General features: G+C 33.1%; 2 protein-coding genes and 1 pseudogene across 20 annotated transcripts; 2 read left to right on the top strand and 1 right to left on the bottom strand.

Annotated features, from left to right (window-relative positions):
- The first annotated feature begins 5,412 nt into the window (after window positions 1-5,412).
- On the top strand, window positions 5,413-42,136 carry LOC145255783 (signal peptidase complex subunit 3-like). Its single transcript, XM_080114458.1, has 5 exons — window positions 5,413-5,612; window positions 22,809-22,881; window positions 25,056-25,133; window positions 26,608-26,723; window positions 41,917-42,136. The coding sequence occupies exons 1-5, from the start codon at window positions 5,470-5,472 to the stop codon at window positions 42,044-42,046; spliced, it is 540 nt and encodes a 179-aa protein (XP_079970584.1). The 5' UTR covers window positions 5,413-5,469; the 3' UTR covers window positions 42,047-42,136.
- A 34,499-nt stretch (window positions 42,137-76,635) lies between these two features.
- On the bottom strand, window positions 76,636-227,094 carry LOC145255706 (uncharacterized). Of its 19 annotated transcripts, XM_080114296.1 has the most exons (28): window positions 226,904-227,094; window positions 214,637-214,680; window positions 204,497-204,585; window positions 201,188-201,225; window positions 198,358-198,446; window positions 195,518-195,571; window positions 192,248-192,621; window positions 189,281-189,333; window positions 176,255-176,319; window positions 170,055-171,250; window positions 150,269-150,529; window positions 146,212-146,280; window positions 142,588-142,644; window positions 141,947-142,009; window positions 135,514-135,576; window positions 129,556-129,612; window positions 128,021-128,083; window positions 126,881-126,937; window positions 120,914-120,976; window positions 119,015-119,071; window positions 107,655-107,783; window positions 106,082-106,219; window positions 102,723-102,797; window positions 91,711-91,788; window positions 85,214-85,270; window positions 83,400-83,566; window positions 80,988-81,078; window positions 76,636-76,847 (listed from the first exon to the last, which is right to left on the bottom strand). In XM_080114296.1, exons 2-28 carry the CDS (start codon window positions 214,657-214,659, stop codon window positions 76,780-76,782), a joined length of 3,594 nt encoding a protein of 1,197 aa, XP_079970422.1. In that variant the 5' UTR covers window positions 214,660-214,680; window positions 226,904-227,094; the 3' UTR covers window positions 76,636-76,779. The 19 variants fall into 19 exon arrangements, with proteins under 19 accessions (XP_079970422.1, XP_079970471.1, XP_079970426.1 ...); XM_080114345.1 differs by lacking the exon at window positions 150,269-150,529; XM_080114300.1 differs by lacking the exon at window positions 141,947-142,009.
- LOC145264829 (U2 spliceosomal RNA) lies at window positions 181,691-181,907 on the top strand (annotated as a pseudogene).
- Window positions 227,095-257,375: the final 30,281 nt, after the last annotated feature.

Below are 257,375 nucleotides of genomic sequence, written 5' to 3' on the forward strand. Positions count from 1 at the left end.
ATTACCACTTATCAAGGCCCGGAAGCCACTCAGGGATAAGGGTTATTGCAAGTACATTACGTTAGTGTGGAGATTTGATGAAGTGTTTACTTAAGGGGGCGGTTCATTAGGAATTTGTTAACGTTGGACTTGAAGACATCCAAGTTGTAATCCGGTGGGAAGCAGGCAGACGGAACAGAGTTCCACAGGCATGCAGTTCTAAGAAAGAAGCTTTGTTCATTTTGATTTAGGCACAGATATAGAGTGGGGGAAATTTTTCACAGTGGATTCAGCTAGACGGGTGTTTATCGTGAAAGATTGGTGAGGGGGCACCAGAGATTGGAGTTCAGACGAGCACCTGCCATGGAAATAATGATAAAACAAGGATAGGCTTGCAACGTCTCTTCTGTGGGAGAGAGGTTGCAGGGTAGAGAAAAGGGCATCTTCCACTAAGCCACGAAGTCTATTTTGTACTCTGTTAAGGCAGGATAGGCTGTTTTTAGCAGCTCCTGTCCAGATATGGCAACAGTATTCCATCCTTGGACGTACTTGGCTTTTATATAGATAGAGAATTGCATCAGTAGTGAGATATCTTCTGGAGCGGTAGAAGGATCCCACCATCTTTCCAGCGACCTTGGCAACAGACTTGATGTATGTGTTCCATTTCAGATCAGGAGTAAAGGTCAAACCCAGAAGCTTGTCAAAACATGGGGCCTCACCTAGACGAGAGCCATCCATCACAATTGATGACAGATGGGGATCAGAGCGTTGATGATGTAAGGATAGGAGTTTGGTTTTGGATGCATTAAAGGTAACCAGCCACATCTTCCCCCACTGAACCACGCGCTTGAGATCAGAGGAGAGAGAATCAGAGAGAACTTTGTCATTTACAGCCTTTGATGTGTTGCCGTAGATGGTCGTGTCATCAGCATAGATGTCAACGAATGATTTAAGTATGTGTTTAGGGAGGTCATTGATGTAGATCAGGAAGAGAATTGGGCCCAGGATTGACCCCTGAGGGACTCCAGCATTTATATTGCAGGCCTCCGATTTTTGTCCATCTACCACTACTCTTATGAGCCTATCGGAGAGAAATGATTTAATGATTGAGAAAACATTTCCAGTTATACCGTAGCTGGAAATCTTGTGAAGTAGACCCTTATGCCATACTTTGTCGAAGGCCTTTGATATGTCAAGAGCAATTGATTATGGTGATGATAAGAAGAAGAAAGCAATGCTTTATCAAACGTAAATGCAGACTTTTTTTTTTTTTTTTTACATAAACGTCACCACTTATCGAGGCCGATAGGCCACTCAAGGATAAGGGTTAAAGAGTGTAGAGTAGTCAAAAGGACAATATAGTAATCGATAGTAATGGAAGTTCAGTAAATTTGTTAACTTAAGTGGAACGGCTCATTAGAAATTTGTTCACGTTGGACTTGAAGACAACCATATTATAGAAAGCTGGAAAGCAGGAAAACGGAAGACAATTCCACAGGCGTGCAGTTCTAAGAAAGAAGCTTTGATCATGGAATCTAAGTTTAGGTTTAGGTACAGATAAAGAGTGGGGAAAATTATTGATAATGTTTTCAGCTAGTCTAGTGTTTCATTCTTTTAAAACTTGCATAGTACTTTAATTTAAATAATGCTATTTGTAAGGTAACCTGATTGGGCTTACATTTTGACATGTGCTATTCGACAAAATATAGATTTCTTTAGTAGTGGTTCCATTTATATGTCAAGCCTGGAACTTATTGCATGTGAAATGCACAAGAAATACTCAATCCCCAAATTGCGTGCATACTATAAAAACCTAAACAGCCTCTTTCTTTCTCTTTTACCTGTTTCTTTCAAACAATATACAGTGAAAACAAATATGAATATTCAATTTTTCCTTACAGAGGAAACACCTTTCTTTCACTAGAACATTCTCAAATTCTTGAAACTCTCATTCTTTACATTTTATTTTGCATTGTCTTGAACAAAATTGTTAATAAAAATTATTTATTTTTTGTATGCATAGACGTTGCCATTCTTCCTTTATTTTGATAAGGTCCTATCTTCCACAATGTTATTGGGCAATGGAGATAATGTTGCTGGTTCAAATACAGGTATTAATGATTTCAACTTTTAGCTTTGAAATATGACCAGGCATTAAAAGCCCTTTACAAATAGAAGTTTGAACATGAGTCAGACAGTTTTCAATATATACATGAACTGTGCTTGGGTGTTTGTTGAGTGACATGTATAAGCTTCATTGGACACTGTATCTAGAAGTCCATACAAATCTTATTCATCTGTCGAGGCCTTTATCACTAGACAATTATCTTCTAAGGGCATTCTTATGAGCATTTGTTAGGGATGAAAAATAATGGAGCAAAGAGAGTTTAGTTAGACGATTTGAATATTTCTGAAAGCCTTTCGGGTCCCAAAACGGTGTTAGGTGGATGATAAGATAAACATACATGTTCTTTAAGAAAGATGTAGAAAGATGTGATAAAGGATTGGTCAATATTCACCGATGCCTGGTATCACAGCCGTGGCGTGAGCATAGATAAATATCTCTCAACCCTTAACAAAAAAAGGTGTCAGTAATTAACAATATGAAGACTGGTTTCAACATTTAATATAGAAATTTATTAAAGGAAGCATCATTTTTTTTTTATGTATGTGTGCTCTGTCGCCGCATGAGAGAAGAAATGGTAAAGTTTGTTTTGTTTTTGATTCCGGTCTTAAATGAGAATCTCCTTAAAAAAAATAAGGCAAGAGGGAATTAAATTTTCACGAGAATTTAGGTGCATAACGCGTTCAAAGTTAGTGTTAGTGTTTTTATGCCCCACAAGACGGAGTCAGCAGCATTGTTTACTGGTAAAACTGCATCTTGAACTTGATGGACTGAACTGGACTGGTTTAATTTATGTGCGCAAAAGTCTTTTATATCCCTTGGGTGGATCTAGCGAGGCTGTCAGCAAAGATTTGAGAAATGTGTTTTGTTGCGGACCAGGATATAATAATACCCTAACTCGCTACAAGAAAATAATGAAACGAATGGAATTGAAGGAAACAAAAACTCAATTGATGGATAAGATAAACATCGTTTATTTACTGTTGAAAGAATGAATGTTTTAGATATAACATGTGTTCATGTCTGCGCGGGTGTAACCATCGTTTGTAGAGGACTGGTATTGTAGAAGGAAAAAGGAAATGTGTTTTCATCTCACATTCGGGTCACTATCGTTTGTTCGCGCGTGGGAAAAGAAGTGAGTAATATAGTAGAAATGAGAATGATAGTCCAGCGTGTAGACAAAGACAAAGGATAGAGGGTTAACATCAGTTAAACTGTGCGCCATGTTAGCTGTTAGCTACGCAGTAGTGTTCTCTGGCACACGTAGTAGATAGAGAGAGAAAGAGTGTATGTACTGTCTGTTGGCCTTTTGTCCCACATAGTAGTAAATAGGTTGGGGTACGCGCGTGTGCACGCCTGCCAAAACAGCGGTGGTTGGTGCGCCGACCAACCACCTCGGAAGGCAGGTTTGAAAACAAAGAAGCTGCTTGTTGCTCTTTCTTTTATAGGTGTTTCCGGTGGTCTTTTGCGCGTGTGTGGATTTCCATTGAAAGGAAGTGACGTCATCCATCTGTATGCGTACGTGTGCGTGTGTGTGAGTACATTGTGTATGTTAGCGTGTGTGTATATACACGTGAATGTCAGTGTATGTACGCGAACGTGAATATATGTGTTATATAGGTCTGATTATTATTTATTGTTATGTTTTAAAAGTGATGCTTAGAGAGTCTTGTTGATGAGTTTAAGAGAGAGGGATGTTGTTGAGAGATTGTTGTTGTAAGAGAAAGATTGTTCGTTTTATGACGATTCATATATATTAAAAGTTCATTACTTAGAAGTGTTGATATGAGAAGTAGCGTTCACATTGTCGATATGAGATGTCGAGACGTGTATGTAAAGACATTTTGAAACGCAATTATACAAGACATATAATAACAATATTTACTTTACCTTTTGATCGAATCACAACACAAAGACGACGTTTATAAAAACACATGATGGGTTTATTTCTTCTCACGACTGGCCGTGGTTTTCATCATCAAGAATTCAAAGCTTCACATATTAAGTTTCAACAGTGACCGTCTCGCTTCTAGACGTTCGAATCCCAAACTGCAGACTATCGTCTGTCCCCTCAGACTCTCTCTCTGACTCTCCCCCTGCTTCTGTCTGCTTAACTCCCAAGTTTTCTAACTATCTCTAGAACTTTCTATTTTCCATGACGCCATACACACGTGTTCTGGACATACGTGTCCAAAACTTTTCCTTTTTTTACAAAAGGAATTTTAACCTATACTCAGTAACCTATATTTCCAATATGTTAAAAACATGTTTATTAAATTATCTTGTAGCTGCATTCTTTCAATTGAATTTTCATAACAAAATTGACAGTGCACATTCTTTTCTTGAAACTATTTTATCTCTATTCTAAACAAATCGTTTGTTTTACATTCCATTTTCTAATTCTCACACGTAATCTATTTCTAAACCTAAATTACGAGGTTCGAATTTCGCCTATGCTATTTCATTTTCATTTTAACTAAATCTCTCTATTTCTATACTTACATGAAAAGGGGGCAGCCCTTATCATGTAACATATGTACGTGTGTGGACGTGGGCGCGTATGTTTGTGTGCGCGTATGTATATGACAAGTAATATAGCTTGAGATGTGAATGTGTGTTTTTGTGTGAGACTAGAAAAGGCTCGCGCAGTTTTTCCTTGAGCGCTGATTGGACAGAAAGTGGATACCCTTTGTCACATGGTATGCTTTGTTTTACATCCGCACAAAAAGACAAAGTTTTACTTTTTATCTACAGAATTTCCATGGGTGTATACGGCAAATGTGCACGTAACTGAAATATCATATTTACTGCGCTGTGCCTCCCAATAACTTAAACATGCATAAATATCATTTTTTCCCTTAATAAAATTTCCCTAACAAATATAATTTTATGTGAAAACTTAATGAAAAAAAAAGGCAATAACATTTTTGACGCCCAAGCTGATTCAAGATTATTTATTTGTAACGTTGTCACTAATAATTGCTTTCAAATAGCAAATGTCATTTGTAAAATAGTGAAGAAAAGCCAAAATTCTACACAATATTTGAAAAACAAACTTCTTAAAAAAGTAATTATAGCTTCTTTGTTTTTAATAATTGCTATCAAATAAATATTTTGGTAAAATATTCATAAAAAAAGCCAATTTTATAAAAAGGTCAAATATAATTTTTAAATGCCAAACTGTTACAAAAAAGGTAAAATCGCGAAATTTGGCATTAAAAATACGGTCTAGCAATAATGATAGCGTTCATTTACAAGCACTTCCGGTAGGTAAAGAGACGCATGCGTCGTAAAAAAAAAATAAAAAAAAAATGACTATGCACTTCCGTTGTACTTGTCAATAGAGAAGAAGCAGGCGACCAAAAATGAACACGTTTTTATCCAGGGCGAATACTATATTCGCTTTCACACTTAGTGTGATGGCGGGTCTTACGTTTGCATGTTTTTTATCAACATGGTGTAATGATTTACAGGCTAACACTACTATAAGAACCGGTCGCGTATTAGTGTAAGTAACGCTTTAAAAATTTGATTTGAATGGCAACAGAAACTATGTTGGACAAGTCGAAAGTATTGCTTAACATTATGCTCGTTTAAGATCGCTATTCAATTGCATTTACCGTAACTTTTATTAAATATTTGCATGTAATTTAATCAATAGTCGTTGATATTTGCATAGCATTCGACTAACATTTTATAACTGCGTTTTCTTAATTTTTTTTTAATTATTTGTTGAAGAAAGATCGGTGGTGGTGGGGGTGACATCCATCACTTTTTTGTCCTGAAAACACTTTGTATCCAAGCAAATCTATTTTCTTTGTTTTTGTTACTAAGTTAAAGTAAAGGGAAAACAACAAGCTAATTTCTGGAACTTATAAAAATCAACCCTAATGACTGTTCAGTATCCATATTGGCTTAATATTCAGTTTAAAAAAAAAAAAAAAAAAAAACAAAAAAAAACGAAAAAGCAACCAAAGTGAAACAAGAGTTCCTGAAACGGAAACCGAATATATATATTCGGTTTCATCTAATAGGTGCCACAGTGCCACACTACCAATATATTACTGATAATTATATTTTTTGGTATTTTTACGAAACTTGAACTGAACTCTTTTTTTTTTTTTACCCTCAGTTTGTTTAATTTACCGAAGGTTGGTTTCGGTTCAAATTCTATAAAAGCACCGTATATTTTTGTTTTATTTTATCCACGTGACTAATAAAACAAATACAATAATGAAATGTGACAATTAAACAAAGAAAAATATCAGTTCAAAATAAATAAAGTACACTGTATATAGTATCACTGTTTTCGTTTTCCATTTCAAGAACAAGGATTTAGTTTTCTAGGTATTTAGTTCCCACTGTAAGGGTCGGAAAGCGGGATTAAGAATTTAGCGCCCCAAAGGAAGGGCATTCTGGCCTGGAAAAAGTGCCTGGGCAACCCCGTTGGCATTCCCCGATGAGGACGCCTCAGGCAATTAGCAATAAACTAACCCTTTCTCAAAGAGAGAAGGCAAAGCCTGGGAGGATTGACCTAGAATTGCACAGAACTTTACTCCCGCTGCAAAATTAACAGGGACCGGCGGCGGATCACACTACAGGAGTAGTCTAATCTCTCTTGATTGTGGTGGTGGTGGTGGGGGGCTGAGGATAAAAATCCAAGTCTATTTTTGGCCGTTGTTATTCATATTCTCGGATTTCAGAGAGACAATATTGGAAAGCATTAGAGCTGATTTATATATACTTTCCGGTAATCGTGAAGAAAGAGAGAGCCTGTTTCCTCCGTTCGACTATAGGTGGCGTTACTGTCTGTCCACCCAGTTACGGAAGTACAAAATGTATATAATGCCACCCTTGAAATAAAAATAAATGTTTTTGTTATATTTTAATTTTAAACATGTTTCTTTTTTTTTTTGTGCAAACATATTTAAGTTTTATTTTTTTTGCAAACATATTTAAGTTTTATTTTTCCAAACATTTACGTTTTGATGCTTGTTTATTTTTAAACATTTACGTTTTTTTTTTTTTTGCAAGCATAAACTAAATGTTTTTACTATATTTTTCTTTTAAACATATTTATGGGTACAACCGTTTTTCCGCGAGTATTTTTTACGCTCTTATGATAATAATAAAAAAATCAACGTTTTTTCTTTTATGTTTTTTATGGACCCCCCCCTTTTTTCTTAATTTTTCTGCACTTATTTTACCTTTTCCGCAAGTATTTATATATATATATATATATATATATATATATATATATATATATATATATATATATATATATATATTTGAAAAAGGATATTGTAAAATCTGAATCTTACTTGAAACTACTATTAAAAAATAGCGCGGTACCAATAAGTGCATAAGCAAACTTTTCAAAAAGAAAAATATTTCAAAAATATTTAGTTTATGCTTGCAAAAAAAAAAAAAAAAAAAAAAAAAAACCCAAAAAAACCGTAAATGTTTTAAAATAAACAAGCAACAACACGTAAATGTTTGGAAAAATAAAACTTAAATATGCTTGCAAAAACAAACAAAAAAAAAAACGTAAATATGTTTGAAAAAGCAAAAAACAAAACTTAAATATGTTTGCACCCCCCCCCCCCAAAAAAAAAAACCATGTTTAAAATTAAAATATAACAAAAACATTTATTTTTATTTCAAGGGTGGCATTATATACATTTTGTGCTTCCGTAACTGGGTGGACAGACAGTAACGCCACCTATAGTCAAACGGAGGAAACAGGCTCTCTCTTTCTTCACGATTACCTACTTTCCTAATAAATCTATTTTGGGAATTGAATTATTTCATCTAGTGGCCGTTATTCCGAATTCATAACTGTAAGCCGCCATCAATAGATTCTTTCGAACTTCTTTTTATTCGAATTATTTGGTTTTATTTTTTTACTTTTGCTAAAGGAAACGTCCTAGAATTTCTTTTTGAAAAGTATTTGGGAAAAGTATACGAAAGCCCCTCCCCTCTCGCTCTTTATAAAGTAGATTTTTGAAAATTAAAAAATCTTTTAGTCAAGCAGCAAGCTATAAAACCATGATTTTTTTTTAAACTCCTCTGCCTAAGTAACTTAAAATACATAGGCATTACCAAAACATCTGCAAGGAAAGTGTGTTCTCCCTACTATGCTAGAAAACTTGATACTAGTGCACTCACTTATTGATCATGATCCGTACTGAAATAACGTTATTATTTAGAAAGCCATTCTTAACATGGGGAGGGTGTTTTGTACCTATTCTGTACCTTACAATTTATTAAAAACATATAAAACTTTAATTAAACTTGAAAATACTATTTTAAAAAAATTCGCGGATCAATAAGTGCACTAGCACCGAAAACTTTTCATACCTGTCCGTATTCTATATCTCGACAAAGTCGCAATTAATTCACTCATGCATTGTTACATCTGAACAGATACAAGCCTTTTCCTTTTTAAGGTCTAAAAAAAATTATCTTTCTAATTTCCACACTACACTACCAAGCTTCTAGCCCCTGTCCCATCACCGCAATTTGGTTTACAAGTACTTCAATAGAATGTGCTCCGACGAACTTGCTGCATTGGCGCCTTCTCTACGTAAATAACTCCAACAATCGGCAAAATCCCACCTCTTCACTGTCGAGGTTCCTAGATGCTAGAAGGCTTTCTACTCTAATGGTCTTTGGATTTCCCTACCGCTCCCCGTTTCCCTAACTGTACCAAGATGCTTAAATTTAAATGTAATATAAACGAATATCTCTGTAGAACTCCTTACTTAGAATGTATCTAGGTATGTCTCCTAATTCGTGGTAGCCTCTAACGTTTCGGTGACAATGTGCTTGTTTGGGTAAATAAAAGTAAAATTGACAAAAAAAAAAAAAAAAAAAAAAGAAATGCACCGGAAGTAGGTCAGAGGTTACATCGATCAACATGGAAATAGTCATACATCATTTAATATTAAAATATAAAAAAAATTAAAAAAAAAAAAAAAAAAAAACAATACATTAGAAAGTAAAACATTTAAATGTTAATTTTAACAGTAAATTGTGTATGCATTTACAAAAGTGAGTTTCTCTTGGTGCAAAATATAAATGAAATCTTAATTGATATTCCTAAGCTAAACCATGACGTGTTGATATGAAATTAATCTTAAGCTAACAGCTGTTCTGTTCACTGTCCAGTTAACTTCTTACGCTTAACAAATCACATGGTATGAAGTTAAAAATTAACTTATCCTTTTTTCTTTTTTAAATCCTAACTTCATGTGTGTAAGTTTTGAAGTAAAAAAAAAAAAAAAAAAAAAAAAAAAAAAAAATTTAAGATCCGGTTCGATCCGTTAAAAAAATTAACAACAAAAAATACGATGTTTATGCATCCATGTTGTTACGGCGCTTTTTATTCTCTCTTTTAACAGCATTTTCAAATTCAATTCAATTTTTATGCTATTTTTGTTTATTAAATTATTAGGTGAAAGTACTGATTAGTCACAAAACACCCTTCCCTCCTATGTTAAGAATGGGTTTCTAAATAACGTTATTATTTCAGCGTGGTAACATAAATGCACAAGTATTAAAAATACCGTTATTCCTATTACAGTCACGTAAATTAAATAAAAAGATGATTTGGGAGTAAATGACCCCATAGCATCTTTTTATTTTTTAAACCATCTTTTAGTAAATAAAAACAAACATTAAAAATGCTAAATTATAAAAAGTTTGATTAAATTTAAGTGTTATGGCTTCCAAATCTGAAATTATGATCGGTCTTAACTCCTTCAACAATTGATTTTTCAGAGCCGCATTCTAATTTTCCATTTATAAAAATGAGAAGTTAAAAAAAAAATTAATTTTAAAAGCTTAAACAACCTTTAATATGAAAAGTATATTTTTTATTTAAATTCTTCCTCCTGTACATTATTTTTTAAAGTTTGATGTTTATTTATTGAAAACAAATTATTTGCCCCCCCCTCCCCACCAAAAAAAAAAATCAATCCAAAATAGTGTGGGATGCAGGTAAAAAAATTCAGACAGTGGGGAAATTCAAATTTACCCACAAGTTTCATTATACATGTGAAATGCACAAATGAAAACTGTATCGAAAAAAAAAAAAAAAAAAAAAAAATTATCAGTAGCTTTAGAAGTAAAAAAAAAACAAAAAACAAGCTAACTAAGGAAGAATGATAACTCAAGTGAAATACTCTTGTTCTTTAAGTAGAAAATTCAATTTTGGAATACTTTCAAAATCCATTTCATTCTTGATTGATATATGATTGAAATAGGAATCAACAACATATGCTTCGCTTTTTCCACAAATCAGAAATTGAACTCATAGAGATAGTATTTCAATGAATGCTGAAAAAGATTTTTCTTTTTTTAATTTAGAAAAAAAAAAATTTCCCAAATTCTTAAACAATTTTAATAAGAATTTAATTATGCTAAATGAAAACAAACCAGAGTTTTTTGTTTTACTTTTTGAAGTAAAATAGTGACCACACATATGGAAGATAATGTGACACAACTAACGAGTTTTACGATTAATCTTGAATTTATTTGATGAGGATGAAAACATGCATTTTGTTAATTGCAAGACTCAGTTTGGGAATACCAAGATTCTGGTTTAGGACCCTAAACTTTTTTTTTTTTTTTTTTTTAACATAATTCAGGTGGCAGTCAAGACTCTAAATTCAGTTTTGTTTTATATACAGATCATAAGGCAGTCAAAATGGTAACCATGTATGAACTATTTTTTGAAAGATGAAAATTTGCAATTTTAAAAAAAAATAGCTTTTTTTATTCAAACTTGAAATAATATGCATATCTACATAAGTTGTGGTGCTCGACTTTACAGATAATAATGAACTCTTCCACTTGCTATAAAAACTGGAAGAATGTCTCTTGGTGTTAGCACAAGAGTTATGTACGAGAATTGCACACATGGCAGTCAGACTAATGTATACCCACATTCTTTATTTGTTGTATTTGCTTTTCTGTTCAATATATTTTATTTCCACTAAATACCGAGTTGTGTTTTTCTGCCAGCCCCTTACAGGACCACAACAATAACAAAGAATCTTCAAATCGTTTAGTAAGGAATTGAACCAAGAAGCACCTCTTTATTTCTCTACTAAAAAAGTTTTTTGTTTTGTTTTTTAAATAAGATGCATCCCGTTTTTTTTTTTTTTTTTTTTGCATGCAGTTCCAAAAAGTTTAAATAGTTTCTTTAAGGATCACTAATAAGTATTAAAGAGTGAAAATCCCAACAAACTGATTTTTTTGGTGGGAGCATGGTCTAATAGAAACAAAATGCATTTCATTTTTTTTCTCAGTCATATTCATTTTATGTGTATTTAATTAAAGCTATTCTCTGAAATAATAGCTACTTATATTGATAATTTCAGAACAATCTTTGCTGTCCTCACATGCAAATTTATTTATAAATAATAAACTTCTTTAAAGCTTCAGTATTTATTTACCTTTTAAGAGGTTAGACACAAGGTCACGTGATAGTTTGATGGAAGTGTTTCTGTGGAACAAACTGAATTTGAACTTGGCACATTCAAGTTTTCAGTCCATGTCATTAACCACTTAGCCACCATTACCCCCTTAAGGCTTCAGTAGCTAAACTGAATCTAAATGTGATTGTTTTAGGTTAAAAGCTAATCTTTATTAACCCTAACTCTTTTCTAATGTGATTCATTTATGCAGACTCTGCCCAATATTGAACTATTTAAATCCCCTTATTTTGTCTTTGGGTGACTTTCTCTCTCATATTGTTTTTTGTACACTTTGTTAGGCAAATAAAACCTTGGTTCTTATTTAGAATTCAGTTTAATTGGAAACAAAAATACAAATCTTTAGGATGTACATCTCTGTCATGGAACATAGATGTTGTAATCTAAAAATCAAATAAATTGATCAAGTAGTTTTTTTTTTAACTAAGAAAATAAAATTTTATGACAAGCGAGCCACTTTAGAATGTGTTAAAATACAAGGGTGGCAACTCAAATTTGACTACCGAAATATTTTGGATTCAAAATAAAACTTTTTTGCTAAAATCGTAATTTTTTTTTTTTTTTTTGTTCTTACTTAAAAATATTTGACCAAGGTATATGATTTTTAGAATATATCTTCTTTCTATGACAAGTATGTACATCATAAAGACTTTTCTGCATCTTTGTTTGTTTTATTTTATTTTTTTTAATTAAGTCAAATTTTAATTAAAGACCAAAACCTTTTAACAGGGTAACTACTTTTTTGTATTTTTACTACAAGTTCTTTGTCTAACGTGCAAATAAAAATATTCTCAATATTGAAAGACTGCTAAAACCTTCTTTTTGTCTAAACTGATCACTACCAACAAAAGATGCGAATACAGAAGAAAGATCTTTGAAAATTCTTTTGTCTCTCACTTAAACGTATGCATAAATGACTCTGCAAAATTTAGGTTATCTACATATATAAAACAAAACGTCTGCACGCGTTTTTGTATGTGCAGCAAAGGCTTTTTTCGCCGGGCTTCTCGGGGGGAGGGGGTTACTATTCTTTAGAACTTTTTATATATTCCCGAGATTATTATATACGGAGGTCTTCTCTACATTTATTTTGAGCAAGTTTAAAAAAAAAAACCTGGTTTCGAGTGTTTGTTTGTCTTTCTCAAATTTAAATATATGAAACTGAATGGAAATAAAAGCGATTCGCTGGCCTTCGTGGCCAGCACGTCTTGAAGGCAATCAGCTTTGATCACTGTGGGGAATACTCTTCATGTTGGACAATTGCTATTCATTAAGACACTGCTAGAGCTTCCCCTCTTGTGGAGGAGCTGGTTTCCTCCACCATTGTGGGGAAACAAATACGGCAGAAAGCTGAAAACTTAAGTGGCTTACAGCCAAACATAAGTGCGTGATTTCATTTCTTCACGTGTGTGAACTCATTCACTTAACTTTCACTTTGTACATGTCAACTTTTTGATCACTAAATTTGAGCGTTTTTCACTTCCTATGGCCTCATAGCGGTAAGATGTCACATTTTCTTTCACTCTCTTTTCCGCCTTTGCATCATGGGTTTGAGCCCGCCTGACTACGAATACTTTTTTTTTCTTTTACACCTCCAAACACCCAGGCAACACCGGGCACCCCCACTAGTTAATTATATAGACCTTTTTCTACATAAGTATTTAGCAAATATTGCTACTTACAGAAATGCTGTAGCTGAATTTGTAAAAATTTGTTCGGCCCACCATGTCCTTATAACTAAAAACGAAGACTGATGAGTAACAAATAAGGCTGGAGAGCTACATGTTTTGGTTTCGATTCTAGCTGATGGCACCCAAGTAATTTTTTTTTTTTTAACTTTTGAAATCATAACTATATATTGAGCACAATATAATAATCAATAGAGTATTAGCTCTATAATAATAAATATGAAATCTGCATAAATTATCATATTTAAGTGTATTTTATGACCGGGTGGTCTGCTAGTAGTGAATAATTTGTCAATTTTCTTACTATTGACAATGGGTACAAAAGTTCTTGTTAAAGGTTAGTAACTAGTGCTTTGTTCTACTCTAATAAAGCTTTCCAAGACCTTAAAGAAGAAATAAAAAAAAAGTGCTATCATCTTCTATTGATGAAGATATTTCATTAATCATTGAACCTGATGCTTCCAATGCTACTGTAGTTGCTGCACTGAACCAGCTATTGGCTTTCTTTACAGAGATTCTCTCTCATACTAAACATTCACCGTGCTGTTTTAGAATCTGTGCGTAAATGGTTTCACCTTAACTCTGAGGAGCTTTACTATTCTTAATGATCCTATTACATATTCAATTCAAGGGTTGGGTAAAATAAAAAATAAGATCCAGTTGTCGCAAATGGAACTGTTACGATTAAAGCATCATATACAGACCTGGCAAAAATAATTTTTGCTGACATTCTCTCTTGCACTCCATACAAAGGTGCTATTGGCAATAAGAATTGCTGAAGCTAAATATTCACCTTTGTCACCTTGGTGTTACCATGGTTCAGCCATTTTGTCAAATTAAGAGATATTTGTTTTACTTTATTGAATAAATACAAAAAGTATATCGTGTGAGCGTGTGCTCGCCTGAAACCTAGATTTTAGTCTGCCGATTCTATCACACTTATTAAAATTATTCAATGAAATGATTCAGCAGCATAATAAACTTTATAAAGGAGACATTTCTCTCTATGAACCATTATCTGCTGACTATTGAAAACATATTTTCATTTTTGCCTGTCTGAACTTGACTTCTGCCTCGGTTATAAAATATCTCATTTTCAAACCTTCATCTCATTTCAATGCTTAGAAATGAAAAAAATACCTGGCTATTTTAGGCATTACTAGTCAGACAATTCCTTATAATTCTTGAGGAAATGGATAGTGTGAGCAATTTTATGAGTAGATAAAATAGAAAACTACTATCCTAGTATTTGCAAAAATCTTAAAACATAGTACTCGCATTCCGTTAGGTCACTGCCGTCAATACCATAAAATTTTTTTGTGTGTTCATGTGATAAACTTGATTTATAGACGTTTGATTAATAGTTTCCATTGAAGGGAAATTAAAAGTTCTAGAAATTTTGATAGCGGACTTTCTACTGTTTTCATCAAACTTTGTTTTTCATAACTTTGTTCTCAACTGGATTTGGTTGCACTAATCCAATATTATATTCATGTTGGATATAATTAAAGAATTTCATATATATATATATATATATATATATATATATAGTAATTATTCATTTATACCTACAGACACTAGTGTTTCATGCTTATGCAATCATCAGTGTAGGATGGCAATTCCTGCCGGTCAGAAGATTTGAACCCAGCAATGAAGCCACCTCTAAACCTTATTTGCTAAGCCTCTACTTTTTTTTTTTTTTTTTTTTTATTACATTTTCACCCCAAACAAGGCAAGTTGCCACTTTGGTGTAGGGGGCTACTATCAGGGGAAACAACTACTGGGGTACTATGTAGGGATTTGGGCAGCAAGGTGTCAGTTCACGTTACACTTGAACTTCTGCACGTCAGTACTGTTGGGGAAGCAGTGACCTGGAATGGAATTCCAGAGTCTTGTGGTTCTGGGGAAGAAACTATTGGAGTAAAAAGATCTTTTACATCTAGGGATCTCTACAGTGTGGGGGTGGGATCTAGTAGCCTGTCGGGTTTGTCGAGGGTGCTCGCGTCGTGGGGGCACAAGTGATTGCAGTTCGTCAGAGCATTCACCACTAAAATACTTGTAGAAAAGGCAGAGGGATGCAACATTTCGTCGATGGGACAGAGGCTGAAGCTTAGATGCCAGTTCAGGGCCTATCAGGTTTGCGACTCTCTTTTGAACCTTGTCAAGGACCGAGAGACTAGTAGCAGATGCACCAGCCCAGATGTGGCAGCAATACTCCATACATGGGCGAATGGTGGCCTTATAGAGGTACAGGATACTTTCGGGTGTTAGTAGTTTTCTAGCACGGTAGAGAGAGCCTACCTTTCTTGCAGCGGCCCTGGCAATGCCTTCAATGTAATTGTTCCAACTCATGTTTCCTGTGAACGTTAGGCCAAGGAGTTTGAAAGATGGACTCTCAGATAAAGAGTCGTTGGCCATTGCTATGGGTGGTAGAGAGGGTTTCTTGTAATTATTGAATGAAACTAGTTTAGTCTTGGCAGCATTGAACGCGACCAACCACTTTTGTCCCCATTCCACTACAGATTGGAGGTCTTCCTCTAGTGTTTCTGCCATTTCTTTAGAAATGTGTTCATTCGTCTTCCTGTCGTGTCTGCCATAGAGTGTAGTGTCATCAGCATATATACCCATCTCAGAGGCAATGTTGACGGGGAGGTCATTTATGAATATCAGGAACAATAGAGGTCCAAGGATAGAACCCTGGGGCACTCCCGCATTTATATCATATTGTTTAGATGTGCGACCGTCGAGGACTACCTGGATTTTTCTCTTATCTAAGAAGGATTTAATTATGTTAAGTATTCTACCAGTGATACCGTATGATCTGATTTTACTGAGGAGACCCTCATGCCATACCCTGTCAAAAGCCTTAGATATATCTAGAGCTACCGCTCTGCCTTCCCCCGCTTTGTCTAGTGAATGGTATATACGTTCAGAGATCACAGTGAGGATGTCTGCTGTGGAACGGGCTTGTCTAAATCCATATTGTTTGTCAGTCAGTAGTTTAGCATCTGTAAGATGATGGACTAGAGCATGGTTAATTATGGTCTCAAATATTTTGGCAAAAAGTGGGAGGAGGCTAATGGGGCGATAATTTGATGGGTCTGTCCTTTCGCCAGAATTCTTGAATACTGGTACAACAGAAGCAGTTTTCCAACAGCCCGGAAAGCAAGCTTCATTAAGACATTTGTTGTAGAGTTTGGAGAGAACTGGAGCTACTTCGGCTGAGCACTTTTTTAATAGCACAGCTGGGATAAGATCGGGTCCACATGCTTTTGAGGTGTCAAGGTTTTTTATGATAGCATGCACCTGAGCAGGGGTGGTTTTCAGATCGTCTAGTGTGGCGTCTGTCCGCATAGGAAAGTCAGGTAGGGGGTGGTTGGAAGGGTCCAGTGTGGAGTTTGAGGCAAACCGACTGGCAAGCATGTTAGCCTTGTCGGTTGCTGAGGAGACAACCTCATGATTGTTGGTTAGTGGGGGAATTGTTGATTGCCCATTATTTACTACACTGTTGTAGATTTTCCAGAAGTCTCGAGTTCCTAGTTTTTGTGCTTCGATGCGCTTTTTAGTGGTTTCCGTAAATTCTCTCTTAGCTGTCGCTATTTCTTTCTTAACGTTATTTCTAGCTTCTATATACTTCAGTCTGTTTGAACTGGACTTATGTCGGTTAAACCTACGGTATGCATGCTGCTTTTGAGTAATGGCAGTTGCACAAGTCGACGTAAACCATTGGGGAGAGTGGGGCTTACTATAAAATTTCCGCATGGGAACATGCGCTTCGATTGCAGTTTTGAACCAGTCAGTGGTCTCGTTTGCACATTGTTCAGCAAGGAGAGAGAAAATATTTTTCCATGGAGCATCTCTAATTAGTTCCCTGATGGCTTCCCAGTCAGCCTTATTATAATATCTCGTTGTTTTGAGCACTGGCTCTTCAGTTTTGGGTCTAGAGTTTAGGGCGATTTCAACCATTATCACTGCATAATCAGCGTTCCCGAGTGGGCTGTGGGCCTTCGTTATGCAGTCATCGGGAACTGTGGTCAAAAACAGATCTAGAAGTGATGCGTGTTGTTCTTCCTGGTCAGGGAAACGGGTTGGAAACGTAACAATTTGTGATAGGGAGTGAGATATAGCGAAGCTATGGGTTGTGCTGCCCGCTGCATCTGTGTGAGTAGAGAATCCAAGCCAGTTTTTGTGGTGGACATTAAAGTCACCAAACACATGTATTTGTGCGCTAGTGTCGAGGGACAGTGCCGTGTCTATGCTGTCAGATACTTTGTTTATTATGGAGCAGTCCTGAGTCGAGGGAGAGCGGTAGAGAAAATAATAGTAGCTAATACTGTGTTGCACGTTTAGTCTAAAGCACATAAAGGCTTGATCATCTGTTTCTAGGTTTGTTTCTCTAGTCAAGGGAAGGGTATTACGAATGTAAACTCCAAGTCCGTGCATATGTCTGTCAGAGTCCTTATGGCAGAGTGGGAGATATCCAGGCATGTTAAAGTGGTTAGAGGGAATGGAGGAGTGTAGGTTAGTCTCACTTAGTGCTAAGATATCCGGGGTATTTGTTAAGAGAAATGCTTCAACATCAGCTAAGTTAGTTCTAAGCCCACGGATATTTGTGAATGAGAGCCTCAAGGGAGGAGGCAAGTTGAATTTGTTTGTCCCTAATCCTGGTTTAAGCTTATTTTTAGATTGTACTGTCGTCATATTTTTTTTTTAAGAGTTTCGGTAAGGGGGAGCTAAACAAGAGGAGCTTCAGACATGCATCACAAGTAGACCATCAGCTGACCTTTCTCCAATTAGGATTGTGGCCTCAGGAAAGCCCACCAGGGATGAGTGCAGGGTCCCTTTCCATGCGCGTCATGGCACTGCAAACAACCCGATATTATTCAACTGTTGATGGAGCAGCCGCTCTAAGCGCTACCAAAGAGTTAGGGCTCCTGTACTACCAGTCGGGAACAGCAGCCAGGAACTGTCAATCCGGTACCCTCAACCCTTTAGAAGAAGGTCAACCCAATCTAATCGCTCAGGCATATCTTATACTCAAGCACTCCCAAATGTTCAGTTTTAGGGGTGGGGCATGCTGGGAATGGGGAAGAACGGCGTTCATTGCCCTAGCCAGGAAGCAAGATCTACCGCTGGGTGTTTCTGTCGAATCACTGAGATAGTGTCTCTGCGCTTGACTAATAGGCAAAGAAGGAGTATGGAAGCCGGGCGATAGACAGAGCCTATCTACTCCTTAAGCAATTTAGGTTTGCAAACCGGTGAATTTGTTTGAGTCACCAGCTCTAGGAAGGTTGTCATCCAAGACTGAAGAGGCCTCTCTCCCCTTTGGTTTAGTTTCAGAGTTTTCCTTCTCCTAGACGGATGATCTGGGAAGACCTACTGGGTCCGTCAGCCCTGAGAGGGTTTTCTCCGCGCCTAGGTTCTAATCCAGGTATTTCTGCGACCCGCGTTGTTAGTGTTACTGGGTTAGTCTGTGGGGGATTATATCTCTACTGATTAGTTACACTCCTCAAAGTGATTTAGGGACATGCTATTTACTTGTTAATGGATAAAGGGGGTGGGTGAAGTTCATGCAGTGTAAGCGTCTATGTTTGTAAGAGGGCTTGTTAGGGAGGAGATAATGTGATTTTAGTCTTACCCTTTTTTTTTTTATTTTATTAATGTTAGCTTAGGTCTAGTATAGTGTTACAGTATGAGTAGGTATTAAGAATTGAGCTACGAGTTGTGCCCGAGCTATTTTAGATGATAGGAGGGTTAAGATGTAAGTGCAATATAGCATGGATAAGACAGCAAGTTTTGAGTCATGCGTAATTAGGTGAATAGATATATGGGCAGGTTTTCAGTAGGTGCGAATAGAGTTGAAGTTGTAGGTTTTTTTATAGTAAGAGTCATGGGGCGTTTTGCATAACAAGGAGTGTCGTTTCAATAACGTAATTAATCGTTGCAAAACTCGAGGAGACAGTTGTGTAGTGCATATCGCTTTGTTTCTGAGTACTTTGGCTGTTAAGTACCTGCCTTTGTGTGCATAGGCTGTTAAGTCCCTTAATGGATAGGAATGAGCTGTAATGCATGCCTTAGAGGTAGAAATGTATAGATGTTTAGTGATGGCTATTAAAACAGTTTGCATGTGAGGGATTAGGGGCTGGAAGTTAGCGATTCCACTACAAATGCGGAGCAATGTGGGAGTTTAGTGGCGGATAGGTTGGAAGGAGTAGATTGTTAGCGTTCAAGAGAAGAGGGGTTATTTATTTACAGATGGATTTCCATTAGGATTTTTGAGTTACAGGTAAGGTCAAACAATAGCCACAAGAATGAAGAGAATTAAGAACTAATAAACACTCAATTATGGTGCAGACATTAGACAATCCAGAGTGTTCAAACAACAGAAGTTGTGAATGTTGCATAAATGTTAGTTGACTGCCTTTTAGTTTATACTTCCCAGACAGTGCTTATCCTTAAGTATTCTTAAAGGGGCTTGATAATTATAATTAATTATTCTTTGATTCCTACACACACTAGTCTAGTGTTTCATCTTTACACAATCATCAATGTAGAATGCCAATTCCTACCGTTTGAGAGAAATTAATTTTTTGATAGATTTTCTCCAAAATATGCCCATTTTGACACACCCCTTTAAGTTTTTGAAAAGGTATGGGAAAATGAAATGAGTCCAATATGATACAGAAAATAAGATAAGGGTGCAGGCATCAAGGTAAAAGTTGCCATTTCATTGCCATTTCGAAATCATTAAAAAAATTTATGAACATCTAAGAAAAAATACTTATTTTCCATAGATTTGCGAATGGTTCTAATTTCAGCTGATTATTTTTACATTGAATCAGAAATTTTATCTGGTTTTCAAAAGTATCAACTTATGTTTTCTTTGATAGTCATTTTTGACTAAATTACTAAATATGTATTAAACAAATATTCTAATATCAGTCCCCCAGTAGACATTCCTTACCTATTTGACTAGCCAATATTGGTCCCCATTGCACTACTATATCTAATGACCTGTTTATGGATGTAGTGTATTTGATTGAGATGAAGGTTTAGTATGCACACATGCATTTTATTATGAGAAACCCCTGTCCATGTTTGTGACCTAGCTCATGTTAAGGAAAATTATCTCTCCAAATCGTTTTCATGGCAAGTGCTAATTTGAACTCCAATCTATGCTCCTCTCCCTTGCTAAATTTTCACAAAAAAAATGCTCATTTAGCTGAAAGCATTATTAATAATTTTCCCCACTCTCTATCTGTGTCTAAACCTGAATGTAACTGCCCCTCTGTAGAACACTGTTCCACTGGTGTGTTTCCAGCTGATTACAATATGGTTGTCCAATGTAAACAAGGTTTTGCTGAGCTGTCTTCTTAAATAATCAAATTATATCAAATCTTCACTACTAAGTTACTACGCTATTGTTCCGATAACTACCGTACACTTATTAACCCTTATTCTTGAGTGGCCTCCGGGTGTTGATAAGCAGTGACTTCTTTGTAAAAAAATATTTAGAGAAGTTAAAAGCCTTTATTTCTTATCTCTAAGTATCTTGGTGTCAGAATCATCAACTGAATCTGCAATCGAAGCTAGTTATTTTTTTCTGCCCCTTTCAGAGTCAAGTGAAACACTACCTGGATTAAAATCTTCAGTTCCTGCTTCTATGCAGTTAGTTTATTAGAGAGCATTGACAGTTATTTTGTTAACTAGACTACAAAACTTGAAAAAATAATGGAGGGGAGAATGAACTATTTAAATCACCCTATTTTGTATCAGGTAGACTCTTCTACTCAGATATATTTCCTTTTTCTGTATTTAGTTGAATAAAGTTTTGAATAAGATAAACAATATCTTATATTTTTACTAATTCAATACAGTAAACAGTTTTAAGTATTCAATCAGTTGTGTAAATATGTTCATTTTCCTAAGTGTAAGTGACGTTTTGTATATTAATCTGTGTATTGTCCTTGTGACTATGCTATCAAGTGGAATAAGCATAGGAAAAAAGAGTGGATTATCTATACCTGTATAAATTGTTTTTTTATTGATATTCATATTAAAAACCCTTTTTTTTCTATTAATTTAAAAAGAAAATACAACTTTGTTATATATAGGTCATGGAATTGCATTCACTTACAAAAGCTCTAGCTAATTTGCATATTTTTAAACATTCATTTTAATTAATTCCATATTAGTTTTTTCAGTTAACTATTACGTGTAATTATATTCATGCAAATATTCTACATGATTTATACTTGCCTAATATTTGCATAAAAAGTTTATAGTAACCACAAACCTCTTTCCATATATGTTTATGTATGCATATATATTTTTGTTTAAACAATTTTGCCTGTCACTTTTTGGTCTACAGACATGAAACTTCTTATATAGGGTATTCGAATCCATGTGAAACTTTATATTTGGGTTTTAGCATGGGAAAATCAGTGCAAAAGTGAAAATTATTAAAAAAAAAGAAAAAAATTGCCAGGTGATGGTTGACTGACGGCATTACAAATATGCATGCGTAACGTAGTAGCTATTGGTTTATGTTTTAATTTTTAGCTCTGCAGCAAACATGTCTTCATAGGTCAGGTGTTAAGCTAAACATTTTGATTCTCAGTAGTGGTGCTGGTCATTTTTTTTTTTTTTTTTTTTTTTTAACTTTTTAAATTATATATTGGGTGGGTCCAATATAATGTAATAATAAATTTGAAACCTGCATTAATTAAAATATCATATTTAAGCAAATTGTACGACTAGGCAATGCTGGACACTCTGCTAGTAATTCAATAGTTTTGTTTTTTGAGATTACTCAAAGCAAACATATCCTGTAATTATATAAAAAAAAACAAACAATCGAAATTAAACATTGCATCATCTATCATGGTTTAAAACTTTATCATATTTTCTGTCTCATAGATTTGTGTTGAAAATATTCTTTGCAAGGTTGTAGAATTCATGAAGAATGAAAACAATTTTAACTTAAACTATACTGTATTTACTTAACTATTGGATATTTATTTCCTTAATTGAGAGTTGCTATTGGGTTATCTCCAAAGAGATCTAAGAACATTCATCTACCAGGATCATAAATTCTATTTCTTTGCTAAGATTTCTACTACAACTGAAATCCAACTTCAAATCTTTCCTATGTCACATGATTAAACTAACCAATAAACAATCTACCTCATATGAACAAGCTGACTACCAGGAATTATACTCTATCAAATAATCTGTTACACTAGACAAATTATAACTACACTTTAAAAATATTGCTGCCAAGTATTATTTAGTACAGTCAAATTGTTATGTAGTTTATAGTTTTTAAAACTCAGAATTGCTTGTCATGATAGAATTTTGTAAGCAATAACAAGAATATATGTATAAAATCAAGAAAAAAAATCAACACTTTACTAGTTTTCACTCTTGATGTAATTTGTGTTGCTGTTTTTTTTTTTTTTTTCTGGAGAAATTTCAAACCTTTCAAACTTAAAATTTTTATTTATTTTTTTTCAGAAAAAACTTGCGAGACTATCAAGCTGATCGTGAAAGAAGTGACCTTGGATATTTTCTTTTTGATTTAAATTCTGATATCCTTTTTGGTTGTAGAAATATAGACAAATCTTTTTTGTAATTTAAAGATGGGGACAAATATTGTTTTGCATTTTAGAACCTCTGGAGCTTTTATCATTTTCTTATCTAGGCAACCATAAGAGGCACTAAAGTTCCTTACATCCACCTTATGACTCGTCTTGCAAACTGATATGTCACATGATCTTGTTTGACCAATCACAGCTTTCAATCTCTCTGCCCCAACTTAACTTTGCTAGCTAACAATATCACTGTAAACTTGCATGTTCAAACATTTTTAGTGATCTGTGAAATTCTGTGGTGCATCAAGATTTTTGATTTTGGAATTTCAAAATTTTTTTTTCTCAAACTAATTCTTTAGTGGGATGGGGTACTCATAATTATGATACTTTTACAGAATTTAAACCAAACCAACTATTGCTCAGATTATATATTTATTTTGAATTAGTTTTGTTTTTGATGTTATGTAAGTACAGATTCAGTAGCCAATTTAATAGATAAATAGAATCTGGTAAGTATGAAAGGGTAGATTGTGGTAGTAGAATCGAGCAGGTATAATGTATGTATATGTACCAGAGCCATATCATCTAGTATCTTCGATATATATGCGAGTGTATACATATAACCTTCTTTCTTGTATGTATAATGTTGAGCGTTTTTTTTTTTTTTTTTTGTGTGGGTGTATAAACATTAACACTGTTCACAACCAGGACAAATAAATGTATGCAAGACAGTTTTTTTACAAAAGGACAAAAAGGAAACATACCTTATCTCTTTGTTTCTCACTTCGGTGATTGTCACGTTACAAGGAATACATCTTCCTCTGAAGGAAACACCAGAGAATGGTTATAATTTATATAACATTTATTTTCTGTTTGTGCCTTCCCTCAGAAATGCACACTTTTCTCTTTTGCTCTTACATCTTCTGCAGTTGGTCCTGTCTATGCTTCCTGCAGATCTAGAGACTAAAATCTCTTCCGAGCCAACTGACTAACAAACTCTAACTGCCAACCTCCTCTGTCTGACTCTCTCTGACTGCTGATGTGATATGATAAACTTTTCTTTGTTTGTTGTCACAATACCAAGTCCTATTGCTTTTTTAACTAACATGTCAACTGCTTAGTTTATTTTTCTGATCTAAATTTTAAGTTATATTTTATTTTGTAACATTCTTCTATATTGAAATATTTCATATTCGATGACACTTGTAACATAACACAGTCGGTTTTTTGTTTGTTTCCTCGATTCATCTAGTCATCCGGCATTATCCAGGAGTCACAGTATGCAACAGAATCGGATCGATATGAAAATGGAAAAAGCAGTGGAATCAGATTTATATTAAGATAAAGATTAGACTCTTGTTATAAAGATAAGAGCAAAAACGGCTTTTTTCTTGTTCATTTGCTAAAACTTTTTGATCTTGATTAGTTTCTTTAACTGTTAATCGAACTCATAAGTTCTAAGTAGAATTTGATTTAGAATCTATCTATTAACTAATATTTTTATCGGCTAGGTGATTTATAAGCCTAGTGTCTTTGATATGATGCTTTACCGATATTTAGATTTAGTGTTCTTTGCTTATATTGTAATTCATTCAAATTTCTAGATTATCTGCCATTTCCTTTTTTTGAGTGTTTTTGTATTTTGTTCATCTCTATTCTTGTCTGACTTACCTATTTTAACCTCAATCTACATCGGTTGGTTATTCCCCTCCCCCCTACATGAGTGGTCTTTCTTCTAACCTTAGCTTCAGGGGATGACATAAATAAAATGCAAAATGACAGAAGTCTATTCCAGTGGATTAAGTAAACAGTCCGGTTCAAAATGTTCGGATTACTGACTATGACTGAGGGAAAAAATTCATCTGACTATGATTCCTGAAAGTATTTGAACACAACCAAATTGAGAATTGTCAAAATTGGACATTTTCTCATTTTAATTAGTGGTGCTTGTCCTTATTTGTTTAACTTTTAATGTATATAATTTTAACTATAATTAAAAGTTTAATTTGTTAAATGAATTTTTGTCTATTCTTTAAAAAAAAGTTCTTAATTTATATTGTAAGTTTTACAGCAAATAAATAATAAACAAAATGTTTTATTTTTGTTTTAAGAATTGTTCATATTTTTTTCATTGTTCCAAACCTTTTTTTTTTTTCCTTAATAATAATCAGATATCACAAAGTTGTTCAATTGGAATGTGAAACTCCTATTTTTGTATTTGACAGCCGAATATGAAACTGCAGAACATGTGAGTAATTAAAACGATCTTGGTAAATCTTTCATATTTTAATAATTCTCTCTTTATTATTGACTAGCGGGGGGTACCCGGCGATGCCCGGGTGTTTTGAGGTGTGTGGTTTTGGGTAAATCAAAACTCCGAGGAGGGGGGGGGGGGTTAAAATAAAAAAAAAGTTTTGGTAGGTGAGTATGAGGATTGAACCCGAACCCTTGAGGCAAAGTTGGAAATTAAAGTGTGAAAAAAAGACGTACGATGTTAACCACTGGGCCACAGAGACATACAAAGGAGACACGTTTGAATTTATTTATTTAACTATTGACAGGTGGCAGCAATAAAAGTTAACTCTGCTGCTTCTATTTGAACTAATTATTGAGGTCAACATAGAAGCCACGCAGTTAACTTGGGTTTTTTTACCCAACTTTAACTTTTTTTCCCCAACAGATATTGGGGAGGGAGAAAGCAGCTCCCCATTGTCCAGATTGATTAGCAATTGTCTGATATGAGAGGAGTTTGTCCCCACATTGATCAAAGCTGATTGCTTCCGGACGTTTCCCGACGCGATGCCGAGAACGCACAGATTGAATTTAGTTTCTTTTTATTTATACTGGAAAGCAGGACAAACAGGCAATAGAGCGAAATAGCGCGAATCTCATAAAAGTAGACATAAATAAATGTAGAGGCGACTCGCATTCCCAAATAGTAGATATTATCTAGTGGGTATATAAATAGTTCTAAGCGATCGTAACGATCCCGCGAGCGTGTGCGAAAGAAGCCTTTGCAAGACATACACAAAATGGTCACACACATTTTGCCTTTTATATATATATAGATTTAAAAGTAACTTAATATTTAAACAGATGAAGAGTGGGGGTGGGGGGACATGGATAGATTAATAGTGGCTTGAATGACAAATGTTTATATCATTTTCTGTAGATAATGTCTTCAATGCCTGAAGGTGTTTAGTCATATTAAGATTCTCTAAATATTCATTTAGAAATGATTTCTTATAAAGGGGTGGGCATATGCATAACATGGATGTTTCAAAAGTAATGCCTCTTATTTTTTCATTTTTTTTTAAGCTGCCCAAATGGATTAGAGAGTATTGCAAACTGCATTGTTATGATGACCTGAAACTTATCTCTGTTGCAGACGTTGACGGTGTGAGTTTAAGAAAGCAAGCCCTGTGATAGACTCGTGTCAAAAGCAGACACGGCATTGAGTTTCTGGCAAAAGTGCATTGAGAATGGTGGTGATTGTAGAAAAATAAATTCTAGAGCACAGAAGGCCGCTCATACTACTCCCGTCTTCCTAGCTCTTTAACTTTTTAGTTAAAATAATAGAAGGCTTTACTTTTGGAATGCCCTTGCCATTTAGCATGTCTCTCATGAAAAAAAAAATAAATTAGTAAAGATAAATCATTTAAAGCAAATGTGTGCAATTGAAATTGTTATTAATATTGGATATTGTTTTCTTTTCATAATAGAAAATAAATCAAGTTGTAATCTGGGACAAAATAATCAAACGTGGTGAAAATGCAATTTTGGATTATCGGAGTATAAACACGAAATATCACTTTTGGGATCTTGGCAATGGATTACGGTGAGTATGACATTCTCTTCAAAATGTACAAATTGTTGTTGCTGTGTGACAATGGTATTGCAGCATTATTTTTCTTTCTCTCCTGTCATGATATTCTATATTACTACAGCTAGGATAACAGCATATTCTTTTCATTATTTTGACTCTCCAGTGTGTATCCATTGATATCTCTGGTGCTACCAGATCAGGCTGCCCTGTGGCTTCCTGAGACGAAATGCACGTACATTGACGTTTTTTTGTTTTCTGATCTTTTTTGTAAAACTTAATTATGTTCTGCAAAACCAAAAACAAAAACAGCCTATTTCCCCCCCCCCTTTTTATTTTATTTTTTCTACCTTACTCCCGGTCCTGGATATGACCTTAAACTACATCCGATGGTGAGGTCCGGCTTACGGGCTTGGGGAGTGTGGAGCCACCTCTTAATTGCCATTGCTCCCAGGTCCACCCTGACCCGGAGTGGTAGTACCTGTTAGGGTCCCAACTATGGGTTAAATAGAAACAGAATTTAAAAAGGAAAAGAAACAACAAAAAAAGAAAGAAAAAGAAAACAAATATATTCTATTAAATTATCTATTTATTTATTTATTTTTTTGCCCTGTCGGTAGGGCATGAGAACAAACCGACTGTCCCCCTGCAGAGGGTAAAAATCCCTCAATGGGGCAACCAGTTAGCCGTGGGTTGCTACCTGTAAAGTCTTAGGACGTGATCCTGGTGATTGAGCGAACCTAAACCAGGATACATAGAAGTTTAGGCACCGCAACACATTACTTTGGCCCTTACTTCGATTAGACGGGCGGTCGGAGAGGCCCGATCCGACCAATCGGCCAGTCACGCCAAGCCCCACCATATATTGCCCATTCCAAAAACCCACTACTAATACAACACATCCCCCCTCTCCCACAAATAACCCTACTCCCTAATATATGATGGAAAGCGGTGGCTGAGGGTCAATCGATTAGGTGTGAATATCGATGACGAGGCTGTAAACCCCTCAGGATTGCTACAGATCCCATAGCAATATCAAGAGAGAACAGATAATCATTGATACCACCAAAGTCGGTTATATCATCATTGTATCCCTGTAGAGGCTGGGCGAATGGGTTTCCCCCCAGGCTCTTCCCAAATAGGACTCCGAGGTGGGTGGGGAACAAAGATGACGAAAAAAGAAAACAAAATATATGGCTTATTCCTCCCAAAAACCACCCAACCACCCAAAGAGAACCCACTCTGATGTCTCTGACATCAGTAGCTCTGACGAAGAGACGATAAAACCAAGGAACTCAACATTCGTAGTAATAGAATCAATGGAGGAAACTCCTTTGAGCAAACTATCACCTTTTAAAATTGAAAAAAATCTTAAAACTCTAAAACCAAAGTCTATTAAAAAACAATTTAACGGCAGCCTACTAATAGAAACCCATAACGAAGAACAAACTAAAGAAATATTGAAACTAAAATTATTTGAAAACATCTAAGTCAAATGCTACAGACATCCAACCCTAAATACCTGCAAAGGAGTAGTGAAAAGCCACGAACTTGCACTTTGTCCCTTGGAGGAAATCCGGACAAACTTACAGAAACAGAATGTGTTAGATGTTCGCAGAGTTCAAATTAAAAAAAACGGTGAGAAAATCGATACCAATACATATATACTAACTTTCGATTCCCTCACCATACCCAAAGAAGTGAAAGTCGGATATATGAAAATAAATGTAAAAATTTATATTCCAAACCCCCTCCAATGCTTCAAGTGCCAGAAGTTTGGACACCATCAAGATCGGTGCACACGATTACCAGTGTGTGGAAGATGTGGAGAAAGTGGCCCACACATTGACTGCAGAAAAGATTTCAAGTGTGCCAACTGCCTGGGAAACCATGGCGCTGGCTCTAGATATTGCGAAATATGGAAAAGAGAAAAAGAAGTGACCAAACTAAAACATATAAAGAATATATCCTACCCAGAGGCCAGGAAAATCATCGAAACTAAAACATATGCAGATGCAACAAAAAAAACTAATCCAATCAACAATCAAAATGGTCATATACATGTAATGGATACAACTGACAAGAAAATTGATGTCCTAAGCAAACTAATAAAGGAAATGAAAGAACTATTAGAAGAAATGAGGAAAATGAATAGTGCAATGTCTGCAACCAATCCAAGGATAATATTAAGTAAAGACACTACTGAACCACAAAAAGAAACAAAACCACAAACCATTTCTACAAAAACAACCGAACAACCATCAAACACATCACAAGCCAGAAAAGAATCAAAAATCCCCCCAGACAAAAAAAAACAAACAAAAACAGGAAAAGAAAGATCCCGATCTATATCTCGAACAGGGACTCCGACAGAAAATAGATTTGAGGGATTGGAGACGATGGAAGTTGAACACAGTTCCAAATGATGAACAAAATATTACAATGGAATATCAGAGGGATAAAAGCAAACCAAAATGAACTCACATTATTAATAACAAATATGAGCCCAGCACTTGTCTGTCTACAGGAGACCTTTCTGAAAGAAAATAATACCATCAACATAAAACACTACACATCTTACAACTACATAAATAAAGATACGGACAGAGCTTCTGGAGGCACATCAATACTTGTGAAGAATGAAGTCCCTCAAAGACAAATAAATATAAACACAAACTTGCAAGCAATTGCAGTTCCAGTGACTCTACATAGAACTATAACACTTTGCTCAATATACATCCCTCCAAAAGATACAATCAACGAAACTGAGATAACTCAATTAATAAAACAACTCCCTAAACCCTTTTTTCTACTAGGAGATCTCAACAGTCACAATGTAATATGGGGAAGTAAAGAAACAAATAAAAAATTCAAGAAAAAATACACGATTAAACCCGGTTCTCCAACTTCCAACGTAGACCCCTACTACCATGTCTCCTTCTCCAACATCAGGGGTCTTCGTTCTAACCTTCCAGAGGTTGAAACCCAATTACAGGAGACTAAACCAGACCTTTTATTTTTGAGTGAAACTGGCATTGGACAGGCTATTTCCCTAGATGAGTTTGCAATTTCAGGATACTCTAACTTAACTTCTAAATCTGACCCCCAAGATCGCCATGGGCATGGAATATGTGCCTATATTAAAGATAGCTTTCCATGTGGGAGGGACATCTCCAGGGAAGATCCTAACTTACCCTATATGTGCTTCCGGGTTGCTTTAGCTCACACTACTGCATTTATATTTACTCTCTATCGCCCCCACAACAGCGGAGTTACTATCTTTCAAAGCATATCTGAGAAAATTGACCAAGTCCTTTCTACTTATCCTTCAGCTAACATTCACGTATGTGGAGACTTCAATGTTCACAACGTCGAATGGTTGACCCACTCAAACAAGACCGATGATGAGGGGAGGTTCTGTCATGATTTCTCCATTGCCTATGACCTCACTCAGATTGTTCAGGAACCTACCCGTGTGCCCGATAATGACGGCCAGTATGCGAGCCTACTAGACCTTTTTCTCACAACTTGCCCTGAACTATGTTCAGTTTCTGTTCTGTCGCCTCTTGGATCTTCCGACCACTCTGTTGTATCAATTAAGATAAAAATGAAATGTAATAAGTCCCCAGACGTACCTCTTCATCGTACAGTATATCGATACACTAAGGCTGACTGGGATAGCTTCCGTACATTTATATCTGATCTACCTCTGCATTCCATGTTTAAAAAGGATGTGTCCTCTATAGTATTAGACCTAACTGAATGGTTAATTGTAGGTATTGACCATTTCATACCCTCTAAAAAGTTTCAGCAAAAACCTAACAGCCAGCCATGGTTCTCTCCAGAATGTGCTGCTGCCATTGTGCACAGAAATCACTTTTTCCACTGCTTCAAACGTAATAGATGTATGGAAACTAAAGCCGTTTTCAGGACTGCCAGCAACCATTGTAAGAAAGTAATAAGGAACGCAAGAGTGTTGTATGCTCAATCTGTTAAGTCCAAAGTAGCTGAGCAGCGGCTTGGTTCCCACCAGTTTTGGCAAATAGCAAACAGAATCCTGAACAGAAGCGTGTGCTCCATCCCAACTATTATCAATGGACCTGAGGTAATCTCGTCAGCATCAGACAAAGCCAAACTCTTTGTCAAGAACTTTGCAGCTAATTCTACCCTTTGCGACCAAGACCGCCAACCCCCAATATTTCCTCCTGTATCAGAAAACACGCTATGTGATATACGTATATCTGTACGTGATGTTGCGAAGCTAATCAAAAACCTTGATTCGAGTAAAGCAACTGGCCCTGATGGTATTCCAATGATAGTACTCAAAAAACTTCAACCTGAATTAGCGCCCATACTTACAAAACTGTTTAAACGTTGTCTTAAGGAGAATAGTTTCCCATCTCCCTGGAAAATCTCATCAGTATGCCCTGTATTTAAGAATTCAGGTGATCGCTCATCCCCCTCTCAGTACAGGCCAATAAGTCTCCTGTGCGTCATGAGTAAGTTGCTAGAATCTGTGTTAAATACAGAAGTAATCAAACATCTCAACAAAAATAACCTTCTTAGTGACACTCAATATGGTTTCCGTTCTGCTAGATCTACAGCAGATGTCCTTACAGTTATATCGCATAGGATTAGCAAATCTCTCGACGGTGGCAATCTTTCTAGGGCAATTGCTCTTGACATATCTAAAGCCTTTGATAGGGTATGGCATAAAGGTTTACTTCATAAGATCGCTAGCTATAGTATAGCTGGAAAAGTCTTCTCAATTATTAAATCATTTCTTTCTGATAGGTTCATAAGAGTAGTAGTTGAGGGGCAAAAATCAGAAGCTCACAGTATTAATGCCGGTGTCCCTCAGGGATCCATCCTGGGCCCAACTCTTTTCTTGATCTACATTAATGATCTTCCAAATCATATCCTTACATCATTTGTAGACATTTATGCTGACGACACTACCATTTATGGTACCACATCTAAGACAGTAAACGACCAAGTTCTCTCCAATTCTCTCTCCTCTGATCTTGAGCACGTAGTACAATGGGGAAAGAAGTGGCTGGTTACTTTTAATGCATCTAAAACCAAGCTTCTCTCTTTACATCATCAACATTCTAATCCACATTTGTCATCAATTGAAATGAATGGCTCTCGTCTTCAGGAGGCCTCAAGTTTTGACAAGCTTCTGGGCTTGACCATTACTCCTGATCTTAAATGGAACACGTATATCAAATCTGTTGCCAAGGCCGCTGGAAAAATGGTGGGATCTTTCTATCGATCCAGTAGATATCTCACTGCTGATGCTATTCTCTACCTATATAAGAGCCAGGTACATCCAAGGATGGAATACTGTTGCCACATCTGGGCAGGAGCTGCTAGAAAGGACTTGTCCTGCCTTGATAGAGTTCAAAATAGACTTCGTAGCCTCGTAGGAGATGTCCTTTTCTCCTCCTTGCAACCTCTATCTCACAGAAGAGATGTTGCGAGTTTGTCTCTGATGTATCGTTATTTTCATGGAAAGTGTTCAACTGAGCTTCAATCTATGGTCCCCCCTCGCCAAACTTTCACAAGAAACACTCGTCTAGCTGTAAACACTATCAATAATTTCCCCTAATTATCTGTGCCTAAACCTAAACGTAGATTCCATGAACAAAGCTTCTTTCTTAGAACTGCACGCCTGTGGAATTGTCTTCCGTTTTCCTGCTTTCCGGCTGACTACAATATGGTTGTGTTCAAGTCTAAAGTAAATAAGTTCTTGATGAGCCGTTCCATATAAGTTATTAAATTTACCAAATTTTCATTACTAATGATTACTATATTGACCAATTTCTACTGTACACTCTTTAACCCTTATCCTTGAGTGGCCTCTGGGCCTTGATAATGTGGTGATGCCTTTGTAAAAAAAAAAAAAAAAAAAAAAAAAGGAAAAGAAATAGAAAACATAATAAATAAAAATAATCTATGCCTCCTTAATAATCAAAACTACACCTATATGTACCCAGCAACAGGTACTTTCACCACCATTGACCTTACCTTATGTGATCCTTCCATATATATGGACTATGACTGGAAAGTACACAATGACACCTGTGGGAGTGATCATTTCCCAATCATCCTGGAAAGTCTAAGTACTAGCACTGAACAAAAAACACCCAAATGGAACCTACATAAAGCGGATTGGGAAGACTTCCAGGAACAGTGCAAAAACCAATTAATTATCGAAAAGAATGATGAAGATGACCATTTGAACTACTTCATTAAAACACTCACAAACATAGCAAATAATACCATACCGAAAACAACCAAAACCAACAATCACAACAAACCTTGGTTCACAAAAGAATGCAGAAAAGCCATCAGAGCTCGACGAGCTGCCTTGAGAAAATTCGAAAAGTATCCAACAAGCGAAAATCTGGATTTCTTCAAAAACAACAGAGCAAAAGCCAGACGAATCATAAAGAAATCCAAAAGAACAACCTGGAGAAATTATATATCCAAAATTAATGTGAATACCAAGGCGAAAACAGTTTGGAACATGATGAGGAAAATAGAAGGAAAGTGTAGTAGTACACCAATATCCCACATCTCTAAAGGCAACAAAATATACATCGATCAAAAAGACATTTCCAATAACCTGGCAGATAATTTATCAAAAATTTCATCATGTGACAGACAAACAGAGAAATTCAAAAAGATTAGAGAAAAGGAAGAGAAAAAGAAAATTCTATTTAAATCACAAAATACTGAAAAATACAACCAACCTCTTACCTTGCCTGAATTAAAAGAATCGCTAACCAAATCCCATGACACAGCTACAGGGCCCGATGAAATTCCATATGAAATCCTCAAAAAACTTCCAGAAGCCTCAATGAAATACCTACTTGAAATTTTCAATATTATATGGTCCAGTGGAAACGTACCCGAGACCTGGAAAGAGGCCACAATAATACCAATCCCCAAATCTGAAAACTCAAACATCCAATCCCAATCAAGTAACGTCTCAGATCCATTGAATTTCAGGCCAATAGCTCTAATAAGCTGCATTTGTAAGACCATGGAAAGGATTATAAACAAAAGACTAATCTGGTTCCTGGAAACAGAGAATCTTATTACAGAATTTCAAACAGGATTCAGGAAAAACCGAAGTTCAATAGACCACATAGTCAGACTTGAAACCTTCATCAGAGAAGCCTTTATAAGGAAGGAACATTTAACAGCAGTGTTTTTTGACATGGAAAAAGCCTACGATACTGTGTGGAAGTACGGTGTTACAAGGGATCTGAAGGCGCTTGGACTAAAAGGCAGAATGCCAATTTTTATTGAAAATTTTTTAAAAAATAGACGGTTCAGAATAAAGGTTGGCACAGCTCTCTCGGACTTGAAAGAACAAGAGAATGGAGTACCTCAAGGGAGTATACTGTCAGTGACCCTGTTCAGTATCCGAATTAACAACATTGTAAAAAACCTTAACCCTGGGGTAGATTGCTCCCTATATGTGGATGACTTCCTAATATGCTGTAGATCTAGATATATATCTATAATAGAAAGGAAGCTTCAATTGTGCTTAAACAAAGTAATGAGATGGACGGAAGAGAATGGATTTAGATTCTCCAAAAGAAAAACGAAATGCATGCATTTCTGCAAACTAAAGAACATGCATAATGATCCTGTCCTAACCATGGAAGGAATGCCCATACCAGTTACTGACCAGAACAAATTCTTAGGGATTTTATTTGACAAAAAGTTAACATTCATCCCACACATAAACTATCTGAAAAAAAAATGTAACAAAGCTGTAAATCTTTTGAGAGTGGTAGCACATACCGATTGGGGTGCAGACAGGGAAACACTCCTTAAACTTTACAGAGCACTAGTCCGCTCAAAGCTAGACTATGGTTGTTTCATATATGGATCAACCCGAACATCATATATAAAAAGCCTAGACCCTATTCACCATACTGGCCTAAGATTGGCCCTAGGAGCATACAGAACTTCCCCCGTGAACAGTCTATACACGGAAGCACACGAACCCCCACTAGATCTAAGGCGAGAAAAGTTAGCCCTTCAATATTTACTGAAACTGAAGTCTTGCCCAAACAACCCTGCATACCAATGTACCTTCTATCCTAAATATGAAGAACTCTTTAACATGAGAAGAAAAACTATCAAAACATTCGGGCTCCGAATGAAGGAAAGCATTGAAGAATCGAAAATTCCAATCTCCAGCATTCACAACTTCATACTGCCTAAAACACCCCCATGGACCATGAAACAGGTTGAAATAAAACTCAACCTAAACAAAAAGTCCAAATCTACCACAAACCCTATTGAATATCACGACGAACTTCAACATTTAAAATTACAATATTCAGACTACACCTTTATCTACACAGACGGGTCTAAAAGCAACAATCACACTGGATGTGCAGCAACGTACCATAAAACCACAATGAAGAGAAATCTTCAAAATGAAGCATCTATATTCACTGCAGAGACTATAGCTATCGATCTAGCACTCAACATAATTTCAGAGGAAACCACCAAAAACTTCATCATTCTCACAGATTCTCTATCAGTCCTATTATCTATACAAAATCAAAAACAAGAAAATCCACTAACAACAAAATTAATAGAAAAAATCAATATCCTTTCAACTACTAAAAACATTATTCTTGTCTGGATCCCCAGCCATGTGGGGATCAAAGGCAATGACAGGGCAGATATAGCTGCAAAAAGATCTTCTCACCTTCCAACTGACAATTTTAAGATTCCACATATTGATCTTAGACCCCAGATAAAAGCATACATACAGGAAAAATGGCAACTGCGGTGGAGTCAGCAAGAGGGCAACAAATTATACTCAATCAAACCTGAACTTAAGGAACGATGTCCGGACATCAAGAGATCACGCCGAGAAGATGTGATACTGACTCGGCTGCGCATAGGGCACACCAACTTTACTCATTCTTATATACTAAATGGAGAATCGGCGCCAGAGTGCATCCCATGCCAGGAGACACTCACAGTAAAACATATCCTAGTTGGGTGTGATGACCTTGCCCCAACTAGAAAATTATATTATACAGAAAGCAATATGGAAGACCTTTTTGAAAAGGTCAACTCAGCAAATATTCTAGCATACCTAAGGAAAGTAAATTTATATAAGAAAATTTAAGGAAATTTAAAGTCATCCAAATATACACATCCATGTATAAATACAACATTTAATTTCTTAGTTCAATTTTATAAAAAAAGGGAGAAAAGGCTGAAAAAGTCATTCCCCCCCTCCCAATAAAAAAAGTTAAAAAAAAAAAAAAAAAGGACTCCGGCATTAAATGACCACATAGGTTGATATGCCGTAAAACCAATCAATCAATCAATCAATCAACCATTGATATCTTATATGCTTTTATATAAAGTGATGTGGTTGTCGGTTGATCAACTGTCTAATTGTGTCAGATATATACTGGAGTCAAAACAATGCAAAGAATATTGTTATCATAGCCCTATATATTACTTAATGAGAGGGCTATGTTGTATTTATCATGTTTGTGAGTCAAAGGGGGTGAAAATGTTTTCTTTTTCTCAGGAAGCTCGTATATTTTTGAGGAGTGCAATTTTTATTCATTACTTGGTTTTGAGTTTCCTATTGGATTGTTTTAAAAATGTTTCTATGTAACAAAAGAAAGTATTGTTTTAAACAAAGAAAGTTTTAGTCATTATTTTAATGTGCAAATACACAATTGCTTTCTTTTTTTTTTTTATTTATTTAGAACTTGACTTGCTTAAAAAAAAAACAAAAGTACAAATTTTTATGATGCACATATCTCTACTGGAACAAAGATGTCATATCCCCAAAATCACGTAAATTGGTCAAGAATCTTTTTTTTTTTTTTTTTTTTTTTTTTTTTTTTTGTAACTAAAGAATTCAAATTTTGTGTCAAGTGAGATGGGAGCCACCATGCTTTTTAGATTGTGTTAAAATTCAAGGGTAACAACTCAATTCAACTACTGATATTTTGTTTGTGTTCAAAATAATTAAAACTTTTTAATCACTAAAAATTGTAAAAACAAATACTTGATCAACTTGGGTGATTTTTGAAATATAACATCTTTGTTCCGCGACGAGTATGTACATCATAAAGTCAAATTCTAAATAGGAACCAAATATATAAATAGGAGCAGAACATATTTATATATAGGCTTAATATAATTAAAAAATAGAAATTTATATATTTAAGGACCATCAGTAAAGATGTAAAAATGCACGTTTGCGTTTACTGCACAAGCAGTGAATGTTCCACTTGTTATGCCAGTTCAAAATTGTTTGATTAAATCAGTGTTGAACAAATGAATTCTTCTTCCAAGCAAAAACCACAACTCTAGTTGAAAAAACAATTAGCAGAGGTTTATTTTGCTTTCTTGCTCATTTTCTTAGGTTGCACAGCAGACTTGTAAAGTGACAAAACCAGAATATAAGTCCTATCAACACAATCTTTTAACTAAAACATGGCCTATGCAATGAACATGCAGATGTGCATGTTAATAAAGATTTTGCGCTTTATCTTTGAAGATTAGTTTAGCTAAATTTTATTTACATAACAAAATGGATCTACATTTCCTTAACTAGGAATTGTTTTTGCTGTACCATCCTAAAATGGGATAAGTTACCTTATTTATCATGACCATATATTGCGTGTTGAATGAAAATAACATTCTACCATCAATTGATCCTAACTTCAAATGGTCCCATGGCTAAGTCAACTAATCATCTATGTAATTTTGTTTGGGGCTGTGGTTGACGCCAATCACTCAATCCATATAACACTTGAACTATTTTTAGGTTCACGAGTATAAAAATCTAATAAAACAAAATACAAAAAATACAAACTTTGACACATCTTGCAAATATCAGTCGCACTCTGTGTGTGTGATATCATCGACCCTCTGAACGCTAATGTTCGCATCTTAGTCGTCTGCCAAGGCTGTGTTCGTCAGTTGTCATCAACTCATTGTGATCTTCTTCGAGCCACAACATGTGTTCAACTATGTCAAACTTAAAACTGTCCTCAACCATCGCAAACCGAAGACTGTCCACAACTGTTGGAAAATGCAGCAAAACTCATTGTCACATCTAAAACTGCTTGTAAACTAACTCTAAATATACCTACCTTTATGGCCAATCTTTTGTCCATCACACTTTGATTATTGATTCCATTTTAGTTTTCTTTTGTGTACCTTGGTGAACAACTTTCTCTCCAATGTTCTGCTGATAAACTTTTTTTTAATTTTCTTTTATAATTTTTCCTAACACTTGGGGTTGGGTGAACACCAATAGTATCAGTTTGCACTGCATATTTCCATCCAGATTTGTTTTGATTACAACAGTTATACACTAAGTGATGAGCTGCACTGTCATCAGAATTCCAAGATATCTTACACTTACACATGGCTGCTGGTATTTCCAAATGTTCACTCATTAAATGCTGATCAGGCTCAATGTCACTTTGTTGTTTTTATGGGAACTGGCATTTCAACACGTTTATGCTGCATGTACTTTAATTGCATTCGTTTTGAATTCCTTTCAGTCTCTTCTGTTTCTATTTAATGCTTAAAAAAAAAGAATGAATTTTGGAAGTCTCTTAGATGCTTTATCAACTTTAGCATAAATATGTCAATTGTTTTGGAACCTGTAAGTGACCAACTGACAAAATGATTTACAATTATAATATAGATTTCTAATCTCTATCTTCATGAAGTTACAAATGTTTATATATTTGTATGTATGTGGTTCAGTCCTAAACTAATTAACCAATCATTATGAATTGTGGACACATATTTAGTTTAATAGTTTTATGTAAAGTTAATAAAGATCTTGATAAAAAGTCAGATAGCCCCATTTTTTGTACATTTTTAACTATAGGTATTGTATATCAATTAATAAATATTCCCCAAATTTCAATTTCTTGTTTTAAAGAGTTTTTAGAGAGCATAACATAAGCACAACCTCTCACTTGAAAACTTAGATATTTCAAATTTGCATTGATTTTGATCCAGTCAAATTAAGGAACATTCTCTGAATTTCAATTTGTTAAAAAATTTAAGATATTTTTTTTGATCAAAGTCATGTAATAAGATTTCTAGTGTCATATCTAGATTTTAATATCCATAAGTGGGTATAAATATGTGTAGTATCTATACTGAGATAACAGCTTAAATTTCCAGCCCGTATAAATTCAATTTATAACTTAGACAAAGTAGCATCTTTTAGTTAACTCCCCAAATATCCTAGCTTTAAGTGAAACTAATAAGACTGGATACCTCCCACTCTGCTGTAAAGACTCAAACATATGCAGACACAGACTAGGAGTCTATATTCGTAACATCCTCCTCTTGACTAGGAAACAAAATCTAGAATCAGATGAACAGACCTGTACTTTAGACTAAACTTGCAACATAATGTTTGTTTTCTACCATTCTCCGTTAACACAGAACTTTTCTCTGTTCAACTGAGTTTCTGACAGTATAAATAAAGCACTCTTCAGATAGTAGCATCTGTAGTTGTCAATTTAAATGTCTACTACAGTAATTAGCTTGGTTTCTCAAGCTACACAGACACAGCTCCACGTTAAAAAACGACCCTGGTGTCTAACTCTGTCCCGTGGGGAGGCATAGTAAATAGGTACACAGACACAGCTGGAAGCGGCATATAGTTTCTCTATATTTCATTCTCTTTCAAAGACTCACTTTCTCTACCCGTCTTCCTGATAGTAAGGATCTACAAGTCTTGTTTCTCAATCTATTTTTGATGACACTACCTGAAGCAGGTGTGACGAATGCCCATTGCACACTTGGGAATGCATCACCCTTAACTTCCAACCACAAGCTGAAAAGCCATTGCTGAAAATGACTAGATATTTTAAAAAGACTGATTGGAAATTTATCAGAGACATCCTATGGAGTAATCTCTTTCCTTTCCCTGCTGAATTGTGTGAATGAGGCAACTTAAATGGCTCAAAGCAGGCATTGAAGCAAATGTTCCCTCACAGAAAGTCTGTAACAAGTCCCACTTTCCACAATGTTTCACTGCAATGTGTGTAGCTGCTAGTGTGAAAAAGCAGAAAACGTTCCACTAATATGGCCGGCATAAGTCAAATACAAATAGCAAAAATTCCTAGAAGCTTTAAATCATTGTAAGAATGAAATCGTTGCAACCAAGAGATGTATTGAAATGACCAGAAAATGCATTGTGTTGGAAAAAATTAAGAACTTACGATTTCTGGAACATTTATAATTGTGTAATAAATGATGGGTAATGAATAATTCTTTCGTTATCCAACAACCATGATGTCATCTGCATGGTAACTGAGGAGACTGAACTGCTTGCTTGGTGATTTGCTTCTAACTCCACCTTAGACACAACAAACTACCTCCTCTCTAAATTTCCTTTGTGGACAGAAGCCATATTTGATAATCACTCCCTCCCATGTTCATGATATTAAAAAAAACCTTGATACCTCCAAAATGTGCAATACTAATTAAGAAATGCTCTGCTGAGTTAGCCCCTATGCTCTCTAAGCTTTATGACAAATGCCGTACTGAATCTTCCTTTCCTGACAGTTGGAAAATTTCCTCTATGGTAACAGTATTTAATAATTCTGATAAAAAGAACTGAACTGTTCAGTTATCACCCAATTTGTCTCCTCCCTCTCTTCTCTAATATCTTGTTAATCAACTAAGCACTAGTCCACCACCTCGTAAACCCTAAACTTCTTTTTTATCAACAATATGAATTTAGGCCAGCCCGTTCTATGGCAGATATCCTAATGACCATCTCTAAATGCATATACCATGCACTGGACAAGACGAGGGAAAGCTTGGTTGGTATATTCAAAGCAATTGACAAGGTCTAGCATGAAGGTCTTATGAAAATTGAGTCATACGGTATTACTGAACGAATACTTACTATAAGTTTCTTCTTAAACAAGAGAAAAATTTGTACATCCAAACATGACATTAATGTAGGTGTGCTTGGATCATTATTATTCCAGAGATTCATAAATGACCACCTTGATGAAATTGTGTACAAAATGGGTATATTTGCTGATGACACCATGCTGTATATCATGAAACTTTTAGAAAAGGACTTTCAGCCTGTAATGAAATGGGGGACATAAATGAATAGTAACATTTAATGCTGCCAAGATTAAGTTTCTTTCCTTCAACAATTGCAAAGAATCTTTCCAGTCACCAATTGCGATGGATGACACTGAAAGTTCAGCATTCAAACTTCTCAGCCTAACATTCACAAGTAATATGAATTGGAATATATAGAGAAGACATTGTCAAGACTGCTGCAAATAAGATGGGCTTTCTTTATTGCTGTAGAAAAATACTCACACCTGACAGTAGTCTAAATTCTACAAAACCTCCAGTCACCTGTGTATGGAATATTGTTGCTACCTATGGTTCGGATCATCAACCACTAGTCCCTCTCTATTAGACAGAACCTAAAAAAAGAGTCTCTAAATTTAACCAAACTCCAACACCTATTTTACAAGTACTTTTATGAAATATCCTCTGATAAACTTAGCACTGGTACCTTCTTGATGTAAATAGCCCTAACTAACTCAACAAGCAACAAATTCCTATGGCATCACTGTAGAGGTCCCTAAATACCAGGTAGCCTTCTAATTTGAAATTTCTTCTCTCAAACTACCAAGTTTTGGAATTCCCTCCCATTATCCTGATTCCCCAACTCTACTAACATGCAGAAATTTTAAGTGTAATGTGAATAGACATCTTGCTTAATTTCCTTAGTGTCTCTGTAGGCATGGGCTCTAATTCACAGAAGCCCATAATGCCCCTGTGGCTATTTTTGCCTTGTTTGGATTGAATGAGCAGTAAAAAAAATGTATTAAAAAATATATTCTCAAATTTAATCAAATACAAAGAGAATAATTAAACAAATAAAACACCTGCTTTGTTTTGAATGAGTAATTAAAAATAAAAAGGGGAAGAGTTTACTGACAAAAAAGGGTAAGTGTTTAAAGTTTTTGTAATTGGCAATGTATATGAGGCTGTGCCTGTCTGAAAAACAGGTTTAATTGAATGCATTTTAAGAATGTTTTGTCTTGTCACCATATTAATTTCTAAACTCTTAATGGCTTACCATTAATGCTATAAAACTTTTTCTCTTTATCTTCTTCAGCGGCAACAAAAATGTGTCTTTGGCTTTGTCTTGGAATATCATTCCCAATGCTGGTACCTTGCCGAAAGTTCTTGGACATGGAAGATATGAATTTGCTTTCCCAGATAATTATGCTTCGAGTCGTCTATAATAAGCATCTGCCACTTTTTTTTTTTTTTTTTTTCACTGCCACTTCATTTTGTCATTTAAGTTAATAAAATATCTTTGACTTTAAATATAATCTTTGTGTCACTGTCCAATGGGAGAGAAAGAGCCTGTCCTTTCTTCTTGCAGACCAAATATTTCCACAATACAATGTTTCCATCTTGAACACAAAAACAATTATTTTCATGGAAGGAGGGTCATAAAAACAGTAGTGAGAGGTTCAGAAGTATAACTATAAAATACTATTTAGCAATTAATGGACATGAGTAACTCGACCCTCAAAAAGAAATATACAAGTTTTGTATATTATTTCCTGTCTCTCCATTTCTAGCTTTAAAAAATAAGTTAAAAAAAAAAAAAACTTAACTGATAAAAATGGTTTCTGCCCTTTCTTGTAGCTGGTGTTATTTGATAGTTGAGAGTGAATATCTTTTTAAATTGTATTTGCTCATTTATTTACTCTGAATCTATTGGATACAATTCTCTTGGACAAACTTGATATGAACATGCAATTTCTCCCAAATTATGGGTAAGAAAATAATACTTCTTAAATGAATTGTTTACAATAGGTAAAAAGTTGATTTCCTATCAAATATACAAACCAAACTGACTAGGTGATACAGGAATGGCCAAATCATTACTGACATGGCCTATGGAATTGGCAACAAAATTAAAATATTTGGTTTTTATATTTTCACAAACGAATATTGTTTAGAAATATATGGACCTCCATTTTCTCCCAGCATTTAGTAAAATGGCAGTTCAACTTCAATAAATTCTCTGTAGATGTTGGTATTAAATAATCGGTGATCTTTTAAACCAACACATTTCAGGTGAAAATATTATTACATACTTACCTGTCATAGCAAAATTAACATAAATTCCAAAAATTATGAAAAATAATCCAGCAGAAAATATGCTAGATGTATTTTTTTTTTATATATATATACAAAAAATTATCAACAATTATTTTGTTTGAAAATAGATCTCTAATTTAAGTCAGGGGAGATAAGTCAGTTTGTCATACAGAATTGGTCACACAACTCTTCCACATTAAAACAGTTGATAAAACTTGATAATTCAATAAATTGCATTTTTATTTGTAATTATTTTTTTTGTAATTTATGATAATTTATACTAATCTCATGACACATAAGTAATGTTTTCACCTGAAATGCGTTGGTTTGAAAGATCATTAATGTAAACAAACACCAAATAATCTGTAAAAAGTTTGATATATCATAAAACAAACTAACTTAAACCAAATTGATTGTTTTTTTTTTCTTATGAAGACCTGACCTCCCTTTATAATTTTTCTTTTTTAATAACTGACTTGAATTAAATTATTAACAAAATGTTCAATATGTTACAATAACTTTCTTTAGTATTTTATTTGGAAATCAAACTATACTAAGTCTTTCTTGACTACATATAATTTTAGACAAATTTAAAATGTACATAACATGCAACAATAAAAGCAAGTGTATTTTAACTGTGACAATCTCTTGGCTTGTCATTTCATCACAAGGAAATTCATATATTCTTTTGTTTGATTTTCTTTAACTTGCACAACTAAAAGAAATTTCAATGTAAATTTAATGATCTCCCGTTTGGTTTTAGGGTCTTTACTGATAGTTTTGTTTAAAATTGTTCTATATGTTTAAAGGAGTTAATCAACCACACATTAAAATACTATTATCATTTGATATATATTGTATATCATGCACTTTATTTTTTAATTGTATCTGTTGATGTATATAATAATATTAATAATAATATCACTTTTATTTTATCTATTTTATTTATTAATCCAAGAATATATTACAACCCTTTCATATATATTTTATACTAGCAAAGATACCCATGCTTTGCATGGGACTTTGCTTTATGCTCAGGTACCCACTTTGATCTTGACCTTAAAAAATGCTGTCCACCATCTCTAGGTCGGAGACCATCAGGTCAAGTTTGGTAATGATTGCTCCAGTAGTGGGGGCTGTAGGAGAGTGTATATACATACATTATGACTTTGAAAAATGGTGTGCACCATCCGTAGGTGAGGGCCATCATGCTAAGTTGGTCTGATCAGTCTAGTGGTGTGTGCTGCAGGAGAGTATATATACATATGCTATGGTCTTGACTATAACCTTAAAAATGATGTGCTCCATCCCTAGTTAAGGGACCATCATCAGCATGCCAGGTTTGGTCATGATCATCTCACACAAACGCTACTACTTTATATATCTGGATCAGATGTAGATTATACATGGATATATATATTATATATAAAATCTCGCTAAACAAATATAATTTGATTGTAGTGTTAGTATATCTGATTTCTTCGATATTTTTTTCAAGTATAGCTACACAAAAGATTGCATTTGTGTAGCTATACTTGAAAAAAATATCGAAGAAATCAGATATACCAACACTACGATCAAATTATATTTGTTTAGTGAGATTTTATATATAATATATATATATCCATGTATAATCTACATCTGATCCAGATATATAAAGTAGTAGCGTTTGTGTGTGTGTGTGTCCTTGATTTCTTCAATTGCATTTGTATAGACATTCAAAATTCCATGATTATAAAGTTCTTTGTATTGACCACTTATAAATAAAAACTGGAACATACACATCTTTTAAGATATTTTATATATATACACACACATATTTAGTCATCCACAGACAGTTTCATTGTATCATAGCTCTTCAATGTGGCTAGATTAGCACCCATCTCAAGTCTGGGATCGGACCTACAACCACTAGTTGATAGTCGACAGTTCTAACCTCCAGCCCATGAGATTGGCACTTGTAAAAGATCTTAAATGTCTATAAACATTTGACAGTTGCTTACAGTGTTCGATTTGTTTGTTTACACAGAGCTTTGCATATATACAATGAAGTTATTAAAAAAATATCTTTAACAAAGCAAATTTATCAAGATAAAGTTCAACATTTAAAAAAAAAAATATATATATATATATATATATATACTCACACACACACACGTTTTTAAATCCCCAAAACAGCTACATGGTAAGCAGCTGAGAATCCCCGTTTTCTATTTACAAAATTTAACTTAAGGTTTTATTTTTTCATTAAATTCTGTTTTATAATTGAAGTCTTTTGAAAAATCGGCTTATGCAAGTGCTAAGTCTATTTCCATTTAACAATTTTAGTTAAGTTTTCTTTTTTTTTATCCTTATATAATTGAATTCTCTTTTTGCAATTAAAAACTTTTTAGAAGTCTGATTATGTACGTGCGAAGTCTGCGATAGGTTAAATTTATTTTTTTCTGAGAATTTAAACTGCTTACTTTATTTTTTTTACACTTTTTTACTTAAAGCTTCTTCAGACTATATATATATATATATATATATATATATATATAATTAATTAGTAGGAAAAATACCTAACAAGTTCATACTACTACTAAACATTACTATTGAAGTAAATACTGAGAATCTATAGATGTATCACCTTATGTGTTTGTATACATGAAACAATTTTTTTAAATTGATAATTTAGTTTATACTAAATATGTAATCTCGGATTAATGAAAAATGTATTTATCATCTTAGAATTAAAATTATGAAGATGTCTGATTTTTTTTTTACAATCGGATAACATAATGTTTAAATTTATTGAATGAACCAGCAGAAAATATGAAATCGAGTATTGAAAATTCAGTACACATTCAGAGGTTTTAATGTAAAAAAAAAAAATGTATGTTTTTGGTATTTCATATATTCTTTCATATTGGACAAAGTTAAATTTCAACAATTTATTAACAAAATTATTCAGCTGCGTTTTGGTTGATAAAACAAACAATAAATACAGAAAATAAACATTCATTGTATGAACCCATCCTGAGATGGATATTCCAGCATATTAATATAAACAAATTTACAAGGTAGCGACACTGAACAAATGGTCGGTTAAAACCACAAGTTCTCATCAGCATTTAAAAAAAAAAATTCCTTTCCACAAAAGAAACCAGTCCTCAGACTTGTGGTTTTAACCGACCATCTGTCCGAAACATTAGCATGTTCAGTGTCATGACCTTGTAAATTTGTTTATATTAATAAAAATATATCTTGCTGTTTTATTTATATATATATATATATATATATATATATATATATATATATATATACACTTCTAAAAATGTACTTGTTTTTATAAATTGAGCTAATTGGGAAATTTATTAATGAAGATTATTTGATAAAAATATGATTTCTTTGGATTCGGATAAATTGATAATGGTGTGATTAATGATGTAACAAATTTTTCGTCAATATTTTCCGACCAAATTTATTTTATTCAAATTTTAAATCAATTAGAAAACTCTTTTTGATGTAACTGCAAAAATTTATCAAATTGCAAAACTAATAACAACTCGATATTCCATTATATGATAACTAGTTATATATAAATTATTTTCAAATCCTATTCCAATGAAAAGTTCACTAATTAGTATACATGTTTACAGCTGTTTCTAGACAATGTTTAGTTATACAACTAACACAACATTATTAGTAACAATGCTGTCATCAGAACAGGATTCAGGAAAAAGTTCATTCATATCCAGGAAACAAATGGATTTTTTTCTCCAAATTTCTGATAAAGGATGCTGTTTCCAATAATTTTTTTTCATTTGTATAACTAAAAATAGACGGTACTTGTACAGTTTAATCAAGACATTAAAAAATGAAAATATCAAAAAAAAGGTTATATTGTATGTATCCGTTTTGGACTGAAGATCTCTGAAAAAAGATTTAATTTAATTTGATCGAGTAGTTTGTTTTTCACAGCAGAAAAACACGTTTTTATGAGAGCACGTTGAAGTCAGCCATTATGGAATTTGTTAAACACGCCATGGGGAGATAACTCTCGTTAACACGCAGAGACTCCCTCCCCATCTTTATTACTAGCTTTTCTTCCTAAAAATCGGACCTTTTGCTCGGTATCATAACAATTTTTTTTGTTCGCTGTAAAACAAAAACTACTTGATGAAATTAAGTGAATTTTTTTTTTTTTTTTTTTTTTGAGAAATTTGTTCCATAACGGATACGTACAGTGTAACCTTTTTTTTTTTTTTTTTTTTTAATGTCTTGATTAAACATCTGGAAACAACTGTAATATGTGAATTCTTTATTTTGAATGTGATTTGAAAATAATTTAAATCTAACCAACAATAATAATGCATAAATGTCTAATAGATCTGTTAATCATTATTTACAAAATTCTAACGATCATATTTGCAGGGTAAAGTAAATAAAAACATTTTCGAAAGTCATGTTGTCAGCTATTTTATTTTTTCACTTGGATTAGTTGGAAGCTTGAGAAATTAAATTTTACATGACTTTGTGAATATTTTCTTATTTACCATAGCCTAACTTAATTATCTTTGAATTTGACAAATAATGAACACCAGTTTTAATGGAACTGTTATGTATGTACTTTGTCTACTGTTATTTTAAAAATTCTAAGAAATTTTTTTTAAATAGGATTTGGTCAAAATTAGAAATGCATTAACATTTACAAGTTTGTTGTGGATCAAGTCATAGTGTTGAGACGATTAAACAGAATCAGAACTTTTTAAGATATTTGTTTCATTTTTGTCTTTTTCAAAACTTGTCTGTCATTGCTTATGCTAATAAATATTTATAGATTTTTAAACTACCAGTAAAATTTTAATTTATAGATCACTTTCTATCCTCCACAAGTATTTTTTTCATTTTCGAAAAGATATGCACATATTACATGGGTAATACTACCCCCCCCCCCACCTAAAAAAAAAAAAAAAAATTTAAAAAGAATCTAAATTGGAAATTTAAAACAGAATCTATAATTGTATTGGAATCAGGGAGAAAAATATCGAAATCATCCCATTACTAATATATAACTTGAAAACTAATGTTTTGGGTTAATGTCTCTTCTGTTTAAGGCTGATTATATTCTGAACATTTCTCACAGGGAGAAGGTAAGCTTTTTAAATGTCTAGTATTATAATATTAATTAGACTACCATTTTTTCCTCTTAATTTTTTTGCTTATATCTTTTGCCATAATGTGTTAATTTTTTATTTTATTTTCTTAACCCATCAAAAACAAACAAATTTAATACATTTAATAAAACAAAAGAAAATTTAACTGAATTTAAAAGTGTTTTAATAAAAATTTTGGGAAAATTTGGTTATGTCTGTATTTTTCTTTTTGTTATGTTAAATATCTTTTTCATGATATAATGAATTAGATTTTTAATTTCATCTTTAATTAGTAGGAGTACCCTTCCCGAAGGCAGGTTCGTAAACAAATCAACTGGCATTTCTGATAAGTGGAATAAGGTTGGATAAAACTAGAATACTTCAAAGCAATCTAGAATGTTCTGTTATTGCGGAAACTGTGCTAGAAAACTCCAGTATCCTATATCTACAAAGCTACCATGCGCTAGAGTATTGTTGTTACATGTGACCTGACTTGTCTCTCCCTCTTATGCAGGGGCAAAAAAAAGACTACAATTTAATAGGTCCCTCAATATCCACTAAGCTCCAGCCTTTTTCCCATCACAACGATGTTAGAGCCTTATGCTTGTTTTACAAGTACTTCAATGAAATATACTCTGAACTTGTGCTGGTGCCCTCTCGAAGTAAATACACACTAAAAATACAACAATTAGCCAAATCCTATTCCTTCACTATCGAGATGCCATATAATAACTGCTGGTCTTTGAAATTTCTTCCCTGCTCACTGTTTCCTTGACTGTACCAAAATGCAACAATTTAAATGTAATGCGAATAAACATCTCCCTGCATAACTCCTCATTTAGGGTTCCCCATAAAAATTCTTAGTCTGTTTCTGTGATTGATATACCTTGTTTTAGGTTGAGAAGAAAACTGAAAAGAACTTGGGCCTTATAATTTTTGGTTTTGTCAATTTCAGCTGGCGCTCTCCTCTCTCATTAAAAGTCTGAATTAATCAAATTAGCTCTGTAAAAAAAAGTTACTACAAATCAAGATGGACTAAAATAAAATGAACAACAAATCGAGGATTTTAATTTAATAATCGTTGTTTACAAGAATTTGCATTTCAAAGCAGACTGATGAGGAAAATATGCAAATATCTGCATGAAGTCATCAAGTACAAATTAACATAAAAAGGAACAATACTGTTGTACACATATAGAAAATAGACATTTGATTTAGCAGTTATTACCGTAAAGTGCAGAAAATGTGAAACAAAAATCAAAATTATCAGCAGATTCACATTTCTTTTCATCCAAATAAATTTTTTAAAATACATTTTCTACCAAAACAAAATAAGCACATCTTGTATTTAAATGTGTTTGAACATACAAATTATTAAAATAACATTTAAAAGCAGCAACTTTTTAAAAAAATTCCAAATAAATTCCTTTTGCATAACATTCTTCATCATCATCATCATCATCATCATCAGAAAGAAGAAAACGTCAATAAATTTTATGTGTTTATAAAAAGGTTTGGGGATAAGTTAAGGACATAAAAAATGACTTAATTTCATAAGATTTATTATTTAATCTGAATCTGACGTTTTTCTTTTTCTTTCAATTTTTTTTTTATGTAATATTTGTAAAATAAGTTCCTATTATTAAAAAACAAAACTATTTTATAACGTTTTCAATATTTTGAAATATAACATCAAATAATTATCCACAAATGTGGGCCATTAAAATAAAAACCAAACATTTAAAAAAAAACCGGGATATTGCATCGTCATAGTTTGTCAGGTAAGAAATTATTATTTATATTCAGACAAGCGTCCCCCATCACATTTTAATTCTATTATCATATTTTGGCAACTGTAGCATCAGGCCTTCTTTAAATGACTAAAACTTTGTCACTCTTTCACTGAACCTCTATTCAATACATAGTGAAAGATTATTTTTGTTTATTTAATCTATTATTAGACTAAATGTGAGTTCACCAACATTTGGTTTCCTAAAGCTTTTTTCCTATATCATTCAAACACGGTAGTGTTTGAATATATGGTTAAGCGGTAGTTTTAGTCATTTAGAACTGCTTTAAAGCTTCACTGCTTACTCATTTTTCAACCAAATTTCAGACAATTATTACAGTTTATAGATCACCTCAATTATATTATGAAAATTTTTTTTTTAATTTTCGTTCAGTAAAACAAAAGTTATAAATTTTCTGGTGTTCAAAATTGTAAAAATATGTAATAGGTGAGACACGTTTTTTATGACTGATTTCCATAGCACCCACGTCGCTTCAGTGACTACTGTTGCTACCAATTTACCGCTCTCACGAAAAGAGAAGCAACAAGTGAAACAAAGAATGAAAGGGAGATAATTGAGGGGATTTTATTGAAAGCAGACGAGTGCTGGCTGTAGCTTGTTATAACATGTGTATATGTTTATGGGGGCAAAAAATTAAGACTGAAATTAAACAAAGAACAAGTGAATTTACTGGAAGCCTGGGAAAATCATGGATTACAATAAAAAAATGCGAGCATGAAAAGTAATATGGTTAAACTTAAACATGGAGAAATAAAGGACTAGTTGTTAACATTGGAAAAGAAAAGGACAAGATATTCTAGTAAAAAATACAATAAATTTATAACTTAAAATATTGCAATATTTTTTTTTTTTTTAAATTCAATTTATAGCATTATATAATCAATTCTTAATGCTGCAATATTTTAAGTTATAAATTTATTATATTTTTTACTAGAATATCTTGTCCTTTTGTTTTCCAGTTTTAACAACTAGTCCTTTACTTTTCCATATTTAAGCTTAACCATATTATTTTCATGCTCACATTTTTTTTATTGTAATACAAAATATACCTTATGATGTTTGTTTATTTTTTTAGATGAGGATTGATAATTATTTTTTGGATTGTTTGGACTATTGTTCTCAGCTTGGTTGTCTTTTCCACAACGTTTCGGCCAATGTGACCTCCGACCGTCTTAAGGTGAATTCACAGTGGATGTTATTGGTGAATGGTGAAAAATGTTTGGTCTTTTGCTTCCCCAACGAACATAGTCGTTAGAAATTCAAAGCGCAAATAGCGCTTAGTCTATTATTATTTTTATTTATTTATTTTTTTTAATAAATCCAGAAGAAATCCGAGTCCATTCCATTTTTTTTTTTTTTTTTATTATATAGATATGATGTTTGTATGCTTTTTTAAAAATAACGTTATAGACTCGGATTTTTTGAAAAAAAAAAAAAAAAAAAAAAAAAAGACTTGGCGCTATTTGCGTTTTGAATTTTTAACAGCTATGTTTATTGAGGAAGCTAAGAAAAAAACATTTTCACCATTCACCAATAGCATCCAGTGTGAATACAACTGAATTCAGTCGGACGTTACAACTAAGATAAGAACAATAGTCCAAACTATCCAAATAATACAAAAAATATACCTTAGTTTTGGAATTAAGTTATGTTTTGAAAAAATCTGTTCTAATTAGCTCTAATTTGTACTTAACTGAACAGTAAATCACCCACCTTTTTAGCATTTAGAGAAAGAGTCACTATCTCTTCTCAGTGTGACCATCTAATTTGCATATGTATTTATATAATGTATCATGAAATTAAAGTAGAATTAATAGTGGTTGTAAGCCAATGGGTCACTGATGCATCTAGTATATCACTATTTAGGTAAAGTTAGGCGATATTCAACTTTTTACAGATCATCCAGTGGAGATATTTACACACTCCGTTGTCGCATTGTATAGTAGCTGTTCCCCAGCAGACTCTTACATCTACTACATATATGCGATGGAATATGTTATTTGATTTGCTCAGTCACTTTGCACAATGTGCATGCTATAATTGCAGACTTACATTGGCACGTAACAAATCAACTTTTTCTTGTATGTTTCCCCCCCCCCCCACCTTTTTAATGGTTTAGGCTTTAGTAAGTAAAAAATACCAACAACAGATGAACCATACTGTGAATCGACTTTTAGGTTGATAGAAAGACAACGCACTAGATGAAATATCATGACAATGCTACATCCATCATGCCAACGTACTCATTGACATCATGTGCAATTTGACAGTAGTTATAGATGTGCACAAGTTTTTGACGAGGTTACAAGCATTGACTCTAATTTTTTTTTTCTAATGAGAAAAGTTGTACCATATTTGGCCTCTATACTGGGATCAGGGCATAGTATATCTGTTCTATCAGGAGAAATCCTTCTTAACTGGGGCAATTTAAATTTTTGTCTCATCCCATCCAGAGTGCCTGTCTTGGGGAGCTGGATATCTCTCATGTAAGAAAACGACCTTGTGTCTAACTTTCCTTGTCCTTGTGGGGGAGGCAAATAAATAGGAACTTTAGCTGTTGTAATAAACTAAATGGAATCGTTTAAAATTCAACCAAAAATATATTTTGCTAGCAAATGTACCTGGCATTGCCCGGTCGTAAAGTGTGCATAAATATATTTTAATTAATGCAGAATTTTTATTTATTATAAACAGAAATAATGTACATATTAAACGTAAAGTTAAATTCCTTAAAAAAAAACAAAAAACAATGAAATAAAAAAAAAATCCGGAAAGAAACTAAAACCTGTGCATGTGAGTATTATGTTTTTTTCTAAACAGTTCACTTCTTGTAAGTAAAATAAGATACTTGAGTTGAGATTGAAACCAAAACCTAAAGACAGTGAGTCAAGTACAGTAACTATTATGCCAGCTTGACACCATCTGTTTTCAAACCTACTTATTCTTAACATAAGTAATCTGTCATGTGAACGATTCACGCATGTGCATTCGTGAAACAGTTGACAATCAGATAAAAATCCAATGACCCCCCCCCCCGTACCAATTTTGACCCCTTAGCTTCCCATTTTTTCTGATGAAAATCGCTTAAAAAGTTTTTCACATCTCTGCATACCTTATATACCAAATTTCAAGTTTTTAGATAAAATTTTGTTGAGAATATAGGTTGAGAATTGTCCTTACACACACATTTTCACTTTTATAGATATATAGATTACAACTGACAAAGTCTATCATTTGACTTTTATGAATGCTTTATAATGTTTGATTTTTTTTTTTTTTTTACTAACATTTTTAGGTTCTAATTTATTTGTTTGTTTGTGTTATTTGTTGATGTTTATTAAATTATGTTTTGATCTTTTTCACATTTTTTTTCTTATTTGCTTAACAAATAAAAGCCGAAGATAAGGCCACTTGTCTGGCGAAAACGGTTTATTTATTTGTGCCATTTGTCGATGTTTATTGAGTTACATTTTGATTTTTTGGGGGGACATTTTTTCCTTATTTGCTCAGAAAATAATAAAAACCAAAGATGAGGTCACTCGTCTGGTTAAAAATAATACAAATCTACAATTTAGGAAGATCAAGTATGAAAACTCATGCAAGTCTTTTTGCTAATCATGAATATAACACAGAGTCACATATACATATAATATAATTAATCTTTTAAAATAATTTAAAATCAAATTTCTGCAATATCACCATCTGTAAATAATACACAAATACTTTAAAAAAAAAACAAAAAAAAACAGCTGTTAAATGGACAATAAATTTTCTTGGTACAATGCGAAAATTTAGTTTAGAATTTATAGCACCTACAAAATTCAACAAATTGGGTCCAAATCATATGAAAAACGATTTTTTTTTTTTTTGTATTTACAAATCGTTGAAGTTATTGATTGTTTTATATGGGATCATCCCTTGTTCAAAGATAGTAAGAAATCAAAATTATTTTTGTAGAATTCGGTTTAAAATAAAAATTGGTGGCACAAATTGAGCGAGCAATTATCATTATTTACGTTTTGTGTGTAATGTTGATATTTCTATTTCTACGTAATAGACATATATGGCTATAATCATGTTAACACACCGGTTCTTGCAAAACCATCAGTTAAGCAGCATTAAGCATGGCCAACACTTAATAAGTGACCACCAGGTTCTAGTAACAGATGATGCAACTCATTATACAGAGGTCGTTCCTTTTTTTTTTTTCTTTTTTAAACTCAAAAAGTTGAACTACTTAGACAGGAGTAATACCGTAAAACGAGTGATCTTTTGCATTCCAGAATTTAGTCTTTTTTACATCGTCACTACCATTCTCAATACACTTTGCCAGGAATTCAATGACACATCTCTGCTTCTGACACACGTCCATGACAGGTGTTGTTTAATTAGTCTCGCATTGTTAATGTCTGCAACAGAGATAAAACTTTCAGATCATGATTGCATAAGTTCAGCAATTTGTAAACCCATCTGATTCATTTGGGCGGAATAAAAAAAAGTAGGTGGCATTACTTTTGGAATGCGCCTCATAATTGTCACAATCAAACCAACCTGGATGAAAAAAATCCAGTGCATACCATAGTTTACTTGGATTATTGCAAAAAGAAAAAAAGCTATTTGAAAAGAGAAGTACTAATAAATACTCAGAAAGTAATATTGTGCTACTTGGATTACCAGATTGGCTCTTTTAAAGCTAAATTTACTGAATTTGGCCTTTTTTTTGCGGGAGGGGGGGGGGGGGCAGTTTGGCCTTAAAAAAAAATTATATTTGGCCTTTTCCAAAGTGTAACTAAGGAAGAGGCAAGCAAAATATTATAGTGATAGAAATTTAAGAAGAAAAAAAAATTCTTTTTCTTAATTCGTGTTTTACAAGTTTATACTTTTATTTAAAAAAATGAAAAAAAAAAAAAATTCTTTTTACATAAAATATGAGAGTTGTTCCGAAAGTATTGCATCTTATTTTTTAACTAAAAAAAAAAAAAAAATGTTGAAGCCCTAAAAAAACAGGAGTGGTACCATTAAAACAAGCAACCTTTTGTGCTCCAAAATTTAATCATATAGTCACTACCATTCTTAATGTACTTTGGTGAGCGATGGGGTGGTAGCTGTGCATAGGCACCCAGAACACGCCTTGTCATTCACATCTCTGTTGCCATCCTGAAATCGACAAACACATCTCCTGTGCTAACATTAACTGCATTGACTTCGTAAACTTTCAACAGCCCCCAGTGAATATTGATCAGTTTTATTTTTTCTGCATGGAGGAATTCAATGATGCATCTCTGCTTCTGATGCAGAGATTGCTTGCTTAGTCTCACACTGTCAATATCTGCAACAGATAGATGAAACTTTCACGTCATGAATGCATAAGTTCAGTCATCATAATGCAATGTGAAATCTTCTCTGATCCATTTGAGAAGAATAAAAAATAGGAGGCATTACTTTTGGAACGCCCTTCATATAATTTCTAATGTATAATTAAATTGATTTGCTTCCTTTTTGTTATTTGCCATCAATTTCTGTAATGTTAGTAGACGTATTTTTGATTAACATAACATCTTTAAAAATATTGCTTAGCTCTATTTGAAAATGACTTATTGCATATTTAATGTTTAAAGAAGGAAAAAAAAAGTTAATATTGTAAAAATTGAAACAAAACAGATTACTCTATTATTAATAAAGATTTGATTCTTGTCCAGAATTCCCTCTATATCAAAATAAAGACAAATCTGTATGATATACGTGCATGTGATGAAACAAAACTCATATTCCAAATGTCATATAAATTGATAAAGTAATTTAATTTTTAAGTTAGAAAATCCATTTTTTTATGAGTAACACAGAATAGTGGACTTCTTATTTGCCATTTTAAATACAAACAAAAACGAAGGGAGATAACTCGATAATTCAACCATGTGAAATTGACGCTGATGTCTCAAATTTAGGGGAGATAACCAGCAAATAAGCATGTTTTCCAAGGTATAATTTGGGATGCTTATTAATTAATGTACACAAAACAAGAGTAAACTTGCTACAATGAAACTATTAATTAATCGACAACAAAAATTAAATAAATTTGTTAATTAAAAAAAAAAAAAAAAATCATATCACACATTCTCTTTTTTCCGTTAAAGAAAGTCCACGAGGTGAATTTTTAGATGTCTTAAGACATGAGACCAAAAACCTTTATTTAAAAATAAGAAAAATCTATAATACTAATGGGGAAAATATGTTTACTTCGCCATTTAAAGGAGATTTTGAAACATTTATTTTAAATTGTCAATTTGCAATTTCTGGTTATGATTAAAGTAAAGTCACGCATTCTAGTTCAGATGTCTATCTGGACAAGCGAATTTTTGGCCACGTTACTATTATATAAAAAAAAGGGGAAATTTATCAGAATTATTCAGACAAGCAAAAAAAGGAATAAGAGAAATTGTGATGTTTATTTACATAACAAATTGTACCCTTACAGAGAAAGGACCGTAATGTAATAATGTTATTTCGAAATCCATTTTTTACATAGAGGGGGTGGTGTATTTTTTAATTTTTTTTTTTTTTTTTTAACTATTCTATAGTTTCAACTAGCAATTTAATAAACAAAAGATATAAAAATTGAATTTAATGATAATAATAAAACTGGCACGGTCCGTCGGTCCTCTCTAAGTACCTGTCTGTACTGTCAAAAATCTTATAAATAAATTATGTATAAACTCTTAAAATATACAAATATCGCTAACTTGTTTCCTTTTCGTAAACTGTTTCAGCAATTTCCCGGACTCGGCTATAATATTCACGTACCCCCCCCCCCTAACATTCTTTCATTGTTCCACTGACTATTTCAGCGGCCAAATTATACCTCGGAAAATATGCTTACTTTTGCTATGTCTATGCTGGTTATCTCCCCTAGATTTGAGTTTCTGTTGACATAAAGTGCCGTGAAATTTGTTGCAATGCTTTTACAAATTCCCATTAATCGCTTAAAATGATTTTCTTTATAAAAATAAAACTATTTGATAAACTTTTGTAAATTTTGGAATATATTTTCATTTTGTCATGGGTGCGTACATTCATATACATTTTCCTTCATTTTTTTTTTTTTTTTTTTTTTTTTTTTTAGTATAGAGGGAATTATGGACAAAAACCCAAAGTTTTGTTTAAAAAAAAAAAAATGATTGGATTATCTCCCTTGTAGCATAATACAAATATACTTATTTCCCTTTGCATCTCGTTCAATTTGATCTTGAACCTGTTAAATTCAACATGTATTTATTTTGTGTTTACAATTCAACTTACAACTTACTGCTACCACCCCCATCTTAAGCTATGCAATGTTGTTTTGAAATGGTGCTAAGCTTCCAGTTTTTTTTTTTGTTTAGAATTTAATTCGAACCATATTTTTCAGATAAAGTTGCCACAACTCGTATTTTTTTTTTTAGCAGTAGCAAAGGAAACAAATTCGGTTAGTGTGGATGGTTACCTTTACATGTAGACAAGATAAACAATTACATATTAGTGTTCAAGACAAAAAGTTGAATTTTAATCTCATGGTAGACAAAAATATGCTCAGAGTATGATGGTAGAATGGGTAAATTGTGGAACTCTTCAAGCAAAACAAGGATTGCATGAATTTTTTGTTTTGCTGAAAAGAAAAATCATGCCTAATAAAATTAGGAGAAAAATTCATTTGAAATTAAATAAATTTGAAACAGATATTGTTAGTCAGGTAAAACAAAAATCTTTTTTTTTTTCTTTTTTTTCAGCGATATGTTCTTTGGCTTTATTTAAAGAAAGCCTAGCCTTGTCCAGTTGTAAAATATGCTTAAGTATAATATTTTAATTTATGCAGATTTCATACATATTATTATAGCGTAAATTCTCTATTGATTATTATATATTATATTGTACCCAATATATAATAGTGATTTCAAAAGTAAAAAAAAAAAAAATGACTTGAGTGCTATCAACTAGGATCGAAACTGAAACCAAAAACTTTTGAAGAATTCTTGGTAAAATTATTTATTACAAGATTCAAGCAAGGACGCCTAGATGGTCCACAGAGCTTTATAATTATTAAGATAACACTGCGATCTGTGTATGGAAAAATTGAGCCCCCCCCCCATATTATCAAATAGAATTTTTTTTAAAGCATTATCAAAGAAAAAGTCTTCTCTTCCCATTCCGAATATATACTATTGCATCTGAATAAGGTCAGTTATTGCGCTAAGAATGAGTGTTTTTTTTTTTCCCTTAAAATCCAATTTTTTGAATACTGTCTAAAAATTATAAACAACATTGAAATTGTTGTAGTTTTATCATGACAGGCAGCAAAATTGTGTACTAGATAAATAGATACCAACGTTTTGTAGGTTTTTATATAAATTTATAAAACAACTTTGTGTTTTTCTCACGTCAATGTAATTTCGATAATTACATACGGAATTAGTTTTTATTTATTATTATTCCAATATTTAATGGAAGTCATTGTCTAACACATGCCAGCATGTAAAACTGACGTTAAGCCGAATAATTGGAGGAAAAAAAAAATGTAATAGCATAGAATAAAAAGGAAATTTTTAATAAATCCTATTTTAAAAAACTACTTTAATTTTGTAAAAATACATCATCAGAATGCATTTTGGTTTCTGCCTACTTTGTAAAAATACACCAGAATGAGACAATTTGAGTTGAGTACAAAATTGTCTAACAATACGGTTATCTCCAAAATCAGTACTCGGAAGAATCAAGCTACTGGAAGTGAATACGGTTGATATAAAAATGGAATGGAAGCATGACACAAAAAACAAAACCATATATTTATTTAAAAAAAATTACTTTAGTTTTAACACTTCTTGTGTGATCATGAAAAAACACTTGTATTATCAAATAATAAAACAAATATTTTATGAAAAAAAAAAAAAAAAAAAATAGATTTAATTTTAATACTTTTGTTTTATGGCAAAACAACAAAAAAACAATTATTTAATTATCTAAATTATATACATATTATAAAGTTTTATTTAGAAAAGTCATTTTTTACTTCATGATAGCACAAGAAGTGTGGAAAATAATTTAATATAAAATAATTTAATAATAATTTTGATAATATTATTAAAGTGATAACACAATAACTTAAAAAATATTTAATATATTATTTCAAGAAGAGTTTATGTAAGTGTTTAAACTAAAGTAATTTTTTAAAATAAATACATGGTTTCTTTTTTTTTTTTTTGTGTCAAGCTTCCATTTCGTATTTATATCAACCGTATCCGTTTCCAGTAGCTTGATTCTTTCGAGCATTGATTTTGGAGATAATCAACCATACAATAACATGTGGTTCAATTGTGGGTTCAGGACACAGTTTCTCATTCACTCCCAAGAAACGCTAGGTAAGCTTCCTAGTAAAATATAAATTTTACAAAAAAACGTTTTTCCAAATATTTATATTATACCATTGGATATTTCCCATCTTTTTCTACATAAATATATTCATTTGTTTTAATCTCACCAAACAAGCTCAATGAGATTCTGGTCACCTTGAATCAAATCTTGGATTCAATCTATGCTAACAGATTGTTCTTGTTCTAATTTTGTTGTTTATTTAATGTTTTCTTCAGGTTTTCATTTAAGACGGCTGAGTATCATAGGCAACAAAACCGATGATGGCGAATAGGAATAATTAAGAGAAGGAAGATGAAATAAGGACATAAACAAATCTTCATACTTTTTATCATCAATTATTGGTAGGGAAATATAAACCTTGGACGGACGACAAATGAACCCTGCATGAGACGGTATCGTTCTTACTTTACAATTTTTAACATTCACAATGAATTCATATAAAAACAACATAATTTTCTAAATAAATATATGATTTTGTGACAAAATCTTGACACCACTTTAAAACAAATAAAAATAAAAACTTTAACAGAAATAAAATATTTGACAAAGAACATAAATGAAACTTTTTTGTTACCCCAAAAATGTATAGGAGCAAATTTACAAATACCAAAGTGAATCCAATGTTTTTCACATCAAACATTTTTTTTTCTCCATTCCAAATAAAAGCCAAGAGGGGAAAAAAAAAAAAAAAAAAAAAGGCAATGTCAAATCCTAAGCATTGGATATAAAAAGCTAATTGCAGTTAGCAATGAGCTCTCTTTCTCTCTCATATATATATATATATAAAAAATGGTGTAAAACGGTAATTGCAACTTTTCTTCCAATTTTTGAATACATTTTATTTTCTTTTAATGGATTGATAGTTACTATTTCTTCTGAGGAGTTTAGGGCAGAATAGATTCATTGATTGATATAATTAAATGAATGATTTTTACATTATGAAACAGTTGCTGTCAAGAATTGTGAATGTCAACATAATTAAAAGAATAAATTGTAAGATGATCAACATCATGAAATTTGGAATAGACTTTTGGCATATGCTCTGTAATTACACTGAGCTTCATAAATTAAGGATTTGCATAAAAGGTGAAATATAATTGAAAAAACATATTTCCACATAAATATATATCTATATATATAAAGTAGTAGCGTTTGTGTGTGTGTTTGTCTGTGTGTACAACTGCCAATGATCAAAGAAATATAAAGGCCATATGTGTGTACACCTCTCCTGGTCAAGAAACATTAAGCCCATGATAAGATACTTCTGTCAAAGGAGACATTATATTTTATATGTAATTTCTATATATAGCATTCTTCAAACCACATCTACATTGATTGAGTAACGGTCATTAGCATATCACATTAAATTAAATCTATTTAAATAAGTAGCTCGATTATATTACTTATTCTGCATAATAGCTTTGTTTCAATTGTATTAATTAAAAAAAAATTATTTAGTTTATTTTCATTTCAATTTATATTTGATTTAACTTATTTTATCTGAAATCTGAAACCGTATAATTTTCAAACCAGTAAACCAAAGGGGAAATAATTGATAGTTTAATTAAAAAATTGTTTTATTAAATATTTTCTGTAATAGATTTTTCATTTTGAAATATTCTTCTGAGCTAAATTATTATTTTTATTTTTAATTTGGAGGAAATTTTTTTCGCTTATTCTTAATGTTTAAGTAACCTTTTTTATTTTTTAGAGAAAATAATTAAAACTAATGTCCTCATTTACTTGCATCCCCACAAGGGCAGAGTTAGTCAGACACAGGGCCAATTTTCCATGTGAGCAAAATACATCATCCCATACATTATCTGCTCCTTTTTTTTTGTTTATAAAGTTTAATAGGTTTTGTCCAAGATTTATTATAATAATTATACCATAGCAAGTGTGTTTAATTGCCTGTGAAACAGATTTTCTTTATAATTTATTTAATATCTTAAATTAAAAATGGTTAATTTTTACGACGTGACCCAGTATCATTTAACCCCTAAAAATAAATTAAGACCTACTTTTTGAGGACCTAATACACTTAAACAGTCTTTATAAATACTATAAAAGAAGAAATTTTGAAAAAAAATAAGAAAATTAAGATTTTAGCGTGGGGGATCACTTTTCTATATAAATTTAATGTAAAATGAGCACCCAATTTTTGGCCACAAAGCATTCAACGAGACATGTCATCTCTAGCATTTTTTCAAGTTTGGCGATCGGGGGGTGGGGACAAAACATGACAAATTGTTTTTGTTGGTGGGGGGGGGGCGGGAATTACATTTGAAATCTAAAATAACGATAAATTTAATTAATTTTTATGAGACCATTCTGTACTTTCACCTAACAATTTTATAAACAGAAACGAACCCCAAAATATGACAAATTCAATTTGAGGATTACATTAGAAATATAAAATGACGAAAAATTTCATTTGATTGATTTTGGAATTAATTTTTGGTAGTTTTTTTTTTTTTTTTTTTTTTTGCGATTGCACGGGCATTCACTGCTATTTTTATTTAAACAGATGTTGAAATGATTTATTTTTTAATTATTTTTTTTTTTGGGGGGGGGGAGAGGTCTTTCTAGTGCTCAATATCCGGAGAATAGTTTCTTCTCTTTGTAGCCCTTCTGCCGAAATATCTGGTGGAGAGGGTATCACATACTTCTTTTTTTGGGCGATTACATTTACATGTTTTCATCCGTTCATTTATTTTTGTTGTGGGAGTATCCATGCTGCCCATGATGAAAATGATTAGTATACAAGTGTGTTTCAAATGGAACTTCATGACAACCCAGGCAATGCTGGGTACCCATGCTAGTGTGTGTGTGTGTATATATATATATATATATATATATACACACACACAGAATGTGCATATGTCTAGAAACCATCAGCAGTGCACAATGACTAGCTGTTGACTGCAAATTTACATCAACTATCACTAGTATTAAGCAGTTTCTTTTCCTATAAATATAGCAACTAATACGAACATATTTATGAACACATATGAGAATAAAATGCATGATATATCATAAAATTAAATGTCATCAAGACAAACTATATGAAAAAGACAAAAGGAAAACAAATTAAACACAGTAAGAAATCATAAAAAAAAACCTAGATCAAAAGCGAAATTTTTCTGACGACGTTTGTTGATTCAAATGAAACTGTTAAATCCCTCGCTTTTGACGATTTCTTACTGTCGGTTACATGTGTGTGTGTGTGTATATATATATAACTTGATAAACGTTTTGAAAGAAACAGACAACTAAAAAAAATTGCTTTTTTTTTTTTTTTTTTTATAAAATTTTTCCAGGCATCTAAATAAATTTTTTCAAAAAAAATATGAGACCTTGAAATGCATCTTGCATTTTATTATTTTTAAAGCTTTCGACTTACATAAGTCATCATTAGAGTATAAAGAACATCTTACGAATAAACATGTATGATTTAAACATCTAAAATATTTTTTTTTTCAAAATTAGCAAAATCGTTAATATTCTAACATAATAATAATAATTTATATATTAATAATGTTATAATTTGTCAATTGTTAATAAAAATGCTTAATTTGTCTGAGCCAAATTTTGAAAAGTGAAAAAAAAAATCATTTGCTTGAATTATATTTTTGAAGATCATCTATGCTAATATTGTTGCTTGAGCAAGATTAATGGTCGACCCCCCCCCCCCGAAAAAAAACTCTATCACTTAAAAATTCATGAAAATGCAGGAAACCAGCAAATTTGAATCAAATCTTCAGTATCAAGAATCATGGAGTATGATCAATTCAATTTGAGAAACTTAGTGAAAATATATTTTGTGTAAACAAAAAAATATCTTTACGAAAGTTATATTTCGAGTTACTAAAATCAAACTTAAAAAATATTTCATTGTTATGCAAATAAAGTATTGTAGACGTTAATGGTAAAAGAATCTTTTTTAAAAATGGTGATATGTAACAAAAGAAGCCTCTTAAATCCATGTCAGTAAAATCAATATAACTTTAAGAAAATTAATTTCTTAAATTAACCATATTTAATAAAGCCCTTTTTATTTGATATTTTCACAGGGCAGGGCGGGGCGGGAGGGTGGTGATAAAACAATCTCATATTTTTTTTACAATAACATTTTACTTGAAATGATTTTATAATAATTCTCTTTTTCAGTCAAAGAATTTTTTTTTATAAAGAATTAAAACAGTGGGCCATTTCAAGAAAAAAAAACTATTAAAATAGGACAAATTTTACAAACGATTTGCTTCAAATTCTATGGAAAGACACTGCTATAAAAAACAGAAAGGATTTGCACCACCACCAGTGTCATCATTATTTTCAGAGATTCAACAACTTTTTTTATAGTTAGAATGCACTTTTAGTTTTAATTTTAAAGAATTCATTTAAATTAACATTACAGGATATTTAGAAATGACATTATTGAAATAATTTTTAAAGTTTTTAATCATCAAGAAAAAATGGATAAAATTGCATTTTTGTTTAAGAAATCTTAATAAGAATTATTTAAAAAAAAAAAAAATGTCAATGAGTTTAATGAAATATTAAATGACATTAATAGGTAAAACAATTAAAACTATGGAAATACTGTTTTAGTAAACTATATATTTAGTCTAATGAAATTATAAATAAATTAAGGTAAACTTATAAAATTATCTGTTCAATATAAAGTTAAAAATAATAAAATATGAAATTATGGTTTAGGTTTTCCATACTTGCCAATTTAATGTAGACATTTTTTATAATCTTCAAAAATAATGAAAGTTAGTAATAATAAATTTTCAATTTCTATAAAATGAAATATTATTGTGATTGTCTTCCATTCTTTTCTACATGTTGGTAACCATTTTAATTTAATTTTGACTTTTTGGATAATCATGCAATTTTTAGTAAAAAGTACATTTCTTTAATTCAGTATTTTAAGACATTAATTTTCTGATTATATTTGAAACAGTTTTTAGAAAACTGATATTTATGTTTCAAGAGATTTTAAAAATGATTTTTTTCAAACTTTACAGGAGCAATTTTTTTTTTTCTTTTTTTTTTTTTCTTCTAGCAAAATTTACTCTAGGCTTTTATCTATCAAATAATGATCCCGAAGCATGTAATTTATTTCAAAATAAAGTTAGGAATTTGAATTTTTGGAGCAAGAAAATAAATTCCACTTTTCCGTTTAAAAGAAAAAAAAAAAATTAGGGGATGGCTGGGTGCAGGAGCACCTCCTACATTAGGGAAGCAATTGCAGTGGAATTTTCACAAACACAGCTGATAATTATAAAAACAATTAAACAGTATACAATAATAAACATATTAGCTTACAGCTACATCACACTGAAACACCGGTTCTTGTCAGATCATGGAAGTTAAGCATAATCAGGGTTCAGATAGAATGATCACTTGTTAGAGGTATTGGATGCCATAAATTCAATTGGTAGAAGTGACAGCAAGATCACTATCTCTACTAAGTTTGAAAAAAATGTATCTTTTCTCAGACTATCTATAGGCGAAATAGCAGAGAAGACAAGACACTCAATCCTTGATAGGGCTACTTGTTTAGTGTTATCTAAAATAGCACCAGTCCTTCTTTGCTTATCCCTGCTTTCGGTCATCTCCAAAAGTATGTTTGGTGATTCTACGACCTTTGCTCCACTATGAGCTCCTCATCAAGCAGTTACTATTTCAAATGGGATCAACTGGAGATAGGAGGAGGCCAACATGCAAAGGAAAAGTAAAATTTAGATCAGGACGACCTGTAACATAATTCAGTATAAACTGTCACTAGGTGGTTGGAAACTAAACAGCTCTCTCTGATTGTATGTGTACACCCTGCTGGATTAAAAATAACACCTGTTAATGTGTGGAGGAGGAGCTTAGCCCCACACCCAATGGATATATTCATATTGTAAGTCATGTAGTCTTACAGGAGACTTCTGCAAACCATTGGGTGTAATTTGCAAAGAAAAGCATTAATAGTCCCACCTCCTGCTAAAAAAAACCCCTCAAAACAAAAAACACAAACCAATGTTCTTCAATGCCTGAAATGTTGAAACAACAGACCTTGTTCTTGACTAATCAACAATGTTAAGTTGATAATTTGTACAGCAATGAAGATCAAATTCTACAAAAAAAATATTTGGTTCTTCTTTGTTACTGTAGCAAAATAAAAAAATATTGAATTTCAAGTGAAACCAATGTCATGTTGCAGTAACGAACATATCCAAAAATTACAAAAAACGATAAGGTAGAAAATCAATTATTAATAAAAATAATTTTCAAAGACAATTAGTGAAAATTAAGTTTTGCTAAACTGGCCGAAGATTTTCAGTTTTCAGAAAATATTCCCCCCCCCCCTTCATTACAACTCTCCGTTTTTTTTTTTTCTAATTGTCTTCAAAAACTATTTTCATTAATTTTCTACCTTATCGTTTTTCATAATTTTTGGATATGTTCATTACTGTGACATGACAATTTAGTAGATACCATTTGTTTAACTTGAAATTCAATATTTTAATTTTCAAATTTCACTCCAAGAACGAAGAAAAACCAAGTATTCAATACAAATACACAAAAAAACAGTTACAACAAAATTATCAATAAATAAAAATATTTAATCAATTAAAAACGTATTTACAGTGATGCCTCAAGTCAAACAAATCTGAATCCAAATGGTTTGGAGAAAATTTTGTCTCACAATCCAAACATTTCTTAGAACTCATCACACAGTACCATATTGCATGTTTTAATAACAGAAAAAAAAATTTCTCATTAAAAAAACTGGAAACAGTAAAACCTCTCCTTCCTCCTCCTCACTTATTATTTTATTGCATTTATTTACTTTCTCCGTTGTTTATATTTAATATCTTTTATGCATTGGTTCAAGCCATTTATTTGTATAATTTTAACTTAAATTTAGTGAGTTCAATATTGGGTAATAGTGCTGGGAAGGAATAATTCATAAAACAATTATACTTGGCCTTCTAGCCGGGGTCAAGATATATTATTTGTTCTATCAGGAGAAATCTTTCTTGACTGAGGCAATTATTTTTGTCCCATTTAGAGTGCAGCAGTTTTGGGAAGTTGTATATCCCATACATAAATAAAACAACCTTGTATCTAACTTTGCACTTATGGAGAAGCAAGTAAATAGGGTCTTTATTACAATGGTTATACTAAAATGGAATCATTTAATATTCATCACCAACAAAAAAATTATTACAACTGACAAAGACTATTGTTTGCCTTTGGTGGATACTTCATAACATTACTTTCTTTTTTTTTTTTTTTAACATTTTCAGGTTTTCGGTTTATTTGTGTCATTTGTCGATGTTTATTGAGTTACATTTGTTTTTTCTCATTTGCTTAACAAATAACAAAAACCAAAGATGAGGTCACTCGTCTGGCTAAAAATAATACAAATCTACAATTTATGAAAATAAAATATAAAAATCATGCAAGTCTTTTTTACTAATCATGAAGATAACGCTGAGTCACATATAAATAATATAATTCATCTTTTTAAAATAATAATTTAAAAACAAATTTATGCAATAACACCATGTTTAAATAATACATAAATACTTAAACACAAACAAACAAAAAAAAAAAAACAGCTTTAAAAATTTTTTTTCTCTGTACAATGCAAAAATTTAATCTATAATTTTATAGCATCTACAAAATTTAACAAATGGAGTCCAAAATCATATGAAAAATGAGCTTTCAGTATTTACAAATCATTGAAGTCATTGATGATTTTATATGAAAGGGAAAAAAAGTGTTTTTTGTTTTTTTCATGTTTGAAACTTCAATATTATATTTAAACATTTAATGATGTTAAAATAGTGTAAGGAGAATTAGTGATATGCATAAGAATGAAAGTTCAATTTAACTTTCTTTTGACTAGGAGCAAAGTGTAGTATCTGTTCTGATACTACATTTCATCTTTTCTATCCTCAATCAGTGAAAGAAAAATTCTCTTAGGTTGAGGTAATCTTTATTTTTGTCCTCATCCAGAATGCTTCCTTTTGAAGTGCCAGACATTGTATCTAACTCTGCCCTTGTGGCAAGTAAATAGGGACAGTTGAATCACTTTGATCATGAACCCCTAAAGATGTTACACTTGTGCAATTATTGAATAATAATAAAGTAGTACTAAATAAATAGTCAAAACTTGAATTATTGACTTTGAAATTCCATGCATAATCTTGCATTATATAAGAACAATCCAGGTAATAATGATTATGCATTTTCAATCATTTTGCTAGAAAAGAGAACTATTTCAGATGTGCATGATTGCTATTTTCTTTTGTTTTTAATATTTCTCTGATCAAAGATAATCTTTAATGTGCAATGTATTTATTTTTATGTCATTTATATTGTTGGTTAACAACAATATAAATGACATAAAAATATATTGTTCATTAAAGGTAATCTTTGTATTAGTGATGGGACAATTCCACAATTTTTTCTGATTCCGATACAATTACCGATTCTGTTCTAAATTTCTGATTTCGCTACTAAATTCTTTTAAAATTTCTTAACATTTAATTAAAGATTCGATGCGTTTTAAAAATGTTCAAATTTAATTTTTGGAATTTATACTAATTTCGATATAACATGTAAGTATGTAATAATGTTTTCACCTGAAATGCATTGGTTTAAAAGATCAATATGTACAAGCACGGGACTTTTTAATCTCTGAAGAATCAATAGACAGAAGACTGAGTCAGAATGCTTAGAATCCTAAGAGTCAGTCTGATTGTATTTATACCTTCCAACTATGTAACCCTTTCGGTTACATTTAAATTGAAAGTTAATGTTAATATAAAAATACATAATGACATAAGAGCAGTCACATCGGTTTCTAATTAATTCATTTGATTATATGGAGAAACATAATACAAATATTGTTATGGCTCCATAGCTATGAAAGCTGCTTCACATTTTGGATATTACAATTAATCTTGATTCAGTTTTTTAAAAAAAAAAAAATCTTTTTTTATTTTAATATTAAGAAAATTGATTAATTTACATTCTATAATCACGTTTGACAGACTGATTCCTGTCAGATCATCAAAGTTAAGCAATAATGAGCCTGGCCAGTACCAGATGAGCGGCCATTTGGGACTTCCAGGTGCTATATGTGCTCTCCGCTTATCTCAGCAGTTTCCAGTCATCCTGGACTTTTCCTTGCCACTGAACTCGAGCAGTGCTGATTCAGGAAAGGTGCGGTATGGGATTGCACAACTATTGCCTCACAATTACACACGCAGGGGGTATTCTTTGTCTTTGGAGACTGAAGAGAGGCATCGATTAGTTATGAAAATATCCAAAGAATTTCATACTATTGTGTGAAAAAAAGAAAAAGAAAGTCACTTATAGATAGTTGCAACTCACTGTATTATTTATTCTCTCTGGTTTGATTAAACTTGAAGTAGGATAGATATATATTGTTAAATATATAATTTATTTAAGAAAAAGGAATTGAAACTATGTATTTAACTATATATATATATATCATACTTCTAAAAAATAAAAAAAAATAAAAACATAATTAGTTAAAGTAATAACCTTATTTTTGTTAATTATTTCCTACAATAACATCTTATAAGAGAAGTAGTCATAGAAAATCATCATAAAATGTATTTTCAAAGACTTTCAGGTATTCATATTTTTTTTTTTTTTTTTAAAGTATTAACAAATAATTAAAATGGCTAACTTGTTTATGAGGAAATGAAAATGCATTCTGGTTGATTTAATTTCATATTTGTGAATAGGATACTTTCAGAATTGATGCTATATGCTATTTCATTACTTGTCCCCAGCTGAGAGCAACATTTTTTTGTTTGTCTTCTTTGTAAATGGTTCAGTTAATAATAATTTAATTAACCATATATCATTATTAAAGATACATCAAATTTTCTTCAAAAGCAAAACAATAACAAGAGGAGGAAGATAACAATGCCTTAATAATGGATTAAAAAAAATCACATTTTTGTTTCAGTAATTCACTTGAGAGAAAGACAAGGAGGTTAGAAAGAAAAAGATTAAAAAAAAATAATCAAAAAGTAAAAATCTTCTAATAAAAAATAATTTATTCAAATCCATTTGAAATTTGTTGAGATAAAAACGATTAGGATAAATGAGTGAATGAGACAGAGTAAGGTTATAAAAATATGACCCCCCCACCTCATCCTGAAGATATAAAAGAAAGTTATTAAATAAGTTATTTGACTGATATAAATAAATGTTCAAACCATCTTAATGTTCTTGCTTGTCTACTCGATATTTGGGTGGATTTTTATAAATTCAATTCACACTTTAAATTTGAATTAACTTTTAAACTGCCTGTTTTCAATTTCTATGTAATCTTATTCATATGGAGAAATTTTCTATGAGATCCAATCATCCAATGAATTTTTATCTGCAACTTGATATTAATTTATGATGTAGCATGATTGCACAAGTGTCTACTCGCTAGATAATTGTTTATTTAAAAAAAGAATTAAAAATTAATCAAATAGTGTGTAGACAAAAAATGGTACAAGCCTAGAGTTCAACCTAAAAAATATAGAAAAGTCTTTTTAACGGATGTACCCGTCACAAAATGAAAATGTCATATTCCAAAAATCATATAGAAAATCATTTTTTTTTTTTTTTTTTTAGGCATCACAAGGCTAATTTTGATCTCTAATTTCTAGAGAGTGTTGGTTTTTAGCTGTGAAAAACAAACAAAAAGAAACTTCATCAATTTATGTGAATTTTGGAATATGAATTTTTCATTCTATGAGAGCGTATATACATCGTAAAAATTTTTCTTTAAATTTTTTCTTTTTCTTTTTTATTAGGTCGAACTCTGTACTTGCACCCAAAAACATTAAGATGGATTTATTATTTTAATGTTTATCTTTTATCATCATAAATCTCTCCAACATTGTAAGCATATGCTTGTGTTATGTGATGTTGTATGCATATATATACTCTGTTGATGAGATCTTGTATAAGTAGACATGAAAGCATATAGAAAGTGTGTCTTGTCTGAGGATGTAATTCTGTACAAAAAGTATGTGTGTATGACTGCAGAAAATGGTTGTATTGTGATGGAAGGAGGAGGCATGATTGTTAGCAGCAATATTCTAAGTTGCAACTGTGTTTCCCAAATTTGAGTTCTAAAACTCAAGACAAAGATGGATTACGATAAATATCAACTGTAAGTAAGAAAACACCAACAGATGAAAAAGGTAAGATAAAATAAATACACTAATATAGTTTTTTTTATAAAATTTGAAACCTTTCAATTTGAAATGTTCTAAAATTTAAATAGTAAGGGAGAAACTTTTTTTTTTTTTTTTTTTTTTTTTTAAGTAAAAATGAGAGATTAGGAGATGAGTGTTCAATGATTTTGTTGGTACTTCTATAGAAGGGGGGGACTCATATCAGTCCAAATGTTTCTATTATGATTTACAAAACAAAGCATAAATGGCGAAATTAGTTTACAATTTGAAAGCCATGAAAAATATTTAAGAAGGTAGACAACACCATGTTAAGGTTGGAATTAAAAAATTTTTTATCTAAAAAATGATCCTAAGAAGGGTAAAAAAAAAAAAAAAAAAAGAAAGTTATTTCATTTTACGTTTGTAATGATTCTGTTTCATAAATTGGAAATAGTCAGGTCAATATGGGTCCCCTTCTATAGAAATATGGTTCATTTTTAATAAATAAAGCAGTAATAATAATTTTACTCACTCCAATCTTGCAAACCATTTCTATGTTTCACTTGAAAAAATATATGGTATTAACATTAAAATGGCTTTGCAAGATCATTGTGGTTTAAAATTATTATATATCTCTTTGATCACTTTGCTATTTTTTTTTTTATCAAAATTCTAACAAACTGTAAAGTAAATAAACATTTCCTTTTATACTGCTTTTAGTTATTCACTTTATTACAGTCTGACTTATGTACGCTTGTTAGAGCAAATCAACACAAAATATTGCTTATTTAATATAATAAAACTACATGGAGAAATTCTGCTAAATATACAATTTATATATATGCTTACTTCTTATTAATAGACATTAAATCTGATATATGTCTGTAAAAATGCAGTATTGATAAAAAAAACTCATTTTAGAGCCAATATCATAAAAATTAAAAACAAATCATGTCATCTAGCTTTGACTGCAGTCTTGCAGTAGGACTGCTTAGTCTAGTCGTAAAGAATGTCACCCGAGTTGTTGTAGCCCAAGTACACAGATTCGCTTTATTTGGCAGCTGCATTTATTTGAAAGGATTTATTTTATCTATTCCTGATGACTGTATGATCTAATTCAATCTTAACTTAGATTGTGCTGTCTCTGAAAGAACAGAGATTTAACAAAAAAAAATTTGGTTTTTGTCCAGAATTCCCCCTACATTATAAAAACGAAAATAAAGAAAAATCTGTATGATGCATGTACCCATGACAAAACGAAAATATCATATTCCAAAAAATCAGATGAATCAAGAAAGTAGTTTTATCTTTACAGAAAAAAAAAACATTTAAAATAAAACTACTTGATAAATTTGTTTTTTAGAATTTTTGTTTCATAACAGGTACGCACATCATACAGATTTTTTCCGTTATTTTTGTATTTAATATAGGGAGAATTCTGGACAAGAACCAAAATTTGCAGTGAAAATAGAATGCTCCGTACTTCTATGTTGTGGACAAAACATGACTAACATGAAATTGGCAAGTTTTTTCCATCTGAAGAAATGGTTTGAAAAGCTGAATCAACCTCTATGATATACTAGCAAGGTTAATGGTGTTGTCCTGGTTGAGAGAAAAGTGTGTAAATAGCATCACGTGCAATAGTAGTAGGGCTTACTTTAATTTCAAAAACTTCGCTGAAAACTAAATCCAACCAAACTCATTATACTCTTTTATATCTACTGTTTATCTTCCAAACTTTTTACAAAATTGTTGAGTAGTTTTTGAATCCCCAGGTACATCTATTTTCAAGGTAACATTCTGTTCACTTTCATAAAACTAATGTAAACTAGATATAGTCGACACTGTTCAAAAATTCATAGTCGATTAGTTTTTAAATATATATATATGATGAAACGTGTGGAAATAATATTCAAGGTGATGGAGAGATGTAAAAGGAACAAACCAAATTATATGTACATCAATGTTTCGTCTTTATTTCAAGACTTCATTGAGGTGAATATGAAAAAAATAAAATGTCAGTAGAATATTTGAAGACATACTTGTGTTTGTGATGTGAAAATGATTTTTTTTTTTTTTAAAACTATTTCAGAACGCAATTCTAAGTGTACATGGTGTTGTGAAATCGAGTGAGTGAGATTTTTTGACATCATGTAGTCGTTAGAGATTTTGTTCCTAAATAGAACAAAGACATCCATTTCACATCACAAACAAAACACGTATATCTTCAAATATTGTGTTGGTATTTTATTTTCTTCAAATTATTCATTCTAAGGAAGTCTTCAAATAAAGACAAAATGTTGATGAACATGTAATTTGGTTAGTTCTTTTTCTATATATATATATATATAAGTGATGAGATGATTCTAAAATATTTTCTGATTCTGTTCTAAAATTTGTAAATATATAATTAGAGATTTATGCTTTTTAAAAAATTTTCAAATTACTGTAAAAAAACATCCATGTAATGTTTGCACTTTAATGGAGGTACATTACACAGGTAGCTCTTTCTAAATTTTTTTTTCAAATATTTTTTGTGTAATTAATTGAAAATTGTGAGATTTATTTTGATTTTAAAACAAATGTAATGTGTATTAGTTTGTCGTTAATGTATAAAATACTAATTGAATTTTTTTGTAAACAATTAGTATGAAAATAAGACAGTGTAAGAACAGAATACTTAAACTTCACCCACATGTAAAGAATAAGTTTCTAAATAATAATAGCAAATTTGTAGACTTACCTAAAAAGTTAGAATTGCCTAGAAATAGGGAATTGTTTTAAGTTAAATTTATATGTGCAATTAATGCATAACTGTAAATTCTAATATAATTGTTTGTTTTTTTTTTTTTTTATCAGTGTATTCACACACAATCACTAAAAAAAAGTAGAATCTTTTTTCTTTTTCTTTTCTTTTTTTTTTTGCAGGGTGGGAGGAACTATTAAATTTAGATATAATTTCTTTTTTAATTTGACAAACTTCTAAATGTTTTCCCTTTATGCATTGTATCCAAGGTTTTCATAAACTTATTGTAAGATTTTCATCTATTTTACTTATACCAAAACCGAAAAAAAATACATAATATTAATTATTATAGAGGATATATATCAGACAATGGCCAAGGTCAAATCAGCGGCAGAAGAGGAAGAAAAAATATTGTCTGAAGATTTAAAATCTTTTAATATTAAACTGTGAACTATCTGAGCGGTGTCATATAAATGCTTAGCAAATAGGTGTGAAAAGAATATTGAACATTTCAAAAGGTTTGGTAAGATAAGCAAGTAAACTCTAGAATATTTACTTTGCTTACCATAATCTTATATTCTATAAGAGTGAGAACGTGTGTGTGTGACTGTGAGGACACTTCTTAACCTATAAACTCAATGAATTTTTAATCTACAGACTTGAAATTTGATTTAAACACATGGAAAACTTTTTAATCTGGATTCATCCACACAAACAGGCTGTTAAAGGGTCAAAATTGAAAAATTGGTACGTGAGAGTTGTTGAACTTTTTTCTATTTGCTAACTATTCCACGACTGCGCATGAGAAAACTGTTCATATTATATTAAAAATAACTAGATTGAAAACATATTTCAAAGATGATGTCAGGCCAGCCAAATGGATATCGTGCTTAACACATAATCTTTAGGTTTCGGTTTTGATCTGAGCTTGAGTATTTTTTTTTTTTACTTACAAGAAGTGAACGGTTTAGAAAAAAACATAATACCCGCATGACCATGTGTCAATTTATTTTAATTCATTTTTTAAAGCAATTTAATGTCATGTTTAATACTGGGCAATGCTGGGTAACCTGCTAGTTTACTAATAAAAAATAAATTAGACTAATACTACATCTGCAAATGGGATTTCTCATCTGCCGTTCTTTAGTCATTAAGTCTTATATTGTAAATAAACAATTTTCTAATAAATAAATAAATGTTTGTTTCATTTTTATATTAAAAAAAAAAAAAAAAAATTAAAAGAATCGTTTTTGGAAACAAAACTAAAGTTCAATTTTTAAAAATCAAAAAGTTCTGATTTTTTCACTTCCTATTAATCATCCCAACACTATATATATATATATATATATATATATATATAAATAAAATAAAAGTTTCAAACTTTAATAGAGAGAAAAAAAATCACAGAAGACAACAATCTTCAAATAGAAGGTATAAAGGGAACATAAGCTCATAACACCCCTTTAAAATGCTCAGCTGGTTTTAAAACTGTAAGAATCTTTCTTAATCTCTGATAATATGATATTTGAGTTTTCTTGTGTTGTCAAACATACAAACCCATGCTAAAACATTTCCAATAACATGCTAGTACTCAATATTTATCTTCTGTAGAATGTACACACTATATATATATATATATATATATATACACACACACACACAATATACATATATATATATATATATATGTATCCAAGCAAAACAAATAACATTTTTGTAATCAGCACATTGCTGGGGATGGTTTAGTATGGGTGTTAAAACTAAAAATCTGATTTGCATGACGTTTGACCAATTGAGGAAGATTATCCAAATTTCAAGACCACCTGGATATTTTAAGAGTGTCTTAGGAGAAAACAAAACATCATTTTTAAAATTGATGTCTGATAGAATTTTTTTTTTGTTTTTCTTTATAATGTTGAAGTTGTTTGTATACTCATTCGTGTGAAGGTAGACTCTGAAACTAATTTACTAATCATTATGAATTTTTGAACACAGCTTCTTAGCTTAATAGAGAGTAATATGGGCTTTATTTAGTTTCATGCAAAAGATTAAAAAAAATAGTCGCTTGAAAATAATAAATGAACCCATGGATTTAAAAATTACTTGTTAGATTTCTGTGAAATTCGGGATATAGAGAATTTAATGAGTTAGCTTTACTTTTGAAAGAAGCAAATGTCCTGTCTCCACCTAAATCTCCCTAGAAATTGGGGTCATATGTTTATGAAATTAAAAATATAAAAGTTGCTCATTAGTCTCTATTATACTGTTGCCTGTGACATTATGTACCCCCACCTCCAACTTGGTTAAACCTGCTAGTATCATATATACTTTACTATTTCATGGTAGTCATTTCATGCATTCTTGCAATCTTCGAATGAAAATATTACAATACTAACAACTTCTGCAGGATTAGTAGCATCAAACTCAGTTGAAAATTGTGAGAAAGCATGAATCGGACATTGTGAGATAGCGAAGTGTATATATATATACATATATATATAACTACTTCATTTATTCACATAAATTTAATATATGAAAGTATAGATTTATGCGTATAAGCCTGACGAATCCTATAGTTGGATGAAATGCAGAATATTCAGTGTAGCTTAATCGCCATATATATTTTATAAATTACTATATATATATATATATATGCATGTGTAAATATTTTCACTCTTTTACTAGCAGCAATGGATATTTCGAAAATGTTTATTTAGTGTGTGTGCGAATAAAATGATTTCATTTAAAAGTACAAGAATCTAAAAAGTTACAAGAGACAAGTGTGCGATGCGATTAATTATCGGAGAAGATTTTCAGGCGAAGGTCTTACATTGTCAATACACAAACTGCTTAGCAATTGTGTGAATGTGTAATAAAAATCCATGCGGTATATTTCTTTTTATCTGATGTGCTCTTTTGGTTTTGGAATACAAACATATGAAGGAGGACGAGGGAAAGATAAAGGGCAGGATTAAAACAAATGGCGTAGAAGTTTCATTTGTCTGCTTTATGAGATATCCCTTTTTGGAGTATTTGATAAAATAATACTTAAGCTACTATTCAGCTATAGAGGAAGGAGGGTTATTCATACCATTATCATTCGTATTACAAGTAAATGCAATAGATCTGACTGGAGTTGAGTTTGCATTAGCCGATTCCATAGTCTAGTGAAAATGCCCGCAGACTATGTATCCACTCCCCTCCCCCGGGTGTAGGAGTTAATTAACAGGCGCAAGAAGTGAAATAGTCGGACAAGAACAAAAAGGCAATGAGGTAGGAGGAGGAAGAGGAGATTAAAGCAGTCAGGAGAGAAATATGGGACAAAAGAAGGAAACTCAAACACTAATGTACGAAATAATGTCATTTACAAATGAAAAATGTGATGATTACAATTTCTGTGGGTGGGTGGAGTTGGTGGCGTTGTATAAAACCATAGGAATTTCTCTGGCCAAACATCTAATTGGTTGGGTAGAAACAAAAAAATGTGTGGCAGAGAGGAGAAAAGAGCAGTGACCTTTGGTGAGTTACAATCTTTTTTTTTTATTTGATGATCGTGAAGATAAGGCTGGCCATTTTATTAGCGGTATTTTTGATACTGTATTCTCCGTCTAAAAAAAATAAAAATAAAGGAAAAAATATAATTAAATATCTAAAAGGATGAATATTTGTTATTTTTTTTTTTTTTTTTAGATTGGTACATATATATTACTTGTCAATTAATTGAAAGATGCAAAAAAATAAATCATTAAATAAAAAAAGCAAAACACAATAATAGTGTCTATAGGTGCATAAAATGAAAATTGCATCAAAGGACGTAAACATTTGTTTTTATAATATTTATGATTTGAAAATATCAAAAAACAAATTAAAACGTATATATAATGCTGCTGTTTAACCCTATCAAGGCCCAAAACATCTTACACTTTGGCTGCCACAGCAAATCGTAGCTCTCCATAAAAAACAAACAAATGAAAAAAAAACGGCATTGCAAAATTGTCCCAGCATGCACTATTACTTTTCCGTTGGTATTTTTTTTTTATCTGAAAAATGGTGGCATTCTCAACCGTTCTGGTCTTGATAGGGTTTCTGTTATTTTAGGTGCTTGTCCCAAATTCCTGCTTTAAAAAAAAAAAAATAAATAAATAAAAAATAAAGAATTATCTGTATTATGTATATATCTGACAGAAAAAAATTTTATTAAAAAGCTCACATAAATTTATCGAGTTGTTTTATTTTTAAATAAGAAAATACAAATTTTGTGGTAAAACGAACAGAGACAATATTGCGACGCCATCTTGAAAAAAAAAAGAAAAGAACTCCAATTTGATCTTGCGAGATTTTAGAAAGTCATTTTTAACATGGGGACATTGGAACATTTGCTTAAAAATTATTTTCTTTATAAAAATAAGATTACTTAATAAATTTACAATATTTTCTTTTTGTCATGGGTATGTATATCACACAGATGTTTTTTTTTTTTTAAATAGGGGCATTTCTGGACAAGCACTTTATTTTGAAATAAAAAAAAAATCAGAAAAAAAAAAGGATTTGCATGTAAATACATTTTGAGGACCAACTGTGGACCTAGAGAGAGAAGGATACAGACAACACAGAAATGCTTCTGAAATATCTTCAATATTGATTGAGACTTCCTCATCTTGGTTGTTATAGTCACAACGTTTCGGCTGTTTTGCCCTCCGGCCTTCATCAGGTGTTTTGTATCGAACTGGGGAACCGTTGTTAGGAGTCTCAAACCCAACCCTTTATTATTATTACGGATTACTGTGTTTGGACTCCAGCTAGGCTCTGGGACATAGTTGCTGATTCTCTGTTTTGAATGTTACTTTTCACTGCCTTCGTTCAGGATTGAACTCAGTACCTTTGGGTAACTGTAAACTTTGATACAACGTCTAGAACCACTCGGCCATATGTCACTATTCTTAGTTGGTTTTTGTTAATGTTAAACCTATGTTGTTATTCAAGGTTTTCTCTCTCTTTATCAGAGGTGTCCAAATTGCATTCAGCTTGGTTTGTTCAGTAGGTTGTCACGGTACCCCCGTAATAATAATAAAGGGTTGGGTTCAAGACTCCTAACAAACGGTTCTCCAGTTCGATACAAAACACCTGATGAAGGCCGGAGGACAAAACGGCCGAAACGTTGTGACTATAACAACCAAGATGAGGAAGTCAGTCCGATAATCTGAATCAATGAAAACACCTCATCTCAAAAATACAGACAATTAGTATCCTCAACATATAATGTAAAAACCATATAAAAAAAAAAGAGACTCAGACAAGCAGTCAGGTCATATCAGATCTACTGACCACTGTGAAAAAGAGGAAAATAAAGTGAAGATAATCCTGCAAACAACTGTACAAAGAGGAAAAAAAGAGTCAGACAACGAAAGAAGTGGGAGGACAATGTCTGAGACTGAAGAGTTGGCGATGAGTAACATACTCAGGAAGACAGAAAATCAAGACGATTAAAGAAAACTGGTTACAAGGTCATCTTCAGCACCTCAAGGGTAATGCAGACTAATAGACAGATGCTTTTACAAGTTATTACTATAAAATCAAAGTTGCTTCTGATACCATCCAGCTGCATATTTTTACGTTTCCTCATGACTTTCTTTATTGTAAGAAAACTTTTAATTGAAAACTCAGTTCCATAAGAAATCACATCTATAATTTTCAGGATAAAACAGGGTCTTTACCAAAGACTAAACAAAACTTCCATGAACAAAATATATTTCCCATCTGTGGAACAAAATACGAGTCTGTGTTCCAACTGACTACAGTTTGGTCATCTTCAAGTCTAACATGAACAAATACTTGTTGAACCATTCTTTTAGTAATCTATCCTATCCTTGTATTCAATCCTCTAGTAGAAGCAATCATCGTCCAAATGGCAATCTCTTAAATCCTTATCTTTGAATGACCCATGTACCTTAATAAGTGGTGAATAGTAAAAACAAAAAAACAAAACTTTACATAACCTTTGACATTCCCTGAATATGCCAAGGTTGTTTGAAATCATCTCAGTATATTCTGAACATAAATAGCAGACAGACACTTCACTTACTTATATAGATTGACTGACTTGAATTGAGGTGACATTCATCCAAAATAGGTTGAGCCGACTCCTATCATAGAACACACAGTGTCCCGGATAAACGCAAACTATGCCTGACGGTTTGTAGCGGCCAAAATAATGATGGGCAGCCAGTCCCAGGACCAGCAGTAAACACTACAGACCTGTGTATCGAAGCTAGGTTCGATGTTGGCTTCTTTGACAACCTTGTAGTGGTTCTGGAGCTATTGTTTCAAGAATGAATTCTGCTGGGTTTAAGCGATGCTGAACCACCGAAGTCTCCTCTTTAAGAGAGTGATATTGAAGGGGATGATCCTGCATCACATCCAGAGTTAAGTATTGGAAACAAAATGGTGCTAGCAGACCCACAGAATTCGGGAGAGATCAAATACTACCAGCTTTTTGAGATCCACAGCTCTCATTGATCAGGTTTCACAGCCTTCACTATGATTGTGACACATACAGATTAAGGTTTTATAGTTGGCATATTTGGATATCTATGACAAAGTTTTATGCTCAGTCAATAACCTAACTATGAAACTGCCATTCAATTCTCATCTGTATGCTAATTTGATTTCTATATACTCTATCTTTGATACTGAGCAATAAATGATAGAGCAATATTTGGATGTGGCCATTTTAAAAACGGAATTTTCAACATGAAGTTAAATTAAGAAAAGTGGAAAATTCCACTAGAAATGTACAAATAAAAACTTAGCTTACAGGTTAGAAAGTCTTTAATGACATGTAGCAAATGACATAGTGAAACGATGCTCTTTGGATAACAGATGTATTGTTTAAAGATTTATCCTGGGAGAAGTGGGTGCTATATGATTGTATTTGTAAAAAAAATGTGCACAAAGACCAAAAATAAAGATGGCAGGCAGTTGAAGAATAGAAAGTTCAAATTAGGTAGTTTTATTCATAGGAAGTATCATTCGGAGAAGAGAATGTAATCTCAAGGGGATGCAAGAGAAGTTGTCCACTTTACTCCTCTGATCTCACATTAGTGAACTTCTGGTTTTGGGGACAGTTGAAGACCAATATGTTTCATTACGAACCACCTTGACAATCTTCAAAGTTGCATGGATGAAGAATGTCAAAAGGAAGCACTTTAAAAATGCGTTGTTAAATTCTGTAAACTTTGACCTTTTTGTGTTAAACACCTAATTATTAAATAGATGCATTTTTTCAAATCTCTTGAATAATACTTTTTGATTATACTTACATTTTTTCATTGTGCCTTGGCACCAGAATCAACAATTTAGACCATTCTTGTCATGCCTATTGCTTGTGGTATGATACCTGTTCTGTGCAGTTCTAGGAGATCCACTCTCACAGGCTTTGCCTTCTCTGTTTGAGGGTTACTTTATTACTAATTATCTAAGGTATCCTTACCAGGGAATGCTGACAGGGTTGCCTAGGTATTTTTGCAGTCTGGAGTGCCCCTCCTCCCTAAGGATGCTGCTGGCTTTTCAATACCACTTTTCTGACCCTTGTGTCTAATCTACCCACTATAGGAGCAAGATAAATATGTTCAAATATAATAGAGCAAAATGGAGGGTAAACATATTTTATTTGTTTTTGGACATACTATATCTATCTATCTACCATATGTGTAAGAAGCAAAAGAAAAACAAATACAACAAACACTTACTTTTAGCGACAACAAATGTGTCATGACAAACCAATAATCGTTCTTCATCATCAACCTGCACTTTGACATTTCCGGTCAAGACTGTGAAAAACTGTACAGGAATAAAAACAGGTAAATTTGAAACTTTTATGTTATCAATTCTAAATAAACAAAATGTTTAATACCTGAAATCAGTATTTAAAAAATGGGAGGAAGGTGTACAAATTTTAAAAAATAATAATTTAAGAGAAAAAAAATGTGTGAATACTGCTGAAATATTTTTTCAAAAATTATTTTTAAAAAGTTGAAATTTCATTTTCTATACAACTAGCAGAGTTACCCAGCATTGCTCAGGGCAAAAGTGTAATACATTTTTTTTATTAAAACTTCTGTCTCTATCATTTTCTTTCTACATCTCCACTAGTTTCCCCTCCATCTTTATTCTCTGTCCAACCCATTCTTCTCTCAGGACAGATGGACAGGGACACACACACACACACACACACACACACACACACACACACACACACACACACACACACACACACACACAAAATTTGTTTCCCTAGATTCATTCAGGAATGAGTTGAAATAAGAGAATTACCTAATTGATTCAAAATATCAGTTACTTCCCTTTAATTAGTACATGGTCTGTCTAAAAAAAAATTACCTCCCTTCCCTTCACTGACAAAATTTGTGCAAGTTTAGAGTCAAATATTCAATATACTTTCTAAATTTCAATATTATTTATCTGGGGCAATGCCAATCAAGAAAATGACAAATTTAGGGTTTTTATTTTGTCGATTTTGACTTTTAGCAGGACATACACACATACAACTACCCTTTATATTGTATATTAGCTTTATCTGCCTGATGTTGCTCAGGAATCATTTTACTTGTTTTTCGTTTTTAAAACAAATATTGGTTCCTTTTTTTTACTTTTATATTTATAAATAACTTGTGAGACCCTAACCTGATGGATAGTAATAAGGTTATCATTGTTCCGTTACACCAACATTGTGTGCATCATTTCTGTGTATGACCATATAGATTCACACATGATCCATTTGTGATAAAGCGTGTAAGTAACCAGTTTACTTGTTATATTGAATAGATGAAGAACAGAATGTTTATGTCTACTTCTGCCCGAATACTCCTTCTTGATGCATACAGCCTTCTTCTTACTCTCAGTAAAATTAGAAACCAAAGCTATTCATGATTAGCTAAACATCAATGTTGCAGAGTCAGAAAGTATAATGTTCAAGTCAAACTCCTAGAATTAAAAAAATTCTGACAAACTCCTAGAATTACAAAATATTTAACTCTCAGTCCTTATTTTAAAGTCTTCCAACATTCAGTAATAATTTGAGTCAGGCTCCTAAAATTCGTACTAGAATTGTCTGCAAGGATACGTGGCATAGTAGATAAAGTACTTGGTAAAATTCAGTTGTAAAGATACACTCTTCTGAAGGTTTAAGGTTCAACCCTCAGTGTGGGTGACACTCAAAATACAATTGCGAATTGCTTAGGACTTCTACCCAGTCATGGTTGATGGAATGAGAGCATGCTATGCCCGTGGATTAAATAAAGGGCTCTGTTTGAAATTCTATGCAAATTCCAAAGTTCAGCAAGATACACCTGAACAAATTCAGAGGTTACATTGACTGACATGTTGTGAAAATAACACTCAAGAGGAACACACTAGTCCAAAGAATCCAAATAATATGAATTAGAGTCATTAAAAAATCCGACTCTGACGCCTAACATTTTTATGAGTCCGAATCTGAATCCACAATCCAACCAAATAGTACGCTTAATATGAGAGAGAGTGTAAAATAGGAAATGAAAAGACAAAATGGAGCATTTGTATATAAAATAGTGAATAAGCATGGCAGAGACAAAGTTTTTTATGCAGTAAAGCATAGAAGGCAATCTAGAGAGGATTTTAGGCAAAAAAGAAGAAAATTTGAGTGGAAGTTGTATCTGGGGAAAGGGAGAGATCTCCAGCACCCCACCCCCCACCCTCAAGCATTTCTCATTGGCTCTTCTTCCATTCTCTTACCAGACCGCCATCCCTCATTCACGCATACGGTTTACTCCTACTACCTACTTTTATTCTTTACTCTCCTCTCACTCTCTCTTTGCCTTACATTCTCGTTTTTTTCTTCATTGAAGCTTATTAACAACAAATGATTATAGTCGTATGAATAGATTGAAATATCTTGGTTTTGCTTTATCAACATGCCTGCATCCTTATTTTTACTAGTCTGTTTCCATACTTAGCCACACGATATACAAATCACTGATGCAGCATCACTTCATGTCTACAAACAGCCAATTACCCAAGAGTGGATAATCTAGTTGCCCACTTTCAAACTTGACAGTACCACATAGACATCAGTCAACAAATATGAATAGATTTCTCAAGCTTACCATCTCTTTAAGAGAGCAGTTTCTGTTCCTATATCCGCCTCTTTGTATTTTCATCATACCAATCATAGCCATGTCACTTTGAGAACAAACACAATAGGATATTTTATGATCAACTTTTATGCTTGTATATGAATTAAATGTGTAGCTGTCCTTTTTCGAAAAAGAGCCTGAAAAAGAGGAAACAAAAGCAGATATGAATCATGAGAAATAAACCATTGCTTAGAGCAAGAAAACAATATATATTGCATGTTTCAATCCAAGTCATTTTGTCACTTACTTGTTACTAGATGGTTTTGTTTTAAAGCATATCAACTCTTGTTGGGTTATTTAATGCCGAATCCAGTAATTTTGAAAAAAAAATGTTGTGTTCAAGTTCTTTATATACTCAAATATTTATTCATGATGTTGAGTTTGAATGTTTGAAGACCAGGAAGATGATTGGGCTTAGAATAGATCCTTGAAGCATGCTGGCATTGATTTCATGTGTTTTAGACACCTGCCCATTAACAACTACTTTCATAGAATAAGGAGAGAGAGAAAGGATTTAATGGCTGCAAAGACATTATCAGTTATTCAGTAGCTAGTAAGCTTGTGTAGAAAAGCTTTGTCAAACCTTATCAAAGGTCTTTGATATGTCAAATGCTAATGCTTTAGTAATAAAGGCCCTGTTAATAGATTTCTGATTCTGTATGATATTACAGTCAGTACATCAGCTGATGAACTTGCAGGATGGAATCTGTATTGCTTGTAACAAAGTAAACTGATTTTTGCTGAGATGATTGGCAAATTTTTGGTTTTTCAGATACAAACAATTTACCCATGATACATAGGATACTGATTGATTTGTACAGAGATGCAAAAGACTGGTCACCAGCATCTATTTTTTTTTAACCTTTTTTTAAACTTGCTGATTAAAAATGTCATTGATTTTACAAATAAATCAACCGTAGAAACTAAAAAATATATAGGATGTTTTTTTTATAGGCAGCAAACTTTAAATCAACAACTCTAGTTTTTTTAATTGCAGATTTTACAACTAGCAGTGATTATGAGTTCAATTTTGTTTGACAATTTATCATGAAGAGACTGAGCAGTGTTTATAAATTGCAAATAATATGATCAATTTACTGAGAAAAACATTTAAAGAACAAATAATTTCACAAAATGTACTTGTCAACTGATCATCTTGTTCGTACAATTTAACCCCATTAGATTATTTTCTTTGGGGATATGGAAAATCCCATATCTATGCTGAAAAACCAGACACAATAGACCACTTGGAAGACAACATTCGATGGGTTATTGCCAAAATACAATCTAATGTAATATATAGAGTTTGTGAAAATTGGACCTCTGAATTATGCCATGTACACGCGATATGCCCGAAAATGTATTTAAATTATAAATGACAAAAATTAATCTTTGGAATAAACGACATATTCATATAATAAAAATATTTTTGTGATTTATTTCTATTTAAAGTTCACAGAAAAAAAGACAAATACACTATATAAAAACATAAAAATGTAATAAATTACAATAGTTATCAATACATCAAAAATTCAAAAAAGGAATTATAATAAAGAAAAATCCTTACACACACACATACATATATTTTTTTTTTAAATAAGCTTTTATAACCCAGTGGTAAAATGTTAGATAACAGACAATATAGTAATGGATTCAATCCTTGCCAAAGCCTAGCCACACTGATGATTGCTAGTTAGCAAGAAACACACACTCATGGAAAACTTATGTACATAAATAAAAAATATACAGAGAGACAGACAGACAGAGATTCAAATATTTCTTACTTCGTTTGTTGGGAGATTTTTTTTGTAACACTGGAGATTGAGATTGAGATGTTTTCCCTGCAAAGTTCAAACAAGAGTGAGACACATTTTTGGGAACAAAACAACAGAAATTCATATTCACTAAAATAGCAAAAAGAACAATAAAAGTCTTGATTATTTTCTTTAAAACCAGGCAATAACCTATGAAAAGGATTGAACTCTCAACCTCAACTACTTTTCAATCATTAAGTCATGTATTCAAGTCAGACAATTTAAACTAAAGTTATGTTTTAATTGTGGATTATGATGGTATGCCAACAATTCGATAGATATGAAATGCTCCAAAGCAGAATGAGAAAATGGACACACAAACTGATATTTTTCTTATGTAATAATGTAATATATATTTCGACCTTTAAAACTATATTAAACAAATAAAAACTTTAATCAAGTCTTTGGAAAATGCATTTGCTTGTAAGCTAATTAATCTCTTGCAATCACCATTTTAGTTTGCTTCAAAAGATTCGCACTAGTCCTAATATTATTTCATGAATCATAAGTTGTTTATCATGAAACACTGTTTCAGGTATTTAAAAACAAAACAGTATATCAAATCATGGCTTCCCTGCAGTGTCAATCAAATACTGCCTCCCTTAAAATCAAAAACGTTGCAGATATCGGATATAGTTTCTTGCTCCAAAATTATTTAGCTAACCTATTCATGTTATTAAAAAAAGTCTCTCTTACTTGTGTCATTTGTCTTTGCTCCCCAAAAATATATAGACAATTATGAAATTGAGTGGCCTCAAAAAGTTTAAAATCACTGTAGGTTTTCGAATGACTATTTTTAAAGTATTATTGTATATTGAATTTAAAATTCATCTCCACTACAATTTTGGCAAAGAAGAAATCAGTTTAATGAATATCTGAACACGTGGAAACCCCGGACCGGTACCTTTAAAATTATTTCAGTGCTAAATTGTTATTATTATACTGTTTATTTGAATTAATTTTGTCTAATACATTTTATTTCAATCTGAAGTTAAATGCAAAATGTCTAGAATATCCCCACCCCCAGAAAAATTTTTTCTTTTTAGGATTAATGCTTTACTCTCTCTATAAATATAAATGAAAAAATCCCTCCCACTATAACCCATTCTCCACCACTTCCGTCATAGCAGCGAAACTCGAATGACAAGTGTCAGTAAGTAAAAAACTTTCCAACGTGATAGAGATGCCTTTGTGGCAAAGAAGAAATCAGTTTAATGAATATCTGAACACGTGGAAACTCCAGACCGGTATCTTTAAAATTATTTCAGTGCTAAATTGTCATAATTTCTTTGTTTGAAGTATCTCTTGGGAAGAAGAAAGAATGAACACTCTTAAACGAAATTACAGTAACCTATATCTATTCCATCTTTTTCATTTGTAATTATGGGAAGGGAATTTATCTTCGAATATCTTTAATTTGAAATTAAAGCGATGGACTTATACCAAGACCGTCTTAAAAGACAAGATGGCCGGTGGGCAAAAATAATTTAATCTGCTAACGTCATCACGGATAGTCCATACCGGTGACACCGGTAGTCACCGGTAGGCATTCGTAACGTCTTAAAGTCAGTGTAATATTTCTTTTTTTATTAAAATGCCTTCACGGTGCATCGTTCCAACTTGCTGAGGAAATTATCGTAAAGGACCAAAAAGTGACAGTATTTTCATTTCCGAAAGATAAAGAATTATAATGCAGTAAAAAAAAAAAAAAAGAAGATTTTACACCATCTCCATTCAGCAAAGTAAGTTTTAACGTGCTCCCCCCCTGTATTTAACACGATGTAACTATAATTTAATTCAATATCATCCTAAATGTTCTACCATTCAAAAGAAGAAGCTTCAAATAAATTGCTAATATTAAAAAAAAAAATTTTACAGCATACAAAACTAATGAAAATGCGAGACAACATCGACTCTTTAAAACACGATTTTTTTTAAGCTGTTGACACACGTTTTAAAAATCTAACACTAATTTATTTTTCTGAAATTTTTCAATATTTAAAAATAAATTATGCCTGCTGATAAAATTTTTAAACTTTTTTTTAAAGCTAGAAAGATAAAATTTAAAAATACTTATATATATATATATGAAACTAAACTAAAAAAAACAAAAAAAAAACGCGCGTTCACTCGTGGTCTTAAACAGTCTTGGCCTTCGGGACCAGATCAAAGTGTAGTATCTGTTCTCCAGATGCTGCATTCTATTTCTTGTTCTCTTTCGGTGAAGGAGAAATCCTTCACGACTGAGACAATTTTTATTTTTGTACCTTTTCTCCACGTTAAAAAACGACCCTGGTGTCTAACTCTGTCCCGTGGGGAGGCATAGTAAATAAGTACAATTCATTTCATTAACGTAATTGGGTTTGTATTGTACACAGATTCGAAAAAGTTGTCAAAAACAAATATATAACAAATAAATGTTATCAAAGGCAAGATAAGTTACTTTTCTACCAAATATTTTTCGTGTTTTTATTCAATGTAACATGTTTATTCAGCTCGAAAAACAGTGTTTACCGATGTATTTGAAAATTCAAGATGGCGTCTGATTCTCTCTTTAACACGGTAAGTTTGGGATAAGGGGTTATAAATAAAAAACTATACAACATACTATTAAAAACCCGCCGAATATATGTCAACCTATGTCACGGTAACATATATTGAGCGAGTTTTTAACAGTATTTTATCCGGTTTTGTATTTATAACACCTTATCCCAAACTTACCGTGTTAAAGAGAGAATCAGACGCCATCTGGAATTTTCGAATACATCGGTAAACACTGTTTTTCGAGCTGAATAAACATGTTACATTGAATAAAAACACGAAAAATATATCCAGTTTGGCAGAAAAGTAACTTATCTTGCCTTTGATAACATTTATTTGTTATATATTTGTTTTTTGACAACTTTTTCGAATCTATGTGTACAGTAATACAAACCCACGTATTTTAACAAACTGAAAATATGGATATAAAAAAATGATTTTGCATGTTATTTTTGTTATGTGGTGAAATAATCTTAAATAAGAAACATGATTTTTTCTTTAGGTTAATTTTTTTACTGTGCAATATTTCATGAATTTATTAAAAATATTGTTTTTGATTTTGAAAAAATATTGTGGTTCATTTTGATTAAAAAATATTCATTTTGATTTTAAAAAAAAATATTCATTTTGATTTAAAAAAAAAGTTTAATTTTAATATTTGTTTATTGTCTTAACTCATATCAAATGTCTTGCTTGTGTTCTGCTTCAAATATTCATAATCTTACATGCATAATTTTCATTTAATTATATTAAATAAACTTCAAGTTTATTTCAAATCAAATCGTGTTCCTTCACTTTTTTAAAATGTAATTTATAAGTAATTAAAGAACGCATTCTAATCTTTAAAATCTATAATACAACGAAATATTCAATTGCTTATAATATACTTAAACAAATAACTTGTGTTTTTTTTTTTATTATTTTTTTATTATTAATATTAGATGAGTTTCAGTATAAATCGTGTTCTTTCTTTATTTCTTTATTTTAATCCAATTTTGAAGTTTTGTAACGCTGCCTGTAAAAATTACTGTTCATTATTGACAGTCTACGAGTTCCACATATCTTGCTTGTTGGGACCTCGGCGATGACGTCATTTTTTCAGCTGGCCGGCCATCTTTATAACGAAGGCCACGCTTATACTAAGTAAATATTAATAAGTCCTGACACCCCCCCTGTTTTTTATTTTATTTTTTTTAAATGGAGAGTAGACAACGCATTGTGGATGTGTTATCGGCAGTTCTCGTTACTCTCGCTTCCTCTTATTTGTCCTTCAGTCCTCATTTCCAATGAGTGATGTTTCTGACAAAGGGTGAAGAAAAAGCTGCTCTCCAGAACGATAGCACTTCATGAACAGTAGTCTGAGATGTCGGAAATTTTCTGTTCCTATGTCTATCCTTGTGGTCATGTCACTAGTAAGGGTGCTGGAGGTAAATGTTTCATCTGGGCTGATGTTATCCGCCTGATAGTCAGGGACCCAAACCTTGGATTAACCACTAAGGAGGCCGTCCTATCAGACGGTGCAAAATACTGGGGCTGCTGTATTGCCATTTGGTGAATGGACTCTGGACCATGCAGTAGTTTTGAGCGGGGCCTCTTGATGCCATACTAGTGGGTAATTGTTACGGCTTTACCTTATCATGGCTACAAAAAAAAAATCTTCCTCTCCTTTTCTCTCTTACCTTCCCTCTCTGTCCTGCTCTAACCAAGTCTGTCAACCTGTTCCACAAATCCCAATCCTCAACATGAAATACCTCCAGAAAAATAACACGTGTAAAACTAGAACCCCATCCTCCAACGTAGACCCCTACTACCATGTCTCCTTCTCCAACATAAGGGGTCTCCGTTCCAACCTTCCAGAGGTTGAAACCCAATTACAGAAGAGGAAACCAGACATATTCTTCCTAAGTGAAACTGGCATTAGGCAGACCGCTTCCCTTGACGAATTCATAATTAAAGGATACTCTAACATCTAAGTCTGACCCCCAAGATCACCATGGACATGGAATATGTGCCTACATTAAAGATGGCTTTCCGTGTGGTAGGGATATCTCCAGAGAAGACCCTAATTTACCTTATATGTGCTTCCGGGTTGCACTTGCTTACACCACTGCATTTATATTCGCTCTCTATCGCCCCCACAACAGTGGATTTACTATCCTTAAGAGCATATCTGAAAAAAATTGACCACATCCTGTCTGCTCACCGTTCAGCTAACATCCACATTTGTGGTGACTTCAATGTCCACAATGCGGAATGGCTGACCCACTCTAGCAAGACAGATGATGAGGGGAGGTTCTGTCATGATTTTGCCATTGCCTATGACCGCACTCAGATTGTCCATGAACCCACCCGAGTGCCTGATACTTTCGGTCAGTATGCAAGCCTTCTAGACCTTTCTCTCACAACTTCCTCTGAGCTATGTTCAAGTTCCGTTCTGTCTCCTCTGGGTTCTTCCGATCACGTAGCTGTATCAGTTAAGATAAAAACGAAATGCAATAAGTCTGGAGATGTACCTCTCCACTATACTGTATATCGATACTCTACTGCTGGCTGGGATAGCTTCCATACATTTATATCCGATCTATTACTGCATTCCATCTTTAAAAAAGATGTGTCCTCCATAGTACCAGACCTGACCGAATGACTAATTGTAGGCATAGACCGATTCATACCATCGAAAAAATTCCAACAAAAACCTAACAGCCAGCCATGGTTCTCCCCAGAATGTGCCTATCCTGCCTTGACAGAGTACAAAATAGGCTTCGTGACCTAGTGGGTGATGCCCTTTTCTCTTCCCTGCAACCTCTCTTCCACAGGAGAGACGTTGCGAGCCTGTCTTTGTTTTATCGTTACTACCATGGCAGGCGCTCATCTGAACTTCAATCTCTGGTCCCCCCTCGCCAATCTTTCATGATAAACACCCGTCTAGCTGAAACCACTGTCAAAAATTTTCCCCCCACTCCCTATCTGTGCCAAAATCAAAATGTAGATTCCATGAACAAAGCTTCTTTCTTAGAAGTGCACGCCTGTGGAACTCTGTTTCGGTTGCCTGTTTCCCACCTGACTACAACCTGGATATCTTCAAGTTCAATGTGAACAAATTCCTGATGAACCGCCTCCTTGAGTAAGACACTTTATCAAATCTCCAACACTAACGTACTGTACACACAATAACCCTTATCCCTGAATATCTTCCGGGCGTTGATAAGTGGTGACTACCTTGTAAACAAGATAACATCTGAAACACTTTATAACCTCAATTTATTTGTGCTAATATTATTGCATTCATCTAAGTCTCAACGTGTGTCTCCTTTCATAGACATTTTAGCAATGGTTCTTGAATTCAATCTAATTTCTTAGAAAATTTCAGAAGGAAAGTTAAACTAATAAAGTTTTTTCTCAAAATAACAAATGACTACCATTGTTATCATTTTTTTTTTTAATATTAAGTTAAGAATTAAAAAAAAAAATTTTTTGTGTGTTAAAATGAAAAATAAGCACCAATTTGCAAAATAATAGAAAAAATTAAATGTTTGTATAATTTGTTATTAAAATGAGCTAACTTGCTGGTACTTGCATATTGGTTTTGAAAAGGACATTTTATCAATTAACTATTAATTGTAATTTTAATAAAACCACAATTAATAGTTAATTAATAAAATGTCCTTAATTTAAATGTTAAATTTTTAACATAAACAAACAACAACAACAAAAAAAGTTAAATTTTGAAAGAAAAACCCCCCTGCCATATTTAAAAAAATTTTTTTTTTTTTAAATAAGCAAATTTATGCTAATTAAGGAAGAATTTGCATGCATGGGATAACAGGTGAACCCCCCCCCCCCCCAAAAAAAAGTAATATTCATTTGAAACATATTTGTTTCTGATTGTTGATAAAAATGTAAAAAGCAATTTTTGACTGACTTACCTACTGCGTTGGAAGATGTATTTTGTTCATTTTCTGTTTCTTCATGTAACTTTTTCGAAGATTGCTTTTTCTTTTTTGCTGCACACAAGAAATGTTGAGATTAAGATTAGAAATCAACTTGATACATAAAAAGTATTTTAAGAAACGCTGAACTCAAACAAGATTAGTAGAAAAGTTGGAAAAAAATAAACGTTTTTGGACATGTGGTTAGCATACACTTTTCACAAAACAAAAAAGTATAAAACTATGAACTAAAGTTTATACTATTTTAACTTTCATACAACATTATACATAACAGGGGTCAAAAAAAAAAAAAAAAAAAAAAAGTCTAAAATCTAATAAGTTTCACACAATCAGCCAAGCTCAAACCCCTGTCCCATCACGGCAATGTTGCATCCCTGTACCTGTTTTACAAGTACTTTAATGGCATGTGCTCTGGTGAACTCATAGCACTTGTACCCTCTAAATGTAAATATCTCCAGCTAAGACAACAAGCAGCAAAATTCCACCCCTTCCCTGTAGAGGTCTTGGACTGCTAAATTTTGGAATTCTCCCCCGTTTTCCTGTTTCCCTGATGTTACTAACCTGCAGGAGTTTAAATGTAATGTGAACAAACACTATCCGATGTTAGACATGATCCCAAATAGTAACGTCTTGTGTTCCAAGTGGCAACATGCCTTGTTTGGGATAAATATACATACATGTATACATAAAAGATAGTTAATACTAATTTCGATAACATAAAGAAGATCCTATCATAATAGCACTGGTAAATGGCTCCATATGTTGCGTTTCATCGGATGATTTCCAAACAGTTTTTCCGTACCTAATTTTATAAAACAACTCACATATTCAAACATAAATAAAAATGTTCACATAAGTAAGCATGGAAACACAAGAATCGAAACAACATAAGCGAGCAGGGAAATTATCAAGCGTATATAGATAGGGAAGCTTCACTTCAATAAATCAAGAATGGTAGACTTCCATTTAATGATGAAAGAATTATTATAGCCAAACAAGACAAAGGCTTACTCACAAATGGATTTAAAGAAATGGCTGGCCTACAAACAAATGGCCAGCACAAATTTTGTTACTGAGCAAATGAGAGCCTGAGCCATTTTTTTTTTAACGTGGAGGTCACCACTTATCAAGGCCCAGAAGCCACTTGGGGATAAGGGTTATTGCGTGTACAGTAATCAATGGGATAGTATCGTAGTAATCGTTAGTATTGAGATTTGATAGAATGTCTTACTTAAGGGGGCGGTTCGTCAGGAGTTTGTTTATGTTGGACTTGAAGACATCCAAGTTGTAGTCAGGTGGGAAACAGGCAAACGGAACAGAGTTCCACAGTCGTGCACTTCTAAGAAAGAAGCTTTGTTCATAGAATCTACGTTTTGATTTAGGCACAGATAAAGAGTGGGGAAAATTACTGACAGAGGTTTCAGCTAGACGGGTGTTTTTCGTGAAAGATTGGCGAGGGGGGGCCAGAGATTGGAGCTCAGACGAGCACTTGCCATGGAAAAACGATAAAACAACGATAGGCTCGCAACGTCTCTTCTGTGGGAGAGAGGTTGTAGGGAAGAGAAAAGGGCATCACCCACTACGCCAACGAAGTCTATTTTGTACTCTGTCAAGGCAGAATAGGCTGTTTTTAGCAGCTCCAGCCCAGATGTGGCAACAGTACTCCTCTAATGCCTGGACACCAAATTCTATTAGCAGATAGCCTTTACACTGTCCAACACAACAAAGTATGTAAATACTTCTATTGAAAGATCTGCAGAGAGATACGTGACAGATTGTCGAACATGTGAGAGCATGAACCATCACTGATAACATCGAATGGAAAAGTTAATGTTCTATGACAAAGGCGGACAGATAAGTAAAAGATAATGCCATCAAGCCAGACATTGTTATCTGGAACAAACCTGATAGGAGTACATTCATTATTGATGTTACCGTTCCAAATGATTGTGGCTTTAAAAGAGCCGAACAGGAAAACATAACAAAATATAAGGACTTCAACAATGATTCAACAAGCTGTGCATGCGTGATCCCCCTCTTGTGCTGCATGTGAGATGACACCACAAAAAATAGTGAAGGAATGATGAATGTGAGAAGTGTAAAGGGCCAACCTTGCCTTCACGTTTTTGCCAAGTTTCAGAAAAATCTAATGGATGGAGCAAAAGTTATGGGGTAAAAGGTGTCATTTTTGTGCAATTTTTGGGAATTTGTGACCCCTTTTGAGCACCTGGAAATGCTGAACCCAGTGAAAATGGACAAACGGTGCAGTTTCACACCTTAAGACATGTATATTTGAATTCAGCACCATGGAAAACTACTATATAGATATATATATCAAGTTCTTGAGTAATATGAAAAAAGAGCTCCAAAAATGCATGTTTTCTTAGCCCTAAAAGTCCATGAGGGATGTGAACCAGGATTTTGCTAGGGTCACCCATACTGAATTTATATTAAGAACAATGGCCTCCACATTTTGGCCAAGTTTCAGGAAAATCTAATGGATGGATCAAATGCTATGGGTCAAAAAGTGTCATTTTTGGCCATTTTTGACCTCTTTTGAGCCCCTGGGGATGCTGAATCCCAGTGTAAATGGATAACGGTGCAGTTTCAGGCCTTAACACATGTATATTTGAGTTGACCACCGTGAAAAACCACTATATAGTCAGACACATCAAGTTTTTGTTGAGAAATAAAAAAGAACCACAAAAAGAGGGTTCCCCGGGGACGCAAACCAGAATTTTGCCAGGGTCATCCATACTGGATTTATATTAAGAACAATGGGCTCCACATTTTGGCCAATTTTAAAAAAATCTAATGGATGGATCAAAAGTTATGGGGTAAAATGTGTCATTTTTTGCCATTTTGGGTCATTTTTTACCTCTTTTGAGCCACTGGGACCACAACGGGAATTTTTGCAAAAAAAAAAAAAAAAAATTTTTTATTGTGCACATCTATTTAATGAAATTTGTGTAAAAATTTCAGGAAAAACTAATGGACGGTTATCTGGCAATAGTCCGGACTAACGGACGCCACTGAAAAATCAGGGGGCCAAAAATGGGATAGTCTCTGAAAGAAATAAATATGATACTGGTTGTGGTAGGAGCAACCGGTCTAACAATAAAAAAAAGATCATAAGAAATACTGAGACACAATTCCTGGAAGATCAAGCTGTAACAAATACAGATGACAGCCATAAAAGAAACAATGTCTACCTTTAAAAGATCCCTTAGATATGAATTTAAATCATAAGGAAACCGAGCTCCAGTCTCGTCAAACTAACTAAATTTATATATATATATATATATATATATATAAAGTAACTTATATTGAAACCAACAAGAAATAAGAGAAAAGAACAATAAAAAAAAAGTGAGAGTATGAGAGAATCAAAAGTTGAAATGATCACAGCTAAATAGGGAGAGGGAGATGAAACTCCTAAGACAGAAACGGAAAAACAAGTACAAAACATTAAAAAAGAAGATAAAGAAAAAAAAAACAATCACAATCCCATAATTTTAGTCAGCTTTGGAAACGAACATATAAATAACATATATAATAGCTTGGTGCAAAAATAATGTCGTTTTTTTAAATAAAATTGAACGAAAAAAAAAAAACGACATTATTTTTGCACCAACCTAATAATACCATTTGAAAAAATGCAGAAAGAATCAATATTTTTTTGATAATCCTACTAGAAAGATAAAAAATATTAACACCGCATTTATATTTCATTTATCAATCCATTCTACTGGTCGCTTTATATTCAACTAGCAGGGTTACCAGGGGCCATAAAAACAAAATAAAAATGGTTGGAAAGTAGCGCAACATCTTTATATTTAGACTTCTATCTCTCTACTTCTTTCAATATGTCTTTTTATCTTCCTCTCTTTTCCCGTTTTACCACATCCCTCTCCTCCAAATCCTCTCTTACCTCCACCTAGCCCATTCCTCTTTATTGAAAATAAGTCATTCTTCATCTCTTCTTTATATAAAAGATGACATTGGAGATGGCTGACCAACTGATTAAACCTGTAGCAGTCGATCTCTAAAGAATGCATAATTTTCATTAAAAAAATTTTTTTTTTTATAGATATTACTCATCCAGGATAACACCAATCAAAAATATTCAAACTTTGTTGATGTTTGTTTTGTAGTTTTTGACTTATACACATATACACACAGGAAAATAATGATTTACAAACAACATGGTCCATTAAAGAAATCAACATTATACCAGTTATGATAGGAGAAACTGGCCTAATAAAAAAAAAATCCCAAGAAATATTTGAAAACAAGCAGGCACAAAATACAGATAGCAGCCATAAAGGAAACAGCGTCTATTCTTAAAAGAGCCCTTGGATATAAATACAAATCATAATGAAATCAAGCGTTAAAACTAACCAAAGTAAAATAATAACAATAAAAAAAAACTGCCCTTTTTTTGTATAATAGATTGGTCTATTGTTTTGTATTATTGCTCCTATTTTTACTGATACTTAGTTGTACTGTTTGGTACAGTATATCTTACATGACTAATATTGGGAGATAGCGGGTAACAAAGTCCGAAGTAAAGGGACATATCTTATTCAGTGTTATTAAATTTCTCTCACAACTAATAGATAATGCCTCACAGTTCTGAGCAAATAACAAAAGCAGCATCAACAGACAGCAACAGAAGCAGAAAACACAATTCTAAAAAGAAAAACAACAGTGTAGAAGATATCCTTTAAATGTTGCTCTTTTAAAGGAAGAGATAACTAAACTCTCTAAAATCCAACCTCTCCTAACAGTGATGGTGGTGGAGGGTTTAACGGATAGTGTCAAAACTATGCTGTCAGGAACTTAAGTTCTTGGAATAGCCACTAGTCTGATATCCAGCAATAGTATGGCTGTAACCTGGTTAATTAAGGCCCTGGAAAAAAAAAAAAAATCCAGGTGATGTCTAATTCAGCAATCGGTGGCTTCAAAGCATACTGCCCCCACATTTGTTGATACTGTGCGGCAAGGAGAGTAGAAAGTGGACCATAGGTTTACTTTTGGCAGCCGTGCACTCTTGCTTCCCTTATTTTGTCCATCAGTTCTCATATTTCATGAGTAATATTTCTGACAAAAGAGGAAAAATTGCTTTTTTTTTTGAAGGTTAGAATCTATCCATCTAGCACTTATTGTTGGCTAGTTTTTGACCTTGAAATACTTTTTTCTTTTATTTTAGCTTCTTACATCAAGTGGTTTCATGCCTTGTTTGGAGAAATTTCCATTAAAAAAACAAGGTTATATTGCTGCTGGTGACTGCTAATAAATTTACTATCTCCAAGATACTCCATACATTCTTCCACGTTCCTCTTGCATGATTAAAAATAAATGTTGATAGAGTTTTTTTTTTTTACATGGTAGTCACCACTTATCAAGGCCAGGAGACCACTCAAGGATAAGGGTTATTGCATGTACAGTAATCAATGGGATAATATCGTAGTAATCATTAATAATGGAGATTTGATAAAGTGTCTTACTTAAGGGGGCAGTTTATTAGGAACTTGTTTATGTTGGACTTGAAGACATCCAAGTTGTAGTCAGGTGGGAAATAGGCAAATGGCAGAGAGTTCCACAGGCGTGCACTTCTAAGACAGAAGCTTTGTTCATGGAATCTATGTTTTAATTTAGGCACAGATAAAGAGTGAGGAAAATTATTGACAGTGGTTTCAGCTAGACGGGTATTTTTTGTGAAAGATTGGCGAGTTGGGAACCAGAGATTGGAGCTCAGATGAGCACGTGCCATGGAAGTAACGATAAAACAAAGACAGGCTCGCAATGTTTCTTCTGTAGGAGAGAGGTTGCAGGGAAGAGAAAAGGGCATCCCCCACTCAGCTACGAAGTCTATTTTGTACTCTATCAAGGAAGGATAGGCTGGTTTTAGCAGCTCCTGCTCAGATGTGGCAGCAGTACTCCATCCTTGGACGTACTTGGCTTTTATATAGATAGAGAATTGCATCAGCAGTGAGATATCTTCTTGAGCGGTAGAAGGATCCCACCATCTTTCCAGCGACCTTGGCAATGGATTTGATGTACGTGTTCCATTTCAGATCAGGAGTAAAGGTCAAGCCCAGAAGCTTGTTAAAACATGGAACCTCCCCAAGACGAGAGCCATCCATTTCAATTGATGCTAGATGGGGATCAGAGTTAATAGAATTTACATTTTTGCTCTATAGATTTAAAGAACCTGTGAAAATGGTAGAATCAGAAATTGCTATAACAAGATATGACTACTAATATATAGAAGTTTACGAGAAACTTGAATTTAAATATAGCAATGGCCAACGACTCTTTATCTGAGAGTCCATCTTTCAAACTCCTTGGCCTAACGTTCACAGGAAACATGAGTTGGAACAATTACATTGAAGGCATTGTCAGGGCCGCTGCAAGAAAGGTAGGCTCTCTCTACCGTGCTAGAAAACTACTAACACCCGAAAGTATCCTGTACCTCTATAAGGCCACCATTCGCCCATGTATGGAGTATTGCTGCCACATCTGGGCTGGTGCATCTGCTACTAGTCTCTCGCTCCTTGACAAGGTTCAAAAGAGAGTCGCAAACCTGATAGGCCCTGAACTGGCATCTAAGCTTCAGCCTCTGTCCCATCGACGAAATGTTGCATCCCTCTGCCTTTTCTACAAGTATTTTAGTGGTGAATGCTCTGACGAACTGGAATCACTTGTGCCCCCACGACGCGAGCACCCCCGACAAACCCGACAGGCTACTAGATCCCACCCCCACACTGTAGAGATCCCTAGATGTAAAAGATCTTTTTACTCCAATAGTTTCTTCCCCAGAACCGCAAGACTCTGGAATTCCATTCCAGGTCCCTGCTTCCCCAACAGTACTGACGTGCAGAAGTTCAAGTGTAACGTGAACCGACACCTTGCTGCCCAAATCCCTACATTGTACCCCAGTAGTTGTTTCCCCTGATAGTAGCCCCCTACACCAAAGTGGCAATTTGCCTTGTTTGGGGTGAAAATGTAATAAAAAAAAAAAAAAATAAATAAATAAATTGTTTGAAAGTACAAAATTTGAAAATAACACCGAAATCCATCAACATTTTTTCTTTTTCAATTTTCTTCCAAGAAATTCCTTTTGTTGGAACTCATCAGCAGAAAAAAAAAATGTCAAATTAATATTTATTTTTAATTTTCTTCCAAAAATATTTAATAATTGATAAACTGTATGAAATTAATATTAAAATAATGTTTCTTTTAAATGTTATTAATTAACTTAGTTATCTGAAAAAAAAAAAAATCAAATTAATAAAAGACAAAGTTATAATGTTATAACCATTACTTTTTATAATGTTCTCCTGCTGTTTCCTTTAGCTTTGAAATTTAGGTATGTTCTTCCTAATTTCCACTTATAACCCCTCTCTCCTGAGTAATTACTATTAACAAGCATTCATTTTATGAAAATCAGACTTGCACAGCTTTTGATGGCCCAATTAACCTATCATTGGTTCTTATCTAGAATTTCCCCATATTAAAAAACAAAAATAAAGAAAACTCTGTATGATACTCATACCTGTGATGATACAAAAATATAATATTCCAAAAGTCATGTAAATTGATCCAATAATTTTATTAAAAAAAAAAAAAAAGGCAAATTTTAATAGTAATCACGGGTCAACTATCCTGCCTGCTATATTAAATACAATCTCTAGCAACAAAGGGAAATAATTCAACAATAGTTAAAACATGCAAAATTTATGTTGTAATGCCTACAAATTCCTATTAATTGCTTAAAAATTATTTTATCTATAAAAATAAAATTACTTGATCCATTTATGTGATATTTGGAATATGATATTTTTTTTATTTCATCACGGATAAATACATCATACAAATTTTTCTTTCTTTTTATTTTTCTTAATTTGAGGTAATTCGGGACAAGGACCTACCATTTTTATCCATTTACTTTAAACATTAGACAGTATCATAATACTAAATCGGTGGTCATAGTAGGGATATAGACATCTGCATGAACGAATGCAAAAGTTCTTTTGTTTTCTTGGTACTTGTGCATTTAATGAACCAGGCGTAACTCAGCATTTGCTCGGTTTTGTCCGACGCATGACGTCAACAGCCAGATATAACCGAGTGTTGCCGATTAAGCAGAGAATTTCGCTATCAATTGGAAGAGTGTCACAACTCAAGAAACGCTTATTTGAAGAGAGTTAAAAAAAATTTTGTTTTAAAAAGATAACTGACGAAATAATAATGAATATTACAAACCTTGCTGACCAGCTCCAGACCCCAGAGGCTGCACTAAACTTTTGCCAGCAACGGAAATTGTTGGCAGAAGAGAAAAGGTGTTTACATTTTGGCCAGGATTGTGTACTTGCAAAGAGAACAAGCCTTTCCGACGGTTACGGTTGGAGGTGTAGAAGTGTAACATGTCGTCGATGGACCTCCATTAGGATTGGGACCTTCTCAAAATCCTGACTAACCATCGCATGTATAATAAAAATAATATACTTATGGGCGTTCGAGATGGTATCTACAAAAAATCTCCATCGCGAATTTGGGTTACGTTCTCACCACACAATTGTGGATTGGAAAATTTTCCTGCGTGATATATGCAGGGAATATTTTCTTAGGAATCCCCAGCAGATTGGAGGCCCAGGCCCTATAGTAGAAATCGACAAGTCCGTTTTTAACCGCAGAAAACACAACGTTGGTCTGGGACTTCGGTGGATACGATCCCCGCTGTAAAGGAGGGTTTCTTGGTCACTGTACCAAATAGGAACGCCGAACCCCTCTTTCCACTAATGAATAAAAAAAAAAATCCTTGTTTCTGGCAAAAAAAAAAATGTACAAATAATCCTTGTTCCTGCACCCCCCCCCATGCTTTTTATTGCCCTTTTTTAGGCTTTTTCCATTTGACATAAAAAAAAAATATTAACTTTTCCGTGTTTAAGACATAGACAATGTTTTTTAACGTTAAAAATGGAAAAACCAAAAAATAGTTCAGACAAAAAAAAAGTTTCCTATTATTTAACAAAAAAAACTTGTTTTATATGTATTTATTTTGAAAACAGAAAACAATTTCAAACATTAAAACATAAATGAACGGTAGGTTTTTGCTTTTTACTTATTTAATTTTTTTATGTTTCTACATTTTACAATTTCATTGTACAGTTATTTTGTTGTAGCGTTGTTTTTATTTTATCGCCAATGCTCGGTTATATCTGGCTGTTGACGTCATGCACCGGACAAAGCCGAGCAAATGCTGAGTTACGTCTGGTTCATTAAATGCACAAGTACCGTTTTCTTATATTTATTACTCCTATATTATCATCAAAACTGATTACTGCCTTTTTTCTAAATAAGCAATACTACATAAAATTTTGAAATATTCTATATATAGTACCAATGAATGATCCAAAGACGATTATTTGTATAACTAATCAGCATAACTATCTGCTCAATTCCATATAGACTCCCAACTATTCAATTAACAACCTAATTAAGAATATAACTTAACCTCCATTTCACTAGTCTTTTTTAATCAATTGACTTACTTATTTATTTTCTATTCATATAAATTATTTTCCTTTACATTGCATGTCTTTATTTATTTCATTATTTATTGTTTTATTTAGTTACTTGTTTATTCATTTATTTATTACTCATCCATTGATTTATTTAATTATTTTAGATATTTTATGTATTTACTTATTTATTCATCTATTTACTTATTTAGCTCCTACCTATATATTTTATATACCTTTTATACATTGTTTTTTATATGTATCTTAATCTATTACTATAGCCATACCTTCCTTTCGTTAATTTTATATGCTGGCCTTTAATTAGAAGTAGGACGTTTCTTAATACTTACTGTATTTCTTCTGATAAGCCGCATCTTTAACATGATCTTAATTTCATCCCAATGCCGTTACCACCCTCCACACCATCTGCTGACTGATTTTCAATTTACTTCTGACCTGCATTCAATTGTCACCTTCTCTATTTCTATCCGTCTCTGAGACCGGAAATATAGTTTATATTCCAAATTTTTATTTTCATATAAAACGCCTGATCATACCCAACCCCGCCCAGCCTCTTTCTTTCTCTCTTAATAACTTACTCCTCTCCCAATTTTTCCCCTCCTCTTTCTCCACCTGTCTCAGGTTTTGTGATTTAACCCTCTCCCTCTTTCTACTTTTGTTGCCTGTCTTGATTTTTTTTTTGTTGTTGTCTGTCTTGATTTTTTTTTTGTGAATTTACAGTTAGCTTATACTGATTATAATTTGACTTTGTACTTTTTATATCTACTTCCTGATAGTATTTCTCCAGTCTGCCAAGTCTAAAGAAACTATCAGATCGTTAATTCAATTCTGGTAGTGTAAACATGTAACTAAGCAGACCAAAAAAACATTGATAAAAACATTTTGCTCTACAGTAGTATTGAGCACTTTTTTCAGGTTTTTTACCGTTTACTCCATAATATATATATATATATATATATATATATATATATATATATATATATATATATATATACACACACACACACCTTTGTACACATCCCTAAGTATGGGACAATAATGCACATATAAAGGGAGAAAACTCTTAGGCTCTACTGGAGCTAACTCATACCAATAAAATTATCGCTAAAAAATAACAAAAGATATACACATGCATTAGATAAATAAATAGTGAATGATGGAAAGAGAAAAAGGAATAAAGAGAAAAACATTAATAAGGTATTGAATGTTATTAAATATGTTGGCAATGTCATTGATAGTGTAATATTAAACTGGACTAGTGTTCAGCAAAGCTGGATAAGCATACAAGATTATAAATTATTAATGTCTTTCATAACTAAAAAAAAAGTATGATTTTCATAAATACTTGTAGGAATTGTACAAAATTAACCTATTTTCATTATCTAATACAAGTTTAGGCCACACAGATCAGAGGAATAGATACATTTAGCAGAGTACCTCTTGATTGTGATAAAATATTTTGAGAAATTGTGCTTGGACTCTTTTGTTGTAAAGGAATTTGAGTTTCAGCACCTGCAAAAGTAATGAACAGTGTTTATTTAAATGGAAAAATCAAATGACAAAATTTAATTATGAGTTAATTTTTAAAACTCTTGGATAATACTTGCAGTTTTACAAATTATTTTTTAATTAAACTAATTCTTGAATAATATCTATAATTGTTTTTAATTAAACCCTTAAAACTCAGGGATAATTCTAACAGTTGGTTAATTAAGTCATTAAAACTCTGGATAGTATCAGTAGCTTTTTAAAAAATTTTTTTTTTTTTTTTAAATCAAACCATTAAAACAGGTATAATTTTTGTTCATTTTATTAAATCATTAAAAGTCTGAGATAATTCAGTTGATTGTTTAATTAAACAATTAAAATGCTGGGTAGTACCTATAGTAGTTTTAATTAAACTAGTAAAATTTTTGTAATTTTAAAAACCATGAAAAAATTTTTCAGGATTAAACCCAAGATTTTATGTCTTTAATTTTCTTCTTTTTTTTTTCATTAATTTAATGATTTAATTTCCCATACTTGTATATTTAAATTAATCTTCTGCAAGAAAAAAAAAAAGAAAAAGATATTCATGCTAATAAGTTTGTCACTTGCTGCATTTAAAAATCCAATTACATTTAATTGAAAATAAGTCAGAAATTCAGTTCATTTTAGAATTGGTTACTCAGCATTAACCAATGAAATCGTTCTGTCCTGTACACACACTTCTATTTATTGAAACACAATTTTCACAAGAGTTATCTTTCTTTCTATCTGCCTGCTATTACCTCATTACTACTGGTGATAAGTTATAAATTGTGGTTACTGGCAGACAACTGCTAACACATTTTTTATATCACCATATTTATTGTCTTGATAAACAAAAACAAACCAAAACAAAACAATAAATTAAACAAAAACAAACAAATATAAAATCGTTATTATAAACAGAAGATAATAAATATTATTTATTTATTAAAAATAGATTTATAGTTTTTTTTTGTTTCTTATTTAGAAATCGACTTAATTAAAAAAAATAATACGGAAAATTTTTTATGATGTACATACTAGTCACAGAATGAAGATGTCATATTCCAAAAAAATCACAAATTGATCAAGTATTTTTTTAACTAAGAAAATCAAAATTTATGATTTTTAGCGATTTAATTATTTTAAATAAAAACAAAATTTTGGTAATCGAATTGAGTTGTTAATCTTGAATTTTAACACATTCTAAAACAACGGCGGCTCTTGGTTCCTATCTTGCTTGTCATAAAATTTGATTTTCTTAGTTAAAAAAATATAAAACAAACTACTTGATCAATTTACATGATTTTTAGAATATAATACTTTGTTTTATGATGGGCACATACATGACAAAAATTTGTCTGTAGTTTTAGTTTTTTAATTAAATTGAATTCTAAGAACCGTTTTTTTTTCTCAAAGGAAAATTGTTTAAATGTGCATTTCTCTGAATCTAGGAAAAGTTTCAGCTAAAAATAATAAAATAATTGCCATAATGCTAATAAAATAATTAAGATAGTTAAATTTTTCTGTCCCATTTTACTTTTATTTAATCATCAAATAATCACTACCCAAATAAAAAAATTTCTAGCTAATATTTTTAATTTACTAAATTTAACATAAAAAGAATAAATAAGAAATCATATCTCCATATTTGATAACATATAAGATTAATCTCAATTACATTTAAGATTACAATATTATGGAGTTAAGTTAGGAATCTCTATTGAACATAGAACTATGCTAAGTTATTCTCTGCATTGCACTTGTAAGGCATTACAATTACTTAGTAATACCCACACCCCTCCAAGTAGCATGACTATGCTGGGTTATATGGTACCAATTTAATATATAAATTGACAGTCATGTTTTTTGGAATTAAGTGATTGTAAAGCTTGTGAGTATGATTGCCAAGGTTTGACTCCAGGGTTACCCGTGAGCTCTTATATAAAATTAAACATTTGACTAGTTGGTTAAAATTACATGATTTAAAACAAAATTTTTTTCATATTTATTTTTTTGTTATTTTCTTCTTTCTCTCTCTCTCTTTTTTTTTTTTTTTTTGAACTGGCGATAGTACATCCTACTGGATGCCAGACATTCATGCACTATTTCAGACACTCCAATCTAGAGATTTTTTAAAGATTCTAACTCCCCCTCTAAGTGCAATTATTTGTATTTCTCTTGCACTTGGTTCACTGGATATATTCACCAGATAGTTTTTTTGAAATTCATTTTCATAAGTTCAGTTGCTCCTATAATTACTGGGGATGCTCATACATAGGCAGGGTATGTATTACTAACCAACAGAGCGTTACCATTGTTGACCAAGGCATGTGTACAAAATCTGATTATGTATAGAAGTGACACCTGGCCAGTGAAGGTGATGACTAGCGCTATGGCAACAGAATATTCTTTTCATTGTTTTGACTCTCAAGTATATATCCAACACAGTTAATCAACCGAGAACCACATCACTCTATATAAAAGCATATAAGATATCAACGGATACACACCCGAGAGTCAAATTAATGAAAAGAATATGCTGTTGTCCTAGCCCTAGTGATGACATGCGTTATATGGAGAGAAACTATATAAAAATGATACGATGGAAGTATAATGCGAGTCTTAAAGACAAGCTTGGATTTGATGATCTCAAAACAGTATAAGTCAATGAGCGCAGAACAGGATACTTTGTTGGTATGTTCATGCCAAAAAAATAGATGGAGATTATTGGGTTAGTAGATGTAAAAAAAAAAATTGAGTTGGCAGTAGAAGGCAAAAAAAAACAAAAAAAAATATGGGAAGTGATAAGGATGGATTTAAGAGACATAAAGATAAATAAAGACCTGGCCAGAGATAGGTTAGATTAGAAGTTAATTTCTAAAGGCCATACCGTACTGTCAGCATGTAAAATGAACATCAAACTGATGAATGTGATGATGATGATGATTATTTTTGCAGTAAATAAAATAAAAAAGGGTTGATATGCAAACAGAGAAACCAAACTAGATATTTCCATTTTCTAAATATCAGTAACCATCTTTAAACTCATATATATAGACAAGTAAATAATATACATTAAAATGACTTACAGAGAGAGATTGATATGTTATAAAACAGACAAATCAAAACCCCCAAATAGAAGATCTACAAATAAAAAAAGTCAAATAACGAAGACATCTTATACATATCAAATATGGCAAATTCTAATCACAAAATCTTAGTCATTCAGTAATTTATATTCTCTAGATTTGTTGAAGTATTTTCCCTGGAGCTAAATGTCGTACCTTGAGAACCCTCTTGTAAACACACACCACAAAAAATGCAAGCTTTTAGGGACACAGGAATGAGGCAATTGCAGCTTTCACACTGCCATTCTGTTTCTCCTTCTCCTTCTGAGTTACTGTTATATTCCCTGCCATCTTCTAGAATAAAAGAAGCATTCAATACTTTACATAATTCATCTAGAAACTAAATTATTTATTTTTGATTAGAACTGAATTGAGATTTTTATAAGGGATATTTAAAAAGTTACATGTGTAAAATGAACTTAAAAAATAATATGTACATTATATTTTGGAATTATTAAGATGAAGGGTTGATAATGTATTTTATTTGGACTACTATTCTAATGTTGGTTGTTACATTCACAATATTTTGGTCGATGTAACCTCCAATCCGGTGCATTTTTTCAAACTTGGAAACTTTCTAGTCAAACACGTGAACCTCAATGAGGACATAAATTAACACTTATTTGACAAAGAAAAAAGAAAAAGAAAATACAAAATGAGAACCATCTATTCCTATTAAACAACGAATTCAGTTCAAAATTCTGTACTGGTTCCTGAGTTAAACTGAAAGGTTCTCAAGTTCAAAAACATGCCCCCTGAATAAGGTTGGAGGTTAGATTGTCTGAAATGTTGTGACTATCCTGTCTGTGGTTTTGTCCTAAAATCACAATAGGCACGAAAGTCTGGATTTATCAGGCGCTTGTTTGGACAATCCTTCTCTACAGCCACGTGACCGTGCTGATGAGAACTGTAGATCTCAAAAAGTTGATAGTGTTTGACCTGTAGTGCCTTCGTTGAATTCTGCAAGTTCATTAGCACCATTTTGTCTCCAATACACAAATCTGGACGCACTGCAGGATCATCCTCCTTAACCAACCGCTTTTAAAGAGGAGACTTTATTATTATGATCACTCTGTGTGCAGCAACACAGGAGAGTTCATCTACAAAGCAGTAGCTCCAGAACCACTGGCTCAGCTTAAGATGTGGTTGCATACTATCAAAGCTGGTGTCGAATGTACTTCTGGTCCACAGGTCTAGGGTGTTCATCGCTGGTGCCAAGACTGGCTTCCCATCACTACTTTGGCGATTGCAGACCATCATACGTGGTTTACATTCATCTGGGACACTGTGTGTTCTATGAAAGGAGTTGGCTCAACTCATCCTCTCAGCCACCAAAGTCAAAACTCAAATCAAATGTTGTGAATCTAACAACCAAGGTTAGAATTATAGTCCAAACAATACAAAATGTAGAATATGTCAGGAAAAACTTGTTTAAACAAATAAAATTTGGAAAAAAAATAAAATGTAAAAAAAAAATATAAATAAATGAATAAAACAAAAGAATTTTAATTTATTTCAGATTAAAGCAAAAACAAATAAAAAAACAATAAACAAAAGACAGGATTTAAATTAATTTTTATATTAACCTAATTATAAGAATTTATTTAGTTTAAACAGAACTGAAATTAAGTTGGATTTTAAATTCAAAACAAACAAACCTTGAACTTAATCACTTAAGAATATCTATTAAGATTTGGGTAACAATTTGTTTTCAAACTAAATGTCCTACCTTTAAAACTCCCTCGTCTTTGGAAGCCACAAAAAATACAAGTCATTAAGCAATGGGGAACTAGGCCATCGCAGCTTTGACATTGCCAATCAGGCGGTTCTTCATAAGAGTTAGACACTTTGAGATATTCTAGAATAAAAGAAGCATTTTATAATTTACATATTTGATCGACAATCTAAATTATTTATACTCATAAATTGTTTACAGAAAAATTTACTTCAGATTTTGAATTGAAACTAACTTACACTCCTCAACCTCCCCTAATTGTTTTGAAATGACTGGATATCTTCCACTCTATTGTAACACTGACAAACATATGCATAGACTTTGAGTCTATATTTGTATCACCCTCGCATCTACAAGAGGACAATCTAGAATCAGATGACCAGGTCTACATGCACTCTAGATTAACCTTACAACACAATGTTAGTTACTTATATTTCATCTACCATTCTCTTTCAACCCAGAATTGTTACTTGCTTGACTATGTCTCACTTTGAATCAGAGTACTTACATATATTTATGGAATGTTAATATCCATAACACAAATTAGCTTAGTTTCTTGAGCTTTACAGCTGCAGATACATGTAGCAGTACATATAGTGTCTCCATAATGCATTCTATATCACAAACTCACTTTCTCAACCTGCCTCTCAGGTTGCGAGGATCAACAAGCCTGACTTTTCAACTTATTCTTGACTACACTTTCCAACGCTTGTGTGATGGTGCACATAGCCCTCTCAGAAACCCTGATCACCTTGTGATAATGGTTGATATTACCCTAAACTTTCAACCACAAGCTGAAGAACCATTACTCAAAATGATGAAATAATACTAATGCTCAGAGATGCCCCCATGCAATAAAACCTTTTCTCTGCCTGCTACACAAATGAATTAACTGAATAGATTAAATCAGGCATAGAAGCACATGTTCACAAGCCTGACTTTCTATAATAGTTCTGTTATAAGGGACATAATTACGGATAACACTGGATACGAAACGGTGTATAAAAGAGCGTCTTGTATTGTCTTGGGGGCAGTCAAGTGGTACGCACTAGCCCGACCGTCTTGCGGCTTACACTCTCCAAGTGTAGTCAGGATTAACCAAGCTTCCAGGACGAGCGTTCCGCTCACAACCGTTAAGTTACCTTTTTCCTTTACCTTCATTTACGCATATATCAACTTCAAGGCGAGCAGCCATTTTGTATTGTGTATTATTTTGAAGTACGAATAAACCTTTTGTTACGCATTCCACTCGGCGTATTTGTCATGTTATTATATACCGTCAAAACCGGATATAACAAGTTCATTTCAACCTGTGCAGCTGCTATTGCATATAGGCAGAAAGCATTCCCCTGATTCAACTGTCATAAGTACAAATAGACAAAAAATTATAGCATGCAAAAAATTTATTATAAGAGTGTAATAGTCGAAGCTAAGAGAAGGTATACTGAGATAACCAGAAAACACATTGAGTTGCAATGATTAGGAACTTGTGATTTCTGGCAGATATATAAAAGTATGGAGAATAATGAGCAACCAATAATTCCCCGGTTATCCAACTACTGTGATGCTGCTTGCGTAGCAGCTGATAAGGCTGAATTCGCCTTGAACTTCACAAACCACTCTCTCCCAAATTTCCCAGTGTGTACAAAAACTACATTTGATGATCTGATCATCACCTCTTCCCATGTACGGGATATCATAATAAACCAGAACACTACCAAATCATGTGGGTCTGATCTTATCCATTCAAATAGTAATAAAGAAATGCTTTGCCAAGCTGGCCTCTGTACTCTACAATAAATGCCTTGCCAAATTTTGCTGGAAAATTGCCTCTGCAGTATCTGTGTTCAAGAATTTTGTTGAAAGAACTGACCTGCAAAATTATCACCTTATCAATCTCCTCCCGCACTTCACTAAAATCTTTGAATTATTAATCAATCTGGTGACTGTCCAAATATTTTTCTAAACAACCATATGGATTTAGACAATCCTGTTCTACTGCAGATATCCTAATGGTCACCTCTGAACATATATACCATACGCTAGATAAGGCAGGTGAAGCTAAGGTCTGGCATGATGGTCTCCTCATGAAAATTAATTTATATGGTATAAATGAACAAATATTTAATACAATCAGATCCTTCTAAGCAAAAAAAACAAAGTTGTTTTTGATAGCTGTACATTTAAATAACATGACATTAATGTTTCCCTGATGCAATTGTTACCAAAATAGAGATATTTGCTGATTGCACCACATTCAAATTTGACAACTAGGCAAACAAATGCACACAGTAAAAACAATGGTTGAATCCTTAGAAAATGATCCCCAGTCTGAAGTGTAATATGGACATAAATAGATTGTAGCATAAGATAAATTCTTTTAACAAATACAAGAACACTTTACAATAACCAATTGCCATGGCTAATAGCACTCTACCTGAGAGTCTATCATTTAAACGCTTTAACAGAACTATTTACCAGTAACATGAATAGGAATATATAAAAAGACACTGCCAAAGCCGGTGAAAGAAAAGTGGTATCCCTCTACCATGCTAGAAAACTTCCCATACCTGCCAATATCTTATATCCTTACAAAGCCACCATTCTCCCATACATTGAGTATTTGTGCCATATCTGAGCTGGTACACCTCTTAGACAAAGTCAAAAACAAAATAACAAAAAAAAAAGAGCCGCTAATAGGTCCCCACACCATCTACCGAGTTTCAGCCCTTGTCTCATTGCTACAATGTTGCATCCATTATTTAAGTACTTTAACGAAATGTGCTCTGATGAACTTAATTTGAAGAACAACTACAAAGGTGGTAATTATAAGATTTTTGTTATTTTTACTTATTTTTAGTTTAATATTCATAACCAGGGTAGCAGAGTCAGAAAGTACAAGGTCCGACTCATCCAATTAAAAAGATTTCCAAAAATTCCTATTATTCAGACTGTTGACTCTTTGAGGATTAAAAAATCTGACTAACTTCTAACATTTTTTATGAGTCAAAATTCTTCCAAAAGTTTTGACTCCTCCCAACCCTACATCACTGTTCATAACTAAGTATTAAAAAAAAACAAAACATTTGTGTGGGTATTTTGTTTAGTTCCTGTGGAGTGTAATTGAATAACAGCTGGAGGGAAAGGATCAAACATATAGAAAGACTTATAGAATTACTCTGATCCTAAATCGGTAACAATGTATGAAGATCAGCACTCAAGGAGGTGGGGGAAGGAGTCTTAAGGAATAAAGCCATGCACACACATGCATACTGCACAGGAATCTGCAATTATTAAAAATATTTAGCAGATACAAGAAAATGTAGCGCAACAAAAAACAAAAAAGCTTCTGATGCATTCAACAGAAATCTGAAGAGGCAGAAATCAGAACCAATCAACAGCTTTCAGAATCATTTAGATGAACATGGGAAGATGAGGGCACACACAAGGCAGAACTAGTTTTCTGGTTGATCAATCGACTCAATACTTAGTAAGGAAAGGGATGGATTATTTATCTCCCTTGCACAGTGGAATGATGTGACACAAGATCCGGAAAGTGGAATTTGGAATGCCCTAGAGAAAGAGCACTCTGGCCTGCAAAAATGGCTGGGCTGCTCCATCGGCATTCTATTAGCAATAAACTAACCCCTTCTCAAAGGAAGAAGGCAAAGCCTGGAAGGGTGGATCTTATAGCGAACTATTGGAACTAATATAAGTGTTTCGCATGTAGTGCAAACACACAGACACAAAATAAGCTACCCGCATGCAGCAACACAAAAAACGATGTTGATCTGACATCTGATACAACCGTCATCAAAGCCACTTTCTTTTGACCTTTCGCTTCCATCTTTTTCTTTCTCTTTTCACCTCGACATGACAACACATCGCTCCCAAGAAATATACGCGACACGACTCGATTGTTACAGTCCATTAATTTTCATGGTGAAATTAAGTTAAGCTTACCTCGGATAAGACAGGTTTTGCAAACAAGAAGGATAGTTTCAATTGAGTCGTGTCGTGCATATTTTTGGGAGCGATGTGTGTCAAGTGACGTCTGTTGTTGTGTCAAGGTAAAAGAAGAAAAAAAGAGATGGAAGTGAAAGGGTAAAATGAAGTGACCTTGATGACTGTTGTGTCAGATGAACATTGTTTTTGTGTGCTGCATGCGCATGACTTATTTTGTGTCTGTGTGTTTGTGTGACATGCCAAACACTGTTATATTAGTTGCGATAGTTCACTATAACCTCCTAGGACTAAAGTCATGCCTCAGCCAATACGAAAAAAGTTATCTCATCAATGGCCTACACTCTGTTGGCTTTGGTGCCCAGGGAAAACCCATGGCTGAGCAAGGAAAGGGCTGCAGTCAAATAAATTCAGGTCAAACTGTCATTAATTTAAAATTGTCCATGTAAAGTTTTACTTATAACGCCTCTTTCAGCATGCATCTCTAATAATCCTATTTTAAGTTTTAATGAAAAAAAAACGTTGCCACTTGTACAGTTTAATCAAGACATTAAAAAATGAAAATATAAAAAAAAGGTTATATTGTATGTATCCGTTTTGGACTGAAGATCTCTGAAAAAAAATTTCATTTAATTTGATCGAGTAGTTTTTATGAGAGCGCGTTGAAGTCAGCCATTGTGGAAATTTTTAACACGCCACGGGGAGATAACTCCATGTAAAGCGCCGACAGTCCCTCCCAATCTTTATTACTAGCTTTTCTTCCTAAAAATCAAACCTTTTGCTTGGTATCATAACAAATTGTTTTTTCGCTGTAAAAAAAACAAAAAAAAAACTACTTGACGAAATTGAGTGAAATTTTTTTAGAACTTCATTCCATAACGGATACGTACAACGTAACCTTTTTTTTTCTCTCTCGATATTTTCACTTTTTAATGTCTTGATTAAACTGTACAAGTACCAAAACGTCAAACATTTATATTTTTATTTAATGAACAGATGAAGGTGCGAGTGATGATGATGATGATGATGGTGGTTGTTTGCTTTAATTTCATTAACTATAACCAAATAGTAGTGTTGGCTCTCTAAGGGAGGTAACTCACTCTGACTTAGCTTAAAAGAATAAAACAGCTAAGTTATCCCGAAATTGTAAATAAATAAAAAGTTATATGGTTCCCTTAAATATGGTGGTAGCTAATGGCTCCGTTGTTACGACATTTGATTGCTGAAAATGCATTCAGGTTTTTTAATTTACTTGTGTGAATATTTGAATATGTATTTTGGTTATCAAATGTCAACGATGTAACGAAAGCATATTTAAAAGATTTCATCAGAGAAAGATCAAAATGATGGTCACCAAAAAAAATAAGTCAACCAGATAAGGGTTGATACTAGTGTTATGTATAGTGTCAAATCATCTAGTGATTGAAATGACAACTGATTCATTTATCAATGAATAACGAGACACTTTGTTATAAAACAGGAAATATTCATATACACACAATGCGGCGGTGGAGGAGGTGGTAGGAGAGGTGTGGGTTGCGAACGTGACAGCAGTTCCTCGTCGTCTGTCTCTCTCCGTCTCTGCTTTGTTTTGTTTACCATCTCACTTTTATGGACTTCCTCGACCTGGTAACCTATAAACCAATTGACATTATTTATCCATATTTTGACCAGCATGGCATTTGCTTTGGGTCTGACCTACGACCGAATTACGTCATCTCCAGGTCATCACAATTCCCGGGTTCCATTTTAGTCGGCCCGGACACGAGTTCATTCGCACCTTGCTCCATAAAACGGCCTGACCCATAAAACGATTTGCGTCATAGGACCAGATCATCACAATTTCCAGGTTCTATTTTTGTCGGCGCAGACATGAGTTCATTCGCACCTTGCCTCTCCATAACATTAGCATGCAATTCCTGACAGTTGAAACTAGTGTTGGGACGATTCCTAATTTTTATACGATTCCGATTCCAGGAAAATATTGATTAACGATTCCGATACCAAGTACGATTCCGATTCCGATTCCTAGGGAATTTATTGTTTTGAAATATACCAGGTAGTTTTATACTTATGGTCGGTAGTTCCCAAATATGTTCCCTAACTTTGGAAGAGATATTTTATGTCTACACCGTCGTGTTTTGGTTTAAATAAAATTATCATATAGTAAACTAAACGGAAAAATTAGCAAAATTTATGTTAGAGAAAATTTATTTTACTTAATTGGAATACAGAAAAAAAACTCAAAGAAAATAGAATTTATCCTTCAGAGAAAAAACAAATAAAATAGAATTTATATAACAGAACAAAAACAAGAAAATTAGAGAATAAATACACACGATTCATTATTTTGGTCCTCATAATTAACAGATTTAATGAATTAAATAAAAAAAATATAGCGGAAGAGAAAGAAAATATATACTAATTAAATATAAAAAAGATAAATTTAATAATTTATAAATGAACGTGCGTAATGAAAAAAAAAACAATATACCACGTGACATGGCGCCGTAGATACAAAATAACCTTTCCAAAGTTAACGACCATATATGAGAAATACCTTTAATAGAAAGTTTTTGTGTTTTATACCAAAAGGTAGGTATAGCGAAAAGTTACAATTAAAGGAATTTCAAAAACGATTTTTTGTTTAGCTATTGATAGTTGTATTTGTGACGGCAGTTCTTCAGACCTCCATAATTCACAAGGAGTAGTTAACACCTATTATTTTTTCTTACTTTTTCATTGCTTTTACACGTTGTTTCTAACGTGAAGAATAAGTTTAGCCAAACTAATTTTGAAATAGGGTATATCAAAGGAACACATATAAAAATGATACCACTATAAAAAACAAATGAAATACTAGATAAAATTGAGCAAACATAATTACCAAAATTACAGAAAAAGATAAAAAAATAACAAACAAAAAAATGGTGAAGTTTGTTGAGTGAAATGAATTATTGAAAGAAAATTAATTGAACTAATAGAAATGTTAAATAAAAAAATGTCACATTTCAATATTTTTTTAATAATTAAATTCTCAGAGTTGTCGAAATTAAAAATTAAGTGATTTTTTTTTATTAGACTTCTTTCGAAGCTTGTTACCTTGAAAAATACATTTAAAACCCTGTTTTTTTTTTTAAATAAATTGAAAAATAAATGCAATTAAAAAAATTTAATTGATAATTGAAACTTTAAAAACATATTAAACATTGAAAAATTACTTATCTCACAAATTAACGTCCAATAAAGTAGATCCAGTCTTCATACAGGAATTTGGTTATAATAAATATATCTTTCCCAAACTTAAAAATTAAATCTTTTTTTTTTTTTTGAGAGAGAGAGAGTGCTTTAAAATCGCCGGGGAGTGCCGCCTAAAATTTTAAAGAAGTAAATTTTAGGAATTTAGTGCCTTTCAAAGACGGTTATCATAATTTATTATCATCATTTAATTTCCTTCCCCCCCCACACCTTTCCACGTGGTTCAGTAGTTAACCAGTGCTCTTGTTGCTGTCAGTCAGCTATCTTTACCTAAGTTTTAATTTCTAGTTAAAAGAATTTTTCATGAATGGAATCAGCATTTTTAAAAATTATTTTTTTAGTTGTATATATTGTATTTACTCTTTGAAGTTAAGGAGGGTTAAAAAAAAATGGTGACACCTAGATGGTGACGTAGGCAAAAAAAAAAAAAAGACACTGCGATTTCGACCCTCACTAATAAAACTGCTCTGAGTGACTAGTTGGTAATTTTTTGTTCCTTTTCTTTTTTATTTTGCTCCTCCAATTTATTTGGATGCTTCATACTTAAATGTTTTAACATGTTGGTTGTGGTCATGTTAGATGGTTTTATTCCTCGCGATATTTTAATTTGACAGACTTTGCAAATGGCTTTCAACTCATCATCTTCAAAAAGACTTTTTTTTTGGACTTTGGGCCATATTAGAAAATTCAGTTTATCTGTAAACAAATAATTTACTATTAAATTTTGTTTTAAAGCTAGTCACTTATTTGGATAATTAATTGAAAATAATCCGCTAAAAAAGACAAAAAGAAAAAAATATAAAGGGATGGGGCGGTAAATTGTACCAACCGGTAGTTAACAAAAAAAACCTTATAGAATTTAACTTTTGAAACCAATGTATAAAAGTTTACATAATGAAATGCAAATATGCATTTTCGGGTTCGTATTACTGTACACAGATTCGAAAAAGTTGTCAAAAAACAAATATATAACAAACAAATATTATCAAAGGCAAGATAAGTTACTTTTCTACCAAACTGGGTAATTTATTTTGTTTTTATTCAATGTAACATGTTTATTCAGCTCGAAAAACATGCAGTGTTTACCGATGTATTGGAAAATTCAAAATGGCGCCCGACACTCTCTTTAACATGGTAAGTTCGGGAAAAGGTGTTATAAATAATAAACTAGACAAAATACTATTAAAAAAACACCGAATATATGTCAAAATATGTCACGGTAACATATATTGAGCGAGTTTCTAGCAGTATTTTGTATAGTTTATTATTTATAACATCTTTTCCTGAACTTACCGTGTTAAAGAGAGTGTCGGGCGCCATTTTGAATTTTCCAATACATCGGTAAACACTGTATGCTTTTCGAGCTGAATAAACATGTTACATTGAATAAAAACCCGAAAAATATATCCAGTTAGGTAGAAAAATAACTTATCTTGCCTTTGATAACATTTATTTGTTATATATTTGTTTTTTGACAACTTTTTCGAATTTATGTGTACAGTAATACAAACCAGCATTTTCTTTTGAATTTTTTTTTGGTTGACTGTGTTCAATTCACACATGGTTGATGCGGTTCAATATTGCTAAACTATAAGTCCTTAGTAAAATTCTATTTATAAATACTTTTTAAAATTAAATTATTTAATTAATCGTAAATATTATTTAGACATAAAAATTAATTCATTACAAAACCTTTTAAAAATATATATATTAATTTCTTTTTCGTTCGGCAAAAAACTGCGCAAAACACTTTTAATTTTCAATTTAAAATTCTAGAAAAAAGATTATATTATTCTGCTTTTAATATAATCAAGTTCAGGGTTTTATCTTTCTGGAGAAAAAAAAAATAATGGATTTTATTTCAATGAAATTAAAAAAACAAACTTGACTGAATTGAATTAATTATCCTTAAATTAACGAAGGGTTTATTTAATAACTTTAGGTTTGGAAGAGATAGGTATGGGGTCGATTTTTTTGAAACTTCAAAAGAAACCGACTATTGTCAAAACTTTGCGAAATAATACAACGTGATCAATTTCATTTTAGAGATATTTCTTTCAAAAGCCTTCTTTTAAAAAAAGAAAAAAAAAGTATATTATTCTATTAAACCTTTTACTGTTTAAATAATTTGACTTTGCTCGTTTTATTTTAAGAAAATATAAGTTGAAAAAGCATTTTCATTCACTATTAGAAGATTTGTCAGCAAAAAAAAACAATCGCCAAAAAGATAAGCGTTTTTTTTTATTTTTACTCGCAATGTAGAGCCCTGCATACTTTTCAAGTTAACTCTTTTGTAGTTTTGATTACAATAGATCTGAATGAATGAACCTTGTAAGGGAGGGGCACTAAGCATTGTCCTGTTAATAATGAATTTCTTTGGTTTCTTTTTATTTCTCTCTTGCGGTTAGAAATATCAGGAAATTTTTTTCTTTTTTTCAACATCAGACTAAAAGAATCGTAATGAAGGAATCGGAAAATTAAGGTATTTTTTAACGATGCGATTCCGATTCCGATACCTCCCAAAATACACGATTCTTACGATTAACGATTCCGATTAATCGTCCCACCACTAGTTGAAACCCTGGCCCAAGACTGTGATTAGCTGTGGAATTCTGTTCTCAAGCATGTGTCAAAGCTCTCTGAAGTATGTAAATAGGTCAAGCAAGTCAACAGAGCTATTAATAAACGCAAGTTTATTGAATGGAGCAACAGATTTTAATTTTACTTATGCATATAGCTAAAAAAAAAAAAAAACAGAATTAAGTGCAAATCCAGAATTCAACCTAATTAAAAAAAAATACAAATGCAGAAAAATCTATCTTTATGATGTACATACCTGTCACAGAATGAAAATGACATATTCCAAAAACCATGTAAATTGATCAAGTATTTTTTTTTTTACAAAAAAAATCAAATTTTATGAAGCAAGAATGATCTGTCTTGGTCCGACACATTTAATAAAGGAACTCAATTCAAACTACTGAGATTTTAAAAAAACATCTTCATAATGGCTATGATATACTATTAATCACCAAACATCATAAAAAATTTATTTTCTATAAAAAAAATTACTTGATCAATTTACGTGACTTTTGGAATATAAAATTTTCATTCTGTAATGGGTATGTACACCAAAACACCAAGATTTTTCTGTATTTTTATTTTTTTAATTAGGTTGAATTCTGGATAAGAACTTATAATTATCTCAGATGATTAACCTCTAAAATAAAGACTGTGTTGACCAAGAATTTTGACAACCACTAGCTTCTAGCTGATCGAAAGAAAAAGAAAAAAAAGAGTTTAGCATAATTCCATAAATTTAAGTAATTAAAATTAACATAAACATATGATGTCAATTACTGAAATAGAGAAATTACTTTTCTATAAAATATAGTAATGTTAAGTCATAGTAAAAAAACTAAATATATCATTGTACCACTCAAATACAGAAATGCAGTTATTTTGAGCCTTGTTAAATATCTGAACTTAAGAACCTTTTTATTTTTTTTAAGAAAAAATGTTTGAGACTTATAGTTACCCCCCTCTCCCCAATAATTCTTCATGGATCTGAACAAACTTAAAAAATAATGCAAAACAATGTTAAAATTTGACAAATTCCATCGAAAATCCTCGTCCATAGAGGGACAGTATATGTTTTATGAAATGAACCTATCTTTTCACAGGTGATGTATCAGACTCTTTGCCTTACTAAAACATGAACCTGACACACCTGTAAATAACATCCTTATATATCCAATTGTTAGTAAGAGGGCAATTACTTTTAATTCTACAATTACAAGGTGTATTTGTTACAATACATGTTACCTATAGTTAGGTATGTGTCCATTTCTCCATGTACCCTTCAGATAAAAAGCATATTTGCTTGGATGGATATTATATATTATAAATATATCATAAATTAGGATTTTAAATTTAGTTTCAAATCCATTATAGATGCAGATGCATTTAAAATTTTTTTTCCTTAAGTTTAGTAATAGGAAAACTCATCTTTTAAAAGGGTAATCAGTCAAACCTTGAATGGTTTCAAATGAAATAACCCTGATATATTTGCTTTTAGTGAAGTAATTGTTGTTTATTACAATACTTGTAAAAAACAAAAAACAAAAAAATACCTTTGTTGTAGGTCATTAGGGAATCTTCTGAGAAAAGAGGACCACTTGTCCGTCGCTCTAAAATTAATCAGGGGAAAAAAATCTCGAAGTAAACAAAGTGAAGAAATACAAGACATTTTTAAGGTAATATTATTTGAATAACATTAATAGGAATAAAAACAGAAATATGAATTTTATAAATTTTGTACTTAAAAATTAAAATAAACATTAATTTAAGTTAATTTTGTAGATTTTGTTAACACATTTGAAATTATATGAAAATAATAATTTTTATTCTATGAAAATGTTTCAGCTTAAATATTAGGATAGAAATATTGGTTTCTAGTTGAAAAAAAAAATTCTACTGAGTTTATCTAGTAATCTGTGACAAATAGTTTTGTTAAAAAATACCTGATCTTTTAATACAACCAGCTGCTGTTGTTATTTTTTTTTAGAGAAGCAAAACGGTGCTCCTATATTATAATGAAAAAATATTGAATTTCAAATAAAACAATGTACCTACGTAATTATCATGTAGTAAATAGTAACATATCCAACAACAAGGTTGAAAAATAATTGTTCACGAAAAAGAGTTCTGATAAAGGTAAAAAAAATGTTTCAATAAGGACATGCTGGATTGGACATATTAGGTCACATGACATATGCAAAAGGGGAAGTAACTCAATGAAAGTAGACAGAGTTCATTCAGAAAACAAAAATGAACATTACATATATACATAATTTGTGAATTTTTAAAGATTTTGAAATCATATCTCTAGATTTTACAAATGTCTTTTTTCATGAATAATTATTTTTATACCTTATCGGTTTCTGTAATTTTTGGATATGTTACTATTTACGACATAACAATTACATAGGTACCATCTGTTTTACTTGAAATTCAATATTTTTTTTTATTATAATATAGAAGCACCAGCAAAACTGTCAAAAGCATGAACCAACAAAGCCTGGATGGGAAATAAGATTTGAAACCCAGATTAACAAACTACAGACAGAAGCTCAAGTGCTGAATAATGATAAAGAGAACAGAAAATGATGGAAGAGGAAAAAATATGACTGACAAAGAAAGACTAAACAAGAAACGTGAAGAACTAAAACAAAAGATACTCGCAAAGAAGAGAAGACTGAAATGTTATAGATAAAATTATTATAATAATAATAATAATAATAATAATAGTAGTAATAATAATAATAATAATAAATAATAATAATAATAAAGATTGTAACAGTTACTGAAAGAGATGGAGAGTGTTGGAAATCTGTCACTCAAAGTCCATGGAACATTATTTGTTATTGCCAGTAAGAAATCAGTGATAATGACTTCTGTGAAAACTTTTAGTAAGTAAATAAACCTGATTAAAGGAGTAAATACTTGGATAGCATCTGAACCTTTCATAAACTGGAGAAAAGAAGAGAAATTAAAAAAAAAAAAAAAAAAAAAAAAAACATTACACAAATCCAAGAGCACTGAAATTGTCAAAAATCAAAGACTCTAAAAAAAAAAAAAAAAAAAAAAAAAGATGTGGAACCAAGTTTGGTTGATAACACACAGAAAAACATGCGAAGGATTATGGAGGATAGAAAGACTCAAAAGTGAGAGCACCATTCAGGTCATCATTGGAAAGATGTAGAGAGTACGGGAATCTTGGAGATACTTATTAGTAGGAAAATTGAAGAAACTGATGATCATTTCAGTGAGAAAGAAATGGTAAACAATTGTTGCGATAATGCAAAGTGATTAGCAGTAGTTCTGTGAATCTATTCATTCAGACTCCAGTAAGCAGTCACTGATAACGACACAAATGAAAACTCATAGTGAGTTAATAATGATATTAATTTGAATAGTAAAATCATGGTATTTGAATAGTAAAATCATGGTATTTAAAAAAAAAAATTTACCTGATAAGCGATTTGATTTGGCAGGACTTTTCGGTTTTTCATTAGAAATCCTTTTGGTGTATCCTGTTTGAGAAACAAGAAGGTTGACTGAATTGAAATGAATGTAAAAGAAATTTGTTGTTGATTTTAGCATTGAGTAATTTGAATTCATAAGAAAACAATTAAAAAAAAAAAAAAAAAAAGAAGACATTCATTTATTTCATCTTTTGTAAAACTTAGTGCAACTCAACAACTGACCAACTTTGCTGGTGTTATATTATGAACCTTTTTTCTAGAATTCAAATACACAACAATACATTTGGTATAAGCAACAGTCCGTTTTTATTCCTTGTTGTTTCTCTGTTATGGTGGATAGAGAGAGGAGTGGGAGAGCGACAGAGAAGTATATTGTTGCGTTTGCTTGGTTGACAATCAAATCTCCATCTGCCAATCTTTTTTGTGTCACTTTTTCCTGTCAACTTTTAAAAATATCAACATAACCAGATTCCTTTAACTGCTACATTCTTTCTCAAACAATAACACATTTTGTTTACATTCGTGAGAAATATTGAAACAATTCTGGTTTAGCTGTCATGTTCCTCACATTCCATCCACAGACGCATGCCACATTTTTATCCATATAAATACATATGTATATATACACATATATATACTAGCATGTCCACTCGGCTTAGACCGGGCTCTTTGTGTAACACTGGGAGCAAAGTGTAGAATTTGTTTTGTATTACATCTTTTCTGTCCTTGTTCAGTGAAGGAGAAATCCTCTTAGATTAAGGTAATTTTAATTGTTTCGTCACAATTCAGAGTGCCCCTTTTTGGGAAGTTAGATTTTCCTCATGTTATAAGGCTGATGACATGTTTAACTCTGCCTTTGTGAGGAGACAAATACAATTTCACAATATCTTAAGTTTAAATGATGTCAGAGAGTTGAGAGAATTAATAATAAAAGATTTTAGTCAAGTAAATGATAAATTATCTTGCTAAATATTACCAATTATTTCAAACAAGCTAGACCAGCTGGCATTGCCCGGGGCCATAAAAAAAAATAAAAAAAATAAAAGTGGTTTTAAGAGTGTGTGGTATAGCATCTGTATATTAAAACTTCTCTCTACCTCTCTTAATCCATCTATCTTTCTCTTTTTCCCCTACCCCCACTCCTCTTTCTCACTCCTTTATATAATGCATAACATTGGAAATGGCTGAAAAATCGACCCCCTTCTGAGCAAACCCAATTCAGTTGACACCTAAATAAATTAATTTAAGTTTTAAAAATTATACATCCAGATCAATGCCAATCAAGAAAATATAAACTTTCTGGGTCTTTGGTTAGTAGTTTTGGACTTTTACCTGGACATACAAACGTACACAGATACACTGAATGCTTACTTGAGAGAATTTGAATGCTTACTAAACACTATCCTCGAGTGTCTAAAGTAACCTGGCATGAGGATACTTTTCCTGACAAGTTACCCTGACTAAATATTCAAAATCACATAATATTTGCAGCTCAAATAAAATCTCAGTATGGCTAGCCAACACCGGCTTTTATGAGGAATGGTGCACTTTTTCCAAGTGATGTTACCTCAAGTAGGAACATAAGGCTGGATACTCCACCAGACAAGATGAATTCTTAGTCTGAAACCCAGTAAGACCAAGAGACAAAAAAAGAAAGATATACTATAACATATTAAAATGGTTGATTGGGAATAGGAAAATTATGTTCTAAACTTCTTTACTAACTCAGTGTTTGAGACATAAAGAATGTTGATAGAACATTCGAATAGTTATGTATCTCATGTAGTGTTCAAGTGTTAGTCCCAGGTAGAGTGCCCCTTGATTTTTGAAAACTTTGACTGAAGGAAAATGAAACAACTGCCCTTTACATAATAGATTATTATGGGTGTAAAAATCAAGATTTTATTGATTAAAATGTCGGACAATCAGAAAAAGAAATCATGATTTCAGAAAGTGAACCTTTGGTTTACTTTCTGCAGCCTCATAACTCTAGCTTCCCTTATTTTGTCTTTTAACCTTCATATTCCATAAGCGATATTTCTAAAAAAAGAGGAGGGGGAGGACTGTTTTTTAGGTAAAAATCTGTCAACACTTATTATTGGCTTATTAAAAAAAAGCTCCTTACATTAAGTGGCTTCATACCTTACCTGGACTGATTTCCATAAAAAAAAAAATATCTTTGTTATTGTAATTATCTTTTAAAGTGAATTTTGCAATAAGTATCAACATAACATAATGTCAACCACAGAAATTAATAGAAGCAGTCACAAATAAATTTATTTTTATTCTGATAAATCAAAAAGTTTAAAAACTACAATACATTTCAACATTTCACACATATATATTTTTTTAAATATCAGGTACCTTTAATAAGTTTCCAGATTTTTTTTTGTATGGTCATTTTTATTGATAGTACACACAAAACTCTAGTCCTTTTTGAAGTAATCTCCTCTGGCTGCAGTGCACTTGTTGTGCCATATCAACAATTTCTGAAAGGTCCCATGGAAATCCTCTTGTGTCTATGACCCTCATCACATCCTCTTTCATCTCCTCAATTGTCTCATAATGACAGCCTCTAAGGTTTTCCTTCAGCTTAGGGGATAACCAAAAGTCATAGGGAGCAAGATCTGGACTTGGTCAAATAGTCTGTGACAAGCATGGAGTTGTGGACTGGTGCATTCACACAAATCTTCCGCATCTTTAGTTCCTCGTGAATAATTGTGTATACCGTTCCCACACTGACATCAAGTTCAAAACAGAATTTTATTGCCTATTGTTCTTCTAAAATGTCCTCAAGTCCAGATAGCAATTTTGAAATTAACCAGTTGTGACAATCAAGTTTTAGTAGGGTGTATTCCAATTCCTGCTGTAGGTGTTCATTTGAACCTGGAATCATAACAATTGGTCAGTCATCTCATAAGATGTACAGCAATAACATACTGAATTTTCAAGAGTCTACGATAATTTAAAATCCCTGTAAAAAAAAAGTCTGGTAACTTAATGAAGGCACCTGCGTGTGTATATATATATATATATATATATATATATATATATATATATATATATACACACACACACACACACACACTCATGAGCAAAAAAATAAAAAATAAAAATAAGCTAAGAAGGAAGAAATCGATTTTTCAATATTTTTCCATGAATTTTTGTTAATTTTAACTGAAAATTTCTATTTTGCAGATCATTATTATTATAGTATATAATAATAAGTGCAAAAATTAATCCTAAAAATAGTAAGACCGCATCTTGACAAGGATATAAAAAACCGAATTGCAGGATTAAAGCAGTCCAAAATGACTTACAAGCAGATTTTTGATATTTTAAAAAAAGAAAATGTGAAAACATATCTTTCTATAGTGAAGCGAATTGGTCAAAGGTTCAAAGTCAAACGTTTGGTGAAAATCTGGATCTGGTCGCCCTAGAGCATCCACTTTGATGGACGACCATAGGCTTAAATTAACTGTTTTGAAGGATCAAAAGAAAACTTATGTTGACCATAGCAAACAATTCAAAACGGGCTGGAAATTTCTCTTTCTAGAGATACAATATCTAGACGAATGAAAGAAATGGGATTTTCTTCTAAAAGGTGTGCAAAGAAACCATTTTTATCTAAGAAGAACATCAATGATAGAAAGAGATTTTTCTCAGGTTATGGCAAGAAAGATACAGACTGGTTCAGGAATGTTTTTGTGTTAGATGAATCAAGATTTTGTCTTGTTAGTGATGTTCCCAAACAGTGCAATTGAAGAACTGGAGAAAGATTTTGGCCAATTTGCATAAAATCGACAGTTAAACACGGGAATGGAGGGATAATGGTATGGGGAACTTTTACTTCAGCAGGAGTTAGGGAACTTATTAGATGTGAGAAGTTAATCAATGCAAAGGAATACCTTCGAATATTAGAAACAGGACTGTTACTAAGTATCCAGAAGCTGGGAATATCCCAGAACATTATTTTTCAACATGATAATGCCCTTGCACACACTGCTAAAGTCACAAAAAAATGGTTTTCTGATAATTACATTGATGTAATGTTTTGGCCAGGTCAAAGCCCTGATTTAAATCCAATCAAGAATATTTGGTCCATAATATCTCGTGCATTGGCCGGAAGAACTTTTGAGAACAATGACAAACTGTGGGAAGCTGTGCAAAGTGAATGGAATAACATCTCCTCTCCGCAGTGTTCCACTTTGGTTGAGAGCATGTCTAAAAGAATTGATCTTTTAAAGAAATCAAAAGGGAATGCGATTCTATCCTAAGCATTTATTAAAGTAAATGTCTTGTTCTGTGTTATTAGTCTCGTTTAAGCCTCCTTGTTCAATTGTTCTTTGTTCAATATAGCTTTTAGTGCAATAAAATGTATAAAATTTGTTTGGCCCATTTTTTTTTGCACACGAGTGTATATATATATATATATATATGAATGAAATAGCACTAAAACTCTTTATTCAAATAAACCCAAATTAATTTGCAGTTGTTGTCACAATCAACACAGATATTTTCTTAGTGGTGCCATTTTAATGTTATAGCTTATCTTTCTTTTTTGTCGTCTTGGTCTTGGATTCCAGGACAAGAATTCGTCTAGTCTGGTGGAGTATCCAGCTTCGTGTTCATATTTGAGATAACATCACCTGGAGAAGGTGCATCATTTCTTGGAAATAAAAACTAACAAAGCTACCCAGCATAACAAGAGAGAAGAGATAAAAAGAAAAAGTGCGAGCAACATATTTCTTTTAAAACTTTTTCCTCTCTTTCTTTCTCAACTAGTTCAATATAATGAAACAAGAAAATAGAAAGAAAAAAAAAAAATGGCTATTTGACCTAATTTCAGCGTTAATTTTTAAAAACAACTACCCATAAGAATGAAAAAGTCTCCCAATCTGGTTACTAGTGATTCTAAGAGAATGCAGATGACGGGATTTTATCCTAACCAAATCGAGATCACACTGATTGCGATGATGTAAAGTTTGTAAGTGTATTTTGTATAGTCTCTAACATTTTAGCAGAAGCACACACACAGAATTATGACTTTTCTTTATACAATTGATAAAACATCTCATATTAATGTCATTATCTAATATTACATAGGTGACATATATGCATTATCATGCCTAAAAATACACTTCAACTTAAAAGTCAGTATCACCAACATCCATGTTCACTTTTTTGACAACTGACACAAAAGGACATCTCTAGTTTAAAAATGTTTTAAAAATCAGGGATGTATCAGATTTAAATGAACTTTTCAGCATTAACTTATTAATGAATAACTTTATATATTAAATATATTATTTTCTATTAAAAAAACACTCAAAAATATATATTTCAGATTTCATATTAGACCATTATATATATATATATATATATATATATATATACACACTATAATAATTAAATACCTACAGACACTAGTGTTTCATCCTTTCAGGAATCATCAGTGCAAGGTGTCATGATTAACGCCAGTCTATATATATATATATATATATATATATATATATATATATATATATATATATATATATAAAATCAGTGTTATTCAAAATACTGATTTGAAATTGAAGTGCAATTTCTAAACTTTTTTCTTTGTATAACCATTAAAATGACATGTTTTTGATGTGATCTGTATAAGTTGAAACGCAGTGTATATAAATGCTATATCATAGGAGCTATGAACATCTCACATTGAATACAAACTTCATTTTACAAAATACACAAAATGAGGTGAAATTTAATAAATTTTGTAAGAGGAATAATACCTGCAATCTTTCTAAAAAAAATTTATAAAAATGTCGATGGAAGCAACCCTGAGTGATATTATGAAATAACCTTCATATCTTTGCTTTTATAACTATAAAAATAACATGGTTTTTAATGAAATAGTCTGTTAATTGTAATGCTTCTGAAATATAAAAAATATTTGAAAGAAAAGAATACCTTTGCTAAAAGCCACCAAGGAATCTTCAGAGAAAAGTGGTCCACTTGTACGTCGTTCTAAAATAATTTACAGAAAAATTATACAAACAAAAACTCAAGTAGGGATAGAGTGAGAGAAAAAAAAAAAAAAAAGAAAAAAGGAAGAGATTTTGGCAATTATTACAACACATAGTAATTATTTTATTACTTCTAAAATAAAAATTCAAATAAATATTATTTGAATGATGCATCCATAGATAATAATAAATATATGAATATGTGTTTTTGTATTTAAAAAAAAATTATTTTATAGATTTTTTTTAATAGACTTTAAATAATATGAAAACAATAATTGGTACTTGTACAATTTAATCAAGACATTTAAAAATGAAAATATCAAAAAGTTATATTGTACGCACGTGTTATGGAATGAAGTTCTCAAAAAAAAAATTTCACTTAAATTGACCAAGTAGTTTTTTTTTTACAGAAGAAAATCAAATTTTAATGAGATCAATCTATCGCCGCCATTTTGCTGTTTATGGACAAGGAGAGAGGGTGCCTTTAAACAAAAAATTGATTAACAAAGGACAAAATGAAAAATTATTTTAAAAATATTTGTAAAATAAATGAAAAAAAAAAAAAAATTATGTATTTTTTTCTGCTCATGTTTCAAAATAATCTTGTTAAATTTGGACAAACTTTAAGCGGTAATTGGAGTTATCTCCCCATGGCGCTCCCTTCTAAGCAAAAAAAAAAAAAAATAAAGATGGCCGCTACCTGATCAATCTCATTAAAATTTGATTTTCCTTGGTAAAAAAAAAAATGCTTGATGAAATTAAATGATTTTTTTGTATGAAAACTTTATTCCATAACGAGTATGTACAATATAATTTTTTTTCTCAACATTTTCATTTTTTAATATCTTAATTAAACTGTACAAGTACCCACTAATTTATTCAAATTTTATGAAAATGTCCTCACAGAGCTCCAATGAAATAAGATAAAAATTAAACTTATTCAAAAAATAAGTTTATGCAAAGCTAATCTAGTTACCCGCGACTTGATTAGTTTTGCTAAAAATATCTTATCATTTAATACAATTAGTTATTAGTAATATTATAAATTTGAATAGCATGATTATATAGCATTTAAAATGTTTACCTGATAAACGATACGATTTGGTAGGACGTTTTGTTTTTTCGGGAGAACTCTTTTTGGTGCATCCTATTTGAGAAAGAAGAAATTTTATTGAATTGAAACGAATAGAAATAAAATAAACTTGTTAATTTTAGTATTGAGTGATTTGCTTGAACCTATTGGAGGTTAAGAGGAAGAAAACAGAATACAAAGATTTATTTATTTAATCTGACCTTTGAGCTAAGATTTTATTTTTTTATATTTATATATTTGAGGGAGAAGGGATTTTCACCCTCCCCCTATCCTTTTCCAAATAAATTGTAAATATACTTTGTAAATAAAATTGATTGAAACTGTCGGGGATATTTTAAGTAGGATAATCCATAAATTAAATGTGGAATTACGGTGACTGTTGGAATGAAAATGTTTGATAAATAATAATAATAAAAAAAAACAATGCTTGGACATATGGGTCAAAATGCATTTAATTAAGAGTAAGCTAAACAGAGAATTACCACCAACCCTTTCTCCACAGGTTATGTCTAAAAATTCAGTATACAAAGTTAAGACATCGGAAGTGAACTTGGTTTACCTAAATATAGAATGGAAGATCCAATAGATATCTTACTGCTGATGCAATTCTCTACCTATATAAGAGCCAGGTACATCCAAGGATGGAGTACCGTTGTCATATCTGGGCAGGAACTGCTAAAATGACCGTATCCTGCCTTGGCATCCCTCTGCCTGTTTTACAAGTCTTTAAATGGTAGCTGCTCCGAAAAACTACAAGCTCTTGTATCCCCTTGGTGTAAATACCCTTGACAAACCTGGCAAGCAGCAAATTCCCATCCCTACACAGAGATCCTCAAATGCCAGAAAGATTTCTACTCTAATAGTTTCTTTCCTAGGACTGTTAGACTATAAAATTCCCTTCCGGATTCTTAGTTCCCCGACTGTACTGACATGCAGAAGTTCAAGTGTAATGTAAGCAGACATCCTGCTGCTCAACTCCCTACATAGTATCCCTGCAAATTATGTCCCAGATAGTAGCCCCCTACATTAAAGTTGCACTGTGTCTTGTTTGAGGTGAAAATGCAAAAAAAAAAAAAAAAAAAAAAAGATCTGCTAAAATGCTTTATCTTAAAGGCATGTGATTTTGTTGACTAGCACACCACTTTTGAGGTGGGTACTTGTTTGTGATCGAAGCTAGACTGTGTTACTAGTTGTGCTTTTCTTATGTTGAAAAACAGAACAGTGTCTTAGGACTCTTACAAATGTATTTTTCAAGTGGGCTCAGTTAAAAAGTGCCAATCTTCTACATGCCATATTCTATGAACTATAAATAACAAGTTTAACAAGGAGATTTTCTTAGCAAAATGTGGAAAAAAGTTTGGTAAGAAACTTCTGAAGATTTTTCTAAGAAGATTATTATTAGAATCTCCAGCGATTTCATATTGAATAACTCTTATGTTCGCCTTTTAAATGATATGATTTTAGTAACCATTGTTAATTGTAACACTCGTAAAAGTGAAAATTAAAAAGAAAAACAATAAAACTACCTTGGTTGAAAGCCATTAAGGAATCTTCTGAGGCAAGGGGTCCACTTGATCGTCGCTCTAAAGTTAATTCAGGAAAAAATAAATAAAACAATTTTTTTTTTTTTAAATGGTTATATTTTTTGTAATTATTATAGTTTAAACCAACCATTTGATTATTTCTAAAATAAAATGTTAATGAAATATTTGAATGATGTTACCGAGAATATAAATATGAATTTTGTAGAGATCCAACTACAAAACTACTCACCATCTGTTGGCGATTAATCTTGCTTTAAGTATTCTTTTTAAGCATACAACTTACATCTTTTGTTTATACAAATTCATTATAATTTTAAAAACTAGTTTTTACTTAACTTTTTTTCATACCATTATTCCATAAATGAACATATTTTTTAAATTTATTGTAGGAGTTGTAATTTGATTGCAAACGATTTTTATCACATATTTGCACTCAACTAGATTCATCCTATTCCAGGGACTTGAAAATAGCTTGCAATTTCTTTTATAATTAGAAGAAATTGGATTTAAAAATAAAATAAAACTATTTCTTTTTCTGATGAGAAATGAGAAGGTGGAAGAAATTGTTGCTAAAACTAAGAGTAGAAACAGGTATGTTGAAATAACAAATTGCATGAATTTTACTGATAATTTGAAGTTTACTTCTGGAAATAAAATGAGTAAAATGTCTCCATTATATGATATGATGAATGAAAACTTTGTGCAATTCAATGTTTTTCACAGTTTACTTAGTATTGATGAGTCATTGGTACCATACTATGGCTGTCATAGCGCCAAAATATATATATCAAAGGAAAACCAATACACTTTAGCTATACTGGTATATTTGTGCCAATGATGGTTTTCCTTATATGAAAATCCAATAAGGGATAAAGGTTAATTGTGAAAGCTTACCTCTTGGTACTAGGGTTTGGTAGATGTTATAATATCAAATTCAGATATTACTTGTCACAAGTTACACAATACTACAGTTCAGCCCAGCTTTGCTCAGGCCCTATGTACTGTTCATAATAGTATGTGCACATGTTAAAAAGTTTGACTCATGTCCAGGTAACCTACATCTAAAATTTAAAGTGTTTAGATCCAAAATGGGCGAAAGAGTTTGGTAGCGTTTGCAAAGGTCAGCGCTTTCAACTTTGACCTCTTGGCAGCGAAATATTTTGGCCAAAAACCAATTAAAAAGCTTGCCCTACGTCTGAATACACTTTATATAAAATTTCAAATGTTTATACCAAAAATTGGCTGAGTAATTTGGTAGAGACCGCAGAGGTCAAATTTTTTAAAACTTTGATCCCAATTTTGACCCTTTTAACATTTATTGTTTTGGGCTCAAATCAAATTAAAAAGCTTGATACATGTCCAAGTAACCTACATGTAAAATTTCAATGTTTAGCCCCAAAATTGGCGGAGGAGGTTGGTAGAGTTTTCAAAGGTCAAATCGTTGAACTTTGACCTTTTGACAGCCAAATTTCTGGCCAAAAACCGATTAAAATTTTTTTCCCAAATCTCAATACTCCTTATGTCAAATCTCCAGTCTGTAGACTGAAAATTGACAGAGTAGTTTGGTAGAGAAATGTACACACACACAGATAATTTTTCATATATATATATATATATACAGGGTGACACAAAAAAAAAAAAAAAAGAAACTAAATGGAGGCCATCTAGAACGGAGAAAAAAAGGCCAAAGACCCTAGTATTTTGATGTGATGTTTTGAATATAATAAATTAGTTATGACTAAAGTTTCATTTCATTCGGACAAAACCACTAAGAAACGGGGCCTAATTAGAGTTGGGGGCCTGTTTCTTTGGGGTCACCCTGTGTGTGTGTGTGTGTGTGTGTGTGTGTGTGTGTGTGTGTGTGTGTATATAATCTTTAGGTAATGACAAACTTATATTTTAAATATGAATTGAATCGTAAAGTAAATTATATGGTTAGCAGAATAAAGATTCAATTACTTCCCTTGAAAATTAATGAATATTTTAAGAAAAGATTTGGTAATTCATCCTTTGTTTTATTAAATCATCTAAATATTAATTTACTTGTCTGACATCCAGTGTCACAAAAAAACATCAACACAAACATTAATTAATGTTCATAGTCACTTTTTATTAGTTAAAAATCATTAAAATCATTTCCTCTCCAAAAATTTTCCAAAAAACATGGCTGGCTGTTAACGGTTTCAAATTGGCTATTTTATTTTATAATAAAAAAAGTCATGTTGAAGGAGACTAAGTTTTTTAAAAATCTTTTTTATAATAGTTTCTTTTAAAATTAAAAAAAAAATGTGCAAGTGAATTGATATCTGTTCCTTTATAATTTATATAAAAAATTATTCAGAAACCAAAACAAAACAATGGGTTGTGTGTTGAATTTTCATTGAAAAAAAAAAAAAAAAAAAAAAAAAAAATCTAAATTTTTTTTAAAGAATTTGCTAAAAAAATATTTTAGCTTCATCGTTATTTGTTTTATTTTATTTTTTATTCATTTTATTGAACTGTTTTAAAAATTTTCAATTACCATGGAATTTGCACGGGTTCTGTTAGTTTTAATTAATGTTAATATTGAGAAAACTACTGAATATATATGTTAGATTTTTATTTTTATTTTTTTAAGATGTTGCTCCTCTTATTTAAAATATATGTATAAATATGGAAGCCTGTAGATAAAAGAAATGGCTGAAAGTATCATTAGAGAATATAAATGAAATAGATAACATTGCTTTTAGTTAAAATTCATTTTTTTTTTATTTTCATTATTATTCCGAACAAGGGATGAAGTATGGAATAAGAACAGCAGTCAATTTCAATAAGAAAAGGACAGATTTCAGTTGACGCTGGTTCAACCTTCACCTTGGTATGTTCGAGGTGATTTTCGCGACCAAGTGTACTTTTATATATATATATATATATATATTTACACAACTTTAATTAATCTTTGGATTGATATTTTTCTAAAAAAAGAAAAAAAAATTAATAATGATAATGAGGTTATATTATTTTTTCGCAAGCAAGATTGATTTTATTATGGCGAGTACGCTTATATATTTACAAATTTTTTTAATAAAAATATTTAAACCAAAATTTGGATGGATATTTTTATAAAAAAACAAAACAAGTATACAATAATAATTAAAAAAAAAACAAAAACAAAAAAAAAAACGAATTGTATTAGATATTTGTGGCCTGGTAAACCAAATGAAGGCTTAATTAAAAAGTTAATTTTTAGGGATATTCAGGTCTGTTTTGAACAAATAACACATTTAAAATTAGCAAGTAGTTGTTGACCTGGTTTGATTCTGATTTTTCCAAATATATATATTTTAATTTTTCAAAATATAATTTAATTTGGAAGCGGAGGGTTTGGCATGTGAGTGGGGGAGTAGTGACTGCCACACCCCTCTCCCATGCCATCCCCCAATTAAATTATAAATGAGAGCAAAAAGGCAGATTGTCCCTTCCCCATCTAACAAAAAAAAAAAAAAATTTCCTTGCACAAATGGAACTCTCCAATGGTGATTTGGATTGACTTGTTTTTTACTTGTAAACAACTACTTGCTGACGACAATGTTAGATGTGATATTTGTTCAAAACAGACCCAAATACATTTAAAAATCAACTTTTTAATTGTAAGTCTTCATTTGGTTTACCAAGCCACAAATACCTAATATAATTCGTTTTTTTATTATTGTTTTTTTGAAATAAAAATATCAATCCAAATTTTGGTTTAAATAGTTTTATTAAAAAATTTTGTAAATATATAAACACACTCTCCATAAAATATCAATCTTGCTCGCGAATAAATAATATAACTCGTTATCATTATTATTATTATTGTTGTTTTTTAATAAGAATATCAATCCAAAGATTAAAGTTGTGTAAATATATATAAAAAAAAAAAACACACACACACACACACTCTTGATCGCGGATATCTACGTGAACATCCAAGGTGAATATTAAACTAGTGTCGACCGAAATCCGTCCTCTTCTTAGTGAAGTTGGCTGTGGTCCTTATTCAATACTTTGTCCTGAACAAATACCAACATTTTTTTTAATCTTAATTATTTTAACCTGAATCTACTGTTTGATTATTTGAAAAATAAAATTTCAAATAAATTTTGCTTGAATGCCATTAACAGAAATATCAATATAAAATTTTTTTGTCTGTCTTACTATTTAAGTACAACAAATGGCTCCTACTGATTCTCTATTCGTATGATATATGCAAAACAAATTAAGCCTCCTGCTGTTTTTTGTTTTTTTTGTTAAAAAACTTTGTAAAAAAATTTTTTCAGACTTAGGGAAAATGTTTAAAAAATTTCCCTTTCAGATGAAATGAAAAAAAAAAAAAAATGTTTTTTAGTTGAAATGAAAAAAAAAAAAATGTTTTTTCTCAATAGGAAATGTTTACCAAAAAAAAAAAGAAAGAAAAAAAAAAAGGACAATGAAAAGTAAATATATCAACAAATTATTTAATTTTCCACATCTTGGCTCATCAGGCTTTTAATGTCATTTAAGAAAACATTTATTTGCTATCATTGGTTTATTAAAAATAAATAAATAAATAAATATTTTATCTTGATTAAAAAGAAAATCATAAAAAATAAAAATATTTTGGTACTTATGCAGAAGATAGACCAAGCTGAAACATTATTATTTATAAACCTATTAACATGGGAAGAAGAAAATGTTTTATAATAATTATACCTAACAATTTAATAAATAAAAGATACTGTAAAAATTTAATTTAACTTGAAAATCCTATTTAAAAAAACAAGCACGGTCTGTACACAGCATAATTACCATTTTTTTTTTGTTTGCTATAAGTTGTTTGTTATTCAAAAATATTTATTCATGAAACTCACCTTATGGGGTTTTTTTAAATTATTTTTTTAAATTTCATAAAAATTGTACTTTCTTTGTAACAACAAAAAGAATATTGTTTTTATTTTTCAATAAGGTTTTCATTGAATTATTTTTGTAATAACAGAAATGTTTTTCATTGAAAAAATTAGCCAGCATTTGCGCAAAAAAAAAAAAAATAAAAAAAAAATTAAAAAAAAATCCCCAAAACACAGAACTTTCATTCAGCATCTGGCGTTTTATGTACACTTTGGAAAAGTTAGATAATAGCACATTCCTTATTCTGCATAAGTATCTAAGAATTATCACAGAGATATGAAGCATATCGTACAAACTGCTGCTATCTGATTAAACTTTCATTTTAGTGATTTGTTTAAAATAGATACAAAATCTAATGAAAGACTAACAGTTGTGGATAAGAAATGACTTAAAAAAATATAATTAAAGAATACAATTTACTGATAAAAACAAAATGCAATGTCATACTAAACCATCTCTCTCTTCATGCCCTTCTCTCTCTCTCTCTCTCTTAATTATTTATATCATTCATGTACAGATGAAAAGTGTGCATAGTAACAAGATAACATTGTTTTAGTAATATATAAATTGACAGTCAGTAAAAGTAATAGTATTTTTATCAAGAAAAATTATTACGTAAAAAATAAATTAAAAAATATGACATATTTTTTTGATCAACCATAAAATAAAAGTTCAAATGAATTTTTTTAAAATGACATTACCAGAAATAACAATATAAATATGAATTTTTTATTTGAAAATAAAAAATTATGAAAGTTTATAGATTTTTTTTAACTGATTTACAACTTCATCAAATTTTATGGAAATACTTCTCTGAAACTTTGATAAAAATTGATAAAATTCAACTGGAAATTACAATCAGTTACAGACAAAATACTGATTTTTAATTAAACCAAAAACTTAAAATCAATATATCAAAACCTGTGACTGAATTAGTTTTGTTTAAAAAAATCTTATTTTTTAATACAATCGGCTATTAATAATAACAATAATATAAATTTGATTAAAAAAATCATGGTATTTGAAAAATTTTACCTGATAAACGATTTGATTTGGCAGGACTTTTCGTTTTCTCAGAAGAAATCCTTTTCGGGTATCCTATTTGTGAAACAAGAAGTTTTATCGAGTTGAAATATATAAATAAATCTGTTTTTATTTTTTAGTATTGAGTGATTTTTCTCATACTTAGTAAAATTCAGTTGTAAGTTACACCTTTCTGGAAAGTTGAAGGTTCAATCCTCAGTGTGGGTAACACTCAAAATAAAATTGTGAATTACTTAGGACGTCTACCCTGTCTCATTGCTGACAAAATGAGAGCATCCTTGTGAATTAAATAAAGGATTATGTTTGAAATTCTGTGCAGATTCCCAAGTTCGATAGAAAGATTCCTAACTTCAACACAATACATCTGAAGAAAGTAGTAGATTACATTCACTGAAATATTGTGAAAATAACACTCAAGATGAGAACAGAAGTCCGAAGAATCCAAATAACATAAATGATCAATCCTCATCTCCAAAATTCAGAAACATTTTGTGATTTGTTTAAATTCATGAGAAAACAATTTCAGGGCGTGATTGATAAATGGTAAAAATAAAAAAAAATAAAAATAAAAAATTTTAAATCGAAATTACGCCCCATCCCCCTCCTTCCAAACCCAGTGTGAAGTTTAACAGAACGATCCACTTGTGCTGTCTCTAGATTAATGTTTTGTTTGTAGAATACACTGTGTTTTGGTATTTGGCGCTTACAAATCATAATGTTGAAATATCAAAGCATTAACCCTAGACTAGTCCCTTTCTAAATCCGTCACCATAAAATAGATCCTAAGTATAAAGTCAAAACGATAGAAAAAAGATTGTTATAGCTAGAGTAACAATGTAATAACGATTACATATAATTAAGATAATTCATTTCTTATTCATGCTCTACATAACTTAAAAATTAAAATAAGGAAGATTCCCTTACATACAGGTGATTCTTTTAGGCAAAGCGATGCCATGGAAGAGATGCCAAGCCATTTTGACATTCGACTTTGAAGAGATCAGGTCGCTTCATTCATCGTTTGTCCACCTTTGTCAGTCATCTAAATGTAGTAGCAGTTTTTCTTTAGCTCCTAAAAGTGCTAAGGAGTCGAGAAGCCAGAACTTTTATATATATTTTAGATTGAATGCAAGATTTAAGCATAAAGTAACTTATAGCTTTGTTTTTAATAGGAATCTATTCAATATTTCTCAACATTTTACTTCTTTATTTTGGCAGTCAGATTTCCTGATTCCACATGATTTTGAAGAAAACATTTTTGTATGGCACGCTGTCATGTCTACCCCCTATCTTTTTCTATATATTCTTTTATTTGCTTGCATGTTTTTTTGTTTTTTTTATATAAAATATTGTATCTTTTACTAAATAAAATATGCTTAAATATATTTTAATTTGTCCAGATTTCATATATATATATTATCATCTTAGCAAAACTAACCCCTTTAGTGACACGCAATATATGTTCCATTCTGATAGATCTACAGCAGATGTGCTTAGTTATATTTCATAGGATTAGCGAATCTCTTGACAGAGGCTACTTTTCAAGGGCAATTACTCTTGACATATCAAAGGCCTTTGATAGAGTATGGCATAAAGGTTTACTTCACAAGATCGCCAGCTACGGTATAGCTGGAAATGTCTTCTCAATTATTAAATTATTTCTCTCTGATAGGTTCATAAGAGTAGTAGTTGATGGGCAGAAATCAGAAGCTCTTAGTATTAATGCTGAAGTCCCTCAGGGGTCCATCCTGGGCCCAATTCTCTTCCTGATCTATATTAATGATCTTCCAAATCACATCCTTACATCATTCGTAGACATCTATGCTGATGACACTACTATCTATGGTAGCACATCTAAGACCATAAACGACCAAGTTCTCTCTGATTCTCTCTCCTCTGATCTAAAGCAAGTGGTACAATGGGAAAAGAGGTGGCCTGTTACTTTTAATGCCTCTAAAACCAAGCTTTTATCTTTACATCATCAACGCTCTGATCCCCATCTGGCATCAATTGAAATGAATGGCTCTCGTCTTGGGAAAGCCTCATGTTTTGACAAGCTTCTGGACTTGATCTTTACTCCTGATCTTAAATGGAACTCGTATATTAAATCTGTTGCTAAGGGCGCTGGAAAAATGGTGGGATCCTTCTATCGATCCAGTAGATACCTCACTGCTAATGCAATTCTCTATCTATATAAGAGCCAAGTACATTCAAGGATGGAGTACTGTTGCCACATCTGGGCAGGACCTGCTAGAAAGGACTTATCCTGCCTTGATAGAGTTCAAAATAGACTTCATAGCCTTGTGGGGGATGTCCTTTTCTCTTCCCTGCAACCTCTTTCTCACAGAAGAGATATTGCGAGTTTGTCTCTGCTTTATCGTTATTTTCATAGCAGGTGCTTGGCTGAGCTCCATTCTATGGTCCTCCCTCGCCAAACTTTCACAAGAAACACCCGTCTAGCAGAAAACACTATTACTAATTCTCCCCACTCTTTATCTGTGCCTAAACCTAAGCGTAGATTCCATGAGCAAAGCTTCTTTCTTAGAACTGCACGCCTATGGAATTGTCTTCCGTTTTTCTGCTTTCCAGCTGACTACAATACGGTTGTCTTCAAGTTTAACGTAAACAAGTTTCTGATGAGCCGTTCCATATAAGTTAACAAATTTACCGAATCTCCATTACTAACGGTTACTATATTGTCCAATTTCTACTGTACACTCTGTAACCCCTATCCTCGAGTGGCCTCTTGGCCTTGATAAGTGGTGATCCCTATGTAAAAAAAAAATCATAAAGTCATTATTTCAAAAGTAAAAAAAAATGTATTTAGGTGTCATCAGCTAGAATCGAAACCGAAACTGCAGCATTCAAAGCTGTTGACATTACTACTGTACCAACATGACACGCATACAAATTCAGTAAAAATTAAAAATCCAAAATAAATTAAGATGTACAAAATGTATAACAATTTTTTTTAATTTCGACCCTTTAAAAACTGTTTTAACTGGCTAAAGTCCCATAAAAGAATGGTGTGTAAAAAATCTGATCTGCAACTTTTTGTTTCAGAAAAGAGATAGGGCTATAAAATATGGAGGCAGACGGTCACGTAGCCTTTTATACATTAGATTTCAACATACATTTTTGTCAATGTATTTATATCTTTTTCTTGATTGCAGTTTTCACAGCTGCATCATGCATTGGAATAAAAGTATTCTATAAACATAATTCATGCAATTGTTAGTTCTCTCGTGCAAAGCAAGACGCTTAGGAATTATACCCGTTTCTGGACCATTCTACTCTTTAGAACAGTTAAAAAAAAAAAAAAAAGTTTTGCAATCTCCTTCTATCGATTATATAAATCTCAAAGTTTGTGTGTGTGCGTATGTCCGGCAAAAACTTTAGACAGATGCAACAAACATTGACAAAATTGGTATAGTTAGAAAGATCGGTCTCTCTGATGACAAATATCCCAAAATTGGCCAAAAACATTAATTCTGTGCTCTACTGAGCCTGTGTCAACTGAGCCGTTTTTTTTCAAGGTGGGGTCAGTTTTTGCGCTGATATTTTTGCAAAGTCATTATACACCTTACAATGACTAAGCTTATTTCGAACGCTCGCGACGTCGTAAGTCGCCATGGGCGCAACAGCTGAACAGTTAAATTTTTTTTTCACCTACTTTTCCTCTTACACGTTACAGGTTTGAGCCTTCCTGCCTACTACTTATTTTTTAATTTTTTTTAACACCTCTCTCCATCCAGGCTTGTTACTGCATCTAATTTTTTTTTGTGCTCATTGCTATTTAAAAAATTTTTTTTATACACCATGGGGTTGTTCAATATCCTTACTACACCACCTCTCTACACCCAGGCAATGCCACGTACCCCTGCTAGTATAAGATAAATTTCAAGAGGGGAATTTTCATGTTGAAAGTTAGTTAAAAAAAAAAAAAAAAAAAAAAAAAAAAAAAAGATTGCTTACTCTACCACTATTCCTAGATTTGTGTGGTAAACCTCTAAAAAACACTTTCTTAACTCTAAATTCAGGTGGACCCCCCCCTCCATCACCCCAAAATACCTCCGATGACAGGCTCCCCTCCACACACATAAAACCTTGTAAAAATCACAATCTAAAAAAGACCCCCCCCCTAATTTATTAACTACCCTAAAATACTAGAATGGCTCAGAAATGGGGAATCATTTCATGTTAAATCCATACGTGAAACTTATCCCTACGCTAAAACAAAGGTTTTTTTTTTTTTTGCTTCAAGTTTTTCAAAGTATTCATACATAATCGCCCAAGTAGAATATGATATTTGGGGTGGGTGGGAGAATGAGTGATTTGCTGAAGGGCGTTAATCTACAATATCTTTTTTATTTTCAATATAGACTGATATACTTTAACTTCATTTTTGCTTTTAAATTTATTAAAATCCATTAAAATGAGCTTTTTGTGTAAAAAAAAGTATTCAATTTTGAAGAGGGTGTAAATAAAAGTTTAAAATATTAAGATGTTTGGTCCAAGATATAAACAAGAAAACTACATGTCTATTAGCAAGAGAAAGAACCCAGTGTGTACGTGTTTGTGTTGGGGGTGGGGATAATTCTTTGATGAAACAAATATCCTTTACCTCCCTTCCCCATTGTGAATCAGTTGAAGTATGGAGAATTAACATTTCCAGAAAAAGGGAAGTAGGACAAAATTAGACTAGATGGAGAAAAAGAAAAAAAAAAAAAAAAAAAACAGGAGACAGAGAAAAAAAAAAAAAATCAAATGAAGGCAAAAATAAGATTTGTTATAAAAAAATAGAAACAAAAAGGCAAATTCAAGTGGAAATCCCACTTCTCTGAATTACAAAAAACAAAACAAAAAACAAACAAAAAACAAAAAACCAAACAAACAAAAACAGAATTCTGCTAAAAAGCAGATATCTAACAATTCTGCAACTTAAAGGTAAATGAAAGCAAAAATAAATTTTTTTAATAATATTTTATGAGTTCATTTTAAGGTTAAATGCTGTCTTAGAATTTTTAAGAAATTAAAAAATGACAAAAATATTTTCAAGTAGTATAATAAATATCCTTCAGAGAATATTACCGACATTTCAAATTGTTACAAGCGTGATTAAGCCTTTTTTAACTAAAAGGTCTGACAACTAGTAATTATTTCTAACTAGTAAAAAAAAAAATTACCCTATATTGTTCAGTCTCTCCAGTCCCAAAACCAACTAAAATGACCTCCAGTAGAGAGGCATAGCAAATCTGATTCTTTGAGATGTTGAAGTCATCATAAATATCATACATCAGCTCTTCTGACTGGCTAAAACATTTTAACTTTGGAAGTTGTTAGTTGTGTAGCACTTTACTTTTAAGGGTTTTTTTTTTGTGATCAAGTTACTGGTTATGCTTATCTTATGTTGAAAAACTAAGTCTTTGATGACTTACACTTAACTTTCTTCAGGATGTACTTTTTGATTAAGTTAGAAAGTTTTGAGGCTATAAATGCAAGGCCATCCCTATAACATGTCAGAAGATTCAACATTTAGGTTCTTTTACTTGAGACAGGATTTCAAGTCAGCCGGAAAATGTCTGCTAAAACTTCACTCTCCTTGTTTGGGAACATTTCATTCTGCAATGGGATTCTAATCCATTACATTTAGTTCAGCTAAAATTTTGTATTCTTCTATAATATAAATCTCACCTGTCTGTTTAAATGTATGTATGTATGTATGTATGTCTCACAAAAACTTTCAACAGAGGCGATGAATCCTGATAAGATCGGTATCATTTTGAAGCTTGCCATCTCGAACGACAAATATTGAAAAATTGGCCACAAATAATTCCTTCACCCTAGACTTGGTCGTTTTGTTACAAGGAAGGGTCAATTTTTTTCGCCGACATTTTAGCAAGTCATCGTCACCGTTGGATTGTCTTCAGTTAATTTCAACACTTTTGATGTCTGGTTACGTTATGAAGACATCAGCTAAGACGTCAGATTTTCTTTCACTTTCTTTTCCACCTTTGCATCACGGGTTCAAACCTGCCTACTACCACTTTTTTTTGTTCCACACACACACACACACACCTCCAAACACCCAGGCGATGCCGGGCAACCAGGCTAGTATATTATAAAGGACATTTGTATTACAAGTTTCTGAGTATACTGTAAAATGTCAAAATTGAATTTCATTGAGAACTGTTTTTTTGTTTTTGCTAATATTTAAAAAAAAAAAAAAAAAAAAAAAAATGAAAACAGAAGTTCATACTTTTTTGTGAAATTATACTTTTAAACTGATTATTTTTGTAAGTGTATTTGAAAACTGTCTTCCTTAAAAGTTTTTCTCTAAAACTGGCTCTCCCCAAAAATCAACTCCTAAAATTAAAACCCTTAAAAAGGAACCTCGAAAATTTTAATATTTAAAGATGTTTACCTGATAAACGATTTGATTTGGCAGGAATTTTAAATTTTTCAGCAGATATCCTTTTGGGGTATTCTATTTGAGAAACAAGAAGGTTTACTAAATTGAAACTGATATTAATAAAATAAATCTGTGTTTCAAGTCATGGAAAAAAACAAAAAGAAAAAAAAAGAGATTAAAAAAAAAGAAAGATATTTTATTCCTTATTTAAAGAGAGTTAATTAGTGAAGTAAAAGTAAGAAATTATAGTCAAGTAATAAACATTTGCTACTAAATAATTACTGACTTTTTAAATTATTACAGGCATGAAATTAATACTGATTAATAGTTCTGTGAATGAAATGTGTCATCATTTCAAGAATTCCATTGATTCAAATTGTTTCTTTTTATTTGCTCTTCCTGAGTTACATTTTCCTACTTAGCCTAAATTATATCACAGATAGGTATTAGATTTTTGTTTTGTCCATAAGTTTGGTAATAGGAACATCTGTAATATTTTTAAAGACTTTTTCAAAGGATGACCAGTAGAATAATGGATAGTTTCATATGCAATAACTGATAAAAAACTAAAAGTACTTTATTTTAATTAAAATATCATTGTAGTATATAAAAAATACTAAAACAAAAAAACAAAACAAAACAAAAAAAACTACCTTGGTTAAAAGCCATTAGGGAATCTTCTGAGGCAAGGGGTCCACTTGTCCGTCGCTCTAAAGTAATTTAGGGAAAAATTAATAAAACAATATATTTCTTTTAAAATGATCATATTTTTTTTTATAATCATTGTGACTCAAATCAACCATCTGATTATTTTTAACAAAAAAAATTCAATAAAATTACTTGAATGGTATTACCAGAAGTATAAATATGAATTTTGTCCTTTATAAAACAATAAATCATATCACACAAACTGCTATTATCTGGCAAGTAGTGATCCAGTTTTGAACTAGGGTTATACAGTAGGTTTTATGTTGTTAAACTTTCAGAATTTTTTTAGATGAGGATTGATAATTAATATTATTTGGACTAGTATTTTCATCTTTGTTGTTATTTTATGTTCGTTGTGATAAATAAATTTGCAAAGAGTAAAGAGGGCATCAACAATGAGCTCATGAGAAAGACTGAGAATAGGGAAGAATGAACAGCCATGATCGTCAATGTCTGCAAGACCACTTGAAGAAGAAAGTAGTAAATAAACAATTTTATAAAAAGATTATTTTATAGAAAGTAATACAATGCTGATGAGAATTGTAGTCCGAGTAAGCCATATAAATTTTCATTTTAGGGATTTATCAAGATGTTGTTATTCCTTACTTGAAATATATGTTGAAGTAAATCTAGAATCTGATAAAAGATGGAGGGTTATATGTAAAAAAAAAAAGAAAATGACAAAGAAAACATCAGAATAAAAAATCAATCTGTGAAAATATTAATCTTTCTACAAACTCAATTATACATGAATCTACCAGATATAATTATTAAATGAGAAACTAAAGAAAAATATTCAACTTTTTAAAGTTGGAAATACTTAAAACCTTTTATTCATTTATTGAAATATTTTTCAGTTGAATCTGAAATTAAATCATTAGTTATGATTTATTTACCTCTTCATCAGGAGGTTAAACACAAGCACAGGTGAGGTTTTGAAAAAAAAAAGTGCACTAGAAGTGCACTCTGGTATATAAAAACAAAATACCTAAGTAGTCCTGTTAGCATTTCACAGTAGGGGCACTTCAGGTGATTAGCAATAAACTAACCTCTTCTCAAAGAGAAAAGATAAAGCCTGGGAAGGTGGATCTCCTAGGACTAAACAGAAACATACCTAAGCTCGACAGAAGAAAGGCAAATGTTGATTGATAGTCAAGGACGTATCATCAACTGATATGAACAACACTTGAAAGGGGGAAAAGTAAAGCTTGGGTGTGCCAAGTTCGAATTCAGTTTGTTCCACAGAAAGACTTTCATCAAACTATCACCTGACCTTGATCTACTGTTACGGATTCACTGCTTCCAGTTGTTCAAATTGCGTTTATCCAGTTTATATAATCATTAACATCTACTTTTGTTGCTGGTACAAGATACATAAACACTGACAAGTAAAACCACAACACAGTTGATCTATATAAAAAAAAATATAGTGTTTTTATTTCACACTGATAAATCAGCTTTTGATTATAAGTTATTGCTGGTTTTTTGACATTTCTGAAACCGTGCGAGGTGGGTGCATGGTTGGGTTGGATGTTGGGCGGTGAAGAAATGTAATAGCCTCACTTCTTTCTGACCGACTGTCCACTTTCTTTTGTGATGGATTTATTTATATAAACATTATTTTCCTATAGGAATGTTTAATATTTCCTATTGTCTATTGTTTCAATACTTTGACCGATATCCTCTCACATATTTTTTGAGTCAAATTATGCATTCCATTAAACAATAAAAAATACTAAAACATTTCAAATAAGTCCCGCATTCTTCACATGGAATCCATTTGCGCATGTGGAACCCATCGAATGTTTTCTTCCCTGGTATTTGAAATAGAAAGAGTAAAAAAGCTGCAAGTTATATTTATCTTTCTATAAAAACAGGAAAATTCCAATTTTTTTTATAAATTAAACAGAAAAATATATTTTTTGCTCTTAATTTAAAATTCACATTTTTTTTTTTTTCCATTTGGTGAGAATAACAAAATATTTTGTTTTATGCTTGAATACATATTTTAAAGATATTAAGAAATGTCTTCAAATATTCATGATTTACATTTCTGCATAATTAATTTGTTTCTCGATCTAAGAAACTTTATGGACCATACATCAAAATGATATGTGATGTCATCTACAACATATTGTAATGAAACCAGGTAACAAAATGTTGTATGGTTGCCATCCACGCACATCTGCAGTTGTTAAATGTCAACTTTTGATGCAGGCTGGATATATGCCATACCAATGGCATTCACCCTAGACGGATTGAACCAGCTTCCCTTGTAGAAAGTTTCATGGGAATATTAAGTTCACAAACGGACCCCAGTTGCACGTATATCTCAGTTAAGGGAGGTAACAACGTTAGGTTTTTGCAGTTCTTGCAGGAAGGTGTTAGGGCTTCTGGCTACAATGAATGAGAGAGTATGCATGAATTTCATGTACATTTCATCATCAATTGATGGATGACCCCATTTGTTTAATGTAGTAATTTTCAAATATTAATCTTTTCTTTATATATTTTAATAATATTTCTATACAAACTCACTGCTTTTAGAAAAGATAAAATATTACCTTCATTTTTTTTTTTTTTAAAACAATTCCTTCATATTGCTTGCATTGTTGGTAGGTTGTTTTACTTTGTTTAGTTCAGCCATTTTGGTAGAAATCCTCTATGTATTCAAGTTTTTAATATCTTATATAATGTACTTGTAAAAGCTATGACTCTGGTCAGGTTTAGCAGGTTTCTTCCAGAGCAAATTTAGTGTCTTTGATCATCACATTTTTGTCAATCCTGAGCTAGGTCACTCATAGTTAGTCAATCCCAATTCCATAGTTGAAGACTGATTATTTCTGAGAGTGATATTGCTGTTATGATTTATGCTATGATCTTTTGTCGCATAGGTCTTTAGCTGCCCACCAGCACATCTGTACCAACCAGATAAAGAAGGAAAGGGAGAGAGACCTTATGGATGATCTCTCTCTCTCTCTCCACGTGTCGAGCTACATGTCTAAACCATCAGATATAAAAGTTCTTAACATTTTTGAAAAATTATTGATGGTGTAAATGGATGTGTATACTACCAAATGCAGTTTCGTACCATATGCAGGAAATATTCTATTTAACCCGAGATAGGACTGTGACACGGTACTACAATATTGGATCAGATTGAATCTGGGAGTAATGGCATCTTAGGTGTGACTCCACACTCTCCAAGGCTTCCAAATTGAGGCTTCACTACCGGATGAAGACCTCACTGGAAGTATAATATATTTTTTTACAGTATATCTATCATTTATAGATTATTTAATGCCCAAGTTATAATTTGAATTTAAATCTGAGTATTTTCATTTTGAGCACAATACTTTTTATAGACAAATATCTGTTATTTTTACTTACAACAGGAAGTAAGGATTCATACGTTTTGTAAGGATATGAATCATGTAACAGCTAGCAAGTAACGTTATGAAACCATTATTAGTATACTTAATCCTGACAGAGTTATAGATAATAATAATATTGCTTATTTACTAAAATCTAAGTACGGATAAAATAAAACAGAAAATTATGATACTTACTTCTTGGAAGAGTTCCCATACCAGAATCGTGTTTTGTCTGTTCAGGATTTTGATGTGTCACCTTTGGCCCTAATATGAAAAGAAATAGATTTTAACAAATAACAAATTGTCTTCCCCCGTGATCACTACTACTTGAGTAATGGAAAAACAAAGGTCACTAAATGTTGTACATAAGACTTTTAACCAATTGTTTAACATTAAACGATGAAAAACGGCTGCACAAACTGCTCAAACCAAATGTGGAAAAAGCAAAAAATACAATACTTTACTAATAGATTGTGTACTTATTTTTCTTTACCATCATGAAAATGAAAAAGTCAAAATATAATTTCTATAATCTCACTATAAATCAAATTAACACATTTGACTATATCGGGATTCTCAATAGCCTTTTTACACTTTTTCGAACGTTACAATTTTCAAAGTTTTCAATCTTTATTATAACAATTTTATAGCATTTCTATACTTCTATTTTGCTAATTAGTTTCTTCTGAAGAAAAAAGACGGATTTTTGAGACTCCATTCAATAAGGAAATACTCTTTTGCATGTTGTATTCCCTGTTTTTGAACAATAAATTTGGTAAATGTTAATTTGCATAGTTTAACTGCCCCCATATATATATATATATATATATATATATAAAAGTGAAAGTGTCTGTCTGTCTGTCTGTACATTTTCCTACACAATAACTGTCAATTTTCAGTCTACAGACTCGAAATTTGATATACAGAGTACTTAGATTTGGGAAAATCTTTGCAATCCGTTTTCACCCAGAAATTTGACTGTTAAGGGGTCAAAGTTCAACGATTTGACATTTGAGAACTCTACGAAACTCCTTAAACAATTTTGGGTCTAAATACTTGAAATTTTAGATATAGGTTCCTTGGACATGGATCTAACTTAATAACTTGATTTTAGCCCAAAACAATAAATGTTAAGGAGTCATAATAGGGGTCAAAGTTTTTAAAAATTTGACCTCTGCGGTCGCTACCAAATTACTCAGAAAATTTCTGGTGTAAACATTTGAAATTTTACATAAAGGGTATTCAGAGATATGGCAAGCTTTTTAATCGGTTTTGGTCAAAACTTTTAGTTTATAAATGTATGCACGTATGTATGTTTGCATGTCTACCTAAAACTGTCAACAGAGGTGACGGATTTTTACCAGATCAGTATCATTTTGAAGTTCGACTTTTCAGACGACAAATGTTGAAAAATTGGCTAAAAACATTAATATCTTCACCTTCAACTGGGCACTTTTCTACAGGGAGGGGGGAAGGTTTGCTTTTTTCGCCAATATTTTTGAAAGTCAGCCTCTCCTTTCGATTGTCTAGCCTTAATTTAAACCTACGTCACTTCCGGTTTGGCAGTGGTCGTAATAGCAAAGCCGCCAGTTTTTTTCCCCCATTCTTTTCTTCCTTCGCGGTACGGGTTCAAGCCTGTCTTCATACTACCGCTTTTTTTTTTTTTTTTTTTTTTTTTTGCTCAACATACACCTCCAAACACCCGGGCAATGTCGGGTTGAAATACTAGTATATATATATATATATATACTAGCATTTCAACCCGACATTGCCTGCGTGTTAGGGGGTGTACGTTGAGCAAAAAAAAAAAAAAGAAAAAAAAAAAGCGGTCAATTTTTTTTTAACTTTGACCCCTATTATGACCCCTTAACATTTATTGTTTTGGGCTCAAATCAAGTTATTAAGTTAGATCCATGTCCAAGGAACCTATATCTAAAATTTTAAGTTTTTAGACCCAAAATTATCGGAGGAGTTTGGTAGAGTTCTCAGAGATTTTCCCAAATCTCAGTACTCTGTATATCAAATTTCGAGTCTGTAGACTGAAAATTGACAGAGTTATTGCATAGGGAAATGTAGACACACAGACACGTTCACTTATATATATAATTAATCTATAGAATTCACTTCTAAACTAATGAACAAATCCCTATGAATCATGGAATATATATTCTAGGCAATATAGCATATGGATACATTATTTTTTTATAAGCTATACACTTTAGACCCCCCCCACCCCTGTTAAAAAAGATCTATTTTTAAATAAGATATAAAAATTTTAATAGAAAAGAATCGCTCCACATCAAATGTTTAGTTGTATTATGCAATAAAATTTGTATGTGCATGAGCAGCAATATTATGTATGTGTGGAATAAAATCCTAAACTAATGAACTTATCATGGATTAGGTAGCACAGTATGTAATTTGAGCACATTTCTTTTGGTAAATATATATAATAATTTCTGACGAAGACGCATCACAGACCATCTGAAACGTGCCTAAACGATTTCAATGACTTAAAAACATTATTACAATGATCCAAACATAATTCTCAATGAAAAACCAAGACACGGAATAATAAAATAATGTTACAAAATACACATTGTTGGTGACTACTCCCTTATTTAAATATATATATTATATATATATATATTATTTAATAATTATAGTAAATAATTATGTCAGCCCCTTAAAGAAACTTGCTTCTTATCGTTGAGCACTTTCAGTTGAAATGTCGGTCAACTTAGCTCATATGCACAGATTGTCATGATTAGATCACTCTAACTGACATTAAAAACATTATATAAAAAAAGAATAAATATTTAAATTTCAACTGTATTTCTTGCGGTTGATGGTAGCCGAATGGATTAGATCTTTGCTAATGAAGCCAGACATGACTTCTGTTGCCGGGTTCGAATCTCTCGACTGGTTTTAACCGTGACACCCTGAACTAATGATTCCCGAAAGGATGAAACACTAGCGCCTGTACATATTTAACAATTATAATAGTAAAAAAAAAATATATATATATATATATATATATATATATATTGCTTATACTCATCCTGGAACAGGCATTTTATAGTTTTTGTATATGATATATAAAATCTATAAAAAATATTTAGATTATTTTATATTATCACACTTTATCCAGATAGGATATCGTTGAAATATAACTTTCTTCTATAATATCTGTATTGTTATCATCTAACTTGATTGTAGATGAATAAAAAAAAAAAAAATCTCTTTTCAAATCTACCTAAATTATATATGAACAACATTTTGTCTTGACAAAACTAGAAACTGTAAAGGTTTTATGTGTGAAAGTACAAATATTAACAAGTTGCCAATTGGTTACTTTCCATTCCCACTTTTAAATGGAAAAAAAAAATCAATATTGAAAGAAAATGAAGGAAGCATTTGAACAAAAGGTGACTAAGGTAAAATAAATTTGAGAACCACATAAAAATACAAAATAAATAAATAAATAAATAAAAATCAATGATAAATATCATCTATTTTTATTTACTGTTTGTTAAGAAAGCATTAAAAGCAAAAAAATGAGTTAGATGATAACAATATAGATAGAAAACAAGAAATTTATATAAAAACAAATTTTTCTGTAAAACAAAAAAAAAATAACAAAACAAACACTGCAAAACAGAATACAAAACAAAACAAGTAACATTATATAAGGAGAAAGAAATTTATTTTGTTATAAAAACAAGAAAAAAAATGATATAAATAAAAAAAGAAAAGCTAATGCTAAAATAAAAACAATAAAGCAGTGATGCTGATAGGTTTTTAATGCCGCGAATCCCCATCATTCAGTTAGTAATTTGAATTGATGAGAAATTCAGTAAGTAAAACTTTTTAAAGCACTGTGCACTGAGTGTCGATCAAGTTTGGACAGATAGGATGATTGGATATTCGCTTGACGAATCCAGAAGCAGTGTTTGGTAACAGATCACTTCTGTACATATATAATTTTGTTAATTGTGCCCTTGTTGCTTTTTTGTCCTTTAAAGCTACAACAGAAAAGTAATATTTTTTTTTTAAAGACAAAATTGAACACAATCAACCGAGAAGAAAAAAAAGAGACTTTATCAAATCTTTTTAACTGTTGATGCATCACCTAGCAACATCTCTTATAAAGTAAATGATATAAAAAAAAAACAGAACGAAAAAACCAAAAAAATAAAACTATGTTGTTGCTTCTTTTGAAATTCCAAATTTGAATCAAGTCACTACTTACCATCCAGTGAATTTGACTGAGGACATGTGAATATTTGTTCATTTTTCTCATCAGTTTTAACTAGGGTTAAGCTTGATTCTGTTGAATCAAACATTTTTAAAATATCTATTTTGTCAGAGGAATCAATTATATCTGACCCTTTTTTACTTATTAGCTCATCTTGAAGACTCTCCATCTTGCTAGCTGAAGAGTTGTAATCAGGTGTAATGACTTCAAATACTTCGCTTATTGACTGTAATGGCTCAGGATTGGCAGGCAAAACTAAAGAGAAAGAAGCATAAACATAAAAAGCTGAAGAATTATAACGGGAATCATCTGAAAAAGTCGATTTTTCAGGGATTATCCTCATTCTTATCGTTTTCATAAGATTTTTATTTAGATGCTATCCAATACTTTATCATCCAATAATACTAAAAATATAGTTTCAAATAAAACTTTATAAGACAAACTCATTATGATTAAATGAGGCAAAAGAACTCATGTAATATTAAGCGTCTAAAAATAACAAAGCCTATTGATACAGGCAAAAAAACAATGTTTTTTTAAATTATGAAAAGCATACTAAAGGTGAATACAGACAAGTGATATATAATTTATTACATAAAAAACATTATCCAATATATAAAGTAAAGCAAGTCTATTTCTTAAATCTTTTATGGTTAACAGCTGTCTTCATACAAAACCAATGTTTGATTCTTTTTTTTTGTAGAACATTGGTCCCCGTTATTAACAACAAAAATGAATTTTAATTTAACTTTTGTAAAAAAAATAGTTTGTCTGCCTTGATTGAAAAAAAAATGAATACTATCTTAAATAGCACATAACAGCACCAGCCAATACAAATATTAACGTTTAGCATTACAAGAGATATAGTTAACTAGAATAACTCAGAAGAGCATCAGATTGAAAATCTGAAGTTCCCGACTTCAATTATAGAATTACTAGCATGGGTGCCCGGCGTTGCCTGGTGTATGGCGGTGTATGTTGAGCAAAAAGAAAAAAAAACAAAAAAACATAGGAGTAGGATGACAGGCTCAAACACGTACCACAAAGGAGAAAAAGAACGGGGAAAAACCTGATGTCTTTGCTGTTACGACCACCGCCAAACCGGAAGTGACGTAAGGCTAGACATTTGAAAGGAGAGGATTACTTTTGAAAATATCAGCGAAAAAAGCGACCCCCCCCTGTAGAAAAGTGCCCAGTTGAAGGGGAAGATATTAATGTTTTTAGCCAATTTTTCAATATTTGTCGTCTGAAAGGTCAAACTTCAAAATGATACTGATCTTGAGAAAATCTGTCGCTTCTGTCGAAAGTTTTAGGCAGACATGCAGACATACATACATGCATACATTTATATATTGGTAACTAAAAGTTTCGACCCAAACCAATTAAAAAAGCTTGCCCTATCTCTGAATACCCTTTATGTAAAATTTCAAATGTTTAGACCAGAAATTGTCTGAGTAATTTAGTAGAGACTGAAGAGGTCAAATTTTTTTTAATGTTTTGGGCTCAAGTCAAGTTATTAAGTTAGATCCATGTCCAAGGAAGCTATATCTAAAATTTCAAGTGTTTAGACACAAAATTGTTTGAGGAGTTTCGTAGAGTTCTCAAAGATCAAATCATTGAACTTTGACCCTTTAACAGCCAAATTTCTGGGCGAAAACGGATTACAAAGATTTTCCCAAACTCAATATCCTGTATATCAAATTTCGAGTCTGTAGACTGAAAATTGACAGTTACTGTGTAGAGAAATGTAGACAGACAGACAGACAGATAGAGACACACACACACTTTCACTTTTATAGATATATAGATTTGCTTTTAAATGTCCGGTCATTAAGGACAACCTGGATCTTTCATTTTGCTAAGAAGAAATCTGATTATATTAGGTATCTCAAACCAAAATTTTATTTTCATTATCTCTAAAAAAATTAATGTGGTCATATAGATTTTTTATAGATTTTTGTAAACCATTAAGAAAAGTACCAAATTTATTTTGGTACTCAATTAGCCATCAAGTTATGATCATTCAAAGTTTGTTAGAAAGTTGAAAATTTGCTATCATGGTCCAGAAGCCAAATTTCATAGTATATAACTGAAAATGTAAGCTACTAACAAATGAAAAATCCTTATAAATGTAATGTCATCTTGTGGTAAATGAAAATTAAAAGCAATAATTATTAGATGAAACCAACCTAAACACTAGGCAAAATCCCACTACCAATGGGGAAAAAGTGCAAATATGACACGGAAATGCAACCTTGACTGTTCATATCAATTTCATTTCAATAGCTAATGTATTGAATCTTCTTAGTATGATTCATAAGACATTAGCGATCAAGATAATTTATAATTAAAAGAAAAAAAAATTGATAAATCCACTCAATTGTGGACCATGAAAAAGCAGTCGAACAGACAATTTGGTAAAAAGGGCAAAAAAAGGTTAAAAAAATGAGTCAAAAGTATACGTTACTGAAATTGCTGTAAAAATGGAACCATTGGAGGTAGAAGTTTAAAATTTTGCAACTTTACTAATTTTTGGGTGAGGAACTCAAAAAAAAAAATGCTGCCTTGTTTCTAATAACAAAACTTTTTGCCACAGAAATATTTTTACTTTGGGGAATTTAAAATCGCCAAATAAGGACCGACAACCATAAGATTTAGAAATCTGTTATACAAAAAGTCACAAGTCATTTTTTTTCAAGCATTAAAAAACTTTCAACTTAAAAGACAAGTAAACAAGTAAGATATTTTATAGGCAGAGGTTTTACTACAATTCCTTTCCTTATTAATTTTCTCTCAGAATTCTTTCATAAGCTTCTGCTATGATAGATATATCAAGAACACTTCAAATCCTACCATCACTTGAAACTGGCATTACCTCAAAACTCCATCTGTAAACAAATGCTGACTCTACCTGTGCAATGTCATCTGACAAAGGCCATCAAAAATATCTTTTCTACCTTTGGTTTACGATAAAAATTCTATTACAGAGCTGGACGCAGATATAACCTTAACGACTTGGCCAATGTAAAAGTTGATGTCATAGTAGACAGCAACCCATTGTCCTTGATGCTCATAACTGAAGATATTCTGAGATGATTCTTCATCACAACTGCAGGAGTTATCTGAATGTTCAGCAGATTCACTAAGGGACATTTTTTTTTGTTTTGGAGCTGGAAATGAATTAACTGGATTTCTTCTCAAGTAGTCAGAGAGAGCAGCTTCCAGTTGAACTTTATTTCCACCGGTATTGATTTTGACACCTAACACAACCTTCAGATATCTCAGTTCAAGTTTATCAAAAAAACCTGATAAAACATATAGGTCTTGTGGGTACATCTACAGTTTATCGCCGAAAATAGAGACGCCATTTTTTTTTCATGCACCTGTCGTTAAAATCTGAGGGAGAAATCATTATTTTAAACTATGACCGAAGCATAAAATAAATAACAAAAAGATTAAACTAGATAATGATTTTTCAGCCTCATTTAAATTAATTTGTTGTCGACCCTTTAAACTTGCTTCAATTCAAAAAAATGTTTCATTAAAATTATTTATTTGTTTGGACCCCCCCCCCCCGCCCCCAAAAAAACTATTTTATAAAAATCCAATGTTGCTTTCATTTGCAACATCCCTGTTCTATCTCTCTCTGTTACAATGACAGAGGCTTCCCTCCTACCATCCAGATCGGTTCCCCAAAATCATAATTCTCCTTCATTTAATTTGTTATCAATTCCAAACACAGAAAAAGGGGTTATTCCTTCTTTTTTTCTACTCTATTCTTTCCATCCTTTTCTTTTTCTGCCCCTTTCTTTCCTTCCTTTTCCACAGTCTGAATCTTGACATTTGTCTCTGTAGCATATCAACCTCTTTTAACCCACCAACATTGTCACACAATAAGATACGAAAACAGTTAATTGATGTCAACCTGACCAACGAAAGAAGCAGGAAATAGATCACACAATCCTGAAGAATACATGATATAGTATTTATGAAAAAAGACTGAGACTAGCAACATCACGTTAGAGAGAGAGAAAGAGGAGGGGAGAGGTAGAGAACAAGAAAGGACGGAGCCAATGAAGGACATGAAATCTGGACCTTCCGATCAGAACATTTTAATTCATCCTCAGGACATTGAAAAATGTGTTCAAACCAAAAAAAAAACAAAAAAAAAACTGTTATGTCAGTAATATCCCATCTTGTATGGATTGTGCGATTTGAAATATGCTTGGAAAGATGAACACATAGGATGCGTTGTAAGCAATACATGTCGAAGGCTTCGAGTGTGTGAAAATCTTTGCATACAGCAGTATTATGTGTATTAGTGCTTGGTTATATCCTTAATTTTGTTGAGATGGTAAGCTATTCTAGAGATAGCAGAAGGCTGCATGAAATGGACACGAATGAGAAATAGGAACAAGTAATGAAAATACAAAAGTATCATTGAAAGCATTGAACAGGAGAATATTAAAGGTAATAAATTCACCAAGGAACAATTTCGCAAAGGACAAAAATAAATGATAGTACTGAATAAAAGTTTATGAGAAAAATTATCAATATGATCATACATCAAAAACACCATGGTTGATGACATTAAATATTATGAATAGACATTTGACCCTTACATAATGAATCTGTTTCTTTAAATTTTAGATATTATAAATCTAGGATTAAAAAATATACCAACTTTGTGAGTGTTTGTCATGTATTTCTCAAGTTTTAGCTGGACATACAAACAGATAATTGCCCCTTTTTATAAGTAGTTCACTAATATATCACAAGTTTGTAACAATAGATACAATTGCATGTCGAATGTGCATAAAAAGAAAAAAACTTTGAAAATCAAAACAAGTAAAGATTTCATAAAAAAGAAAAGAATTCTAACTTATTTAATTAGCTTAGAATTAAAAAGGACACGTTTCTTGAGGCAGCAATGTGGTCCTTAGCCCATGATAGTGATAGAGGAACTCTAGGCTTAAGTGGCACAGAACAACATCTAGAAATAATTGAATTGCGCTAATGGAGTCATGTGTTTAATATAAGGAGGTTTAACTGAATTCCAAAGGTACCATTAGGGCCAGAGACAGTGGATCAAGAGATCCTGTGGCAATCGATTTTGGATGTTCACATTAACAACATGTCCTAGCAGTTAATTGTAGAATAAAAGATTGTATCAGAGAAAAAAAAAATGATGCAATCTAAAAAAATCCAATCAGGAGTTATTTTAAAATGTTATATTGATATGACGAGATCCCTGGCGACACCAGATGATCTTGCTTTTCAAATAGAGAAAGAGAAGATGGGAGAGGAAAAACAGATGTTTATGAGATTCCTGTCCACAGAAAAGAGTAAATATTTCAATGAGAGAAGAAATAGTGAATATTTCGATGGGAAATAAATAAATATGATAATGAGATTCTCGAGTTGGCAGAAAAAGCAATACAGGGTCGTTTTCTGGTTTAGGTTAGAACAACGATTCAAATTATTAAAGAAACAATCTTTTGTTGAAAGGTACAATGACTTGGGTTCAAAAGGTCTGTTTTGGTGTCTGGGAGGTGTTGTGTTTAACTGCCAGATCACCAGCCAGTGATGGGTTGGTTGGACAGATAAATAAATAAATTGAATCTAAGGAGAGATATGGTCATGAAAGACGAAGAAGAGAGAAAAGAAAGAGAAAATGAAAATAATAAAATAATGAGTTCACGACAGAAAGAAAAGAATAAGATAATGGAAAAGAGAAGAATAACTCCAAAAAGGCAGAGGGAGGAATTTCTGATTTGATAAAAACGATTGACTTTTTGGAGTTAGGGTCCAGAGTCCAGAGTGCCTTTTTACTGACTGGCATCGAGACGTACACATCGCTCTCACCCCGCCTGGGGGAGGGGGGGGACCTCATAAGAGCTAAGTTGAAAAGCTCTTGTTCTTAGCTGGGAAATTGATTAGTGGAACTTAAGTATGCAACCTGCATCACAAAGCTTGAATCAAAGAACTCGACTAAACAAGTGTAAACGATTTATGAATAATTATTTTGTTTCATTATATAAAAATGTCCCAGAGTTTTTCCTTGTTTCCCGATTGCCGGCCTGAAATGAAGATGCAGTTTATTTCAGGTAGGCCCTGACGTCAGATGATGGAAGAGATAGACTGGATCCAGCACGAAGCCAGAGTGACGACCGAAATCGACAATGTTGCCACACGGACTTAGGGTCATGCACATTTCGCGTGCCCTGAGCAGCAGAAGATATTTTCCAGTGACCAGTGAGGGTCTGGTCACCCTTGAGGGGTCCACCACTAGACAAGTAAGAATGTAGCCCTGCTGGGTTGCATCTATGGTCCTGTGAGCTGGGAGCAACGAACACGGCCAGAAGTACATCACAAGTATGCTCCCATGAACCAGGATAGTGACGGATGCGGCCCGGCCCTCGGACGAGGAGGGATATATATTATATTCAGTCAAATATGTGAATAAAAACTTAAAAGAGATTAAAATACCAATGCTGGCAACAGACCGTCTAACTTGTTATGTAAATAACATTTTAATGGTTTTTTTTAAATATTTTATTCTACCAACAATCTATATACATGAAGTAGCAGCGTTCGTGTGTGTGTGTGTGTCTGTGTGTACAACTACCAATCACCAAAGAAATATAAAGGCCATATGTGTGTACACCTCTCCTGGTCAAGAAATATTAATGCCCATATTAGGATACTTCTGTCAAAGGAGACATTATATTGTATACGGACTTTCAATATATAGCATACTTTAAACCACTTTTCATTACTGAGTTACGGTCATTAACATATCACATTAAATGCAATCTATTTAAATGATTACCTCGATGACATATTCGACATAATAGCTTTGTTTCAACTGTACTAATTAAAATTTTTTAAATTATTTAGTTTATTTAAATTTCAAGTTATGTTTGATTTAATTTATTTTATCTGAAGTCTAAAACCGTTTTATTTTCAAACCAAAAACCAGAAAACCAAAAGGGGAAATAACTGTAATAGCTTAATTGAAAAATTGTTTTAAATGGAGCGCGTTATTAAATATTTCCTGTTTTTGTTTTCATTTCGAAATATTATTCTAAGCTGAATTATTTTTTTTATTTTAATTCGAAGGAAATATTTTTTCACTTATTCTTACTTTTTAAGTAACCTTTTTTATTTGTTAGAGAAAAATAATTAAAACTAATGTCCTCATTTACTTGCATCTTCACAAGGGCAGAGTTAGTCACAGAGACACATGTGAACAAACTCCATCATCACCTGCTCTTTTTGTTTTTTGTTTATAAAAGTTAATCAGTGTTGCCCAGGATTTATTATAATAATTATACCACAGCAAGTGTGTTTAATTGCCTGCAAAAAAGATTTTCTTTATAATTTATTTAATATCTTAAATTAAAAATGGTCAATTTTTACGACGTGACCCAGCGTCGTTTAACCCCTCTACAGCAGATGTGCTTACAGTTATATCTCATAGGATTAGCGAATCTCTAAACAGAGGCAACCTTTCTAGGACTATTGCTCTTGACATATCAAAAGCCTTTGATAGGGTATGGCATAAAGGTTTACTTCACAAGATCTCCAGCTATGGTATAGCTGGAAATGTCTTCTCAATTATTAAATCATTTCTCTCTGATAGGTTCATAAGAGTAGTAGGTGATGGACAAAAATCAGAAGCTCACAGTATTAATGCTGGAGTCCCTCAGGGGTCCATCCTGGGCCCAACTCTTTTCCTGATCTACATTAATGATCTTCCAAATCATATCCTTACATCATTTGTAGACATTTTTGCTGACGACACTACCACCTATGGTAGCACATCTAAGACAGTAAACGACCAAGTTCTCTCTGATTCTCTCTCCTCTGATCTTGATCACGTTGTACAATGGGGAAAGGAGTGGCTAGTTACTTTTAATGCATCTAAAACCAAGCTTCTTTCTTTACATCATCAACGTTCTGATCCCCATCTGGCATCAATTAAAATGAATGGCTCTCGTCTTGGAGAGGCCTCAAGTTTTGACAGGCTTCTGGGCTTGACCTTTACTCCTGATCTTAAATGGAATACGTACATCAAATCTGTTGCCAAGGCCGCTGGAAAAATGGTCGGATGGATGGATGGATGGATGGATGGGTTATTTAATCAGCATATCAACCTTTGTGGGTCATTTAATGCTGTTTTTTTTTTGTTTTTTTTTCTATTCGTTAGTTTGTAGCTTTTGGTTTGGTTGTTTTATAGTGGATTTTATCGTCTTTGTTCTCTGTCTTGCAGGATGCTTTTGCAGAATATAAGGTTTTTGCGGGTTATATTTTTTGGAAGAGTCCTATTTTTTTAATGTAAGATAAGATTTTTCTGGTGTTGTTCTCTTTGAAGATTATTTGAAGATCTATTTCTTTATAGTGTTTTTTCCTAATTTGTGAAAGATCTGTGCATTCAGTTAGTAGATGTTTTACAGTAAGTGGTACTTGACAGGGAATGCATTGGGGTTGATTTTCTCCTTTTAGGAGGTAGGAATGGGTGTGACCTATTCTAAGTCTTGTTAAAATGACATTTTGTCTTTTGTTTGTTTTTTTGATAATCCTGCCTCCTCTCTCCAAGTGTGGGTTTTATATTGTATAATTTGTCATTTGTATTTTTATTCCATTGATTTTTCCATTTCTCAAGTATATGGCTGTTGATCAGGGATCTAATATCCGTGTATGGGATCCTGCACCCATCAAGGTTCAACTTCATTGCCTCCTTAGCATCGGCTCTTTCATTGCCCCTGATTCCCATGTGGCTAAGGATCCAGGTGAATATTATTTTCTTTTGGTTGGTAATGAGATTTATTTTGTTTAGGAGTTTGATAATTGTGGGGTTCTCTTGTTTTCTATTTTTTATAGCTGTTAAAACGGATAAGGAGTCAGAGAATATAATGAATTTTTCTGAGTTTTCTTCAGCAATGATATCCAGTGCTAAATCTATGGCTCTGGTTTCAGCACTAAATATAGAGGCTTCATTCGGAAGTCGTTTGCTAATTTTTGTATTGTTGTAGGTAGCTGCACATCCAACTCTATCATTATCCTTCGAGCCATCTGTGTATATGTATGTATAATCAGAGTAGCATAGCTTGATATTTTCAAGTTCTTCTTGAAATATGGCAGGATTTGTTTTTGATTTTTTATTTTCATTTAAGTTCAGCATTACATTTGGTTGTCTCATAGTCCATGGTGGGTTTTCGGATATTACAGAATGGTGGATATTTGTTATTGGAATTTGAGATTCTTCTATACTGGTTTCCATTCGAAGTCCGAAGGTTTTTATGGCTTTTTCTTTTTTGTTAAATAGGTTTCTATATTTGGGGTCAAAGGTACATTGATAAGCGGGGTTTGTTGGGCAAGACTTTAGTTTCAAGTAGTATTGTAAGCCAAGTTTTTCCCGTCTGAGCTTTAGGGGTGCTTCGTGGGCTTCTGCATATAGGCTTTCTTTGGGGAATGTTCTATATGCTCCCAAGATTGGTCTTAGTCCTTCATGGTGAATGGGGTCAAGGATAGTTATGTAGGAAGGCCTTGCTGACCCATAAATGAAACAGCCATAGTCCAGTTTCAAACGAATTAGAGTCCTGTATAGTTTTAGGAGCGTTTGTTGGTCTGTTCCCCAGTCTGTGTTAGCGACAACTCTTAATAATTGTAGTGCTTTGTGGCATTTCTGCTTTAAATATCTCAGATGGGGAATAAAATTCAATTTTTTGTCAAAAATGATCCCTAGGTATTTATATTGATCAGTAATATCATTTTTTTTGCCATCGAGTTTTAGGGTTGGATCATTGTGCATTTTTTTAATATTACAGAAGTGCATGTACTTCGTTTTAGACTCGGAAAATTTAAAACCATTTTCTGTGGCCCACCGGTTTATTTTGTTTAGGTTCAGCTGCAACAGTCGCTCTATTGTTTGGACATTTTTTGATCTATAACAGATCAAGAAGTCATCGACATATAGGGAGCAGTCGGTTCCAGGACTTAGGCATTTGCTAATATTGTTAATCTTTATATTAAATAAAGTGACTGATAGTATGCTTCCTTATGGGGCCCCTTCCTCCTGGTTTTTGAGGTCAGAAAGAGTGGATCCCACACAGACCCTAAAGTTCCTGTCAGATAAAAAATCTTTTATTAATTTGGGTAGTCTTCCCTTTAGATCTAGATTGTGCAGGTCTTTCATAATGCCATATCTCCATGTTGTCTCGTAGGCTTTTTCCAAATCAAAGAAGACGGTCGTTATGAGTTCTTTTTTTATGTACCCCTCTCTAATGAAAGTTTCCAGGCATACCAGGTTGTCAATGGTGCTTCTTTTATTTCTAAATCCACTTTGGAGGTCTGTTATCAGGCCATTTGCTTCGAGGTACCAGGTTAATCTTTTGTTTAGCATTCTTTCGAATGTTTTGCATACGCAACTTGTCAATGCTATGGGTCGGTAGCTTGTGAGATCAGACTTAACTTTATTAGGTTTGGGGATGGGGATCACTGTTGCTTGTTTCTATATGTCAGGGAGTTTGCCCCTGATCCAAATGTCATTGAAGATGTTTTGGAGGTAGATTAACGATTTTTGAGGTAGTTGTTTCAAAAACTCGTAGTGGATCTCATCTGGCCCTGTTCCAGTGTTGTGTGAACTGTTTATGGCGTCGGTTAATTCAGATAGGGTGAAAGGTTTGTTGTAGTCTTCTACATTGTCTGAGTTGAAGCTTAGTTTGTTTCTTTCAGCATCTAGTTTGATTTTTTTGAATTGTGGTTTATAATTTTTGCTAGAGGAGTTTTTTGAGAAGGTTTTTGCGAGTACATTTGCTATCTCTTTTTTGCTGGTTATTTTTGTATTATCTTTTGACAGGTGTTTTAGCGGTGTCGGTTGATTTTTACCAGCTATCTTTCTAACCATATTCCAGATTTGTTTTGTTTTGGTGTTAGAGTTCAGTTTGCTGATATAGATTCTCCATGACATTCTTTTGGCCTCCTTAATTGTTCTACGGGCTTTTGCTCGGTCTTATTTGAACTGGTCTAGATTGTGGGTAGTGGGACGACTTTTAAATTTTCGCAGTTTTTTTACGTAATCTTAACGCCTTTTGGCAATCTTCATTAAACCAAACTTTTATATTTTTTGGATTTGGAGCCTTTGGGTATACATTCCCCAGCTATTGACATCAACGTATCAGTGAAGTGTTCCATAGAGTTCTCCAGTTCATCTTTGTCTATTAGTTTTGCATTGCATTGGGGTTTATATTCCTCCCAATTTGCTTTATTTAGCTTCCATCTGGGGAGGTTATCTTCAATCGGGATTGAGTTTTCAAGTATGATGGGAAAGTGATCGCTACCACATGAGTCATTATACACTTGCCAGCTGTAGTCCATTAATGTGGCTGGGTCGCATAGCGACAAATCAATGGCTGAGTATGTACCTGAGGCAGGGTGGAGATATGTATTGGAGTTTTGGTTCATGAGGGACAGATTGTTATTGTTGATGATATTTTCTAGTTTTTTACCTTTTATGCCTGTTTTATTGCTTCCCCATATGATGTTGTGGCTGTTGAAGTCTCCTAGTAGGATGTATGGTTTAGGAAGTTGTTCTATTATTTTGTTGACTTCGCCTTCATTTATGGGGTCATGTGGTGGGATATACATGTAGCAAATGTTGATAGTTTTATGTAAAGTGGTTTTCACAGCAATTTGTCTAGAGTTATTTATTTCGCTCTGAGGGATGTCGTTTCTAACTAGAATTGATACACCTCCGGAGGCCCTCTGTCCAGTATTGTGTATAAAGTTGTATTGGGTGTAGTTTTTTTATAGTGACGTTATCGTGTGTCTTTAGGAGGCAGATGATAGCAGGTCATAGTTTAGATATTAACAGTAGCAAGTCGTTTATGTTTGCCTTAAGTCCTCGGCAGTTCCATTGAATGATAGTTTGAGTTTTTTTATTGTGGTCTGTCATTTTATTTGACTGGGGGTGTTTTGTCTTCTACTTCCATCTCCTCCAGTGTTCCTATTTTGTTTCCGCCTCTTGAGGTTGATTGGGATCTAGATCTTGGTTTGTTTTTGTTTTCTTTAGTTTTCGTTTTATTGGGTGATGGTGTTTCATTTGATTTGTTTATAAGGGTTGTTTTCATTTGGTGAGTTTTTTCTTTTTCTTTGTTTGATTTAATTTGAGTTTTTTGGTTTGTTGGTTCTGTTTTTTTTGTTGTACTCTCTTTTGTAGACTGATTATTTCCAGAGTTCAGGATTAGTGTTTTAATTTCTTTCATTAGGTCTTTCATCTCTTTTATCAATTGAGATAGTTCTTCAGTTTTTATTTCTGGAGGATTTTTTGTATAACTTTGACAACTTTGATTTGTGTGTATTTTAGCATTCTTGGTTACTTCTGAGTATCTTGCGTTCATAATTTTCCTGGCTTCCGAGAAGGTTATATTTTTTGTGTACTTTATTGTTGTTATTTCTTTTTCTTTTAGCCATGTTTTGCATCCTTTGAAGTCAGCTGAATGGTTTTCCTTATAGTTTGAGCATTTGGGGTCTTTTTTGCAGTCACTATGTTTTGAGTTTTCACCACATCTTATACATATTGGTGATTTGGTGCATTTGGATTGATGATGTCCAAATTGTTGACAATTGTAGCACCTTGGAGGGTTTGGGATGTATTTTTCAACGTTCACTTTTAGGTATCCAATTTTAATCTCACTTGGGGGATTTGTGGAGTCAAAGGAGAATATATATGTATTTGTCAATATAGTTTCTCCATTTCGTTTTATTCTTATTCTTTTTACATCTGTAAGACTTTGGGATGCTAGATTAGATAAAATTTCCTCAGTCAAGCAATTTGATAGTTCGCTGCATCTAATGACTCCTTTTGAGGAGTTTAGGTATGGGTGGGGATAAGTTTTAATTTTGATATTGTTAAAGGTTTGCCATTTGAGAATTTCTTTAGCTTGTATTTTTTGTTTCAATTCGATAAGTATGGTGCTATTTTGCAGTCTTTTTATCATTTTGAGTTTTATTTTTTGAGAGAAAATTTTTTCCATTGTAAAAGGTGAAATTTTATTTATTTCAGTTTTTTCAAGTGTTTCCATTACTAAAAATATTGTGTTTTCATTGATTAAGCAATTCTGTTCGTCCTCTAAATTTGAGATGTCGGAAACATCAGAGAAGTTTCTTTTTTTGGGGGGTTTGGGGGTAAAAAAAGCCATAATCAAAAAGGTTGGTTTTTTCATCATCTTTGCTCCCCACCCACCTCGGAGCCCTATATGGGAAGTGGCTGGGGGGGGGGGGGGAAACCCATTCGCCCAGGCTCAACAAGGATACAAAGGTGATATACTCGATTTATGCAATATCATTTATGAGCACCTGTTTTCCTTTGATGTTACTTTGGGATACAAAGTAATTTAAAGGGTTTGCAGCCATGTCATAGATATTTCACTTCATCGATTGACCCTCAGCCACCGCTTTCCACCATATATTAGGGAGTAGATGTTATTTGTAAGGAAGGGATAGGCATATTGTGTTGATGATAGGTTTATGGGGTGGGCGATATATGGTGGGGCTTGACGTGACCAGCCGATTGGTCGGATCGGGCCCCTCCGATCGCCCGTCTAGCCCAGTAAGGGCCAAAGTGGTGTGTTGGGAAGTGGGGGTACTAAATCCTGACCTCCAAATCTCTCAACCACCAGGATCCCGTCCTAAGGGTATTATGGGTCGCTACCTACAGCCAACAGGTAGCCCCATTGAGGGACTTCTACTCTCTGCAGGGGGGTAGTCGACATATTCTGATGCCCTGCCGACAGGGTTCAGTGGAATCGGATCAAATTTTGAAGAATAATTTTTTAATAGAATTTATTTATTATTATTTATTTTATTTTTGGTTTGTTTTTTATTTAACCCATAGTTGAGACCCTAACAGGTACTACCACTCCGGGTCAGAGTGGACCTGAGAGCAATGGCAATTAAAGGGTGGCTCCACGCTCCCCAAAGCCCGCAAACTGGGGCTTCACCATCAGATATAGTTTAAGGTCATATCTAGGACCGGGAAGTAGGGAAGGAGAAAGAAAGGAGAGGAGAAGGGAGAGGGGCTGTTGATTTTGTTTTTATTTTTGTAGAACATAATTAAGTTTTACAAAAGAGAATAGAAAACAAAAACAGAAATCGATGTAGATGCATTTCGTCTCAGAAAGCCAATAGGCAGCCTGATCTGGTAGAAAAATGGTCGGATCCTTCTATCGATCCAGTAGATATCTCACTGCTGATGCAATTCTCTATCTATATAAGAGCCAGATACGTCCAAGGATGGAATACTGTTGCCACATATGGGCAGGAGCTGCTAGAAAAGACTTGTCCTGCCTTGATAGGGTTCAAAATAGACTTTGTAGCCTGGTGGGAGATGTCCTTTTCTCTTCGCTGCAACCTCTATCTCACAGAAAAGATGTTGCGAGTTTGTCTCTGCTTTATCGTTATTTTCATGGAAAGTGTTCGACTGAGCTTCAATCTATGGTCCCCCCTTGCCAAACTTTCACAAGAAACACTCGTCTAGCTGAAAACACTATCAATAATTTCCCCCACTCTTTATCTGTGCCTAAACCTAAACATAGATTCCATGAACAAAGCTTCTTTCTTAGAACTGCACGCCTGTGGAATTGTCTTCCATTTTCCTGCTTTCCAGCTGTCTATAATATGGTTGTCTTCAAGTCCAACGGGAACAAGTTTCTGATGAGCCGTTCCACTCAAGTTAACAAATTTACCGAACTTTCATTACTATCGATTACTATATTGTCCTTTTGACTGCTATATACTCTTTAACCCTTATCCTTGAATGGCCTATCGGCCTTGATGAGTGGTGACGCTTATGTAAAAAAAAAAGGTCAATGTCAAGCTTCTTTCCAACTCCTCAAAAAACTTGAAAATGACGACTTTTAATGGTTTTCGATAGTGCTAAAAATATCACATTTAAATTTGGGGCAAATAAGTAGTTTTCATGATATGAAAAATTACTTTTTTAAAAAGTGGGGATCACTTTCCTATATAAATTTAACGTAAAATGGGCACCCACTTTCTAACCACCTAATAATTTCTTCATACCATAAAACAAATTTAACTGTGATATTCATTTTCAGCACCACCGAAAACCGGCGCTGTTTTTTTTACTAAGAGATTCGTTTATTTTTCATAATTTAGGACGTAAATAATGCTGTCAGTAAGCTTACACGAGCGGTTTACAAAAATATATTTTTGTTTTTCATTTTTTTTTTTTTGAGGTGGGTATTCAATTATAGAATTTGTATAGATTTTACCAGGTGCTTCTGTAGTTTACTTAACCGCCTCCTAATGTAAACAAAATTTTTGTGAAATGTTAAACTGCAGAGGCACCTGTTAACAACTATACAAGTTGTATAATGAAAAAAGAACGAAAAACAAAAGTATGCCTTTGTAAACTTATTAACAGCATAATTAGCATCCTAAATTTTGAGATGAAAAAATGAACGCATCTCTTAGTGTAAAAAAAAAAAAAAAAAAAAAAAAAAAGCGCCAATTTTCGGGTGTGCTGAAAACGAATATCAGTTAAATTTGTTTTATGATATGAAGAAATTACTAGGCGACAAGAAAGTGGGTGCTCATTTTACATTAAATTTATATAGGAAAATGATCCCCCACTTTTTGAAAAAGTAATTCCTTCATATCATGAAAACTACTTATCTGTCCCAAATTTAAATGTAATATTCATTTTCAGCAGACCATTAAAAGTCATCATTTTAAAGTTTTTAGGGGAGTTTGAAAGAAATTTGACATTGACCAAAAAAATTAAGATCTGTTTTTTTTTTTTTTTACGTTTAAGCAGTCTTTATAAATAATATGCAAGAAGAAATTTTGAAAAAAAAAAATTAACATTTTAACGTGGGGAATAACTTTTCTATATAAATTTAACGTAAAATGAGAACCCACTTTTTGGCCATAAAGCGTTCAACCAGACATGTCATCTCTAGCATTTTTTCAAGTTTGGCGATCGAGGGGGGATAAAACATGACAAATACAAAAATTTTTAGTTTTTTTAAATTTAATTAATTTTTATGAAACCATTATGTACTTTCACCTAACAATTTTATAAACAGAACGAACCCCAAAATAGGACAAATTCAATTTTTTTAGGGGGGGGGGTGATTACATTAGAAATATGAAATGACGAAAAATGTCATTTAATTGTTTTTGGAATTAGTTTTTGGTAGATCTTTTTTTTTCTTTTTTTTTTGCAATGCACGGGCATTCACTGCTATTTTTATTGAAACAAAAGTTGTAATGATTTATTTTTAATTATCTTTTCTTGGGGGGGGGGGTATTTCCAATGCTCAATATCTGGAGAATAGTTTCTTCTCTTTGTAGCTCTTCTGCCGAAATATGTGGTGGAGAGGGTATTACATACTCCTTTTTTTGGGCGATTACATTTACATGTTTTCATCCACGTTGCCCATGATGAAAATAATTAGTATACCGGTGTGTTTCAAACAGAACTTCATGTCAACCCAGGCAATGCTAGATAACAGAGTAATAAAAACCAATGACATGATTAACGTTGTCTTTCAAGACAATATCTAAAAAATTTAGTCTGTAATTTGGATTTGCAATATGTAGTACACCTGTTGTTTTTTTTTTTGATCAGGTGGAATGTGAGGCTACAAACTGGAAGAAAGAATCCCTTCAACAATGCTTCATCAAAAACTTAGTGTTGGTTAGATCATAATTGCCTTACACACTTTGGTGCTTCAGGCAGATTGACTATGTACAGCGTACAACCTCTTATATCAACTCTATAACACATTTGGATATATCATACACCAGGGAACATGCAGACCAACGAAGACTTGCTTAAGTGATATAACTTCTTAGAACTTGATTGAACCGCATGGTCAACAGACACGACACATTGCCTGGTGTTTCCTACCCTGGAGTCGAGTAGATTTATAGCATTGTGAATACCATTTTACACAGGATTTAGTTCTATGTAACAATTTAATTTTACCAATTTTACTCAAATGACCTTAGCTGTTTGTCTGTTCTAGGGAGAGATATTTAATACAAGGTGGAATGTTAAAATTGTTGTCCTAAAAAAGATGACATGATTCTATATCCGTTTTGATGAAAACTGGTTTTCTTTTTTCTGTTGCAGACCATCTAGTTGGCCAGTTGTGTACAAATCCAAGAGTGATAGGAGCCTTCTATCATGTCTGAAAGTAACCCAATGTTCAACGAGCGAGATCAGAGATGTGCCACTGTACAACTCATGCTCTCTACCGATCCAAGTTATGACAACAGGACCATTACCAACACCCTCAAAATGCAAATCTGGATGGGTCAATGCTTGATGACACAGATCAACGCCTCGGACGATTATGGTTATGGTCTTTGGTGCATTTTCAAGTGAGGGCCACATCATTTCACCTCACATCTTCAAAGTCGGCTTGAAAGTCAATACCAAAGTGTACTTGAATGTGCTGAAGAGTGTGGTGATCCTCAGATACAATCAGGTGGTTGCTGGCAGACTCTGGGCGTGGCAGCAGAATTTGGCACACTTTCCCCCACCGCCATACTCTTCCCCCGACCTGAACCCGCTAGACTACTTAGCTTAGTCATATGTCGGGAACATCACCAACATGACCTCCCACAACACCAAAGTCAACCTGATTGCCACCATCCGCCAAGCTCCTGCCGGCACATGTGGAAAAAGCATGCTCCCAGTTCTGGATCCGTATCAAGGCGGTGATTGAGGCTGAAGGCGGCTACATTGAAATGTCAGCTCTACTACATAGTTATCTGAATGGATTTTTTTGAATAAAAGTTTTAAAGTAAAGTTGTAGTGTTGTTTTCTTTAGGAAGACAATTTTGTCGTTCTACTATATACTAAAACATCAACACCTACAGGAAATGATAAATTGAGCAGAAGTTGTTATTGGTATTGTCTATGTATAGAGTGCGCTTGTCATACTTTTTCAATAGTATTATTATGTAAAATGAATGCAATACATCCAATCAGATTTTAACATGGTTTAGCAGATGCCATGGATCACTTATGACTTATCAAAACTTGTGAAAATTTTGATATCTATCTACCTCCATGCGACTTTGTCTGTCTGTCTGTGATGAACAGTTTCACCCAAATTACTGCATCAATTTTTGGTCTACAGACTTGAAATTTGATATATAGAGGATTCTGTGGAACGAATTTGACTTGGTTTTTAGGCAGTAAAAATAGCTGCTAAAAGGTCAAAATTGAAAAATTGGCAGGTATAAGTTTACCAAGCATGTTATTGCTACACAAACGCAAATATACATTCATATCGTCAACAACATTTTTTAGACAAAATATTTTAGACCTATGCAGAGAAGTAAAAAAATTCCTATGCAAGACTCATTTAAGTAGTTTAAAAAGAAATATTTTCCTTAGAGCGGTTGCTTTGTGGATAAAGAGTTCAACCTGAGTTCCAATATTTTATGCTATCATGGGTTTAAATCTCACACAAGACAATCATTTTTATTTTTTGCTATAATATTCCAGTTATTATCTAGACACTACCAATCATAAAGCTGAATAATTTTTTTTTTAATAAAAAAATTGGATAAAAAGTATTTAATAGATGTTCTGAACTTGGCTATAAAATTCAAGAAAGTTGAAAAACCTGAGTGCTTAAGCTAGTTATTAAATAAACAATTGAATCGACAAGTTACCCATCTGTAGATGTACATGATGTAGGGATAGATTGACTTTCAATTACAATGGACTCTTATCCATTTGTGTTCAAATCTAGAAAATCTCTTGATAATCATATTGCATTCAGTCCAGTTGTGAATATTCAGTTTTTATTTAGAATTCGACTTCATTAAAAAAAAAAAAAAATACAGACAAATTTTTATGATGTATATAACTGTCATAAAACGAAGATGTCATACTCCAAAAAATCATGTAAATTGATCACATAGTTTTTCTTTTAAAACAATCTAATTTTATGATAAGCGCAAGGGGAGATTTTGATTTATGTCATTTTAGAATGCATTAATATTCAAGGGCAACAACTCAATTTGACTACCAAGATTTTGATGTTTCTGAATTTCTGAGATGTGGATTGGTTATTTGTATTATTTCAGGTGTATCTTGTTGAACTCTGGAATTTCGAAATTTCAGGAGAAAGCATGCTTTTGTTCTGTTAGTCATAACTGGATAGAGGTTTTAGATAATTCGCAATTGTATTTTTTGATTGCCCACACTGAGAATTGAACCTTCAAGATTTAGGTGAAGATCACTTTTACAATTAATTTTTCCAAGTACTCTAACCACCGCACCACAGGTCATTGTGAACAATTCTAGTATGAATTTTAGGAACCTTCAAGCTATTTGTATTTCTAGTTGTAAATTCCGTTCAGATTCCTGAGTTCAACAAGATACACCTGAAGAAAGTTGGAGGTTACATCGACTGAAACGTGAAAATGACACTCAAGATGAGAACAATAGTCCAATGAATCTAAATAATACAAATTACTGAGATTTTGTTTGTATTCAAAATAAACAAAACACTTTAATCATTAAAAAATGTAAATTTGGATTTTCTTAGTTGATCAATTTATATGATTTTGGAATATGATATATTTGTTCTGTGATGGTTATGTACATCATAAAGATTTTTCCTGTATTTTTGTTTTTTTAATTAAGTCAAAATACAAAATAAGAACCAAATAGTCTTGCAGATATTTTTAGAAAGATGAACATAAAAAAAATTAACTTTCTTACCCGATCCAGTTTGATCTCCATTTGTCTGTTGTGAAATGCCTTTCTGTTTAATGTTTATCTCCTCTTTCTCTTTTGAAGCAAGCACTCTGGCCAAAAGGTTGGATTCGAGGGTTTTATTTATTTTGGCCCTTTTAGAAGGCATGATACTTTCAGGACTGTCGCTTGCTTTTCTCTTATTCCCCTTCCTTATGATAACAGGTTTATTTGGCTTTAATGGAGAAACTTTTCCCTTTGTACGTGTCAAATGAATCTTATTTGTCCGTGATTGTCTTTTGCTTACAGGCTGAACTGGTTCACTGCTCTCAGACAAGCTATCCTGCTTTTCTTCAGCTGATGAGGATCTTGTGCTCATTGAACGTGGACTTTGATTCCTTGGCAATTGTTTTTTGCTAATGGGAGAAATCTTCGTTTTCACAGTTTTCTGCCTATGGGGTAACACTCGAATTCTCGGTTCTGACGATTTTCTTATGTCACTCAATTTTTGCCTCACCTTGTCCATCGGTGATGTTATCGACTTTTTTGAAGAGGTTTTAGTTGATGACGATGATGATGCACTTGTCTCTGCCCCGTTTTCAGAGCTTAGAAATGACTTCTGCATGCTAGAACTTTTGTTAACTCCTGTCAGTGACTTCTTGTCAGAACTCTTGTCGACTCCTGTCAGTGACTTCTTCTTGCCAGAACTCTTGTCGACTCCTGTCAGTGACTTCTTCTTGCCAGAACTCTTGTCGACTCCTGTCAGTGACTTCTTCTTGCCAGAACTCTTTTCAGCTCCTGACAGTTCCTCATTCGGTGATGTCTCTTCAGATTTTGAGGAATCATCAGCATCTGAAAGGGAAGTTCTAACTTTATTGTGCTTGGCTATTTGTTTTATTGAGTCTTTTTTTTTGGAAGATGTCTTGGATGTTTTTTGAGGTGAAGATTTTCTTTTGCTCTTTTTTTCTTGATTTTTTGCATTTTCATTTGACTCTGCATTACTGTCTTCCGTGATGTAAAGACCAGGCAATTTTGATTTGAAATTTGTCTGATATTCTTGTTGAGATTCATCTTCATCAATCACCTGTAAATTAGTCCCCAAGTTTTTAATGTTGTTTTGAGCACCTGTGTCTTCACAGATGCCATAAGGAGTGATTATAAGTTTGGCTCGACTGATTAAACTGTTGCTATCATCCCACATGTACCAGTTCTGGAGAGGCATGCTAAGCAAATATAAAAAGAAAAAAGATAATCAGTAAAATGTATCAAAAAAGCAAATGAAAAAAAAAACAAAACAATGACTGCAAATTTTAAACAAAAAAATAATGTTAAAAACAAACAGAAAGAAACAGAAGTTGCAGAAATTAGGAACTCGCCATTTTTGAAAAATCTGTAATAGTGTGGGGAACAATGGGCAATCAATAATTTATCCACCATGATGTTCCTTGTATGAGAATGGATAAGGCTGAACTTCTTGCCAAGTGGTTCAGCTTACCCCCCCCCACCATTTCCCACTTAGGACAAAAACCATACTTGATCAGATGATCACCCCTTCCCATACTTGGTCTGATTGGCACCCCTTCCACAACCTGGTTATCATAAAAAATACTTCCCAAAAGCATGCAGATCCCTGTTATAATAATAAAGAAATGCTCTGCTGAGCTGGCTGTTTTCTCAAGACTCTACAACAAATACCTTGCTAAATTTTGCTTCATTGACAGCTGGAAAAATTGGCTCAGTCATACCAGTTTTCAACAACTCTGGTGAAATAACCGGCCTGCAAAACTATTGCCACATAAGTTTCCTCTTGATCGTTACTAAAATATTCAAACCATTAATCAATCTAGCAATTATCTGCCTCTCTGAAAATGTTAAACTTCTGTCTGACAAACAGTATAGATTTAGGGAATAACATTCTACTGCAGATATTCTAATAGTCATTTCTGAAAATATATACCATACACTAGATAAGGTAGGTGAAACTATGGTAGTAGCTCTTGACAATGTCTGACATGAAGGTTTTCAATAGAATGAATCTGTATTTAATATTATCAGGTTCTATATAAATAAAACAGTAGGTGTATGTATGTGTGCTTATCTGTGTGAAAATATTTAAACTCCTGGTCACATAACACTGAAATTAACAGGAAACAGTAATCATACACCAAGGATGGTTTATAATGAGCAAAATCTTTGTTTGGATGGATGGATAACGCATACAGAAATATGTCAGTAAGTTGAAATGCAAAATGTTCATTTCAACTTGTCAACATATTTCTATTACTTTTGCGCAAGCACAAATTCATTCATAGCTTGAAGTGGTTTAATTTTAAATATTTCTTAACTACCTGTAGATAGCTCAAATGGTAGGGAACATTGCTGGAACATTAAATGTTTTGGCTTTGATTTTAGCTGATGGCCCTCAATCATTTTTTTTTCTTAACTTTTGAAATCAGTACTATATATTAGGTACAACATAATATTCAATAGAGAATTGGCTCTGTAATAATAAATACGAAATCTGCATGAATTAAAATATATTTAAGCATATTTTATGACAGAGCAAAGCCGGGTGCCTCCGTTAATCTTAAATAAAAAAAAAAAGATCCAAATCGTAGTTGATCAGACATCTGAATATCACATTAATATGGATGTGGCCCATGGGTCAAGCCTTGGATCTTTATTATTCTTGATTTTCATAAATGACAATTGTGTTTGTGATTGGTATATTTGCTGATGACACCACAATCTATTCTTAACATAAAAACAAATCAAACACACACATTCAGGTTAATGGCTAAATCAATAGAAAATGATATCTAGTATGTAGTAGAATGGGGACATAAATAGATAATTACATTTAATGCTACTAAGACAAAACTCCTTTCCTTTAATAATTATCAGAAACCTTTACAAACACTGATTGCTATAGTTGATAGCACCTTTCCTGAGAGTTCAATGTTCAAACTCCTCATGCTAACATTCAAAGTTAACATGAATTGGAATAAATATGTAAAAGATATTGCCAAGGTTTCTGCAAAGTAGGTGGACTTCCTCTATTGAACTAGAAAACTTCTCACACCTACCAATATATTATATCTCTATAAAACCACCGATCACCCATGCTGATCTTTCCTTCTTAAACATGGACTAAAAAAGTATCTAACTAAATAGGTCCTGCATTGTCTACCAAGCTCCAACTCCATTGCTGCATTACACCTCTTTATGTCTATGTTAAAAAACAAAAGCTTTCTACTGTAATAGCTTCTTTCCTCAAAATCCCTTCTCTGCTCCTTGTTTCCCTGACTGTTTTATTGTGAAAAAGCATCTCACTACATAATTCCACACTTAGGATCACAGTGACCTCTTATGTGTGCCTTGTTTGGAGTGAGAAAAAAACAAAAGCAAAACAAAACAAAAAAAACAAAATCATTTTTAAAAACAAATACAAAACAAAAAGCCTAAAAAAAGATAGCATGTTCTACTGTTCTCTACTTAAATTTATTATTTATTGTTATTTCACCCCAAACAAGGCACAGTATCACTTGAACATAAGGGTCTACTATTTGGGACCAAATCTACAGGGCACACTATATAGAGAGTTCAGCAGTGAAATGTCTGTCCACACTACAACTTCAGTATGTTAGTACAGTCAAGGCAGCAGGGACCCAGAAGAGAATTCCAAAGTCTAGCAGTTCAAGGGAAGAAAATATTAGAGTAAAAGGCTTTTTCAGCATTTAAGGATCTCTACAGAGTAAGGGTGGGATTTTGCTGCTTGTTGGAGTAGTCACTGATATTTACGTTGATGGGGTACAAGTGTTGGAGCACATTCCATTAAAATACTTGTAAAACACACACAGGGATCTAACATGTCAACGATGGGACAGAGGTTAGAGTTTGGTTGATAGTGCGGGATCTATTAGGTTGGAGATTCTTTTTTCTTAACCATATCTAAAAACATGAGACTAGTGGAAGATACACTCACCCAATAATATATTTTCTGTATATTCAGATTTTCCTCAAGTCATGTACTAATTTATTAATCACCTGTATTTTTAATGAATCAGGAGTTTGCAAAGCCAAAAAGCACTTGAGGATAAGAGTTAATAAGACGGTTGGATTGTCAGTTGAATGATGAAGAATATTATGAGTTGTTCAAAATGATGAAAATTTAAATACTTATGAGGATGGTTGGCATTATTGTGAGCCGTTTACACCTACCAAATTTTCTTTGTCTAAATCAAACACGCAGATACAGAACAAGCTGTGTGCAGTAGCACACACACACACACACACACATGGAGTAGGGCACGTGCAAACATGACATGACTTTGATAAGCATGTATTTCCTGTGACCTCTGACATAGCCTTTCGTTTCCCTTCTCTTCTTTCTCTCTTTCGCTTGGCACCAAGCAGTGCACACGTATAAATCTGCACGCTGGATAAGCATGCACTCAGAGAGCAGCAAACAGACTTGTGAGGTAAGGCGATTGATCCTTCACGAACTTTAATACCAACCAAAAACAATCAAACAATGTCTTACCAAGAACAATTCATAAAATTCAACGATACTATTGAACTTTTATAAACATTCAGTACCCACATTTTTACACAATGAAACTTGCAGTTTATTTTCACCTGTTCGTGTACAATGCTTTCATGTTTTCTTGCTTGTATGAATAAATGTTTCTTGCATATTTTTGTAACACGGTATTCGGTTATAATTAATTACGGTCGGAGTTATTGAACACGTTCTTATTTCTTTACCGATCAGTATATCCGATCCCAACAGCATAATGGTTAGATGTTCACTAATGGTCCGGGAGATCCAAGTTCAATCCTCTGTCAAATCATACCAAAGACTCAAAAAATAGTACTTGATACCTCCTTGTTAAACACTCAGTATTATATCATGAAAATCAACGGTAAGAGGAGTAATGATGCCTTTCTCTATACCTCAGCATAATAGGTAATGAGCAAGAAGCCTTTGGATCACCTTTGAATATGATCAACCAATTTACTTGCTTTTATAATGATGGTTCATGACAACATTTACATTATTTACATGTTTATGTCTGTTATCCTTATCTTGATTGTTATCATGAGTGATTTGGTTGTTGGACTTTCCTGCCTTCTTTTTGACAGAAACATTGAACTGAACCATTTGTTTAATCCAATAAGGTAGTGATTTTATGCCACATTACATGCCATATATATTATTTTTTAATATCTGAATGGAATGGAACATACATACGTATCTCAATTACGCACAGCTTATCTGCCCTTGTCATGAGAGAAATATAACATAGTGGCTAAATTAAAGAATTCAGTTAAAAACAAGGTCAGATTCATGAGAATGCTAGGAGTCTGAGTTAAAGTTGTATTCTTTAATTTTTGAATAAAGAAATCAACAGACTGTCTGAATATTGGATATTTTTGAATTTTAGTAGTCAAAATATTTGGAATTGTTAGTGTTGAACCTTATATTTTCCAACTATGCAATTCTAATTAAAACTCATTGGAAGGTTATCAATTAAACCAAGCAACACTTAAAAATGGCACAAAAAAAACACAAAACAAAAAAAACGAAAGCATTAATATCATTTAAAAAGAAATAAAAATAGGAAAAAAATTCTGTGTAACACAGAGTAGGAACAACTAATTCAATATGATTTTTCAAGTAAACTAAAAGAAAAAAAAAAGAAATTAAAAGTAAAAGAAAGAAAAATGGAAAAGGAGAAAAAGAAAAAAAAGAGTACTTGTACAGTTTAACCAAGACATTAAAAAATGAAAATATTGAAAAAAGTTTCAATTGTACGTATTCCTTTTGGAATCTCTGAAAAAAAAAATTTCACTTAATTTGATCAAGTAGTTTTTATGAGAGCGCGCTGAAGTCAGCTATTATGGAACTTATTGAACACGCCTAGCGGAGATGACTCAGCGCCGACACTCCCTCCCCATCTTTAATACTAGCTTTTCTTCCTAAAAATCGAACCTTTTGCTCGGTATCATAACAAATTGTTTTTTCGCTGTAAAAAAAAAAAATTAAAAAAAAATAAAAAACTACTTGATGAAATTAAGTGAAATTTTTTTTCCGAAGGACTTCATTCCATAACGGATACGTACAATTTAAACCTTTTTTTTTTTTTTTTTCGATATTTTCATTTTTTAATGTCTTGGTTAAACTGTACAAGTACCAAAAAAAGAAAGAAAGTATAACATTTTACCTTTTTATTGACTTTGGAGTCAATTCTATACTTGACTGAGATATCTGACTAGATGACTTTTGAGACTGTAAAAAAAATAAAATAAATACATAAATCATCTTTTGATTTTGATTGTTTAATGTTCTTTGATAATTATTTTTTGATAAATATTCATTCAATAAATAAAAAAGTAGTTTATTAATAAAATGTTTTCTTTTCTTCAAAATCAATATGCAAATATCACTAAGTTTTATTGAATGTCATGTAGGCTTCGCAAACTGAGAGCAGGCTCAAGACATTTGCGCGAATATTGGTGATGGAGAAGTGCTGATAAAGCAGAGTTGATTCACAAGTAACCAGGTGTGGTGGCTGATTAGCAGACCAAGGCCGGTGAGGAAGTTGTGCATAGCTGGGCCTATCAATCCATGATGATCGGTTAGAATACAAATCTATCAAGAAGACCAGCATATTTTGATTGCTTTCAGTCCTCTGATGAGCGTGATGCATGTCCAGGGTTTGTTGCCAATTCTCTTACTGAAGAAAGCCTAAGTACTTACATATAAGCGACTTGCCATTTGCAATGGGAAACATTGTTAGACCATTTGCCATTTCCTCTGTGAAGGTCAACTTTTAAAATATCAACTTGAAAAATCTTGTACTTAGTAGCTATATTTAGAAATTCGGGATGAAAAAAAGATGCCAATATATCTTCTTTCCCTGAGCAATTAAATACTTTTATTCGATTAACTAGACCAAATGTGGCCCATTAGGTTAGTATTTATTAAATCTATATGCAACTATAAATCAACAAAATGTGAAAAGAAAGAGAGATGGGAAGCGAGAGAGAGAGAGTTTATCATAACATCACAATGTACTCTGAAATCATTTAACTTTGTGAAAATTGAAGTCAGAGAATTTCAGAATACATTGTGATATCATTATAACCCCCCTCCTCCCTCTATCTCTCTTCTTTCATTTATTTGCATCATTTAATTTCTTTCAACATTTCTTTTATCACTGTGTTTTAATTACATTATTCACCCTTCCTCCCACCATCTAAAACATTCATGTACACATTAAATGTGCATGGTGACAAGCAAGATAAAAAAATCAATATTCCGAAGAGTTCAGTAGAATGTAGATAAAGATATCATTTGGATATTTCAAAAGTTTTAACTATAATACGCAGTAAAAAAAAATATTTCAAAGAAATCATGTTAGAATAAATAAAAGAAAACCTGCAATGCTCATATGATTTCAAAGCATGTTAGTTCACGAAATACCAGCATTTGAGTTGCAGAACTTTAACAGAAAACATTTTTTTTAAAACAACACCAGTTGGAAGTTATTGATGTAAATACGAGGGGTGTGCAATAAGTAATGCCCCTGACCCACTTCCAGTTGTCTGATCTAGCTGAAATTTTGCATGTGCAATGATTTATATCTCTTCAGGTTATGTGGCAAATTACAGCTCTGAACTAATTGCACAGGTGTTTGAACAGAGTCAGGTGTGAAATGGAGCCTGTTGAATGTCGAGCAGTGATCCGGTTTTTGTATTTGAAAGGACGCATACCACAGGAGACTTTTGATAAAATGAAAGAAACATGATGATAATGCCCCATCATATGAGCTTGTAAAACGCTGGCATCGTGAATTCAAACATGGCCGGAAGTCTGTGGAAACAGCTCCCAGACCTGGTCGCTCCCCCTTCCCTTCTGCCATTGATGAGGCATCTGTCCGTCAAGTTAAGGCTTCCATTTTGGAAGATTGGTGCATTACTATTCGCCAAATAGCCCAAGATGTCAAGATTAGTACAGGGTCTGTGGAAACTATCATTCATGACCATTTGCATATGCATAAGGTGTCTGCCAGATGGATTTCCAGGTTGCTCACACCATTCCAGAAGCGAGAACGTGTCGAGTGCTCGAGGATGAATTTAGAGATGTGCCAAGAAGATGAGTCAAAGTTTTTCAAAAGACTGATTACACAGGATGAAACCTGGGTCCATCACTATGATCCAGAGACCAAAGCCCAGTCAATGCAGTGGAAGCACTTGGACTCCCCACCTCCAAAGAAGGCAAGGGTGCAGCCCTCCACTGACAAGATCATGCTCACAGTCTTTTGGGACCAGGACGGAGTAGTGATGACAGATTTCCTGGCAAAGGGTACCACAATTACAGGAGCCTATTATTCTTCACTTTTGAGGAAATTAAGGGAAGCTATCAAAATCAAGAGGCGGGGTAAGATCAGCAAAGGAACCCTCCTCTTGCAGGACAATGCTCCGGTCCACAACTCGCATGTCGCCAGATCAGAAGCATGGGCGTGTGGTTATGAAATTCTTACCCATCCTCTCTACTCTCCTGACCTTGCATCCTCTGACTTTCACCTCTTCCCAGCCATGAAGTTGTTTTTGAAAGGAAAGCGTTTCCCAGATGACGCAGCCTTCATTTCTGAAGTCACGTCGTGGTTGGAGGACCAACCTGAGGTGTTCTACAAAAACGGTCTCCAGAGCTGCATCAAACGATGGGAGAAATGCAACTCTGGGTGGTTTCTATGTAAAGAAAGACTAACAACTATGCCAAGTTTCGTTGCTCTACTCCTATGGGAAGTGGGTAAGAGGCATTATTTATTGCACGCCCCTCGTAACTTGGAAAACAGAGATCAAACAACTGACCAATTTTAGAAAAATTCAAACATTCATTATGAAAGCTATGTGCACATTCTGTGTTGTCTGTTTTGTTTCATTTTTCCTCAAATAATTCTGCTGTTATTTGTTTGAAAAATTGCCTGATGAAAATAGCTATTCAGGAATACATGTGTAGGTGCAAGGATATATATATATATATATATATATATATATATATATATATATATAAAAGATAAAGTAAACATCACAAAACACAATTGCAACTACTCTACAAATTTTTTCAGATTTATGTAATCATGCCAATATTTCTTTTATTTTCTTTTAAAGTTGATGAGTTCCGATTCTTCTGCCGAGTCAAGGCAGAAAAAGATTAAAAAATTGACATAATTATATGAATGGTTCAGTGCTACAAAACAGGTGCTGTCAAGAATTGAACATTTTAAGATGTTGAAAGAAATAAATGCTAAGAGGGACAACATCTTGGAATACAGATTTTTTTTTGCCATGTATTTGTATATGCTCTGTAGTTACATTGAGCTTCATTAATTAGGATTGGTATAAATAAAAGATGAAATATAATTGAATAAGCATATTTTCCCACATACCATATACATCTATACTCCTATAAATTCGTTTTTCTTTTGTGCATATTGATATTCACATTAAAAACCCTCTTTTTTATTCATTTAAAAATTTGTGGAAATGCATTCACTAGCAAAAGATCTAGCTAATTTGCATATTCTTTTAAAGATTCATTTTAATTAATTCCCTATTAGTTTTTTCAGTTTTCTTATAGGATGATCATCTAGAGTTAACTATTACGTGTAATTATATTCATGCAGATATTCTACATGATTTATACTTGCATAATATTTGCTTGTTTGTTTCCATATATATTTATGTATACGTATATATATTTTTGTTTAATCTATTAGTCTATCTATATATCTATAAAAGTGAACGTGTCTGTGTGTCTGCCTGCGTACATTTCCCTACCCAATAACTCTGTCAATTTGTAGTCTACAGACTCGAAATTTGATATACAGGTTACTGAGATTTGGGAAAATCTATGTGATTAGTTTTCAGCCAAAAATTTCGCTGTTAAAGGGTCAAAGTTCAACGATTTGACCTTTGAAAACTCTACCAAACTCCTCAAACAATTTTGGGTCTAAACACTTGAAGTTTTAGATATAAGTTCCTTGGACATGGATCTAACTTAATAACTCGATTTGAGCCCAAAACAATAAATGTTAAGGGGTCATAATAGGGGTCAAAGTTAAAAAAAATTGACAGTTTTTTTGTTTTTTTTTGCTCAGAATACACCTCCAAACACCCGGGCACCCATGATAGTACACACACACACACACACATATATATATATATATATATATATATATATATATATATATGAATATTTTTTTTTTTTAATTTTTTTCAAAGACTATATATATATATATATATATATATGTCTTGGGAAAAAACTAAAAAAAATTTTTTTCCCACCCTTCATTGGAACATTATTTTGTCAATAAGTCAATAAATCTTCCGCTGAATAGGTATACTTATTGAAGAAACAATAGTACCAATGTATGGGCAGATGCTTTTTCAAACTGATAGATATGTTACACGTACACGCATGTATCTTAATTACACACTGCTTATCTGCTCTTGTCATTATTTCCGATTTGTCTGACAGGTGGCATTTTCTAATTCCTGTTTTGTTCTCTATCTCTCTCTCTTTCATTTAATTCGTCCATTTGAATGCACGCACATTTTCCATTTGCCTCATTTAACATAAAACGTATGTACATTCTTTGTCAAGGTAAGAATGAATACACATGTTATATATTAACTCTCTTATACACCCACACACACAATGGACATTCTAACTTCATACACGTTTACACAATGAACTTATGAGCACAACGAACACTTAATTTCAACTTCATGCATGCTCTTTCGTATGTATACATACATACGCATGTACACATACATACGCATGTACACAAATACTCTCTTATAGTTATAGTGAACACGCAAATGCATATCTCAACAAGTGCCGACCTTCGACTTTCAATGTAACAGCCTCTATGAAATATTGAACACGCTCTTTACAGATCGGTAACCCCAATCCCCACAAATGTTCTTAAAGGGATCATCAGTTGTTTACCATATATATATACATATGAATGGAAATAGTATTCTGACAAAATCCAGCATTAATCAAGAAAAAAGGCCCAATTCTCTTCCACGACAATGCCCAACTGCACGTTGTTAAACTGACCCTGCAGATGTTGATTGAATTGGGCTACGAAACTTTGCCTCATCTGCCATACTCTCCAGACCTCTACCGACTACTACTTTTTCAAGCATCTCGATAATTTTCTGCGTGAGACATGCTTCAAAAACCTAGGCGATATCAAAAACGCCTGCAGTGACTTCATCGCTACTAGAATACAAGATTTTTATGCTACTGGCAAGTTCTCACACCTCAAACCTTTTTTTGCGTTGGCAAAAGTGTGTTCATTCTGATGGTGCTTATTTCAATCAATAAATTTTTGTTTGAGATATGTTCATTTGAATTTAAAAATTAAAAACCGCAAGAACTTTCTTTTCAACTTGATTATATATATATATATATATATATATATATATATATAATAGGAGTATGAAATGAAGACACAAAACTATATATTGGTAGATATAGAGTGGATCATTTATTGAATAATTTTTTTTAATATTCAATTTCACTTCTAATTTATTTTCAGCTTTATTACTACTACTACTATTATAATTGTCATTACTATTATCTTGGTTCTTGGCCTTCGGGACAAGATCAAAGTGTAGTATCTGTTCTTCAGATGCTGCACTTCTATTTCTTGTTCTCTTTCGTTGGAGGAGAAATCCTTCACGATTGAGACAATTTTTATACCTTTTCTCCACGTTAAAAAACGATCCTGGTGTCTAACTCTGTCCCGTGGGGAGGCATAGTAAATAGGTACTATTATCTTTCGTACTATTATAATTACCCTACTATTATTTGGTATATTTTTACCACTCTCATAAGTAGCTATGGTTTCCTTACTCCCCCACTTTGACATCAATATGTATACTTTGCATCAAGTTATACGCACTCATAGTCTTTGCCACCCTAATCTCCGACCGCCCCCTTATGATCAAACTCCCTATATCATAACAGTAAAAACTTATAAATATATTGTCGCATATTACCTTTCAGTTTTACAACCTTGCATACCCCACGCCAAATTAATCAAAATCTCCATAGAAAATAGACACCCTACAAACCGTTAAAATAAATTACCACGCAGCAACAATACACCCCCTATTTAACAACAATACATATACCCCTTAATCTCAATACTATGTTAAAGACCATATATATTCTTATATATCATACTATACATAATAAGCTTCTCCTTATTTATTTAGAATTCAATAAAGCTTCCCCCATCATTCTATAATTCCTCTTAATCTTTTTCATTCCTAATGAACCTTACGCTAGACGCTGCATCTTCCCCATGCTACCTAGCACCTTCTCTACTCTTCTGATGAGAAGCATTAGGCTTCGAAATGCCCTGGCATAAAGAGTTCCTTCTATCCCCCAAATTTTGCCTGTATTTCATTCAATAAATGATCCACTCTATATCTATCAATATATAGTTTTGTGTCTTCATTTCATACTCCTATTGTATAAGCTCCAATAATTATTGTTGAGCTTGGTATTATCCGGATAAGTCTCCTTTTGTGGAATTGATCTTTCTTTTTTCCTTTTATATTAAGCCATATATATATATATATACATACATACAGGGTTACCCCAAAAAACGGACCCCGTGTACACTTTATGTGATATCTCCATTATTTATTCACCAATTGCCTTATTTTACAGGACATGGCAAAATCAATGACCATGAGTACACCAAGACCCCAGTGGGAGCTGGGACAAAGAATACACTGTGTAAAATTTTACTACAAGACAGGCCCGTTTAAGAAAACCCAGGACAGTTTCATGCGTCAGTTTAAATGTGAAAAGGCTCCATCCAAAAGCCGAATTCAGAACTGGGTGGACCACTTCAAGAAGTATGGGACCGTGGAGAACCTCAACGCTGCCAGAAAGAACCGTCCAAGCCACTCAGGACGTCCCAAGAAGTGAACAGCCGAGCTGGTTGAAAAACGCTCTGTACATAAGCGAAGTCAGTCCCTCGGTATGTCCCGTGAGACTTGCAGGAGAGTGCTGGTGAACGATATCAGGGCTTACCCATACAGAATACAGACGCTGCAGACCCTTACAGCCTCAGACAAGAAGCCGAGGAGGGCTATGGCAGTCAAGATGCTCGAGAAGATCGAGGAGACACGAAGTTTCCTTAAACTCCTTTGGACCTCAGATGAAGCCCATTTCCATCTTGATGGAAAGGCGAACTCCAAGACTGGAGGTCCTCCAGACCCAATGAAGTAGCCACCAAGCCCCTGCACTCTTCTATGTGCACGGTGTGGGCTGCAATCTCGGCTAGAGGCATCATCGGACCAATCTTCATCGAAGAATCTGGCGCAGCAGTGAGTCACCAAGGAGCGGTATGTGGAGGTCCTCAAAACCGACAAGAGTGAGCTCCAGACCATCTACCCGTCGCTCATGAGCAAGTTCTGGTTCCAGCAGGACGGAGCAAGTTCTCACACCTCAAACCTGTCCCGAGATTGACTGAAAGAGAACTTCAGAGGTCGAGTGATCAGTCTCAAGACTGATTTTGAGTGGGCACCGCATAGCCCGGACCTAAGCCCCCCAGATTTTTTTCTTTGGAGCTATCTTAAGGACAGAGTCTATGCAGGGAAACCCAGAACCATCACGGAACTCAAGGAAGCCATCAGGGAAGAGATGAGAGCCATTACCAATTCGGTCTGTAAGAAAGTCATGGACAACTTCCTGCTGCGCCTCAAGAACTGCACGGAGCTAAATGGAGGCCATCTAGAACATATGCTGTAGAACGGAGAAAAAAAGGCTGAAGACCCTAGTGTTTTGATGTGATGTTTTGAATATAATAAACCAGTTATGACCAAAGTTTCATAACATTCGGACAAAACACTAAGAAAAGGGCCTAATTAAAGTTGGGGCCCGTTTTTTTCTGGGTCACCTTGTATATATATATATATATATATATATGAATAAAATAAAGCAAAATATAAACGATGCTTTAGACGTTATGTGAATAAAAAGGAAAAACCTAAAAGAGTAAAAACAAAATTAAATCAACGTTTCGTCCCCATTTCAAGGGACATCATCAGGATTTCTAGGCGAGGATGTACAGGAAGACGGTCATATCACATGCGAAAGAGGAGAAGTTTAGTTCTCTTTCTGTTCTGGAGAGAAAAAAAATTTCATGATGAAAAGAGAATGTATATCAAGTGTGTGGAGGGGGGTCGGGTTATATACATATATGCATTAAAAAAAAAAAAAAAAAAAAAATGCATATATGTATATAACTCGACCCCCCTCCACACACTTGATATACATTCTCTTTTCATCATGAAATTTTTTTTCTCTCCAGAACAGAAAGAGAACTAAACTTCTCTTTCGCATGTGATATGACCGTCTTCCTGTACATCCTCGCCTAGAAATCCTGATGATGTCCCTTGAAATGGGGACGAAATGTTGATTTAATTTTGTTTTTACTCTTTTAGGTTTTTCCTTTTTATTCACACACACATATATATATATATATATATATATATATATATATATATATATATATATATATATATATATATATATACTCGGGGTTTTTTATATTCAAAAGTAATGGACTAATGAATTCAACGAGGTTGTTAGATAGTGCTCAATAAAAAGAGCTGATAATACTTGTTTATTGTTATATAAACATGCTCACATCCCGCTGTTACAAATAGCCACTTGTTTCAATCAAACAACAGATATCATCAGGCAGCGACTTGACAATTCAAAAGTTCAATGAATAACCTATTATTCATTGAACTTTTGAATAGTCAATAATAATAACCTATTATTCATTGTACTTTTGAATAGTCAATAATAATAACCTATTATTCATTGTACTTTTGAATAGTCAATAATAATAACCTATTATTCATTGTACTTTTGAATAGTCAATAATAATAACCTATTATTCATTGAACTTTTGAATAGTCAATAATTATAACCTATTATTCATTGTACTTTTGAATAGTCAATAATTATAACCTATTATTCATTGTACTTTTGAATAGTCAAATCGCTGCCTGATGATATCTGTTGTTTGATTGAAACTAGTGGCTATTTGCAACAGCGGGATGTGAGCATGTTTATATAACAATAAACAAATATATATATATATATATATATATATATATATATATATATATATATATATATACTAGCATGGGTACCCAGCGTTGCCTGGGTTGACATGAAGTTCCGTTTAGAACACACCTGCTATACTAATCATTTTCATCATGGGCAATGTGGATACTCTCACAACAATTCCAAAAATAAAAGAACGGATAAAAACATGTAAATATAATCGCCCCCAAAAAGAAGTATGTGATACCCTCTCCACCAGATATTTCGGCAGAAGGGATACAAAGAGAAGAAACTATTCCCTGGATATTGAGCGCTGGAAAGACCCCCCCCCACCAAATAAATAATTAAAAATAAATCATTACAACTTTTGTTTCAATGAAAAATAGCAGCGAATGCCCATGCGATCGCAAAAAAAAAAATTATTAGCCAAGTAGGCAGAATCCCTAAAAAAAATGAAGACCTACCAAAAATTAATTCCAAAAACAATTGATTGTAATGCCCCCCCCCTCAATGTAATTTGTCATATTTTGGTTGGTTGGTTGGTTGGTTGTTTTACGGCATATCAACCCTTTTCAGGTTATTTAATGCCGAATCCAAGATTTTGAAGAAAATTTTTTTAATAGAATATATTTGTTGTTTTCAAGTCGGTTTCTATTTAACCCATAGTTGGGACCCTAGCAGGTACTACCACTCCGGGTCAGAGTGGACCTGGGAGCAATGGCAATTAAAGGGTGGCTCCACACTCCCCAAAGCCCGCAAGCTGGGGCCTCACCACTGGATATAGTTTAAGGTCATATCCAGGACCGGAAAGTAGGGGAAGAAAAAAAAAGGGAGGGGGCTGTTGTTTTTGTTTTTGGTTTTGTAAAACATAATTAAGTTTTACAAAAGAGAATAGAAAAACAAAAAGGAACATCAATGTAGGTGCATTTTGTTTCAGGAAGCCAATAGACAGACTCATCTGGTAGCACTAGGTCATATTTTGGGGTTCGTTTTGATTATGAAATTGTTAGGTGAAAGTACAGAGTGGTCTCATAAAAATTAATTAAATTTATCGTTATTTTATGTTTCAAATATAATTCCCGCCCCACCACAAAAAAAAAAAATGTATTTGTCATGTTTTGTCCCCACCCCCTCCTCGATCACCAAACTTGACAAAATGCTAGAGGTGACATGTCTCATTGAACGCTTGGTGGCCAAAAAGTGGGTACTCATTTTATGTTAAATTAATATGGAAAAGTGACCTCCAACGCTAAAATGTTAATTTTCTTTCTTTTCAAAATTTCTTTCATATTATTTCTAAAGGTTATTTAAGCGTATTAGGAAAAAAAAGAAAAGTAGATCTTTATTTTTTTTAGGTGGGTCACATCGTAAAAATTTACCGATTTCTGTATAGCCGTTTAAAGAATAATACTAACAAACAAATGAAATCTTTTCTTCAGTTTTTCGTAAGTGTTTTTTTTTTTTTTAATATTTAAAAAAAAAACAATAAAAGCCAAACATTTTTCTATCTACTCGGAATTATTTTTTGAAGCTAGAAATTTATTGAGATTACCAAATTATTTTATTTGGTAATAGTTTTTTTTTTTTTGTTTATGTTCCGAAGGGGTAAATAACTCTAAAAATAAAAGATTTAAAAAAAATCGATTTGGAATAATAATTCCAAATAAATCTAATTAAATATGCTATCAATATAATTATTGTTTCAAATTTATTAAATAATTTTAAATAGAACACTTATAACAATTTTCTCGCTAGAAATATTAACTAAGATACCGCTATTTAACAAAATCGATTTTTCTTAATGTAAAATGCAAACGAGATGATCTCTATTGTATCGAGTTTGCAAGAATCATATTATATATAGAAATAAATGAGAGTAAAGTAAGGAAGCTTTTGTATATATTAATCAAATTGTGAACAAACAAACAGACAGGAATACGAATTTATAGATATAATTTTTTTTTATTTTTACAAACATTTTGAAAAAAAACATAGCCAGAACGTGTATGCACATATGTAGTTAATAATATTTGTATAAATAAAAAAAAATTATTACAGCTCTACCTGTTATTGATCACTATCTTATAAACACTGGAGTTCCTTGGATTTAGATTTATGAAACAACTATACAAGTAATATATATGTATTTGTATTGAATAGAATTTCAAATATTCAAATCAAGTTCAATAAATATTCCAACATTCTACTACATGTACACATGTTTCCGAGACACAAAAAAATTTCTCATAAGTTCCAGAGTATAACATAATTAACTGAATACTCAAAAAACAAAACAAATCATTTAGTCAAGAAGAAAACCATAGTTTTAAAGTAATCTTAATAAAAAAGAACAACAATGAAATTCATGTAATAGTCAATCGGAACTTTAAATCTTGAGGATTAAGGAGTTTAGCACAAAAAAACATCCTCACATTAGTTCAACAAAATTAAAACCAAACTTTGTTTTTTTATACAAAACCAGTTATAAATAAATAAATATAGCAATCCACAGACAGTTGTTTCTTTGTTTCACAAGACATCAGTGTGGCTACATGTAGCAAGTGCATCAACGATGAGACTTAATGCCAGGTCACTAACAACCGTGATTATTAGGGTTGGATGTCTTATCATCGAAGTTAATGGACCCATGGCTGTTTAAGGCTTTCCATATGACTTTGTCAATATTGCTCTGTAAATACATTGAGTTCTCTAACTGAAGTTACCTGAAAAGTATTCTACATCCAACTCAAATCTATTAATATATGTATATATCTATATATTGCATATTTCAGCATATAAGACGACCCTTAAAGTTAAAATATCATCTTTAAAAACCAATATTTCATAAGATACCAGGTGTTGCAATCTCTAGCCTCGGCTAAACAAAAATGGTTTCATGATTTAGCAGTCATCTTATACAACCAATATATGATAAATTTATTAAAATTTGTTCCAATTTTGTACCTCAACTTATCTGACAGTCGCCTTATATGCCGAAATCTATGAGATATATATATATATATATATAATGTTTGGAAAATCAATTGCATGTGTAAATAATAAAAAAATTCTTCCCATAAACATAAATTACATATCTATATATATATATATATATATATATATATATATATATACACACACACACACACACACACACACACACATTTTCATGTTTCAGCGATAGGAAGTTTTTGAAAGAAAACAAAAACGTTCACGGTAATGTCAGGAAGAAAGAAAGACAAGTTCTTTGCAGTTGTGGTATAGCCTTGGACTTTTCAATAGTTATTTCCTGTCTTTGCAATCATCATTTTTTGTTCCTGTTGGCTCATTACATCAAGTGGTTTCCTGCTTTGTCTGGAGCAATTTCCATCAAAGATTTTTATTTTTAAATCGATTAACAGTATAAATATAAATTACCCCTCTCTCTCTCCAGAATTCAAAATTGTACATTTTAAAGAACAGTTGACCCTAAGAAGTTACTCTTTATGTGCCAATGATAGTCTGCCGATGTACAGCTAAGAAATGTATTTCCCTAACCCATGTCACAAACTTAAATTTTTCAGTTACAAGGAAAATGATGGGTAACTTGGTTCAACTGTCTTTATAGTTAGCCTGATATGGTGAGGAAATTAAAAAAAAAAAGAAAAAACAAAAAAGTAAAATAGAACCCTAATCCCTGATGAATTTTCTGTGTGCATTGCAATTTATTCATTTTTGATATAAAAATAAACTTTGTATTATTTGGATTATTCAGACTTGTTCTCATCTAAAGAGAAAAAGGTGTGTTTAAAATTCCACACCTGAGTGAAGATCGGAGATTACATTGACCTAATCATTGTCAAAATAACACTCAAGATGAGAACAGTAGTCCAAATAATACAAATTATCAATCCTCATCTAAAAAATTCAGAAAAAAAAAAAAAAATGAACTTCCACCTTTAAGATACATGGGAATTTTTTTTTTATACATTAAAACTAATAATCAATAATAAACATGTCTGCATATAAAGGCAATTTACAAATTTAACCAAACAACATTTTTAATAATTCCACAAAAAAAATCTTAACTCACCAATTTCTTGGAATTGCCATCATTCTTGATCTGGTCGAGGTTTCTTTGATTTTCTGCAAATTTAGATAAAAAAAGGAATTACTAAAGTTGAATTAATCGATGTTTGTTTCTTAAAGACTTTCTTCCTATATGTTTTAATTATACAAAATACATAAAATATTCCTAGGTTTGGAGGATTGAGTTAGGTTTGAAAAAAAAGAAAAATCAACTTCAATTAGTCTTAATTTGGTATAACCTCAGCAAGTGACCCATCTCTTACTACATATCTATCCCTCTCTCACTGTATATTGTTTGACACCCTCTATTGCTGTTGCTTCCATCACTCTCTTTCTATCACTGTTTATTATATTAAATGTGAAAGATAATACATAGAACGAATTGAGAGAGCGAGAGAGAGAAATAAGTGACTAATTTTTTCTTTTTATTTAAAAAAAAATTAACTAGTTTTGCAAACTCAGTTTTTTTTCCGATGTGTGTGTGCGCACGTGCGTGAGTGAGTGATTGAGTACCTACATGTATGAAATGTTTGGTTCATAACAGATCACTCAATAAGTCCTGTCCTGACACATGGTTGGTGCCACTAAGAAAAGAGCCGTATGATTTTAGTATTAGTTTTCAAATGGAACTTGTCAAAATTTGAACCGAATTGGATTATTAGTTTATAAATTAGTTATTTAAGTTAAGATACTGTTTCAAATTTCCAAAACAATGTAACAAACTGAATTTTATAAAACATTGCTATCTGATGGGAAAAAATACTGTTTTATAAAAACAATGGCTTAATAAGTGTTATTGAGATTCTACTCTATTGGAAACAATGTTTAAAACGTGGTATGCTAACTTTAAATGCAATCATACAAACACCCATGATGCTGAATGCTCAGGTCACGTAAATTTATTAGTTATCCCGGAAAACGTAAAAAAAAAATTTTTTAAAAAAATCCACAAACTTGTTTTGGTCAGATTTAAGTTGTGTAAAATAGCAGGAGTTGAAGATATCAAAAGACAGTATATTCACCATTTTGTATGAACATTTGTCAATGATAAAGCTGTGTTCGAAGTGGATGCTATGTTTGTTCTCCAACTGATCAAAATACATTGAGAGCATTGTTTCCAACTCTTTCAATGTAATCAAAAATAGAGTTTTATGTGACACAATGGATGAAACATGGATCCACCATTTCACTCTGGAGTCAAATTCGTAATCACCTGAGAGAACAGTAATAAATGAAAGTCATCGAAAGATGAAAATATAAGCAGGTAAGGTTTTGGCTTCCTTATTTTAGAATGTGCAAAGTATTTTGTTCATCGATTACCTTGATAAAAGAAAACAACCATCAATAGCGAATATTATTTAGACTTTTTGGTACATTTGAAGGAAGAAATTGGCAAAAAAAAAAAAAAAACAGCCACAAATGAAGAAGAAAAGATTTCTTTTACAAGACAATATACCACATCACAAGTTTATAGTCACAATGGTAAAACTACATGAACTACATTTTGGTTTGCTTCTACACTCACCCTAATCCCCAGATCTGACCCCAGCGACTACTAGTTAGTGCAGATCTCAAAATAATACTCCTGGAGAAAAAAGATTTGGTTCCAATGAAGAAGAAATATTGGAAATTAGTGTGCATTTTGAGACTAAAGACAACTGGTTCTACAAAACAGGCATAGAATTGTAAGAGAAGCATTGGAATTAATGTATCATCCTAAAAGAAGACCATGTTGATGAATAAAGTCAAATTTTTGTCTAAAAATTGTTTTATTTGGCTTGAAATTGAGTGATGTGTTTGTTTTGATTGAACGGTATATTTTTTTTCCTCAAGAATTTGATAATATTATCAAAAGTCTATTGGTTTGAATAGTTCTCTCACACTAACAAAGTTGTAGAATTTTCTTTGAGTATGAAGATGTCTACAGTCCATGTGTTTTACTGTACATCATGTCCGACATGAATATTTTGTGTTATTTTTTTGACTATATAGACTCAGAGTCACAGGCGTTGCTGGGTCCAGGAGTCCAGGACACTTGCAGCAATTTAATTAAGAAAAACCAGATGATGACAATGATGATGATATGACTATTATTCTGATCTCAGTTGTCATATATTCATATTTCAGTAACCTCTGATCTTTATCAGGTGCATCTTGTAAAACTTCAAAATCTTTATGCTGAATATGGTTGCATATGGACAGACTGTTGACGCCAACCGTTGTGTGCTGTGGATTTTTCGTTCATCTTCTTTTATCTTTTTAAAAAAAAAATTTTTTTTATTCAATTTTCACCCCAAACAGGGCACAGTGCCACTTTGAAGTAGGGGGTTACTATCGAGGACATAAGTTGCAGGGGTATTATGAAGGGAGATGAGTAGCAAGATGTCTGTTCACATTACACTTGAACTTCTGCAAGTCAGTACAGTTAGGGAAGCAGGGACTCAGAAGGGAGTTCCAAAGTCTAGCAGTTCTAGGGAAGAAACTATTGGAATAAAAAACTTTCTTACACCTAGGGATCTCTACTGTGAAGGGGTGGGATTTAGCTGCTTGTCGGGTTTGTCGGGGGTATTCACATCGAAGGGGTACAAGTGCTTATAGTTCGTCAGAGTGTATTGTCATTTTCTCACCGACAACTGACAATGGGGATGCACACGGGTCCACAAGTATAAAAATAAAATAAAACCAACACAGGAAAAACACAGATGCTGATGTTTCACATATATGTCGGTTAGACTATGAAGCTACCCAGCATTACCAGGGATAAAAGTGTAACATAAATTCTATCCTTCTGGGGGAGTTGGAAAATCATCATTCTGATTAAAAATTTTAATTTCCTGCTTGAGAGAGAAAGTTGCTCATAAAGTTGGGTACTCTACTTTTTAGTTCAAGGTTGTGTAGTTTTTCATTATATCATGTTTCTAAGATATAATTTCCAGAAATCATAATAAAAGCGGAATTACTAATGACTTACCTTTGCCTCCATCCAATAAAAGACGCTGCCGTTGATCATCACCCATCTTCTCCATAATCAGTTCCGGAGAAGAACTGTCAATAATCTCAAATAAAGGTATATCATTGCCCTCCTCCTCCTCCTCCTCCATGCCTTCCTCCTCCTCGTCATCCCCAGGAAACGACTTCATCCCACGCTTGCTTATCATTTGCGAATACCTATTTTCTGACAGGGAAGAAACTAAGTTATAACTTTTGTTTTCAGCAAATGACCTTTTCACGGGATCAAGCAGCGGACTGAATTGCTGCTTCATATTTACTTTCTCCTCTTCTTCATCTTCTCCAGGAAAAGACTGCATACCACGCTTACTGATCATCCGATTCCGTGGCGTAAAGCTGCAGCAAATTAAAAAAAATATATATTTCTTTTTTAAAACCATATTAAACAAAATATTAAAAATAAAAATATTAACAAATATTTCAAAAAATATATATAAAAAATATATATCTAAAAGAATATTAAAAACTTGTCAAATTTGCAAATTGTTTATTGTTATCTGAAATCCACCTGCCCAAAAGCAGTTCCTTAATTATTTTATTTAAAATAGTATGCTTATCATAACAATTTAGTTTGCAAAACACATTCAAAAACTAACATCTCCAAATTAAATTCAGACCGCCATATTGAATTTAATGTCAGTTTTATATGCTGGCATGTGTTATACGGCTTTTAGACCTTCTCTTACCAACTCAACTGTTGTTCTTCTTATCCATTCTTTCAACGTAACCATATCAACAAAGTCTCCTATCCTGCATACATCTCCACTGCTTTTTAATTTTCATCATATTCATCACACCATCCAAATATACTTTCTCTACATCTGAGTTCTCATCCATTTCCATTGACTTACACTTCTTGCACTTTTTGGTACTTATTTGCAGTCATATAGGTGGAACAGATAGCCTAAACCATTTTGTAATAGAACACTAGTAAATCACTAATTATTATTTTTTTAACTAATGGGTTAGCACTATCAAGGCCAAAAGCCACTCAAAGATAAAGGTTAATAAAGTGGAATGATTGACAGTTGACAGATGAAGAATATTATTAGACAATTGAGAAGGATTGATGGAATGGAGTTTGAATAATTGTGAGGACACTTCATAACAGGTACCTGTTGATATTGGATCTGAAGATGATCATGTTGTCATCTACAGGTAAACAGTTTCATGGCAATGTATTCCACAGCTCTTGCAAAGGAGTTCTGCTTGTGAAAATCCTTCCTGACACTAGGTAGACAAAGGAAGTAAGGAAAGTTTTTTTTTTTTTTTTTTTTTTTTTGTGGTAGAAAGCATGAGTTCTTGCGGGGAATGTCTTATTCCAGCAAGCCTGGTATTCATTTACACCAGGGATCTCTAAAGTTTTTGAACAGGGGACCATACTGGTAACTTTTTAGAGCTACATGAGCTAAAATAAAAACATAAATGATCTGGACAGGTTTTATACTGTTTTACTAATTAGCTTAGCTTTTTAGTGAAAGTGGTTCATCAAAACCTCATTCCTTTAATTATTTTCTGAACAAAAAGAAAAAACACCACACACAATTTTAAAAAGATTTTTCCTAAATATTTTTACGTTTTCCATAAGAGTTCTGCGGGTCAAATTAAAGATTTTGGAGTATTTTCTTACAGCACTTAATATTTTCAAATGGTCAACAGTACTAAACATGTTCAATGTTGCTTGATTTCATTTATCTAATGAGAAACATTGTCACAACATGATTTTCCTGTAAATTCTCAATGGAATTAATGCATAAATGACTACATTAGATTAGATTCAAATTTAAACTATTAAAAGATGCAATAATATCCATTAAGCTAACTATAGAAGTATAGGGAGATGTTATTCACTGATCCTCATGATTATCACAACAACAATTCATTCCGTAGACAGTCTGAGTCTCATTGGTAAGATAACATCAAACAGCAATTAATTTCCTCTCCCTTTCTCGTTATCTTTTTGTTACGATCATAAAAATTTAAAAAAAAAAAAAGCACTTGGTTTGAACAATCTTTTAGAGGTTTTATTTTTTCTTGACAATATGACATACATAGTACTCCTATCTTTCATATGGGAAACAGTTATCCATAAAAACCTAACTGCTCTTTTTGCTGATTTAGAAAAAACAAAAAGATCTTCTGTACTCATTCACCACGTCACACTAGTCATTCCAGTAATTATAAAGAGCAACCGGACTCCTGAAAAAGAATTTAAAAAACCACCCGGCAAACATACCCAGTGAACAAAGTGCAAGAGAGATTCAAACAATTGCTCTTGAACGGATGATTAGTATCTTAAAAAGATCTCTTAGTTGGAATGTATGAGAGCAGGTGAATGTCTGACATCCCAATAGAATGACTCATCTTCAGTAGCACAAAACAATAATAATAATAAACACAAAAAAAAAAACAGTGACTTCCTGTCTGTGAGTTTTCACTTGATTTCTAACAGAAAATTGTGTTCTACTTAATTCTAATCTTATTGCAGAAATTTCCCATTCTAACCTTATTTAAATACATGCTCATCTAAATATCATTAGGCATATGATACATCTGCCCCAATAAGTTTCTTAAAACAGTTGTTTATAAAAGTAAACTGTAATCAATACTGAAGACATTTATTCATTATTAATATTCCGCCATTTGTTGTTACCAAAATTTATGGTTGTAAAGTGATTATAAAAAGTAGCAGTTTCGGTTCTTGTCCAGAATTCCCCTTATATTGAAAAGCAAAAATGAAGAAAAATTTGTATGATGCATATACCCATGATGAAACGAAAATACCATACTCCCAAAACCAAGAAGTTTTATTTTTAAATAAGAAAATTAAATTTAACGAGCATCCTAGGAGTGACTTCTCTTTTTTTTTTTGGGGGGGGGGGGTAGGGGAATGTCTGAAGAAACGAGGGAGATAATTCGACAATAATTCATACTTAGATTGATGATGTAATGCCTACAAATTCTCATTAATTAATTAAAAGTTTTTTTTTTTTTTTATAAAAATAAAACTACATGATCAAGTTACATGATTTTTTAAATATAATATTTTTGTATAGTCACAGGTATATACATTATACAGATTTTTTATATATATATTTTTTTTTTTTTTTAATATACAGGGAATTCTGGACAAGAACCACATTTTCTAGTTTATTTATGGAGTACATAATAATTGTCACAAGTAAATACTGATTGGATAGTGTTAAGATAATACAATAAAAAAAGAACTCACAAATTGATACTAGAGAAATCAGATTCAGAATTGGTGTCAGCTTTGAAAGACAATCTGAAAACAATAAAATAGAGGAAATATTTATGACGAAAAAAAACAAAATGGTTTAATTCTTAAAATGCATTCAATCTGCACATTTAGTGATAAGAAAGCTATTTTAAAATGAAGTGCGTTTGACAGAACAAGCTTTTTTGAGGGATGTTTTTATTTTGAAATTTTACTATTGGATCACCATTAGTAAGGCCAAGAGTCACTCAAGTAATGAGATGAAATAATTATCAGCAGATGTGGAATGCTATGGGAGTACTAACATTGATCAATGGAATGAATTGCATTTGACTGCTTATGAGGTAGTTTAGTATAAAAGTTTGTTGACATCAAATTTGAAGACAAGCAAGTTATAATTAGCAGGGAAGCACTCCTGTGGTAATGTGTTCCACAGGTGGGGAATTCTTGCAAAGAAACTAAGTCGATGGAAATTCTGCCTGACATTAGGCATATGGAGGCAAAAATTTGAATGCATCTAAAAATACTATTTCAAACTGAAATGTAACAGACTGCTAAAAACGCTATTTCTAGCTTAAGCATAGCACAACAACTTATGGATAGAGACACTTACATAGACGCTTGCATATATTTAGAATCTCTATATATGATTAAGGACAAAAATTTTATTTCAAAACAAAGCATGACAGACTGATTGATAGACAGTTTTTATAGAGTTCAGTTGACTCATCAAAAGTGCTATTTCAAACTTATGTGTGACAACAAATAACATTTTAAACTTATGTATGACATAGCAACAAAAATGCTATTTTTACTTATATATGACATGAAGACAAAGTTAGACATACGGTTGTTATTTTTTGTGGGAGATATTTAGCACACCCCCGCTCTAAAAAAAATGGGAGCTTCATGGATGGAACATAAATAAAAATTAGCAAAATGGATTTCCTTTTTTTTTTTTTTTTTTTTTTTTTTTCTTGATAGAAACAGATATTAAACTCTGATTCTAGGACAAAGACCTGGGAATTGAAATTTTGTGATATGCATTGTTACTCCAGCAAATTCTATCTTTGAGATCTCGGATGAGAGTTTTCTTCGCAAATTCGTAGAATCTTGACTGTTTTATCGACTGATTCATATAAAAAAAATCACAGTTTGTATTTTTTTTTTGCTATAAAAAAAAAAATGGATAAAATGAAGATTTTTTTTTTTACTTTTTTTGCATGCTGAGTCATAATACTATATCTTTATTAACGAATCATTTGAATTGATCATTTATTTAAAATTTGTTTGCTGATATTTTATTGCCCTAATTATTCCCTGTCCAAGCATATGATTGATCAAATTTACATGTTGCATAACAACTGTTTCATGCAAGGGCCATGTCTTAATTTCCTAAAAATGGAAGAGGTCATCTAAATTTTCCAGAATCCATCAGGCAGCTTCATCACTGATGTTTCTATGAGATAATATGATGTATTCGGTCCTCAACATTATACCTTTTCCCCAGGGAACCCAATCAAGGTAAGTAATCCACCGATTCACTAAATTGCAGCATTACAACACTATTATTTTCATTGCAACGTTACAATCAATTTCAGGTTCGACCTTGTTATTAATGCTTAAGTATTAGCTGACATCAATACCAATGTTTGAGATTGAGTCAGTTAAAGGAGTCATTTGATATCTATTTCCTTGAACTGTATTATTGTTGCTGTTTGTTTTTGTTATTGTTAAAAGAGTCAGGCCTTTGCATAGAACTCACAAAAATCAGACCTCAGGATTGCCTGGTCTGCAAATTCTACTCATTAGTCATAGCTACAAAATTAAAGGATTTTATACTTGATACTGAGCATAGAAAGGCTCAGCAGTTGCATGCAAATTCAGGGAAGGTTTGGCGCAGAACACAAAAATTCTATATATTATTTGAATTCTTTGGATTACTGTTCTCATCTTGAGTGTCATTTTTCATAATGTTTTGGTCGACGTAACCTCTGATCTTCTTCAAGTATATCTAGTCAAACTCAGGAATGTTTGTTGAACTTGGGAATCTGGACATAATTTCAGCATAGTATAAACACCCCCAACCTCTCTATGTTAAGAATGGCTTTTGAGGTTGGGGGTGTTTATTCCAAAAGCTGTTCTAAACATCCTCATCTCAAAATTTCAGAAATGTTACAGCCAATTTCACTCCATTGTTTTGCAGTTCCACACCTCACATATTTTTTATTGCCACATTCAGAGACAGAGACGACCAGAGGATAATTGATTGTGATACCGTTTCCTCCTGGATTTTTACCAGAGTCCTTTTAGCTAGATTGTGGCTCTAATATTGCTTAAAGACACAAACCCAGCCAAAATCTTAGATTTCATCAAAGAAGTTGAACTCCTTCAAAAAAACAAAGAATGATTAACAATTTTCTTTGTTCAAAAACAATACAAAATAAGTATTCTAATCCATTTGATCACTTTATTCAGTAATAAATAACTCATAGATGTCATAAAACAAACCACACCAAATCTATCAATTTTGCAACAGAGCTCTGTTAGCAGGTTGCAGCCCTAATACTGTTTTGAGCTAAACCTGTTTTCTGCCATGGATGGCCCTGCCACCATCATGTTGCCTATGTGCAAGTGACTTCTTGAAATTTAAGAAAAATGCACATTCTGCTAATAAAAAAAAACTAAAAATATTTGAGAAAAAAAAGTAATTGATTTACATTATTTCAAGTTTATTATGCTCCCTATTATGCTCCTTTGAAAAAAAAAAAAAAAAAAAAAAAAGGCTTTATAACTATCAATGATCAACATGGAAAAAATGTTGTAATTTATACCTTTTCCTCGATGGGAACTTAAAATTAGTAGTGTCTCCATCAGGCACCACTTTCTCTGTAGTTAAAAAGGATTTGATTTCATTTTGATGCTGAAATAACAAAAAAAAAAAAATTATATATTATAGTTAAGCAGACAATAGTTTTGCTTTTATTGATATGCTAACTTGTTTATCCTTTGTTGACAAGAATGTAGTTTCATTTAGTATGGTAAATTACTAAGAAGAAAAAACCATAGTTAAATTCTGGTGTTACTAAACAAACTTACTTTGAAAACACGGACATATCACAATTTATAAACAGTTCCTTATGGGACAAATAAACATCTCTGTAGAGGCTTATTAAGGCCAAAAAAGGGGAACATAGCTTCTTCCGTCAGTTGGTTTCGATTAAGAAGAAGATTTCCTGAGAAATGACAAGCAACAGTTGGGTTATTTCATCCAAATTTATTTCCTAACACCTCCTTACCCAGTCTTTCGAGTTATGCATCTTACTATGTGTCTGCTCTCCAACTCGACCATCCTCTGATTCAATTACCTCGAACTAAGTTGTCTGTACTGACTCCAACTCTACATGTATATAAAAATCTATCGTTGTTTATTTTATTTATTTATGGACTATTATCCTCATCTTTATAGTTGTTGTTTCACAACATTTTGGCAAACTATTCCTCTGGCCTTCGTTAAGCAAATAAATAAAATATACAAATTACTCATCTCAAATAAATCCAATAATTATATCTTATATTAATATATATCTTTGTTTAACTCTCTGACCACATGAATTCTAAATAATGCAATGTAACACAAAAAGAACAATCACCTCATCATTGTCACATAATACGTTTGTTATTTATGTAAACTAAAATTCCCAAGTTTATCTTGTTTGATACAAAATTCCATCACGACTCAACATAATTGTTTTTTCTTTTCCAAAATTCCAAACCCTATCTAAATCTTGTTTTCATCAACATTATTCTCTATTACATTTTTAGTATTTAAAACATCTAAATTTCTAATCACTTGTCAATAAAGTTGGCTTAATATAGTTTTAAGTTGTCTCTTACACAATAGAATCCGAGTCAAAAACTTTGGTAAAATTTTTTTCCCTATTATTAAATTGTTTTTCTATCTGTTTTTTTCAATAGTCCAAATCTGAATTTTTTCTAATTCATTTACTATAAAAAGAAAAATCTAGCTGGTTCTCTACAGTACTATGAATCATATTAAGAAGATTCAATGTGTTAGCTGTAAAATTTTATATGAACAGTCGCATTTTGTTGCCATTTTGCACCTTTTCAAGAGACAATGGTATTTTTGCTAAATATTAAGACTGGTTTGATCTAATAATTACTTTTTACTATTAATCTTTGTTTACTACAAGATGACTTCATAATTGTAAGGATTTTTCAATTTTTTGAAGCTTGAAGTTTTTATTTATACACAGCAAAATTTGTTTTCTGAACCAATAGAACACAAGATAGTAAATTTTCTACTTTACAACAAACTTTGAACAGTCATAATTCAGTGGCTAATTGAAGTCCTGAAATAAATTTGGTACCATTGTATCTTTTGCAAAGATCTGTATGCTTAGATTAAAATTAAAAAAAAAAATTTTTTTTTTAGATGCGATGAAAAATAAACTTTGGTTTATGATACTTAATAATAATAAATATCTAAATTATTACTAATGAAAAAAGATTTTAACATTTCAACAGTCAAAGCGAGGTCTTGGGCTACTTAATTCACACTCATGCTGGTGGTGCATCCCAACTATGTGAAATAGTAATACTAAGTACACCATCAGTATGATGGGCTTAATATGGAGTTTTAAGTTCTTTCATACACAAAAAAAAAAAAATATCCAAGTTGAAAACTTTAGTGAATTAAATTTTTGCTCTATTATCAAATTGTCTTTCGATCTGTTTTTACATGATTGAAATCTAATGTTTTTTTTTATTGATTTATTATTTTAAAAAAATCTAGTTTGATTTCTACTGTACTATGAATCCTTAAAATTCAATGTGTTATCTGTTGAAATGAATTGTACTCCTTCCATGTCATTTTTGTACATTTTTTAAAGAAGTAATGGGATTTTTGCCAAATGTTTAAACTGTGTTGATCTAATAATTATTATTTCCTTTATGATTAATTTTTATTTACCACAAGATGATTTTATAATTGTAAGAATTTTTCAGTCATTTGAAGCTTGAATTTTTTACTCATACACAGTGAAATTTGTCTTCTGGACCAATAGAACACAAGATGGAGGCATATTTTCTAACTTTAAACAACGATAATTTGGGGGCAAAAATAAATCTGATACCATTGTTCATGTTTTGCAAAAAAATATATACAAAAGTTTTGGCATATAATGAAAATAAAATTTTAGTTAAGGATACCTAATTTAAATAAAAATATAATTGTTGAATATGTAATCATTATCAAAACATACAAGTGACATCAACCCATCTATAAGCAACCGGAACATAACAATTAGTAATGAGATCATATACTTTAAAAACTTTAAGTAATAAGATAACATTTCTGTTAAAATTATCACTCTAGTAAGTACTTGGGATAAAATTATCTACCTATAATCCCTGTTTGTATAGGGGCCAGTTATATAGTTCCTTCGTTATTGCGTTTGTTGTTGGCTGATATAAAAGTCATTTCATCCCTAAAAGGTATGCCTTGTGTGCTATAAACCAACTAACATGTTTGTCTTAAATTCAATAATCCTGTCTGGAATATAAAAATCTGTATTTATTAGAGATTAAAAGGTATGTCTTTATTTCATGAAGAATTAAGTGAATATGATGATTTATACTTACAACTGTTTCAACATTAGTCTTTTCTGGAGAACTGGAATCTGAAATATAAATTTTAGGTTTCAAAATCTCAGAAAAATGTGTAGGTGTTAATCATATACACATAATGTAAGTATCTTAATAGAATGCAAAAAAATGCATAAACTTTGCTATTATGTATGAATGAAAAGTTAGAAATAATTAGATTTAATGTTAGGGGAAAATTACTTAATAAAAGATTGGAAATTCTGATAAATTACAAACAACAAAATATTCACACAAAAGCATCCACTTTAGAAATTGTCAGAACTCACACATAAAATAAATCCCCACCTTGAATAACACTATCTCCTGAACTGAATTTATGTATATATGTGTATGTTTGCATGGGTAGGGGTATCTGGATGAGTATGTATAGGCAAGTGATGCATTTATATATACTTATGCATGCGTGTAGATTATTACATTGATACAACAGGTGTCTGTATGTTGAGTTTAACTCTTCCAGCTTAAATTTATATATATATATATATATATATATATATATATATATATATATATATAAGAATTGAAGTTGAATTCTGTAGATTAAAATATACATAGAAATATATTCAAATTGAGAATTTATTTGCTAATTGCATTTCATTTCCTCTGATCTAATGAGCCATTATTGAAAATTCATGGATTAAGGAAATAAATATAATTTTTTTCCATAAATTCCTTGTATCAAACAATCAATTCTAATTATGAATATATATATTTTTTTTAATTTATTTTCACCACAAACAAGGCACATTGCTACTTTGATGTAGGGGGCTACTATCAGGGACATAAGCTACAGGGGTACTATGTAGGGAGTTGGGCAGCAAGATGTCTGTTCACATTACACTAGAATTTCTGCATGTCAGTACAGTTGGGGAAGCAGGGACTCAGAAGGGAGTTCCAAAGTCTAGCAGTTCTGAGGAGGAAACTACTGGAGTAGAAAGCTCTCTTACATCTAGGGATCTCTGCTGTGTAGGGGTGGAATTTAGCTGCTTGTCAGGCTTGTCGGGGGTATTTACGTCGAAGGGGTACAAGTGCTTGCAGTTCATTGAAGCATTCACCATTAAAGTACTTGTAGAACAGACAGACAGATGCAACATTTCATTGATAGGACAGAGGCTGAAGCTTAGATGACAGTACAGGACTTATCAGGTTGACGACTCTCTTTTGAACCTTGTCAAGGAGCGAGAGACTAGTAGCAGATGCACCAGCCCAAATATACATGGACGAATGGTGGCTTTATAGAGATACAGGATATTTTCAGGCGTTAGTAATTTTCTAGCATAGTAGTTTTCTTCGCAGCGGTCCTGGTCATGCTCTCAATGTAACTGTTCCAAATCATGTTCCCTGTAAATATTAGACCGAGGAGTTTAAAAGAAGTACTTTGGCCATTGCTATTTGTGGTTGAGAAGGTTTCTTGTAATTATTGAAGGAAACAAATTTAGTTTGGGCAGCATTAAATGTGACCATCCATTTTTGCCCCCATTCCACTAAACATTGGAGGTCTTCCTCTAGTGTTTCTGCCATTTCTTTAGATATGTGTTCATTTGTTTCCTGTCATACCTATTATAGAGCGTGGTGTCATCCGCATATATACCCATCTCAGAGACAATTTTGTCAGAGAGGTCATTTATGAATATTAGGAATAATAAAGGTTCAAGGATAAACCCCTTGTATTATTGGTGTGTGTAGGTAAAAGAAGGTGTCTGTTTATGAGAGAAAGGTCTGGTGTATATGATTTTTGATTTTTTATCCTGGAAAATATTTGTGTGGCTTTTCGCTTAGCATTCAATATGAAATATGTTGGATATTGCAAGGTTTTCAAAAAAGAAGAAACTAATTATCATACTTGTTTTTATTTTGTTATTATGGTATGAATAAAAAATGTAATCATTTTTGTGTGTAGTTTTGTTGTGAACCAATAATACAATAATTTGCAACATACTAAACAAACTAGGAATTCCAATCATACAAACCACATCACAAACTCTAAGACAAATATTAAAAACTACAAAAACATCTCCAAAACAAACCAGTTTCCAATGGTGGTATATACACTATTCCTTGCCAAAGTTGGTAAAACTCAGCGTAAGTTAGAAAAAAGGCTCAGTGAACATAAAAGAGATATAAAAAAATATCAATTCTCTAAGTGCATTATTCTCTCATTCATTGCAGCATAATCACACCTTTTACTTTAAACAAACAAAAATAGTTAAATTTATTTCAAATAAACCGCGCCGGAGATTTCTTGAATCAGCGCTTATCGCAAATTCAAGCACAATTAAACAACGCGCAGGTTTCTATAATGTAGCAGCACCATTAATAAGTAAACTTTTATTAAAAGAACATAATTTAATTGTAGACACCGGTTAACCTTCTCACACAATAGAAACACCCCCTGTAATAATTAATACATATAATCTCAATCAATAAATTACATAACAAAAACACACTCATTTCATTTCTGTTACATACCTATATTTGAATTTTAACAACGTTCATATCTTTTAAAAACATTAACGACTATATGACATTATTGAAAATCTCCCTCTCTTTAACAACGCAAGCTCCACTCCTTTTTTGAATTTCCAACGTCTTTTTCCATTTGAAATAGAACAAGCGTCACACTTTGCACATGAAACATTTTCAAATGTTTGTACTGGTGTTTTTGTTTCTTAATCTCATTCATCCAGAGGAAGTCCCGAAATAAAGACGAAACATTGATGAACACATAACACAATTTGTTCCTTTTTATTTCTCTATTTTGTCGGAATGCTATTTCCATTATTCTCACACATATATATATATATATATATATATATATATATATATATATGTAAATAGGCAGAAAGCTTTGAGAAGGAGTTTACTAATCAAGGCAAAAGTGAACTCAAATATCAATATTGCTATTTATATAGTAATCCCAACCAAATGAAAAAGCTCAATACATTCACTGACGATAGTAGAGCTTATGATGAATAATAGTAAGAACAAAGCTGTAAAATAGAAGTTTACAATTAGTTTTCATTATTTGGCAGAATACTTAAAAACTGGTGTATTAGGTAATCCTTGATCCGCAGAGTTTCAAAGAATGCTAATTCTTCTCATCAGAAAAAAAAACTGTTCGCAAAATAATCAGATAGGAATGCTTGATATTAGCATTTCTACGCATTTGCAGGCTAACTAATAACATTTTTAGTTTCATCTTATGTAGTAACCATGCGTTATGTGACAGTGAATAGAAATAACAGAAAGAAGGTTGAAGCTTTGTTGCTAAATTCGTGATCTTACCTGAATCAGTGAAGTAGTCTTCAAAATTATCAAATCCAGCAGAGTCACAGTGGATGCTTTTGCCTTCAAGTACATTTCGGCCAGTCCTCCTATGTTAAAAGGAATTTAAAAAAAAATGATGAAAGACAACATTTATTTTGATTTTTGAATTTACATGATCAAAACAACAGCTCTCTCTCTCTCTCTCTCTCTTACATACAAAAATAATGTCTGTATGACTATATTTTCTGTTATAAATAAATTTTTTATATAAATAACTGGTGTCGGAGTGAGTTTATCCACAAATGAAAAGAACCTGGGTTCACAACGACAAGCATGTATAAAGGATGCTTGGTAGCTGAAACATATTGGATCATTTACGTATCAGTGATGTTACTATAAAAGTTTTTTTTTGTGGTTTTGGCAATAGTATTGAGTATAGATTTTTTTTTTTTTGACTAATATTGTATATTGTATTGTAAGTAAATTTTTTGTATCATAACAACCCTAGTGCTGATCAATAATAAATTAAAGAAATATTTTTAAATTGCTAAACAAGGATTTTAACGCGTATGTGATTCTTCCGACTAACAGTGTTTCTTTAAACCCAGCCTGCCATGCAAAAAGTGTTATCTTATTTTTTTATTTTTTTTTAGATTCCATTAGTCAGGAACTCTTAGAATCCCAGTACACTTCAATAACAAAAAAGTAGTTTTTATTTTAATGTTTACTTATTAAATACTATTGATGGATTATGGAAGCGAAACCGCGTCAGTGAGGATTGAGAACATGCATTACATGGAGAGAAATGATAGGCGAATGATTTGACGAATGTATAATGTGAGACTTAAAAATACTTAGTTCTGATAGTCTGCGAGAAAAATTAAATCTGGACAATATTAGAAGATGTGTATAGAATAAAAGGCTTCGATGGGATGGCCATGTTGAAAGAATTGATGAGAGTTTTTAGGTTAGTAGATGTAGAACAGTTGAGGTAGTAAGTTCAGTTCAGTCTGCAGGGAAAGGCCAAGGGAAACATGAGAGGAAGTGATAAAAATGGATTTCAGAGAAAGTAAGATAAATAAAGACCTGACTAGAGATAGGTTATTTTAAAAGTCAATTTCTTAAAGCCGCTCAACACATGCCAGCATGTAAAATAGATGCTAAACAGAATATGATGGTGATCTTAATCATAAATGTGTGTTTAGTTCAAAGGCTTATTGAGTTACCAAAATAAATTTGGTACTATTGTTTATGTTTTGCAAAAATCTATGTGGCCACATTAAATGAAAATAAAATTTTGATTTGGGATATCTATGAAGAGTTTCTGACTATAAGAATATCCAACTGATATATTAGAAGATATTAAAACTACTAAGACGCATTCTTCATGGAAGTATAATTCTAAAGAAGCATCCAAATGCATTCAAACATTTCTACAAGAGGCGTTCCAAAAGTAATGCCTCCTATTTTTTATTCTGCCCATATGGATCGGGGGGGGGGATTGCTAATTGCATTGTTATGATAACTGAACCTATGCATTCATAACCATAAAGTTTCATTTCTCTATTGCAGATACTGACTGTGCAAGATTTTTAAGAAAGCAACCTCTGTCATAGATGTGCATCAAAACAGAGATGTGTCAGTGAATTTCTGGGAAAAATACATTGAGAATGATAGTGACTATATACAAAAATAAATTCCGGAGGACAAAAAGTCACTCATTTTAATGTTACCACCCTTGTCTTCATAGCTCTTCAACTTTATGAATTAAAAAAAATAAAATAGGAGGCTTTATTTTTGGAAGGACCATCATACAATAATACTAAGTCATGCAATATGTTGGACTCAATATTAATGTACAAGGGTCATACAGTATGCTTATACCGGCGACTGGGGACGGCCTACAAACTTATTATTCTCTTGACATTTCCTCCTTCGGAGGAAGCCAGTTCAACTTGCCTACGGTGAAATGCTGTACAACAACAATATACTTGAAAATGTATACTTTTATTTAGTAGAAATAACATACAGGCACATAAATTTTTCAGCACCTCTTTTAATCTAGATAAAACCACAAAAGGCGACTTGATAATCCTGCGGCCACCAAACTTATTTACTGAGCAGCCAACAGATGGTTCAGCCAACAGATGGTTCAGCCAACAGATGGTTCAGCCAACAGATGGTTCTTTGTGTAGCACACAATCAAGGTTTGCTTACATTGTACCTGCTAGTCGTAGTCTCCCTTTATCTTGCTGAAATTAACCCTATTTATAGTTTCACAGGCAATTTCAATGACTATTTCTATCAAGGAAAAAGTTTAAGTCTCTAACAGTCTATAGTGGTTTAGAAATATAGGTGTATAGTACAGCTGTAAAAAAACAATAATTTTCAAAACCAAGTTTAAGCATTAGACATTTTTAAAATGGAAAACTTAGAGTAGTGCTTCCCCAATCTATTTTTTCTTTTTCATAGAATTGTTATAGATGCCAAACTTTAAGATTATTGGAGAAAAAAAAAAAAAAAAAAAAAAAAAAAATGGAAAAAAGTATTATTTTCAAAGTTTCCCCAGAAAGAAATCTGTATCATTGAAGCTTACAGTACAATTATCTCTAAATGAAATTGGCTCTAAACTTTATAATACATATTATTTAGATTATTCTGACTACTATTTTTATATTGAGTGTTATTTTCACAATGTTTTAGCTAATGTAAGCTCTAACCTTTTTTCAGGTGTATCTTGTTGAACTTGGGAATTCTGTGAAACTGGAAATCTGCACAGAATTTCAAACAACTTTTTATTTAATCCATGGGCATAGAATGCTCTTGTTTCGTCAGCTATAACCGGGTAGATATATTAAGTAATTCATAATTGTATTCTTATATTTAGCAATACACATGAAAAAATTGAAATAGCTTAAAATATTCAATATTGGTATCTATACAAAGAGCTTGATGAGCTAAGAAAGAATCTTTAATTTTTTTTAATCCAATTAAAATTAAGGAAGTTATGACTATTTTTGTGCCTCACACGTTTGGATATTTTTCCCTCTTTAAGACCATATGCGTTTTGTCACATTTTTTACACTACTTTTTCAGTAAAAATGCAATATCTTTGTTAAAACGGAGGATTAAGCAATGAAATTTACCTTACAAGTATATTTTTGTGCTAGGAATTAGAATATGCGACTGAAAATCTCCAAAAATTAATGGTTTCCAAATAATCTGCAGTAAATGCACATAAATATGCTGCAATTCCTTAAAAATGTCATGTATCCATTAAAAGAAAAGAAGTTCAAGAACTCAAAGCTGAATTGTAATACATTATGTGTACAAATAACTGAAATCGAAATCTAGGACCGTTTAAAAAATGAATATATTGCAATATTTCTTTGGTATTATTGTAGATTAATACTTTCCATTAAACCCCCACCCCATCTGACCACCTCTCCAAAATATGTGATTTTACCTTTGTAGGCAATTACATGTGAATACCTTAAAAACTTTAATGAAACAAGTATTATTTTAGAATTTAATGTAAAATGATTCCCCCATTTTGAGCCATTCTAGCATTTTAGGGCAGTTAACCATTTTTTTTTTTTTTTACTATCGGAGATAAATCCTGTACACCTTTTTTCTAAAGACGATTATATGTGGGTTTAAGAGGGTCTTTGTGCAATTATGAGAGGGTGGGGAGGTTGCCACTCTGACTTTGGGTTAATGATAGAGCTAAGGAAAATTATGTGTGAACACCCTGAAGACTTGATAGAAACAAAGCAAAAACAATTTTAGAATTTAGAGTGAGGGTTAGTTTCACATAAATTTAATGTAAAATAATTCACCATTTCAAGACTATTCTAGCGTTTTAGGACAGTTGACTAATTTATTTTTTATGGGTGATAAATGGTGCATTTTTCTTTAAGGAAGGATTTTTTTTTAGACACTTATATGTAGCTTACCAAGGAACTTTGTTTGGTGAGGAGCTTGCCACTTAGACTTAACGTTATTGTTAGGGCTAAAGAAGGTTTAAGAAGAGGAAGCTTGCCACTCATACGTAGGGTTAGAGGTAGGATTAAGGGAGTTTTTTTGGGGGTTTTTTTAAGAAGGCGTTTGACCCCCATATTTACGGTTAGTGGCTTCTGAAAATGTTATGCTTTAGATTTTGGACACCAAATTACTTTTAAATATGAAATTTATTTTTGTTTGTCGTAATTCTTAAGGGGTATAAAACTTAACAAGAATTATGACAAATAGACAAAAATAAATTTCATTTAAAACAAATGACATCACTAACAGAAAACGTGACGTTTGGAAAACTTATTAAGTATTTTTGCCCACTTATTTAAATATCAAAAAACATTTTTTGCTAAAGCTAACAAATCGTTCACAAATTTTTGATAAATTTGGTTTTTATTTTCAACTAGCATGGGTGCCCGGCGTTGCCCGGGTGTTTGGAGGTGTGTGTTGAGCAAAAAAAAAATGTGGTAGTAGGAAGGCAGGCTCAAACCCGTACTGTGAAGGAGGAAAAGAATGTGAAAAAAAACGTGACGTCTTTGCTGTTGCGACCACCTCCAAACCGGAAGTGACGTAGGTTTAAATTAAGGCTAGACAATCGAAAAGAAGGGAGGACTTTCGACAATATCAGCAAAAAAAGCGACCTCTCCCTGTAGAAAAGTGCCCAGTTGAAGTGAAGAAAATATTTTTAGCCAATTTTTTGGTATTTGTTGTCTGAAAGGTCGAGCTTAAAAATGATATTGATCTGGTGAAAATCCGTTGCCCCTGTTGAAAGTTTTAGGCAGACATGCAAACATACATACATACATTTATATATTGGTAGCTCAAATTTTCAACCCAAACTGATTAAAAAGCTTGCCTGATCTCTGAATACTCTTTATGTAAAATTTCAAATGTTTACACCAGAAATTGTCTGAGTAATTTGGTAGAAACCGGTGCGGTCAATTTTTTAAAAACTTTGACCCCTATTATGACCCCTTAACATTTATTGTTTTGGGCTCAAATCAAGTTATTAAGACCCAAAATTGGCAGAGGAGTTTGGTAGAGTTATCAAATTTCGAGTCTGTAGACTTAAAATTAACAAAGTTATTGGGTAGGGAAATGTATACACACACACAGACACTTTTATAGAAATATAGATAGATAGATTACATTGCTTGTCTGAGTGACACATTATTTCGTTAAACTTTTCAGTTTAAGACGTTTTATTTTATTTCTCTACCTGGACTTCGGGTCAAGATCACAGTGTAGCATTCTGATGCTACATTTCGCCTTTTCTGTCCTCTGTCAGTGAAGGAGAAATCCTTCATGACTGAGACAATTGTTAAGTTTGTTTCTGTCCAGATTGACCCTTTTTGGGAAGCTGGATTTTCTTCACATTAAACACTGACCTTGTGTCTAACTGTCCTCGTGGGGAGGCAAGTAAATAGGAACTTAACTAGAAACTGAGCACCTCCTACAAATATTTAAATACTGATTTTGTATTTTTTTCTTTTTTTCATATATACATGTAATTGAGTAGATTATTGTCCATTCGATTATAATCTGCTGAAAAAAATTGTAAAAAAAAAAAGACGTAAAAAAGTATATTGGGAGTGGTGGTGGTGGTGGTGATACTGCTCGCACACGTGAAGCAAAAAAAAATCATATTCCATATTTTCGTTTTTTTTTTTTTTAAAAACAAAACACTGTTTAATTCACTGTTAAAAACTAATGCAATGGATAGAAGTGCACACATGTTTTTCAACTATATTTTTTAAATTTGACCAAAAATAACGCCGGATTGCTTTAAAATTATATATTCTGATAACCAAATAGTTCTAGTTAAGCTAATTATGTTCTGATAATATGAGTTCCAACTAAATATGTAAGAACATTTTTTTATATTCATATTTTCATTTAATTTTTAATTCGTTCTAGAATAAAAAACAAAACAAAAAAGTTTGTTTACAGTAAAGTAACTAATATCAGCGATAGTAGCTTCTATAGATCGTTTTTAGATACTTTTTAAAAATAGAACGATTTTTTCCAGGTATCATTTTAAATTGCTAGGTATCACAAGAGAAAGCTGGTTACATTTTTATTTTTAATAGATAAATGTAGCAAAAAGATTGATTTATTTAAAAATAAAAAAAATGAGCTGTCAAAAGAATTTCGGATAACCGAATCTATTAAAAGTGATATCTCTTCTAGTTAATTTCCAAATTTCATGATGAAATTCTTAAGAGAAACGTGGTACGACCATTTGCAAATCGGGGGTGGGGTGTGGGGCATTACAAAATCTTACCGAAAACGCTGTTTTATGATGTTAACATTTTTAGCGCTTTATTTGCTTAAAACTCTTAAAATATATAATTATTTATTAATTTATTTGAAAGTATATTCATTGTCAAACAAAACAGTGGTATTTTGAGGACTTAAGGTGCTTTAGTTTTTAAAATATGACGATTTTAGCAGACCCCCCCCTTGAAATTCGTAATTATCCAAAGCGTTTTATCGCCTGTGTGTATTGCTAGTATATACATAATTGTATTCTTAGCCTGCACTGAGGATTGAACCTTCAACCTCCAGAAGAGTTTCTGTTAGAACTAAATAATAAATAAAAATCAGGCAAAATTCTTTTAAACATAGAAAATTAGCACAAAAATGTAAATATTTATTTAGAAAGAAAGTGAGAACAGAGTGAATAATAAAGAAAGAGGAGAGAGAAAAACAGGAGAGAGAGAGAGAGTGAAAAACAGGAGAGAGAAAACAAAGAGGACATAAAGAGAAAAAAAAAGTGAACACAAAGTGGGGGTGGAAGAAAGAGAGTGAACAGAGATACTAAGAATACAACTATGAACTACTTAAGACTTTCGTGACTGATGAAATGAGAGCATGTTACCCCCATTAATAAATAAAAGGTTTCGTTCAAAATTCTGTGCAGATTCCCGAGTTCAACAAGGCACAACCGAAGAAGGTTGAATCATCAGCTAAAACATGTGAATAATGCTCAAGATGAGAACAGTAGTCTGAATAATCCAAATACAATGGTTCAATCCTCATCTCAAAAATTCAGAAAAGCAAGTGTGATACATTTATTAAAATGTATAATAAATTATTTTATTGATTTTTAGCCGAGAGGAGATATATTTTCAGTATATTTTATTTACTGTATCATTTTTTTGGCGCCAAAAAAATGATACAGTAAATAAAATATACTGAAAATATATCTCCTCTCGGCTAAAAATCAATAAAATAATTTATCATACATTTTAATAACTGTATCACACCCCCCTACCAATTTTAGAAAAGTTCTCGAAGAAGGACTTTTCTATACAGGTCGGTCATTTCGAATGTTTATGTCATCCAACTTCACATAATGTAATCTGATACCGAAATTTACCAACTGAACCTCTCTTGTTATAACAAAAATTCTTAACTATGATCAAATCTTTTAAACGATGCTGTTTGCGGGTTCTCAGTTTATTAGAAATGGATTTCCTGACTGTTTTGTTGCATATCACTTGAACATGTTTATTTCGGTAACACTTCTTGGTGTCTAATGTTGGACTTCTAAACTTTAGTGCTGTATTTAAATTAAGGTTCTTTGCAGGATTCATGGGAATTTCTAAGTTTTCACTATGCTTATTGCCTTCTTTTAAATTTGTCGGTGGGGTATCTAGTTCTAATTCAGCTTTTAACAATGGTTGGGGTAAGTCAATTTTCTCATTACTTCGTATATGGATTAACCTTCCTTCCTCTTCTTTATCTCTTTCGATTTTATTAGCATCTACCTCAGTTACTATTCTTGATTTTGATATAACCTTTTCACCGGCCAAATCATTTCCTAACAATAGTGAAATGCCTTTCATTGGTAAATTTTCCACAACTCCTACTTCGACCGGACCGCTTACTGTGGTTGAATCAAGGGAGATTCGGTGGAGTGGGACATCAACCAAATTTCCAGTAATTCTCTGAATGGTGACGGATTCACTGGTGGCTGTTTTCGGTCCATCCGGCATCTCACTTTTTAAAATCAGAGATTGGGTTGCCCCGTATCTCTCAAGATTTTTACTGGTCGTCGATTTTGGTGGTTATCTACTGTATGTACTAGACTCTCTGATATAAATGGTTGGTATCCTTTTCTAATACTGTCCTCATTGTCTCTTGTAGAGATCTTGTATGAGGTAATGAAGCCTTGAGGTTTATAATCTATCCCCATTTTACGTTCGGTATATTTCTTTACCGAGCAGTCCATCATGATGTGTCCTACATTCTTACAGTAGTGGCACATTATGGGTTTCCACCTGTCGATCTGTTGATAGGTGGGTGGTCGATTTGCTTTCGGGGATCTATTTCTTAGGCTGGGAGGTCGATATACAGTACTTTCTGGACCTGTATTACAATTAGAGTCGGTGACAGACATTCTCCGAAGGTTTGTGTGAATTTCACCCTCGAATGGATCAATTGTATTTCTACCTGTCTTGTGTGTAAGAGCATACTCGTCGGCTAGAATCACCATTTCATAGGCTGTAGCGATCTAGCGTTCGTTCAAAAACACTTTTAGGTTGTCAGGGACACAATGTTTAAATTCTTCCATCAGGATCATCTGCTGGAGTCTATTATAATCAGACTGTGCATCTTTAACAGAAATACACCTATTAAACTGTGTTTCTTTCTGCCGAAAGAATTCCACATAGGTTTGTCCGTTCTCATTTCGGTATAACCTAAACTTCTGTCGATATGCCTCGGGTACCAATTCATACGATTTGAGGATGGCAGATTTTATAACATTATAATTTGAACAATCCTCAATTGAGAGAGAGGCATATACCTCTTGTGCTCTTCCTCTTAATGCGGTCTGTAAGAGCATGGGCCAAACTTCTAGAGGCCATTTTGCACTCAGGGCAATTTTTTCAAAATGTTGGAAGTACCTGTCCACATTCGATTCGTGGAACGTCGGTACAAGGCGGGCATGTTTGGGGATATCGAACTTCTCCCGTCTTTCTTGGTGGGGTTCGGGCATATCTTCATATCTTCTGACAGAGTTCTTAAAACTGCTTCGTCGACTAAGAAATTGTCGACGAGATGTTCTGTTACTATCCTAACTAACAATGCTCTTCTCATACCTGGCCTAACGTCTAGTTCATAATGTTTACCTATTGCTAAGATGCTGTCTTTTCTAAATTTGCATAATTCTTCAAAATTAGGGGAATCTAGGAATTCTTGTATTCTCGACATGTTGAGCTAAGTAGTTCTCGCTGCCTCAAATGCGTTCGACTGTCCAGGGCGTCTTCCGAGAGGATATATCCCGGACGAGCCCCCAATTTGTTACGACGTATCCCAGTCCTACTGGGGACGGTAGAGATGGATGACGTAACGAAATATATAAAAAAAAAATAAAGTTTCCCAGGTTCCTTTATAATGTGTTGTTATGGGAATGGGATAACCGTCTCAAAGACAACAATAAAATGAAATGTACTGGACAACGAAATCACATGAGAAATAACGAGGACAAGTATCGTTGAGAAATTAACACTTTTATTTATATAAAAAAAAATAAATAAAATTCAATTCAAGAAAAGAAAATTAAATATGCATGAATGAAATGAAATGATTTAATGATTCAAATTCTACCGAGAGAAAAATATATCAACAGTCAATGTTCACATAAAACAAGAAATCGTCTGCTCAATTAGATACAGGTTCTAAGGTAAGAGAGAGATGTTGGAGAAATGAAAGTTTTGTAGAAAAACTCACTGAATGTCCTTTGAAATGTGACCTTTCCTTTGTCTCTTTTTTTATATATATTTCTTTACATCACCCATCTCTACCGTCCCCAATAGGACTGGGATACGTCATAACACAAGCCATATATTATAATCACATATTACCAACTCGTACAGTATGCGTTAAATAAAATTGGTACAGTAGAATTCCGGAATCCAGCATTACAAATTAGTAGCGAAGTACAGTATATAATACACATGTATATAATCAAATAACATTATAAATAACAACATAAGGCAGGGCATATACTGTAACTAGGGGCCAGAAAAAACATTGTATTCCACATCATAACCTGAAAAAAACGTATCCTGGGGTCACGGTATCCCAGGGTTCTACTGTAATAAGAAATCTTGAGTAAGAATAATTAAAACTTACGTTCCAATGTTGCCTTTAAACATGGGTAGATATCAATTAAAATTCTACAAGGAAAAGAAAAATATTCATTTGATTAAAACAAAACAAAATTCAAAAGAGCATTGTTTTTATAGTTACAAAGTGTAAAATGAATAGATACTCAAATAACACATAATAAAAAAGCAAAGCTTTATGGGTTTATCCATAAAAGCTAAACTATATATTGCTTTCTACACAATCTGAAAAATGTATCAATCAAAAAAATAGGTAAGAAAAATGCAAACTACACCCAGATCAAAATGATGCTTCTTTAGTTCATTATTGTCCATTGTTATTAATAGTATAAAACACACTATTAAGAAAATATGTATCTATTTCAAATAAAATATTAAAGTAATAATCAGTTCTAATTGACAGTTTTCTGAAAGTTGAAGGTTCAAATCCTCAGTGCAGGTAATACTAAAAATACAATTATGAATTACTCAAAGCTTCTACCTGGTCATTGCTGACAGAATGAGAGCAAGCTATCCCCCCCCCCCAGATTAAATAAAAGGTTCCATTTAAAAATTCTACACAGATTTGAGAATTCAACAGAAAGGTCCCCGAAGTTCAAACACATACACCTGAATAAGATCAGAAATTACTTCAGACAAAACGTTGAGAATAACGTTTAAAATAAGAAGTAGCCTAAATAATCCAAATAATCAATTCTCATTTAAAAAGTTCTGAAAAATATATTTTTTAAAGATAAAATTGCAGTGATGAGATTTGGCCAAGCTGAATTTTAATTGAAATGGTTTACAGATCCTTTTTCCTTTTGCAATTTTAAATACAAAAAAAAAAATAAATATATATCTATATATGCAAAAATGTATAAAAATAAATAAATAAATAAATAAATATATATATATATACACACACTAGCATGGGTGCCTGGTATTGCCCGGGTGTTTGGAGGTGTATGGTGAAAAAAAAAAAAAAACGAAAAAAAATAATAACGGTAAATGTTTTTAAAATTTGAACCCTAGTATGACCCCTTACCATTTATTGTTTTGGGCTCAAATTAAGTTATTAAGTTAGATCCATGTCCAAGGAACCTATATCTAAAATTTCAAGTGTGTGGTGTGTCCTCGCTGGTTCATCAGGGACCCATTCAGTTTGTGTGTGCAGCACCCATCAAAATGCAGTGTTGATGCAATTGACTGGAAATGCACATACAAAGACTTGATTGAGAAACTGGTTTGTGACAAATAACAGGGTATGTATGATGCATCATTGCGAATCATGTCCAGGGAGTGCAGCTCTGGAACAGTTCCTGAACGATGAACTGTCACACCTGGATATGGAATCCGAATTCCACTATTGCCAATGGCAGACAACTGATTGAGCTGCCCTGTTGACACTTACAACAACATATGGGGATTACAAGGAGCTTCTTGTGGAGAAGATTAATGAAATGACTCGACACTCGTACCTCACCAAAGCTCAAGCACGTTATGTGAAGGCAAAAAAAGAAAATTTGGGAAAATATGAGGTCATGGTATTGGGGGATTTCGCCGAAAACTATCAGTTTCTCATTCAGGATGAGATACAAAGTTTTCACTGGAGCAACAAGTACTGCACACTTCACCCCCTTGTAATATACTACAAAGACGAAGTGCGAGTTCTACAGCATCACTCGCTATGTTTTATCTCTGATGACAATACACAAGACACTTGCTTTATTCACAAAATACAGAGCATGATGATAGATTTCATTAAACAACATCTCACTGGTATCAACAAAATCTACTATGTTTCAGATGGTTGTGGCGGCCAATATAAGAACTTTAAAAGCTTTCTTAATCTGTGCTTCCACAAAGATGATTACGGTATCAACGCTGAGTGGATATTTTTTGCAACCAGCCATGGAAAACCCCCTTGTGATGGGATTGGTGGTGCTGTTAAACGGCATGCAGCAAAGCGAAGCTTGCAGAGACCATTGAATAACCAGATTCTAACTTACAAAGCAGTACTGGAAGTGTGCCAAGCTGAAATGAAGTCCATTGTGTTCTTTGTAATCGACAAGAAAGACATGGTTGAAGTGACGGATAGAATGGAGAAGAGGTTTATGGATGGGAAAGCAGTACCCGGGACGAGAAGTAGTCATTTTGTTCCACAATCAGGATGCAAAATCGGACATAAACTCTGTTGTGAGGACAATTCATTTGTTGACATTCACGACTTTAAAATCCCCACTCATGTTGACATTGGGGATGTTGCTCCTTCGACGTAAATAACGTGTGTGTGTGTACAACTCGTTCTGGTGGGTCGGATTGGTGCAGAAAGTAAACCTCAATGAAAGTGATGTTGATATCAGTTCATGCACCCCCATGGTCCACGTAAAACTTTCAACTGGCCTCGCTGTGCTGACCTGTGTCTTGTTCCTTTCAAAAAAATCATTTGTAGCATCCACGTACCTAAAACAAACTCAAGTGGAAGGAGCTTTACTATTTCTGACGAGGATTACGATAAAACCGTGACAGCATATGTTGCCTTACACCCATAAGATGTTGTGTTGTGTTGATAGTTTTTGACTTTAATGTACTATCGTGCCAAAAAATCCAAACCATGTACGCACCCAGCATAGGTACCGTTTCTTAGTATCCGTACCCAGAAAAATGGGCTTTTGTTCTTTCTTCACTGGTTCACAATTAAACCTAAGAAATGGGTTAATCACAGGGGCGCGTGAGAATTTTTTGGGGTTCATAAATGCTACAGACACATTGTATCCTCACCGCATGCAGTTTATTATTTGGGATTGTCCACTGTGATTGGCAAATTTTGAGGTTCGATTGTGAGCTATCTGGTTACTTGGCTTTACCTGCTACTTGCATCCTTGCATCAAACAAAAAAACAAACAAAATAGTTCCAGCCAACTTAAAGGAAACAACAGAAAGTAGCAATACCACTTCTTAAATGAACAGGAAGTCAAAATAAAATTCAGGATTTCCTGTTTATGGTGAAGTCAAGTGACTCCTTGTACACGCTCTGTCTGGAAGTAAGGCCCATAAAACTGCCCATCTTTGAGGTTCGATTGTGAGCTAACAAGGAAAGAACCAAACACTTTTTTTGGAGGAATTTAAGTTCAGACTATCAAGAATGTCTAGGACAAAAAAAATTCAATTTCCAATAGTGCCACATGTTTTTTTGGGTCACCATAGACCAATACCCAAATCTCGGCTTAAAAGTTTAATAACTCAAAAACAGTTCATTTTCAGAGGTTTTAAATGTGATTTTTGGATTCCTCGTGTGGAAAACCTTGTCCATGCAAATTTTCAAGGTTCTACCTAGTCTAGAAATTGATTTATGCCCCAAAACGTAATTTCATAATTTCGCAAATTTGCTTCGAAGCGATATATGTAAAATACCAAAATTGCGATATTTCCAGAACCGCTTAGAGTTAAAAACTCAAATTTTCAGGATTCACTAGTTTTTATGATACCAACATATGGTGAAAGTTTGGAAAAAATCTGAGAGGTAAGGGTGTCATGGTCTGGATGATTTGAGATGGAATTACCCTCCCATCAGTCTTTATTATCTTACACTTCTTGCACACAAATCAGAAATGCGAATACTCAATGATAAAAAAAATAAATTGAAATAGAGACGAATTTCCCAACCTGGGGAGGGAAGGGGGCACTGCCCTTCCTGTGTGTGTGTGTGTGTGTGTGTGTGTGTGTGTGTGTATAGAGAGTGTGTTTTTCCTTAACAACTCTAATCAATTTCAACTAAGAAAGTCAAAAAGACACTGAGTGCCATGTAATGGGGGAAGGACAGGAAATCATTCTTTGATGAAACAAAAGTCATCTAACTCTCCCAACCCTTTCATGAATTGTTTGAAACTATAGCTTTCACAGTAAAATTAACATCGTTGTTTACAACTAGCAGGGTGGGGTGGGGGCTGACCTGGTTGTAAAATATGCTTGAATATATTTTCATTCATTCAGATTTCATATTTATTATTACAGAAAGCTCACTGTTTTTTTGTAAACTAACGAGCACTGTAAAAGTGATGGGCGAATGTTTATTTAATGGATATTTGATGAGACGTTTACGAGCACCGATCCATGGTTCAGTTGTTTCAATTCACAAGGAAAGGTGCTAGTCTAGCCGCACTGATGAGTTGTGATACAATGAAACAGTAGTGTATATGGAGGATTATACACACACACACATATATATATATATATATATATATATATATATATATATATATATATTACTGATTTCAAAAGTTAAAAAAAAAAGAAAAAGACTTGGATGCTATCAGATAAAATCGAAACCAAAGCATTTACCGCTCCAGCCACGTTCACTACCATTTGAGCTACCCTGACAGATAGATAAGAAAGTTATAAAGAAAAACCACTTTTAGCTACAATTAGTTTATGCATGCGCAAACTAATAGAAATGTCGGCAAGTTGAAATTAACATTTTGCACTTAAACTTGCTGACATATTTCTGTACACATTAATTAACTATCCAAAGAATAATTTTACTCATTATAAACTATCCTTGGTGTATGGTTACTATTTCCTGTTAATTTCAGTGTTATGTGACCTGACCAGTACTTTAAGAGTTTATCGGTCAAATATTTACACACACACACAAACATACATCTATAATTTTATTTATATTGAAAAGAAGTGCCATAAGTGGGAAAAGGAAGACAAGGCAAGATAGAAAGAGGAAGAGAGCAAAAACAGAAAAGGAGAAAAGAAGATATAGCATGAGAGACAGAATAAGGAATAAAATCCAGCCAAATAGCAACAAAAAAAAAAATAAGGAGGCAAGGTTTTAGCGATTTGGCAGTCATTTTTATTTTAGTACTGGAAGCCTTAAAATTTGTATAGCAAGAATAATAATAAAAATCTCCAAATTTATATAATTAATAAAACCTCCATGCTTAGATATAATTATTTGTTATAATTGCAATAATAATAATTACAAATAGAAGGTAGTGGAGAATAAACAGGTTAGTGATTGCAATATTGATAATAACTAATAATGATAATTTTTTTGGCCCCTAGGAGGGTGGACCTGTAAATTCACCCTCGTCCGTTCGTCTGTCCGCACTTTTCTCAATAACTACTTAGAATTTGGGTTTCGTTAGGATGTTAAGGTTTGGAGTTGAATTCTGTTGTGGTTTCGGGCTTTGTTTAGGAAAAGGGGGTTGAGGTTTGCTGGGTGATTTGGGAATAGTTAGTCTTTGTGCGTCCAGTTTTTTCTTTAGGTTAACAATTTCTACGTATTTGACTTTGCCGGGGTCTTTTTCTAGCATAGCCTCCTCCCTCATTTGTTCAAGATTCAAGCAGCCAGACTCCCCTCCCCTCACCCGATAACAATTTGCTAGTGCTCCTTTTCTTTTGGATCGTCATCTTTAGTCATTTCTTGGTGAAGGGGAGGGGCAGGATCCTTAACTGAGAGCTGAATCACCAGATGTTATCCTACTCTTGATTTAGGATTTGTTGTGGGTTTTTTCTGGGAGCAATCCGACATAAGATGGCCAATCTCGCCATAATTCCAGCAGGTTGGCCTTCTGCCTGCTCCAATAATAGAGAGCTTTTCTTCTCTCACTTGAAGAAAAAATGGTATATTTATAAAATTTTCTCTGTTGAGAAATATGTCAAATGACCACAGGCTGTGGAATTCATCACACTGAAGACAATCTCTCTATATCTTAATAGGAAAGCTCCAATGTGTTCCCCGTTGACATAGTGTGGGACGTGAAAAACTGAGACAGTGGTTCTTCTTTTGCCTATATATTCAGAGCGTAATGTGCAGTTGGTTGTTGTTATCTCTTTTTTGAGATAATACTAAGCAGTCTTCTGATGAGTTAAATAAAGCATTCCGGGTGTTGTAGCTCTTGCATTTTATTAATCTTTGCGGTCTGTATCCAGTTGTTGCCAATAAGTTATGTCCGTTGAGGCTCTGACCTTTTTTGTTTTATGGTCTACTACAAATAGTATTAAACATTTTTTTTTTTTTTATCTCTTCCAGTTCAGGAATGTCCACCATCAATCCTTTTTCGGTGACGAGGTGTAGGCATTGTCTAGCTCTCTCCACAAATTCAGAGACATTAACATCGATTTTCGGCAGCTTGCTCCAGTTGTTGTTGTTTGGAGCATCTTCCAACTCCTTTTCGACATTGTCAATTTCAATAGGTATCTGGCTAGCAAAACCAGCCATAGCCGAACCGTTATAAATAAAAAAAAAAAAACAGTAAAGAAAGGCACTGTAAAAAAAATGGTAATAACAACAAAAAATAACTATAGCAATCTATATATCTATAAAAGTGAAATTGTGTGTGTGTGCACACTTCCCTACCAAACTACTCTGTCAATTTTCAGTCTACAGACTCGAGATTTGACATAAGGGGTATTTAGATTTGGGAAAATCTTTTTAATTGGTTTTCGACCAGAAATTTGGCTGTCAAGGGGTCAAAGTTCAACGATTTGACCTTTGAAAACTCTACCAAACTCCTCCGGCAATTTAATCAATTTAATCACTTGAAATTTTAGATATAGGTTACTTGAACATGGATCTAACTTTTTAATTTGGTTTGAGCCCAAAACAATAAATGTTAAGGGGTCAAAATTAGGGTTGAACTTTTAAAAAATTTGACCTCGGTGGTCTCTACCAAATTACTCAGCCAATTTCTGGTCTAAACATTTGAAATTTTACACAAAGGGTATTCAGACATAGGGCAAGCTTTTTAATCAATTCGGGTTGAAAATTTGAGCTGCCGTTGGGGTCAAAATTCCAAAGATTTGACCTTTGCAGTGTCTAGCAAACTACTCAGCCAATTTTGGGTCTAAATATTTTAAATTTATACATAACGGGTATTCAGACATGCAGCAAGCATTTTAATCAGTTTTAGGGTGAAAATTTGGTTTCTAAAAGGTCAAAGTTGAAAGAGTTCACCTTTGCAGATTCTACCAAATTCCTCCACCAATTTTGGGTCTAAACACTTGAAATTTTAGATGTAGGTAACTTAGACATGGGTAAAATTTCGTATTTTGATTTGAGACCAAAATAATAAATGTTAAGGGGTCAAAATTGGAGTCAAAGTTTAAAAAATTGACCTCTGTGGTTTCTATGAAATTACTCAGATAAATTTTGGTCTAAACATTTGAAATCTTACATAAAGTGTATTCACTCATAAAACAAGTTATGAACAGTACATAGGGCCCGAGCAAAGCCAGGCTGAACTGCTAGTATATCTATAAAAGTGAAATTTTGTGTGTGTGTGTCTGCGCGTCTGTGTGTGCACATTTCCCTACCAAACTACTCTGTTAATTTTCAGTCTTCAGATTCGAGATTTGACATAAGGCCGAAAATCAATTAAAAAGATTTTCCCAAATCTCAATATCCCTTATATCAAATCTCGATCAAAGTTCAACGATTTGATCTTTGAAAACTCTACCAAACTCCTCTACCAATTTTGGGTCTAAACACTTGAAATTTTAGATGTAGGTTACTTAGACATGGATCAAACTTTTTAATTTGGTTTGAACCCAAACCAAATGCTAAGGGGTCAAAATTGGGGTCAAAGTTAAAAATTTTTTTACCTCTGCGGTCTCTACAAAATTACTCAGCCAATTTTTGGTCTAAACATTTGAAATTTTACATAAAGTGTATTCAGGCATAGGGCAAGCTTTTTCATCAGTTTTTGGCTGAAAATTTAGCTGCCAAGGGATCAAAGTTTAAAAGATTTGACCTTTGCGGTCTCTAGCAAACTATTCAGCCAATTTTGGGTTTAAACATTTGAAATTTTATATAAAAGGGTATTCAGACATGCAGTAAACTTTTTAATTAGATTTTGGGCAAAAATTTGTCTGCTAAGAGGTCAAAGTTGAAAGAGTTGACCTTTGCAGACTCAACCAAACTCCTCAGCCAATTTTGGGTCTAAACACTTGAAATTTTAGATGTAGGTTACCTGGACATGAGTCAAACTTCAGTTATGAACAGTACATAGAGCCTGAACAAAGACGAGCTGAACTGCTAGTAACAATAAAAAGTGCACTAGAGATCAAGAATAATAAACCGTCCAGGAATAAAGGAACCAACATGAGTGAAGCATGGCAACGGTATTTATAGTGAAAAGAGTAGGAGGATGGTAGGAGGTAGTTTCAAACCTATAAAACAGGTTCTTTCATTTTCTTCCCAGTCGAGATTTGGTTACCAGACCAGGCCATTTTTTTTTTCCCACTCCAAACAAGGCACAGTGCCACTTGGATGTAGGGGGCTACTATCGAGGACGACATAAGTTGCAGAGATACTATGTAGGGAGTTGAGCAGCAAGATGTCTGTTCACGTTACACTTGAACTTCTGCATGTTAGTACAGTTGGGAAAGCAGGAACCTGGAAGGGAGTTTCAGAATCTAGCAGTTCTAGGAAAGAAACTATTAGAGTAGAAGGCTTTCTTCCATCTAGGGATCTCTACTATGTAGGGGTGGGATTTTGCTGCTAGTCAGGTTTGTCAGGGGTATTTACATTGAGTGGATACAAGGGCTTGCAGTTCGTCAGAGAATCCACAATTAAAATACTTATAGAACAGGCAGGGGGATGCAACATTTCGTCGATGGGACAGAGGTTGAAGCTTAGATGACAGTTGGCGATTCTCTTTTGAACCCTGTCCAAGAGTGATAGAGTAGTAGCAGATGCTCCAGTCCAAATGTGACAACAATACTCCGTACATGGACAAATGGTGGCCTTGTAGAGTTACAGGATACTTTCAGGTGTAAGTAACTTTCTAGCACAGTAGAGAGAGCCCATCTTCCTCGCAGTGGCCCTGGCAATGCTCTCAATGTATCTGTTCCAACTTATGTTCCCTGTGAACGTTAAGCTGAGGAGTTTGAAAGAAGTACTTCCAGGTAATATATCTTTAGTCATAGCTATTTGTGGTTGAGAAAGTTTCTTGTAATTATTGAAGGAAACAAGTTTAGTCTTGGCAGCATTGAATGTAACCATCCATTTTTGTCCCCATTCCACTACACATTGGAGGGTTTCCTCTAGTGTTTCTGCCATTTCTTTAGATATGTGTTCATTTGTTTTCCCCTCGTACCTGTTATAGAGTGTGGTGTTATCAGCAAACATACCCATCTCAGAGACAATTTTATCAGGGAGGTCATTTATGAATATTAGGAAGAATAAAAGTCCAAGGATCGACCTCTGAGGTACATTCACATTTATATCATATTGTTTAGATGTACGACTGTTGAGTATAACCTGGATTCTTCTCTTATTTAAGAAGGATTTAATTATGTTAAGTATTTGTTCAGTGATACCATATGATCTGATTTTCTTAACAAGACTGTCATGCCATACCCTGTCAAAAACCTTAGATATACCTAGGGCTAACACTCTACCCTCCCCTGCTTTGTCCAGTGTAGTTAGAAGCAGAACGGCAAGACCCAGTCCGGGGAACCCGGTAACAAAAGTCATCTTGACTACGTGATTCGTGGCATGTCCCCTAATGCCCGACAACTCAACCAATTTCCAAAACGACCCCTGTTGCAATGCTGCTCGCATCGCACCACACGACTCCATCCAATGTTCGCGGTATGTTCCAGGTTCCCCGGACTGGGTCTTGCCGTTCTGCTTCTAACCACATGCCTCCCTGATCTCAAGATCACATTTCATAGTCTCTCATCCACTGTGGCGGTCGCCTCTCTCTACTTGGCCTCTGAGGTGTCTCGTCCTCCTCCTGTGGCTGCACACTCCCCTCCACTGCTTCGCCCTCAACTGGTCTCGCCGTTCTGCTTCTAATCACATCCAGTGTATGGTATATATGTTCAGATATTACAGTTAGGATATCTGCTGTAGAACGGACTTACCTAAATCCATATTGTTGATTGGTCAGAAAGTTTAGCAGCTGTAAGGTGATCGACTAGAGCTTGGTTAATTATGGACTCAAATATTTTGGCGAAAAGCGGGAAGCTAATGGGGCGATAATTTAATGGGCCAGTTCTTTCATCAGAATTCTTGTAAACTGGTACCACAGAAGCAATTTTCCAGCAGTCAGAAAAACAAAATTTGTAAAGGCATTTGTTGTAAATTTTGGAGAGGACTGGAGCAACCTCAGTGGAGCATTTTTTTAATAGCACAGCCCAGATGAGATCGGGTCCACATGCTTTTGAGGTGTCTAGGTTTTTTATGATATCATGAACATGAGAAGGGGTAATTTTCAGATCATCTAGTGCAGCTTCTGTCCACAAAGGAAAATCAGGGAAGAAGTGGGTTGTTGGGCCCAATGTGGAGTTTGAGGCAAACCGACTGGCAAGCATGTTAGCCTTCTTGGTTGGTGTGAAAACAACCTTATGACTGTTGGATAGTGGGGGAATTGACTGCTCATTATTTACTACACTGTTGTAGATTTTCCAGAAATCACAGGTTCCTAATTTCTGTGCTTCAATGTGTTTTCTAGTGGTTTCAGTATATTCTCTCTTAACTGTCGCTATTTCTTTGTTACAATTACTTCTAGCTTCTTTAAACTTTTGTCTGTTCGTACTGGACGTATATCGGTTAAATTTGTGGTATGCATGCTGCCTTTGTGCACTGGCAGCTGCACAAGTAGAAGTAAACCATTGGGGAGAGTGGGGTTTGCTACAGAATTTCCGCATGGGAACATGCCCTTCAATTGCCACTTTGAACCATTCAGTGGTCTCATTTGCCAACTGTTCAACAGGAACAGAAAAGCTATTTCCCCATGGATATCTCTGATGAGATCCCTGATAGCTTCCAAGTCAGTCTTCTTATAATACTTTGTCGTTTTGAGCAATGGCTCCTCAGTTTTGGATCAAGAATTAAGGGCAATTTCTACCATTATCACAGTATGATAATGGTAGAAATCGGGAGTGGGGGTAATCTCTTAAGATTAGGATTTGACTTTGTTCTTGCAAATATTTTGATATTAGTTGTTACCAGACCCGGTTGGAGGAGGGGAGCGGGCGCTAAAAGAGTATTTTTTTTTTTTTTTTTTTTTTTTTTGCAATCCTGACGTTTGCCTGTTCGCCTTGGAGTGCCGCCCTTCTTCCACCACCATTTTTAATATATCCAAAAGTCCAAAACTTATGAAAATTTATCGTATTGTGTTTTTAGTAAAAAAAAAAGAAGTCTATCGCTATAAGCTACAAAATTCGAAAGCCATTAAAGTGGCGAAAGAGGAGATAAGTATTCCTCTGTTTTCGCAATCTTCAAGGTGCTCACATCTAAAGAAAATGCAATTTCCCAATTTTCCGTAAAAATTACTTTTAACTATAAATAATGGTATTTTTTTTTTTAGATTAGGTCCACCTCAACAATTTTCTTTTAAATGACGACTTTAAATAATTTTCTACGGTCAATGTGCAGTTTAGTTGTGCAGTTGTGTTGTGCAATGGTTGTCCAACCTGCAACGGATGTTTATTCCGAAAGCCGTTCTTAACATGAGGAGGGTGAAAATAATAAGAAAATACCTTTCGGAATAAACACCTCAACCTCACCATGTTAAGAACGGCTTTCGGAATAAACACCCTTAGCAGGTTGAACAACCAGTGCACTGACTGCACTAGTGCAGTCAGTACTGCAGTGGCTGCAGTGCACACTGACCTTTTCTACTCGACGAAGTTTCCTAATTTTTGGATATATTACTATTTTCGGAATGACAATTAAGTAAATACTATTGTTTTTGTTTAAAACCATATGTTTCAAAAGTCGATCTGTCGACTATATCTTAACAAGCACCACAATGTCTCTTGGAGGTTGATAATTCAACCCAAACTTCATATAATAATACGTAATAACAATAACATCATAAATTAACACTTCTACAGAATGAGAACCCACAACTGTGAATTTAAATGCATATAAAGTTCAGCATTCCATACCGGTTTCCGAGTTTGACATAAAGATTCCTAAGTTCGACTAGATGAATTTGAAGAAGAGAAAAGGTTACATCGGTCGAAACGTTCTGCATATAAACAACTAAGATGAGAAAAGCAATCCAAATTGATTTCTAGTCAAATTTTGCTTTTGTTTGTTTGTTTTGGCGGTTAATATTTGTAGATTAAAATTACATACACAAATGAAGAGACCTCTTGATTGATTTGTTTAAACTGTGTGTATTTTCTAAAAACAGAAAAATAACGTATTTAAAAATAAATTAATTAAATATTATAAAAAGGGGGAAAGTACGAAAAATAAAAAAAAATTGTGATACATAAAAATTAGGCAAGTAAATTTAGAATGCATTATGTTTTTTCTTACCTTTTCGAGGTTTACTGCACAAATAAAAAAATAAAACTTCACTGTGTGTATACAGTGAAAACTCCGACAAGCATATTAATAAATCGATTAAAATTAAAATAAGGTAAATTGCAACCGAGGAAGTAAAAGCGTAGTATAAACAGAGATCTTTCTCTCCAAACAAAACTTCCGGAGCAAAACGATGAAATCGCGGCGAAGTGAAAGCTCGCGTCTGATTGGTCAAAATTAAAACCGGCGCCATTGACAACACTATGAAATAATTATGCCTTTTTTTTTTAAGTTCACACTTAGATATCTTAATTCTGTTCTTGTCCAGAATTCAACCTAAAAAAAAAAAAAAAAAAAAAAAAAAAAATTAATAACTCTTTGATATACCTACCCGTTACGGAAAGAAAATATCATATTCCAAAAATTAAAATAATAATAATGAATTCATTAAGTAGTTTTTTTCTTAAGAAAATTAAATGTTATGATGAAGAAGCGATGATTGATGGTGTGTCTCGCTCCGCCATCTTTAATAACTAGAGGCAACTCGATTCGAACTACCGAGATCAAAATCAGCCTTGTAATGGTTATGATTTGTTAAAAATCATTTAAAAAAAATGATTTTCTATTTAAAAATATACTTTATCAATTTACGTTGATTTTTGGAACATGGCATTTTCGTTCCGTGACGATACGTACATCATAAAGATTTTTTTTTTTTTTAATTAGGTTGAATTCTAAATAATAATCTTTAATTCTTTATCGTGTTTGAGTTTTAACGGGGTTGCACCATTTTCGTGAATACTCTTGGGAAAGGTATGAATCCACATATAATCTCTCCATCTATGGCTTGAAATAGTAGGGTAGACTAGACTCTCAAGCCGTGATTGTGCAACTAGTCAAGAAGAAGGAAAAAATCTGAAATAACACTAGTTCACTTTTCTTTTCTGAATTTGCATTATTTCCACTTGTCCTGAACTTCTTGCCACTCGACTTGATCAATACCAGTTCAGAATAGGTGTGGTTGAGATTACGCAAACCTTGCTTCATTATAGATTTCTCATTACAGAGAATCTATTATTTCTCGAGGCTGAAAGGAGGAGAAATAAAGATATTATTGTAAATGAGCACCCTCCGTACAAAAAATGAAAGTTTACCTTTTTTAGGTAATTACATGTGAATGCACAGAAAAATGTGTCGGAAAAATATTTTAGAATTTAGATTAGGGGATTAATTTTGCATATAAATTTAGAGTAAAACATTTTAGGCATCTTTTTGTTTTGGGGGGATTTTGTCTTTAAGTTTTAGGGTTAGTAGTATGGTTAAGGGGTGGCTTTTTAGAGATTTACTCAGATTTTAAGTTAGGGATATTTTTTTAGGGCATGCGGGGGCTTATCACTTGAACTTAGTAATAGGTTTAGTATTAAAGTAAATTTTGGGGGCTACTTGCCACTCGGACTTAAGGTTAGTGATAGCATTAAGGGGGGAGTCCCACTCTCCTTCATCACAAAATTTATCTTTCTCCCCCTCCCTCCAATAAAAAAGACCTTGATTAACTGTCCTAAAACACTATCCGGTTTGCTAATAGCCTAAAAATAGAGAATCATTTTTTATGCTAAATTAAAAAAAAAATTTTTTCCAAGTTTTTCAGGGTCATCAGTCTCATCATCACATCATCATCATTTGATTTTGGTATTTAAGATACTGGAGGTGTCCCTGAAGCTGGAGTAGATCACACCAGGTAACGTCTCCCGCCTGCTTTCTATGCAGTCTGAATCATATGGTGGATACTAGTCTTGTTGCAAGCAATCAAATAACTTTGTATGCAATCCAGCCAGATTTTCTAGGTGTTCACAAGTAATCGCCTAAAAAAAGTAGAATTTCATTTCGTTGGGGTGAGAACTGATTTAGCTGAATGTACCCATCTACAAACTTACCCAAATAAATTATCTATTTAAAAAGATGCTGCTATTATTTGGGACAATTTATTTTCTTAAAAATCTAAAATTAAAAATAATTCATTTTGTTTTTTGTTTTTCAATTAAATTATCTAAATAATTTTTTTTTCAATTAAGTGATTTAAATAGATATTTTTTTGATTAAATGATTTAAATAAATATTTTTTGATTAAATGATTTAAATAAATATTTTTCAATTAAATGATTTAAATAAATATTTTTTTGATTAAATGATTTAAATAAATAAGTAAGTTCAATTCCGATTTCAGTCTTGCAAATTGTTCCAAGTTTAATGGATTTCAACATTATTTTGGCATGTAGTGGTACTCAGGTCTCATACGATCCCCTTTTCCACCACAAATAAAATAAAATAACAAAAATCAAACATGTGAAATGAACGGCATTTATTTACACAAAAATAACAAGTAACAAACGGATCATTTTTTAGTGTCCAGAAGGTGTGTCTGGATAGGCAGTTCTTGCAAATGTGAAAGTTATTGAGACTGTTCGTTGTTTTGACTTGAAAAATCAGGGAGTGTCCCTTGTTTTCTCAGCGAGAAAACAAGCTTAATTCTTATGTGTGCTAGGAGAAATTAAGAAAAAGGTAAATGTCCTTGCGTGCGACTGAATATCTGCATTATTCACAGTGTGTGTGTGTGCATGTGTGTGTGTATGGATAAGCACTTCTCTGTGTGTGTACGTGCATGTGGTTAATCATGTTTTGTCATGCTGGCAGAAAAATATGTAGCAACGGAGTCGTTGATGTGAATAGAGAAATGAACAAAGAACGGTGAGCGAAGAGTGAGGAACGCAGAGTGCAGAGCGCCAAGTGAGAATGAGTGAGTGAGTGAATTCGTTTAAGTATTTGTCGATCAGCTCCCAGGCAATGTAAGAAAAAAGGTTTTGAAAATGAAATCTTTCTTTTCGCATTGATTGGTTGAGAAGTGCACTCTTTTGTCACGTGGTATGCTTTCGACTATGTCCGCCAAACAAAACACATTTTAAGTTTTGTTCCCCACAGCTTTCTGCAAAATGTTTTGTGCAGGAATGATTTCCATAAATCGAGTTTTTATCCGATATAATTGACCATGTGTAGTTGCAGTGAAACCATACAGGAACTGAGAAAATGATGCAATTCAAATTCATGCCTTAATCTTTAAAGTCTCATTTAAAATAATTTCTCATGCTATTCTGTCTAAAAGAAAAATGTTTTTTTACACAATTCCCAGTATGCAACAATAAGTATTTTAGCAACAAATTTCCAACAACCTCTTGCCAAACTGATAAATATATAAATATAAATCTAATCCCTTTGTTTGTATTTTTATTGTGACTATACGCTTATTTATAACATTAACATTACTAAATTGATGTCGCAGTAATGATTTATTCATGTTACAGATTCAACTAAACCTTTTTCCAAAAATACGTAGGTGTTAAGCCATGTCCAAGAACCTTTACTCTTGAACCACACACGGTTCAACTTTCCTCACATCTAGTCAAATACTACCATCTAAACGTTGATTAAAAACTATGTACTTATAATCAATCAACATCCCATATACTTTTTGACCGCAACAAATTCAGTCATTGATTAATTATAACTAATTAATTGTGACCCAGGCACACGGTAGTAGTAGGCTTCCTTTCCGAACCTCATGTCACATTTCTCATGGTGGGAAAGAAATAAATACATTGCCTCCGCCGGGGGATTTTTTCCCTCAAAACAAAAATCAACAGAGATTAGACCATTCCTGTAATGACCTGTTTCCTGTTGATTGAGGTGTAATGTTGGTTTATCCTTCGAGACGTTGCCTTTTCTCTGAGAAGTAGTTAGTTTATTGATAATCGCCTGAAGCACCTCTGCCAGAGAATGCTGATGTACAGGCATCTGTTGCAGGAGGAGCACTGAATTTTCAATGCCATTTTTTGACCCTAGTGTCATATTTCTTGCAGCGGGAGAGAAATAAATATGTCACCTCAGCCAGGGAATTACCACTAGCAAACCAGATTGCCCTTTTCAGGGCAGCTCTCAAACTACTAGAATACAATTCAATCTCTCACACCTTCCTGCTCTGACTCCTGCAGTTTGAACTCACTGCTGCAGTTTCCATCTCGCTCCTGCAGCTCCAGATCGCTCCTGCAGCTACCACTCATGCTTTAGTAACTTTCAGCAATTCTTTCCAGTAGTACTTGCTTCAGCCCCTTCCTGCGCCAGTCCTCCCATTGATTCCAATAACTGTTGATACCCGGCTCTAGGATCGAGCTTTTAGCCTGTTCCAGTTGATCCAGTCCTTGATCATGTCAAGCCGGACTAGACCTACTTGAGACATCTCATCACACATTAGGGATGTTCACATTAATCTCTGTGTGGCATCATTCCATGCTATCCAGGATCTAGCTTCCTTAATTCCATTCCTGCAACCACTGTTCCTGTCGATCCAGCTCTTGGCCACATCCCTGTGGAGTGGACTTACCTGACACATCTCACCACATCTCACTCAGGTACATCCGTGTCAATCTCCTTCTGACGATATGCTATGCTGCTTATGATTCAGTTTCCACATCTCCAGCCTTTCCAGTTATATAGCGCACTGCATTCCTGTCCATCCAGTCTCCACTGCTGCCCAAGTACAACATCTACTGTTCTCCAACCTTTCTACTTTGAGAATTGTCATCAACGGATCTTCTCCAGTTCTTCTACATTTTCTCTTGTGTAACACGTTGTACACCTTTTTTTAATAATTCAAAACAATCTTCCACAACACTTTAATGAACCCAACACATTGTAAATGAAAGTCTTGCTCTCGCAAAGAAACAGAAAAGGAAAATGAAAGAAATTCGACTCAGCATTTTCCTGTTTTTAACAAAAGGCATTTATTCTTGGTATTTCCAACAATGCAATGCTTCTTGTTTTACACAGTTCATTTCTCACATCGACATATCTTTTTAAATTGCTTTCATTACCCATGTCTCACTCACTATTATTTTCTGGCCATGTCTTGAACATATGCTTCTTCGGCGCTTTTCAGCCATGTGTGACTCTTTGTCTCTGCCTTTTCTTTTCTGTACTTGTACAGTTTAATCAAGACATTAAAAAACGAAAATATCGAAAAAAGGTTATATTGTACGTATCCGTTTTGGACTGAAGATCGAAAAAAATTTCACTTAATTTGATTGAGTAGTTTTTTTTTGTTTTTTTTTTTATAGCTGAAAAACACGTCTTTATGAGAGCGCGTTGAAGTCAGCCATCTTGGAATTTTTTGAACATGCCACGGGGAGATAACTCAATTTAAAGCACCAACACTCCCTCTCCATCTTTAATACTAGGTTTTCTTCCTAAAAATGTAACCTTTTACTCGGTATCATAACAAATTGTTTTTTCGCTGTAAAAAAAAAAAATACTTGATGAAATTAAGTGAAATTTTTTTTCAGAGGACTTTGTTCCAATAACAGTTCCAATACAATAAAACCTTTTTTTGATATGTTCAGTTTTTTAATGTCTTGATTAATCTGTACAAGTACCTTCTTTTCCTTTTCTTCTTCCTCTGTGACTTTGAGCAGCCAGCTTGGTCCTTTGCATATGTTCGCTGTCATACGGCTGCTGCTGCTAACAGTACTAGCAGCTCCGTTACACTAGTATTTATGCCAAAGTAAATACTACTTTCCTTTACAACTATTGATCTGCATTTGTCCTCTCTTCTTTGCCATTTGTCGTTTTTGGCCTGTGTCTACTTACTTAATTGCATAGTAGATCGGCACCTTGCCTACCATCCCGCTGCAATACTAAATTTTTCCTTTAGCTAACCTCTATTTATTTCTAATGATGGCTACTATTTTTCTGGCTAGTTTTCATTTAACGTTTCATGTGCACAATGAAAGTAGCTATAACTTAGTGCCTTTAATTGTATTTTTTTTTAATAAAACATGATTTAAGTAAAAATAAGTTTGTGAGTATTGCAAAGACAATGTCAAAATATATTTCATTCTAAATATTTACGTGAATAAAATAGGTATTTATCATAAAATGATTGATTATTCTATCAGACCTAGAATTATTCAGTGATCTCTTTTAGATCATATCCAAGTTATCTCCCCTGAAACATACTAGTCAATAAGAAAATGCCCTCTTCTATGCCAGAAATAAAAAATATATAAATCCGCTCATGTGGGGTATATAGAACCAGATATAATCCTCTTTTCTACCTTAAAGGTATTTAGTTCTCTCCTACTGCAAGAACTTAGACACCAGGGTCAAAAAGTGGGAGTGAGAAGTCAGTGCCCCAGAGTAGGGGTACTATGGCCTGCAAATTCCCTGGTGAGGGCGCCTCTGGCGATTAGCAATAAATTAATCCCTTCTCAAAGAGAGAATGCAATGCCTGTGAGAGTGGACCTCCTAGAACTGCACAGAACTAAACTCCCATTGCAAAATCAACAGGGAATAGGTCATTACAGGAATGGTCTAATCTCTGTAGATTTGGGCGGCCCAGAATAAAAATCCTTAGCCGTTGAATGCGCTTCAAGTGGTTGGCTATCTTGACATTACTATATTCTATCAGGCACCTTCTGGTCAGAGTCACATGAGACTCTCCGAACAGCTCAGCTCAAATGTAAGTAATATGCACATGTATCTTCTTTTTCATCCCCAATAACACATGTCTTTCTTATTTTATTGGGATGATTAATGTATTCTCGCTATACTACTTATGTCTCTTCTTTTCTGTTGCCTATTATGTTAAGTACCACCTTCCATGTTTCATATTCCATCACAGCAGGGTCCTGGATATGACCTTAAACTATATCCGATGGTGAGGCCCCAGCTTTCAGGCTTTGGGGAGTATGAAGCCACCCTTTAATTGTCATTGCTCCCAGTTTCACTCTGACCCGGAGTGGTAGTACCTGTAAGGGTCCCAACTATGGGTTAAATAGAAACCGACTTGAAAAAAATATATATATTCTATTAAAAAATTGTTCTTAAAAATCACTGGATTCGGCATTAAATAACCTGAAAAGGGTTGATATGCCGTAAAACAAGAACAACCAACCAACCACCACTGCAAGTACTTCCATCTTATTAACCTTAATAATTACTGTGTAGTGATTGGATTGCGAAGTGAGTCATATAAATGCTAAAATGCAGATGGCTATGATTGCTTACACTCTTTCCTTCTATACTTTGTTGGAATTTACTTTCCTCCTAACTTCCCAAAGCTAGAAATTTTGACATGGACGTGCGAACTCAAAAATATTTTCAGCCAGTGGAAATATTTCCAAACACAAAAGTAACACCTGTACATGAAAGTAATAAGTGTTGAAACTCTTATAAGAGCCAGTCAAGAAAATCAGTTTGGGAGAGACAGTAGCCAGTTAAACAAAAAGGAATCCCAAGAACACATTCTTTACAAACTTCTGAGCATCGAGGGGGGGGGGATGGGCGGGATGGGGGATATGGGCGGGATCTTACACTGAATATATATATATATATACATATATATATGTATATATATATATATATATATATATATATATATATATATATATATATATATATATGTGTGTGTGTGTGTGTGTGCAAAAGTAGAAAAAGTCAAGATATTGTAGAAGTAAATTTACAATATTTTATTCAAAACAAAGAATATGAAATAAAGGTGGAAGGTTCCTTATTCCAAAGAGTTTCAAAGAAAGACTCTTCTCCTCAGAGGAAAAAAGTTAGCAAAAAGTAAGTTTAGATAAGTATGTATTTTTGCTGGTTAGCTCAATTTTTGAAAACATTCAAGAAAGAAAATTGAAAGAAAAGTAGAAGTTTATAGATAAAATGAAAGGGAATACTCAGCAAAGTCCAATATGTATGGCAAAATAACCTTCCATGGCCAATGTAAATCGGAAAAGAGCGAAAGAATGAAACTTAAAAGTAAACGAGAAAGAAAGTTAATAAGGTCAAAGCAAGTAGAGGGGTGTTTTGCTATCACGTTGTTGGTGTATGTACTAATAATAGAATTAAATGGGGCAGAGAAGAAAGGTTAGAGAAGGAGGGGGTTAGATAAGGAGGAGGGGAAGGAGAGAAGCCTAAAGTAGGAGGTGTCAAGTTACTTGGTGTAAGAGATAGATAGTTTGAAATAAGGCAGAAAATGGTAAAAGATAAATAAATAGATCCAGAAAGATGTATAATTAAAATATATACATACATTGGTAACAAATTTTAGATAAAGATAATAGTGAGAAATAATCTGTGTATGAAAGAACTGTTAAAATTGATAAAACAAAATTAGCGAAAAAGTAAAAATGTAAGACATTCAAACTTATGTGTATCTAGTTAGAGAATAAAGTGGGGTGAATGAAATATGCTGGTCTCGAGAGAGTTGTAGAGGAGGGGGGGCTAACAAATGTTAAAATGAGCGGAAATAAATTTAAGTGATTTTTTTGTTTTGAAAAAAATATTTTTTGTTTTGAATAAAATATTTTTTTGTTTTGAATATCTTGACTTTTTCTACTTATATTAGACTCTATCACTGACATTGAGCCTTTTAAATCTGGATAAGGTTGTTGTTCTATAAATATATACTTCTATATTTATATTTCTGCACTTTCGAATTTGAAAAGTTTTTAATAACCTTTTCTTATCTTGCGAATTTTGCTTATATATATATATATATATATATATATATATATATATATATATATATATATATATATATATAAGTGCAAGTAGTTAAAAAACTGTTAAAAACACTTTGAAACATATTTAATTTTAAAAAGGAAACACTAAATAAGTGGACAGTCCTTAATCCGCAGAGTTTCGAAGAAATACTTTCCTTCTTATCAGAGGGAAGGATTTAGCAAAATGCGGAATCGGATTTTGCTTGCAAAAGTATTTGATGAAACTACAAGTAAGTCAAAGATCTTACTTGATAACAAAAAGTAAAGCAGAGGGAATAGGGTGAAAAAAAAAGTGATTTCACGTGAATGGATAGTCTGGTGAAAGGTAAAGTATCCAATGACGGTAAAATCCAAAAATGCAAATCCAAGAAAGTTAGTTAAATTTTCATTCGCACAAGTAAACTTAACTGTCATTTTTATTTCATTATATATATATATATATATATATATATATATATATATATATATATATTAGTGATGGGATGATTCCAAAATTTTTCCCGGTGTTATTGGTCTACAAAAGACTTCCTTTTTCATTTACTTCTTCGTCCTAATTCTATCTCTCTCTCACTTACCCTCAGCCTTTCTGTTAACAACTCTGATCTTCTCCACAAAGTCCCCAACTTAACCATGAAAAATTTCAAAAAACAAAACAAGAGAAACCACAACTTCCAATGTAGAGCCCCATTACAAGCTTTTCTTCTCTAACATCAGAAGTCTATGTTCCAACCTTCCAGAGGTTGAAATCCAATTTTGGGAGACTAAACCTGGCCTGTTGTTCTTGTGTGAAACTGGAATTAACTCAACTGTTTCCTTAGCCGACTTCTGCATCAAAGGCTTTTCTAACTTCAAATCCAAACCCGACCAGCAAGACCACTATGAATATGGAATATGAAGCTATTAGGGATAGCTTCCCCTATGGCAGGGATATTTCCAAAGAAGGCCCCAAACATCCCCACATGTACTTTAGAGGAGCATTTACTCACTGCATAGCATTTATTTTTGCCTTCTACCGTCCTCACAATGATGGAGTAGCTATTTTTGAGAGTATCGCTAAACAAATTGATCATACTCTGTCTGTTCATCTCTTAGTCAACATTCATGTCTATGGAGATTTCAATGTTCACAATGTTGAATGGCTAGGGCACTCAAACAAAACAGAGGGTGACGGGAGGTTTTGTCATGATTTCTCCCTTGCTTATGACCTAACGCAAGTTGTTAATGAACCCACTTTTTTCTAACAACATACTCTGAACCATGCTTATCCTCAGTCCTGTTTCTACTAAGATCTCCTGACTACTCGGTTGTCTCAATAAAGATAAAAACAAAGTATGACAAAACTCAAACTACCCCTCGCCATTAAACAGTGTATACATACTTAATGGCTGACTGGGACAGTTTCTGAATATTTATATCAGAACTATCTCTACATTCCATGTTTAAAAAGAATACATCCTCTATAGCATCCAACTGAATTAATTAGTTTAATATTGGCATAGAAAACTATATACCCTCCAAACAATTCCAACAGAAACCGAACAGCTAACCTTGGTACACCACTAAATGTGCTGGCGCCATTGCTCATAGTAGCCATTATTTCAATTGCTTTAAACATAATAGATGTTTTGAAACTAAATTCACCTTTAGGACTGACTGCAAAAGGATTTTAGAAAATGCAAGAGGGTCAAATGCTCAATCTATCAAGTCAAAAGTAGAAGAACAGAGGCTTGACTCATATGAGTCTTTACAAGGTCAGATGCACATCCTCCACCCTGACCATCATCAATGGGCCTAAGGTAATTTCATCAGCATCTGACAAAGCCAAACTCTTTGCCAAGAACTTTGCATCAAATTCAACTTTATGTGATCAGGGTCACCTACCTCCCAAGACTGATAACAATCTAAGTGACATCCACATATCTGTTTGCAATATTGTCACACTCATCAAGAACCTTAATGCCAGCAAAGCAACTGGTCCTAATAATATTCTAGTCATAGTACTCGAAAAGCTGCAACTGGAGCTGGTACCCATTTTTGCAAAGATTTTCAATCGATGCCTAAAGGAGAAATTTCACAAACTTCTAGGTACCGCTCCTCCCCAGTGTCAAAAGAGTCTTACACGGAATATATATATATTGTGACATAATCCTTAAATTAGATTATGTGTTTTAAGAAAATTTTAAAATTTAATTTTAGGCCAACGAAAAGTGTATCGTTTTTTTGTTGTTTGCGAACAAAGAAAGCAAAAGAGAAGGGCAAGCGAGGTACGGGGAAGAGAGAGAGAGAGAGAGAGAGAGAGAGAGAGAGAGAGAGAGAGAGAGGAAAAGAGACATTTTTGTAGACACTCGGTCGAACTGCCACGCCGGACGGATGCGGGAAAAATTCCATCCCAACAACGAAAGAGGAAGAGAAATGACTTGACACTGTCGGAGGAGATAATGCCAGCGAAAACTCTATCCCAACAACGAAGAAGGAGACAATGTCAGGGAAAACCCCACACCAACAGTGAAATAAAGGAGATAATGCCGGGGAAACCTCCCATCCCAACAGCAAAAGAAAGGAGATAAAGCCGACCATAAAATGATGAGGAAACGGCGAACTTTACAAATATATATTTGAATTATGGACTAGCGAATAGATGATTGTTGAAAATATCTGTTTTAACCAACCGCCCGAAACAAAAGAAAAAAAAGAAAAGTAAAGACTATAAGTCTCCTCTCTTTCTGCATACCTCTCTCTTGTGTATTAAGTCGGGGAGTTTATTTTGCCATCGTTTTGTTTGTATTGATGTATTTTTTTTGTATCAATGTATTTCTCGTCGGTATTTTCAGATATTAGAGTAAGATACCCCTTCCATATCCTCATGATTTGTTTTTTTTTATTTTACTTAATCTCTTTCCCCACCCCTCTATCAGAGTTGAATTTTTATAATAAAATTAACTTTGAAACGTTACCACTTGTGTTGGTGTTTTCATTACTTTCATATGTTGTTCGTTTGTCTATTTTACATTTTCTGGGTTTTGAACGAGTCTTCCCACTCTGTCTTATTCAGCAAGATATACTAAACCCAGGGCTCATTTGTTTCATTGTTTTTCATTTGTATTTCATAAATGTCTTTTTATTATTTTTTTGTTCACATTTGTAATAATACAAATGTACAGGGTGTCCCAAAAGAAGCTGATTGATTTTAAATTTGATTAACTTCCTCATTATTTAAGTTATGCTCACCAATTTTCATATGTAGGTAGATGAGCCTCTCCGTGATTTTTTGAGATATAGTAAGATATCATAGTTTACTTATTCTAATTTTATTTACACAACTTAATCTAGGGTATGTTTTTCACAAGGTCTAATTTTAGTTATGAAAAATGATGTTACTTAAATGTCCACCATTTTCATTATCACACTCTTGTGCTCTCTGTGATGCATTGTCCAGCACATCACTTAATGTTTCATGGCTTATGGCCTTAATTTCTTCCTCTATATTGTTTTTAAGGGCATTTATTGTGGCTGGTTTGTTTGCATATACCCACTCTTTGAGGTAACCCCAAAGGAAGAAATCTGCACATGTGAGATCTAGCAAGCGGGGCGACCAATTTATCTCACAGCCACGAGAAATTATTTGGTTGCCTAATATGTCCTGGAGCAGATTTAATGTTTCTCGTGCCATATGTGCCGTTGCACCGTCCTGCTGGAACCACATTGGTGGTTTGTTTTGTATCCAAGGTCGAAAAAAATCTTCAAGCATCTGGTGGTACTGATCTCCTTTCACTGTTACATTCTCTAATATAAACCCAAAATTTAATTTAAATTGGAAATAATATTTAAAATACATGTGCGTACACTGCACAAGCACCCTTGTTTGTTATTATCATAATAATAGTAATAATAATAATAAACTGGCTATCTTCCACTTTGTCATAAGGACTCCTACAGACACATGCATGGACTTGGAGTCTATATTCGTAACATCCTCCCCATGTCTAGGGAATCTAAACCAGAATCAGGTGACGAACCCTTCATGTGCTTTAAACTAACTTTACAACATAGCGTTAGCAACCTGTATTTTCTTTATCACTCTCCATCAACCCAGGACTATACTATAATCAATCATGTCTCTGACAGTAGAATTGTAGCACTCTCTCTTGACACTAGCGTTCAAGTACATGTATTTGGTGACTTTAACGCTCACCACAGAAATTGGCTTGGCTTCTCTAACTACACTAACACAGCTGTTAGTGTCATCCATAACTTTGCTATATCCCATTTCTTGACACAGACAATAAAATTCTCGATCTGTCTCCCTCATCGTCAGGACAAGCAAGCTTCACTTATGGATCTATTTCTGACAATAATTTTTGAGGATTGTGTAACAAATATTCATTGCCCACTCGGGAATGCTGATCATGCTGTGATAATGATAGACATTACTCTAAACTTTCGACCCCAAGTTGAAGAGCTATTACTCCAAACGACAAAGTGCTACAATAAAGCTGACTAGGATGCCATCAGAGACCTTATGAGGAAATATCTTTTCTCTTCCTGCAGAACAGTGCGTAAATGAGACTACTGAATGGTTCAAAGCAGCAATTGAAGTACATGTTCCTACACAGAAGTTCTATAGCAAACCCCACTATTCCCAATGGTTTACTTCTACTTGTGCAGCTGCCATTGCTCAGAGGCAACATGCATACCATAGAATTATCCGGCATAAGTCCTGTACAAGCAGAAGTTTATAGAAGCTAGAAGTAATTGTAAGAAAGAAGTAGCGACAGTTAAGAGTGAATATACTGAAACCACCAGGAAACGCATTGAAGTGTAGAAATTAAGAACTCGTGAGTTCTAGAAAATCCACAATAGTGTAGTAAATAATGGGCAATCAACAATACCCGCACTATCCAATAATCATGAGGTTGCTGGCACAGCAACTGAAAAAGTTAACATGCTTGCCAGTCAGTTTGCTTCAAACTCTACCTTGGACCCAACAAACCATTCCCTCCCTGATTTTCCTCGGCAAACAGACACCACATAAGATGATCTGAAAATCAGCCCTTCTCAAATACATGATATCAACAAACCTAGACACCTCAAAATCATGTAGACCTGACCTCATCCCGGCTGTGCTATCAAAAAAATGCTCGACTGAAGTTGCTCCAGTTCTCTCTAAACTTTTTAACAAATGCCTTAAGGAATCTTGCTTTCCTAGCTGCTGGAAAACTGCTTACGTCGTACCAGTTTACAAAAACTCTGGCAAAAGAACTGACCCATTAAATTTCCACTCAATTAGCCTCTTCCCTCCTTTCACCAAATATTTGAATCCTTAATTAATCAAGCTCTAGTCCACCACCTTACAGCTGCTAAACTTCTCTCTGACACTCAATATGGATTTAGACAAGCCCATTCTACTGCAGATATTCTAACTGTAGTTTCTGAACGTATATACCAAGAACTGGATAAAGCAGAGGAAGGAAGCGCAGTAGCCCTAGATATATCTAAGGCTTTTGACAGGGTGTGGCATGATAGTCTTCTCATGAAAATAAAATCCTATGGTATTATTGGACGAATAATTAAATCCTTCTTAAATGAGAGAAGAATTCAGGTTGTCTTTGATGGGCGTACGTCCAAACAATATGACATAAATGCGGGTGTACCTCAGAGATCGACCCTTGGTCCTTTACTATTTCTGATATTCATAAATGACTTACCTGATAAAATTGTCTCTCTGAGATGAGTATATTTGCCGATGACACCACGCTCTATAGCAGGCATGTGGGGAAAACTAATAAGTACATATCTAAGGTAATAGCAGAAATCCTAGAAGAAGACTTTCAGTCTGTAGTGGAATGGGGTCAAAAATGGATGGTAACATTCAACGCTGCTAAGACAAAGCTCGTTTCCTTTAATAATTACATGAAACCTTATCAACCACTAATAGCTATGGCTAAAGATACATTACCTGAAAGTACTTCCTTCAAACTCCTCGGCTTAACGTTCACAGAGAACATGAGTTGGAATAGATACATCGAGATCATTGCCAAGAAGGTGGCCTCTCTCTACCATGCTAGAAAATTACTTATGCTTGAAAGTATCCTGTACCTCTGCAAAGCTACCATTCGCCCATGTACCGAGTACTGCTGTCACATTTGGGCTGGTGCATCTGCTACTAGTTTCACGCTCCTGGACAGGGTTCAAAAGAGAATTGCCAACCTGATAGGTCCTGAACTTTCATCTAAGCTTCAGCCCCTGTCCCATCGATGAAATGTTGCATCCCTCTGCTTGTTTTACAAATATTTTAATGGTGTACGCTCTGATGAACTACAAGCTCTTGTACCTCCTTGACGAAAATACCTCTGATTAACCCAACAAGCAGCGAAGTCCCACCCCTACACAGAGATCCTTAGCTGTAAGAAAGCCTTTTACTCTAATATTTTTCCCCAGAACTGCTAGACTTTGGAATTCTCTTCCAGGTTCCTGCTTCCCCAACTGTACTGACATGCAGAAGTTCAAGTGTAATCTGAACAGACACTTTGTTGCTAAACTCTGTACATAGTATTCTGCAACTTAGGCCTCTGATAGTAGCCCAGTGGCAATGTGCCTTGTTTTGGGATAAAAATGTAATAAAACAAACAGAAAAAACTGGTAAAACCAAACAGGAAAACTATGTAAAAAAAAAAATTATTGGACTTAAGGAGTCGGATAAAAAATTCCGACTCCGACTCCGACTCTGACTCCTTGTACTTTTAGAAATCCGACTCCGGCTCCTTCCGACTCCGACTCCACAACCCTGATTTTTTTGTCAATTCTAATAAGTTCGAATGATAGCTTCCAAATTATGCAGTCGAAATTACCTGAATATTCCTGAATTATTAAGCAAAACAACTTTAATTGTGTTAGCAGATGAAAAATTGCCGCCATCTTATTTAAATCAAAACGGAAAATGACCTTAATATCTTTTTAAATAACTATATTTAATCAAGTTAATAAGTTATATATATATATATATATATATATATATATATATATATATATATATATATATATATATATATATGCGATTAAAAAAAAACGATAAAAAAACTTTACGTATTTGCATATATTTAAAAAAAAAAAAAATCATAAACTATGATTGAAAATTGTATCGAACAGTCCTTTCATAACTAAATTGAGAGACGCGAGTGCCAATTTTCGGTGTGTTTAAAAGTTAGTGTCTTCTTTTATGCACCATTACCAGGCTTTCTATTAAAAAAAAATTGATCATAATGAGAAAATACTATGTAAAAATTACTATAAAAAACTGAAAAAATAATTTTTCCGAAGACTGATTAAGGGGAAGTAATATACATTTTCTTAAGTAAGATTTATCTCCCTTATATTGTATCGCTATTTATTTACCCCGGGATGTGATGGATGGCCCTAGGATATGTTTTTTTTTTTAGGCTACGATGTGGAATACGATATTTTTCCGGATCATGATTACGGTGTTATTTATAATGTTATTTGATTATATACATATGTATTATATATTGTACTGTACTTTGTTACTTATTTTTAATGCCGTATCCTGGGGTTAGGAGGATAAAATAAATAAATAAATAGATAAATAAAATAAAAAATAATTTTTTTATTAGTTTCTATTGCCTACCTTAAAAACAATACGCTTTGGTATAAGCGAAGTTATTTTGTTTGTCTCTTCATACAAAATTCTGAAAAAAGACTTTTGAAAGACGTTGTTTGGGATTATGATATTGGTAATAATAACTATGTTTGACAAAATTTGTCAGGTGTATAAACTATTTTAGTTTCATGGCATCCAGACGATTGGGAAAAATATGAACTAGGCACCGCCAAAACTGGGGGGGCAGGTCAGTACTTTTTGACGGACCGTCTTTTTAAAAATCTACCAAAAATCAGGTAATTATCCGATCAATACGAAATTATCAGCGATTATTAGGAGAAGAATGAACTTTATAACAGTGTACTTATTTTTCATAAACGATATTTATATATATATTTTTTTTGCTTACAAAACCCCCCCTTGTTTTGAAGTGGGAACAAATATGCTTAAAATAATCATCTGAAACTGAATAAAACATATTGTGTTGTTGTAAGGGACAGAATTATAAATTAAAAAAAAAAAAAAAAAAAAAATTCGTTTGCATACCTTATTTTGACGTCTGAATATCAGAACTTCGATTGTGTTTAATTATCCCGCTTTTGAGTTTTGAAGTGTGAAATTCGGTGAATATGTTAAGTAAAATAATTAATTTAAGTTAAGCAAAACAAAAAAAAAATTTTTTTAATATTTATACGAAAAAAGCCATTTCAAAATTTTTGATAAATAAATTAACAATTTTTTTTTAGCGAGCCGAATAATGCATGACCATTATTAAACAGGGCATGCTTTGAATAATCGATACCAAAAAAAAAAATTCGATAAATATTGTGCCCTTTGTGTTAAAAATAGCATCATTTTTATCGATCTCGTTTGAAAACGTTTGCCGCCTTTCGACTACGGTGGACCAAACGCGCTGAAATAATTTTTTTTTATTTTGCTTTAAATTGCCCCCCCCCCATTTTGGGGAGCCTGGCCCCCACACACATACACATTAAAAACCAAACTTATACAAATGGTCACCCATCTGGTACTGGCCAGCCTCAGCTTAATAATACATTGAAATTTTCGTCACTGAAAAATAAGTTTTTTTGGCCTGTTTGGTCTTCCATAGTTTTCTTCCCATCAAAAGAAAACGTAAACAGAGTCGATCTGAACTCTACGACGATGCGAAATATCTGGTTACCTATATGAATAAGTGGAATTATTTGAAATTCAGGTACTTATATTATAATATTTTTGCATATTCTCTTAGAAAATCATCCTAAATCTTAGTTAGACAATAAATAAATTAATTAATTATTTCAAAAACCCTTTTTTCTTAATATTTAAGTACGTTTTTTGTGCAAGACAAAAAATGTCAATTGTTAACTTTTTGGGAAAATTTAACATTTAAAATTGAATTAAAAATAGTAGAAAAAGTTTTACATTATTCTGTTTTCTATATGATAAAATTCAGGGTTTTATCTTTCTGTAAAAAAAAAAGTTACTCAGAAATAATGGATTTTAATAAATGTAATTTCGTTTTAAAAAACAACAACAACTTGATTTTGCGGCCATTTTTGGCGGTGCCTAAATGAACACTCTTCGCCATAATAATACATTGCATACGATAAAACAGCATTTGAGATAAAATTGCAGTATAGTTAGCAGTCGAGAATACTTAAATAAAAAAACCAAACAAACAAAAAGCAAAACAAAAACAACAACAACAACAACAACAACAACAACAATAACTTATACCAAACGTAGAATTTAATTATTTACCAACCTGTATAATTTGAATGTGCTAAAACTGTAAGTTGTTTTAATTCAGAATTTATTTTCGATGTTTCTGTGGCTTATTGTCACACTAAAAACAAAATGGTTGGCCATGTGAGGTCTTAATTTGGTTAAATTCACGCTGAAAAAATAGTAAAAAAGAAAAATATTATTTACCGACTGTTAACCCTAAGTCAGAATGGCAAGCCCCCCCCCCGAACCTCATAAGCTGCCATGTTGTTTTTCATCGTTTGATAAGGCACAGTTCTTCTTCTTCTTCTTCTTCTTCTTCTTCTTCTTCTTCTTCTTCTTCTATTTATCTAACCTCACTTTTTCTTTGTTCAGAAGTCAGACATTTTCTGATATTATGCAAGCTCACTCTTAGTTCTCACTGTTCAACAAGTTAACTATTTTCAAATTCCAATCGATTTGGTTCAGTCTAATTACTTACTTTCAAGTTTTCTTTAACCGGTTGCTTTTCTATAGGGTGGTACGATAACATCGTTGCACTAGAAAAGACAACATGATTCCATTTCCATTTAATAAAAACGGTTTTCTTTTTTTATTGCAGACCATCTAATAGTTGGCCAGTTGTGTACAAATCCCAAGAGCGAATAGAGCCTTGTATCATGTCTGAAAGTGACACAATGTTCAACGAGTAAAATCGATGTGTCGCTGTACAACTCATGCTCTCTACCAATCCAAGTTATGACAACAAGACTATCGCCAGCACCTTCAAAACGCAAATCTGGATAACAGGGACGTTCCCAGAGTGATGAAAACAAAGTTTCTGGCAACGGTTATAGTCTTTGGTGTGGTTTCAAGTGAGGGCCACATCATGCCACCTCACATCTTGAAGTCGGCTTAGAAAGTTAACACCAAAATATACCTGGATGTTCTGAAGAGTGTGGTGATCCCCTGGTGCAATCATATGACCACTGGCGGAACCTGGGTGTGGCAGCAGGACTCGACATCAGCCCACAAGTTCAAAAAGACTCAGGCTTGGCTTCAGAAGGAGTGCTACAACTTTGCACACTTCTCTCATTCGCCTCCCTCCTCCCCCGACCTGAACTCGCTGGACTACTTCGTTTGAAAACATCACCAATATGACCCCAAGGGGAGACCTGATTCCAAATATTTCTGATATGTTATATCTCCCCTGTTTGGTTTTTATACATAAAGTAAATTTCATAGTGTACAAGGGGTGTGCAATAAGTAATGCCCCTGAACCACTTCCCATAGCAGTAGAGCAACGAAACTTGGCACAGTTGTTAGTCTTTCTCTACATAGGAACCACCCAGAGTTATGCATTTCTCCCATCGTTTGATGCAGCTCTGGAGATCGTTTTTGTAGAACACCCCAGGTTGCTCCTCCAACCACGACGTGACTTCAGAAATCAAGGCTGCATCATCTGGGAAACACTTTACTTTCAAAAACAACTTCATGGCTGGGAAGAGGTGAAAGTCACAGGGTGCAAGGTCAGGAGAGTAGGGAAGATGGGGTAGGATTTCATAACCACACGCCCATGCTTCTGATCTGGTGACATGCGAGTTGTGGACCAGAGCGTTGTCCTGCAGGAGGAGGGTACCTTTGCTGATCTTGCCCCACCTCTTGATTTTGATAGCTTCACTTAATTTCCTCAAAAGTGAAGCATAATAGGCTTCTGTAATTGTGCTACCCTTTGCCAGGAAATCTGTCATCACTACTTCGTCCTGATCCCAGAAGACTGTGAGCATGACCTTGCCAGCGGAGGGCTGCACCCTTGCCTTCTTTGGAGGTGGTGAGTCCAAGTGCTCCCACTACATTGACTGAGCTTTGGTCTCTGGGTCATAGTGATGGACCCAGGTTTCATCCTATGTAATCAGTTTTTTGAAAAACTTTGACTCATCTTCTTGGCACATCTCCAAATTCATCCTCGAGTACTCCATGCATTCTCGCTTCTGGAATGGTGTGAACAACCTGGGAATCCATCTGGCAGACACCTTATGCATATGCAAATGGTCATGAATGATAGTTTCCACAGACCCTGTACTAATCTTGACATCTTGGGCTATTTGGCGAATAATAATGTGCCGAACTTCCAAAATGGCAGCCTCAACTTGACGGACAGATGCCTATCAATGGCAGAAGGGGGGGGGTGACCAGGTCTGGGAGCTGTTTCCACAGACTTCCGGCCATGTTTGAATTCACAATGCCAGCGTTTTACAAGGTCATATGATGGGGCATTATCACCATAAGTTTCTTTCATTTCATCAAAAGTCTCCTGTGGTGTGCGTCCTTTCAAATACAAAAACCGGATCACTGCTCAACATTCAACAGGCTCCATTTCACATCTGACTCAGTTCAAACACCTGTAAAACAGAAATCACAATTAGTTCAGAGCTGTAATTTGCCACATAACCCGTAGCGATATAAATCATTGCACATGCAAAATTTCAGCTAGATCAGACAACTGGAAGTGGGTTAGGGGCTTTACTTATTGCACGCCTTTCATATAAGGATTATTTGATACTGGAGATATTCATAATCGTACCCTATTTCCAAAAGAGGGGAGATATAACATATGAGAAATATTTGGAAGCAAGTCTCCCCTTGCTGTTATTTCAGATCATTTGAAACCATAGAAGCAAGTTTTAGTCTCCCCTATACCTCATTTGATTCGCCTTTTATTCCTCTATAATTTTACCTGTTCATATTTGATTTTTAATTGAAGTATCTTAATGTTCATGTCAATTTAAAAAATTAGCTTCAAATTGAGAAGGCAAAAAGAAACTCTGAAGCAAAAAATGAGCTTAAAACCAGCTTACAATATCTACCTGTTAGCATCTCTAATTGTAAAATATCCACATTTAGCATTTCTAATCGTAATTGTTGTTGTTCCTAGGTTATACAATGTAACATTTAGTCCATATACTTCGAATTTCTCTTAATGATCGTCAGGAGCTCATTAATCTCCATCTTTCTGGTTTATCCAATCGAGAAATCTGCTGCATATTAAAATATGATGAGAAAACGGTACGAATGACTGTGTAAAAGCACCAAAACACCGGCAGTGTTCATGATGCCTGTAAATCGAGTCATCCTAGAGTTACTTCTTAGAGGGAAGACAATGCTATAAAGATCTGCAGCCTCAGCAACAGATTTGAAATGGCTTCCCAAATCCAGTAATAGTTTAATCTTGTCAAAAAGTGCTCTGTTTCTACAGTTAAGAAGAAAAGTAGCAGTTGTAAAGAACAGAAATAGTACAATTAGTTTACAAATTTTTTTTTATGAGAAAAAATGTTCTTGCTTTTCTGTGAAAAGCTGGTTTTCCTGTTGATGAAGAAAAATAATGTTATTTTTTTAGGGAAGAAAAATGTCTTTCTTGTGAAAAGTTCTTTTTTTTGTTTTTGTTTTTTGTTGAAAAATGCAAGTAGGAATTGTACAAAGGCATATTATCTGCACAGAGTCTTAAATAATTTCTTTGGCTAATTTACTCTATGAATACTAGTGTGGTGGTGACATAACTGTCTTTGGATGGAGTACTCACTTCAGGTGTATGTGTATGTTGATGCTGTGTATAAGTCGGGGGAATGTGTGGCTCTTGTGTTTTTGTGTCCAGAAAGGTTTTTTTTACTTTCTCAATAGAGACAGTTTCTTTTTTACCACCAATATCTAGGGTAAAAAGTTTGTTAGTATGTGAAAGCATGCGATAAGGGCCAGTATAAGGTGGAGTTAGAGGGGCTTTCACGGAGTCCTTTCTAAGAAAAATGTGAGTCCAAGATGAAATGTCCTTTGGGACTGATAATTTTATGGTCTGTTCCTTAGAGTGCATCGGTGGGAGTTTACAACTTGCAGCCTCTTAGCATACAGAGCTGAATCAGTTGATGTAGAATGTATTGGGGTCAGCATCTGACCTGACAATGATAGAGGTACCCCATAGACAAGTTCAGCTGGAGAGTATCCCAGTTCCTCTTTGGTAGCATCATGATGGCTGAGGAGGACAACAGGTACATATTCGCTCCATCACTGCTAATTGGGATAAGCCTCTAGCGCTGATTTCAATTGGCGATGAAAGCATTCTATCATCCCATTGGAAGCAGGGTGATAGCTTGAAGTATGAATATGTTGGATACCTAGAACCCTGGAAAGTTCCTGGTATAGGTGGGATTCAAACTGTGCATCACAATCAGTGGTAATAGTGGTGGTAACTCCGTAATGCGATATCCAGCCTGATATAAGGGCTCGCGCTATGGATTCAGCCAAAATGTCATTTAAGGGAATGGCTTCAGGCCACCATGTGAAACGGTCTATGCAGATCAGAAGGTAAGTAAATCCCTGACTGACCGGCCATGGTCCAACCAGATCAATGTGAACATAGTTAAATCGAGCATCCGGATCGCTGAATGTTCTGAGAGGTGCATGAATATGATTGTGCACCTGGACTTTTGACAGGGTACATAGGAATGGCCAGAAAAATCTAACAATCAGCTTCACTGTGGCTTGGAGTCTGGGGTGATCCAGATTGTGTAAAGTGTCAAAAACAACTCTATGATGAACCATCGGAATGAATGGTTGAGGTGAATCTGTTGAGGTGTCACAAATGATCTGCGTGTCCATATGTGAATTTGCAAGTTGCAAATTCAGATGACGACAGATCCAAAATATTCAGACTTGGCTGGTCTAATGCTGTAGATCAATATTCAAAGGCGAGGACAGAGAATTTATGGGAAGATGGGACGAGGCGTCTATCGCAGCATTCTGTTCATCTAATGTATTTCGGCTATTATTGTTAAACTGCAAAAAAAAATCCAAGTAGTGAGTTTCGCGGGGAGAATATTTGTCTGGCTTGGAATGCAATGCATGTGTAAGCAGACGATGATCAGTGTAGATAACTGAAGAATGTGCTGCTGCCATCGTGCACAGAAATCACTTTTTCCATAGCTACCAACGTAATAGATGCACTGAGACTAAAGCTGCCTTCAGGACTGCCAGCAACCACTGCAAAAGAGTAATAAAAAATTCAAGAGAGCTATATGCTCAGTCCGTTAAATCCAAAGTAGCTGAGCAGCGGCTTGGTTCCCACCAGTTTTGGCAAATAGCAAACAGGATTCTGAACAGAAGCGTGCGTTCTATCCCAACCATCATCAATGGACCTGACGTCATCTCGTCAGCATCAGATAAGGCCAAACTATTTGCCAAGAACTTTGCAGCTAATTCTACTCTATGCGACAAAGGCCATCAACTCCCCGTATTTCCTCCTATAACACAGAACAAGCTAGGTAACATACAAATATCCGTGCAGGAGGTCGCCAAGCTAATCAAGAACCTAGATTCCAGTAAAGCAACTGGCCCTGATGGCATCCCAATTAAAAAAGCTTCAACCAGAACTTGATCTCATACTTACGAAACTATTTAAACGCTGCCTTAAGGAGAAGTGCTTTCCGACTCCCTGGAAGACCTCATCAGTTTGCCCTGTATTTAAGAATTCAGGTGATAAGTCATCTCCCTCTCAGTACAGACCAATAAGTCTCCTGTGTGTTATGAGTAAGCTGTTGGAATTCATATTAAATAGAGAAATAGTCAACCACTTCAGCAAAAATAACCTTCTTAGTGACATGCAATATGGTTTCCGTTCTACCAGATCTACAGCAGATGTGCTTACAGTTATATCTCATAGGATTAGCGAATCTCTTGACAAAGGCTTCCTCTCTAGGGCAATTGCTCTTGACATATCAAAGGCCTTCGATAAGGTATGGCATAAGGGCCTACTTCACAAGATTTCCAGCTACAGTATAACTGGAAATGTTTTCTCGATCATAAAATCATTTCTCTCCGATAGGCTCATAAGAGTAGTGGTTGATGGGCAGAAATCAGAGGCCCTCAATATTAATGCTGGAGTCCCTTAGGGGTCCATCCTAGGCCCAACTCTCTTCCTGATATACATCAATGATCTCCTAAAGCACATACTTAAATCATTCGTTGACATCTATGCTGATGACACGACCATCTATAGCAACACATCAAAGGCTGTAAATGACAAAGTTCTCTCATGGTACAGCGGGGGAGGAGGTGGCTGGTTACTTTTAATGCATCTAAAACCAAGCTCCTATCTTTACATCATCAACGCTTTGATTCCCATCTTGCATCAATTGAAATGGGTGGCTCTCGTCTAGGGGAAGCTCCATGTTTTGATAAGTTTCTGGGCTTGACCTTTACCCCTGACCTGAAATGGAATACGTACATCAAGTCAGTTGCCAAGATCGCTGGAAAAATGGTTGGATCCTTCTACCGCTCCAGAAGATATCTCACCCCTGATGCTATTCTCTATCTGTATAAAAGCCAAGTATGTCCAAGGATGGAGTACTGCTGCCACATATGGGCAGGAGCTGCTAAAAACAGCTTATCCTGCCTTGGCAGAGTACAAAATAGGCTTCGTGGTGATGCCCTTTTCTCTTCCCTACAACCTCTCTCCCACAGGAGAGACGTTGCTAGTCTGTCTTTATTTTATCGTTACTGCCATGGCAGGTGCTTGTCTGAACTCCAATCACTGGTGCCCCCTCGCCAATCTTTCACGATAAACACTCGCCTAGCTGAAACCACTGTCAAAAATTTTCCCCACTCCTTATCTGTGCCAAAATCAAAACGTAAATTCCATGAACAAAGCTCATGCCTGTGAAACTCTCTTCCGGTTGTCTTTTTCCCACCTAACTACAACCTGGATGTCTTCAAGTCCAATCTAAACAAATTCCTGATGAACCACCTCCTAAAGGCTTTATCAAATCACCAACACTAATGTACTGTACACACAATAGCCCTTATCCCCGAGTGGCTTCCAGGCCTTGATAAGTGGTGACTACCCTGTAAAAAAAAATAGAAAAAAGATAACAAATTGACGGCTCTTGAGTGAATGTTTATGGCCAAACATGCTGTAATGTTATTCTGCCGGTTTAAGCTGTCTCGAAAAGTATGCGAGAGGTTGTAATTGTTGTTGGTGCTGCTGTTGCAACACTGCACTTACAGCTGTGCCTGATGCGTCAACGACCAGTGAAAACTGGGCATCAGGTGCAAGATGTGCAAGTAAAAATGTTGCCACTAGTTTTGTTTTCACTTCATCAAAATCTTTTAGCTGAACCTCATTAAGTGAGATTTGCTCATTTTTCTTCTTCCTGTTACGTAACAGGTTGAAAAGAGGAGCTAGAAGTTCCATACCATGTAGGATAAATCATCTGTAATAGTTTAGCAGACCGAGAAAGTGCCTTAGTTGGTGAAATGAAGTGGGTAGTTGAAGATCTTGTAGAGCCTTCACCTTTTCAGGTAAGGGAGATATACCATCAAAGATGATGATATGGCTCCAAAAAACTAATGATGAAGCACCAAGAACATATTTACCAGGGTTAATCCTTACTTGGTATTGCTGAAATTGTTTACGCAGTAGGTGGAGGTGAGTGACATGTTCCTCAGGTGCCACTTGTTATGAAAATATCGTCTATGTAATTATAGACGAAGTCAACATCATGCACTACTTTGTCCATGAAGCACTGAAAGATACTAGCCGTGCTTTGTAAACTGAAGGGCATAGTTAAAAATTCAAACGCTCTGAATGGGGTTGTTACCACTGTCTTTGGAATGTCAGCCAGATTCACAGGTATCTGATCATAAGCCTTAATTAAATCTAGTTTGGAGAAGGTCTTACAACCATACGGAGAGAGGAAGCAAAATCCTGTATATGTGGGATTGGGTAACGATCAGGTACCGTCATGGCATTGAGTTGTCAATAGGCTCCAGTCGGATGCTAATCTCCATCACACTTCAGGACCATATGCAAAGAGGAAGCCCATGGACTGGACGAGGATGTATTACTCCCAGCTGTAGCATACGGTTGAATTCCACATTTGCTGCCTTAAATTTATCAGCAGTGAGGGTGTGAGAACACAGGTGCACCTGTAGTCTCGATATGGTGTTTTGTGATGTGTGTGGGTTTGATCCACACAAAATTTAAGTTTGTTAACTCCGTGTAGGAGTGTAGTAAGGTCTGGTATGGGTATTGGAAGTGGCAATGAAGAATACTGGGCTGGTATAGGGGGTGTTTGTTTTTACATCAGAGACTGAAAGTTCCATATTAGCATCTATCAGCCGACATCTTTACATATCCACCATCAGCTTGAAGTGGTGCAGAAAGTCCACACCTAGTATGGGGTAGGGTAAATCCACTATGGTAAAGAACCATGTAAAGTCTCTTTGTAATTCCAAGTCCAGGGAATGAGAAATTTGACTGTACGTGGGAATGGGGGAATGATTTACTGCCTGCAGTGTTATTGGCGGCACTGGTGGTTTTTCACTAAGGAGTTTCAGTGGCCCTATACTGCAAGCAGCTCCCGTATCAACCAAACAACATGCTTGGGATTGGAAGTCTGTGATTAAATAGGTACAGTTGTTGTAAATATCCCATGGAGAGCCTGCTGTGCTCAACTCCCCAGACCTTAGCTTTCCTGGTTCACAAACAAACAAGGCATTTTACACCTTTGTGCCTCTGCACCAAAGCGACTGTGGTAGGAGCACAGTTTCGGCTTGTTTGAGTGGTAGTGGTGATGACGGTAGCAGTGTGAAGATAAGGAGCTAGTCTGGAGTTGGCACCTGTGCAACTGCGGCTCCAGCTGGCTAAGTTTTTTTACCTCATGAGTGAGGCTCTCAATGGGGTTTAAAATAAACATATCCACGAGTGGTTGGGTTGCCCCCTTAAGTGGAGGCAAGATGTCTTTAGGTCATGATGTCTTTAGGTTATGATGTCTTCAGGTCATGATGTCTTTAGGTTATGATGTCTTTAGGTTATGACATCGTTAGGTTATGATGTCTTTAGATTATGACATCGTTGAAAAGGCTTGCAGCAACTTTTTTTTATATATATAATTTTAAACAGACCAAAAAAATCATCTATCTGAAATGCAAAAAGAACATTGTCACATGACAATGTGAGGAAAAAGGAAAATATCTAGTAAGAGACAAAAAAAAAATTTACAATTAAACAGAACAGTGGTAAAAGAGTGAACGATGTGTGTGTGTCGTTTTTTTTTCTTTCAAGTGGAGCGAGATGAAGTGAGGTACGAGTTTTTGTTGGCCAAAGAGGAAAAAAATATTTGTAAAAAAGCTTTTTTTTTATAGGAAAAGTTCTCTTTTCTGTTTCATTTCTCTGTGATGACTTGCAGTTGAATGTCTCTTGAATTGTGTGTGTGTGTGTGGGGAGGAATATGCTGACACCTCCGATTCTGATAATTAAAATAATAACTTAAAAAATGTTTTAATTTTAGAATATCTCCTTTCTTTTTGTAAAACTTTGCGAAACGAAATATTTAAAAGTTAGTCTTTGTCATGAAAAAGCCCTTTTTGTTTTTTTGTTTTTAAAGTATTTTTTCTCAAGAGACAGCTTGTCGTGTTTTTTTTTTTTTTTTGTATTTGTTTCCTTTTTGTTTTCATTAAAGAAAGAAGAATTCCATACCTGTTGATAAAAACACGTCGGGGTCACCATTTTTAGGAGGTTAATGTTTTACCCCTAATAAAATATATTTAATTAAGAACACAGCATGAAATGCACAACAAACTTCTTTTCAACAATAACAATGAAGTAGGGTATTTATTTGCAGCAGGAAGTTGAAGGTAGGACTGTGGTAGAGGAAGAAGGAATAGAAAGTTCTTTTTGGGGTCTGTGTCGGTCAGTCGGTATATTTCCTGTGTTGCTCCCAATTAATAGCAGTTGTCTCCAGTGGAGGCCGTCTATGCTAGGTAGGAGTGTCCGGTGGAAGGGGATGAGAAAAGAAATATGTTGCTTGGCTGAAGGTCCGGTCCTGACTGATGATTCTCTGTAGTTCCAAAAAGTAGTTCTTTAGGGAACTGATGACTCAATGCACCCTGTTAGCTGATTGGCCAGTGTATGGCCGAACCACTCAGAATGGGAGAGGCATAGATTCACAAGAGAAAATAGGTCTTTTTACACACTTTGATCTTAGCTAAAAGGTCAACTAAGCATAAAAAAAAAACATTAAAAAATGATTTAGTTGGATTGCTTGACACTCTAATATTTAATTTTTGAAAGTTAAATAATTATTTTTTATTTCCCCCGGGCAATGCCGGGACACGGATCTTACTAGTTTAAAAATTAACTTTTTAAAATTCTTAAAAATCAACGCAGTCTAGTTTTGCAAATTTGGTTGTCAAGGTTTAGTTTTTCAATATGTGAAACCTTTAAATATGTATTCAATAACCATTAGATTGTTTGTTAGCTCAAAATATAAATATTTTATCTCTCCACTTGAAACTACATTAAATTTATCATAAATCCGGTGGGTAGTAATGCTTGGAAAGAGATGGTGGATGGCTTACCTAATGATATCACACACTAAGAGAATTTATTAATGAAATTAAGACGTTTTTGCTTACAGTACTTGCTCCTAATGCTATTTACTGAACCAGAAGAATACCCATCCCAGGACTGGTAAAATTAATTTCCATGAAAAGAACAGTTTTGCACCACTTTAATGCACTCTTTACGAAGATTAAAATTAAGACATAATGATATTAAACCTTATGTCGAGAATTCTTTTTTCAATTTTTATTAAAATCCGTTAAATGATTTTGATTCTAAGAAAAGTCTAACATATAAGGAGTTTTAAGAAGAAATTGAAATTCAGGAAATCTTATTTAATTAATTTGGAATTCACCTGACGAAGGCCAGAGGAATAGTTGGCCGAAATGTCGTGAAACAACAACTTAAAGATGAGGATAATAGTCCGTAATAAATAAATTAATAAATAATTAAGGAAATCTTGTTTAATTATTGTTTAATTACTATGAATCAAATTTAACACAAATCTGAAATATTTGAATTTTCGAATGGGCGTTTAAGGCTAATATTATGCCCTTTAAAAACCCTTTAAAATACTCCCAAGTAATGAAAATGTGGACAATGTTTATCAATCAATGTCTACTAAAATTTCACAAAAATCAGGGGTATCTGAATTTTCATAAAGAGCTTCCACTTCCTCTTTGACCACTTTACATAAAAATAAATTAGACTAAATATAGCACACATTACGACTAAATTTGCCTAACAGGTGTATTAAAAAATGATCGCTTATTCAGTTTAGAAGTGAATCCTGTACATGCAAATATGATTTGTATATGTGTGTTTTTCGGCTGCTGCTGCAGCTGCTAATCTCTTTGCAAGCAAGCCTTCCTTCGCTGCTGCTGCTGCTGCTGCTATTTTCCTACGTGTTCATATGCAATTTGTTACAAATGTCTTTCGGTCTGGATGACGACGACCATCTGATCATCCTGATGGGATGATGGGTGACATGTGCTGAATTAAGAAGCAAAGGTTGCGCAATCCCTAACAACACCCCTCCTAAGTTGGCACTGCTTTATTCCAGTGGCAAGGAGATGTCCAAGACAATTGGAAACAATGCTGAGATAAGCAGAGAACACACAAAGCACCAGGTATTCCCAAACGGTCACCCATTTTAATACTGACCGGGCCAACGATGCTTAACTTTGTTGATCTAATGAGAACCGTTAAGTCAACAAGATTATACCGTATATGCATAATATATAAACATACACATCTTTATGCAGGTAGAGATTACTCTTTCCTTAGTGTTGAACATTAAAAGATATTTATTCAAGCAGTGACAATAGTTCATCGTCGTTCAAGTCAGCTGCTCCTGATACCGAATCACCTCCATTGATCTTGTACACTATTTATAGACATATTGAAACGGATACAAATTATTATGCTTGGTTATCATTTCTAATAGTTTTGTTCTAATCCCCAGCAACAACAGGAAGATAAAGATGGCAGTTTCCTCTTAGATTAACTCGCAACTATGGTAACCAGAGCAAGTAAGAGATTTTCATCCCCACAACGATACTGTGCAGGTGTCAACCGATGAATCTCACTGATCACCCCACTCCCAACTATAATGAGACAAAGCTGCTTTGTTCTAATTCTGCTTTTATGTTTTCAGCAAACGAGGATATTATGTTGATCAGATTCATATAAATAATATGTATTGAGAAATGGAAATTTATTCTCACAGTTCATGCAATTACTTTTTTTTTTCTTTCAGCTTTTTATTTTTATTTTTTTTAATGGGTGTGGGAGTTCATAACTTATATACAAACGAAAGTGTCAAGTTGGCGCAAAGTTTTTTTTTGGTTTCTAGAAGGGGCATTTTAAACCATCGTAATTTATTTTATGCATATTATTATTGCTGAAACATATAACCATGATTAATTTATAATTTCTACTGTGAGATTATTCAAGCATCTCTCATATTTTTCTTAAATATTCTTACCCATGTTGACACGAAAAATGACTGTCTTAGTCTAGAGAAAGGGAGTCTGTTTCCATTATGATAATATTTGTCCTAACACAGCACGACTAGGAGAATTGCGTTGGGAAATCTTGTCCTGATCTAGCTCACTTGGATTTTCATCTATTTCGAAGATTACAAAACCTAAATGAAAT

This window comes from Euprymna scolopes, chromosome 3 (genome assembly GCF_053919585.1).
Source record: "Euprymna scolopes isolate OS-2025 chromosome 3, ASM5391958v1, whole genome shotgun sequence".
NCBI classification, from domain to species: Eukaryota; Metazoa; Mollusca; class Cephalopoda; order Sepiida; family Sepiolidae; genus Euprymna; species Euprymna scolopes.

Excerpts from the sequence above, each read along its gene's own strand:
- LOC145255783 (XM_080114458.1), top strand. The coding sequence starts at position 5,470 with ATGAACACGTTTTTATCCAGGGCGAATACTATATTCGCTTTCACACTT. Across the intron at positions 5,613-22,808 it reads AGAACCGGTCGCGTATTAGT|AAAAAACTTGCGAGACTATC; the intron begins GTAAGTAACGCT and ends ATTTTTTTTCAG. Across the intron at positions 22,882-25,055 it reads TTCTTTTTGATTTAAATTCT|GATATCACAAAGTTGTTCAA; the intron begins GATATCCTTTTT and ends TAATAATAATCA.
- LOC145255706 (XM_080114296.1), bottom strand. The coding sequence starts at position 214,659 with ATGTTTAAAGGCAACATTGGAAC. Across the intron at positions 171,251-176,254 it reads ACTCCAAAGTCAATAAAAAG|CATGCCTCTCCAGAACTGGT; the intron begins GTAAAATGTTAT and ends ATATTTGCTTAG. Across the intron at positions 85,271-91,710 it reads TACATCTTCCAACGCAGTAG|GGAAAACATCTCAATCTCAA; the intron begins GTAAGTCAGTCA and ends TGAACTTTGCAG.